The following is a 243,793-nucleotide window of genomic DNA, read 5'->3' on the forward strand; positions in this document are numbered from 1 at the left end:
GAGGCAGAGGCAGGAGGATCTCCTTGACTTTGAGGCTATCTTGCTCTACCCAGAGAAGCTCTGTCTCAACGAACAAACAAACAGAAACAACATCCAAAAACCAAAGACCAAAGATTGGGTTGGAGACATGGCTCATCAGTTAAGAGCACTGGCTACTCATGCACAGGACCTGTTCAATTCCCAGCACCCACTTGGCAAGCTCACAACTGTTTGTAATTCCAGTCCCAGATCCTGTAACTCTAATTCTAGGGAGATCTGACACCCTCTTCTGGTCTCAAAGGGCACTGCACACACATAGTGCACAGACAACAGTCAAGCACTCATACACATAAAAATAAACGCTCACAATTAAAACACACACACAAATAATTACAATGGATAGAAATGGTCTCATTGGCCTCTGCTATTAAACACTGAGACCACTGTATAATCAAAGTATGAGGCCAGCAAGGACTAAAGAGCTGTGAGGCTGGGGAGCCCATAAAGTGTTTGCCTTGCAAGCCTGAGGACCTATGTTTGATGCCCACCCTCCCACCCCACACCAGAACCCACGTAAAATATCCTGCTGTGCATCTGTAGGTCCAGTTCTGGCAAAGACTTGAGAAGTAGATACCTGGGACTTGTTGGCCAGCCAGCCAAGCCAATAAGAGACACTGTCTCAACAACTCCAAGAAGATGCCTTTTGAGACCAACACACACACACACACACACACACACACACACACACACACACACACACCCCCCTCTTCCACATATTCGAATGATTGTAGCATCACCAAAAGCACCCAATTAAGAGTCTTGATATTTGAGTCCCGTCTGTTTTTACTAACTACTTAAATATCATTGGGTAATGCAATTAAACCTGCTTGTTTTCAGTTTTCCCATCCCTAGAACCAGCTGGTCCCACAGTGGCTGACTCTTGCAAGTACCATCACCTCCCGGGGCCGCCAGAAGCCTTTCCTTTAGCTCTGACTCCTGTCTTGGAATCTTTAATCTTTATTAAAAGGTAATATTTGCCAAATCAACTGGGCTTGCGCATTTAGCAAAATGATCTCTTCCATTGCACAATCGCACAGTCAAACTGAGAGAAGACAATTAATCCTGCTGACATATCCCTGTGTCAGACTTGTCTATAAAACATCAGGAACAGGCTTGCTTTTAATTAGGATTGCTAGGTTTCCTCAGATTGTCTGGAGGCGAGGCTTCCAGAACTGTTGCGATTATGTGTGTAGCCTCTCACCCCTTCCTCTCCGCCTTCTCCTCCTCTATGTTGCTTTTGCCCTAACTTTAAGTGGCTGTACTTTCCCAATACTTTACAATGCCCCAACACCTACTTCTTCCTAATACCTTTTTGTCTACCTCCCTGCCCCTGCCGTTAGTCAGTGCCTGATGGGGGCTTGGTGGTGGGTGCCTGTAGTTCCAGCAGGCAGTGGGGACCAGAGAATCAGGAGTCCAAGGCCATCAGCTGGCTAGATATGGAGTTTGAGTCTCAGAACAGAGAGTGTTGTTGACACGAGAAAACCAGCTTTCACCCCAAAGGAAGTAAGAGTTTATTCTGGAGCCAAATATAATTAATCATGCCTGGGAACACAAATTTAGGTCACCTCAAATCCCATCTCCCAAGGCAGCCATAGTTTAATTAAATCTTTATAACAGAACAAAGAAAGTTGTGAATCAAGATGCTTAGAATATATACAGGTTGCGTTTATTTATTATTTATTGATGGGCACATGCCAGGGCACTCCTGTGCAGAAGGTCACATGGAGCTGGTTCTCTTCCCAACATGTGGACTCTAGGAATTGACTGAACTTAGGTCACCAGGCTTGGAGACAAGCACCTTTATCAGCTGAGCCATCTTGCTGGCCCCAAGACACTCAAAAAATAAATACATGGGTGATAAAAGAAAAGAAGAAGACGGGGAAGAAGAGGGTAAGGAAGAGGAGGAGACACTGGTAGAAGCTGCAGGTTGGGTGGGTTACAGCAGAGCTTGGAAACCTTCGCTGTAGGCATCAGATGCTATCTGACGACACTTAGCTTCTGGGTTGGAGGATGACAGGCATCTGTTGCTGCATTCTGAAGGACATGTGCAAAAAATGTACTGAGATGGACTGGGCACGGTGGTGCGCGCCTTTAGTCCCAGCACTTGGGAGGCAGAGGCAGCAGATCTCAGTGAGTTCCAGGCTAACGTGGTCTACAGAGCAAGTCCAGGGCAGGCAAGGCTACACAGAGAAACCCTGTCTCAAAAACAAAACAAAACAAACATACTGATGACATGGCAGACATGGACATACCAGGCTGGGTGTCCTGTAGACCCAGCTAGGCCAGGATCTGAGGTTCCTGCTGAGCATTTCTTGTACCTTGTGTGTACAGGAACTCTCCCGAAACTGCTGGAGGTAGGAGGCTGCAGCTTTCTCTCTTTTCTTTTCTGTTTTTGTTTTGAGACAGAGTGTCCTGTTGTGTGGGCTGTGCTTAAACTCCTGGTAACTGTGAGCAGGCCCTGCACGCTGGGAATTGAACTGTGGTCCACTGGAAGAGCAGCCAGTGTGCTCTGAGGTGACGAGCCTCGGTATTGGTTATTTGAGAGCTATACAGTGTGTTTTTAATCACATTCATCCCCTCTTCCCCTACTCTTCACAAATCCACCCCCACTCCCTCCACACCCAACTTTGTGTCCTCCTCCTTCCCCCATGAAGATCATAATCCCAGCACTCGGGAGGCAGAGGCAGCAGGATCTCTGAGTTTGAGGCTAGCCTTGTCTACAGAGCAAGTTCCAGGACAGCCAGGGCTACACAGAGAAACCCTATCTCAAAAAAACAAACAAACAAAAACCCAGGGGTGGGGGGGACCTAATTTGTGCTGCCCAAATATTTGTAGAGGTATTGTCTTCCGCTGGAGCATGGCCATCTTCTCAGGGGTATACTCTTAGGGAAAAAAACTCTCTCTCCATCTACCAATAACTAACAATTGCCATTACCTCTTTAACTATGGTGGGATTGTGTGCCCAAGACCCCTGTTCATGCTGGGGTTTGGGCAGGCCTCGGTTTGCCCGTATTTTGGGCTTACATGAGCTTTGTGCATGCTGCCAGGACCCCTGGGAGTCCACCTGTGCAGCTGCCCTTCTGTGTCCAGAACATATTTTCTTATAATCATCCATCAACTCTGGCTCTTAATCTCTTTCTGCCTCCTTTTCTGAAATGATCCCTGAGCCTTGGGGGTGGGGCATGTGCAGAATATACGTTCCATTTAGGGCTGAGAGTTCTGCAGTTTCTTCTTGTTTGCACATTGGCCAACTAGTGGCTCTCTGTCTTAATCAACATCTACCATAAATAGAAGCTTGCCAGAGGAGGGTAGAGAGATGCATTCACCTATGGCTACAATACATTGCTAGTGTTAGTGTTAAGGAGTGGGGGACCTGATTGTCTCGTGTTTGTGTTCAAGATAGGCAATCGAATCCAGCTCATTCTACAGGATCCCTTTCAGCTCCCGTCTCCTCGCCTAAACAGAGCTTTCTCTGACTCTTCCTACATACCTCCCTGCCTTTGGTAGTTTACCCATCCTCCTGGTTTGCCCCAGACTATTCCAGACTTATCAGTGATGGTCCCATACCCCCAAATGCCTCCTGCAAACTCCAGACGTTAGGATATAGATATGATGTATCCCAAGAAAGGCTCAGAAGATGGGGACTGATGCTTGAAGTCAGCCACTGGGAGTGCACCTTTGGAAACTGTATTGTCCTGGGATCTTTCCCATCTCTCTACATCCTGCCACCATCAGGAGAGCAGATCTGCTCCACTAGACCCCTGGCTAGGACAGACTGTGCCCCCCGGGGGGACTATGATGCCCCCACAGGCCTAGAAACAATGGCGCCAGCTGTGGACTGGCATCTCTGAAACTCCCAAGTGACAATAGATCCTTCATCTTTTAAGCTGTGTCCTTGGGTACTTTGTCACAGCTACAAAGTGGCCATCAAGCCAGTTAAGTGTAAGTCAAGACTGATGACCACCCGAGCTGCCCTCCAAGCTGGGAGGGCTGCCTTTAATTTTCTTGGCTCTCTGAACTCTCACCGTTGACCTGGTACCTGTCATGTTTTACGTTACATGGCAGCCACTGGCATATAAAAAAATGTTTCAAGATTAGCTTATACACACGGCTTAAGGGCAGAATGGTGTCTTTCATCATAACATTAAACCAGTGTTGGGTGCATAAAAGTCACTCAAGAGGTGGAGTTAAAGAACTCATTTGAAGAGAAAAATAACTCTCACCGGTTGCAGTTTGCCGTCCAAGGAACTAAGGGTGAGATGGCGCACACCTGCCTCCATTTCTCCTCCTGCTCTCAAGGCTGCTCTCATGCCTTCTGTTTACCTTTTAAAACCTCATCTCTCACTCCTCCGTCATGTTTCCTAAACCCCAACTGATGCAAGAATGTCCAGGAGGGAAAGAGAAAGAGTGTAACGCATTTTCCCAGAGATAAGTGCTTACCCAGAGATTACTGTCAGCAGGGGTGAGTGGGATGTGTGATCTTTGGCACAATTAATGTACTTCGTCAGATTTCTTCACTTGAAACAATGTGGCAGACCACCTGAAAGTTCTAGAACATATATGCACATATGTATGTTTATGTGTACATCTATGTATACATATGCCTGTGTGTGAAGCAAGGCTCTCAAAGGATAAACTCTGGCATGCTCAATTTTCTTCTTCTTTCTTTCCTTCCTTTCTCTTTTTCTTTCTTTCTTTGGTTTTTAGAGACAGGATTTCTCTGTGTAACAGCCCTGGATGTTCTAGAACTCACTCTGTAGACCAAGCTAGCCCCAAACTCACAGAGATCCTCCTGCTTCTGGCTCCCTAGTGCTGGGCCTAAAGGCATGTGCCACCACTGCCTGGTGGGCATGCTTAAAATGTAAGAACTATATGAGCTTTAACTGGCTTAGGAATTGGGTACTGCTGAGCAAAATGGTTGAGTGCTCTACAAGGGGGCAAGAGAGGAAAAAGAAACCACTGTTTTTATTTGTTTAGTTAGCAAAAACTTTTAAGGCGCGGAGTGTCCATCTTTAACCCCAGTTCCCAGAATGCAGAGGCAGGCTGTGAGTTCCAGGAAGCCAGAGCTACACAGTGAGACGCTGTCTCAAAAACAAAACAAACAAACAAACAAACAATCAAACAAACAAAAACCTGAATATGAAAATGTACATGCCTCAACTTTATGTTATAGTAAAACTGGTCCTTGGGAAGAGGGCAGATACCTCTGCTGCCCAGCCATTAATGTCCTCTGGGACACTGGGCAGGGGTAGCACATGCTTTTATCCCAGCACTTGGGAGGCAGAGGGAAGTGGATCTCTGAATTTGAGGCTAGCCTGGTCTATAAAGTGAGTCCAGGACAGCCAAGGCTACACAGAGAAACCCTGTCTCAAAAAACAAAAAAAAAAAAAGAAAAAGAAAAAAAAAAAAAAGAAAAACAAACAAAAAATTGAAGTCTCCTGGGGTGCCGCCTGCCATGATAGGGTTCCAGTATTATTATTCTGTGGCCTGCTAGTGGTCATCTCCACATATACATTTTAATCTGAAGGTTCATAAAGGGATCAAATCTCTGAGGTATTCCTTAGATGTGTCTGTCATCTCTTCATTTCAGTGATAACATCCTGTGCACACATTTCTTCAACTAGGGAGGATAGTTTTCAACCCTTAAAGCTAGAAACTGGCAGGCAGCCTGGCTTTTACCTAATAAGGCTTGGTGGCTCCTTTGCATCTCGAGGAGAAACTTATCTTTTTGAGACAGGATTCCTCTGTGTAGCCCTGGCTGTCCTGGACTCACTTTGTAGACCAGGCTGGCCTCAAACTCACAGCCCTCCGCCTGCCTCTGCCTCCTGAGTGCTGGAATTAAAGGTGTGTGCCACCATTCCTGGCTGAGAAAAAAACTTTTAAAGGTGTCTGTCATCAAGAAAAAGAAAGTAGAGCCTGAAGAGATGGCTCAGTGGTTAAGAGCATTTATGTGAATAGGTGTTTGGCCTGCATGTACGCCTATGCACAACTTTCAAGCCTGATGCCCATGGAGGCCAGGAAAGGGTGACTGATCTCCTAGCTAGCACCTGAGTTATAGAAAGTTGTGAGCTGTCATGTTGGTGCTGGGTGTTGGGTCAGTGTTCATTGGAACAGGAACAGCTCTTTTAACCACCAAGTCATCGCACCAGCCCCACACTTGTTGCTCTTTGAGAGGACCTGGGTTAATCAATCCCAATTGCCTAGTAGACGATCTTAGTAAAACAAAAACAAAAATAAAAACAAAAACGGGGGGGGGGGGGGGGGGAGGGGATGGTTTGAAGACAGAGTTTTGCTCTCTATCTCAGGCTTGCTTTGTACTCACTATGTATCTGTGGTGGCCTTGAACTCTGGAAATCCTTTTTCCTCAGCCTCCTAAGTGATGGGATAACAGGTATGGACCACAATGCCAACCAAGCTTTATTCAAATTATTCTTTTTAATTTTTTTTGTGTGTATATGTGTATGAGCGAGTCCAAGTGTGTGTGTCATCCCAAGAGACACATGTCACCATCGCACAAGTCTCATTCTGAGTAGGTGGATCTCTCACCTATATTAGTCCTTCATTGTGCCAAAAAGCACAGTGAGTTTGGTGTTCTAGGTTGGGTAATTGTTCTCTATTGCATATGCCTTGTGTGTCCTGAGGAAAAGAAACTTGAGTTTCAACAGCTACCCCTCTTACCTGCTGTATTTCTGAAACACACCACATCTAGAAAAGTTCACTATTTGTTTTTCTGAGACAGGTCCCAGGTAGGCAGACTGAGTTTGAACTCCTGGTTTTCCTGCCTCTACCTCCCAATCCTGGATTATAGACATGTGTCACTACACCAAGCTTAGAGGACTTTCTGCGGTGTGCTTCCCACTTCTTATATGTGTGATTTAGTGAGATTCAAAACCTATTGATTGAGCACCTACCTACCATTACAGTGACAGATACCATACAGGGAGGACAGTATGGGTGCTAGCATGCATGTTGGAGATACAGGAGAGAGAGAGACAGAGAGACAGAGAGACAGAGAGACACATACAGAGAGAGAGAGACAAACAGAGTTGTGTAGTACAGGTGCATGTGTGCCATAGTGCATAGGTCATAGTACAACTTATCCAGCCTGGTTCTCTTCTTCCACCTTCTGGAGACAGGGCTGGAGACAGGGCTTCCCTTGTTTACGTCATGCTATAGACGCCAGGCTAGCTGGCCCTTGGCCTTCCAGGTGATTCTACTGTCCCCAGCTCCCAGCTTGAGGTACAGATGCATGCTGCCATATTAGGATTTGTTGTTGTTGTTGTTGTTGTTGTTGTTTGTTTGTTTGTTTGTTTGTGACAAGGTCTCACTCTGTAGCTCTGGCTGTCCTGGAATTCACTCTCTACACCAGGCTGGCCCCAAACGCACATCGATCCGCCCACCTGTGCCTCCTGACTGCTGGGATGAAAGCTTTCACACACTGCTTAATTTCATTGCATTTCTCTCCAGCGTGAGCTGTTTCTTGACTTCATCAGTACAGAAATATACAAAGGATTTATCATGATGGTGTGTGTGTGTGTGTGTGTGTGTGTGTGTGTGTGTGTGTGTGTGTATGTGTAATAGGAAGTATGTGTTTCTCCATTCTGGAGACAGGGAAATCCAAAATCAAGGCACTGGCACATTCAGTGTCTGGTGAAGGCTGTACCTACTTAGTGGATGCTGTCCCCCTCACTGTCCTTGGGTAGCACAGGGAGTGAGGGAGCTTCCTGGGTCCCTATGTAAGGCACTGATCCCATTAACCAGAGCTTCTCCAGACCAACCAAACCACTTTCCAAAGGTCTGACCTCCTGATACTATCTCTTCGGAGTTTAACACTTTACTGTTTGAGTTTGAGGACACAAGCGTTTAGTGCATCACCAAGCCAGTAGGGAGTCTAGGTATGCTGGCCCAAACGCCTGTAATCACAGTACTCTGGAGGAGGAAGAAACGTACGGATCAGGATCCTGTTCAAGGTCATACACTTCTTAGCAAGCTCCTGGGCTACGAGATGTCAGATAAGGAAAGCACGGACTGTGGGTTCACTATAGGCAGGCACTGAGATGTATATCAGGTAGGCAATCAGGTCCTTTTTATGTTTTGCTTGCGAGACAGAGTTTCTCAGTGTAATCGAGTCCTGGCTGTCTGGGACTCATTTTGTAGACTAGGCTTGCCTCAAACTCACAGAGATCTGCCGGCCTCTGCCTGGGCTTAGAGGCATGCACCACTGCGCATGGCCCGTAATTAGGTCCTTTGATAATATACTACTTAGAGCTAGAGGGATGGCTCAGTGGCGGCTTTTCTATAGGACCAGTTCACAACAAACTGTAACTTTAGTTTCAGTGGCCCCAATGGCCTCTGCAAGTACCAGCCATTCATGTGGTGCGCAGACAAGGGCAGGTGAGCACCTACAGGTTTTTCTCTCATGGTTAAAAGCAATTCGGGAGGCAAGTCGAGCGGATTTCTATGAGTTCTAGGAGTAGGAATTTGGGCCTCTTCTCTCTTAGAAAGAGGCCCAGCTCCCAAATAGCCCACATCCCTTCCCCCTGTGTTTGTCTGGTGTTTACTTTTGAGACAGGGCCTGGATATATGTAGCCTGGGCTAGTCTGGAAGTCACAAAAGTCCTCAGTGCTGAGATTACAGGTATGGAACATCATACTAAGTCCATGTGTATGGGTGTGTGTGTGTGTGTAACAGAGTCCTGGCTGTCCTGGAACTCTCTTTGTAGCCTAGGCTGGCCTTCAACTCAGAGATCCCCCGGCCTCTCTCTCCTGAGTGCTGGGATTAAAGATGTGTACCACCATGCCTGGCTTCAAACGCTAATGCTTTTGCCTTTGTTACGTTTTTCTTATTTCCTTGTTTTCTTTTTCATTTCTCTTCTTCTGGAACATATGTATATTTGGGCAGCTTAGTGGAAGGGGCTTGCTTCCTTCTTTTAGCCCAAAGGGGATTTTTCAATTCCATGAAGAAAAGAGACTCTATTATTAGATAAGTAACAGAAGCTTGTTGGAAAAAACAAAACCCCAAACACTGTATTAAATTATAAGAGCAGAAAAAAATTTGTCAGAAACAATACCAACTTTTTTTTTTTTTTTTAGTTTTTTTGAGACAGGGTTTCTCTGTACAACAGTCTTGGGTATCCTGGACTCACTTTTGTAGACCAGGCTGGCCTCAAACTCACAGTGATCCGCCCACCACCACACCCAGCAACAATACCACCTTTAACACTATAATCTTCATCTTTGTTTACAATACTTTATGCATCTTAGATATGTACAAATGTGTTGAATTTTGTTCATTGATTTTTTTTCCATTTTCCTCTATGTGTGTGTGTGTGTGTGTGTGTGTGTGTGTGTGTGAGATACTGTGGGTGCAGTGCACATGTGTGGTTGTGATTAATATAGTATGTATGCATGTGAGTGTGTGCATGTGAGGTCAGAGGTAAATGTCAGGAACCATTCTCCAAACCTTGCTCAGTAAGGCAGGGTCTCTCAATCAAACCCAGAGTTTCTGAACGCGGCTAGTCTGGCTTCCTCTGGGGACCCCTTATCTTCATCTTCTGAGGGTAGATTTATAGGGGAACTGGTGTTAGGTTCAAGCAGCTTTATGTGGTACTGAGACTCTGGCCCTCATACGTACCTGGTAAGTGCTCAGTCAGCGACATTTCCTCGGTCCCAAGAACGTTTCTTGTCTTTGTTTGTTGAACAGAGTTTCTCTATGAATCCCTGGCTGCCCTGGAACTGTCTCTGAAGGCCAGGCTGACCTCCAGCTCAGAGGCCCACCTGCCTCTGCCTCCTGAGTTCTGGGATTAAAGGCATGGGCCACTATGCTTGGCTTTCTTGACTATTTTTGAAAGATTTCATTTTAATTTTTATGTTTGTTTGTTTGGGTTGTTTGTTTGAAACAGGGCTTCTCTGTGGAGCTCTGGCTGTCCTGTAACTCACTCTTTAGATCAGGCTGCCTCTGCCTCCCTAGTGCTGGGATTAAAGGTCCGCTCCACCAATGCTCTGTTTATTTTAACTTTTAGTTGTGTGAATGCAGGAATTCCGAGAGGCTGCTGGTGAAGCTCCATGGCTTTCACACCCTTGGCCTGCGGGTGCCACTATTTCACATAGTGAGGTCCCCCCAGTATTCAAATTGGGTTTGGGCCAATTTGGTAGTTAAGGTAGTTCTTTAAGATAAACCCAAAATATGTGTATAAGTTGGGGCTCAACATACAAATTTGTTATTTAGGAGAAAGTTTATGTTAGTAATAAGCGAAATAATAATTTAATGATTTACCTTTTATTTTTATTTATTTGCTTTTTGTTGATAGGTTCTCTATGCACCCCAGGCTAAATTGAAATGACCTCTGTTGTCTGCTCAGCCTCCAGAGTATTGGTACTGCAGGTGTGAACCACCACCTCCCAGCTCATTACACTGCAGGTGTGAACCACCACCTCCCAGCTCATTACTTCATTCAGTATTTAGCATGTGACACATAGATATTGTGTTAGGTGCTTCCAAAAAATATAAAGAAGACTGAAGTGCCACCCTCCAGGGCTTTTCAGGGTCACTTGAGTATATGCCCTCATACCTGGCCCTTGCCTCTTTTTTTCTGTATGCTTAAGTACCAGCGCTTGGGATGGCATAACAGTGTACTTTCCACTCGGCGTCATTAAGGCAGATGTGTTCCCCTTAATGCATGAAGACGGTCAGGGTCTTTTGTTGCTTCGTTTTTTCTTTCTTTTCCTCCATTTCCTGAAATTCACTATGCAGACTAGGGCAGTCTTGCGCCACCTGCCTCTGCCTCCTGAGCACCAGGATTGGAGGCATCCATCAACGGGCCCTGCTCATGGTCACATATTTTTAAAGTCCCACTTCTGTTTTTGGCTTCTTTGTATAAAACCTAGGACATTCCGGTGAAGGCGCTCAGAGCCTAAGCTCAAGCTGTTGCTCTCTTCCTTCACACCAAGATTTATTTGTATGTCTAATTAAAATGCTAACTGAAATTAAAATGTTTGTACTTTCCTTTTTTCTTTCTTTCTTTTTTTTTCTTTTTTCTTTTTTTTTTTTCTGGTGCTGGGGACTGAACATAGGGCCTTGAGTTTACTGGGCAAGCCCTCTCTTGAGTCAAATCCCCAACCCCTGTGCTTTTTTGTATTTGATTTTGCTGCATGAAGGCTAGTTTGACTGCCTCTAGTGCAGTTCCTTCAGGTCTCAGGAGGAGTGGAGTAACGTGGTTTAAACATTAAGCTGGGTAAAGCTTTTTCTCGCTCTGTTTCCAGGATGTCTTACCTCTGCCCCCATTAATTCCTGCTGCCCTATTTTCTAAGTCAAATTCTGGATACATCATTAGCTCCCACAACCCAAAATACTATTTCTTTCTGTCCTTTAACCATCTTTCAAATATCAGCTTCCCTTTTCTTAGAGGCCAGACAAGTCTCAGCGTCTCTGTGCGGCCAGGCTAAGTAGTTTCTGGTCCTGCCTCCATCTCAATGCTGGGCTGATGCACTAGCACCATCATGACTAGGTGGGGTGGGGCTGGGGATCGAACCCTGAGCTTTCAGTATGCTGGGCGATCATGCTACCAACTGAGCTACATCCCCAGTCCTCTCCCCTTTCATCTCTCTCCTCATTCTTTCTATCCCACTCGGCTATTGCCTAAGCTGGCTCCTCCTCATCTCACCCATATTGCACATCACCCTTCTAATTAATCTACCCACCTCCAGCTGCAGCTCTGTCCAGTCAGGTCTTCTAAATCCGGAGTCCCTCCTTAGCATCCATCGCCAGCTCCCCACTGTCTGTGAGAGTCTGAATCAGACATGCTGGCTTACAAATTCAGTTTTATCCCTTGTTGTGTCTTAGGGAGTACCCTATATAGTTAAGGAGACTCAGCTACCTCTGTGTTTCGTGGTTCTGGCTCCGTGTGTGTGTGTGTGTGTGTGTGTGTGTGTGTGTGTGTGTGTGTGTGTGTGTCTTATAGTATGGACCCTTTATTTTGAAAACTCCTCCTTCCTTTCCCTGACAAGTGTCTGATAAGCTTGGGATGCCTCCTCTTCATTCTCTCTCCCCTCTCTGCAAGTTTATCTGATCTTACTATATCCAGAAGAACAAGGACAGACAGACAGACAGACAGACAGACAGACAGACAGACAGACAGACACACAGTGGTTGCCAAGGTTTGCGTGGAAAGCTTTGAAAACAGGGACTTATCAAATACAATGACCCTTTTAGGTAGGCATTGCCTTAACTTCCTTTTTCTTGTAACATTTGTAACAAAAGGCCCAGTTAGCTCTCTTCCCAATGGACAGTCTCATTGTACTTCATGTCCCTAGAAACTGGCTACAAGTACTGTAAGTGTTATTTTTTTTCCCTCCCTCTTTTTGAATATGATGAAATTAGTGGCATTTAACTAAGTCTTGATCTCAGGATTAGGTGATGTGAGATTTTTACAGGCTGGTGTAGAAGACACTTGGGTTCCAGCCAGAGGCTTTGTAGTTTCTCTGTCACCTCTGCACTAGATGATATTGCCACCCTCCTCATTGCTCAAAGAAATGACCTGTGGTTACCTTGTGTCTACCTTTCTTCACATCTGACCTCAGGGAAGTACCCTGAACTCTTTCATCCTCTATTTCCACAGCAACTATCCTGATCCAGGTAACTGCTACTATCTACCTCATATCCTTACCCAATAACACCTTTGTTACCTTGCTTCTCTTTGTTCCATTTCTCTTCTTCTCCAAAGATAGGTCTATACAACAGGTAAAAAAGTAAACATCTGAAAGGAAAACAAACAAACAAAGCCACAACAAACCCCCGTTGGGTGTGATGGCACAGGCCTTCAATACCAGCTGAGGCAAGTGGATCTCTGAGTTAGAGGGCATCCAGGGCTACATAGTGAGGCCAAGTTTTAACTCCCACCCCCATCCCCACCCCCACAGAAGAAGTCTTTATTTTCTTTCCTTTGCACTTATGAATATGAATCCAAACAACAGCATTGGGCTCCTGTTCAAGGCTCCAACCTTAGGGTGCTCCTCCTCTGCAAGTGTGCTCCAGCCTCCTGCTCCTCAAACCAGCTAAAGTTGTTCAATATCAGTCCCTTCCCACTCATTGTCCCCAGTCTAGAATGTTCTTCCTGCCTGTGGCTGGCATGACTAAATCTTTATTTAAGTCTTAGTTCAGATCACCTCAGAAAAGTCAACCTTGCCTTTGTCTTTACAAAATTTAAGTGGCTAATTGTCGTATGTAATTTATGTCCTCAAATTCACTGTATTATTTTATGAAAACCTGGGAAATCTTTAAAATTAATTATGGCATTATTTCAAAATTTCCATGACCACTCTATATTTTCTCACAATCATCACTACCTGTAATTGTCTTATTTTTCTTCCCCATTAGAAACATACCCATGCCATTGAGGGGCTGCTTCTATTTTGATTCACAGTTGTGCTTTGAAGTAACGGAACATTCAAGTAATTTAAAAAGTAGCCTTGAGAATAGTCCAAAACCAGTTCAGATAGATTTAGGACATAGATAAAGCCATCTAGGCCTTGGACTTCTCACAAAGATAGATGTGGGTGAATTTAGGGTAAAGGTGGGTGAAAGAGCTAAAAACAAGAGTCCCAACTCCCTGTCGGCCTGCAAAACTTGAACTTTGGATCCTAAATCTATCCGTATCTCTCTCTCTCTCTCTCTCTCTCTCTCTCTCTCTCTCTCTCTCTCTCTCTTTGGTTGCAAGGATGCTTTGTTGTTGCTGTTGTTGTTTTGTTTTCTTGAGACAGGGTTTCTCAGTGTAGCAGCCTCGGCTGTCCTGGACTCGCTTTGTAGACCAGGCTGGCCTCGAACACACAGAGATCCGTCTGCCTCTGCCTCCCAAGTGCTGGGATTAAAGGCGTGCATGCGCCACCACCGCGCAGCTCCGAGGATGCCCCATTATGTCAACTGACTCATTTCGGTCTTATCTAGTTTGTGTGTTGTTGAAGGACAGACTAAGTTAATTTAGACCACAGAGCTATTTATGACAGGTTTTCGGCCATCGCTTCTGTCTTGTTCCTCTACGGGTCAGTGTCAGCATTAGCGCCAGACACATCTCGTCCTAAGCTACTGCACGGGCTGCATTTTCGGACGCTCAGGAAGTTGACTCCATCCGCTCGAGGCTACACCGGAGTAGGCTTAGGGTGGAGCCAGAAAGCCAGGTATCTGGAGACGCCCCGCGGGTACCCAGCGCTGGGGAGGGGGCGTGGCAGTGGGCGTTGCCAGGCGCCGCAGGACCACCAATGGCATCCCGGAGCTCGGGGCGATGCGCGTGACGCAGCCGCGGGCTGGAAGGTTGGGGCGGAGAACCGGGGTAGGGACCGGCGCTTTATCTTCCTCCGCAGCCGGGCTGGCGGCGTTGCGGGCTTCTTAGAGACATCCGAACGCAGCGACCCTCCCGCCTAGACCACCGCAGCTGCCCTCTGGCCGCAGGTAATCCCAAGCTTCCGCTCCCTTCCTCCTTTCCTGTCCAGATCTACCAAGCGGACTGCGGTGGCGGCGCCGCTCCGGCTCTGCGGGCCTGGCCTGGGCCGGACTGTCCCGCCGAGACGCTGCTTGCTGCCGGCAGCCAGGGGAGGATCCTGCGGAGTTTGGAGGGGAGAGCGGGAAAGTTACCTGCAGCCATTTGGAATACTGGCGGCCTTTTCAGTATCAGAGATGGTTTGATGTCCCCTTGAATCATGTGGCGTCTCTCAAGCCAGTCGGTAAAGAAAGTTGAGAGTTAGAAGTCATCGCATTCTTTGGAAAGCGACCTCAAAAAAAAAAAAAAAGCGCTCAGGAAGTCAGTCCCCCCTCCCCCGCCCCCGATGTGAGCGGGAGAGAGATATGTAAGGGAAGAGATGGCACTACCAGACACCAGACTCTATAGGGGCAGGAGCACCAAAACCTTTAGTCAAGCTCATGTTGTTTTTAAGTAGCAGTGGGGAATTAAGTTTCTGCCTTTGATCTTAAGTGTTAATAGGCATGTAACGTTTTAAAAAAGGCATGTAACTTAAGATGTGTGTGTGTGTGTGTGTGTGTGTAGCGGTTATTTGTGAGAAACTACTGTAAGCTCCATTCTCTGCATTTTATATAAAACTAGTTGTAATACTTTTAGGTAGTTGACTCCCCCCCCCCCCCAAACTACTTGCCTTCTTCGTTAATGCAGACTCCCAACTTGAATGTATTTTTTTTTCATTGTTTGCTTTCAACTGGGAAATATAAAGGACTTGTTTAAAAAGCCAGCGCAGGCAGCATGGGAGTGGGGCTTGCAAAGAGCTCTGAAGCAGCGCGGAGTAAGCGGAGTAAAAAACGTGGAGAAGCACACGGTGTAGCGTGTCACGTGCTTAGAACTGGTCGGGGTGGGGGGTCACTCTCTCTTATAACTCACATCAACCTCCTGAGTGCCTACTGTCTTCAGGCCTGGGCCGGTTCTCCAGATTCCTCCCTTGTCCCTGGAAGGCTTCCTTGTATCTTCTGGAGGCTTCCCCAGGCCTTACGTTCTTTGCCCCTTTCTCCTCACATTCCTCAAACCAAAGGTCACTTCCCTGTGGGAGCCACTCATCAGTATCAGCCTTTACCAACAGTTAATCTTCTGTTCCAAGTGACACTGTCCTTGTTTTCTAGTGGACTTTGCAAGGCTAGTCTTATCTGTTTTCTGCCTTCTCAGGGTCTGGCTCAGAACCTGTCATGAACGGAACTAAAGAGTTGGGAGGGCCAAAGAAGGAGCTTTGAGAAAAGACTAGCTAGGGAGTGCCTGTTTCCTCTGGAAGTTCCGTTTGTCAGACAGGACTCTCAGGATTTTTTCTTTTCTTTCTTTTTTTCTTTCTTTTCTTTTCTTTTTTTTCTTTTTTTTTGCCAAGTTGGATAACTTAGTTATATTTAATCATTTGTAAGTAAAATAAACTCAGATGTAAATAAAATTCTCATGTTCTTCATTCTTGTCAACTGACCCAGTCCTGTTAGCTACATGAAGAGGTTGTAGGGTAGGACAAACCATTTTTGGAGGGAAGAAAATGAAGACTTTGTACATTGGATTATTAATTTCTTCTCTTCCTTCCCTTCCTCCCATCTTTTTTGTTTGTTTTTTGAGATAGGGTTTCTCTGTGTAACATCCCTGAATGTCCTGGATTCTCTTTGTAGACCAGGCTGGCCTCAAACTCAGAGATCTACCTGTCTTTGCCTCCTGAGCGCTTGGATTAAAGGCGTGTACCACCATGTCCAGCCCTAACCTTTCTTTTGGCAGGATCTCATGTAGCCCAGACTGCCCTGACAAACTGTGTAGCTAAGAGTGATCTTGAGCTCCTGGTTCTCCTGCCTCAGCCTCCCAAGTGCTAGGATTACAGGTGTGTACTTGGATCTGGGTTGGATTGTAAATTCTATCCACAGTGGATTCTCTTTCACTGAGCCGCAGGGAGTTGTTCGCCTGCAGTAGGTTCCCAGTATTTATTTGTCTATAGATTTATAGGTTCTTTTGAAATCTTTGCTGATGAAAACACTGTGGGCAGGCTAAACTTGACATTTCTTTGGGACATGATTCACTTGTTTCTCTAATTCCTTTTATTTGCTTTCTGGAGACAAGTTAGGAGCTTACCACAGAATATTACGTAACTTCCCTGTAAGATTGGTTTCTTACATCCTTGTCTAATCAGTATGTTACATTTTAATACTGCGAGTGTGTGTGTGTGTGTGTGTGTGTGTGTGTGTGTGTGTGTCTGTCTGTCTGTCTGTCTGTCTGCCTGTCTGTGTCTGCGTGTGTGTGTGTGTGTCTGTCTGTCTGTGTGTGTCTGTCCGTGTGTGTGTGTGTGTGTGTGTGTGTGTGTGTGTGTGTGTTTAGCTTGCAGGGTGAAGGTGCCACACATGCCACTATTGTGAATATGGAGGTCAGAGGACAACTTGATGCAGTCGGTTTTCTCCCTGACCTTTACGTGGCTTTCAGGGATTACACTTGGGTTGTCAGGCTTGTGTGGCAAGCATTTTTACGCACTCAGCCAGCTGACCAGCCTCACTGGTCCACTTTGTCACCTAAAAGGAGGATGGTTCCACCACGCAAATCTACCTCTTTGCAAAGGAAGTGGAAATGTGTGTGATGGCTCAGGCTTCTAATCCCAGTACTTGGAGGCAGAAGTGTGCAGATCTGAGTTCCAGGGCAGCCAGGGCTACATAGTGAGACCTTGTCTCAAAAACCAAACAATAAACAAAGCCCCAAAAGAAACAGGCCAAAAAAAAAAACCCCAAAAAACAACCCACCAATAAATAAAAAGTACGAATGTTAAGTGAGCTAGTGGCGCACCGCCCTTGGCGCTGAGCAATACGGATGGCCCTTACTTTCCCTCCCTGCTGGGCCTCTTATGAGAATAGTCCTATGATCTGCTTTCAGTTCCTCAACACATTTTGCAATCTACTCCAACATTTGCCCTTCCTGAAAGCAACTGTACACGTAGTTAATAAAAAGCCCACTTTAGCGGTCTCCACATTGTTAAACAGCTGTCCCAAGTTCTACCTTCTTGTTCTTTGTTTTCGTTTTTTCGCTTTTTCCAGACGGAGTTTTTCTGTGTAACAGCCCTGGCTGTCTTGGACTCAGCTTTGTAGACCTGGCTGGCCTCGAACTCAGAGATCAGCCTGCCTCTGCCTCCCAAGTGCTGGGATTAAAGGTGGGCACCAAGGGGTGTGATGGTGCGCGTCTTTAATCCCAGCAGTGGGAGGTAGAGGCAGGCTGATCTCTGTGAATTTGAGGCCAGCTAGGTCTACAAAGCGGAGGCCAGGACAGCCAGGACTATAAGAGAAACCCTGTCTCTAAAACCAAAACAGAAAAAAAAGGCATGCAGCATCCTGCCTGGCTCTCACCCTTTTTTTTTTTTTAAAGTAACTCTTATTATTAAAAAAAAAAAACCCACTGGGCATAGTGGTGCATGCTTTTAATCCCAGCACTTAGGAGGCAGAGACAGGTGGATCGCTGTGAGTTGCATAGTTAGTCCAGGACAGACAAGGCTACACATAGAAAAACCCTGTCTCAAAAGCCAAAAAAAAAAAAAAAACTTCCAAAAGCCTTGCAAATAACATCACACACCTTCTTTGTGTGTGTGTGTGTGTGTGTGTGTGTGTGTGTGTGTGTGTGTGTTCTCTTGAATTCTCCCTGGTGCTGACCCCAGAGAATCCCTCTGCACCCTCTCACTCCCCCCCTCCCCCCCAGCAATTTTTTGCTCCTTTTTCTTCTTTAATCTCTTTGCTTTTTGCTTTTTAACTTTTTAAATGCCCCATAATACTGGGGAAATTACTTAACCAGCTAGAAGCTGATGCTACTATCTCCTGCTTACCATGTAAAATAAGGGCTCTGTAAATAGTAGCCTGGTTATTTCCTGGGTAACTGTACCTGGGAAACTTCCTAAACTTGTGCCTTAGACTTAGCTGTCAGTGCACTGATGCAGCCCAGATCCCTGGCTTCAGCCCAGACTTGTGTGTTCAGGGGGGCTTTTATACCTTGGGTGGCCTACGGGCACACAATTCTTTCTTCTCCCTTTAGTTAGCTCTATGGTATTCCTAGCCTTTGTGAATTAGCATACTCACTTGGGATCTGGGAACAACTGCCTCCTGTGTAGCCAGCTACAACACCGCAAAGACTTCTTGGAATTAATCATTTGTGTAAAATTATCTCCTGATCTCCCTCTTATCTCTTCTCTCTTCATTTCTTTTTCCAGTAAACACATGTCATGGGAGTCTTCAGGCTTTATTGCTTTGTGAGCTCATTGCTGGCACTGCCAACCTTGTTTTTTTTTTTTTTTTCCTTTCCTTTTTGTTTTCCCTAGACAGGGTTTCTCTATGTAAACTTGGCTGTCCTGGACTCCTTGTAGACCAGGCTGGCCTCGAACTCACAGTGGTATGTCTGCCTCTGCCTTCTCAGTGCTGGGATTAAAGGCGTGCGCCACCACACCTGGCAACCTTGCTTCTCTTTGACACAGCCTTCCTTTTGGTTGTGAGTTAATCTTCCTCAAGATAAATATTACATCCTTCGGGGACTGAACTGAGGTCCTCCCATGTGCTAGACAGATGAAACCCCTACCTTTCCTTTAAACAAGTGTAATTCTAATGTTGTGTTAGAGAGGGAGAAGAAAAGGAAAAACAAAAACGGTAGTAGGGGGTGGGGGAATAGGGTTAGAAGAGTACCACAGGGGTTAGTGGAGGCTTATTTATTAAGTGTGTGCATGAAAATGTTTGTGCATGCATGTGCATGTGTGTGACAAGAGTCTCCTTATGTAGTCCAAAGTGTCCTCACACTGATGCCAGCTTCTCTGCCCCAGACTCCCCGGTGCTGGGGATGCAGGCATGAGCCCCTCCGTGCCCAGCCTTCAGTAGTGCTTTTGACTGAAGCAGCAGATGTGTTAAGGGATTAGAATTAGGTATGTCACGATCCGAGAGGCAGCTGGATTCACCTTGCATTATATCAGGAAGAACAAACAAGCGTGTGCAAAGAGTGGCTGCTAGTCCTGTCAGCTGCAGTGGAGATGACAAAAGTGGGATTGGATAGAACGTCAGTACTTCACGCTGGGCATGATGGTGCACACCTATAATCCTAGCACTTGGGAGGTTGAGGCAAGAGGATCGCCTCACACTCAAGGCTAGCCTGGGCTATAGAGCAAGACCCGTCCCCTGAAAACAAAAGGCTGTACACGGCTGGGTTTGCGTTGTGTTGAAGCCAATGAAGATCAGCTCTATGGAGCCAGGATACGGAAAGGATCTCTGAGTAGATGACGTGCTCAGGGACAGGAGAGATGGAGAGGAGAGAGAGAGAGAGAGAGAGAGAGAGAGAGAGAGAGAGAGAGAGAGAGAGAGAGAGAGCGCCAAAATGTCTGGAGTATACAGTGAAGAGCCTTTGGGGGAGGGGTAAGGACTGAGGGCCGCTGAGAGAACCTGCAGGCCAGGTCTGCTTGGGTGTGTGAAATAGGCACGGCAGCCACTTGTCCCAGGTCTGTATCCCAGCACTGCCTTTTAAATTTTAAGAGAGAGGGGGAGGGGGAAGGGAGGGGAGAGGGCGAGCAGCGGCGGTGGGGGTGGGGGGGGCACTTGCTTGTTTCTGCATACATACACTCACCTTAGGTTTAAATATTTTTTTTATATGTGCACATTCGTGCGTGCGTGCGTGTGTGTGTGTGTGTGTGTGTGTGTGTGCATGCGTGCGCGCGCGCTCCTTTGGAGGTCAGAAGAGAGTGTTACATGAGGCTGTGAGCTGCCCACCCATTATGGGTACTGGAGACTAAATCTGAGTCCTCTGCAAAAAGCAACAAGTGCTCTTTGTTTGTTTGTTTGTTTTTTGTTTTTCCAGACAGGATTTCTCTTGTAGTCCTGGCTGCCCTGCACTCGCTTTGTAGACCAGGCTGGCCTTGAACTCACAGAGATTCATCTGCCTCTGCCCCCTGAGTGTTGGGATTAAAGGCGTGCTGCACTACTCTGCCCTGCGTGCATATTTTAAAGCCCACGGTCTCCCTTGTAGACCTCTCTTTTGCTATGCCAGTGCTGTTTTTATTTCTGACTTCTACTTCTGTCCTTGTTAGGGTTTTGTTGCTGTGAAGAGACACCATGGCCATGACAGCTCTTATAAAGGACAGCATTTCACTGGGGCTGGCTTACACTTAGGAGGTTTAGTCCATTATCGTCATGGTGGGAAGCATGGCGGCATCCAGGCAGACATGATGCTGGAGAAGGAGCCGAGAGTTCTACATCTTGATCGCAGGTAGCAGAAGGAGACTGTGTGCCACACTGGCATAGCTTGAGCATAGGAGACCTCAGAGCCCGCCCCCATAGTGACACACTTCCTCTAACAAGGCCACACCTTCTAATAGCGCCACTTTGGAGGCCATGCCTTTTCAAACCACCATAGCTTCCTTCGAAGGAATCATGAACGGTCACTCCTACTTACCACTGCTCTGATTATTTTGGTCAGATAATTAGATGCTCTGGCTTCTTCTCAGACTGCTACATAGATGACGTTCAAATCTCTTATCAGTAGTCCAGACCAAACATACGTTTATGTGAGTGTTATGCCTGTAAGCATGTGTGTGCATCACATGAATGCTTCCTGCCCTTGGGGTCAGAAGAGGGCATTGGATCCCCTGGAACCGCCCTTAGGGATGATGTAGGACGCTTTGTAGGTGCTGGGATTGAACCCATGGCCTCTGTGAGAACAGCCCATCTCTTAACCTTTGAGCCATCTCTGCAGCCCCCGTATCCGGCTTCTGACATGAGTGCCGTGGATTGAACTCACGTTTTTGGACTTGCACAGGAAGCACTCTACCCACAGACTCCCAACCCCCAGGTTTAGGTCTTTGCTATATTTTGGGTTAAGTTTTGCCTAGCATGTGAGATAAGGGCCTGCCCGTCTTAGCCTGTAGACCAGACTGGCCTCGAACTCATAGAGATCCACCTGCCTCTGCTTCCCTGAGTGCTGGGATTACAGAAGTGCACCACCAGGCCTGCCTGCTTTGTTGGATATCTAAAGGCCACAAGAAAGTTGCTTTTCTTTTTATTCTATCACTGAAAAGTGTCAGTGGGTTTCACTTCATCCTCTCAGTCATCACTGAGAAAAGGAATGCGTATGACTTTGTTGCCACAGACGCAAGTGCCTGTGACTCTGACTCAGCCTGGCTTCACAGCGCTTAGTTCAGTTACCAGAGAAAACACAAGCAATCTGGCGAACAGGACTCTGCTGTCATCCAGTGTCAGTAGAGGAGGGCTTGTGCTTTTTGTTTCTTTTATTGTGCGTGTGAATATATGCTATGTGTGTGTGGGGGTGCTGGCATAGGGTGTCTGGTCCCCTGAAGCTGTAGTTTCAGGCCATTGTGAGCTACCTGGGGGGGACTCTGGGAAACAACACTTGTCATCTGAAAGAGCAACAACCTCTGAGCCCAGAGAATTCTTGTTTTTAGCCCTTTCTCACACATGGCGTATTCAAGGCTCAATCAACGAATACTTTTTCTCTTGAAACCATCACCTTGATTCCTGACCTAGCCTCTCTTTGAGCGCTAAGCGTTTGCACTTATTACCACTGCCTTGGTAATCATACCCCAGCTTGTGGTTTCATGTGTGACTCTATCTAAGAGACGTAAAATTAACATCTGCCTCCAAACTGGAATAGTGCCAGCGGCCCAAGGAAGGCCTCCCTCAAGTTCATCTAGACGGTCCAAAGGACGAGGAAAGACAGACGGATAACCTGCACCTCACCCGGCCCCTCCCTTTCCCCCCCCCTTGTCCCCCCCTCCCCCACCCCCCTTCTGACCCAGTGACTGTTGTAAAGTCTGTAACAGTTGATGGGAACCTGGCTTGGGAGCAGTGCCCAGGGTTAGGGCAGTAGAGGTTCGTGCAGGTTCATAGTGCAGACCTCAGGTAGTCGCCATGTACGGCGGGCACTATGGGTGACTGCAGACTCAGCCCCTGTAAAGCGGAAGACAAGTGTCCTGGGGGGAAGTTGCTTGTGTGCGAGCTTCATCATTGCCGTTCCCAGGCTCTGCTGTCTTGGAAGATACTTCATCCCAGGGCAGGATGGCTTGTTTTACCACAGTCCAGCGTGCAGAACAGCTGAATGGTGGCTGTGGAAGATGGAGGTCCTCTGGCTAGGACTCTGATCACACATCTTTGTCACCTTCTGCTCTTTTTCTTTTGTTTCATGTTTTTAAAAAATATTTATTTATTATTATGCATACAGTGCTGAAGAGGGCATCAGATCACATTATAGATGGTTGTGAACCACCATGTGGTTGCTGGGAATTGGACTCATGACCTCTGGAAGAGCAATCAGTGCTCTTAACTGCTGAGCCATCTCTCCAGCCTCTGTTTTATGTTTTTGTGTTGTTGTTGTTGTTGTTGTTGTTGTTTTGAAGCAGGATCTCTCTTTGTGGCTATCCTGGAACTCAAGATAGACCAGGCTGGCCTCAAATTCACAAGGACTCCCCCCACCCCCCCACCCCACCCCCGCTGGGATAAAGAGCATATGCCAGCATGCCCAGCTCCTCTGCTTTTCTTAAGTTTTCATATGTTCTGTGCTAAACTGTTCTTTGAGAATGAGGGCTATATCTAAAAGAAAGAAAAAGGGGGGAAAAAGCCCTTGAAACTAGCCAATTATTTGATAGGGGTTAATTTCTTCAAATTTGTTGCAATATCTTAACTCAAAAAGTCTTAAACACCGTAGTGATGTGAGACCCAACTAGCCAGATACTTACTTAGTTCAGAACTTTTAATTTTTAAATTAAATTGATCTTTTTGATACTATGTTCAAATCCAGGGCATCAGCCATGCATACTAGGCAAGTGCTGTGCTTCTGAGCTTCATTCCCCACCCTCTTCAAATTTTAATGGACACATAAATATTATGCACACTTAAGACGCGCTGTGATGCTTGCCTGTGCACTGATCAGCCAAGACAAATGGCTCTTTCATGTTGGGACTCTCCAGCATCTTTATTCCTGTTCCTCTTTCCTAGTAGGCAGCGCAATGGTGGGAGCAGAGAAGATGTTACTAAGAAACCGGCAGGCAAAACTTGGTGAAAGTTTTGAGCAAGATGAAGCCCAGAGAAATGCCTCCGACGCACAGAGAAATGGTAAGGGTTATGTTTCCGAGGTAAATTAATGAGCTAGAAAGGAAGTTCACTGTTCTAAGGGCAGGGCTTGTAGTTGTTTATTACAAATTCATATTGGTGAATGAGTTCATATAAGTTAATTTAGTGATGGGCCGGGGACATGGTTCAGTGGTTAGGAGCATTTGTTCTTGGTAAGGACCCAAGTTTGAATCCCAGCACCCATATGATGCTTAACTGTCTGTTAACTCCAGTTCCAGGGAATCTGCCGCCCTCATCTGGCCTCTGAGAGCACTGCATGCACATGGCACACAGGCATACATGCAGACAAAACTTCTGTACACGTAAAAGTAAACAAATTCACTCAATCAGCCTAGTCTACCAGTAATAATTGAAATGTCCTGGTGGATCCTTGGTTACAGAAGTGATCAATGGGTGTGTGTTTGCATTTATGGAGCTTCAAGTTCCATCAGTGGCAGAGCCCTCAAAATCATGCTGAGGTGGGGGGTGTAATTCACCGATGGCCTGGCTTTGTTCCCCAGCATAGCCAAACCAACCAGCCATACATACAAACAACAACAACAACAAAAACCCCATAATTGAATTACTATAAATAAGTATACTCTAATAAAGTTACTAATCTTATAATAGATATAATGAGCTAAGTTGAGTAGGGAGCAGGGTGTGGACTGATGCAGTCTTAGGAGCAAGGGAGAAACTGGGGCATCTGTTATTTGCTTCGTGCGTTAAGAGTATGCTATAGCTCTTGCTGAGGCTGAGGACAGCAGGCTTGGCGCTCCAACCCCCGTGATGCCGTCTACTGCATCAGGAGACTTATCTTCTGCAATGACGTTTGTATAGTTTTGCTTTCAGCGGGGGTGTGGGGGGTGGAAACTCAAGACCTGTTTGGTTAACAAATAGGGAAGGACTTTTAGAGGCAGGTTGCCTTTGGCATCCTCACACTTCCTGTCATGAAGAGGCTCTGTTTGACTATGCCTACTTAAAGCAGCAGCAGCCAGGGTGCAGCAGGGCTGTGAGTGAGGCTGTCTGTCGAAAGTTGGCATAAAGAGGCTTATCGACAGACTCCTAACTCTGTGGGACATGCTGCGAGGGGTGGGTCGGGCTCTAACGTGATATAAAGTGACATTTATGCAAAGTCGGATGAGCCAGCATCGGAAAGAAGCATTTCCTTCCCTCCATTATTCACAGGCCTTGGTGATAGTCTGGGTTGTCTCCTTTGCCTAGATTTCCACGAATTAGTTTTTCTTTTCTTTTCTTTTCTTTCTTTCTTTCTTTCTTTCTTTCTTTCTTTCTTTCTTTGTTTTTCTAAGGTTGGTACATCTTAGAGACTGGAGACGTATTACTGAAATCTGCTGTCACACACTGTTGTTCTCTTTATATTTTACCTTTTAAAAAGCTGTTTTGTTTTGTTAGGAGGATTGTTCTGTGTAGCCTTGCTTCAGTCTCCCAAGTGTGGGGCTCAGAGGCCTTCGGCACCACGCCCAGTTTTCGTGCAGGGCTTCCTGCTTGCTAGGCAAACATTCTGTTGAGTGAGATCTCCAGCCGTGGGTTGTAATCATTCTCGGTTTTAGTGCAGCTGTTAAAAATGTAATGTTGTTTAGCTTAAATTCAGAAGTGTGCCGCCCTCCTTGTCTCAATACAGGTAATGCTGATTGGAAAATAAAGTCGGCACTTACTGTATTTTAAACCACTTTAGTGCTTGTGGAATCGGATGAGTGACATGTGACCTTTGCGTGGCAAGGGCTTGAAGGCCTTTCAGTGTGGCTGAGCAAGCAGGCCAGCCTTGGAGCTTGTTGCATCACCTCACATGTGTTGAATAAAAAATTTCATTTTAATAGGGTTCTTGGTGGTTCATATACAGGTTAAAATTTGAGAAACAGCTTTTATTTGTTTAGTTGCCTGTCTCCCCCCCCCTTCCCCCCCCCCAGGGTCTCATGTAGCCCAGGCTGGGCTGGAACTTGTTATGTAGTTGAAGTTGGCCTTCATCCTCCTGCCTCTCCCTCCCTGATTCTGGGACTGTGGGTGTGCGCCACCATGTCCAGCCTGAGGCACAGCTTTTAGTGTGTAGAAATTATCCAGTACAGCAGCGTGAGATCAGAGTCAGAGTCTCCTGGCGAGGCCCCGGGGGTGAGGTGTGCAAGACCCTGCTGGTGGTGCTCGTTGCTCTCTGTGCCCTGATGCCACCGCTGTGAAGAGCCTTGACACTCAGCTTCCTTATGCTTCAAAGGCCTTCAAGCCCTTGCCACTCAAAGGTCACATGTCACACACCTTTAATCCCAGCACTCAGAGGCAGAAGCAGGGAGGTCTCTGTGAATCCAAAGTGAGCTCAGATCTCAAAAAAGCGAAAATGGTGGTAATTTTTGGGGCGGGGTGGGGGGGTGGGGAGGTGTGTGGCGGCTGTAGAGATGGCTTAGTGCTGAAGAATGCTCACCATTCTTCTACCCCCTTCCCCCTCCCCCACTCGCCACTCTTGCACGGAGTTCAGTTGCCAGCACCTAGGTGATGGCTTGTAACCATCCCAACTCCGGTTCTAGAGCATCTGACTCCTCTGACTTCCTCAGCCACCAAACAGAGAGACACATGTAGGCCAAGCATTCATACATATAAGATAAATAAATCTTAAAACAAACAAACAAACAAACACAAAAAAACTTGTGTGTGTTTGAGGCAGAAACAGAAAGGCCTGCCAGGGTTACACAGTGAGACTAGGTCTCAAGAACAAACGTCCAAAGCAGAGACCACTGCGCAGAGGCTGGCTGTACATGCCTAAGTGCTGCGCAGAGGCCGGCGGTACATGCCCAGTGTGGCGTGGACTCCCGAGCGTCTTACCCTGATGCGTGATCTCAGTGGCTGACAACCTTCCAAGAGGCTCTCAGGCATGAGATCATGGCATTTCCATAGGTGCCTTGGGTCTGATTACAGTCTGATAGGTAAAACCAGGGGTCATAAAGGTTTTTACTGTGAATAAATTTCACATAAATTTTTAGATTGCAAGAACACTGTAATTTACGTCAAGGAAAGGAGCTTATGTTCTTAGGCATGATCCAGAGCTATCTAGACAGCCTTTCTTGTTTTTTGTTGGTTTGTTTTTTTGTTTTTTGTTTTTGTTTTGTTTTGTTTTGTTTTTTTGAGACAGCGTTTCTCTGTGTAGCCTTGGCTATCCTGGACTTGCTTTATAGACCAGGCTGGCCTCGTACTCACAGAGGTCCACCTGCCTCTGCCTGCCGAGTGCTGGGATTACAGGAGTGGGCCACCACACCCAGTTTATTTGAACATTCTTATTGGAGATGTCTTTTCAAGAGCTACATTCTTTATCAGCAGCCTTTACTGACCATTTTAATTTTGTTGGGAGCATTTCTTTAAGATGTATTTTTAGTTATTTGTTTTTGTGTATAGGGCTATGTGCACATGTGAGTGCAATTGCCAATGGAGACGGAGGCAGGAGAATCAAAGAGTTCTAGGCTAGTTTTACCCACATAGCAAGTTTAATAAGGCTAGCTTCTGATAGCTAAGACCTTGTCAACAAAACAAAACAAAACAAAACAAAAAGACAACCCCTTACTCTCTGAAAATTTCTAAGCTTAGCTGTTCCGTGGATGCAGACATGGGTTTCTTTTAGTCATTTTTATTTTATGTGTGTAGGTGTGTTGCCTGTTTGTGTGTGTGTTAGGGTGCCACAACCCCTGGAATAGAGTTACAGACAGTTGTGAACTCTATGTGGCTCCTGGGAATTGAACCTCTGGAAGAACGGCCAGTGCTCTAGACCCCTGAGCCATCTCTTCAGTCCCCGCCCGCCCCCCCCCTCCCCCCCCCCCCCCCCCCCCCGCAGATAGCTTTCAAATGACTTATTTTTATCTCTTCATGGTGAGCATGGTAAAGCTAGGATGAAAGTAGTCTAAAGAAAATGGTCAGTGAGGTGTTTATGTATTTGAGTATTTTGCCTACAAATGTATGTGTGTACCGCATGTGCTTCCGGTACCCATAGAGGTCAGAAGAGGGCGTTGGATCTATAGATGGTTATGAGTCACCTAGCATGTAGATGTTAGAAATGGAACCTGGATCCTTCTCTCAAGCAGTAATTAGAATGTTCAAATCAATCTGACATTTAGTAAGCCACAAAAACTTGCTGGTTAATGTCTATGAATTAGCTAACTCTGTACTTAATGCAAGCAGACAAATATGCTTTAATTTTGTTGTTGTTTTGAGACAGGGTTTCTCTGTATAGCCTTGGTTGTCCTGGACTCAATCTCTAAACCAGACTGGCCTTGAGCCTGTAAAATGACTTGTCACATGTAGCACTCTGTGGTCACCAGGAGGAGCACACTTGCTCTGAGCTTAAGTTTCTGTGTGTTCTATTGCTGGCTGACTGGGACCTCAGAAGGCTCAGTTATTCACTGGCCATGTGACAGTGAGCAAGATGTCCATTTCTTTGAATCAGCTTATTTCTTTTGAAAATAAAAATGGTACAAGCTCCTGCTTTTCTCACGGGGTTTTAAAGCTTAAATTACTGATGTATGATACATTCTTTACAGTTATCAGTGGAGTGGAGTAATTGGTTGTGTATGAAGCAGATCTTGACAGTGTTTGCAGTGATTAGATCAGGGTAATTGGCTTATCTGTCGCCTCATGGTTCTGCCTTGCATATCTTCCAAGTTCCAAGGTAAAGACTTAGCAGTCCAGAGGCCACAGTGGCGCCACAGGCAGGGAGGGGTAGTGAGAAAGTAAAGGCAAACCATCTTTGCTAGGCTCGGGCGTGCTATATAAAGAGGAAAAATGTCCACAATGCTTGGGTCACAAGGGTTAAATGGATCGTTGGAAAGAGCTGCTGCTTATTTCTAAAGTATTGCATCTCAAAGTCAGGATTTTATTTTTGTAATATGCTAGTATGTCCAAACCAAATATACTGTCTTATGACTTCCATTTTAATTTTTTAAAATTTAAATTTAAGTTTACACGCGAAGAAATGGGCTTCATTTGCCTTTTGTTGTATGTTTCCTAATTATTGATTGTGTGTGTATTTGATGTACATGTGTGAGTGTGTGGCACCTGTGCCAGGGCATGTGTGGAAGTCAGAGGGCAGCTTTGGGAGTTGGGGCTCTCCTTTTACTCCGGGTTCCAAGTACTAAATACAGGTGGTTGAGCTATCTCACAGCAGTTGTTGCTTTGAGACAGCATCTTACTCTGTAGCCCAGGTTAGCCTTGAACTCGAGATGACCTTCCCTTCATGCTCTCCACCCCCACCCATCACAGTGCTGTGGTGTGGCTTCAGAAGACAACTTCTGGGAGTTGGTGCTCTTTCTCCTCCTGCCGTGGGAAATCAAAGTCAGGGCGGCAGCCCTAGCTGCAAGCACCCTCCCCAGCTGAGTCATTGCTGCCCACAGCTCAGTTTTTGTTTTGTTTTGTTTTTTGTTTTTTTGCTTTGTCTTTATTTTTCAAGACAGGGTTTCTCTATGTAGCCTTGGCTGGCTGGCCTGGACTTGTAGCCCAGGCTGGCCTCGAACTCACAGAGATCTGCCTGCTTCTGCCTCCTGAGTTCTGGGATTAAAGGTGTGCAGCACCATGCTCGGCCTGCTCAGTTGATTGTTTTGTGTGTGTGTGTGGTTTTTTGTTTTTTGTTTTGTTTTGTTTTTGGTTCTGTTCTGTTCTGTTCTTTTTGAGACAGTGTCTCTCTGTGTAGCCCTGGAACTCACTCTGTATGTAGACCAGGCTAGCCTTGAACTCAGAGATTTGCCTATCTCTGCCTCTTGACTTCTGGGATTAAAGGGGTACACTGCCTCTGAGACCTCCCAGCTCAGTTTTAACAATAGATTTCCTCTTAAGATGGCATCTGCCCCAGCTCTCTGAGCTTGGTGTTGTTCTTGTCAGCTGCCACCTGTCCTGCAGAGAAGTCACTTTCTAAGCCAGACCAGACAGTTTGAGGCTGGTGAAAGCTGGCCCTGCCTGTGGGGAGGCTGCTGATTTCTTCTCACGAGGCTTCCTGGTTTACCTTCTGTGAGGTAGGTGCAACGAACCAGGAACCACACATCCTGTCACTCTGCGTTTGCCAGCTGACTACCATGCCTGAAGGATTTCTGAAACGCTTCCTTTCTCAAATAGAGCCTTTTTTTTTTTTAAGCTGGAGTTACAGACAGTTGTGAGCTGCCATGCAGGTGCTGGGAATTGAACCCAGGTCCTCTGGAAGAACAGCCAGTGTTCTTAACCTCCGAGCCATCTCTCCAGCCTTGAGTCTTTTTTCTTATATGGACACTTTCATACATAGAGGCAGATTCCATGGGCCAACTTACTTAGAAGTCTTATTTTGTAACTTTAAAAAAGCTTATTAAAGCCGAGTGTGGTAGTGCACACCCTTAATCTCAGCAACACTTGGGAGTCAGAGGCAGGCGAATCTTGCAGGTGAGTTCCAGGTCAGCCTGGTCTACAAAGTAAGTCCAGGACAGCCAGGGCTACGCAGAGGAACCCTGTCTCAAAAAAAACACAAACAAACAAACAAACAAACAAACAAAAAAGCCATATTAAATAGAGTGTTGTTGTTACCATCTGTAATCCTAGAATTTGTGAGCTATAGGCAAGCAGATCAAGAGTTCAAGGCCAGACTGGGCTATGTTAGATATTGTTTGAAGACAAAACAAAGCTTTACTTAGCTGGGCACTATGACGTGTTGGTAATCCAGACTGAGGCAGGAGGAATACTGTGAGTTTGAGGCCAACCTGGGCTATATAGTTAGTGAGTACCACCTTGGAAAACACTGATTTACTATGCAACTGATAACCTAGGAGATAAGTATATAATATCTGCCTTTTGGCAAAAAACATATTAAATACAATATTGTAAAGTAATGTGAGCTTGACATTTGACCCAGTTAAAGTCCCAGGACTCTTAACAAGTATTCATGCTATTTTCTTTTTTTCTGGAAAAATCATTTTGGCATAGGCTTACCATCAATTTTCTTGTCATTTGAGACTATGTATACATGTGTATATATATGCATAACATATACATATAATAAAATGTGCAAAGTATATATACATAATATATATTTTTATATAATTTATTTTCCTTTATTTGCATTGCTAGGGGTCTAACTCAGCCTTAGCTCAAGCATTCTACCACTGAACTATACTCCCAGCTCCTTAGCTCAGATATTGACTGTCACCGTTTCTTGCACGGACGGACACACACACACACACACACACACACACACACACACACACACCCCTACACACACCTGTGTTCCCATAGGCCTTCTGAGAATTATAATCTTCTGTCTGTGTACCTGTCCTCAGAGTCCAAAGGCAGAGTTTTGTGTATACAAAGTGGGTTTGGAACTGAATAAACAGATGTCACCTATGTAACAGTGTGGTTGTCATCTGAGCGCTGACATAGTAATAGAAGTCCAGGATTGTTATAGGGAATAGGGCTGGTGAAAACCAGCAAAGAAAGAAAGCCTGTAAATTATTTCTCTTTCTCTGTCTGTCTGTCTTCTTCTTCTTCTCCCCCCCACCCCCCCCACCCCCCCAGTCTACAACTTTCAGTAATCTGCTCTTTCCTTCTAGCACGTGGATCCTGGGATTGGACTTTGGTCCTCCGGCTTGCTGGCAGGCAGGCATCTTTACCTGCTGAGGTGTCTTATTGACCAAAAGAATTTTCACTAGATAGGTGCCTCAACCAACTGAGCACAGCCTAGGAATACTCTTCAGATGTGTCTGTTAAAGTCGTGGGTTTGTCAGTATTAGCTAACTTTGTCCTAATCATCTTCTCTTTTCTTCCTCTCTTCTTCCTTGTCTTCTTCCTCTTCCTTTTTCTTTTTCTGAGACAGTCTCTCTGAATTCATGACTGCCCTGGTGCTCACACATTTAATCCCAGCACTCAGGAGGCAAAGGCAGGCAGGCCGAGTTTGAGATCAGCTTGGTCCACATAGCATATTCCAGGCCAGTCAGGGATACACAGTGAGACCCTGCTTAAATAAATAGATTATTTATATGGCAATGCTAATGTCTTTAGTTTTTCTAACCCGAGTCCTTCCACTTTGCCCCTGGTCTGTAAGCAGGAGGAGTTTCTCCATTGTTCTTAGAACTCTTATTTGTTAGAACTGTTGGAGGCCTTGGCTCCTTCTGGGACCTTCCCGGAGGAACTGTACTTATCTGTCGACAGTCTGGGAACACAGCTTGAGTTTCCTTTTAAACAAACACACTCTGAGGTTTTTGAGATAGCAAAAGTTAGGGTTGCAAAATCCACTGAAGTGTTGCAAGATTTGGAAGGGAGGGGGGACAGGGACAGGGACTGTCCCATCTTGCAGGAGAGACAGGCACATTTCCTTTCGGTTCCCTTCTGTTTCTGTCCAGGACACCGAGGACACGGCCATATAGATCCTTAGCTGTAAGGAGATATTCTGTTAGTTAGACTTCCTGTTCTGAAGTGCAAACAGGCTCTAGGATTCTGCAGTCTATAAGGAACCCTGTGCTTTGGGTCCTGTTCCATGAGAGGACTACATGCTGTGTGGTAGCCGGTGTGCAAAAACTCTAGCATTGGCCAAGGGTTCTGCAGTCTATAAAGAACCCTGTGCTTTGGGTCCTGTTCCATGAGAGGACCGCATGCTTGTGGCAGCCGGTGTGCAAAAGCTCTAGCATTGGCCAGCATGCGGGTGCTTGTCACAAGCTCCCTAAGGTTCTAGCTCCATTTCCCTTTCGCTCTGTGCATTTGGACCGGCTTTGCAATTAATTGTGTATTAATGTGTGTGTATGTGTGCACGTGTGAGTGCAGGTGCCCTGGGGGGCTAGGAGAGGTGTTGCACGCCCTGGAAAAAGGGGCAGGAGGTTGTGTGCAGCCTGACTGGAGTGCTGGGAACAGCCTCGGGTCCTTGGCAAGAGCAGCAGGCACTCTTAACCACAGAGCCTTGAACCCTCCAGCCCCAGCAACGAACCGTAAAAGAAAGAAAGGAGTTTTCAATCTTAATGTCTTATTCAGTTTCCCCATAGTCTCAAGTGAAGATCGGTTCTGGGGCCCGCTCTCTCACATTGCCAGCAGCGGGCCCATCACTGTATGTGTAATCTCCCTGGATTGCTCCTGCTTCTTTTTGAAGGACCCTGCTGTGTTTTGCATCATGATGCATGCGTTCATCTTCATATTGGCTTGCTTTCGACTTAATGTTTTTACCGCTGCTTGGTATTCAACTTATAAAGCTCGGTTTTAAACACTCAGTTATTTTTTATCTTCCTTAGGTCACATCACCATGAAACAGCTGATAGCCAAGAAGAGGCTTTTGGCAGCAGAGGCAGAGGTACGTGTTTTTTTCTCCCCAAGAAGCAGGAACACGGACGGGGCTTTAAGTAAAGAGACATTTTAAATAGTCTTCATTTATTTAGCTAGGCTTTATTTTATTTTTTTAAAAAATAGGTTTTCATGTAGCCCGGTACTGACCTGATCCTCACATCTGCTCTTTATCTTATTACTGTTATTGTGTGTATGTGTTGGCCACACACCTGGAGGTCAGACAGCAACCTGACAGGTCAGTTGTTTCTTTTCTGATGTGGGTCCCTGAGATTGAACTCAGGTTGCCAGGCTTGGTCGCAGGCACCTTTACCAGCTGAGCCAGCTCTCTGGCCTCGCCCCATTTGTGTCTTTAATTTTTTTTTGAGACTCCCTGTCTAATCCAGGCTGGCTTGGAACTGTAGCACCTCCTGCCTCCATCTCTCCAGTGCTGGCATTAATAGTGCCCGCTGCCTCATCCTACTTGGTAAAGAAGTATTTGCCTTTCTTGTAAGTTGACATCATGCTATGAACGGGAAAGATAAGATCTGTCACCCTGTCATCCGTCCATCTGCGTCATCATCTAGCTTTTTACAAGCAAATCCGTGAGCAGCTGGTGTGTGTGTGTGTGTGTGTGTGTGTGTGTGTGTGTGTGTGTGTGTGTGTGTGTGAAAGCGCGCGCTTTGTGAAAATACCTGCCTTGCTTCTTGCTCTATCTGCTTCCTTTAACTGTTCTGAGTCTAGAATCTAGTTACCTGTCAGGGAAACAGAAATGATTTTAAATACTAGTGTGGAGCCATTTTAAATGGGGACACGCTGTCCCCATGAACCATATAGGCTCAGCAGTGCCTTTAAGTTTTTAAAAAAGATATGATTGTAATTTGACCATGGTAAACTTTTCCCTTTTCCAGTGAGATCAGTGTCAAAGCTCACTGAGAAAGTTGAAGATCACTCGGTGTCTAGTGACCTGTTCTAGTTTCCCAGTTACCTTTCAAGGCCATAGAATGATATTTCCCTCCCTTTTCATTTGTTTGAAACACAGCCCTCTTGAGCCTTGGATGATGCTATCACTGGAAATATTAGCACAAGAGCCTATTTGCTTAACGTTAATAGGTTATTTTACACACGTCCCTCTCCTAGCCAGTGGTTCTCAGCCTTCCTAACGCGACCCTTCCGCACAGTCCCTCACGTTGTGGGGACCCCAACCATAACGTTTTTTATTTGCTGCTTCATAACTGCAATTTTGCCAGTGTTACGAATTGTAACATAAATATCTGACGTGTGAGTACTGGGCAACTCCTGTTTTCCCTCAGTATTTACAAAAGTATGATAAAAGATTTCTGTAAGCGGAGGAAAAGCTGAAGTGGAAGGAACTTTTTATACAGATTTATAAATCCACTGGGGAAAGAATGAGGAAAGGGAAGTAGAAGTGAGGAGAGAGGCGGGTGGCAGGAAGGGCACAGAGTTGGGGAAAGTTACACAGATCCAAGTTAACTTTTTGGTCTTGGTTTTGTTATTTTGGGACAAGCTCTTGCTATGTATGTAGCCCAGGCTGGCCTTGAACTCAAAACAATCCCCCTGCCTCAGCCTCAGAGTGCTGAAATTACTAGTCTGAACTACCATGCCCATTCAAAACTTGTAATCCCAGCACTCACTAGGCCCAAGCATTTCAAGTTCAAGGTTAGCCTGGGCTACATAGTAAAACCTTGTCTTTAATAATACTAAACACACTAATAAAACATTTGCAAGGTAAAGATGAATAGGCTGTTTAAGTGGAAAGTTAAAGTGGATACGTATGTTTTGGCCTAGTGTGGGCTGATTAAAATGAGAATATTGCAGACTAAATTGGGTGATTTTTGACATAAGGGCTCCATCTCAGGCGGGCCTTAAGTTCTGTAGCCGAGGATGACTTTATGGATGCTGAAATGTCAGGCTGACAAAATCCTGTGTGGTTTGTGCTGTGCCGAGAGCAGACCCTAGGCCTCCTGAATGTTAGGCGAGCATTCCACCAGCAGGTCTGAGTCCACAGATGCTCTCTGCCCGCTCTTTTTGAAACAGAAGCTCAAACTGTTAGCCTAGGCAGGTCTCAAACAGGAAGCAGTGTCCTGTACCACTGTGCCAGCTCGCAGCACCCTGTTTGCTTTCAGACAAAATGCTTGTGTTTGACTTAACCTGAACAAGGCCTTCCTTCTTATTAGATTACCTGTCATGTTCAGGCTACATGTGTACATTGACTTTTTAATTTTTTTTAGATAGAGTCTTTCGGTGTAGCTCTGGTTCTGGAACTTTCTTTGTAAACCAGGCTAGTCTCAGATTCATAGAGATCCACCTACTTACTACGCCTGCCTCCCATACACATTGATATTTCGTTGTTTTTCTCCCAGAAATCCCATTTGGTACTGATCATGTATCTAGAAAATATTTCAGATGTTTGGTGGAGGGCGATATAGTGTAATGAAGTCTGAGGTTGTATGACCCAGGTTTTCCCAAGTCTACAGCTGACAAGTTTTGGGATTTTGCACACACCACTTCTTTTTGTTTGTTTGTTTTGTTTTTTCGAGACAGGGTTTCTCTGTGTAGCCTTGGCTGTCAGGAGCTGTCCGCCCAGAGCTCCCCCTCCCTGTCCACCCAGAGCTCCCCCTCCCTGTCCACCCAGAGCCCCGCCCGCCCTGCTCCTTGTGCTGTTCCTTTTGCCTGGAAGGGTCGGGGTTTCTGTTCAGAGCCACTGAGAGGGTGAAGGGCTGTCTGCGCTGAGCCAGGCACTGAGTCAGGAGCTGAACAATCCGCAGACTATTAGCGGCCTTGTGGAGTCAGCATAAACTTTCTTAAAGCCATCTTTGAAGACATTGTGATTAAAGCCTGTGGATTTTTGAGGTGCTAAAACGCTGGGCTCTGATTGGCTTGCTCTGTGCTAATTCTCTTGGCCTACTTGAAAGTTTCCCAGCATTTGAAAGAGTTATTTTACTCATCCACAACTCTGCTCTTGTCTCATTTCCATACTCAGTCCATTGTAGCTTCTTTCTGGAGTTGCTGCTCTCTGAGTTGTGGATCTGAGCCAGTTTGTAAGTCTGTGCCTAAGACGTTGGTCCATCCTGCTAAGACGTCAGCACATCCTGCTCATCCCTGAGCTTTTACCGTGTAGGTTCCTAACCACAGACCTTAGTTGTTCCCCCTTGGTGGACTCTTTCCGGTGATCTGAGTCAGCTGCTTGTTTAAAATAGACGGTTCACTTGAGCTTCAGAATACAGTACATTTGTTTGCTGGGCTTCTGTTTGTTTGCTGTTTATCTAAACACCTTCCTTCTCTAGTCAGCTTCTTTCTTCTCCTTCCCCATCAGTCCATCCCTCTGGGTCCCTTGGCTGAGTGAAATTAACAGAGTAGATGCAAGTTTGAGAGACTGTCACTGTCAGTGGTGAAGCCCCCTCCAACGCCCTGTCACTTGAGGTCACTTCACTCAGGCGTTACCCGGATTTACTGTGCTCACATTTTGAATTCTAAATAAGCAGTTTTGTGTGCTTGGAGGACTTGGAAGGTAGAAGGCCCCTCTGGTAGCTGTGTTTTTTCTCTTCCCTCTCACACAGGGAGTGACAGTGTAAGTAGTTGCTCGTGGTCTCTCCGTGAGGATTTTTGAAAGACACTATGGTCTCCACAAAGGCAGTTTTCCTGAGTTCCATTGGCAGCAGCTTCTGTTGTCTTTAATTCTTCAGAGAAAGAAAGACATCAAGACACAAACATTAGGCTCTAATTATAAAACTGTGTGTAAGCTACATTTAAGTGATTGCCTTGGATTCCTGAGGTACCCACTTCCAAATTTGAGCTCGGGGAGATTAAAAGGGAGTTAATCCTTGTTGGAGTGCTTTGTGCGCCTTTTGGGGTGTCAGGGAAAACTGGAAGCCTTCTGTGTTAAGCTGGCTGTCACCATTACTGCCTGTAAGTTCCTGTCTCATAGTGTCCCTGTTGTCCTGTTACTCAGGGTTGTCCTTTCTGTGCCACACTGTGTTTTTCCTCATTGTCGGACGAATACAGAAGTTCCAAATCTGTCGGCAGGTAGTGGATTGTGTATGTGTGTATGGTGTGTGTGTGTGTGTGTGTGTGTGTGTGTGTGTTATGAATGTGCAATGTGTATGTGCAACACTCGTATGCCACAGTGCACATCTGGAGGTCAGAGGAGTCCGTGTTCTCTCTCTCTCCCCAGGGTTCAGGGGAGTGAGACTTGGGTTGTCCAGGCTTGCAGTGGGAGCTCTTTCACTTGCTGAGCCCTCTTGGTGACTGCCTACCCCACCCTCTAACTTAAGAAGGCAATTATCGTGAAGACCTGGCATTGTCAGTTTTTACTGACATTTACATAGCACGCTTTACCAAGCCCCCATGCTTTTATTGCCTTGACTTGATACTGGGGTGTGTTACGCTGGTGCCAGAGCGTGAGGAGTGCTGGCAAAGAGCGGTGCCTGGAAACCTTTAGCAGGTCTCAAGAGCTCAGCCCCACCCCCGCCCGGCCAGACAGGGTGTCTCTGTGTAGCCTTGGCTGTCCTGGACCCACTCTGTAGACCAAGCTGGCCTCCAACTCACAGCGACCCTGCTGCCTCAGCTTCTCTTTTAGTGCTGGGTAGGTAAATAAATGATCAACGCTCCAAGTACAGGGAGTGCTGAGGCCTTACATGGCTTGTCCCCTTCTCCTGTTTCTGACTGCAGCTCTTACCACTTTCCTGTTTCAACACTGAAGAACTCCATCCCTGTTATTTGTAGACTTACCAAGGCCATCGTCATGCTGTAAATTCCACAAGGACAGCGTCCTGGGCTTGTGCGTTATTTATTGCCTCTAGTACCTCAGAATTTGTCCTAGCCCTGGGCGGGATCGAAGCATTCTGCCGCCCCTTCTAGGTCAGTATTCTTCCACAAGTCAAAGCATTTTACTCTTTTGAAACATTTTCTTTTAAGGCCTTGTGTGGGTGGTGCTGACTTTAATCCCGCGCCTGGGAGGCAGAGGCAGGTCTTATATTCCCAGTTGTATCATCTGTGAGAATATGTTAACATATTGTCACTGCCCTTCATGTAATTACATGAATAGGAAAATTTTTAGGCTTTATATTTTATTTTATTTACTTATTTCCATTTATTATTATTATTATTTTTTTCTCTAGACAGGGTCTCACTAGAATAGCTTAAGTTATTTTAGAGCTCATGTCTAGCTCAGGTTGGTCTCAACTCATAGCATATTATAACCTGAAAAGTACATATATTAATAACATATAAATACATTAAAAGGCTAGAAGTTTTTGTCTTAAAATGTTAAGAACAGCTGGGGGCCCAAAACAATAACAAATTATATATACTTTTTTTCTTTTTTTAAATATATTCTATTAATTTATTCTTAGTACATCTCAGTGGTTATCCCATCCCTTGTATCTTCCCATTCCTCCCTCCCTCCCATTTTCCCCTTACTTCCCTCCCCTGTGACTGTGACCGAGGGGACCTCCTTCCCTTGTATATGCTATCTAGGGTATCAAGTCTCTTCTTGTTTGTTTGTTGTTGTTCTTGGGTTTTTTGTTGTTGTTGTTTTTGAGACAGAGAATCCTCTTGCTTTTGTTTCCTAAGAGTGGGATTACAGTATACACCACTTCACATGGTTCTACATATCTATTCATGTTTTATGATTAGCCAAATACAGTTCCGGAGGTAAGAATCAATATATATGAACATAGATATAATACAGAATGATGTGCTTTAAAATGTAAATCGTGGGGGCTGGAAAGGTGGCTCAGTGGTTAAGAGCACTTGCTGGCTCTTGCAGAGGCCCACGGTTTGGTTCCCAGCCACCCACATGGTAGTTCACAAAGCTTAGTTCCAGGAGATCTGATGCCCTCTTTTGACCTCCTCAGAGACTAGGCATGTGCATAGTGTACGTATATACATGCATTCAAAACACAAAATAAGTTGACTCTTTTAAAAAAGCTGTTCAGAATATACATAGTGGGAACTTGAGAGCAATGGGATATCTTTAGGGGAAAAAAACTCATGGTAATTAATATAATATAGATATAATGCATTGATATTTATTTTCTAAATAAAAGTATTACAAGAATTGTCTCATTTGTGTCTGCTGTGTGTGTGTGTGTGTGTGTGTGTGTGTCCTCACACTTGCTCTGCCTGCTTCCACCTCTCATTTAGACCCTCAGGTACCTTTGATTTTAGTGTCCTTTGTTAACTTACTGGGTGGTTTCCTTTGGGATCCTTTTAGGGGACTTAGAAAGGGCATATTGTGAGGCATGGTGCTGTGTGACTCATCCCAGCACTTTGGACGTGGAGGCTGGAAGACCAAGGTCAGCTTTTTGTGTACATAGCAACTTTGAGGCCAGCCAGGCTACATGAGATCCTGTCTGGGGGGTGGGCGGGGGGCAGAAAAAGAGGGCCTACACTTCTAATGGGGTATACATTCTTGTTGTGTTTTCATTGCCATGTCTGAAACTGCGAGTCACCTATAGAGACTATTTCTTCTGCTTTTACTCTATGAGCTCCCTTGTTTGGTGTGGCTCTCTATTGAACCAGCTCTGCTTAAGGAGCCCTTTTAGAGAAACATTAATGCCCCACAAGCATGTGCTGACATTTTCCTTTGTTTGTTTTAAAACTTCAGGAACTGAAGCCGCTGTTTCTGAAGGAGGTTGGCTATCACTTTGATGACTTTTGTGACGAATCTCATTGAGAAGTCTGCGTCCTGGACAATGGTGGCTGTGCACTCACAACCTTCTCCATTATTGAAGAGATGAAAAAGAACCACCGAGCCAAGTGAGTATGTGACCTCTATACACACATGCGTGTGCCGCCCTCCCCAAAATAAGTAATTAAATAAAATGGTAGAAAGTAAACAAAACATCAGGGCAGTGTGCAGGACAGGTCAGTAGCAGTATACAGTGTGGTGGGTGTATACAGTAGTATACAGTACTGTGCCTCGCCACGGGGCCTCCCGGGATGGGTGGGGCTGGAAGTGGAAGGTCTGCTCTTTCAGTTAAACGTCTGACATAGCTCCTACCTAAATAAGTATTCCCGCCCCCACCTCAGATCACTGTCAGGAGTGGTGAGACAGCATGCATGGTGAGATGCAGAGTGGCCCGTGAAGGTTAGCTAACCAGTACAGTTAATGGGAAGCGATGCACCGTCTTGCTCACAGGATAAGCTCCTCATCATGCTTGTCCTACTTAGGTTTGGTTGTATTCTTTTCTTTTTCCAGAGATCTGAGAGCACCTCCAGAGCAAGGGAAGATTTTTATTGCAAGGCGATCTCTCTTAGAGTGAGTGATAAAGTGCTTTTGTTAATTATCAAATTGATGGATGAAAAAAAAAAAGCTGTCCTGATTTATAGACTCTCTGCCCTGTCTATGTCTGCCTATCATCTGTCTGTCTGTCTCTGTCTGTCTGTCTGTCTGTCTGTCTATCTATCATCTGTCCCAAGTCCATAGAAATCATGAACTTTGGTGATGTTTTTGCCTTCCTTCTGGCCTGTGTTCTGGTTCTTGTCTGGCTTCTCTAGGAAAGGAAGACATAAAACGCCTATCTGTCCTCTGAAAACTTCTTTGACGCTGTGCTACAGAGAATTTGTTATCCAGAGGGTTAGAGCAGAAGCAGTGGGAGGGGGTTTCGGAATTGCTGCTGTCTTAATGTGCATGTCTTTCCCACCTCATTTTCTTTCTTTCTTTCTTTGTTTTAAGATTTTATTCATTTATATGAGTATTCTATCTGCATGTACACCTGCACACCAGAGGAGGGCCTTAGAGGGTATAGGTGGTTGTGAGCCACCATGTGGTTGCTGGGAATTGAACTCAGGACTCTGGAAGAGCAGACAGTGCTCTTAACCACTAAGCCATCTCTCCAGCCCAGATTAAGCATCTTGTAAACTGCTTTAACAAGTGTATTTGCTGTGTGATACTTAAAATTACACATAGATTATTAATTTATGATTTTCTTCACATGTATTTCCAGTGAGCTGTTTGAAGTGGACCACATCAGAACAATCTATCACATGTTCATCGCGCTCCTCATCCTCTTTATTCTCAGCACACTCGTGGTGGATTACATTGATGAAGGAAGGTAAGACCAAGCGGCCTGGAGGCTGATGTGAAAACTGACCTTTTTTTTTTTTTTAAAGATTTATTTATTTATTTTATGTATATGACAGCTCTACTTGTATGTACCCCTCCATGCCAGAAGAGAGCATCAGATCACAATTACAGACGGTTGTGGAGCCCAATATGGTTGCTGGGAATTGAACTCAGGACCTTTGGAAGAGCAGACAGTGCTCTTAATCTCTGAGCCATCTCTCCAGCCCAAACTGACTGTTCTTATTTGCTGGGAAAAAAACCAAAACAAAACAAGGCAGTTGACTTGATGATGCCTTTTTTTCTCTCCTAAAAGTAAACAAGTTTCTTTACTCCTCATTATGACTGTCATTATTCAGTTCTTTTTTAGAAAGTAGTCCAGCTAGGTTCCGACTCACTGTCGCTGAGGATGATCTTGAACTCCCGATTTTCCCTCCTCCCTCTCCCTACTGCTGGGCTGACGGGTCTGCCACCACCTCCGCAGTCAGAACTGAAGCGCGCTATCACTGAGCTATACCCACTCTTAGAGCGCTCTCTGTACTGTACAGGGTTATGCGCGGCCATTTTTGTGCAAGGTGGATAACAGTCCCTGAGCTCACTTTCCCCATAGGGCACTTGCCCCCCCACTCCCTCCTCTTAGTTCCCTTTGCTCCCCCAGTTGCCTCCACTTTCATGTCATACACGACCCTGTATGTCTATAAAAGTCCAGGGACCCACAAATTGATAGAAAACACTGAGGCTGGCTTAATTCCCTTAATAAGATTATTTCCAGTGGTACCCGTTTTCCTGTAAGTGATACAACTTCATTCTTTAGTCTGAAAAAGTTCCATTGTGTAGATAAACTACGTTTTTCTTATGTGTCCTCCATCGATGGGCATTTAGGTTGGCTCAATCATCTAGCTGTTGTGAACAGTGCTATAAGAAACACATGTGGGGGCTGGAGAGATGGCTCAGCAGTTAAGAGCACTGACTGCTCTTCCAGAGGTCCTGAGTTCAATTCCCAGCTACCACATGGTGGCTGACAACCATCTATAATGTGATCATCAGATTCCTTCCTCTGGCCTACAGATGTACATGTATATATAATAATAAATGAATCTTAAAAAAAAAAAAGAAACACGTGTGACATTTGATGTGTTAATGTTGTAGTATTTTGAAAAGCTCTGCTGCGTGTGTGTGTGTGTGTGTGTGTGTATGAGAGAGAGAGAGAGAGAGAGAGAGAGAGAGAGAGAGAGAGAGAGAGAGAATATTTTGAGTTCTTTAAATTCACTGCGTCTCAAAGGTTCACTTCTTTTCTTTTACAGGCTGGTGCTTGAGTTCAATCTCCTGGCCTATGCCTTTGGCAAACTTCCTACTGTTATTTGGACATGGTGGGCCATGTTCCTGTCCACGCTTTCGATCCCTTATTTCCTGTTCCAACGCTGGGCCCACGGCTACAGCAAGAGTTCTCATCCGCTCATCTATTCCTTTATCCACGGGTTTTTCTTCTTAGTCTTTCAGCTTGGAATTCTAGGTTTTATGCCGACATATGTTGTCTTAGCCTATACGCTGCCCCCGGCCTCCAGGTTCATCGTTATACTTGAGCAGGTAAGGACTTCCGTGAGCGTCATGTTATGGGAGTGATGCTCTGCCTAGGTACGAAGAGTAGTAATGACCTAACAGTGATGCTGTCACTAACTGATGCTAGTGCTGGGACCGTGTGCATAGGTAGCTCGGTAGCACACCTGTATCAACTTTAAGTCCCAATTTTCCTGCCACCTGCTCCCAAATCCTGGGCTTGCAGGCGTGCGGCACCATGCCTAGCTTTAGATCTGAAGTGTTTAACGAGGTAATGTTTAAAAAAAACATTCATTTCTATTTCATTTATCTGGATCTGAAATAAGTCATATTGAACTTTTTATTTGTTTTGTTTGTTTGTTTGTTTGTGAGACCGGGTCTCTCTACATGTCCTGGAACTCTTCTCTGTAGACCAGAACTCACAGAGATTCACCTGTCTCTGTTGGGATTAAAGGCATGCACCACCATGCCTATATTGACCTATTTTGAAATACTTTTTTTGTAAAAGCCATTTAGACTATATGTTTGTAGTTGAAAAACTCCACTTTTGAAGTGCTGAACTCACCAGTGGTCACCTAACTACTCTTGTTAAAATAAGAGGTAAGTTTTAAGTTGTTTACGCTCCACTGGGAGTTTTCTGGCTTGTTTTAACTAATGGAAAGGACCACTGGAGACTTGGTGTGAACACTTCCTTTGAGGTTCTGGAGTTGTGTGAGGCAGGAGCTATACCACTGGGCTGCTGCATTCAGCTCTTAACACCCCCCACAGCATTTCTCTGTGTAGCCTTGGCTGTCCTAGACCAGGCTGGCCTCAAACTCACAGAGATCATCCTGCCTCTGCCTCCCAAGTACTGGAATTAAAGTCTGTGCCACCACTCCCAGGCCCCTTGGACAAATTTTTAATGACTCATTTTTGTTTTTTTATAAACCTGTAATACTTCTCTTAGGTGCAAAATAATTGGAGTGGTTTGATGTCCTTGTTTGGAAGCTTCCCCACTGCCCCTTTTAAGGCTAACTTGAGTTGGTATATTGCAAATTTAAGCTCTTTTGTGTGATCACTAGTCAGTGCAGATCTGAAGTTACTTATAGGAGACAGAGCAGAGATAGGATGTTCACTTCCCCTCTCTTTTGGCAGATTCGTATGATAATGAAGGCTCACTCGTTTGCCAGAGAGAATGTGCCACGAGTGCTCAATGCAGCCAAGGAGAAGTCAAGTATGTATCTCTGTCGCAGGAAAGACTGTTGATGGGCTGTCCATCCTTTGGCGTCCTAGGGTGACACTGCATTCTGTAGAGAGTACAGTTCGCTCTGAGTGCCTGGGATGCATATTGATTTGGAGGACTCATTATTTCCCGACTACTCTGTTTTGTCCTTTTATCTGCGATGCAGCGAATTTATCTTTAGACTCAGCTTAGCATTCGTGGAATGTTAATAGCCTCACGCTACCTGTGTCTGCTTACTCTGCAAATCCTTGCTTCCTGCTCTAGAATTTCTATCGTAGTCACAGTAATGGCTTAGAGAGATTGACAGTCCTGGGTTTGCATGCATAACAAATCATTTTAGTAGACCAGAAAGAAAAACAGGAGCCAAGAGGTCATGTTCTTCTGGGTTCTTCTCTTTCTGTCTGCCTTCCTTCCTCCCTCCCTCTTTCCCTCCCTCCCTCCCTTTTCCTTCCTTCCTTCCTTCCTTCCTTCCTTCCTTCCTTCTTTCCTTCCTCTCTTTCTTTCTGGTTTGTGTGTTTTTATTTTTTGAGACAGGGTTTCTGTATATAGCCATGAGTGTCCTGGAACTCATTCTGTAGATCAGGCTGGCCTCAAACTCACAGAGATCCTGCCGCCTCCTCCTCCTCCTCCTCCTCCTCCTCCTCCTCCTGAGTACTCTGTCCCCCCCCCCCCCCCCCCGAGTGCTGGGATCAAAGGCCTGCACCACCACCCCAAACCCTATTCTTGTTGCCTGTGTTGGCTCTTCCAGTTTGCTGGGAGAAGTCAGAGATCTTGTAATCTAGTAGTTTTCCTTTTTTAGGCACAGTTCCAGTACCCACAGTCAACCAGTACCTGTACTTCCTGTTTGCCCCTACGCTTATTTACCGTGACAGCTATCCAAGGTAACCTTGAAGTGGGGAGGAAATGTCCCAGTGAGGGGACCGCTTTGGAGGAGGGCAATCCATACAGGGCTGTAGAGAAAACTGAATGCCTTAAGTGGTCATTCTCGTAGGCCAGTTCTACTGAATAAGTCTTGATAGGATTATATAATTTTGTTATGGTTTTGATGTTAAAATTGGGGGGGGGGGAGGGGGTTGGAGATGAAATTCGAGGCTTCCAGGCACGCAAAGCACACACTGTCCTGTTACGCTGTTCCTCAAGCCCGTAAACGATATTCTGTGTAGAAAAACATTGTTAGATAATTTACATTGTAGATAAGAGGATAAAACCGAAGCAGTTCATTGCTTATTTTAGAAAACCTTTCTTCTCTCTCTTTTTAGGACTCCTGTTGTACGATGGGGTTATGTTGCTATGCAGTTTTTACAGGTAACTTATAAAAAGTGCCTAACATGTTATTGATTGGTAAATATATATTTTTTTTATTGTACAAATGGGCTTCTTGCTGGGCGATGATGATGCACGCTATTAATCCCAGCACTCAGAAGGCAGAAGCAGGCAGACCTATTAGTTTTAGGCCATCCTGGTCTACAGAGTGAGTTCCAGGACAATCAGAGCTACCCAGAGAAACCCTGTCTCAACAATAACAGCAAAACCCAAACCAAACCAAACCAACAAACAAACAAAAAAATGAAATGGGCTTCTTTTTTTTTCTTTTAATATATAATTTATTTTATTTTATGTTCATTGCATGTGTGTCTGTGTGAGGGTGTCAGAGCCCCAGAACTGGAGTTACAGACAGTTGTGAGGTGGCGTGTAGGAACCTGGGTCCTCTGGAGGAGCAGCCAGTGCTCTCTTCAGCCCTAAAAATCTTTTTGATACAGGGTTTCTCTATTAGGTAGCCCTGGGTATCCTGGACTCACTCTGTGGGCCAAGCTGGCCTCAAATTCACAGAGATCCGCCTGCCTCTGCCTTTTAGGTGCTTGATTAAAGCTGTGTACCATGATGTCTGGTGTTCTTTCTCTCTCCCTCCCCCCCATCCCCTCTCTCTCTCAGTGTTGGTTGAGTCAGGGTGGTGGCATATGCCTTTGATCTTAACACTTGGGAGGCAGAGGCAGGAGAATCTCTGAGTTCTAGTGTCAACTAGGACTGTATAGTGAGGCCTTGTCTCTTAAAAAAAAAAAAAAAGGTTGGTAATGTGTGTCAACAAGCAATCCAAAAGCTTCCTGTAAAGCTACCCTGATGCAGGAGATGGTATGTGCCTTGCCAGCATCAAAGGTCATTTTTTTTCCATTAAAGGAGAGTATTTAAATTAAAGTAAGTCTCTTTTGTTATTTCAGTAAGAGCCTAGATAGATTTCCTTTGCCTTTTCTGCATGCTTTGAACCCCCCATTTCTTCCTCACTCATTTTGAGAATCACGAATCCCCCAAGTTCCCATCTTAAATTTTGTTTAAGTCAAGCCCTCGGTCGTGGAATGGGCTCTCTTGCTCTAGGCTTCATAACCTTGTTCTTAACAGTTGTCTAAAAATGCTATTTGGGCCAGGTGTGCTGGCATGCATCTATAAACCCAGTACTCAGGGTGCTGAGGCAGGAGGATTATTGAATTTGAAGCCAGCCTGCGCTACAGCAAGATAGGGTCTTCAGTCAATGATTAGGAAAAACCAGGGTAGAAATGAAGCTGGAATAATCTCTCTGAAGGAGTGTGGCCATCTTACATACCGGGGCTAAATGAAATATGTGTTGTAAACATTAGCCGAATATATTTTGTTTTGTTTTGCGGGAGAAATGCCCTCCCTCTCTCTCTCTCTCTTCGCCAAGATCTCGTGTTTTTCTTTGCTGTGCTCAGGTTTTCGGTTGCCTGTTTTATGTCTATTACATCTTTGAGAGGCTCTGCGGCCCGCTGTTCCGGAACATCAAACAGGAGCCCTTCAGCGCCCGAGTCTTGGTCCTGTGTGTATTTAACTCCATCTTGCCAGGTAACCCGGGTGCTCACTAACGTGCCCATCCACATACAGCCGGGAAGGACGCAGGGAGCTGCCGTCTGTAGGAACCGCCGGCTCCCTGTGAACTTAGCTGTATGTGTGCCCGTCTACCACCCCTCCATCTGCTCCTGGACGGAAATGGTCTGGTTTCCCTTGTCGCTTAAGTTTGCTTCCTCCACCAGTGGGCAGCCCACATTTCTGTGTGTCTTCCCTTTCCTATTCAGGGCTCTGTAGTCTCTCAGTCTCACCAGGCCGTCAAACACCCATTGCTCAGCTATTACTAACCCCCTGGTGATAAGCCCTGTAGAAGGTTTAGCCATTTCCAGAATGACCTGTAGGAGACGCAGCATGCTCCAGCCACATTTTGAAGTCTCAGTTTGCCGCTATTTCTTATCTTTCTGTGTTTCACCACACCTGGTCTCAATGTGCTTTTTTTTATGGTAACACACAAGTTCCTACTGTGTGACCATGATGAGGGCTCAGGTGTGAATGATGCAAGCACGGTGTTTGTGCACTTCGGGAAGCGCACACTTTAGAGCTTCCTTAGCCTTCTTGTCTCTACTTACTAAATTTTAGTAATGGCACTGTCCCCCGTCTGTTCCTATTACAGGAATAGCTCCCCCTGGGGAGCAACTCTGTCACAAACTCCTTGAGAATATGAGGATCATATTTTAAGATTTTAAATTTATTTTTATATTATGCGTATAGTGTTTGCCTGAGTGTATGTGTTTGCAGTGGCCTCCGAGGCCAGAAGAGGGTGTCCCATCTCCTGGGACTGGAGTCACAGACAGTTGTGAGCTATCATGTGGGATCTGGGACTCGAACCTTGGACCTCCAGAAGAGCAGTCCATGCTCTTTAACTACTGAACCATCTTTCTTGCCCCAAGGATTGTATTTTAAAGCCGCTTTCAGTTTATCCTGTACTGTCCAGCAAATACTTTATGAATCCTTTTTTAACAAGTGAATAAAATAAGTGGGCATGCAAAGGGTATTTTACAATATAGTGTAATAAGAACAGTATAATGTGATATGAGTACACTAGCTTTGTGGGCTTTGTTTCCCATGTTAGAGTTGACATCTAACATTGGGCATTGAAAACTATACTCAGCTGGGTGAAGTGACGCAGGCCTTTAATCCCAGCACATAGGAAGGCAGAGGTAGGAGGATCTCTGTGAGTTCAAGGCCAGTCTGGTCTACAAAGTGAATCCAGGACAGCCAAGGCTGCATAGAGAAACTCTGTCTCGAAAAACAAAACAAAACAAAACGAACAAACAAACAAAAAACAAAACAAAAAAGAGCCCAACTATTTTGTTTTGCTTTGTTTTTCTGTTTGTCTCCCCAGTGCTGGGATCAAAGGTGTACACTACCATGCCTGGCCAATCAAGACATTTTTTTTTTTAAAGATCTATTTATTATGTATACAGTATTCTGCCTGCATGTACACCTGCATGCCAGAAGTGGGCACCAGAGCACATTATAGATGTTTGTGAGGCACCATGTGGTTGTTGGAAATTGAACTCTGAACCTCTGGAAGAGCAGTCTGTGCTCTTAACCTCTGAGGCCATCTCTCTAGCCCTCAACTAAAAAATTTAATTAAAAAATATTCCCTGGAGAAAAGTGGTGGGAAGGTTTTCAGACAGAAGGATGCATAGAAAGGCCTGTGGTATCTTAGCATCCCATCGTAGATGGTGGTTATTACACCCAAGGGAGAGTTAAAAGGACTTGGGCACCAAAGTTCAGCTGTATGTCCAAGCATCTCTTTAAACCAAGCTGGAGTCATCCACTTTCTGTTAAAATTACATAGAAATAATTTGTAAAGATTAATATATTTGTGTATTTATTATTTATTTATTATGTATACAGTGTTCTGCCTATATGTAATGCCTGCATGCTAGAGGAGGGTACCAAATCTCATTATAGATGGTTGGGAGACACTTTGTGGTTGCTGGGAATTGAATTCAGGACCTTTGGAAAAGCAGCCAGTGCTCTTAACCTCGGAACCATCTCTCCAGCACCCCCCCTTTTTTTTTTTAAGTTAAAAAGAAATAATTATGCTGGGCGTGGTGGCTCACTCCTTTAATCCTAGCACTTGGGAGACAGAGGCAGGTGGATCTTTGTGAGTGTGAGGCCAACCTGGTCTGTGAAAAAAGTTCCAGGACATCCAGTGCTACAGAGAGAAAAACCCTGTCTCAAAAAAACAAGTGCAAAAGAAAGAAGGAAGGAAAGCAAAGAAAAGAAAAGAAAAGAACTGCCTAGCTTTCCGAAGCATGCCGCATGAGAATGGGTGAGCTGGAGTGCCCGGACGCCTCATGGCCACATCCCAGCTAAACACACACTCAAGTGCTCACAATGGCCGGCTGTGTGCGCTGCGCGGAGAGGCCCTCAGACTGTCGCTCTTGTTTTCAGGTGTGCTGATGCTGTTCCTTACATTTTTTGCCTTTTTGCACTGCTGGCTCAATGGCTTTGCTGAGATGATGCGCTTCGGTGACAGGATGTTTTACAAGGTATTGTATCCTCGCTCTCGTCTTTCCACATCCTGTTTTCTTTCTAATTGTATGTTTCTCTGTGTAGTTGTGACTGCCCTGGAAGACTATATAGACCGGGCTGGCCTCACAGAGATCCACCTGCCTCTGCCTCCTGAGTGCTGGGATTAAGGGCCCGTGCCACCACGCTTGGCATGTCTAATAAATTTTTTTAAATTACTGGGTGGAGAAATTGGGGCATACGTATACCACAGAGTTCATGTGTGTTCAAGAGATGGAATTCAGGGTGTTAGCCCTTTGGCCTGCTGAGCCATCCTGCCTGCCCTCAAATTTCATTTTATTTCCATATTGTTCAGTATCAAGTTTTGTTGACTAGTATTGCCCTCTTTTTGACACAAGTCCTGTGAGATAATTTTTTTTCTTCCAGTCTTAACAATGTTAAATCTGAAACTCGGATACATGTGTAGTTGACATAACACTCACACCTGCTCCCCTTAGATAGCAGACGGGAGGCTGAGGCGGGGTGATTACCGGGAATTCCAGGCCAGCCTGAGCTACAGTAGAGTAAAACTTGTCTAGGGCTGTCAGTGCTGGCGCACTCAGGAGGCAGAGGCAGGCAGATTGCTGTGAGTTCAAGGCCAGCCTGGCCTACAAAGCAAGTCCAGAACAGCCAGGGCTCTATTACACATAAAAACCCTACAAAGAGCGTATAGTTTTCTGTTGGTGACTGTGGTGGGGAAGTGTTTGTCAGAGGGCACTGTGCCAGCGCCAGCACCAGCGTGTCAGATTGACTGTTGGGTTTTATTAAGTGGCCTCCTCAGGTCAGTCCGCTTCAGACTGTCGAACAGTTCACAGGGGAAATGATTTCCTTCGCTTCCGAGGGTGTTGTTTCTGCTTCCAGCGGTATTCTTAGACGTCTGAACGTGGCCATGTCAAGGGCTGTAGTTCTGACTTCTAGTCTACCATTCTTTTCTCAAAGACAGGAAATGTGGACGGCAAACTTTAGATGTCTGATTCTGTTAGTCTTACCTTCAGATTGGGAGCAAGAAATACAAACAGGACGTTGGGAGCACCATCTCGCCCCCTTAGTGTTGCTGTGGTGCTCTCCTCTCGGTCAGTCGGTTTTCATGTGTGCTACATTCTCATGTTTACCGACTGCTGTTGTGGCACACGCTAGATTTAAATTGTAGGTGTTTTCTGTATCTTGCATCTTAGCATGTTTGATAGTGAGACAAAAGGCACGCTGAGACTTAGCCTGTGTAGAGCGCCTCCATCCGTGAGCATTGAAGACTGATTGCCCAGTGCCGTTTCAGATTCTTAGCATTTGTGTGTGGACTAACAGTTTTATCATAACGTACTCCAGCCTTTATGTCAGGCATGTGTGCACTTTGGAAGTGGCCAGGGGGTTTGTTGTGTGTGTGTGTGTGTGTGTGTGTGTGTGTGTGTGATATTTCATACTTTTTCTTTTTTCCTCAGGACTGGTGGAACTCTACGTCATACTCCAACTACTACAGGACCTGGAACGTGGTGGTCCATGACTGGCTCTACTACTACGCTTACAAGGACCTCCTCTGGGTAAACAGCAAGACCTAGTTGATGCTATGTAAGAAAGGAGGATGCTGAGGGACCTAAGAGATGGCTCAGTGGTTAAGAGTGCATGCTGTTCTCCCAGGAAACCTGGCTTCTCGGTTCGGTTCTCAGACCCCACATTAGGCAGCTTACAGCCACATCTAACTACCATTCAGGGGGATCTGATTCTGGCCCCTGCACGTACCTGTATGCATGTGGTACATGAGTATACACGTAAAACCACAAGAAGTGAACCTTTACAAGAAAAGTCCAGCACAGTGACACATACTTCCCAGTACTCGAGAGGCATAGGCAGGTGGATCTCTGAGTTCAAGGCCAAGCTGGTCTACATCATAAGTTCCAGGGCAGCCAGAGCTACAGAGTAAGAACCTGTCTCAAAACAAACAAACAAACAAACAAACAAACAAAAAAAGCCAGCCAAACAGACATGGAAGGGGTCTGTGAGAGCCAGTGCTACACAAGCTGGGAAAGGTTGTTTAATAGTCAGTGAAGACGGGGTTATAGTTTCTTGTCCATTTCCCTAGATGTTTACATGTAGGCACCTATATGCTGTGAATGGTGGTAGCTGTGAAAACCGTGAACAGTAGCATGCCTTCTTTGGACTTCACTACCTGGCTACAAAATTACAGTTCTACAGGTGTAGGAGCTGAAGTGACCTACCTTCCGAGGACCTTTGGGAATCTCGTTGCCCACAATTGATCTCCCTTTACCCCTAACCTCCACACACTCCGTCCTTCACCGCCCCCCACTATCTCCCTCTCACTCCCTTTCCCCTCCTCCCTTTGCCGTCCTCCCTTTGTAGACCGGGCAGGCGTGAAATTTCCAGAGATTCCTTCCTCTGCCTACCACACCCACTTTCCTTTGGATTTGTCTCTTTGTTAAGAGTAGATTTGGATTGACGTCTCTCTCCATTCAGAGACAGGTTTATGAGAGCCATGCTCTGGAGCATAACTAAGTATTGTCTGTACTTCCGGCTAACGGTGGTGTCTCTGAAAGCAATTTTCATTGTTAAGCAGGAGGGTCATCCACCTCGGTGACTGACCGCTTCCTAAGGAAAATGGCAGGCGGTGACTCACAGTGAAGTCCCAGGTCCGCCTCAAGCAAATCTCTGGTTTTAAAATCATAGTTTTGGAAAGGGTGCCGGCCCTGGGTTCTGACGATTGAGATTTGAGCCTGGTGTGGTTCCGTTAGCACTTGGAAGGTGGAGGCAAAAAGATCCAGAGTTCAAGACTATTCTGCGGGACATGAAGCCTGGCTAAATAACGTTTCTGGAACTTCTCAAAATGGCGCCCCAACTTGGAAACCAAGCGCTGGGCACATGGTTTAGGCAGGACACTTCCTATCCAAACAGCATTGGGACGCTCTTGTAATTTTTTCTAATGGATTTGGATTAACCTAAGGGGAGTAGGTTGATCTAAGGTTCGGAAAGGCGGATAGAACTAAGCAGGGGCCGTTAGCGCATGACGACCCTGTCTCATGTTGGTGTTCCTACTTCCTGGCGTTTTAAAGCTACTAACTCTTTGATATTTTCTTTTTCTTTGTGCCTTAGTTTTTCTCCAAGAGGTTCAAAACTGCTGCCATGCTGGGTGTCTTCGCCCTGTCCGCTGTTGTGCATGAGTATGCTCTCGCCGTCTGCTTGAGCTATTTCTACCCGGTGCTCTTTGTCCTCTTCATGTTCTTTGGAAGTGAGTGACGCGGCCTGTCGTGGGTCCTGGCTCGTACTCCAGAGGCGAAAGCGGGACAGGGAGGGAGACTGCGAAGTCACTGCAGCAGCGCTGGGTGGCAATGCCAGTTCAGGGCAGTTTGCTTAGCAGCCGATCAGAACGTTGACTTTGAATGATCGTGTGCAGTCGTGTCCACAGGTGTTTTACACACTGGAGGGAGATGGGGGGCCTCTTGGGGACCAATGAGAAACACTGTCACTGTACAGCTCCTGAAAAAAACAGGCCCATGCTCGAGTGTGTGGAGAGGAGCCCATAAGAATAACTCCGTGAAATATGTTTTCCCACTGTTGGCATCCTCCTAAGTAGGGACTGCTAAGTGTCAGTAGTTCAGTGTCATTCACGTGTAGGGTAAGTAAGCAGGATAAAGGATGTGGCGGAGTGGCCGGTGCTCACTGCTGGGACTCAGCCCCTGCCTGGATTTGGGCCCTCATTCCCCCGCCATAACTGCACTCTTGTTCTCTTTCTAACGTCAGTGGCTTTTAACTTCATTGTCAACGACAGTCGGAAGAGGCCAATCTGGAACATTATGATGTGGGTTTCTCTCTTCCTGGGCCACGGAGTCATTCTGTGCTTTTATTCTCAAGAATGGTATGCCCGTCAGCACTGTCCTCTGAAGAACGTGAGTCGCCAGCCCGGCTAGGGTGCCTGTCACCCCTGGTGTGAGGGGGTGGGTGGCCTTACGGAGGGTGGTGCAGTAGTGGAGAGCAAAGGAAAACAGTGTCGGGCAGCCCTAAGCCTGGGATTGCGTCTTACTTTATTTTGCTACTCTTTTCTTTTTTTTTTTTCCCTTGTGGTTATGCTCAAGTTTGTTTGTTCTATCTCTCCTGTTTTGGAACTTGCAAAATCCTTCATCTTAAAATGGCTCATGAACTTTAACCTTAGCTAGAGTCATGTGCCTACTCCTTATCCTAGTCCCGCGCAATTTAAATTCTAGACTAAAACTTTAAATAAGCTGTCACAATGCTAAGAGACACAACACCTATTGACCATTTGATCCATCCATGGTCCATGGAACTGATTGCAGTTTACTGAACTTCAGAAACTATTGCAAAGCTTCGCAGTTGAATTCATTGGTGCTATTGGTAAAAAACATCTCAACATCTTTTGAATCAGGGAGTTTCTTAAGCCTTAAAGGCCAGTGAAATGCTGGGAGTTAGCTTAGAATACAGTATAAGGGCTGGAGAGATGGTTGAGCCGATTAAAAGCACTGGCTGGTCTTTCAGAGGACCCGAGTTCAAGTCCCAGTAGCTCCATGGCAGCTCACAACTGTCTGTAACTATAGCCACAGGGGAGCCAATACCCTCACACAGATATTCATACAGGCAAAACACTGATGCACCTAAAAATAAAATAAATAAATTATATATTTATCAGGCATGATGGCGCAGGCCTTTAATCCCAGCACATAGAGGCAGAGGAAGGTGGGTCTCTATGAGTTCAAGGCCAGCCTTGTCTACAGAATTGAGTCCAGGACAGCCAAGGCTACACAGAGAAACTCTGGGGAGAGAGAGAGAGAGAGAGAGAGAGAGAGAGAGAGAGAGAGAGAGAGAGAGAGAGAGAGAGAAGAGAACAGTATATAATGTTCTGCCCATAGCTAATCCACACCTACTGTTGACATAACTAAACGGTTCTTCTCTTTTTCCGCCATCGTAGCCTACATTTCTGGATTACGTCCGGCCACGTTCCTGGACTTGTCGGTACGTGTTCTAGAATCCCTGGCTCTGCCTCCGTCCTTGCCACTGAAGATTGGACATTCTTCCTGACTCCGAGCCAGCTGTCATCAACAGATGCTGAATGTATCTCTGCCACGTCGTTGACTGCTCTGGCCTTTCCAGATGGCTCACCTGAAGCTGGGCTGTGGGAAGTTCACTTAGTGCTTTTCTTGTTTTGTTTCCTTTTGGGGAGAAAGAAGACCAGTAGCTGAGCTAATGGCAGATTTTTGTGGGGTAATCTCAGCTCAAGCCTTAGTAGCTTTATCTGTTTATTTCCTTGATTATATCCAACCAGAGACTAAATATATCTTGGCCATGAATTAACCAAAACACTTAGGAAGAAGTTATTTCTGTGCCTCTCTCTGGCTTAGAAGTTTTTCATGCACACTATTAGGAAGTCTGCTAGTTAACTGTGCAATTAGGGAGAAATAAATTCTGATATTTCTGGTAGAAAGAGAAAAAAATATCTGTTTTCCAAAGATAATCTTGTTATGCATTCTGCTCACATCTTTTGTTGCTGTTCTGGTTTGCTCTGCCTCATGCCTGGGAATAGAACCCAGGGCCTTGCTCAGTGGCAGCGCACGGAACTGCACCCAGTGCCTAAGTTGTATATTCATGAAAGGTCTGATCTATTCTTTTTTTTTTTCCCCATTTTCTGTATAAGTTGTGATTTTTTTTTTTTGAAACAATTAGAATTCTTTTACCTTGAACTCAATCCTAGTATAAAATCAAGGGTCAGAAGTAGAAGGGGAAAAATATATTTCCTTTTGAAACTTCAATAGTCATTTTTAAACAGATTCACTGAGCTGTTCATGTATCTTAACTGTTCTATCACAGAAGTCCTGTGAAAGATTTTAGTACTGTTGGTTTGGTTTCGGTTTATAAAAGGCAGGATCTCGCTATGTAGCCCAGGCTGGTCTTGAACTTGTTATGTAGCCTGGCTGGCCTTGAACCCATGACCTCTTGCCCCTGCCTCCCAAGTGCTAGGATCACAGATGACATCACCAAGATTTTTGTTTTAAAAACTTCTTTGAGGTTAACTAGCGTACCTTCTTTGGTACAGTTGCTTCAGTGTTTAACAAGCAGTGACTTTCCCCGTGAATTCATACTGGAAGTATTAATCTCACTACTAATAATACTGAAATGGCTACTAAGGGTCCAGAAGCTGGCTTCTGGAGCATCTGCTCAGTCATTATTATACTTTAGCAGTATATTTTTAGATGAAATAAATTACTGTGTGATCATTTTTAAGGACATGTACTCGTTATGTGACATTTCCAAGTTCTGAGGTGCCCATTCCTCACCTGGTGTGGCGGGAGGACCCGCTGTGCTTGTGTGCCTAGGTAAGACTGTGTGAGGCTGGTGCATTGGAAGAGTAGCCCAGACCATGTAGCTAAACCTCCTGCCCCAAGAAATGAGCCTTACAAGTTGCTTGCACACCTACTGTTCTACAGCACAGCCATTTGAGAGACGTTTCGGTATCCCGGCAGCTGTCCGTACAGTTTCGGGAAGTCTTTTCAGAGTGATTTTAGACATCTTGTTGAGTCTCACAGGAAGATACATAGAGCCCGTTACAACCACTCTTCATTCGGCCATCCCGTCTCCAGCTTCAGCCCCTGCCTCACTCACCACATCTCTAGATGAGCTGGGTCTGTCTGAACATCAGCTCCACCGTGGCAGACACAGTGTTTGTTTGTTTGTCTCTGTCCCCAAACAATAGTACTCTGTATTGTCACAGAACCATAAACCCTCAACAAGCCTGCTGCAAACAGAGCCTGCTAAGTCCTGTCATGCGACTTAAAGATTTAAATGAGCCAGTCACTTGTATGTGTGATGGCATTTTAAATATAAGGAGGGGACAAATTGGCTTGGGACTTGGTCATAAGCCAGTCTTCTACAGCAAGGGGATGGGACTTCAGGGTGACCCTCTCTGAGACGTCATATGTGTGCATTTTCAGGAAAGGGCGTTACTCCATAGCAGTTCTCAAGTTTGCATTTGGTGGACAGATTGAAGCTGCTCTCCCTCCTCTCCCACTCTTTTTCAGACAAGGTCTTTCTCTGCAGCCCAGGCTTGCGTGGGCCTAACATCCTCCTGCCTCAGCTTCCTCAGGTGCCAGAGTTTACAAGCATGTGCTGCCGCACCCGACAAGGCCTTTCTCTGGGGATTTGTTTTCTCCCAAGATTTTAGGTGATGATAATGTGTGGAGGACTACAAACTACTTAATCCTCAGAGCATCTTAGGAGAACTTCAAAAATCCAGAACCCTTAAAGAGGTGGCCACTTCAGTTAAAGAAGGACTGGCTTGGTTGGCAACCATGACCATGTTGGAAAAAGGAGCCTTTTTTCAAACTACCCTCTGAACTCTTTAAAAAGAAAATAAAACCAAAACCTCTTGCTCCAAGTAGTCCGTTTATTGTTCCCTGTTGTGCCATGGGTAAAAGTTGTTTTCTGTCGTGAAACTTCTTATCATTTACCAAGTAAGGGATTTATACTTTCCATAAGAAGTACTAATGACAATAACTGATTTTAAGTGACCATACAAGAAAACCACTTTATGTACAGTATTTCATTTGCATTTATATGTCTGTGTTGGTCATTTATTAACTCAGTACTGGATGTTTTTATTCTCAGTCTCAGAGGGAGAGGGTCAAGTTTAGTTTTTTTGGTAGTGGACTAATGTACTAAAATTGTCTGGATAATAGGGTTTCTCTACATAGCCCTTTCTTGTCCTGGAACTCACGTAGACCATGCTGGCCTTGAACTTAGAGATCTTCCTCCCCAGTACTGGGATTAAGTTGTACACCACCATGCATGGCTGGAGCTGCTTTTGTCAGTAATTACAGCATTTGACAGTGAGGAAAATGCACGCCTGTTTCTGCTTTATCTAAGGTAAAAGTTAGTAATGTTGGCAAGTTAAGAGAGTACAATGTAGAAATAATTTATATTTGTAAACAGATTATTATAGAACTAATTCCTTTATGATATGTAACTTGTTTTGAAACTTGAAAATTATTCTTACCCAAAAATTGAACATTAAAGATTTTTCTAGACAAGTCATATTATGTTTGAAAATTACTCATTTGGTCTATAGAACCTAAAAAGATGGAATTTAGTCTGGTGGTGGTGGTGGCGGCAGCGGCGGTGGTGGCAGCGGCGACGATTGCGGCTGTGCATGCCTTTAATCCCAGCACTCAGGGAGCGAAGGCAAGTGGATCTCTTTGAGTTCGAGACCAGCCAAGGCTACACAAAGAGCCCCTGTCTTGGTGGGGTGGGGGAGGAGATGGAATTTCTTAGTTGGCAAGAGAGCTCATTACAAAAAAGGATCTGTTTTGCACAGGTATAAGAAACTTTGAGGGAAGTCCAGTTCCATGTTCGTGGGAGGGGGATGGAGCTGCAGTGGTGGTTCTCAGCCTGTGGGGCTCCAGGCTCGGGCCGAATGACCCTCTCACGGGGGCCGTGGAAAACACGAATCATAACAGTAGCAAAATTACAGTTATGAAATAGTAACACGAATAATTTTATGGTTGAGGGTCACCACAACATGAGGAACTGTATTTAAGGGTCGAAGCACGAGGAAGGCTTCGAACCAACTGTCTTAATTAATGGCATCATTTAAAATAAATGAATTGTGGGTAGTCATCCTTGAAGGGCCTCCCTGTTGTTTTTAATTACCAGTAAGGCCTAATAATTGTTTATTATCAGGCCTTTAATTATTATTACTTCAGTATGCCCAGCTAGCAACCAATCAAGACTCAGACACTTGTTATATTTTAAAATAGCCTTAGTTAACCTGGGGCAGGATATCAATCCCCTAAACTACCTTCCAGTCCCAGGCCATCTGCTTCTAATGTCTATTAAGCCACCTCCCATCCATAATCCCAAGTACTTGCTAATGTTCTTCATCTGGGCCGAATCCCCATCCATGCTGGTCACTTGCTTCTCTTCCATCTAACCCATGGCAGCCTTCCTCTCTTCCCTTCACCTCGGGTCTCTCTCCTCTCCGGACCCTTTTCTTCTTCCCAGGATTCCTCTCTTTCTAAGCTCCAGAACCATAGCCACACCTCTATTGCCTTTTGCCCTGCGCAGGTGGGATGGCTTTTTATTAATTAGCATCAAAATACTTCAGACCAACCTCCAACAATTCCCCTTTTCTGTCTAAATAAAAAGGCCATTTGTTTTATATACAGTAAGTACAATTATGAAAAATTATGAAAACCAATAGGTAAGACTTACATACATAATGTCTAATTAAAAGATATTTGACAACTTTGAAGAAAATATTATCTATATAAGTCTAAAGTTTTGAACTAAAATAATATCTATCAAAGCTCAAATCTATCAACCTAAAAGTATTTATCTAGACCTAAAAGTATCTTTGTAACTCCTAAACAACTAAGCTTAATTTTAAATTGAACTATCTGGTCTTCATCCCCATCAGAGACTTGAGAAGGAATAAATTTAACTACCTAAGTAAACAGGAAGTGCAGGTTGGCAGTTTCCAAAATGAAAAAAAAATGACAGAGACAGTTTACTGCCTGACAGGTCACCCAAAACTCTCTGTAACATTGGAGCATCATCTTCGGCCTTCTGGCCCAGTTTACCTGACAGACATTTTTGTGAAGCAGGAACCATTGAGGATTTGCTTACCCTGTCTTGGCAGAGTCAGACCATAGACTATGTTTACATCTAAGCTTGCTCATTTTAGGCAGAATTTTGTCTGTGGGAGAAACAAGGACATTTGCCCAGTTGCTGTTTTGCCACACTCGAAGCCATCTCCACCAGGAGATTCTTCAATGCTCAACATCTTTGTGGAGGCTGGGTGCTGCCAGGAGTTAACCTGTCTTATTGTCAAAGAACCCTTAAGTTAATAAAAACATTGGTAAATGCCATATTCTGTAGGTCTCTGAGGTTTCTATCTGTAGAATCATATCTGCTAAACCTAGCATGTATATTTCTATATTTGACATGACCATGATCAACAACTGACTTGTATTACCTAATTATCCTAAACAGCCTACAATAACACTATCCGAGTATTGGAAGTTGTATATGTGCAATACCTCAGAGTAGAATTATATTGTGTGAAGAATATTAAATTTGAATTCTATTTTAATGTATAAAAATTAGACTTATTTTGTATCAATATACGAAATTCTATATCAATGAATTAAAATTAACTTGGTAACAAGGCCTTAAGTTGAGGGGTAGATTCAATAATCTGCATTTTGTCCTATCATCCCTACATATCTCTCTACTCCCCTTTCTTTCTTTCTTTACAACCCCTATCTCCATACCTTTTAGTGACAATATATATCTGTAGCCCAAGAAAGCAACCAAAAACCTACCCGACCCCCCTTAAGGGAAATGGGGTGTCTTTCTCTTAAAGTTTCTTCAGGCTGATCTGGGGTGGAGAATACTTATTCAGGGACCCAAATAAAACTGAGGGGAAAAAAATGGTTAAACAAGCTAGGAATAGTATTTGTGGTTCAGTCTCTAAATGTTGAGAAGTTTCAGGCTTAATATAAGTCCTGTGTGGGACAGTTTGAAATGCTGGACCAATTGGCATCAGGAGCCCTCTTTGAAGCTGTCGTTTGCTGATGAGGAACAGCAACCAAAGCACTTGGAGCTGGAACATGAAGGATGCAGGATGTTAGTGTCTCAGCATGCTGGAGGAATGAATCCTGTCAGGTCTGTTCCAGCGTCACTGTCCAGTTCTTTTAATCCTGAAAACATAATTTCTCACAAGCATTATACAGTTTTGAAACTATACATGTATGAGGTGTGCTTGTTCTGCAGTTTGAATTCATGTAAACTTACTTAACTTGGCAGTCTCTCTTTTATCCAGATCTATTTTATTTTGACCTCTTTCAAAGATGAAATATAACATCACCATTAGCAATGAACATAAAATTATCATCATATTGAAATCAAAACAAGATTGTATAGTTCTAAATGTCCTTCTCTAGGCTCTATGGTGCCCGATGTATTCCTGTTTTTGAGACAAGCTGGTTGCCCTGAGCAAAAGAAAAAGGAATTAAGCTTTAAATAAACTTTATATAAACTCTTATTTTAGGGTTTCTGTATATCGTAGGTATCTTGTACCTGGCGTTTCACATTTGTTGTGGGTGTTTTTTCACATCCCTTCTCGACGGGAGGCGTGCAGCTTGCATGTCTGTCTCCCCTTTTAACCTTGGTCCTCACTTTGACCAACAAAATATATTTCTTATACAGTAGGTGTCTTGTACCTGGCTTTTTACCTTTGTTGCGGGTGCTTCTGTCTCTTCCCTTCTCTATGAGGGAGCCATGCAGCTTCCTGTCTGTCTTCCCATGCAACCTTGGTCTTTACTTTGAACAACAAAATACATTTCTTAGGCCAATTTACCCTTTGGCACCGTATCTCCCATGGACGTTCCACTTTTAAGGAGAATGCTGGCCTTTTTTAGAGGAGCTACATCACTTTTCTTTACATAAGCCTCAGATTGATGTGTATCCATCCTTTAGTGCACATATAATTCATTGTTAAGAAAAAGAAACTTACATAGTAAATTTAAGGAAAAAATTTCAGTTTAAATCCTAGGCTGTCTCTTACCAGCAGGGGGTCACACCCTGTGGAGACCAGGTTGGTTCAGTAACTCAAGAGTTCCTCCTGGCTTTGTCTTTATTGTGTTGGGATTAAGGGCTGGTGCCACCAAGGTCCTGTTCAACTATTTTATCTCGATTCAGTCAAAATCATTAGAAATCTCAAGGAAAAATCATGCAAGGAAACAAGAAAAGTCTAAGCCTTGGGCCAGTTGTGCCAACTTAGGCTTCAGTGAAATCTTGTCCACCATCCCTTGGAATTTAGTTATGGATATCTCCCACTCATGAGTTCTTTCTCACCTTTCCTTAATAAAGGTACATTTACTCTGCTCAGAAAGGGCTGGAAGAGAGAGAAATGGTTTGGGGTTTGGCAATGTGCTTGCCTACCACACACAAACTCTTGGTAGGCTCGTCCTAGATGCAGCTGTGCCTGGACCCCCAAACTGAACAGGGGTGATACACACCTGTAATCCCAGCTCTAGAGGCAGGGGGAGGAGGATCAGAAGTTCTAGGTTGTGGTGTGATGCCTCACATCTTTAATCCCAGCACTCACAAGGCAGAGGCAGGCTGATCTCTGTGAGTTTGAGACCAGCCTGGTCTACCAAAGAGAGTTCCAGGACAGCTAGGGCTACACAAAGAAACCCTGCCTCCGGGGGAGGGGGGGGAGAAAAAAAAGTTCTAGGTTATTCCTGGCTACACAACCAGTTGAAGTTGGAAATCAGCCTGGGGTACAAGTGACCTGTCTCTCAAGCCGTATCTCATAAAAAGAGACACAGAGTATCTACGCAGGGTTGCTCCTCTTAGTAGGTACAGTGATATGCCCCACCCCATCCCACACCCGGTGCCGCCAATACCCGGATTGAGAACCAGGAGGGAGGTGACTATTCCACAGCATGAGCGGTGGTAGGGACTTAGATCATAGCGACCTGGGGGGCAGAGCTGCCTGCGTTACATGGCCAGCTTTCCTCATCTGTAAGATGGGGATGCTAATTACCTCATAGGACTGTTGCAGAGCACCAGCCCTGGCAGAAAACAGCTTTATTGCATCCTTGTCCTCCCTACAGCCAAACCTAAGTCTGACCTGTTACCTCTTAAAAATTGCAAGGTCCCAAGAAGCACTTGCTGTACTTTTATAAAAAGCACCCCAGGGACTGTTGGGTTGGCCTGCTCCAAGATGCAGCTCCCCTGTCTTGCCTCCTGAGAGAAACGGGCAGGAGCAACCATACCTCATCATCTAAAACGAGATGGTCTTCGCATTCACTCGGGTTTTGTTCTCCCAAACCCCCTTCAGGTTCACCAGCTTTACCATTAGAGGAGGTGACAAGCTTCTGGAGAGCATCACTGCTGCTGTTGCCTAGGTATCTGCAGCAAGTGTTTAGAACTGGTGTGCATATTTCATAGGCAAGTCCTAGAATTACAGAGGGGAAGGGACCTGGTAAGAGCCTCTGACAGGGTAAAGGATGCTCACTCAGGAGCCTTCGGGGGCACGGTATGGGGATTGAGCCCTCACCCTTGTGCATGCTGGGCAAGTACTCCACCACTGAGCTAGAGCCCCAGCCTTAAAGGAAACGTCTTAGCAGAAGATAGCTCATTACTTTGATTAATAAAGTGCCTTGCTTGCTAATCTGACGCGGTAATTTCACCTAAGCTTTTCTAACGCTATGCATAATGACCTGCGGCGGCAAAGAAATCTCAGACTCCAGGCATTGGTGGCTGTGACACTGGAGGGACCAGGACAGGGGTTTGATGACTGCAACACACATCAGTGGCACCTGTGGAGGAGTTTGACTTGTTTTTGCCACCAATGCAGCTTCTAGTAGGGAATGCAGCGTTACACCCTTTGTTGGAATAAACCATTACATATAAGCCCAGTTTACAGAGATGATCAACACAGCTGGTTGTTGAACACAGACCGGAGCCGTCTCTGCTCTCGGTTCAATAGGCAGCTGAAGAACAAGCAGAAAGAAGCTGTCGGCTGTCAGTCGGTAGGAAAGTTCTGGAGTCTTAGAGATCCTTAGTGATTTATTTTTTCTTCTGTAAATGCTTTTACATCAATTTAGACTTGAGAAAAAGAATGCACTGTCTTCAGAACTGACTCAAACTGCTTTGTGTTTAAATTGGAAAATGCACATATTCCCCCCTTTTCTCTGTGCTCGGTCTCGTCTTTACGCCACCACGTGCCATTTCTACTTCAACACGCCCCGAAGGTGGGGTGCTTCCCTTCAGGCGAGTAGACGGCGCGCCTGCGGTGTGTGTCTAACTGAAGGGTAGCCGTACTGTTCTTGACTGTTGCTGAAACAGGCAGCCTGCACACCTAGTGGTTAGAGATGCAGTCTGAATAGCCACGTGTCAGGGTGCTGCCTCTTGGGTGTGAAGAGAGCTGAAGGCCTGGCCTAGGCCTGCCATTTAGACTGTGCAGCAGCTGCCTTCAGTCCCAGAAGCAAAAGCTGTCTTTGAAGCACGTGTGTGTGTGTGTGTGTGTGTGTGTGTGTGTGTGTGTGATTAAAGATAGCTTCTGGTTGTCTTACTTGCTTCCCCTGAATTTTGATTACCTCTTCCTGCAGATCTTTAATCATGAACTTGTTTAATATATGTTGCTCACATTCCTCCAAAAACTTCTTAAACTTAGTGTTCATACACAAAATGGCAGAATACTGCATATGTAAAGAATGTGGTAAATAAATATATTTAGAAAAAAACCTTCAGTGTGTGTAGTGTGTACATGTGTGCAGTTGTTTGCACCTGTGGGTGCATGTGGAGGTCGGAGGACATTAGGTGCCTTGCTCTATCACTTTCCGTCTTAGTCCCTTGAGCCTCCTTAACCTGGCTTCACCCTTTTGACTAGAAGGCTGGTCAGCAAAGCACGTGTGTCCACCCACACCCAGGGGTTTTTGTCTTGTTTGGTTTTGTTGTTGAGACAGTCCTATACTGAAGCCTTGGCTGGTCTGGAGCTCCCTACGTACACCAGGCTGGCCTAGAGATTTGCCGGTCTCTGCCTCCCCGGTGCTGAGATTAAAGGTGTCCGCTAACATCCATGGGTGCTGGAGCTGGGTTGCACAGGGGGTACTTGTACTCAGTGAGCCATTCTCTCAGTCCCTAATCCAGTGTCTTTTTTTTTTTTTAATTCAGTGTCTTGATCAGCTAACAGCATGGGTATAAAAAAAAGTCCAAACTGTAGTCTCCTCCCCCCCAGTCCAAAAAAAAAAAAAAAGGAAAAACCCATTACCTACCTAGACACCTCCTTGATGGGCTGTCCCCTCCATACTCATAGCTGTTGTCTAGAACAACATTGTGCTGGACTGAGCTCCCAAGTCAAGTCTGTTGTAACCTGTACCCTCACCGGCTCTTCCTCCCTGTTAAACTTTGTTTTCTGGAAGTAATTAGAGCCTTCCATCACTTCCGCACCACCACAGCCTCCTTAGTTACATGTTTCGGCAAAGCATTGGCCTCTGTATTCAGCATCACAGGGCAAGAGCTGCTGCCTCAGAATTTTCTACCTCTGCACGAGCCCAGCATTTGAAGACTTGAGGAAAATCGCCACTGTAAAAGTCACCGCAGCTCCCACAACAGCTGCCAGGTGCTGCCTCCTCCACTGTCCCCGTGGTACAGCGGCCACACACACATAGCTGCTGCCCTGCTTCCCATAACCCTGTCCAGCCATGTCCACAGAGTCCTCCAGAATAGCCAAGGCCACGCCTTCCACAACCACTAGCACTAGCAAGTCCATGATAGCCATCTCTATTGCCACCACCACAGCTGCCGCCACAGCCAGAATTGTCATCACTGTCACACTACCTCAGTGAAACCACCATAGGTTCCATAGCACTTGGTCCTCTGGCTAGAGGAGGCACTGGCCATCCCTTGCTTTGACAGAGCTGTCTGCATGTCACAGTCATTCAGAGTCTGTCTCTGAATGACAGTCTTAACCAGGGCACAGTGCTCATCAGAGGTTATGAAAGCAAAGCCCCTCTTCACACTGTGCTGGCCAATCACGGTGCCAATCGCTCTGCAGTCATGCTGTGTGAATAGGAAGAAGCTGTGCTCTTTGGAGCCCTCAGTGCCACCCACAAAAATCTTTTATTTCAGTTACGAATGCACCTGGTCTTTGAAATTTTTCTCTGGACAGTTTTATTTGGTTTCACAACTCTTCCTGTGTGGCCTTGCATTCATGGGTGCATCAACTTTCTCAAGGCGCTGGAGCAGTTGGTGTAGAACCCCGTGCTCCCCACCCCCCACTCCGTGCTCCTCCCCAGTGAGTGACCGCTCCCTGCTTTGCAGAGTGGCTCCCCATCAGTCTTTTGAAAGCTCAGCTCGTCTGTGAAGAGCTTCCACAGCTGTTGCACTCTTTGCTTAAACTTTGCTGTTCACAGTTCCTTTTCTCTGAAGATATATCTATCTATAGCTATATCTATCTATAGAAATGTAAATTTTTAAGACAGTCTCTTTGTGTGGCTGGAAACGCAGAAAGATCCACCTCTACCTCTACCTCTGCCTCCTGAGAGCTGGGACTTAAGTGTGCTACCACTGGGTGTGGTGGCACACACCTTTAATCCCAGCACTCGGGAGACAGAAGCAGGTGGATTGCTGTGAGTTCGAGGACAGCCTGGTCTACAAAGTGAGTCCAGGACAACTAAGGCTGCACAGAGAAACCCTATCTTGAAAAACTAAAACTAAAAAAAAAAAAAAAAAAAAAAAAAAAAAAAAAAAAAAAAAGTGTGCTACCATGCTTAACACAGGTCTCTTGACTGAATGTTTAATTCTGTAGGATGTATCTTGAAAGGTTTTTTGTTTTGTTTTGTTTTAGAGTTGATTGATAACATCAATGCTGAGAGCATAGCTTTGCACAAATATGCTGATCTAGTTAAAATTCAAGTTTTTTGTTTTTTGTTTTTTAAAGATCTCACGGGGTAGTGGTGGCACAAGCCTTTAATCCCAGCACTTGGGAGGCAGAGGCAGGCAGATCGCTGTGAGTTCGAGGCCAGCCTGGTCTACAAAGCCAGTCCAGGATAGTCAAGGCTACACAGGGAAGCCCTGTCTTGAAAAACAAACAAACAAACAAATAATAAAATAAAATAAAAAACAAAACAAGATCTCTTATAGTCCAAGCTGGTCTAGAATTCAATATGTAGCAGTACGTACAATCAACGTTTCTGGGCTGGAGAGGTGTTTCAGCACTTAAGAGGGCTGACTGCTCATGCAGTGAGAGGACCTGAGTTTGGTTCCCAGAGTTCGTGTCAGGTGGTTCACGACCACCTGTAACTCCAGCTCCAGAGGATCTGACTTCCTCTTCTTTTCTGGGGGGACTTTCCTGCACACCCCCCCCAACCTAAAAGAAATAAATCTATAAAAGTGAACAGCCATGCCAACCTTGAGTATGGCATCCCATAAGAGCTTTCTCTTGTTACATTTACTAACTGTTATATCAACTTCAGAAGTCAGATGCACCATCTTGGTTAATTTGAGCCAAAAGAACCCTAAACCTCCATAAATTATTTTTCTCATTATTCCTGCATGACAATAAATAGCTATTTGGTTCAATAAATCGGCACGCCTAACTTTTGAAGAGACTTCTCCCATCCCATGCCTTGCACTGGAGATACAGGTGGGACTAATTAGGTCATAGAGGGTAGGCAGAGAGTTACTTTGTGCCTGTTGTTTCCATAGGCGCTTCAATGGGAAGTGTTGTATTGTCAACTACTGACCACAACGTGTCCCTACAGTCGGTAGGTTCTTTGGAGAGAAAGTGTCGTTAGTACACTTGAGCTGCTACTGTATAATACAAGATGAAAAGACGTTTACGTCACAGCAGTGGCGCCTGGGAAGAGCCAAGTGCTGGCAGGTCCAGTTTGGTGGCTCATAGTAATAACCATAGCACCTGAGAGGGCTACAGAAATTCTTCTCAAGCCCCACCTGGCCTCCACCTTCCCAAAAGCGAACGGCCACAGTAGAGAGTAAGCTAAAGAATCAATGCCACCGCAAATGCAAATCGGGGGCCGTTTATTTACTAGTAACTTGTAACATAATCCCTCCATTAGCTTAGGTAAGAGAGTCCTACTCAGTTATTTGTCTTCTCCTTCAGCTACTGGTGGTATATAAAGCTGCCCGAAACTAAGATGAACAGCACTTATGAACATGAAATAATTACCGAATGCATTAAAAACTTGCACAACAGAATTGGAGTGTGTGTTCCTTAGCTTACTCCTCCTCCCCTCTTTTTGAGACTAGGTTCTGGGTAAGTTTCCCCGCTGACTCAGAACTCACAGTACACTATGCTAACTTTGAACAGAGTAGAAAACGGAAACGACTCACACCTGCGTCACCTTCTCGTGAGGGCGGGGCAGGGGCGGGACCGTGTGTGTGTGGGGTCTCTAAAGGAGCGTGGTCTGCGCTTGCGCAATCCGCAGCCGGAAGCGCGACTACAAGGGGCTGTCCCATTCCAAGACAACAACCCGACTAAGTATTTGTCTTCCTTATTGCTACTACCCATGACAAAAACCACACGGGAACATCTAGAGAGTGTAAAGACTGCTTTTCTTCTTTTTCTTCTTCTTCTTTTTTTTTTGACGGCGCCGCCGGAGGCAGCTCGGACCACAGGTTGCTAGGACACGGGGTCCTGCGTTGTTATGACGACGCAGGGCGTTCTAGGAAAGGGCCGCTGATCGACTCCTGGCGGGAAACACAATTTGTGGGTACAGCTGCGGGTGTCCGTGTCTGCAGGTTTTTACTGAAAGGACCTGGGGGGGGGGGGCTCTCCTCACTCGAGCCTGTGGAGCTGGACCTTTCTGACCTTCCCGCGGTCTGTAGGGCGGTGGAGCCTGATTCTCCCCGGCTGGGCTCTGACTCTGAGCCACCCATACAACCTCTCTGTCTTGTCAGGTTATCCTAGAGAACACTGAGGGCTCCCCAAAGAAAGAAACCATGCTAGATGAATTCTGAATTCTAATCTGAACAAAAACACTCAAATGGTCTCCTCGTCCATTTGCTTTGTTTTGCTTACAGAATTACAGAGCCGCTTGAAAGGTCCCAACAACGATTTTGATTTGTTTCTGAATTAATTTTCTGCAGGAGTATTTCTGAGAGTGCTAGCAGGCACTGTTTATTATGTCTCTACACAAAGTGTCGAGCACTTCGCTGAACTCCCCATCAGCACCCGAGGTCAAACAGTCAAAACTGAATGTTGTCAAGGAGGAGGCAAAAGGTAAACTTTAAAGATGCCCTGGACAGAACCTTCATGGCCACTGACAGAATTCACAACTCATTCTCCTCTTCTTCTCTGGCCAGCTTGGACAGTCACCAAATCAGAATCCTATTTCCTCTTTGTTTAAATAGTGACAGCTGAATGAAACCATATCGCTTTGGCTTCTTGCTCTCTGACTTTAAGGTAGCTTTTAGAATGAAGTAGTGTAGCTATGATACACAGCCTAGTACACTACGCCTATTTGTAGAAGATTCAAGAATTTTTCTGAGACTCCTCAAGATTTCCATCCTTTGGGTTGGGGCTTCGTGGCGCATGCCTTTAAAGGCAATCTCTGTGAATGTTGAGGCCAACCTGGTCTACACAGCGAGCTACAGAACAGTCAGAGCTACATAGTGAGACTCTGTTTCAAGGAAAAAAACCCAAAACAATTTATGATAAATGGAGACCTGTGCTAGACTAAGAATCAAGTACAGTCACCGTTTTATTCTTACTCGTTAGATGTACACTTTCTCCAGCCTTACTGCCACTAAAGAGATTTTTGATTGGTTATATTTTGCTACATTTCCACCAAACCTTTTATTATTTAGAGGTACAGATGATTCGACTCAGGGACTTACACATTCTAAGCAAATGCTCTACCCTGACTAACTACATAGTCGCTTTTTATGTTGAAACAGGGCAGTCCCACGGAACTGTCCAGGCTGGCTGTACACTCACTCTGTGGCTCTTGCCATGTTCTCATACCCTCCTCTCTCCCCTCTTCCACCCTTCTGTGGGCAGGATGCTGTGCTGTGTGTGTTTTGTTTTGTTTTTAAAGATTTATTTATTATGTATGCAGTGTTCTGTCTTCATGTACACCTCCCGCCAGAAGAGGGCACCAGATCTCATTATAGGTGGTTGTGAGCCACCATGTGGTTGCTGGGAATTGAACTCAGGACCTCTGGAAGAGCAAATAGTGCTCTTAACCTTTGAGCCATCTCTCCAGCCCCGCTGTGCTGTGTTTTAAGTAGTATTTGTTGCTGGGCTTGTCCACGAGAAGCGCCCTTCCTGTTACAAACACACCAGATTGATGAGGCAGTGTGGGAAACTTTTAAGTCCCCAGGACACTCCACTAAGAGCTTTTCTTTCCTCTTACTTTTTTAGGGCTTCCTGAGCTGCGGGAGAAGAAACCCATGGTGGACCATCTCAGACCCCTTCCTGCTGCCTTTAAGAATGAATTCATTCCCGAGGAAGTGCTCCTGTCTCTGAACTCTGCAGCCAACGCTGGCCCCTGTCCTGAAAACTTACTGCCTACTAAGAAACTTAAAGCTCCAAAGGTTCGTATACATATACTTAGCACTGATAATTCCAGAATTTCAGAGGCTGAATCAAAAGCACTGCTACGAGTTTCAGGCCAGACTGGGCTACACTACGAGAGAACCTGTCTCAAAAAACAGATCAAAAACTCCTCATGTCTTTTTCGCAAATGTTTCCATTGCTTGAGTATTTCCATTAACATATTTATTTACCAGGTATATTATTGAGTCTCTCTTAATAGTCTATTTGCATTTATGTTTTTGAATAAGCCTTCTGTTAAAGCATCCAAATGCCCTTGATTTAAATAGTCACGTCAGTAACATTTTCTTTGGCTAGAGCGCCCTCTGCTGGACATTTATGGGTTTTGCTTTGTTTTCCATTAGGGTGCCCTTCCGCGGCTTGCAGACCATGTCTGGCACCACCCTGTCCGAAGGCATAAATTCAAATACCTGATTGATCATCCTGTCTCCCTAACAGGAGCTGGAAGGTAAAGAAGGAACAGAGTGGGAAGCATAAAGATAGAATGATTTTCTCATTTTGTGTGATGGTCTCGGGAGAGGGCAGAAGGGCAATCCTATAGCATTACGGATTGTGGGACTTGCAGTATCACTGATGAGTAATAATTCTGAAAGCATATATGTATGGTTATTAGTAGCAGCTACGAATGCTGGCTGGACATACTTTTGGCTGTTGAATATTTAAAGATTTATTTACTTGCTTGTGTGTGTGTGTGTGATCCTGTGCATGTGACATGTCATGTGTGTCAGATCAGAGGACAACTTGGATGATTCAGCTTTCCCCTTCACCATGTGGGTTCTGCAGACAGAGCTCAGGCTGTCAGGCTTGGTGCCCAAGAGCTGTGATCCACTGACTTCTCCCGCGCCTGGTTTGTTGATTTTTTTGTTTTTCTGTTTTGTTTTTGTTTGTCTGTTTTGGTTTTTTTGTGCATGCACTTGAATACTTCTTCCTGCCTTTTCCTATTTGCTTGTTTGTTTCACTGTATTAAAAGGGACAAGATCCAACAGACATAAGTACAGCTTGCATCTATAGGTGTCCCTTTTTTTTTTTAATATCTTACAGGAAACATGATGTGGAAAACGTTGATGAGTAGGTTAATTTCTCAGGTCTTTTCAAAGGGAACCCTTGACCTTTCATACTGTTTCAGATTAAATCATCAAACACTATTTATTATTTTGTATCATTCACAAAAATACCCTGTCAAATTGTGTTCCACGGAGATTGCAGTACTTTCCACTCATCAAAATCTCCCCACATGCTTGGCTTGCACGCCGTGTTCCTCTGGAAGTTGCCACACTTAAGTAGGCTATTTAATCTTACTGAAGAGACTTTTCTCATCTGTGAAAAGGGACAAGTAGAGTGGCTCAGTTTTACGTGCGTGCAGGGATACTGGAAAGCAGAGAGGAGAGGGTGGAGGCCGGAGCATGTCCAAGCACATCACGCTATTTAAGTGTAGAGTATTATTGCTCAGCTGTGCTGCAGCATTTAAAGGAGCGGCAGAAATGTGGCTGGGGGCTTTTCATGTCCTAAAGATTCTGTATTTTATGCCTTCAGCTCACAGTTTATGATCATTAGTGTAGTAATTAGCAGTTGTGAGCTGTTTGGAGTACATTGAAAAGTTACCTAGTTATATCTGAGTGTGGCAGTAAACTGACACTAAAGGTTTTAGTGTTAAGTGATTTTTAAAAATTTTATCTTATTAATTTATTCTTGTTACATCTCAATGGTTATCCCATCCCTTGTATCCTCCCATTCCTCCCTCCCTCCCATTTTCCCCTTACTCCCCTCCCCTATGACTGACTGAGGGGGACTTCCTCCCCCTTTATATGCTCATAGGGTATCAAGTCTCTTCTTGGATATTAAGTGATTTCTGAGTGGAAGCTCTTAAAATGTGGACATCAAGTAGCAGCAACCCCCAATCCTAGTAGTAACCCTGGGACTTGTGAATATGGATCTCAGCATACGCCCTGTCCCCAATCCTCACTATAACCCCAGGACCTGTGAGTGCAGATCTCAGCCTTTGCAGCTGCTCTTCTGGGGTTAAAGACAGAGAAATTATGGCTTTTGTTAGTGAGCTCAGCAAAAGTACCAGACTCCGAAAATAGAAAAGGAAGGTGATTCAGAGGGTCGGGAGATGAGACCAAACAAGGATGGCAGCAGGGACGAGCACAAGTCAAGGAAGTTAACTGGAAGCTGGGCCTTCCGGGGACAGCTAGGCCTTCCGGGGACAGCTAGGCCTTCCGGGGACAGCTAGGCCTTCCGGGGACAGCTAGGCCTTCCGGGGACAGCTAGGCCTTCCGGGGACAGCTAGGCCCTCCGGGGACAGCTAGGCCTTCCGGGGACAGCTAGGCCTTCCGGGGACAGCTAGGCCTTCCGGGGACAGCTCAGCTGACATCCACCAAAGAAGCAGTCCCAGTCCCAAGGTCTCCAGGAACGAAGTCTGACGACAGCGGGATAAGGACTGTCTTTCACAGCACTCTTGTTGTGGAAAAACACTGTGATTAAAGCAACGTAGGAAGGAAAGCATTCAGTTCATCTTACAACTCTCAGGTCACACGCCATCACTGAGGGACGACAGGGCAGGAACCTGGAGGCCGGAGCTGAAGTACAAGCCGTGGATCCCCGGATGAACTGTGATTACTGCCTTGCTCCCTATGATCGTTCAGTTTGCTTTCTTTTTCTTTCTTTCTTTTTTTCTTTTTCTTTTTCTTGTTTTTTGGTTTTTCGAGACAGGGTTTCTCTGTGTAACAGCTCTGGCTGTCCTGGACTCACTTTGTAGACCAGGCTGGCCCCGAACTCACGGAGAACCACCTGCCTCTTCCTCCCAAGTGCTGGGATTTTAAAGGTGTGAGCCACCACCGCCCGGCCTCAGTTTGCTTTCTTATACACTCCAGGACCACCTGCTCAGGGGTGGCACTGCCCACTTAACCATTACCCGAGAAAATGCCCTACAGGCAAGCTGATGGAGGCATCTTCCAACTGAGGCTTTTCTCCCCAGCTAACTCTAGCTTGCGTCAAGTTAACAAAACAAAAGAGAACAGAAAACCAGCGCACAGGCGCAGCCATGCGTCTTCCAGGCGTCCACACTACATCTCCACTAACAACTTGATTTTGCACATTGGACCCTCACACATGGAAAATGACATACTCAACTGGTAGGGACAAACAGTATATTTAGAGCACAGCAATAAAATACAAATGAGAAAGCATTTACCCTCTAAGAATCTTTATTTGTTGGCTCTGTCAGTGTTTAATGCAAAAAATAAGTCTCGGGATTTTAAGCAGAAAATCATTGAATGCAGAAAATTGACTGCTACCAAAATTGTTGAGGCTCAGCAGGTAAAAGCACTTGCTTTGCAAGCCTGGTAACCTGAACCTGTTCCCATGCATCAGGAAAGAGAACTGACACCCCAAGATTGTTCTCCAACTGCCGGATGAGTGCTATAGTAAATATCTGTGTCTACATTTACACCCCCCCCAACACACACCAATAATGAAGTAATATATTTTGAGATATGGCCTTACTGTATAGCCCTGGCTAACCTGGAACTTACTATGTAACCAGGATAGCCTTGAACTCACAGAGATTTTTATCTGCTTCTGCCCCCCAAGTGCTGAGATTAAGGTGTCCATACCACACCAAGGGAAGAATGTAGTAGATGTAAAATTGTGCATAATTGTATATTTCTATAAAAAGGGAGGGAGGATATAAAACCTGGTGCTTATCTGAGTGTAGTGCCTGCAGCTCCTCACATGGGTGTGATGTTCACATGGGCAGCGTCACAGACTTCCTGTGAGCGCGGGAAAACCTATCCTTTTTTATTAAATTAAGTTTCAATATGACATTCTCTTTTCTTTTTTCCTCTTCTTCTTGTGTGTGTGTGTGTGTGTGTGTGTGTGTGTGTGTGTGTGTGTGTGTGTGAGAGAGAGAGAGAGAGAGAGAGAGAGAGAGAGAGAGAGAGAGAGAGTGAGTGAGAGTGTTTCACTCTGTAACGTTGGCTGGCCTAGAACTATGTAGTCAAACAAAGCCATCTGTCTGTGGCTCTTGGGTGTTGAGACTAAAGTCTCATTAGGATGTTTTCATACACATGTGTCATCAGGCTTTATTCTGATTAGTCCCCCTTCTGCAGTGCCCTCCCCCGTGCTCTGGGTGTTTTTGTCCGATAACATTTTTTAAAATGTGTGTGGTAACGCTTACTATTTTTTTGTTATGACCTCTGCATATGACATATTTTAATACAAATGACCCAGGTCACTACTGTGACTTCATTTACTTACATTTTTTTATCACTACACTTATTTATTGCATGTGTGTGCTCATACCATAGTGTGCATATGGGGAACAGAGAGCAACTTGTTGTCAGTTGTCTCCTTGCACTGTGAATTCTGGTGACCAGACTCAGTTTATTCAGTAGTTGCTTTTATCACTGAGGATCTTGCCTGCCCTAGATGACATTATATATGTTGTTCCTTATAGTTCATTAGCATTGTGTTGTGTGTTGGTATGTGTGTGTATGTGTGTGTGTGTGTGTGTGTGTGTGTGTGTGTGTGTGTGTCACAGCTTGCTTGTGGTGGTTAGAGGAAAATTTTGTTGGGTGGATTCTCCTCTTGTACCTTTATTTGGGTCCCACCTGTCATGTCTTCAGCCTTATATGGCAAGTGTCTTTACCCACAGAACTGCCTTGCAGGCCCCTAGAATCTTTTTGGAGAGACCCAGCATTGGAGTAAGGCAATTATTCAAAGGAAAATGAGAGGACTAGCACTTTGATGAAAAAGGAATGGACACCTGGCCAGCAAAATCAACCAGTGTCCTCTGTAGCAGCAGCAACATGGAGGAGAGGATGGATAGGAGCACAAAGCAGGCCAGAGTCGGCTTTAAAGCTGGATGGAGGGATGCATGTTGTTTTATTTTATTTATTTATTTTCGAGACAGGGGCTCTCTGTGTTAGCCCTGGCTGTCCTGGACTCGCTATGTAGACCAGGTTGGCCTTGAACTCACAATGATCCACCTGCCTCTGCCGCCCGAGTGCTGGGATTAAAGGCGTGCGCCACCCTCCCCACCCCTGCCCCGGGCGCATGTTGTTTTAATTGAAAATCACTGATCATTCTATTTTACTAATAAAGACTTAGGAGCCAGATGCTGGGGTGAAAAACCTGCTAGCTCAGAGAGACAGAGAAAGCACTCAGCTGACCTTCCTACTCAGCTCACATCCCAATGGAGAAGGCCCAAAAAGCTCACTAGCTCAGCTGACAGCCCAGGAGGAAAAGGTCAAAAACTCCAAGGCCAAAGGCTTGCTAGCTCAAAGCCCAAGAAGCCAAAGGCCAAGGAGCTGAGGAGCTCAAGAGCTAGAGAGCAAAGCTAAAATCCCAAGCTAAAGAGCTAACGTGCCAAAGACCCCGTCTATTTCTACATGCTGTCTTAAATACCCCTCAACTCAAAGTCCCTCCTACTCCTTAATCCCTGTCAGCTGGTTTCTTGATCCATCTCTTGACCTGGGATTAACTGTATTAAATCCTGTGTACTGAGAGCTCTTGGATTAAAGGCGTGTTTAAAGCTGACTGAACCACACCTTAATCACCTATTTACAATAATCAGAAAGTTCTTGGATTAAAGGTGTGTTCCGGCCCAACCACAAGGAACAGGGATTTACAGTTCATTCTCAGGGATCACTGGCAGATTTTTACAATTCAGAATCTCAGGGATCACAATGGGATCAAAGATAGGTTTTCACAGTTCACAATCTCATGGATCACATTGAGATCAAATATTACACATTAAATACATGATGCCTTAGGAGGATAAGTCTGACAGAAGTATATAAGACATACATACCCTAGACATGTTGGCCGTAGCTTGGGTATCCAGGGCAAAGGACGGGAAGGGGTTGAGTATTGATGCTGAGATTTTGGTGACAGCCTTAGGGAGCAGAGGAGGGTGAAACAGTCTACAGATTTGATGGCTTTGACAATGAAGAAAGTGTAGACCATGGTTCTCAACCTTCCAAATGTGGGAGCCCTTTAATTCAGTTCCTCGTGTTGTAGTGCCTCCAACCATATAATTGTTTTATTGCTACTTCACAGATGTGATTTGCTACTGTTGTGAATCATGATATGAATATCTGCTATGCAAGGATGTCCGATATGCTGTAGAGACCAAATCACTGCCATTTTGTGTTCAAGGCCTGAGAACCACACACACGCCCCCATAACCTGGAGTTCCTCATGAGTTTCAAACATACAGCTAGCAACTGTTCCTAGGAGCTTGCATTTGAGGCCAACCAATCAGAGCCACAGGTCACGGCAACCAGGACATACAAAAAATTCCCTCTTGTGATCTGGCCATGGTCCCCTTGCTTAGCCCTGGTCCCCCAGCCAATCAGCCTAAAGGACTGTATCTCTCCAACCTATCATGTAACAGCGAGGCTTGGAAAACCCCAGCCCCTATGGGTTTTTTTCCCTTTAAAAACCCTGCTCCCCTAGTACTAGGGGCCGACATCCTCCCTCCTCATGAAGGGGCTGAACGTCCAGGCTCTGAGCTTGAAATAAACAAGACCCTGTGTGATTTGTATCTGGCTGATTCCTGGTGGTCTTTGGCAGTCTCATGACTTAGGCATTACAATGCATCACCTGTAACAGCACCATTTGACCCCCCCCAAAGGGGTCACAACGCAAAAGTTGAGAACTACTGGCATAGAGGAATGTGCAGGACACAACTTCTAGAGGACACAGAAAGTCCCAAGGAGCGGCCTCTGGGGTTGACAGGAGAACCAGGACTGTTGCAAACACGGGGAATCCAGGAGGTTGGGTTCAGACAGGAGTGGTCCAGGTGGGAAAGTATTCTAGATTGCAGTGTCAGAAGGGAGGTGCCGTCTCTTCTGCAAGGTACTATCAGGAAGTTTAACAGAAAGACAAAGATGATAGACAGAAGCCAGCTAGCTGCCTCATGATGACACAACAGCAATGCATGGTCACCGAGAGATTTTTAGAAGGGACAGACTTGTTACGAATGTTCTGGTAAGTGTTTGTCAGCTCAGCACAAACTAGAACTACCTGGGAGGAGTGGCCTGTGGGGCATTTCCTTGATTAGCAATCTTCTCACTAGAAGCAGCACCCTCCCTGGGCAGGTGTTCTAGGTCGTATAGGAAGGCAGGTTGAGCAATCCATGGAGAGCAAGCCAGTAAGCGCAGTTCCTCTCTAGGCTGTGCCTCAGCTTTCCCTGATGGCCGCCTGGGACCTGAAAGCCAAATAAGCCTTTTCCTTTCCCAGGTTGGTTTTGGTCAGTATTTTATCTATTTTATCACAGTGGCAAAAAGCAAACCGGGAGAGGGAGTGTCTTAGAGGGCAGTGGACGTTTTCTACAGAAGTTTCCAACGGAATGAGATTCTGGGGCTGTGGATCAAGACAAGCTTCAGCAACCCACAAGCGGCTGGAAAACTGGGGAAAAGAGGTTCATTGGAGGTTGAAGGGGAGGAAAGAGTCGGTGACCTGATTGGGAAGGCTGTGGCAGTCAGGAGGGAGAAGTGGGCAGATTCCTGTCTGGTGCCCCAGTCTTGTACGAGCTGGGAAGTGCTGGGCCAGGTGTCGGAAGGTTTACCTTGCAAACTCGGAGGGGCCTCCACTCAATAAGCCGGTGCTGGATGCTAAATCCAAGGTCACCAACCAGGAGAGTGACCACAGACTCCAAAAGCCGTGGACCCTGCCAGAGTGAGCCTCAGCCAGTTCTTCTGTGCCCACCCTTCTGCCTGCCTTGCTTGCTTCCTCCCCCTGCCCCGTGATTTAAGCTTCTCCACCCAGAGAGTTCAGATCCAATACTGTTGTACCTTGATTAGGCAACTTTTGTTGGAAGCTTATGCATTTTCTGTGAGTTCTGTCAGCTGTGGTCCCTTAAGTGTCCTTATATGGCAGTGGTGCTAAAAGTGACATGCTGAAACTGAAGAAGAGCCAGTCCATTGGAATGAGAAGGCTACAGTCTCAGAGTCTCTCCAGACAGTGCAGGGGCATTGTTGCTGTAATCAAAGATTATTCGGTTGGTAAATTGCTATCGTCATTCTAAAATAATGGACTCACCTTCTGGCCCAGAGCTGTGTGAAAATCAAAAAACATTTATTCAATGAAAATCACACTTCCTTTTTCCCATGTTTTTAAGAAAAAGATCAGATAAGCAGGAGGAAAAAAAAAAAAAAAAAAAAGAGGTAACCAGAGCAGTTTTGCTGACTAAAAGTCACCATTTTACCAACTAGTAGGAAGTGTGTGACTGTATTCACTCTTAGAAAATTTGACTTCTAAAACATGTTTTTCTTATTTTTTAAGGGATATTTCTTTTCTGTATGATGTTAAATATGTAAGAGGAGAGGCCAGGGAGAAGAGACTCTGCCCGCCAGGTGCAAGCAAGTCCTCTCAGCCACAGGGTAGTGCCATGGTGCCTCATAATGTAAGTGCGGAGGGTCCCTCTCACTCTTGGCTTTTTAGAGTATTCCCCTAAGCTGACAGTCTGCATCAGACCACAGCAGCCTGCAGTGCTCCACAGCCCACGTGCATCCTGGTTAATTCTTTACAGAAGCAATTACTGGGAAAATAGAAGGCTCTTCTAAGCCATGAGTACGTGCTCACTGATCTTAAAAGCAACAGTTAACTGGTTGGGAAATGGCTGGAGATTTCAAGACAGCCTAACTGACTGCCCTGTGCTTAGAGGTAATCATTCTTAAGCAGGTATATGATGGAAAAGAGCAAGTCAGGCAGAAGAGATGCCAAATGTACAGTTTGAAGAGAAAGAGAGCACCAGGAAACTTAATGATATTGCCAAGGCTTGTGCTGAGGGCCTGACTCACACTGAGTAAGGGGAGGGGAGGGATGAGCCCAGCCCCTGGGAGTTCAAGGCTAGCCTAATTTACATAGCAAGTTCCAGCATATTTGGGGCTACATAGAGAGACCCAATCTCAAAAAAAAAGAAAGAAAGAAAGAAAGAAAGAAAGAAAAGAGGACGAGGAGAAAGAAAGGAGGGGAAGGGAAAAGGAGAATGAGAGGAGGAAAAGCCATCAGCCATCATTTGTAGCTCTGAACTTTCCCTGGGAAGGGAAAACCTAGTCTTTCTGATTTGGTACCTTTATTTTTCAGAGTCCATTTTTAAAAAGTTCTTTTATTATAATTTATTCACATTACATCCTGATTGTTATCCCCTCGTTCTTATCTTCCTGTTCCCTTCCTCCCTCCCTTTTCCACCCTAGTCCCCTCCCCTAGATCTCTGACAGGGGTGGGGGTGGGGTGGGGTGGGGTCTCTCTTTCCCCACCGTCTGATCACGGTTTATCAAGTCTCATGAGGGTAGCCTGCATCTCCTTTCTCTGTGTGGCCACAAGGCTGCCCTGTCATGGGGCACTGATCAAATAGCAGGCACCAGAGCTTCTCCTCCCCCTCCCCCCACCCCCCACCCCAGCTCTCCACACACATGGAGCATGAGCTGTCCATCAGCTCCATCTGAACAGAGGGGCTAGGTACTCTGCATGCATTGTCCTTGTTTGGTGCATCAGTTTGTGCAGGCCTCCCTGGGTCTAGATGCATTGGCCTTGGTGGTTTCCCTTTGGGGCTCCTGACTGTTTTGGGTCCTTCCACCCCTACCCCCCAACTCTTCCATACAACTCTCAGCTCTCTGCCCAGAGTCTGGCAGTCCCAAGCCCCCACTGGGTGGAGTTTCTATGTTGGGCTAATATCCACTTATAAGTAGTACGTACCATGCCTGTCTTTCTGGGTCTGGGTTACCTCACTCAGGATGATCTTTTAGTTCCATCCATTTGCCTGCAAATTTCAACATTTCCTTGTTTTTGATAGCTGAATAGTATTCCATTGTGTAAATGTACCACAGTTTCTTCATCCATTCTTTGCTTGAGGGACATCGAGGTTGTTTCCAGGTTCTGGCTATATAAAGTTGCTGTGAACATGGTTAAGCAACTGTCCTTGTTGTCTGGTGGGGAATCTTTCAGGTAGATGTACAGGAGTGGTACAGCTGGGTCCTGAGGTGGCACTATTCCCAATTTTCTGAGAAAGCGCCAGATTGATTTCCAAAGTGGTTGTACAAGTTTGCACTCCTACCAGCAATGGAGGAGTGCTCCTCTTTCTCCACCTCCTCGCCCCAGTGATGTACCTCCTTCAGTAAAAGCCACACCTCACCTCCTTTTCTTCTTTCTTTCGGGTTTTCAAGACAGGGTTTCTTTGTGTAGCACTGGCTGTTCCAGAACTTGCTGTGAAGACTAGTCTGGCCTTGAATGCGTAGAGATCCTCCTGCCTCTGCTTCCTGAGTGCTGGGATTAAAGGCATTTACCACCACCGCCACCCAGTTTATATTGCAGCTCCTAACAGTAGCAACATTACATTTGTAAAGTAGCAGCAGAGTAATTTTATGGCTGGGTGGGGGTGGGGGGTGGGGGGGTGGGGTGGGGGGAACAAAGCATGAGGAACTGCATTAAAGGGTCATAGCATTAGGAAGGTTGAGAACCATTGATCTAGATTTTGGTATTTTTGAAGGATCTTAAAATTAGTCCTTAAATACCAGGAAATGCTTATTATACCAGGAGAAAATCTGTCCTCACATTCATGCTTATTTTTCCAATGTATGTCCAACTTAAAACAGTTTTTGGCCTATGCTATGACCCACATTACTAATATTATTATTTATCTTATAAAAATCTCTCAATTTAAAATGAGGCATGGTAGTGCACACCTTCAATTCCAGCACTTGGGAGGCAGAGGCAGGCAGATCTCTGAAATTGAGGCCAGCCTGGTCTACAGAGTGAGCTTCAGGACAGCCAGGTCTACACAGCACAGAAAAACCCTGACTCAAAAACAACAACAAAAAAACAAGTCTCTTAATTTAGAGTTGGGCATGGTGGTGCACACCTGCGACCCCAGCGGTTCTGGGAAGCAGAGGCGGGAGTCCCAGCCAGGCAGGGTTACTGTAGTGAGTGAGAGCCTGTCTCAAGAAGGCAGCCAACAGATCCTCAGTCACCAGTGCTGCTCCAGTGTCTCAGCTAAGTAATGGCAGCCTGTCGGGATAGGGACAGAAATGTGTGTCACTCAAGGTGTTTTCTCACGTGCTAATATGTTCATCCTTTTCTTTATAAGCAGAAGACATTAGCAGACACGTTGGTTCCTGAAGAATTTCATATTGTGTCGAATACAGGCGTTGTAGGCTTGGAGTATTATGACGAGTGAGTACTGTGGTGTTCTGTTGAATATCTGACCAGCGCTGGCCTCTCCTCTTCATACTTAGCAGATGCTGAGAAGAGCACACCCGTTCTTCTAGGGAATGTTTGGGCGAGCTGCCCTAGTACCATCAGGAAAGATTAAGACAGAAGCAAAGGCAAGGTCACTTAAGGAGATGGGCCTAAAGGTTCCCGCTCTCTCCCTCCTTCCTCCCTTCCTCTCTCCCTCCCTCTCTTCCTTTCTTGTATTCTGATTTTCTTCCTTTCTTTTTCTCTCGTCTTCTTTCTCCTTCTCCTGTTTGTTTTTAGAGCAGAGTGAAGCAAGAAAGAATTCCTGATAGTTGACTCTAAGGGAGGAATACAAGAATTTTGGGTTTTCATGATTAAATAGTTCTGTAACTTTTCCCTTCACCTAAATTTTAATATTTTAAAAAGTGGAACTTTAGGAGAGAAGACGCAACACTTAGGACCACTGGCTGCTCTTGACGAAAACCCAGATTTGAGTCTCAGCATCACAATTTACAGCTTCCTACAACTCCAGTTCTAGGGGATTTGGTGCCCTCTTCTGGCCTCTGACATCATCTGCAGGCTCGTGGTACACATACATACACTCAGCCATACTCACATACCCATGAAAAATAAATCTTTAAAGCAATGGACCTTCGAGTTGTGTGTGGTGGTACATCCCTGTCATCCCAACACAGGGAAGCTGAGGCAGAAGGATTGTGAAGTCAAAGTTGTTTTTCTTTTTCTTTTTGGTACTGGGGCTTGAACTTAGGACTTTGTACATGCCAGCAACAGCTCTACCATTGAGCCACATTCTAAGCCCACCCTGCCATCTTTGAAAATGCCAAAAAGAACTGTTGTTGTTGTTGTTAATTACACCTATTTATTTGTGTGTGCTGTGGGGGGATTACACATTAGAGAACAGCTTTTAGGAGTCACATCTCCCTCCACCATGTGCCTTCCAGGCATCAAACTCAGGTGGTTGGACTTGGTGGTGAGTACCTTTATGTGTTGAGCATCTTATTTTTTTGGGGGTGGGGTAGGGTTTCTCTGTGTAGCCTTGACTGTCCTGTACTTGCTTTGTAGACCAGGCTGGCTTCGAACTCACAGAGCTGCTTGCCTCTGCCTCTGCCTCTGCCTCTGCCTCTGCCTCTGCTGGGATTACAGGCACCACTGTGCCTGGTTCTGTTGAGCATCTTAAAAGTCTTAAAAAAAAAGTCTTATGTAATTCAGATAGGTCTTGAAAGGAGATGAGCTTAAACCAGTCCTCCTGCCTCTACCACCCATGTGTTGGGATTGCAGGCCAGTGTCTTTGTTTGTTTGTTTGTTTGTTTGATTTAATGAATCAAGGAGAATTTTGTATTTTGATATATCAAAAAATGGAATTAAATATCTTTTACCAAAATTGTTTCACATATGATCACTGTCATATATTTCTGTGTTGACCTTTAAGGATGATGTTGTATACACATAAAGGACCTTTAAAAAACTGTGTGTGGGGTAGGGGGGCTGAAGAGATGGCTCAGAGGTTAGGAGCACTCTCTGCTCTTGCAGAGGTCCTGAGTTCAATTCCCAGCAACCACATGGTGGCTCACAACCACCTATACTGGAATCTGATGCCCCCTCCTGCCCTGCAGGCATACATGCAGATAGAGCATTCATATATATAAAATAAAAATAAGTAAATCTTAAAAAAAAAAATCGTGCCCAAGATTCTGAATCCTATGAGGCCTTAGCTTGTCATGTTGTGATTGCTCCCATCTCTGCTCCTCGAATGAGTCCCCAGCAATTTCTCTAGAGAACATGTGCTTCTTAGTGGAGGATGGCTCTCAGGAATGAACAGGTCAGGCGGTACCCGCCCTCCTTTCCTCGTCCGCTCTCTCTGCCCAGGGCCTAGGTTCCTACCACTGTCCTACACTCTTCTTAACATTTCCCTTCTCTGTGTGTTGCAGCAAATACACCACTCTCCTCACAGACAGTGAGAACAGGCTGCTGCTCTTCCCATCCATGTAAGTACAGGTGATTTTCTAAAGTGTTTCTGAGAAAGAATAAACTACATACACATATGTTCCTTTTCTTGGTGTTTTGTTACCCAAAACTGTTCTAGTCATAGCAGAGACCCAGGAAGGTAACAGTTGCCTGTAAGACCATCATTTAATTAGCTGTGTTCCTGTGGCCAATTGCATAGTCAGACAGCATACATAGCATGGTACTAAAACTATAGTGTGCTTTTATGTTCTGTACATCAAGAGTTAGACTCTCTCTGCATTGCTGTCTTTCTTTCTTTCTTTTTTGTTGTTGTTTTTTTCTTTTTTTCAAGACAGGCTTTTTCTGTGTAGCCTTGGCTGTCCTGGACTCACTTTGTAAGACCAGGCTGGGCTCGAACTTACAGAGATCTGCCTGCCTCAGCCTCCCGAGTGCTGGGATTAAAGGCGTGCACCACCACTGCCAAGCTCTTTTGTCTTTTCTTTTTTCTTTTTTTTTTTTTTTTGAATTTTCGAGACAGGGTTTCTCTGTGTAGCCTTGGTTATCCTGGACTCACTCTGTAGACCAGGCTGGCCTTGAACTCACAGCAATCCGCCTGCCTCTGCCTCCCGAGTGCTGGGACTTTTGTCTTTTCTTAACCTTGGAATAACTCAGTGTTAAAGCTTGGTATTTATGGTTCCCTCCTTTCCCCTTTGTTCGTGCCATCCCATATGTGCTGAGAGAGCATCTTTAGGGCTTATTAATAATAACAATAAAAGATAATAACTACTATTATTATTATTGATTTTTGAGAAAAAGTTTCTCTGTAGTCCTGGCTATCCTAAAACTCCCTCTGTAGACTAGGCTAGCCTTAAACTTAGAGATCCACCTGCCTCTGTCTTCTGAGAAAAATTTTTTTCTTTTATGAAAAAAAATTACACTATTTTAATTTTCATTGTTTTAAACTATGTTACTGGTATACCACTAAATAAATATATCTGGGCCTAACCCTTTAAATAGTCCTTAGTATTCCATAGTCTGTATATTTCCTGAAACACTTTATATTTTTATTTTCATCTGAAGATGACCTGATGAGATGTCATTTTCCTAAGTCTGTCCCTTTGATCTTTAGGAAACCTAATAAAAGAGTAGAAGTGATCCAGCTGGGTGAGGTGATGGAAACTATGCTGGAGAGGGCTGGAGTGGAAAATGAGGAGTACGTAGGACCAACCAAGGTAACTGCTAGCCAGAGCAACCTGTGGGTAACAGAGTGTTCTTGGAAGGCAGAGTGCTTGCCTAGAAATCCAACTCTGCTATTTATTAATGGGTAGCATGGGTAAAATCTCATGTATTTGTTCCTCAATTTCCTATTCTATTGGTTAGAAGTAATAATAGTACCAGTCACATCTGGTAGTGATCAGATGGGGGTAATTTGCACATCTTCCAATATCTATCCTTGTACTGGTACATTTAAAATTGTCTTTACTGGATGTTTTGTTTTGGAATAGGATCTGTGTAACCCAGGCTTGCCTTGAACTCACTATATATCAGGAGGTGGCTTTGAAATTTTGTAGATGTTCTTGACCTTCTGACCCTCCTGTCTCCATCTTTCATCTTCCAAGGGTTCCAAATAGACCCCAACACTTATGTGGTGTTTGGGATTGAACCCTAGGGCTGATAAGCACTTTACCAACTGACTCATGTCCCTAACCGTTCTCTTGGTTATAGCTGGTCATGATGGCATAGGTCTATAGTCTTCTTAGCACTGGAAGGTTGAGGTGGAAGAGTTTCAAGTCCCAATCTAGCCTGAGCTATATAGCAAGTACTTATTTGAAAACAAACAAAAAGAAAAGGCTGGCAAGATAGCTCAGTGGGTAAAGGCCCTTGTCTCCAGATCTGATGACCATGCATCTGATCAATATGTGATGGATAAGATAGGATTACCTCATATTCAAATTTTATAATTCCCCAGTTGTCCCTCTAATGGGTTTTATAAGCTATCTCCACTCAGTCCAGGATCCCAGGGTGCTTTTAGTTGTCATTGCTTTGAATAGCTTCAGCCGCAAACAGATCACCAGCATTTCTTTGCTTTTCCTGCCCTCAATACCCTGTCATCCATAGGCTATTTTGCTTATAGAATCTGCCTCAGTTTGTTTCTGTGATATAGGCTCATGATCAGAATCAGGATTCGTTCTGGTAGGTACAGTACAGAAGTGGCATTGATATTTTCAGTGCATCACATAAAAGCATCCAAAAATTAGCTAGATTTTATTTCTGGATATGTAAATATGTGAATGAAATCACAATAAGTCAACAAGGTTCTACTAAACAATGCTCACTGTCAGTGTACTTATTCTTAAAGAGATTCAGCTGGTCCCCAGTGATAAGCGCTGCTTGTCTGGCTTGCCTCTGCAGATGCACCAACTGTTGCATGTGCTGAAGCAGGAACAGACCATTTACAACACAGTATTTCATGAGCTGATTCGACAGGTCAGTGTGGATTGTGCAGACAGAGGAGAGCTACTGTCAAAAATCAGGTTAGAACTGCTAATGGAATGCTCCAGGTTCCCCACTTCAAAAATTGTAATTGTAATTATTAGAACATATTAGTTACTCAAGTTAATAGGATTCACTGGACTACTGCCATACATACATTTTTAAAAATGTGTTTGAGTTACGTGTGTATCTACTTGAGAAAGCTACAAAAATATCTCTATGGTATTAATTTGTATTTAGTTTTAATTTCTGTAGTAAAATCTTCATCTTGGTTTAAGCTCTTGGTAAAAGTCCGAGCCTTTGTTTTCTCTTCTGAGTGAAGGTTTCCATGTTCCTATCCACTCATAAAGCAGTGCCTACTCGGTGCCCAGTATTGAGAGGTTTGATAGGCGTGTGGAAGATCTAACTGAACAACTGTTGACCATTGAGCCAGCTCTCCGATGTTTGACAATTATTGGAACAGAACCTAATGTAGCTCAGGTTGGCTTCATACTTGTTATATAGCCAAGGCTGGCCCGGAACTCCTGGAACAAGAGGTATGCACCACCATGAATGGCTGTGGTGAGATTTAAACGAGAATACAGAGCTGGTGAATGAATAAAGGCCCTGCAGGTAAAGTGCTTGCCATGCATGCCTGATGACGTGAAATCCACAATGAAGGAGAGAACCAACTCCAGAAGTTTGCCCTCTGACCTCCACATGTGCCATGTCACCTACACACCTGTGAGTACATGCAGCCCTATCTCAGAACAATAATGACTATATTAAACTTAAAAATAGAAACAGAAATAAGTGCTCAACATATGTAGTTATTAATGGTGAAGATGATAAATGCTATTGTTACTATAATAATCTTTCTTATGATTTTGGTTTTATCCAGAGAGTTGAAAGACTACACTGGCCAAAAAGTCTATCTGTATTTCACTTTCTATGGAACCAGGGGGAGTAGTAAGAGCTTTCTGAACATCTCTTTCTTTTTTAAATACAGGATCTCACTATGTAGACCTGGCTGGCCTTGAACGTGTTGTTAAATATCTGTTATATCATCATCATTATCATCATCATCATCATCATCATCATAATCATCATCTTCTTGAGTCAGGTTCTCACTATGTAGAGCAGGCTATTATTTTTTTTAAATATATTTTTACTGATTTATTCATATTACATCTCAATAGTTATCCCATCCCTTGTATCCTCCCATTCCTCCCTCCCTCCCATTTTCCCCCTACTTCCCTCCCCTATGACTGTGTCTGAGAGGGACCTCCTCCCCCTGTATATGCTCATAGGGTATCAAGTCTCTTCTTGGTAGCCTGCTATCCTTCCTCTGAGTGCCACCAGGCCTCCCCATCCAGGGGACGTGGTAAAATATGGGGCACCAGAGTTCATGAGAAAGTCAGACCCCACTCTCCACTCAACTGTGGAGAATGTCCTGTCCATTGGCTAGATCTGGGTAGGGGTTTGAAGTTTACTGTACATATTGTCCTTGGCTGGTGCCATAGTTTGAGCAGAAGCCCTAGGCCCAGATCCGCCCATCATAATGTTCTTCTTGTAAGTTTCTAGGACCCTCTGGGTCCTTCTATTTCCCCATTCTCCCATGCTTCTCTTACCTAGAGTCCCAACAGGATGTCCTCCCCTCTGTCCCACTTTCCTGATAAGTGAAGACTTTCATGGGACATGCCCCTTTGGCTAGTGTCCAGATATAAGTGAATATATACCATTTGACTCTTTCTGCTTCTGGGTTAAATCACTCATTATGATCATTTTTGTTCAATCCATTTGTCCACAAGTTTCAGGAATTCCTTGTTTTTCATAGCTGAGTAGTATTCCATAGTGTAAATGTACCACAGTTTCTTTATCCATTCTTCTACTGAAGGACACTTAGGCTGTTTCCAAGTTCTGGCTATTATGAATACGGCTGCTATGAACATGGTTGAGCAAATCTTCTTGTTGTATGCTGGAGCATCTTCTGGGTGTATTCCAAGGAGTGGAATAGCTGGGTCTTGAGGAAGCCCTATTCCCAATTTTCTGATATAGCGCCAGATAGATTTCCAAAGTGGCTGTACTAGTTTGCATTCCCACCAGCAATGAAGGAGTGTTCCTCTCTCCCCACATCCTCGCCAGCCTGTGGTATCACTTGAATTTTTGATCTTTGCCATTCTGATAGGTATAAGATGGAATCTCCGAGTTGTTTTGATTTGCGTTTCCCTGATGACTAAGGAGGTTGAGCATTTCTTTAAGTGTTTCTCAGCCCTTAGATATTCCTCTGTTGAGAATCCTCTGTTTAGTTCTGAGTCCCATTTCTCAATTGGGTTATTTAATTTGATGGTGTTTAATTTCTTGAGTTTTTTTATATATTTTGGATATTAGATCTTTGTCAGATGTGGGGTTGGTGAAGATCTTTTCCTGGTCTCTAGGCTATTGTTTCATTCTGTTGACAGTGTCTCCTGCCTTACGGAAGCTTCTCAGCCTCATGAGATCCCATTTATTAATTGTTGACTTTAAGGCCTGGGCTGTTGGTGGTCTGTTCAGGAAATTGTCTCCTGTGCCAATGTGTTCCAAGGTCCTCCCCACTTTTTCTTCTAACTGACTTAGTGTCTCTGATTTTATGTTGAAGTCTTTGATCCACTTGGATTTGAGTTTTGTGCATGGTGACAAATATGGGTCCAATTGCATTTTTCTACACGTAGACATCCAGTTAGACCAGCACCATTTGTTGAAGATGCTATCTTTTTTCCATTGAATAGATTTGGCTTCTTTGTCAAAAATCAAGTGACCATATGTGTGTGGATTCATATCTGGGTCTTCGATTTGATTCCATTGATCAACCAGCCTATTGCTGTGCCAGTACCATGCTGTTTTAATTACTGTGAGCAGGCTATTCTTGAACTCACAAAGATCTACCTTCTGGTACATAGGAGAGACTGGGATTAAAGGCATACACCATCGTACCCAGCCTATCAGTTTCTTTTTAAAAATATTTTTATTGTATACGAGTGTGTCGCGTATGTATGAAGGCACAAGGAAGTCAGAGGTCAGAGGACAACTTTGCAGTCAAGTGTCTTCTTTAGCTGAACATGAGTCACTGGGTTTGTGTGGCAAGTGCCCTCATTTGCTGAGCCACATCTGCAGTCCAACACGCTTCCCTCTAGTGTGAGTTGTTATTCTGAATTTCCTCCTCCCGCTTCTGTCTGGTCTGAGAAAATAGAGCCAAAGCCATTAGAGACTGGTTGGGGAGAGGAGCACATAGAATACCATGAGGAGTGCCAAACTGGAATAACACAGGACAACAGCCTACAAGGTCTTTTTATATTTAGTCGGCTTGAGGAAAGTGTCATCTATGAATTCAACTATATAAAGGTCTCTATTCAAGGCACCCTTGCTATTAATATATACATATATGAATGACATTGTTCCTCTCTCAAAAGAGTTTATAATTTAGAAGAACTAAAACATGTCCGTGTTTGGGTTTTTTTTATTGTTGTTTGTTTGTTTGTTTTGTCTCAGACATTGCTTATATTGCTAACAGCCATGTCATATCTCTGTTTCTAACTCTCAAGCTTCGGGAGAGGAGCCTGGGTTCCTGCATGCCTGTTGGCTATTTCTTTTCCTAGCATTACTTTCTTGCTTGCATGCTTGCCATGTGTCTTTTCTCTCTCCTTCCATTTGTTTCTCCTGCAGACAGAAATATACACAAATGCTTGACCAAATCGCCCGGCAGATGATTGAGTTTTACAAAGATTTGGTGACTCAGAGGATGATGGACCAGCGCATCCTAGAAGAACTGTATAACTTCAAGAATGTGATTGAGGAATTGACCAGGTGAAAGCTTTGAAAGCCAGAGCCTGTCTTTTCCTTAGTGAATGATGACCGTGAAGAGGCTGGTTAAAGGGGAAGGCACTTTGCTTTCAGTGCCCAGCAAGAAAACCAGGAGACCGGGCTGCAGTTGGTAGAGAAGCAGAGGATGGGTTACTCATTTTAACTGAAAGCCAAAATTCTGTCTACGTTTGATAGAGAAGAACCTGTTCCACATTACAGACACTTGTCTCTATGTCCAGAGCACTTCCATGATTGTAGATGCTAAAGTTCAAATTCCAAAGAAAATAAATACAGGGCCCAGGGGTCCCGCTCAAATTAAGGCACCAGTCAAGGACAATACAGGCGGTAAACTTTAACCCCCTACCGAGATCTAACCAATGGGCAGAACATTCTCCACAGTTGAGTGGAGAGTGGGATATGACTTTCACATGTACTCTGGTGCCTCATATTTGACTATGTCCCCTGGAGGGGGAGACCTGGTAGCACTCAGAGGAAGGACAGCAGGTTACCAAGAAGAGACTTGATACCCTATGAGCGTATACAGGGGGAGGTAATCCCCCTCAGGAACAGTCATAGGGGAGGGGAATAAGGGGAAAATGGGAGGGAGGGAAGAATGGGAGGATACAAGGGATGGGATAACCATTGAGATGTAACAAGAATAAATTAATTAAAAAATGCTAAAAAAAAAAAAGAAAATAAATACAATAGAGCAATCATGGTTAGTGGGCTGTTATGGTTAGTGTTGTGTTCTAGAAGATGCCACATCATTCTGCCTCTTCCTGTCAGCCCAAGTACATTGTCAAACCTGAAAAGATTCTGTCCATCCTGTGCACTGGGGGTTTTGGTTTGGTTTATGAGGTAGAAAAGGAAGGGGGGAAGACACACAGTAATTGAGATTATGTGTAAATCTGATTTGTAGGGGAGAAACTTTTTGGAAGTTTCTAACTGTGAGTTTGAAATTTCTTTGCTCTTCGCCCCCACCCCTCAAGGGAACTTTGTCTGGTTCGGGCTCATGACAAGAAATTAACATCAGAAGCAGAGAAAGCTCAGAAGGACCTGGCAGAAGCTCTTCTGGAAGCAGAAAAGAATGCCAAGTGAGTTGATCACGTTTATATTGCTTGATAATGGAAAGAAGAGACAATCAGTTCGCTTTCCCAGGCCTCGGTTGTCCTGTATGTAAAATCCAGGTGGCATTAAGGTTAAAAGGGACCTTCAGAGCGGGGCGGTGGTGCATGCCTTTACTCCCAGCACTCAGGAGGCAGAGGCAGGTGGATCTCTGTAAGTTTGAGGCCAGTCTGGTCTACAAGGCGAGTCCAGGACAAAGGGAGTTCCAGAACAGTCAAGGCTACACAGAGAAATTCTGTCTTGAAAAACTTAAAAAAAAAAAAAGGCCCTTCAGGTGTCATCTCTGGGTCAGAGTCCGTTAATGAAGCCATATGGAGACACACCACTTTTATGTCCTGCCCCTGACCTGCCACTCTAATGGCACATGTCACAAAGGCAGACCCTTATAGAATTAATGTGGCAGCGCAAAGAAATGAAAGTACTTCTTGTATTCCAAGAGACTGGAGCTTTTGCTGGGTCACAAGCCAGTGCTAGTAACATAGCCTGAGGCCTCTCAAGGCTGATATCCTGCTGTGTATCAGCCTGAGGGTTCAACCTGCCTTAAGAGAACACGTAACAACGAGCCTCACTTGCCTTGGATTTCCCAGGTAGTAAACTCTTACAACTTAAGCTAATGCACAACTGTGATCTTACTTTCTGTGCTCTTCGATGCCCTGATCCAGAACAGTGCATGTGTGTCATGACATCGTTTGCTGGAAACAGCAAGTCCAGAGATTGAAAGCAGTCTTCTAAAATGAATATCCATTGTGGACATTGGTTGGTAAACAATGATGTTTGTAGTCTGGCTCACTTGGCGTTCGTTGGAGCCGGCGACTTCATTCATTGTAGACCTTTAAGTGTGCCCAGACTTTAATTCTCATAGCAAAGTTAACATCAATGAGGAGAGTGTTATTTGTTACTGTTTGAGTTCATGTCCTGTTGCTGTGAAGAGGCACCATGACCACAGCAGCTCTTATCCAGGGGCTGGCTTACAGGTCAGAGACTTAGTCCATTATCATCATGGCGGGAAGCATGGCGGAGTGCAGGGGAAGGAGCTGAGAGGCCAATAGGCAGCAGGAAGAGAGAGAGACTGGGCCTGGCTTGAGCATCTGAAGCCCCAGAGCCCACCCTCAGTGACACACTTCCTCCCACAGTGCCACTCCCTGCTGACCAAACATTCAAATCTATATGAGTCTCCGGGGGCCATCAAACCACCACAGTCACTTTGTAACTTTCTCTTTCTTTTTCTTTTTTCTTTTTTTAGACAGGGTTTGTCTGTGTAGCCCTGGCTGTCCTGGACTCATTTTGTAGACTAGGTTGGCCTCGAACTCACAGAGATCTACCTGCCTCTGTCTCCTGAGTGCTGGGATTACAGACATAGGCCATCATGCCTGGCTCACTTTATAACTTTTATGTTTATCATTTTTATCACATTTACGTGTGTGTGTGTGTGTGTGTGTGTGTGTGTGTGTGTGACACATACGTGAAGGTGAGAGGACAGTTTAGAGGGTTAGGAGTATTGAGATTAGATGCATGTGACAGCACCAGACTCTGTAATGTTGTTCCTGGAAATGTGAACATCAGGCTTGCAAGGCTGCTCTTACTCATCCAGCCATCTTTTGGAGCTTATTCTGAATTTTTTGTTGGCTACAGTGGTCTTTAGAAGGTTACACTGGCCTTATTATTTTTATCATGAGTATCATAATATTTGTAAATATAAACTTTTAAAACTTCACTCTAAAAAGTGTTACCAATATATTCAGCAAGTATGCCATCGTTACCTTATGAAGGAACAAGTTGCTTATTCTCATAACAAAAATATATTTAAAGTATCTAAATAGTTCCAAGACAGTCAGAGCTGTTACACAGAGAAACCCTATCTCGAAAACCAAAAACAACAACAACAACAAAACAAATCAAACTAACCAACCAACCAAACAAACAAAAAACATAAAACAAAATAAAGTATCTAAATAGATATTTCCTAATTTTTCTCAGGATAGTGGAAGACTACCACGACCTGTACACATTACAGAGAGGGAGGATGGAGAGCGATATTAAGCTGCTAATGACAGAGAGAGACATTTGGAGCTCGGCCACATATGAACTGGCCCTAAAGGTTTGTTCCTCTCGCTTTCTACTCAGATCCTATATCGACTAAAGTTTCATTTGACATTTTTTGTTGGTTTTTTTCAAGACAGGTTTCCTCTATATTACAGCCCTGGCTGTCCTGGAACTCAATCTGTAGACCAAGCTGGCTTCAAATTCATAGAGATCTGCCTGCCTCTGTCTCCCAAATGCTGGGATTACAGACATGCGCCATCACCACTCAACCTGTTTGATAATTTTTAATAAAACACACAAAAGGTACAAGAAAAAAGAAAGTGTATATTTATTTATTGATGAATATCATAGGCTTTGTGGGCACAGAAAGATGGAAAATCTCTTTCCTATGCTGGGTAACTATCTAGTGTGAAATTCAGGGCTGTTTTCCTCTTTAACCAGAGCCTGGTAGCTATGCCTCTAAATTCTTTTCTCTCTTCTGGTTTGGGCATATATTAAAACCTATAGCTTTATTTTATTTTATTTTTGGGTTTTCTTTTTCTTTTCTTTTCTTTTTTTGTTTTTGTTTTGTTTTTGTTTTTTTGTTTTTTCAAGACAGGGTTTCTCTGTGTAGCCTTGGCTGCCCTGGACTCCCTTTTGTAGACCAGGCTGTCCTCAAACTCATAGAGATCCGCCTGCCTCTGCCTCCTGAGTGCTGTGATTAAAGACTGCCCAGCTTGGTTTTTCTTTTTCTGAAAAATATTTTATTTACTTTTAATTTATGTGCATTGGTGTGAGGCTGTCAGATCTTAGAGTTAAAGACAGTTGTGAGCTGCCATGTGGGTGCTGGGAATTGAACCCGGGTCCTTTGGAAGAACAGGCAGTGCTCTTAGCCACTGAGCCATCGCTTCAGCCCCTTGTTTTTGGTTTTTCAAGACAAGGTTTCTCTGTGTAGCCCTGGCTGTCCTAGAACTCGCTCTGTAGACCAGGCTGGCCTCTAACTCACAGTGATCCACTTGCCTCTGCCTCCTGAGTGCTGGGATTAAAGACATGTGCCTCCAGGCCTGGCATTCAACCAATTTTTTGAAAGCATCGATGCACTAAAATAATAAAATGCTTGCAAAACATGTTCAAGAATATGCTAAGATTATGAATCAAGTTGTGAGGTTTTATCCCAGCGGTTCAACATACACAAATCAATAAATATATACAACATATAAACAGACAAAAATCACAGAGGTATCTCAACAGACACAGAAAAGGCATTAGAAAGAGTTCAACATCTCTTCTTGATAAAAAGTCCTCTGGCTGGGAGGTAGTGGTGCACACCTTTAATCCCAGCACTGAGGAAGCAGAGGCAGGGGGACCTCTGAGTTTGAGGCCACCCTGTTTACAGAGCAAGTTTCAGGACAACACAGAGCTAAACACACACACACACACACACACACACACACACACACACACACACACACACACACACAAACACCCCCCAAACAACAAAACAGAAACAAAATCCCATAACAAAGTCCTCAAGAGACAAGGAATAAAAGGAAAATATCTCAATACAATAATGACTATCTAAACTTTAAGTGGGGAAAAACTGAGATGGTTTCCTTTAAAATCAGAAAAGAGGGTCTGAGAGAATGGCTCAGTCAGCATAGTGCACAAGGATGAGTTCAGTTCCCAGCACCCATGTTAAAAATCCAGGTGTGGTCACATGTCTTTAAGCCCAGCACAGGCTGGGGGCTGAGCCAGCCAGTGACGGTCAGTCCAGAGAGAGACCTGTGTCAGAAGATGAGGTGGAGGGGCAGGAGAGATGGCGAAGTGGAGAAGAGCGCTTGGCATGGAAGCCTCATGATCTGAGTTCAGTTGGCAGAGGAGAACAAACTCAAGTCATTCCCTGCCCTGCACACGTGCACCCCACTGAGCACCCCACCATCTTACACACACACTAATTATAACATAAATGCAAATGTTATGGAACGGTAAGCTGGAGGGCGACGGAGGGCAACGGAGGAAGACATCCCAGGGCAGCCTATTTTCAAGCAATGGGTTTTAAGAAGGCACCCAGCCCCTGTTTCCTACGTCACAGAGCGACAGAATGGGGTTCCTGTCCTCTGCGGACGTGTCTGCCAGAGGAATCACCAACTCACCCAAACTTGCAGCTGTTTGTGAGCTTTGTGAGCACTATAGGCATGTCCTGTGTGGGGCTGCTGCTGTTCCCCAGCCAGCCGGCCTTACCTTTTGGGTGAGTCTTCTGTTTGGGTAGGGCTGCAGTGGGAACTCTGTTCAGCTTGGCTTCTTTTTCTTTTTTCCTTTTCTTCAGTGTGTGTATAAGTGTGTGTGTGTGTGTGTGTGTGTGTGTGTGTGTGTGTAAGAGAGAGAGAGAGAGAGAGCGCTTGAGTGGAGGTCAGAGGACAGTTTGATCCTTGCCTCTCCCCCTACCCTCATCTCTCTCTCCCCACTGTAAACACAAGGCTACCAGGCCTGCGAGCTGCCAGAGTCTTTCCTGCATTCACCGTCTTGTAGGACGCTGTGGGTAAAGAAGTACACTGCTACCCTGGCTTTACCTGGTTTCTGGGTTTTTGAAGCCAGGTCCTCACATTTTATCTACTGGGCCATCTCTCTAGCCCCAGCTTGGGGGCTTTCCCATGTATTGTCTTTCTTCTTCTTAACAGTTTTCAGGTAACCTGTCATTATCTTTGTGACATTCTGAAACTTGCCCTCTGTTTGGATTAGTCTGTATTTTCTTTATTTGGATGGCAGTTTATGATTTTCCATCTTACCCAGAAGCCTTGAAGTGTAATTCAAGTACAACTTGAATTTTGCTTCCAGTTCAATAGTTTATACAGTTTGTGATTCAAGTTAATTATTTAAGAAATTTGGATTGAATTAATGACAATAAAAACCAATATGTAAAAACATTATAATAAATAATAGTGTTTAAAACTTTTAGGTTCCTGATTATAGTACTCTTTTTTTAAAATAGGTAATTGAAAGAAATAGAGTCATACTGGCTAAAAAACTCTACCTCAGTGAAAAAGGCTGGAATAAATATGCTAAGCATTTCATTATTATGCTGTCAACTAAGGTAACTCCTACTTTACCTAAGTCATGGATAAAATGCTAAATCTATAGATTCTTAAGTACAGTTCTATATTTAATGCTTTATTGTGTGCAGAATGAAAAATATAAGAGAAGGAATAAAGGCTTTTAGTTACATTGTCTTCCATTGTAACCAAAGCAGCACATCTAGTAATACTGCAGAGTTCCAGAGAGTTAGTCACTTATTAGGGCTTAAGCTAAAATACAAGTAAGAGGTGGTGGTTGAGCGTGTGAGGGTCATGCTTGTAACCTCAGAACTCAGGAGGGTAAAGCAGGAGGGTCACAAGTTTGAGGCTAGCCTGGGCTACAGAGAAAGAGAGGAGGAAGAAGAGGAAGAGGAAGAGATGGAGGAAAAAGGACATATTAGTGATACATTCATAAACAATTTTATGAGAAAATTTATTGATTTATTGAACTCTGGCACTTAGTGCATTTTCACCAAGTCAAATCATTTCCAGAGTCATTAAAGTCCCTCCCTTTTGAGCACAGCAAATGTAGATTTGTTTATTTGTTTGCTTGGTTTTTCGAGACAGGGTTTCTCTGTGTAATAGCCCTGGCTGTCCAGGACTCACTCTGTAGACCAGGCTGGCCTCAAACTCACAGAGATCCACTGCCTCTGCCTCCGAGGTGTTGGGATTAAAGGCCTGTGCCACCATGCGTGGCCAAATGTAGATTTACTAAGGAAAAGTGAGAAAGAACTCAGGAGCAGAGAGGGCTTGGAGGGAGGAAAACCTTCCAGTCATTTGACCTTTTTTTATATTTATTTTTAAATTTATGTGCATATTTGTGTGCCTGTGTGAATCTATGTGTACCATGTGTGTGCAAGTGCCCTCAGGCCAGGGAAGGGCATCAGATCCTCTGGAGCTGGAGTTACAGGCAGTTATGAGTCACCAGATAAGGAAGGGTGCTGGGAACAGAACTCCAGATTGACCCTCTGCAAGATTAGAAACTGTTCTTCACCACTCAGTCATTTCTCCAGTGTCATTTAAGTGTTAAGATGACCCTGAGGTACATATTAGGGTCTTTATTTTATGGATAATAAAGATGAACTTTAGGTTAAATGGCACTGTCTAGAATTTACATTTGGGTCTGCTTGGCTTTCCAGTTCCTGTCCTTGAACTGGTTCATATTGCAAAGGAAAAATTCTTGTCCTTAATAACACATACCACAGAAAACCCATTACTGTACTGTCAGTGGTGGGATTTTGGAAGTAAAATACCTTTTCAGCTCCTTGACCCACTTCCTATAAATTCTTCTAGTAATTCAGTATTAACAAAGGCCTGGTACATGTCAACCGATGTTTATTATATGGATAAATGAATACCTTGACTCTGCATTTCAGGACACTGGAGACCTTGGAACGCTGCAGAAATTGACAGAAAAGTGGAAAACGTTGATGAACAGATTAAAGGAGGATGTGGAGCGTACAGAGGAGTCTACAAAGGACAGATCCCAGACCATGAAGGATGGCATTCTCAAATGGCAGCTGTTCTTCAGGGCTAACGTGTGAGTCTGCGAGAACCTTGCTTTTCTGATTTTCCTTCCAGTATGTCTGGTAACTCAGCCAACACCATCATTAATTACTCTAACGCTGAGTTTGGGGTACACAAGAACATCTATTATTGGCCCAGAGTGATGTTCTTCATAAGGACCTTAGACACAGGTGCTTCCCAGTGCTGGACACCTATGTAGTCTTCCTGACAGCCCTGCCACACTGCTGCTGCCTCATTCAGCTCCAACTCTTTGACTTTCCCTTCCTTCCTTCCCCACCTCTCCTTTCTTTTCTTTTCTTTTTGAGACAGGATTTATTTGTGTAGCCCTGGCTGTCCTGGAACTTACTTTATAGTCTAGGCTCAAATTCAGAGATCCGTCTGCTTCTGCTTCCTGAGTACTGGGATTAAAGGCATGTGCTACTGCCATCACTCCATTTGTCCCCCCCCCCGTGTCTCTCTCTGTCTCTGTCTCTCTGTCTCTGTGATGTGCATGTATGTTTGTGCCTAAAGAGGTCAGAAGAGGGCATTGGATCCCCTAGAGATGGAGTTGTAGGCTGTTGTGATTTGCTTCACTTGGGTCCTGGGAACTTCGGTCATCTGGAAGATCATCAAGTGTATATGGTCTCTGTGTGCGTGTGTGTGTGTGTGTACACAGGCCTGCAGAACTCAGAAGACAACATCCCTGTCTTTCTGCCTCATTTGAGATAGGATTTGCCATGTAAGCTCAAGAGCTTCTAGATAACCTGTCGCCATGCTGGCATTACAGACAGCGTTTGCTAATGCTTCCAGCTTTTCTGTGGGTCCTGACGACCCATTGGTCACCAAGCTCGTGTGTCAAGCACTTTCCCCCATGGAGTATTTCCTAGCCTAGAGTCGTCTGAAAGGGGAAGGAGCTAGCCATAAAGTGGCTCAGATGAGGCTGCGTGACTGAGTCATATGTGCACAGCGAAGGCTAGTGGGAACCTGTATTTTGGATGCATTTGGAGTAGGTGACCTCAGTTCCTGTTACACATGTGACTCAACAGGTGCCTGTTGTCCTGGCGCTCACGTTCTAGACAGAAAACAGAGGAGAAAGCTGATAGTCAACCTTGGTGTGACTGCGTATGGGTCACTCTGGACACCCCTGGAGCATCTGGGAGCGGGTTTCTAGAGAGGCTCACCTGAGGACAGAAGACTCATGTGCCCATAAGTGCACTGTCATAGAGACACATTTTAAGCACCATTTCTATTTTAAATTTGATATAGTAGTTCCAGTTTTTCAAAACCTTAGAAGACTTCCCAGTTACTAGAGGTGAAAATTCTGAAAGCCAGAGTTGGAACCTCCCTGAGCGGCTTCGCGCAGCCCTCTTAGCCGTGAGGAAGCGCAGGCGCCTCCCCCTTGTTCTTCGGGAACTTTTGAAGAGAACTTTCTCAGGCTAGCTATGATAGCTGTCACCTGTAAGGCCTGCTGAGGTAGAGGTGAAAGAATAAGAGTTCAAGGCCAGCCTGGGCTACTTAGTGATACCTTATTTTTATAAGCATTCTTTACGCAGTCACTGGCAAGACTCTGTTGCTAAGCATGCCTGCTTTTCTGAGTTCTAATTTTAAAACTGTAACTTGGACTCTCCCTCAATTCTGTCTCTTTTGTCATTAGTAGACAAAAGCTTAAGCATGCTTTTCCTACACTGGACTTTGTTACTGTCATTTTTTGTTTGTTTGTTTGTTTCCGAGACAGGGTTTCTCTGTGTAGCCTTGGCTGTCCTGGACTCACTTTGTAGCCCAGTCTGGCCTCGAACTCACAGTGATCTCCTGCCTCAGCCTCTTGAGTGCTAGGATTACAGGCGTGCACCACCATGTTCAACTTGTCATGTCCAGCTTGTTACTGTTTTTTCTGAAGACACCGTCTTCTCCTCCCCCATTCCAGTGCTGCTCCACGGTCTCCACACCCAGCTCCTAAAATCTTTTCCTCTCATCTCTGCCTTCTTTTTGTCATCAGCTTTTGGGGTTTTCAGCTTGCTTACTCAGTTGTTTTTCTTCCACACTGTAATAAAATTATCTTCAAGCTTCAAAAAAAATATTATTTTGTTGTTTAAAAAACAAACAAACAAAACAAATAGCCAGGCAGTGGTGACACACATCTTTAACTCCAGAGTTTGGAAGGAGGGGCAAGTGGATCTCTGAGATGGAGGCCAGCCTGGACTACAGAGCAAGTTCCAGGGCAGCCAGATTTACACAGAGGAACACTGTCTTGGAAAACAAAGCAAGCAAGCAAACAAAAACTCCCCAAATTAAGAAAATAATAAATAAAAATATAAAAGAATAAAAACAAAACAACTTTCTCCTTGTGAATGTCAAAGAGACAAAAGGGAAGTTTCCATAAGAAGTTGAGACTCCTGTCCCTACTGTTGTCATAGCTTTCCATTAGACTTCCTGTCCATTCATATATTGTTGGCAGTGGTATGTTATTTAGCAGAAATTGTGAAATAAAAAAAATATTCTTTCTAAGTTAATTAACTCAGTAAATTATTATAGTAGCAGTTTTCTTTAACCAGCTAGTTCCCCAATGACTGATACAGAGAGACTATGATTTATTATTAAGCTGTAGGCACTATGATGGGCAGATTCTGAGCTATTTTAATCCTAGTTCCTTTTAAAATCCACATAAAGTCAACGACTTGCCAATCTGATGACTCCTGGGGCGGCTTCTGCTCCATAGTCTGTTCACCATTTTGCCTCATGGTGACTCCTGTCTTCCCAGCCTCTCCTCCTATTACATCTTCTCCTGCTCCTCCAGCTTTTCCTTCCCCAAGCCTGGGCACCTAAAGCTCCACTTCCCTCGCAGCTACCCAGTCATAGGCTTCAGCATCTTTATTTAGCCAATCAGGGGTAACTGGGAAACATTCCTTATCATCACATGGTTACAGGAAATAGCCCAACATTCATAACAAAGCCATGGCAGGGCAGTAACCAGATCTGAAGGCACTGAAACCAGCATTTGAAAACACAGTTGTAGTCGGGCATGGCACATGCCTTTATTCCCAGCACTCAGGAGGCAGAGGCAGAGGCAGAGGCAGGCAGATCTCAGTGAGTTCGAGGCCAGCCTGGTCTACAAAGAGAGTTCCAGGACAGCCAGGCCTACACAGAGAAACCCTGTCTTGAAAAAACAAAAACAAAAACCAAACCAAACCAAACCAAACCAAAACAACAACAACAAAAAACACAGTTGGATCTTCTTCCAACAATAGTTTCTGCTTCACAAATATGTCTGTCAGATGTACTTGGTCAAAAGGCTGATGATGATGCTCCAACAATGGACTGTCTCCATTATTTTTTATTTTTGGAAGCTACTAGCTTGCACTTCCTGTTTACTTAGGTAGTTACTTTTATTTCTTCTTAAGTCTCTGATGGAATTTAAGACCAGATAGTTATAAACTTAGTTGCTTAGGAGTTAAGATGTTTTAAGGTCTAGAGAGATGTTTTTAAGTTGATAGGTACAAAATAAGACAGAGAATAACTTAGGTACAAAACTTTAGACCCACCAAGATAAGATGGTATTTTCTTCAAGGTTGCCAAATACCTTTAGACTAGACATGAGTATAAGCCTTAAACCTATTGGTTTTGATAACTTATTTCATAATTATTCTTACTGTACAGTTTTTTTAAAGCCTTTTTAATTAGACAAAAAGGGGGTTTGTAACAGCGTGGTCTGGTGCCTTGTATTTGATTGTTATTATTTTGCTCCCTAGGTCAGCTTGCTGCCTTTGACTAGCAGACACTCATGTACCCTATAATGACATTTGTAACCTTGCCTAAGAAGTTAATTCCTGATCTGCTGAATAAAAGGCCTCCACCTGGGCAGGACAGAAGTGAGGGGTGGAGCTAAGCTTTGAGGACTCTGTGGGGACAGAAGGATCACAGGGGAGAAAGATGGGTACAGGAGAATCACTATTGTAAAGAGCCACGTGGTCAGGAGGAGGAACTCTGGAGTTCCACATGGGAAGCAGCAGCCCAGATGAACAGCATAAACAAGGATTCTGGGATTGTGGATGGGAAGTAGCCCAGATAGAAATGATTATAGCAGATGGCATGGGGTGGGGCCAGGGAGATAGTGGGAGGTAGTTTAGGGAGTTAATATCTGCCCAGGCCTAGGAAAATAAGGCTTATTCTAAAATATAACAGGTGTCTGTGTCTTTAGTGATTATGATACCAGGTTAGAAAATATGCCATAATTATTAAGGCTATTTAATGATAATATTTATTAATAATACATATTGACTGAAACAAGAAATTCTTATGAACACCCCAGGCTTGAGTTCTCAAAACGAGAGCTCACTCTTTAAAGAGATACTCTGAAGGTGGTAAGCCCTGTAACTTGGTTAGTTAGAATTGGAATTTGTTATTTCTAATTGTGAATTTTAAGAGGAATGCTCATGAGGAGAGAGGCTGGGCCTGGAGACTGTACTGAAAGATAGCAGAGGTAAAAGGTGATGCTGTTGTTCATGTGCGGACTTGAGATTTTCTTTGTGCATCCCTTGTTCTGAGACCTTTATTGCTCTTTTTCCTCTTCCAGTGGAAAGGAGATCGTAATCCCTAATAAGGGAAACCCGTTCACTGCAGCCCTTATAGACTTCAAGGAGTACCAAAAGGTAAGGCTTTCTCGACATAGTCTGCTAATCCAATGGCTGGTGGCCAGTGTGCTGGCTCTCACCCACATCTGAGCCACAGTTCTTCCTTTCAAATGCTGTATTAGGGGCTGCAGAGATGGCTCAGCAGTTAAGAACACTGACTGCTCTTCCAGATGACCCGGGTTCAATTCCCAGCACCCACAGGGCAGCTCACAACTGTCTGTAATTCCAAGATCTGACACCTTCACAAAGACATACAAGCAGGCAAAATATCAATGCATATAAATTATAAAATGGTATATCAAGGTTTGTGAGTGGCAGAAAGTGAAAAAATAGCATCACTACTGGAGCCTTTAAAATATGTCTAAGTATTTTTCAGTTCTGCTTCAGATTTGTGGGTTAAATGAAGGTAGGCTATGTGATGAGAGTGGCTCTGATTCTTGGTCGAATTTCCATTATAAGTATTGTTTCTGCTCCCCTGTATGTAGCTTTTGTATAAAGAACAAGTTGGGAAAATATACGTAACATAAAACTTACCATTTTAACCATTTAAGTGTATAGTGTAATGGCATGGAGTACATTCATACTGCTACAAGGTCACCTTTCAAACTGAAATGCTACTCATTGAACAGTAACTCCCAGTGTTTGCTTGTTCTCAGCCCCAGCAAGCATTTTTGTATTCATGGTGAATTTGATTCTAGGGTTTGGTCATCTAGGAATGGCTTACTTCCCTCAGCATATTGCCTTCAAGGTTCATTCATGTTTCAGGATTTACTCTCTTTTTAAGGCCAAGCTGTATTTTATTGTGTATGTAATATACATACATACATACACACACACAAATATATATATATATATATATATATATATATATATATATATATATATAATCTTTTCCATACATTATTAGGATGTCTTTTGAAAGCTTCAATCTTTGAAAATAAATTTGATTAATTAAGTCACTATTATGAGGGCCAGGGATATGTTATAATACCACTAAGTATAACACATGCAAGGCTCTAGTTCAAGCCTCATCCATACCATACACACACACACACACACACACACACACACAATTATGTTATAGTAGTGGAACATAGGAAAATGTATAATGGCATTCAATTAATTTAAGAAGAAATATAAAATTCATGACCTAATGAAATCTCATACAGAGCTCAAGAAGTGATTTTTCGTGTGTATATGCTTTTGAGACTAGGTCTGGAGTGGTCCATTTCTGATCTGAAATTTACGATGTAGCCAAGAACACACTAGAGTTCCTCCCAACCTCTTGCCTCCCAGTCCTGGGCCACGGGTGCACACCACCGCGCATGCCCACTTCCTCTTCTCTTGGAACGACTTGTAACAATTGCAGGACTGAGGAACTTGACTTTTCTAAAGACAGTATATTTGAGTGATTTCTTTTATTGTGGTAGTTTTGACATGTATAGATAAAATTGAAAAGTGCTTTATTAGAAATTATAATAATAGGCCAGGAGGTGGTGGTACACTTGGGAGGCAGAGGCAGGTGGATTGCTATGAGTTCAAGGCCAGCTTGGTTTACAAAACAAGTCCAGGATAGTCAAGGCTACACAGAGAAACCCTCTCTCAAACAAACAAACAAACAAACAAACAAACAAACAAAAAGAAATAATAATTCTTATTTAGTTTATTAAATACTTTGTGATGCTGAAAATGCAATTCACCCACTATCTTCTTTCGACAGCTCATGATGGAGGTTTTATGATTGCATCTCATACATTCCAAAATGGAAGCCTAGGAAGGTACTTAAGAGTTAGCTGTCGATGGCAAATGGCAGAATGAGACTTTTAGCCTGAGTGTGTCTATCCCCAAAGTCTTATAAGAAGAGTACAAACACTAACAATAACCCGTGAACCTCCAGGATGACTGAGGACCGCGAGGGATGGAGGTGGGCGGGTGGTGATTAATAACGCCCTGTTCCTCTCTACCTTACTTTCTAGTTGCTGAATGAGGAGAAAGAAAAGTTTACAGGGGATTTTCTGTTGTCCAAATATGATTCTCTCAAGATTATTAAACACACACAGGAAAACTGGACAGACATTGGGTTTGGGATATTTGGTCGCCATAAGACTATGGATGGGGAGTTGCCGCCCGAGCACCAGTACATGGAAGAAATTACAAAAACCATAGGCAGTCTCTACAAAGAGTATGAAATAAGAATGAACGGTGACAACGGTGAGCAAAACAAGGAAAATGGGATTGCCTGGAAGTGTAAAGAATTCTAGCTGTAATTACAATTAGAGTTAGAAGAGTTAAAATCTAATATAGAAACCAGGTGTGGTGATATATGCCTGTAATCCCAGCACTTGGGGAGTCAGAGGTGGGAGGGTCTCTGTGAGTTCACGACTGCCAGGGATACACAGAGAAGCCCTGTCTCAAAAAATAAAAATAAAACAAGACAAAAATCTAAGATATAAGCACACACTATTACAGTTTTTAAAAATCAAGTAAAATAAAGCACTGAATATCATTTTGCTGAGATATAGTTTAATATATAATATGAGCCACATGTTGAAAGTATAAATGCAACATACATAGGCGTCTGCATGCACCCCACAGTCAAAGCCTCAGTATTTATTACACGTCACCATGACTCCTGATCAGTATTTATTACACGCCACCATGACTCCTGATCAGTATTTATTACACGCCACCATGACTCCTGATCAGTATTTATTACACGCCACCATGACTCCTGATCAGTATTTATTACACGCCACCATGACTCCTGAGTCCTGTGTCTTTCAGTTCTTACCCCTTTGTCCCTTCACCCATACCCTAGTCCGAACTCCACTTTCTATCCCATACGGTTCCACTTGACTTTTCATACACAAAAGAAATGTGCCTTGTGCCCTTCCATGTTTCTTTACGTAGCATCATGATATATTTAAGGGTCATTTATATTTACAGCATGTATCAATCTTTTATCCTCTGTCTCCCCTTATTTTGAGTCAGGGTCTCTCTAGGTAGTTCTGTCTGTCTTATGATCTCTATATAGACCAGATTGACCTTGAACACTGTTGTCGTCTTCTTCTTCTTCTTCTTCTTCTTCTTCTTCTTCTTCTTCTTCTTCTTCTTCTTCTTCTTCTTTTTCTTCTTCTTCTTCTTCTTTTCTTCTTTCTTTCTTAAAAACATGGCTTAGCCTCAAACTTGACATCTTCATGCCTTAGCCTCCCAAGTGCTGGGCACAGTTATTTGCCACCAAGGCTGCCCTTCCATCATTTTTGTGACCAGATAAACTATCAGATAAATTGTATGTATACACCTGATTTTGTATATAGTTTCAACTGTTGATAGGCAATTGAGTTTGCCTCTCTTTTCTGTTTCTGTTTCTCTTGGACGGAGCTCCACGGCAGCTCTATGTTTAGCTTTCTGAAGACAGGGGGACACAGTTTTATATCCTCAGAAGCAGTTAAGAGGTTCTGATGTTTCTGCTTCCTCAGTACTACTGTGGCCATCTCACCATCACAGTGGATGTGAAATACTGTTTCATCGTGATCTTGATTTGTAATAAAGGATACCAAATGTTCTTGTGAGACTTCTTTAGCCATTTGTCTATCTTCTTTGGGAAAGTACCTGGTGTGTGTATGTGTGTGTGTGTGTGTGTGTTCATTTTATTATTACGTTGTAAGAGTTCTTTTATTCTAGGTACAAATCACTTTTTAGGCATGTGAACTGCAAACATTTTCTTCCATTCTATTGTTTGCCTTTTCAAGTTCCCATTGGTTTTGCTTGAATGTATGGCTGTGCATCACATGTATGCAGGGCCTGCAGAGGCAGAAGAGGGCCTCTAATCCTCTGGAGCAGGCAGGTGTTACAGATGATTGTCAGTCACCATTGGGAATTGAACTTGGGTCCTCTCTCACCAACCCAAAGTTGAGACATTTTGTAAAACAGAAAATTGGAGTCATCAGTTATTGCTTTGGAACGGTCTTCTAGCTTGGCTTTGTATGTTAGGGTGCCCTGTTTGAGGGCCAATGTGTTTATCATGGCTATAGCTTTTCCATGAGTTGGTCTTTTTAATAGAATAAGATCTCTGTGTCCCACTTTTTAAGAGACATCTCTAATTTTGTCACATGAAGTATACATACATGCATGTGCACAATGTGGGGAAAAATTGATTAGCTGCCCATCATTACGCCAAGAAACCCAGGGTGAGGGAAATGATCGCTAAAGCCATCTGTGGATTTGTAGTTAGATTCCTTCAGTCCACGCTATTCCCACTCGCTGTTATGTGTCATAGATCTGTCTCTCTCAGGCTTTTCAGGGAGATTTGACTACTTGCTAACCATAGTAAAAAAAAAAAAAAACAACAGTAATTACTTTAAAATTGTGATTTCATAGCCAGTTTATTGAATATGTTATATAAGTTATCTTTCACACTCTGGCCTAGACACTGTCTCCCAAACTCATGCAATAATCTCATACAGGGAATAGCTAAGACAGCTCTCTGAAAACTACTTTACTAATAGAACCAAGAGCCCTTCTAAAACTGTTCTGAGCAGGAGCCAGTGTTATCATCACTAAGTGCAGCAGTAATATTATTATTAGGGGTCTATTCCTCTCTGTGAGATACCTACATGATTATTACTCATCTTTTAAAATGTTTGCAGCCACTATTTACCTCTGTAGAGCTTTTCTGATATCTCTCTGACAGCTGTTCCTTCTGTTTACTTTATAACTATTGGTATACTTTTGTTTTTGTTTTTCAAGACACGGCTCTGGGATTAAAGGGGCACCCACCATGCCCAGCTGCTGTTGGCATACTTTAGTTATTATTCACATTATTCCTTGGTATCTATACATACATTATGCTTCCTGTAACTAGTGCTTGTTAGATGACATGCTCACAAGAAATATCTTTAACTTTTAGCCCTTAAGTATAGGGTTAATAGTAGGAGATGAAAGGGACCAAAAAGTAGGGTATGTCCACATTCATCAGATTAGTTATTTTATGGAAGGTGGTGATGAATCTTTTTCCAGAAAGGAAGCATAGAGGCCGACTCAGTGCTTGTTGTATTGCATGAATGTCTGAGCCCACACCCGCAGCTACAATGTTAGTAAGGTAGGTGTGGTGAGGTGTGCTTTCAGTCCCAGTATTGGAAGGTGGAGGCCGAAGGATCCCTGGGGCTTGCTGGCCAGTCTGTCTAGCCAACTGGTGAGCTCCAGACTCAGTAAAAGGCCCCATCTAAAATACATAAGTGGAGAACAATTGAGCAAGGTGCCCAATGTCACCCTCTGGCTTTCATGTACACAAACAAACACAGCCGACAGCACACCACACACACACAGATATTCATATCTGCAGATGGAGACTGGATACATCCTAGAGCCAGATGGCTTGCTGCAGATGCCTACCAAATATTTACTATTATTTTTCTATGAAGTTATTTCAGAATGTTAAAGAGGATATAATTCTTTCAAAATCATTCTGTGAGGCCATCTTTATCCTGATATACAAAGCAGGAAGCAAATGATTAAAAAAGAAAGCTATACCCTTGGTGAACATAGATATAAAAATCCTCAAATGAATGCTGTCAATACAAACAACAGCACATTAAAATATTTTTGTTTGTTTGTTTATTTATTTAACATCTAGCCTGAAGTTTTCCCTCCTCCTCTCCCCTTGGTCCCTTCCCTTCTCCCATCTATTCCTCCTCCAGAGAAGAGCAGGCCTTCCATGAATATCCATCTGCTAGAGCATATCAAGTAGCAGAAAGACTAGGCACTTCCTTTCCTATGAAGGCTGGACAGGACACCGCCATTCCTTCTATGGTGTGGTAGTTTTGGGGTTCAGTGGAAGTCTAGTATGCTTACAGATCTGCTTCTTAGTAGATTCTGTATGTAGACCAGGCTGGCCCTGAACTCACAGAGATCCACCTGCCTCTGCCTCCTGAGTGTTGTGCTTTCAGGCATGCGCCACTACACCACCACACCTAGCCCTCAGTAGATTCTGAAGTCTAATTTATTCTCACTCCTTAGAAGATGGACATGGGAGATAATGAAAATCCATTCTCCCAAACCCATGGAGATGCTAAAAGTGCATCAATGTATTTTCACTACATCGTATATTCTTTGGGAATCCTTTTCAGTAAAAGATTGTGGTTACCCTAGTCCACTGATGGCGTTGGTCAATGTAAAGCTACAGGAAGAGACATGGCCCTAATTTTCTATAGTAGCAATAGTACAATTTTAAATAAAATGAAAAAAAAAAGAGGTAGTAGGTTTAAAACAAAGAAATCAAAATGATGGGACAGTTCTCAAGGTAGTTTGTACATTCCTGATTACTTATTGATTCACTGGTGAGTGCAGTGGGACCGTTTTCCTCAAGCATGAGACAAACAGCTGGCTTATGGTCATTTCTCTGTGTACCTATAAGAAGGCAGTATTTTCACTTCATCTTTCAAAAACGAGATGAGACACAGAGAAGCTATTTTCTTCTGTGACATCACAATGAAGTAGTCCACTGGGTTAACAGTAGGATCCAGGCTCTGTTCTTCAGGGGCCTTTGGGTGTAGAGGTTGCCATGAAGACCCAGTCAGTGACCCAGGAAGTGGCTTCAGAGCCATGTCTCCTCTCTCCTGCCATTTACTATCCCGGGGAGAAGCTGCTCATCATCACTGCTCCTTCAGACAGAAAACTGTAGTTAGTGATTTCTGAGCTTAATGCATTTGATTCTTCATGGGGAAAAAAAGAAAACTAGAATACAAGCTCATCAAAGAAGCATCCCATGGTCACACAAGCACTTGCTGCAGAGTTTTTTCTTGTTTTTTATTTACTAATTGAAGGCTCTTGTAGACCTAAGCATGGCCAACATGGCTCTGGCAGGCCTTGCCCTTCTCCCATTTCTCTGCCTTGCTAAACTATTAGATTACATTCCTAAAGCTAGCCCTGAGTTCTATTCCCTTATTTGTCCAGTTCCTCCTCCTGAGCCTGACTAACAAGGCCCAGTTATCAAACTATTGAAGTCTAGCAATCAAAAGCCCCCTTTGGATCACCTAATTAGCATGCCCAGTTAAAATTAAATACCTCACCTAACATGAGGTTTCCCTTTGTAAACTGACATTTGCGTATCTCATGGTCACATCTGTCTCTTCTCTATTCAGAGGCAGTGCTTCGTCACGTGTGCAAATATCCCTACCCCTTCTCCCCGTTCCTTTTCTCTTCTCCCTCACTTTCTTTCTTTCTTATTTTTTAAAAGATTTGTTTATTTATTATTATGTATACAGTGCTCTGGCTGCATATACACCTGTAGGCTGGAAGAGGGCATCAGATCATATTACAGATGGTAGTGAACCACCATGTGGTTTCTGGGAATTGAACTCAGGACCTTTGGAAGAGCAGGCTGTGCTCTTAACCACTTAGCCATCTCTCCAGCCCTCTCCCTCACTTTCTATCTCTTGTCTTTGTCTCTTATTCCCTGCCCTTTGTCCCTCTGGGAAAAATAAATCATCTTTACACTGAGAACTTGGTTTGGGGGTATTTTATGTCAATTCTGTCCTTTCAGAAATGAGTCAAGGTTCTCTGGCACAAGATAGACAAAAAGAGGTCTGTCTTTGCCTAGATTTTATAATCTAGTATTAAAACAGTGGTGTCACAAGTAGTTTGCTAATGTTCCCTCCTCCCCCCACCCCATTTTTGTAGGTATCTCTAAAATTCTTCCAAACTTGATTATTTCTCTGGACATATGTACTTTGAAGTTAGAGAACCTCGTAGAACATTCTAGTATGCCCCCTGAAGAGTGGCTTGAAATTGATGAAAAAATTAATGACATGAAGTTTCAGTTGGACATGTTGTTGAACATTATTGGCACTGTTCCACAGTACATGGACATGGACACGGGCACGTAAGTCCCTGGCTCTTCCCCTGGGGTGGATGCTTCTGAGGCCCACTGTAACAACCTAGTTGTTCCACCCCACTCCCAGGTGTGGGCGGCTGTAGTCAGTGGCAAAGCACCTTGTCATTCTCCTCAAAACGAAGCTTTGTACATTATAGTGAAGCAAGCTTTCTGTTACTGTCACAAAACACCAGCAGCTGGACTCTATTCAGAAAAGAGGCTTGGTTTTGTTCACAGTTTTGGAAGCTGAAAGTCTGAACCGCGTGGTACCAATTCTGTTGAGGGATATAACTAAGAGCATCATGGTGGGAATGCATACAGGAGGGAGGGAGTCACATGGCAAGCCAGAGGTATCCAGCTCATTCTTTTCCAGCAACAACTCTTTGTAGGAACTACCCAGAATCCCCTGAGAGCACGCCCGTGACCTAATTACCTCCTAGTAAGCCCTACCCCTAAAGGTTTCATGACCATGCAAAAAGCTAAGATCCCAAAACATGAACCCTGGCGTGGAGAGATGGCTCAGTGGTTACAAGCACCGCCTGCTCTTCCCGGGGTCCTGAGTTCAATTCTCAGCAACCATTTGGTGGTTCACAACCATCTATGATGTGATCTGATGCCCTCTTCTACAGATAAAACACTCACATACAATAAATAAATTAATTAAAAAAAAACCCCACAAACCCTTGGGAGAAAAAAAAAAAAGCATAGCCTAGCCCACGCATCCAATCTAGCTTATATCCCTTCCCCCAGCTGTAGGCTTAGTCAATACTAATATGCTTCATCTCTCTGCATTTCTCCATTATAAACAGTTCATACGAAAGAAATATTGCTGCAGAAGTAATCACTATCAAATATAGGCCCACTATCCAAAATACAGTAGTATTAAAAAAGTCACCTTGTAAGTGCCTCACTTTGGGGGAGGGTACTGATAGTATTATACTCACTGATTAATATCAGTTACTGTATTTGGGAGTGGGAAGAAAAAAGTAAAGAAAAAACCCCTCAGGGTAAAACTAGTAGTTAGTATTGGAGAGACAGAGAAAAGATAGAGGAGGAGGAGGTGGAGGAGGAGGAAGAGGAGGAGGAGGAGGAGGAGGAGGAGGAGGAGGAAGAAGAGGAGGAGGAGGAGGAGGAGGAGGAGGAGGAGGCGGCGGCGGCGGCCACTGTGGCTGAGGGGTGGGTGGCAGGAGAGCCAGCAGGACATAATCAGGTAAGGCTATTCCCAGCCCTCAGAAGGCCGAGGCACAGAGATGCCACGGACTGCGCAGCTGTGTTCCTCGGGGGAGGGAAATGAAAACAAGTGCCAAGAGCGTCACACACGGTTCTACTGCTGTGAGGAGACGCCGTGATCAAGGCAGCTCTTATAAAAGGAGGCATTTAATTGAGGGTGGCTTCCAGTTTCAGAGGCTTGGTCCATTATCATGGTGGGAAGTGCGGCAGCTGGAATAGGTGGAAGCTACATCCTGATCTGCAGGCAGAGAGGGAGCCCCGGAGCCCTCAGTGAGGAGCTGCCGCCAATAAGGCCACACCTGCATGCAGAGAGGGAGACATGGCCCCGGAGCCCTCAGTGAGGAGCTGCCGCCAATAAGGCCACACCTCCTAACCCTTTCACTGCCTAGTGTGAAGCATTCAAATAAATGAGCCTACAGGGGCCATTCTTTTTGTTGTTTTGTTTCGCTTTGTAGATCAGGCTGGCCTTGAACTCACAGAGATCCCCCTGCCTCTGCCTCCCAGAGTGCTGGGACTACAGGTGTGTGCCACCTTGTCTGGTTTATGGGGGACATTTTTATTCAAACCACAATAGGGGGATACGGACCAAGAACAGAGGAGGGCAGAATTGGCTTCCTTAAAGTGACAGTGAGTATTAATTAAAGAAGGAGAACTGGGCTGGGTGAAAGTACACTGTGTGAAATAGCCCCGCCTGCTGGAGCGCTGCTGGGTTCAGTTTCCTGTGTGAGCCTTGGTCGGCCTTCCCAGGTCCTGAGAAGCCTGGTGTGCCTCTGAATGGCCTTCTTACCTGGGTGCTTTCCTTTGGGAGATAAGATTATAGATGTAGACAGGCGGTGGTGGCACACGCCTTTAATCCCAGCACTCTGGAGACAGAGGCAGGTGGATTGCTGTGAGTTCGAGCCAGCCTGATCTACAAAGCGAGTCCAGGATAGTCAAGGCTACACAGAGAGACCTTGTCTTGAAAAACCAAAACAACAACAACAACAACAACAACAAAACAAAACCACACACACACACACACACACACACACACACACACACACACACAAAACCAAGCCAAACCAAACCAAACCAAAACCCAAAAGTCCTGTTGCAGGTGCCCTGCCTTGTGCCCTTCTGTCCTGGGCATCCGGATTCTAACCTGTGTTTAAGCTCCCCTGCAGGCTCTGGCTCTGCTAGAGTTTCCACCTTGTCAATTTCCATTCCAAAGAAAGACCTTTCTCCACCTAGCGGTGTCTTGGTGTCTTGGTGGCCTGGATCCGTCGTGTAGTCCCAGGTGGCAGGACACCAGCCCAGCATTCCATAGCTATACCAGCCCTACACAATCCTTCAGTAGGTGCCCCTTACACATTCGCTGACGGGCTTCTCTCTTCTGTTCTCACAAACGTCCATTGCGAGAAGCACTGTCCAGATTTTCTGGCTTTATATTGAGCAATGTTCACATGTGGGTTAGCCCCCCACTGATAGCCAGGCCCTTCAGGTCAGATTCTGTTCGTGTTTTGCAAAGTTCTAAATTTTACTTTGCTATCAAATCAAGAAACGCCAGGTACCAGCCACCTCTTCTAATAGCTATTGTTTTTCTTCTCCAGTATATTATTCCCGGAGGGGTCTGGCGGACCCTAACTGCATATCTGAATCTCAAAGGTTATATTACTTCTTTTAAAAAAAGAGTTTTTTAAGGGAGTCTGGAGAGATGGCTCAGAGGCTGCTCTTCCAAATGTTCTGAGTTCAATTCCCAGCAACCGGCTCATAACTATCGATAATGTGATCTGCTGCGCTCTTCTGGTGTTAGGCATACATTGCAAGCAGAATACTGTATACATAGTAAACAAACAAATCATTATAAAACATATTTTTAAAATTGTATTTTATTTTACTTTTTTTTTTTCAGACAGGATTACTCTGTGTAGCCTTGGCTGTTCTGGACTCACTTTGTAAACCAGGCTGGCCTCAAACTCACAGAGATCCTCCTTCCTCTGCCTCCCCGAGTGCTGGGATTACAGGTTAAAAATTTTTTTTAAAAAATTTAATTTTATGTGTATGGGTCTTTTGCCCAAATGTATGTCCGTGGACCTGGTGCCTATGGAGGTCAGAAGAGGGCATCAGGTCCCTTAGAACTGTAGTTACAGACGATTGTAAGCCCTCATGTGGGCACTGGGAACTGAGCCTGGGTCCTCTGGGAGAGCAACAAACAACAGCAGAGCCATTTCTACAGCCTCAGTGTCTGCTACCTTTTAATGTTACTGCGTGGAGAACAAGCTTCTAACACAGTAACCATGGAGGGACACACTCAAGCCACATCTGAGCTTCAGTTGCATCCTCATCCTTGTTTCCAAAAGTCAGCACCTCTGCCCCTTCTTTCATTTCTGAATGGAGTCACTGGACCTTGCCCCTGCTTTTTCTTGGCACATTGAGCTAAGTGTTTATTAATTGTGTTGGCTACTTTTGCATAAAAAGGTGGTTCTTTGAAAAAAGGATGTGTTAGTTAGGGGTCCTCCTGCTGTAATAAAACATCATGACTACAGTCAACTTGATGAGAGTTTACTTCAGCTTACAGTTGCAGTTCAACTCCACACAAACTCTAGTCATTTGGGAAGAGCAAGTCACAACTGAGAAAAGGACCCCATAAGACTGGCCTATAGCAAATTTCTTAATTAATGATTTATGAGAGTGACCCAGGGAGTAAGCAAGTGGTCAGTTTGCTTTCACGGCTTCTGCTTCAGGTCCTGCCTCGAGAGGTCTGCCTTAAATTCCTGTCTGACTCCCCTGGGTGATGGACTACAGCCCTGTGTTTGGAGACTGCCTAACCTGTATTGTTTTTTTCCATAAAATTGGGTGATTTTGAGCCATTGTTTCTTCCCCTTTCTCATCATTTCTGAAAGCTTGCTTTCTTTTTCTTTTTTTTCAGTGCTCTTTAATTTATTATAGTTTACTTATATCACATTCCAATTGTTGTCCCCTCCCTTGTACCTTCCTGTTCCCACCCTCCCTCCCTCTTATAGCCTAGTCCCCTCCCCTAGACCTCTGACAGAAGGGGACCTCCTCCCCCACCTTATGACCTCAGCCTATCAGGGCTCATTCCGATAGCCTGCCTTCCCTTCCTCTGTGTGTTGCCAGGTCTTCCCACCAAGGAGGAAGTGATCAAATCGGGGGCACCAGAGTTCATATCGGAGGCAGTCCCCGCTCTCCCCACAACCTTGGAGAATGAGGTGTCCATTGGCTAGATCTGAACAGGGGGTCTAGGTTTACGGCATGCATTGTCCTTGGTTGGTGCAACCGTTTATGCAGGCCCCCCTTGGTCCAGATCCTCCAGTGTTGGTGGTCTCCTTGTAGGGTTCCTGAATGCTCTGTGTGCTTCCATTCCCCATTCTTCCACACCCCTCTCACCCGGAGTCCCAGCATTTGTCCCAATCCCCTGCTGGATGGAGTCTCTCAGAGGACATCTATGCTGGACTAATATCCACTTATAAGTGAGTGTATACCATGTGTGTTACCTCACTCTGGATGATGATCTCTAGTCCATCCATTTGCCTGAAAATTTCAAGACTTCTTTGTTTTTAGTAGCTGAATATTCCATTGTGTAAATGTACCACAATCTTTATGCATTCTTTGGTTGAGGGACATCTAGGTTGTTTCCAAATTCTGGCTATTATGAATAAGGCTGCTATGAACATAATTGAGCACATGTCCATGTTGTATGGTGGAGCATCTTTCAGGTAGATGCCCAGTAGTGGTACAGTTGGGTCTTGAGATAGCACTATTCCCAATTTCCTGAGAAAATACCAGATTGATTTCCAAAGTGGTTGTCCAAGTTTGTACTCCCACCAGAAGTGGAGGAATGTTTCCCTTTCTCCACATCCTTGCCAGTATGTGCTGCCACTTGAGTTTTTTATCTTAGCCATTCTAATGGGTGTAAGATGCAATCTCAGAGTTGCTTTGATTTGCATTTCCTTATGACTAAGGACATTGAGCATTTCTTGCTTTCTTTCTTTCTTTCTTTCTTTCTTTCTTTCTTTCTTTCTTTCTTTCTTTTTCTGAGACAGGGTTTCTCTGTGTAGTCTTGGCTGTCCTGGACTCACTTTTTAGACCAGGCTTGCCTCACCTGCCTCTGCCTCCCAAGTGCTAGGATTAAAGGCGTGCATCACCATGGCCCGACAAGCACAAGCATTTCTTTAAGTGTTTCTTATCCATTCAATATTCCTTTATTGAGAAATCTATGTTTATCTCTGTACCCCATTTTTAATTGGTTTATTTGGTTTGATGGTGTTTAATTTCTTGAGTTCTTAATATATTTTGGATATTAGCCCTTTGTCTAATGTAGGGTTGGTGAAGATCTTTTCCCAGTCTGTAGGCTGTCGCTTTGTTCTTTTGATAGTGTCTCCTGCCTTACAGAAGCTTTTCAGTTTCATGAGGTCCCGTTTATTAGTTGTTGATCTCAGGATCTGAGCTATTGGTGTTCTCACCAGGAAGTTGTCCCTGTGCCAATGAGTTCAAAGCTCTTCCCACTTTTTCTTCTAAAAGATTTAGTGTGTCTGGCTTTATGTTGAGGTCTTTAATTCACTTGGACTTTAGTTTTGTGCAGGGTGATAAATAAGGGTCTGTTTGCATTTTTCTATATGTAGACATCCAGTTAGACCAGCACCATTTGTTGAAGATGCTATCTCTTTTCCATTGTGTGCTTTTGTCAAAAATCAAGTGTCAAAAAAAAAAATCAAGTGTCCATAAGTGTGTGGGTTTATTTCTGGGTCATTAATTCAATTCCATTGATCAACCAGCCTATTTCTATGCCAATATCATGCCATTTTTTATTACTGTGGCTTTATAGTACAGCTTCAGATCTGGGATGGAGATTCCTCTGGAAGATCTTTTATTGTACAGGATTGTTTTAGCTATTCTAGGTTTTTTGTTTTTCCGTATGAAGTTGAGAATTGATCTTTCAAGGTCTGTAAAGAATTGTGTAGGTATTTTGATAGGGATTGCATTTTGAATCTGTAGATTGCTTTTGGTAAAATGGTCATTTTTACTATGTTGATTCTCCCAATCCACGAACATGGGAGATCTTTCCATCTTCTGATATCTTCTTCAATTTCTTTCTACAGAGACTTCAAGTTTTTTTCATGTAAGTCTTTCACTTGCTTGGTTAGAGTTACACCAAGATACTTTATATTATTTGTGGCTATTGTGAAGGATGTGGTTTTCCTAATTTCTTTCTCAGCCCATTTGTTATTTATATACAGAAGCACTACTGATTTTTTAAAAAAAAAATTAATCTTGTATCCAGCCACTTTGCTGGAGGTGTTATCAGCTATAGGAATTTTCTGGTGGAATTTTGGGGGCCTAAGGCCAGGCCCACCCATGCTCCACGCAGTGTGGACCCCTCTCAGTCAGGACACTCCAGTTCCGGTGCTCTGTTAGCTCCCAGCCCAGTCCATCAGCTCAGTCGCAGACACTGTGCATGGCACAATAGGAGCCACCATCTTGGATTGCCCCGGAAGCTTTCAGTAGTTTAGTTTTTAAAAATTAACTCTCATCGTTTTCAGTGGGGAGTGGACCATACTGATTCTGCACATTGTCACGAAGCCAGCCAATCACTGAGATGATTTTAAAATTAGTTAGCATTATACAAGAAGGTCCTCCTAGCCTAGGAGGGAACATCCAGGTGCACGAATGTTCACGGTCAAGAGAGAACATTGCAGGTACACTGTCCCAAGTGCATCATGCCAGTTGACATCTGTCTAGGAGTTAGGAAGACTGTTCCAACCTAACCAACATATCTAGCAGTTCAAGGCTTTGAATCACGTTTGCCTAAATTCTCAAAAACTTCTCAACCCTGCCCCCCCCCTTTCCTGCTAAATCAATCCCCTTTCCCCTCACAGATGGTGACTTGTATACCCTAGTCAAGTTTCTTACATTTAATTTGCCTGCTTTGTTCCTGCAGGTCACTCCAAGGACATATATTTGACATGATTCAACAATTGCTTTTGAAGATAGGCAATGAAATCAGCAATGGTAACATTGAACTTCTTCGTCACGTATGTATTTGTATGGATTTTGCAGGATCCAATTTTGCTTTGGTTGGGGATTTTCTTCAAGGAAAAACAAGGCCCAATTGAAGTAGGCAGTGGGAAGAGCAAAATGGAAGCTTATATAGTAATTATTCAAATGATTTTCAATGGAAAAATAAAGTTTAGCAGAGTGGGTATCACGTGACGGACTCGAGCTCTGTCTGACGACATGGGGAAGACATTCTAGCACTGTTAGGACCTCAAGGCATTGCTCCAGCAAGCCTTTCCACAAATGCTCGCTTTACACCATCGAGACCCACAGAGTCATATATTTGTTCTCTTTTATAGAATTCATTCTTTGCCACAGGATCATTTGAGAACATCCTTATATACTTCCTTATTAACACTGGGTATTTTAGTGTAGTTAGTCCATGTAAGCAATGTCAGACACTGGAAATGCCCCCTGGTGACTACAAGCATGGGTGTTTGAAAGTGGAAGAGTGTGTCTTTTTCTCCAACAACCAGGCATTTCACTTTCTAATCCATTTTCAACCACCAGTTTTTTGCCGTTTTTTCTTTGGCTTTGTTCTGTTTTCTCTGTGCTATTTGCCTGTCTGAAGCATTAGTCTGTAGCATTTTATTTATTTATTTTTTGCCCATGCATGTAGTGTGTTTGCCTGTGTGCATGTGTGTTTGCAAGTATATGTATGAGCATGTTTGTGGAGGCCACAGGTTGGTGTTGTCTTCTTTACTTTCTCTTTATTTGTTGAGGAGGGTTCTCTCACAGCATCAGGAACTCATGGATTCAGTCACCAACTCAGCTAGTCTAGCTAGCCAGCTTGCTCTGGGGTCCCATTTCTACCTTCTGAGCACTGGGGAACAGCAGGCCACCATGCCTACCCAGTTTTTACCTGGATTTTGAACTCTGGCCTTCAAGCTTATATAACAAGTGCTTTATTCTGTAATTCTCTTAGCAAAAATGATTTGAGGAAGAAGTTATTTCTAACTTGCATATCAGAATTGTGAATACACTTTCTGTTATAAAATATATACAAAAGTCAAAAGACTTAAAATAGTTTAAAACAATTTTGAAATGGTTCAAAACACTGATATGATCAAACAGTCCCACCAGTGCTGCTTCTTAACTGTTTCTACCTGCAGGCTGGGGTCCTGGTTAAAGCCTCTTGTAGGTCTCCTCAAAGCTCAGCTTACTTTGATGTTTTTTGCTGAAACTATAGCTCAGAAAGAGACTCAGATCCGAAGTGAAGCTCATCGCTAGGCGCATCTGTTACATGACGGCACTCATTTTTGAGCCTGTGAATTGTGCAATGGATTCTTTTTAACTGACTAGTAAAATTTTCCGCTGGCCACGACATCCATTGGTTGTTCTTGCAAACAGTAGCTAGAGTAGTATTTCCGTATTTTAAGATAGTTTCTCAGTTCATTTTGTAACAGATTTGAAATTTACTTTCAGGCTTTTATGTAAAGAGGTAATTCAGTGGGGTATGGTGGTGTGTACCTATAGTCCCAGCAGTTAGGAAGCTCAGGCAGGAAGATGGTCCTCATCAGTTTGCATCCAATCTGTGCTACATAGTATGATCTGGGAAAGCCTGGGCTACAAAGAAGACCTTGTCTCAAACACACGCATGCACGCACACACAAGTGTGTAAGTAAGTAAACAAACAAACAAACAAAGCTAGTCTGCTGGTCTGTGATCAGTTTTCAGCAGCCAGTTCACACCAAGATGGAGCTACAAACAGCAGTGGATTTACAAAATGTCCTCTCCTTAGTACATTTCATTTACTAATTCTCTCTCACTGTCTTCTCTCTCTCTCTCTCTCTCTCTCTCTCTCTCTCTCTCTCTCTGTCTCTCTCTGTCTCTCTCTGTCTCTCTGTCTCTGTCTCTCTCTCTCTCTGTCTCTCTCTCTCTCTCTCTCTCTCTGTCTTTTTCTGTCTCTCTCTGTCTCTCTGTCTCTGTCTCTCTCTCTGTCTGTCTGTCTCTCTCTCTCTCGTGAGCAAGCATGTGTGAGGTTTGTGCCCAGGTATGTGGGTGCTGGAAGAGGCCAGAAGCATCAGATCTCCTCAACTGGAGTTGTAAGAGTTTGTCAGCCACCTGAATTTGGGTCCTCTGCAACTGCGACATGTACTTTTAACTTTTGAGCCAGCTCCTCCGCTTCCTTTAGTTTTTACCTGATTGAAAGGATTCACTAACAGGATGCATGTGCTTGCTGAGCATTGTACTTCATTGACTTGACCCAGAGGGGGCATCACTGCTGGAGCCTCTGTGACCACCATGGCCAATAGAATAATGACCTATGGAAGGCAAGAAGGCAGTTGGGTTCAACACGATGCTGGTTCAAACTTCAAAAGTCTGACACCGCGTGGCTTATTTTAGGCATATGTAAACGCAGCACAACTGGGTGAAAACTTTTCTGGTGATAATTAACTCAATCCTGTGTGCACAGCAAAGTGGACATAAAACTCTTTAAGGAACAAAGTAAGCTAAATAAAAGTCAGATGTGACTACATAACCATCGTTTGTAACACACATGTGATGCCTTCTGCAGGATAGACTCTGTAGAGTAACTGAGAGAAACAAGCTTATGATGCAATGAGGATCCAGTGTGGCCTCTGGTCACACAGATAGCACAGAGGTCACCAGGCTAGAACTCATGTCTGCCTTCTGGGTGGATAGCAGGCCTTGCATTCCTCCCCTAAAAGGAACAACCCTGTATGCTAACATTCCAGGTTCCCCTCGTGCTTATTTATGTGTGAGCCCGAGGACCTCCGCGCCTCCTACCCATCACTCCCTTGTTTGTATTTGATGTTGACTTTCTACACAACTACCAACCAACAAACTTTGAAAAGATACTATATTATCAAAAGTGATATGATGAAGAAGCTGTGGGCTGTCAGCTTCAGACTGCTTATAACATACATCTCAACGAGTTACTCGTAGAGCAAGAATGCCTTGGGGCACAATTTGGCAACTTGAACCTTAGTGACTTAACACTCTTGGTCAAGATGAAGAAGTAAAAACTAGTTTAACACATAATAGTGAGAAAAGAAAAAAAAATAGGATTACAGTAGCTAAGTAAGTATATGATTTCTTTAAGAATTGTGGGTTGTGGAAAGTTGGACATGAGTATGATCATTCCTATTTTTGTTTTATTTTTATGTGTATGTAAGTGGTGTGTGTGTGTGTGTTTCATGTGTGTATGTGTAGGTGCATGTGAGTGTATGTGTGAAGGCCTGAGACTGATGCCAAATAGCTTCTTCAGTGCCTCATCTACTCTAGTCATTGAGGCAAGATCCCTCCACCAAACTCAGAGCTGACCTATATAACTAGTCTTGCTAGCCAACTTGCTTTGGGGATCCCTGTCTCTGCTTCCCAGAACTGAAATTATAGGGATACAGGCATGCCCACCCAGCATTTAGTTGAAGTCTCTTGCTTACAAGTGCTGCAAAGGGCAAATCATCTTCCCCAGCCTCCTTCCTGTTTTTATTATTTAAACATAATATAGCCTTTGTTTTTTTAAAATGGTTGTTTGAATTGCAATCATTTCAACAGGTGGATGAACTGCACATAGCTATGGTTCAGTGGATGGTAAACTTTCTGACTATAATGCTTCCTGACTTTACTGACCACGACACTCTCCCAAAGCTGGATGACGATGAACTAGAGACCACTGAGGAACACGATGTAGGCGTTGCAGAATTAGAGTTAAATGGGATTTTACTGGCTAAGCGGTTGGCACAGTTCTCCAGCTACTTGTACAGGTGACGCCTTCTGGTTCCTGCACTGCTGTCCATTTGAAGGCTAATGCATGTGAGGTAGAACAGATATCAAAATAACAGCATTAGGGATTGCTTTAAGACCTTGAGAGAAATATTAGCTCGAGGCGGGAGGGTCATGAGTTCAAGGCCAGGGTGGCTATGTAACAAAATCCTGTCTTGGAAGAAGAAAGACATGGTGGAACACGCCTTTAATCCCAGCACTCAGGAGGCAGAGGCAGGTGGATTGCTGTGAGTTCGAGGCCTACAGAGTTAGTCTAGGGCAGCCAAGGCTAAACAGAGGGGAAAAAAAAGAGAAGAAGAAAAAGAAGAAAGCAAACCTAGTTCAGGTTTTTCAACTTGCTTCAACCCTGTGCCCAGTGGCAATATAGGATCCTTTTGGAAACAGTATTGGCAGAAGGAAGATAGAAAATGTGCTATGTAGGCCTGAGTGTTAGTTTTTAACAAAAGGACTGGCTTACTTGTATAAATAAGATATATCTTGTGCTTTTATATGTGCTGGGAAACACTTAAATGCTTGTAGTCCTGGGGCTTAGATGATGACTCAGTGGGTAAAATGCTTATCATGCAAGCGTGAGTGCCTGGCTTTTGTGCCCAGCACCCATAGAAAAGACAAACATTATGTTTGCTCCCCATGCGCAGGGTTGGGAGAGCCAGAGATAGGCAGATCCTGGAGCTTGCTAGCCAGTCAGTCTAGCCAAACAGTATGTGCCATGTTCAGAAAGAGGCTCTGTCTCCAAAAGTAAAGTAGGGCACAATAGTGGAAGATACCTGACACAAGCCATGAGCCCCTGGCTTACACCCCTCCCCCAGAGAGAGAGAGAGAGAGAGAGAGAGAGAGAGAGAGAGAGAGAGAGAGCGCGCGCAAAATAAAATAAGATGCTTCTAATTCCATGAAAATTTGAATTTATACCTTTCATCTATTTCACTAAGTACTAACCATCATCTTTTATAAAACGGAAACAACAAAAACAAAAAAGCAAAAACCTGAGCTGGGTATGGTGGCTCACACCTTTAATCTCAGTACTCAGAAGGCAGATTTAGACAGCTCTCTGGTCCAATAGTGAGTTCTAGGACAGCTAAAGCTACATGGAGAGATCTTGTCTCAGAAAACTGAATACCAATCCAACAAACCAACAACAACAAAAACTCCAAAATGTGTTTATGGCGGCACATGCCTCTAGTCCCTGCATTTAGGAGATGGCCACAGGAGGACCAGGCAATAGGGCCAGCCTTGGCTACATAGTAAGTCTGAAATCTGTTTGGGCTACATGAAGTACTGTTTCAAAAAGAAAAACAATCTAAAAAGTTAGAAGAATTGTGAAGGTAGAAGATTCACGAAGATTCACGCCAAGTAAAGATGAGGGCTGAAAACTGTAACCTGTGGACTAAGTTGAGAGTTGCTTGTGGTTACATTTAGTTTTGGAAGTAGCTCATAAAACCAAGCTGAGTTTGCCTTTATTTCAACTCAAGTTTACAAATGTTCAGAGAAAGGAATGTGGCAGGAAGGCCACCAGGGCGAGATACTTAGAACAACAAATTATTGTCCTGGTAAAGCAGTACTGTGATTATTATGGTAAATAAGTGTGTCTAATGGTGATTGGATTTTAAGCACTTACAGGATCAGTTATGAGTAGATTATGCTAGGAATATTAGTCAGGTTGAAATACCTGAGATAATTAATTTATAAAGATAAAAGTTTTGTTTTTAGCTTATAGTTTGAAATGTTCTAGCCCATGACTTCTTGGCCCCAGTGCTTTGGGCCTGAGTCCTGGTGGCACAGACTTTGGGAGTCTGTGAGAGAACAACGTCCTCATTTCATAGCAAGGAAGCAAAAGGAGAAAAGAATGGAATAAAACAGGCCCCTCCATTGGCACCTTCCAGAGTCCTAATGGCCTCTGGTAGGCTCTTCTCCTGCCGCGTTCACTAGCTCCCAATAGTGCCATCTTGAGAGGAGAGGACCACCTGTGTAGCATGTGACCCTTGGGGGCGACACTCATCCAAATCCTAGCACTGAGGGTATGTGGACTCACTGTGGCTTCCTGTTTCTCTCCAGTTCCTGCATAAGCATGGTGAGAGCGATGGTTCTGATCAGAGCTGCTCACCTGAAGAAGAACCCTGCTAAGGACCTCCAGGAGCTGGAGAAGATGAGGGTAAGAATTGTTTGTCTTAGTTTTGCTTTGTTTTGTTTTTAGCAGATTTTTTTTCAAGCCTAATTAACTCAAAACAACTGTGCATACTTGAATTACATAATTTCACAATTCTATAATATTCATATGGCCATTAAAACATTCATTATAATAGAAGTGGTGGCTGGGCATGGTGGCACACACTTTTAATCCCAGCACTCAGGAAGCAGAGGCAGGGGATCACTGTGAGTTCGAGGCCAGCTTGGTCTACAAAGTGAGCCCAGGAACAGTCAGGACTACACAGAGAAACCCTGTCTTGAAAAACAAAACAAAACAAAACAAAACAAAACAAAACAAAACAAAAAAACAAAACAAAACCAAAAAAAATAATAGAAGTGGTGAATATATCCAATGCTCTGAAAGTTTATAACCCTTGACAGTCTCTCCTCTCAGACTTGTTTTATCCCCAGGGAATATTTGATCCATTTTCTGATACAAAAACCTATCTTCAATTTTTTTGAACTTATAAAAATGGAACTTTATAAAATATACAGAGATATTTTGGGTTAGGAAGATTTATTATCAGGTTAAGAGTATTTATATATCTCTGTATCTATGTTTACATACATGTGGGTGTCATCTAAGGTCAGAAGGTGTCAGATCCCCTGTATCTGGAGTTACAGACAGCTGTGAGCTGCATGTCATGCATATAGGGAACGGAGCTCAGGGCCTTTACAAGAACAGCAAATTCCCTTAGCCAGTGAGCCTGTGCCCCAGCCCCTTAGCCAGTGAGCCTGTGTCCCAGCCCCTTAGCCAGTGAGCCTGTGTCCCAGCCCCTTAGCCAGTGAGCCTGTGCCCCAGCCCCTTAGCCAGTGAGCCAGTGCCCCAGCCCCTTAGCCAGTGAGCCTGTGCCCCAGCCCCTTAGCCAGTGAGCCTGTGCCCCAGCAACTTAGCCAGTGAGCCTGTGCCCCAGCCCCTTAGCCAGTGAGCCTGTGCCCCAGCCCCTTAGCCAGTGAGCCTGTGTCCCAGCCCCTTAGCCAGTGAGCCTGTGTCCCAGCCCCTTAGCCAGTGAGCCTGTGCCCCAGCGCCTTAGCCAGTGAGCCTGTGCCCCAGCCCCTTAGCCAGTGAGCCAGTGCCCCAGCGCCTTAGCCAGTGAGCCTGTGCCCCAGCCCCTTAGCCAGTGAGCCTGTGTCTCAGCCCCTTAGCCAGTGAGCCTGTGCCCCAGCCCCTTAGCCAGTGAGCCTGTGTCCCAGCCCCTTAGCCAGTGAGCCTGTGCCCCAGCAACTTAGCCAGTGAGCCTGTGTCCCAGCCCCTTAGCCAGTGAGCCTGTGCCCCAGCAACTTAGCCAGTGAGCCTGTGCCCCCGCCACTTAGCCAGTGAGCCTGTGCCCCAGCCCCTTAGCCAGTGAGCCTGTGCCCCAGCAACTTAGCCAGTGAGCCTGTGCCCCAGCCCCTTAGCCAGTGAGCCTGTGCCCCAGCCCCTTAGCCAGTGAGTCAGTGCCCCAGCAACTTAGCCAGTGAGCCTGTGCCCCAGCCCCTTAGCCAGTGAGCCTGTGTCCCAGCCCCTTAGCCAGTGAGCCTGTGCCCCAGCAACTTAGCCAGTGAGCCTGTGCCCCAGCCCCTTAGCCAGTGAGCCTGTGCCCCAGCCCCTTAGCCAGTGAGCCTGTGCCCCAGCAACTTAGCCAGTGAGCCTGTGCCCCAGCCCCTTAGCCAGTGAGCCTGTGCCCCTGCCCCTTAGCCAGTGAGTCAGTGCCCCAGCAACTTAGCCAGTGAGCCTGTGCCCCAGCCCCTTAGCCAGTGAGCCTGTGTCCCAGCCCCTTAGCCAGTGAGCCTGTGCCCCAGCAACTTAGCCAGTGAGCCTGTGCCCCAGCCCCTTAGCCAGTGAGCCTGTGCCCCAGCAACTTAGCCAGTGAGCCTGTGCCCCAGCAACTTAGCCAGTGAGCCTGTGCCCCAGCCCCTTAGCCAGTGAGCCTGTGTCCCAGCCCCTTAGCCAGTGAGCCTGTGCCCCAGCAACTTAGCCAGTGAGCCTGTGCCCCAGCCCCTTAGCCAGTGAGCCTGTGCCCCAGCAACTTAGCCAGTGAGCCTGTGCCCCAGCCCCTTAGCCAGTGAGCCTGTGCCCCAGCAACTTAGCCAGTGAGCCTGTGCCCCAGCAACTTAGCCAGTGAGCCTGTGCCCCAGCCCCTTAGCCAGTGAGCCTGTGCCCCAGCCCCTTAGCCAGTGAGCCTGTGCCCCAGCAACTTAGCCAGTGAGCCTGTGCCCCAGCCCCTTAGCCAGTGAACCTGTGCCCCAGCCCCTTAGCCAGTGAGCCTCTGCCCCAGCCCCTTAGCCAGTGAGCCTGTGCCCCAGCCCCTTAGCCAGTGAGCCTGTGCCCCAGCCCCTTAGCCAGTGAACCTGTGCCCCAGCCCCTTAGCCAGTGAGCCTGTGCCCCAGCAACTTAGCCAGTGAGCCTGTGTCCCAGCCCCTTAGCCAGTGAGCCTGTGCCCCAGCCCCTTAGCCAGTGAGCCTGTGCCCCAGCAACTTAGCCAGTGAGCCTGTGCCCCAGCCCCTTAGCCAGTGAACCTGTGCCCCAGCCCCTTAGCCAGTGAGCCTGTGCCCCAGCCCCTTAGCCAGTGAGCCTGTGCCCCAGCCCCTTAGCCAGTGAGCCTGTGCCCCAGCAACTTAGCCAGTGAGCCTGTGCCCCAGCCCCTTAGCCAGTGAGCCTGTGCCCCAGCAACTTAGCCAGTGAGCCTGTGCCCCAGCCCCTTAGCCAGTGAGCCTGTGCCCCAGCCCCTTAGCCAGTGAGCCTGTGCCCCAGCAACTTAGCCAGTGAGCCTGTGCCCCAGCCCCTTAGCCAGTGAACCTGTGCCCCAGCCCCTTAGCCAGTGAGCCTGTGCCCCAGCCCCTTAGCCAGTGAGCCTGTGCCCCAGCCCCTTAGCCAGTGAGCCTGTGCCCCAGCCCCTTAGCCAGTGAGCCTGTGCCCCAGCCCCTTAGCCAGTGAACCTGTGCCCCAGCCCCTTAGCCAGTGAGCCTGTGCCCCAGCAACTTAGCCAGTGAACCTGTGCCCCAGCCCCTTAGCCAGTGAGCCTGTGCCCCAGCCCCTTAGCCAGTGAGCCTGTGCCCCAGCCCCTTAGCCAGTGAGCCTGTGTCCCAGCCCCTTAGCCAGTGAGCCTGTGTCCCAGCCCCTTAGCCAGTGAGCCTGTGCCCCAGCGCCTTAGCCAGTGAGCCTGTGCCCCAGCCCCTTAGCCAGTGAACCTGTGCCCCAGCCCCTTAGCCAGTGAACCTGTGCCCCAGCAACTTAGCCAGTGAGCCTGTACCCCAGCCCCTTAGCCAGTGAGCCTGTGCCCCAGCCCCTTAGCCAGTGAACCTGTGCCCCAGCCCCTTAGCCAGTGAGCCTGTGCCCCAGCAACTTAGCCAGTGAGCCTGTGTCCCAGCCCCTTAGCCAGTTAGCCTGTGCCCCAGCCCCTTAGCCAGTGAGCCTGTGCCCCAGCAACTTAGCCAGTGAACCTGTGCCCCAGCCCCTTAGCCAGTGAGCCTGTGCCCCAGCAACTTAGCCAGTGAGCCTGTGCCCCAGCCCCTTAGCTAGTGAGCCTGTGCCCCAGCCCCTTAGCCAGTGAGCCTGTGTCTCAGCCCCTTAGCCAGTGAGCCTGTGTCCCAGCCCCTTAGCCAGTGAGCCTGTGTCCCAGCAACTTAGCCAGTGAGCCTGTGTCCCAGCCCCTTAGCCAGTGAGCCTGTGTCCCAGCCCCTTAGCCAGTGAGCCTGTGCCCCAGCAACTTAGCCAGTGAGCCTGTGCCCCAGCCCCTTAGCCAGTGAGCCTGTGCCCCAGCCCCTTAGCCAGTGAGCCTGTGCCCCAGCCCCTTAGCCAGTGAGCCTGTGCCCCAGCCCCTTAGCCAGTGAGCCTGTGCCCCAGCCCCTGGCCTAACTTTTTTGACTAAGTAGTCACTCTGAGACTCAAATTGTTAATTTTATCAAAAGCTCGTGCTTTTTAGTGAAGAGTAGGTATCTTGCTCATTTGTCATCAGTGGAATTTGAAAGGAGGAAGTAGTTTTGGCTCATGGTTTCAGTCTGGGCTCAGCGGGCTCCTTTGCTTTGGATCTGCACTGCGGTCAGGCATCATGGCAGAGGGGATATATAATGGGATAGAAATGCTCACCTCATGGCAACTGGGCAGCAGAAAGAGACAGACAAGAAGGGGCTAAGGACAGGACTTGCTCTTCAAGACAGAACCCCTATGAATCCAACCAAGTCCTACCCTCTATTAGCATATTCCTCACAACCTTTTCAATGGATTAACCCATCCATGAAGTTGGTAACCCTCATGATCTACCTCTCAATAGCTGTAGACCAAACAGCCAACTCAGGAGCCATCCAAGGGAACACTTCCTAAAAGCAACAAAAGTATTTTACTGTATGGACACACAAACGCACACACACACACACACACACACACACACACACGCACAATCTTCATTATTTTTATCACAAGTTTTGTAACCTAGTGGTAGAGGTCCTTAACATTTGTCTTTTTAAGGATGTACCAGGTCTTTTGTTTTTCTATGTGAGCTTTAGCTTATTGATCTCTTCAGAAGGTCTGATGAGTGTTTCATTCGAATTACATTTTAACTATTGATCAGTGGGTGGAGAATTGCCCCCGCCACAACCATCTTGTGTCTTTGGATCTGTTAATACAGTATATATCTTCATTCAAGTTTTATTTCATTGAAATTTTGTGATTTTCAGCATATAGTTCTTTTTCATCAAATTTATCCTTATTTTATTTTGGTGTTACTATAAGTATCCAGTATTTAATGCTGAGAATCAAATGAATACTTTATTGGTACTGATATATAGATATAGATATAGATATAGATATAGATATAGATATAGATATAATGTTTAGCAAAGAGTTTAGTATAGAACTAAAAACCATAAATAGGGTTTGCTATTTCTATTTGTTGTGTGACAGACTTTTCCTGAGGAGACACAATACAAACATGCCTATTTACTCCAGAAAGGGAGCCCACAACAGACCAAAGTAATAATTATACCAAAGTCCAGTTTAGTGTATTAGTGAGTTTTATTGGGGTTAATTGTAGGACTATGAATGAGCGGTTACTGACAGGAACAGAAATCACTCTAAGATGGCTACATCACCAAAGCCCACTCCAGCATGTGAGACAGCTCACAAAAGCTGGAAACCTAGGGCACACTGCACAGCCTGCAGGCAGGTCAACAGGTTGGAGAGTCCTTTCCAACTGGTGGCTCAGTTGGTCTGAGCCTTTTTCAGGCAGCTCAATTGATCTCTGCTGCTGGGCTTGTCTGAATGTAACTCTGGGCAGGAAGGGAAGGAGTCTAGTGAATCTGGTCAGTTTCAGGGACTTCCTAAAGGTGTTCTGAGTTGTTTATTTCCTGTGTTAAGGAGCTTCCCTGCGGCAGAATGAGAAGTTTCAATCTTAGAAAGAAAAAAAAACCTCTTACACAACACTACTGTTATTAGCAAACAGTCATGTTGACATGGTCAGTTACAAAATTTACTGGGACAGATCATTTAATTGTTAGTAAACCCATGAATCCTTCTGTATCTGGCTTTATGGTACATCACCACACTTTATCCTATTACAACCCAAATCATAAACCCTGCTGAGAGATAATGTGATTTAGGCCCACATTTGTAGTAAGGTACTTCTGTGCAAGCCTTTGACCTAGCTGGACAGAAGGAGTCGCAGTTAGAGGAACTGTGCTTAGCAGGCCAGTGGAAGTCAGTGAGTGAGTTGGTATAGTTTGCTCTTTTCCCTGAGTAGTAATTACGCTGTGTCTCTTCCCAGAGAGAATGTTATGACTGGATCAGCACATGTTCGTACCTCCTTTCTGATATCAAAGGCAGGAAAATACTGTTACTGACATACGAGGAAGCAGAGCAACTCCTTGGAGAAGAGGTATTTACCACACATGGTATCATTTGCTTTGTAAGGTCGTTAGTAAGGTCATATGGTCATATTCGGGTTCTACCTGCATCTCAAGGTACGTAAGTTGCAGCATCTTTTGAAGTTGCTGTTCTGCATCCTCACCATAGACGCTGCGAGAAGAGAATGTGTTTCTGATGCAGAACGTCAGCAGCTCCTCTTCCTCCCAAGAAAGAGATTCTTCCACACGGACAGTTTTAAAATACTTTAGCATTCTTTGTGTGTGTGGGGGGGCATATGTGTCTGTGCCTGTGGAGGCTGGAGTTACATACAGGCATGTACTGCCTGATAGGGATGCTGGGAACTGAACCTGGCTTCTCTGCAAGAGCAGCAAGCCCTCTTAGCTGTTGAACCATCTTTCCAGCCCATGCAACAGGTGACGTGCACCAGGTGATCTTGAATCTACCTTTTCTTCCTCTCTTTTTTCTTTCTCCTCTCCTCCCCTCTCCTCCCCCTTCTCCTCTTCTTTTCCCTCCCTCCCTCTCCCTCCTTCCCTCCCTCCATTATGAAACAGAGTCACACTTTGTATCTCCGGTTGGCCTTGAACTCACAGAGATCCCTTTGTCTCTGTCTCCTGAATGCTGGGATTAAAGGCATGAGCCACCATTTCCAGCTTGAATCTTAAGGAAAATGGCTTTCAGATAAGTTCTCAAGGAACTTCCTCAGACCCATCTGCTTCGGTATACACCCTTCCTCCAAGTGCTCACCAGGGTTTCGTCCTCTTTTCATCATTTAATCTGTGGAATATTTTTTTCTTGTGTATCTCTGATATCTTCCCAGTGGTTCCATCTAGCCTATCTGGAAATATATAACTTTACAAACATGGTAATTTCTCCCATTCTAAAAAATATGTTAATTTCTTTTTGCCTCATTTCTCTCTCTTCTTCCATCATAATCACTTTTTTAAATGGTGCTGATCTTACCTGGGTCCTAATGAATGCTGAACAAGCTCTGAGTCATAGCCCCTGGCCCACTGGGTCCTGTTAAAATTCTAAAGCTACTGTGAGTCATGAGAAACTGTGTTGCCTGCTCTAGAATGTTCAGTGTCCTATTTAACCTGGCTCCTCTTTAGCACTTGGCTCTGTTAACTGCTGATTCCTTTGGCAAACTCTCCTTACAGGATAAAATCCCCTGGATTGTATCCTCTTTGTGCCTACTTATCCTTGTTTTAGTCATCCACAGCTGTCTGTGTATGACATGTTGAGACTCTGTCATTACCCTTTCTACATGTCTACATAGTCTTGCATTCGTTGTTTCTTGTGTGTTGACATGGGGTCTCTTGTAGCCCAGATTGGCTTGAACTGTTTGGGATAGGTTGCTTTTGGCCTTTTGTTTTGGTTTTTGGTTTTTCGAGACAGGGTTTCTCTGTGTAGCCCTGGCTGTCCTGGACTCGCTTTGTAGACCAGGCTGGCCTTGAACTTACAGAGATCCATCTGCCTCTGCCTCCCAAGTGCTGGGATTGCAGGAGTGAGCCATCATACCTGGCTCATCCTGTGGTTCTGCCTGCCACCTACTTACCGATGATCCTAGACCAGTGCACACTGATTGTTCAATAAGTCACATAGTTCTTCAGTCTCTGGTAAATTCTGAAGATGTTTCTGTTGCTATGACAGCTATACCCCACAAATATGATCTGATGGCATGCCCCCTGGGTCTGAGAGGAAGATGTTTCTATATAAATATTCATAGGACTTTAAACATCACCTTTAAAGAAGTTATGCATCGTTAACAAAACTTTTTCTATGTTGACCAGATCTTAGTCAGAATTATTTCTCAGTTAGCTACTGAAAGATCTTATTGACACCATAACTCTTAAACTACAGTATAACTCTAGAAACCTGGTTAAGTAGCACAGTTATGACTGTGGTTACAAACTGAATCTAGGGCAAACAAGCACACAGAAACAGCTGGCTTTGGTGGCAAACATCTGTAATCCTTGGGAGGAAAAGGGAGGATGATTAGGAGTTCAAAGTCATCTTTGGTTACACAGCGAGTTCTAGGCCACCCTGTACTACAAAAGGCCTTCCTGTACCACAAAATGCCTTATACAAAATAAACAATAAACATAAAGGTTTTTAAGTTTGCATAATCATAGAGACATGAGTGCAGATGGGACCTTAGAGGTGATTTAACAGCCTTGCATGTATCTGACTCACAGAACCTTAAGGGAATATCCAGACTTGATCATGTGCCCAGGTTTGAATATCTTATGCCAGAGATGCTTTCAGAAAGATCTAGATATTTAATGGTGTGCTCTTGATAAGAAGTTGAGCACTGAACATTAGTTTTTCTACTAAGATAAGTGCACTGTGTCTCCTTGTATCTTTTCCTACCAACTGCTGATGATTCCTTTTGCTTTAATCCCCCTAATTCAATGCTTGAGTTAATATCTTTGACATACTATCCCAGTACTTGGCCATATTCAATCAAAGTCTATTTCTGGATTTCCTATTATTTTTCTTTGACCTATTATTCGTGAATCATTACCACAGTATTCTATTTTCTTTTGAAGATTTATCTCTATTTCTAAAATTATGCACACGTGTAAGTGCAGTGCCTGTGGAGTCCAGAAGAGGGTGCTGCATGCCCCGGAGCTGGAGTCACAGGCAGTTGCAAGCTGCCCAGCAGGGTGCTGCAACCTGACCCTGGGTTCTCTGATGATGGTTGCCATGATGGTTGCTCTTGAGCCTCACACTGCAATGGTTTATTGCTGATATCTTAGCACCCAAAAGAACTAGCCTTCCTCATGGATTTTTAAATTTTTTCAACATTTCTTGGCTTTTCTCATTTATTCTTTATGTAACTTTATAATCTAGCTCTAGAAAAAAATGATTTCTTAAAAACTAGGATAATTGCAGGGGGAGGGGGCTGGAGAGATGGCTCAGTGGTTAAGAGTGCCACCCGCTCTTCCAAAGATCCTGAGTTCAATTTCCAGCAACCACATGGTGGATAATAACCATCTGTAATGTGATATGATTCCCTCTTCTGGCCTGCAGGTGTGCCTGCAGCCAGAACATTGTATACATAATAATAAATTTAAAAAAAATTTTTAAAAAAAGGCTAGGATAATGTTAAATTTATATATTAGCTCAGAATAGGCAGCTTTCTAATGCTAAACTGTCCTGATCAAGAACATGGAGTATAACGTGTACTTTTAAATTTATAAATGTTGCTAAATAATTTGATCACCTTTGTTAAGTTTGTGTCTAAATATTTTATTTGATATTTCATACCTTTCGCATTTTAGTTTTACATGCTGTGTGAATTTGCTCTATTATTTAAATTTTTTCAATTGGTTTTCTTTTGAGTTGTCTAGATTTTTAATAATGTCATCTACAAAAAATAGATTTATGTTTTTCTATCAATTTTGATAACCTCTTTTTTTCCTTTGTTTTCTTGAGACAGGGTTTCTCTGTGTAGGTAGTTCTGGCGGTCCTGGAACTGTTTCTGTAGACCAGGTTGGTCTTGAACTCAGAGATCTGCCTGCCTCTGCCTCCTGAATGCTAGGATTAAAGGCATGTGTCGCTACTATCCAGCTCAATTTTGATAATTTCTAATGGCTTTTTAATTGTTAAATTATCTTGACTTCTTCATATTCAAGTTAAATAACAAAGATAGAAAACAGACTTTTTCCTTTTTTAAAAAAAGATTTATTTATTTATTTATTTATTATGTATACAGTGCTTTGTCTGCATGTGCACCTGCAGGCCAGAAGGGGGCATCAGATATCATTATAGATGGTTGTGAGCCACCATGTGGTTGCTGGGAATTGAACTCAGGACCTCTGGAAGAGCAGTCCATGCTCTTAACCTCTGAGCCATCTCTCTAGCCCGACTTTTTGCTTTTTAAAAGATGTGGTGTACACGTGTGTATGTGTGGGTATGCATGAGGCGGGTGAGGGGGTGCACACATGTGTACGTGTGGGTATGCGTGAGGTGGGGGGTGAGGGGTGCACATGTATATACATGTGAGTATGTGTGAGGCAGGGCGTGAGGCGGTGTACACATGTGTATGTGTGGGTATGCGTGACGAGGGTAAGGGAGGTGCACACGTGTATACATGTGGGTATTTGTGAGGAGGGAGGGGTGGGGGTGCATTCATGCAGGTAGCTTCTGAAGGCCGGAAAAGGGCACTGGAATCTGGAGCTGGGGTACAGGCAGTTGTGAGCTGCCTGAACTGGCTGCTGAGACCAGAATGACAAGTGTTGCCAGGTGGTGGCGCACGCCTCTAATCCCAGCACTTGGGCGGCAGAGGCAGGTAGATCCGCTGTGAGTTCTGTGAGTTCGAGGCCAGCCTGGTCTACAAAGCAAGTCTAGGACAGCCAGGGCTACACAGAGAAACCCTGTCTCGAAAAACCTTTTAAGATCTCCTTTCTGTCTTTGGCATTTCTGCGCCCTCTGATATGTAGGGACTTTTTTTTTGGTTGGTATTTAAATAGGCCCCTTTCAGGCATTGGACACTGTTAACCCCTTTTCTCTCTGTGCTCTCAGTGGCTCTCAGACTTCTGGGGCTACTTTTGGGATCCTTTTTCTTCTCTACAGCTTTATCTAACTAGTTTCTGCCTTAAGTTCTTGTGCCACTCCACACGTTTATGTGGAAATGGGATTTATTTTCTTAGCTTTAACTAACTGCATATACCTGTTAAATATTTAGCCCTGATGGACTCTAGACTCCGGCTGCATATGTTTACGCTTAGCCATCCCCATGGAGCCTAGAACACACACAGCCCAACAAACACTCCTGTCACTCCCAAACCTGCTTCCTCTGTCCTGTCCATTCTCTCTGAGTAGCATCACCTTCCACTAGCAGCATAAACCATCAGCTATGTGCCACCCAAGATGTACCTGTTCCCTAACCATTTTGTTTCCATCTATAGGTCAGTAAGGATCCCTTCTTCAGTATCTCCGGGTCACCTTTCTCTTTACTACTGCAGACACTGTATTCACTCTCTCCTTGGACTCCTTCCTGCCTTCCTTTTTTTTTTTTTTTCTTTTTCTGACTTTTCCTATTGTGAAAACAATTGCTTTAGAATTTATATCAGATCAACAAAAACCAAAATCTTTTGCTGCCTTTTGGATGTTTTTGTCACCTTTTAGACACAGTCTGGTCCCTTAACGTGACGGCCGAATCCTGTGTTAAGGTTGTGTCTCTTGGGTCCATTTGCCTCAAAGGTTCTGTCTTAAGGAGCCACTTTCTTCTCAGAACCCCTCTGTACCCTCTTTCCTCTTTTCATACTACAAGAAAAAGGACTCCACAGTTAGTGCCTCCTTGACCAGCCTTCTGCCACCCCTGTCTACTACATACTGTAGGTTGGATGTTTCCAACTCATGCTACATCCTAAGACTGTGCTGTCTGCAAAATGGTGAGCTTTATAAGGACAGGAACCACTCTTACCATTATTCGCATTCTTTTTTTGATTGTGAGACTAGCCTTTTTTTTAAATAGCTGAGTCATCTTTCCAGCCCTGTGTTCTTTTTTTAAACAGCCCATTGTTATTTTAATTATTCATATGTGTATAGGTTTGTGCACATGAGTGCAGGTATCTGAAGAGGCTGTCAGATCTCACTAGAGCTGTTGTTCTAGGTGATTCTGAGCTGCCTGATATAGGTGTTGGGAGAAGTATGTGCTGTTAACCACTGAGCCATCTCCTTACCCCTCCACCCCCGTTCGTGTTCTTATTGATAGCAAAATACTTGGTTGTAGGATTAGTGCTTGTTTACTATGAAATTGTTAATATATATATAATATGTATTATATATATTACATTTATAATGCTGTTACATTGCACAGGAAGCTACAAAAATTTATTTTGACTCAGAAAAACCTTTTATTGGTGATGATGATGATGATGAAATTGTGGTTAAGAAATCTGAGAGTCAAGAAGAGGAGAATGAGGCAGCAGCAGAAGCAGCAGAAGACGTAGTAACCGAGCAGGTAAGATTATATGCTGGGCATGGTGACAAGCGCCTATAATCTCAGCTATCTGGGAGGCTGACACAGGGCTCATTTGAGCCTAGGAGCTTAAGACTGGGCAATACAGTAAGAATAAAACAAACAACAACAAACCAAGAAGACAAATAAAAATGATGTGTAATTATTTAGGAGTAGTTTCCCTCTTTTCAAAGATTAAAGTGATAACACACAGAAGGGGGAAGTTGGTCTCTTGGAGTGAACGCTTCAGCCTCCCGCCTTCCCCATCCAGATGCAGCCGCACTGCAGGTATTAATTACAGTCACCCAAGTGTGTCCCGTTCGCTTCATTCTTTCCCCTCTCACTACTGGCAGCACAGCCCACCCGCACCCCGCTGCTGTTTCTTTTTACCTTCATTGCTAGGGTTTCCAAAAGGAAGTTTAACTTCCCTGTGCCTCTGCTTCAGCTCCCTGCTGTGCTGCCCTCTCCTTCTCCCAACCTCTAGCTTTTCTCATCTTACTCCAAGTCTCTCTATTCCTGCTGAGGAATTTGTAGCAGTGAAAACTCACCCTGGACATGAGAGTAGTGATAACAATACAATAACAGCTACCAGTGACTGAGTTAGATTATGAGTTTTGTGCCGTGTGTGCTGCCTAGTATAACAATTTAGGGCACATATCACCTCATTTATAGATAGGAGGTTTAAGCTCCTAAAGGTTGACAGACCTACCTAAAGCCATATGGTTTCAAGTGGCAGAATCAGCACTCAAAGCCAGACAGTTATGGCAGAAGAGCCCTCCTAGACTGGCTGCCACGGTCCCTGGCTTAGAGCCCATGCTTGCCCAGTGCTCTCCATCTTTCTTGATTTATGTCCCTGCACACGGAGTAAGTGTTTCCGTAGGAGCTGGCATGATGGCTGTCAACCTGAGTTCTATCCCCAGAATGTAAAGATGGAAGGAAAGAATTGACTCCACAAAAAAAAAAGTTGTCTTCATTCGCTTGTGAATGCACATCCTCCACACTAATAATATTAAAAGTAAAAAAAAAATATTTCTTTGACCTCAGACTCTATTATTCTAGGTCTTATATTCAAAATAAAGGCAGGAGGACAGAACAGAATTAGGCACAACACCCAGACCTCTGTTTTCAAGCATTTTCTGTTTTATTTTTAGCAAAGTTTTTGTGTATGGAAGATCAAATACTTTCCCATTTGTTTACAGAGTACATTAAAGCCATCACCATCTTTGAGCTTACCCAAGGCCATTCCTTTCTATTTCACAAGTACCTATTCAATCTTCAATTTTTTTTCCTGTGAGCAGGACCCCCATGTGTGTGTGCACACAGCCCTTAGAGCACACCTTTATGCTAACAGCCATTGCATGACACGATTTTCATCTTATCTGCTTTTCCTGCTGTTTTGAGTTCCTGTATTAGTCAGGGTTCTCTAGAGGAACAAAATTTATAGGATGAACATATATTCATTTGACTGTATATTTATAAATACATGTTCATAACCATATATATTCTCTCTATATATATGTATACATATATGTATATATATACATATATACAAAATATTAGGGAGTCATAGATATGGCTCTTATTTTTCCATCTTGACTTTATTTAAAAACTCATTCTCTTTCTTCCCTGTGTCTCTGTGGAAAGCTCATTTTATGGCCATGGTAGACATAAGCAGCTCTTGACTGGCTTCTAGCCCTCTGCAGAACACCATTACTTTAGGTGTCTATGGATAGGCTACCTTCTACCAATCTCCTGAAATGTGGTGCTACATTTTATGTGTATGTTCGTGTGTGTGTGTGTGTGTGTGTGTGTGTGTGTGTGTGTGTGTGTCCAGTAGTTGTTCAGTCATGTTTCAGCTGATCTTCAGTATATGCTGGACTCCTAAGAGTGGACTTGCCAGCAAGAGTGGCTGCCAGCAAGCAAAGAGAGAAGCTTCCTTCTTCTATGGCTGGCTGCCTATATAAAGGGCATGCCAGTCTATATAAAGGGCCTATTTAGGTGTGACCCAGATTACAGGTGGATCTTTCCACCTCAACAGATATGGATTAAAACTGGGTCTTCCCAGTTCAAATGATTTAATTAAGAAATATCCATCACAGGTGTATCCAGCTGTTTCAGTATTAGTCAATTCCAGATACAGTCAAGTTGACAGCCAAGAATAGCCATCACACTTTTAGGGTCTGGAATGAACCTCTTTGTTTTACTCATAATTGTCTCCTCTTGTGCCCGCTCCTCCATCCCCATCCTTGTCAGTGTTTGGAGCAAACACTGTCTGCTGGGTGGAGACAAATGGGAGGCTGGAGTTTCGGCCAGGGCTCTGGCGACTTGCTGTGCTGTATGTCACACGCTGGCTGGCTCACGGGTCCTTGGTTTTTCTGTGCTCTAGAAACCTTCGACATCTACAGACAATGAAAAAACCGTTAGATACATTTGGAAAGATGAAAATATTCATTGCAAACCTCTGTTTGAAGAAGAGATATTTTCATCCTGGGTATGTAACTAAAACCCAACTAGGAAATTTAAAACTACTTAGCATTCTTTGAAAAACAATATGGGTCTAATGTAGCTTTCAGTTTCTTTCAGCGGACTCCTGGTTAATGTATTTTGCAGATTTTTTTTCTCTTTCAGAACTGTCTTTAAAAGACTTATTTTTCCATTTTGACTTTACAAAACAAAACGTTCTCATTCTCTCTCTTCTCTGTGTCTCCATAGAAGGTTCATTTTAGGACCATGGTAGACATAAGCAGTTCTTGATTAGCTTTAAAATATTATTTATTTTTATCTCATGTACATTGGTGTTTTGCTTGCATGTATGTCTGTGTAAGGAAATGAGATACAGTTTTGAGTTGCCATGTGAGCGCTGGGAATTGAACCCAGGTCCTCATGTGTCATTCTGTGCCTGCTTCCCTCCTAATAGCCAGGCTTGTTGCACACAGAGCTGGATCAGAGGAGTGAAACTTAGCTGGGGGGCGGGGATGGGTGCGATGCAGAACCTGGGCCAACAGTGAGTGCACAACAAACAGCCTACTCAGGAGACAGTGTCAGTGAGACAGCTCATTTAATTGGGGGGGGGGACAAAGACTATTTAAACCTTTGGGGAGTGGGTAGAGGCTTTTGGGGTGAGTGTACATCATTGGCCAGCCCCCAAGGTGCTGGAAATGCCTTGTTTGCATGAAGAGGAATTCCAGGTGCTTGCTGGCTATAATCTTAAGAGAGGACGTTTAACCTGTAACCTGGTCACCAGGCTATGTGACCACCTCAATGGTGGCAGAGGTGGAGGCCATAAGGCTACATGTGCTGAGACCTGCAAGCCTAGGACAGGGATGGAGCAGTCCTACTCTTGCCTGTATAAAGATGAGGTTCTCAGGGTTTGGACATGCCTTGACCTCGCTCTTGCTCCCCAGCCCCACGCTCTTCCCTGGCCTCTGGCTCTCTGCAGAACACCACCACTTTAGGAGTCTATGGTGGACTACATTCCATCAATGTTGTGAAATTTGGTGCTACACTCTATCTGTATGTTTCATAATGTGTAATTTTCTGGGTTAAGGAAAGGAATCAATTTATACCACCAAACTGCCCAATCAAAACATTGGGAGACTTTCAATTGTTAGGCAGTGTGATTCTTTAGACTGGGTGGTTGCCTGTGGCAGCGAGGTGCTATGTCAGCATAGTGGTGGATGGCAGCTCGAGCACTTAGGTAGAGGTCAGCCCGGAGTAGAGGTGTTTGCAGTGAGTTTATCTCAGGACATTATAGACAATAAAACTCATCAGCGGTAGAAAGAACACATAAGTCATGTCGGGCCAGTTGGGGTGAAGAGAGTACATGGGGGATCATAAGCACATGTTCTCAAAGTGGAGCCCTGTGAGAAGTTTAAATTAATGCGCTGTCTCATTCATTACAACTCTGAGGCAAGGGCAGGGCGTGGTGGCGCATGCCTTTAGTCCCAGCACTCAGGAGGCAGAGGCAGGTGAATCGCTCTGAGTTTGAGGCCAGCCTGGTCTACAAAGCGAGTCTAGGACAGCCAAGGCTACACAGAGAAACCCTGTCTCAAAAAACAAAAACAAAAACAAAACAAAACAAACAAACAAACCTCCCCTCCCTCAAAAAAAGATCTGTCTGCCAGTCCCGGGCAAAGCTGTTTTCTTCATTGAACTTGTTTTCCTCAAGTAAAAACCCTGCTGTTTTGTCCAGAGGAGACACTGGGATCGGGCTGTGGAGACAGGCAGGAAGCAGAGGGAGCTAGAAGCCTGTAGCCTGGGGGGTGGGAGGCAAAACTGAAGAGCATTGGTATGGGGCCCACTGCTCTGGGTGCCAGCTGTGTTAGTGCGCTTTCTATGCCATGGAATGGTGTCTGAGAAGGCCAGCCAAGAGGAAGAAGGATTTAGTTTGCTCCTGGTTTCAGCCCACCATCCCCTGGCTCCAATGTGTCAGTGTTGTAGTGAGCAAAACAGTTTGGCAAGAGCATGCAGTAGGGCAGGGCTGCCCTCTTCAGTGGCAGGAGATGGGAGAGGGGGAGGGGAGGACAGGGAGAGGGAGAGAAGGAAGAGAGGAGAAGTGGGAGAGAAAGAAAAGGAGGGAAGAAGGGAGGGAAGGGGAGGGGAGGAAAAAAGGCCCAAAAATACCTTTCAAGGACATCACAAGTAACCCAGCTCCTAAAATCTCCACAAAGTCCCATACTGCTACCAGCTGAGAACCAGGCCTTTAGCATATGGCCTTCGGGACATTTCTGAGCCACTAAGCTGTACTGACTTGCCTCTCCTCTGTGAGGAAGGTTACTCTTGCCTCCAGGAATGGCTTGGTTTTATTACCTCTGAAAGCTTTCAGCATAGCAGCATGTTGGGTCCCTCTCTGGATCATAACAATTCCAACATCTCATTAGAGAGCTAACTGCCCAACTCTGAGATTTCAGACCAACTGGTGAAGCTACGGACTGTTTAAGTTCAGCAGTCACCACGAGAGAGCTGCTGTGTCTTAATGTGAGTGCTCTGATGTATGACAGGGTTGCCTGGCGCTCAGCTCCCCTAGCCAGCAAGCAACACACTAGAAACAGGCGACATAAGGGTCATCTTAAGTTCTTGGGTCCTGACTGTCCATAAAGAATCCTAGGCACGAGGGCTGAAGAGATGGCTCAGAGGTTAAGAGCACTGCTCTTCTAGAGGTCCTGAGTTCAGTTTCCAGCAGTCATATGGTGGCTCACAACCATCTATAATGTGATCTGATGCCCTCTTCTGGCCTGCAGGTGTACATGCAGACAGCACTGTATACATAATAATAACTAAATCTTAAAAAGAAAAAAAAAAAAGAATCCTAGGCATAGCACAGGTTTTCTGGATCATTTGGGAATACCCTTGAGAAGGCAACCAGGAGACAGATTTGGGCTCTGCGGTATTTTTCAACTCAAGATAGGCATTCTGTACTTGCTAGTCATTTGTCTGCTTTTTTATACCATAATACTATATACTCCAGGTATAGAGATTAAAAGCAATGATTAATTTATCCATCTTATAACAACAATAGGAAAGGGCCCTTAAAATATAAAAGTGTGTCCAAAGCAGATAGGGCACAAAATCTGGCAGTTTGGTGCTAAGAACTGTGTCTATAGGCACAGGGCCTGGATCCAAACCTTTTCAGGGCACTTCCAGGCTAGAGACGTTAGTCCAGGCTAATGTCCCTAGGAAATCTGGGAAGATTGAGCCCCACATGCCGAAGGTAGACGGTCTCAGGAAGAGACTGGCTTTAAGCTACAGTGTGTGAGCCTAGGCCAAGAGACTCCAAATACATGTCTACGAGCTGTGCCACCATGTTTGTCTCTGCCACACCCTCAGGGGAAAGAGTGAATGCCAGAAGGAGGTCCTGAGTACAAATGGCATTCCAGGCAGTAGCTGTGACTGCTTTGTGGCACCTAAACCAGTGCACAGACCCTACCCAACATTTTCTCTGCCTGGCAAGAATTACACTTTTAAGCAATTATGACATTCCCTAAAGAATGTAAAAATCTTACTGGATTTTGCAATGCTGTGTAGGAAGTGAAATTATTAGCAGTGGGTTATTAGGAATTAACTGTGAATGGTTTCCTTTCTTTAACCTAATTCATCAGAGAAACATGTTTACCCTTCTTACTTTTACAGTGTTTAAGCTTTCCCTTTGTTACTGTTTCTCCTGCCCTCCCCTACACCACTGTCTCTCATGTCTTCCTGTAGTATCTACTTGGAATCTGCTGTGCTATTTGACCTCAGGCAGTGTCTGTGGACTTTTTGGTATCAGGGTTGTGAGTAATCATCTACTGGATAAATATGGGCACTAGAAAAGAATATTCTAGACAGTTGCTGAAGATGTAGACTATTATCTGTTGGGACTCTCAGCTCAGTCACCTCATGTTTTCTTTGTCAGAGAGAACTAGCTATAAAAGGTGAATTGGACCCAAAGTATGTGGAAGCAATGACTGTGATCGGACGCATGCAGGAGAAGCTGGTGTAAGTACAGGAACAGCGATGGTAAGAGGATAAAGACCGCTGGCCTCGAGCTGGCCTGCGCAACCCACGCTTCTTAGCTGGCCTCGAGCTGGCCTGCGCAATCCATGCTTCTTAGCTGACCCGGTCCTGCTTGTTTTGATGTCACTAGTGGGATAAATACCCGAAAGTCTTTGGCTAGAGGCAGTGAACTGCACTGTTGTGTGTGGTAAGGATACCTTCCTTAGCCCACAGTGGAGATGGCCGCTGGTGTGGAGAGTTGCAGTGTGTACACATGTCAGGATGGGTATGAGGAACCATCCAAGGCAGTGTATGTGGGAGACGACTTGAGGAAAAGAATGCAACTGGAGAAAGCATTGTACTTCAGAAAGAATGTTATATCACCCAGAGTTGCGAGGACAAGACAGTCAAGATGGCTGACAAATCTGAGACGAATCTGCCATACAGATATGACATATACCCTACATTTAATGTTTTATGTGCATGTATGTGTGTATCTGTGTGTATGCCTGTGTGTATTTGTGTCTATGTATGTGTGTGTATGTTTATGTCTGTGTATGTGTGTCTATGTAGTGTGTATGTGTCTATGCATGTGTGTCTGTGTGTCAATGTATGTGTGTATGTGCTTACATGTGTATGTGTGTATGCATGTTTGTGTGTGCATGTGTATATGTCTGTGTATGTTTGTGTGTTGCATGTGGAGGTGAAGGGACAGCTTCCCGAAGTCAGTTCTCTTTTTCTGCTAAGTGGGTCCAGGAGATGGACTCAGGTCGTCAGGCATGGCAGCCAGTGCTTTTACTTACAGAGCCCTGTCACCAGCGCCAAGTGAGCTCTCGTAAGTACAAAGCGTGTCTCAAACTGGTTTTCTTGATTGTAAATTCTGGCTTAGAGGTGTTAGAGAAGAAATGATGTTACAGGGGTTAGTTGCTGCGTTCTACCAGTTTTGTGACGCTACCATGAGCTACTGGTGGGCATTCTCTGCCTGCTGATGGGGAATTTCAAATACACCAAAGTCTGACCTCACTAAGAAATGAGAACTAAGTTGTTCTCTAAGTGACAGTGTCACTGAGCTGTCACCTGGAGCAGCCCCTGGGCCTCCCATTATCCATCACTGCTGAGCCCCCTGCTTCCCACGCTGGCGCCCTTCAGATAGGTTCGTCTTCTCTCCTGGCAGTTTTCACGTGAGTTGCTGTATGAAGGAAGTGTACATTTCACCCCTGTCTGTTCTGTTCCCCTGGGCTTTGTCAACACCAGAGAGATTGACAACAGAGCCAGAAAGGCAGAGGAGAAGTTTGATGAGGCAAACGAGAAGCTGCATTACACCCTCATAAGAAACAGGGACCTGGAGAAGGAACTAGAAGAAATGGCCAAGAAAGTCAAAGGCGACTCACGGGTAAGGGTACGAAGTGCCAAGGAGGACGAGGATGAGGACGAGGATGAGGAAGACTATGAAAAAGACGGGGGCCAAGACAGGGAAGGAAGTAGACATGAGAAAAAGTCCTCGAAACATGCAAAGAAAGGTGAGATTTGCTTTTCCTTTTATGAAGAAAACTTGGCTGCACTAGAGATATTTTAAAAGAGCATGAGTATTTTGCATTCATTCCTTTATTGTGGGGAAGCTCCAATTGTACATAATACATGTGTGTTCATTCCATGTGTGCATGTATGCATGCGCATGTGCACACACACACTAATAAAGTTTTAAAAGATAAAAGGAGATTGATAGAGGACCACACCTGTATCAGGCTCTGGCCTTCACACATGCACACGTGACTGCACCACACACACACATGCATACACTACTCACACATGCATGTATCACACAATACACATACTGCACATATGTGTGTATCCTGCCCACAGACACACACATATAGAAGTAGCAATAGAGTTATATAAATATACTTGTGGGAAAAACATATTTAAATTTGCTAGTACATATAGCCATTCCTTTGAAGCTTGCATTACTTTTATCTAGTGATTTCATTCTGAAGAAACTATGTAGCATTGTGGAGTATACTTATAGTCCTAGATTCTCAGGAGGCAGAGGCTGGAGCATTGCTTTGATCTCATAAATTTGATACCAGTCTGGGCAAAAACAAGACACCATATTAAAACAAAAACAAACAAAAACACTATGGCTGGCAAGATGGCTTAGTGTCTAAAAACATGTAGGCACAGGACTGATGACCTAACTTCAACCCCTAGATCCCTTGCTAAGGGAGAGGGAGAGAGAGAGAGAGAGAGAGAGAGAGAGAGAGAGAGAGAGAGAGAGAGAGAGAGATACCTACAATGCTGCCTTCTCAGTTCCACATATACGCCATAGCACATATACTCCCATGTATGTGCATGCACGCACACGCACACATACAAGCAATACAGCATGCAAACCAAGGTGATTACCTGTGAGGTGGAGATGACACACACCCTTCCCCTGCTGAATCCTTCAGACAGCCTCTGTCACCTTCCCCTCCCACATAGTCACCTTTTAATGTCTGTGCTAGGAGAGCAGGCTTGATGACCAGAGGCGGCCTGGCCCCACCTCAGGGCTGCATCTCATATAGTGTGTGTGTGTCCGGGAGGCTAGAGGGAGGGGCAGGAGACAGCAGAAGACTGCGGGAATAGACACACACCAATGCTCCAGACGAACTCCGCTCGAATGGCACTTTCTTTCTTCCTTGATGCATAATCCTTTTATGCCAGGACCTAGAATCAAGTAATTAACTGGCCACACATAAATGTTAGGAAACCTGACCTCAATAACCAGTTTGGAGTCATTAGTTGGATTAGAATTATTCAGGCCAAATGTAATTTAAAAACTGTTTCGTGTGTTGTTGTTGTTTACTTAAAATCGTTTAATGCATATAGAACATCAGTCACTAACAATACTGTAATTGTTTTTTATCTTTTTAGATGGAACCCGGACTAAAACTAAGAGCAAGCCCAAACAGACTCCCTAGGGAATGGAGTTCATGGCGGCCATGCCCCAGAACATGCACACGTGCGTGGACTCCCTTAGCAACAGTCATTAGCAAAGCGATGCCATCCAAACCAAGAATGTCCTCTTCAGAAGCATGGTGGCGGCCATAGGGAGTCAGTGCGTGAGTTCATTTGCCAGATTAAAATCAGCTTATGAGAAAGTATGCTGGCTCTTCAGTTGATTTCCGAGAGCGCTGTCAAAAGTGGTCATTTCTATGAAGAAAATGCTGCTGTAGACTCAGGAAGGAGGAAGAAGCAGCTTTGTGCTTTGACTCAGCAGAGGAGATCCTGCTCCTTTGCCAGATTTCAGCCACAGATCTGAGTTTCCGATTTCAGGCAGTCTTATGATTGCTCTGATCTCCATTATAACCCTTTAACTAGGTGGGGGAGATGCTGTTGATTCCATTTCTCAGAAAGTGAGACTGAGGCCCAGAACAGCTCTCAGTCTTCCTGAGTCAGCAGCCCCAGCTGCCTGGATTTGTCCAGACTGCCCAGCTGTGGATCCCATGGCTTCCTTAGCACAGCGCTGTCTTGCTGGAGACTCACCAGAATCTGTTGTTTTCTTTCTTTGAGGACCTCAGCCATCTGCTCTTTGCATGTCCCTGACCCTACAGGCATGGAAGATAGTTTGTCCTGTACAAGTGAGCTGTGAATGACAAATGGATGTTGTGTCTGTCGCTTTGTAGGGCTCCTTCCTACGCCTGTGTCTGGCCCACTTGGTTTTGTGTGTCTCTAGCTCCAGCTGTCACTGGAAAATTGCTGCATTTGTCTTAGTTCCACATAGCTGCTGTTCCTTTGGCCTTTTCACCTAGAATTTTAGACCTTTGCCTGATCTTTCCTCCTCAGAAATCCACTGACTCCAGAGTCCCTACCCTTATTTACACTGAACCCCAGGTAGGATTGAGGGATGGGTTCAACAGTGCTTGTGAGTTACCTATGTCTACTGGGCAGAGTCAATTGCACTCTGTGCTTATCAGACAGTTGGGTGTGCTCATGGCCCAACTGACAGCCACAGCGAAGGCTCTTGCTTACAGCTTCCGCCTGCTAGGTCATAGCCCTGCTTTCCTGTTTCCAAAAGACATCCCTCAATAACACTGGAAAATCTAGGGGCTTTTTATTTTTTGATAATTATAGAATATTTTTTATTAATTTTCTACTGCACAGGAATGAATGGACATCCCCGTACAAATTCATAGGTTCCATCTGTGAACACAAGAGCATTGTTCCTGAGAGTGTATCAAATCCTGTCAACTCCATCAGGGAGAAGGCACAATCTCTAAGTGATATGTCTACTGCTACCCCGATTACAATGGCATGTTTGGTATCCAGGACTTTATTAGTTGGTTGCAGACCACAGAAACCCACTTTTGCAGAATAATTTTTTGGGAGGTTCTGGGGAAGCTCATGGAATTGAAATGTTTAAAAGCTAGGCTGGGAATAAGCTGAACAAGCACCTTTGGGAGAACTGTGCTGTAATGATTGCTTTACCATCTCACCCCAGTTTTACTACGAACACAATTCTCTGTTCCCTTCACCTTTGCCTTATTCTGCCAAAGTCCCAGGTTCCCAAGAGATAGAAAGTCTGTGTCATGCTCAAATGCCACACTATGAATATACCAAGGATTCTGTTCTAGTTTCCTTTCTGTGTGATAAAACACCGACCAAAGGCAACCTGGGTAGGGATGGTGGAGAAGGGGCTAATTCCAGCTTACAGTCCCATTTCAGAGTTCATCATTCAGACAAATTAGGGCAGGAAGCCAAGCAAGCACTTGAGGCAGAAACCATGGAGGAATGCTGCGTGCTGGCTCACTCATTGGCTTATACTTAGCTAGCTGTCTTATATAGTGAAGGACCACCTGCCCAGGGAATAGTGCTGCCCACAATAGACTGGGAGGTTAAGTCACCACCACCCCCAGACAGATACACAAAGGCCAACCCTCAGTTCAGTTCGGACGCCCTTCTTGGCTAACTCCAGGATGTAAAGTTGACAGCTAAAGTTAACAAGGCATGTTTGTGGGAAGTTTTACAGCCTTTTAGACCTCCTGTACTTTCTTGGGTCTCTCAAACAATGCTGATAGAGGAACTCTTTGTCCATCCCTGGCATTGGGCTGTTGAGGCCCGTTGTGTAAAGGCAGACAGTCAGATGGGCAGACACAGCTGTGTGACCTCATCGCCAGTAGAGAAGAAACTTATTGGCTGTCTTGTGGATTTGACAAATAATTGAGAAAACCAACTTAACAGGGAGGTAGATTTTCTAGCTCAGGGCTGGCTGGTCTGTTTGGGCTTGAGGTGATGCAGACCATCATGGTGCTGGGAGGGTGTGGTGGAGCAGCTGGAAGGCACCAGGGACAAAATATGCCCTTCAAAGGCACGGCCTCGTCTACCCACTTCCCCCAGCTAGGCTTACCCTTCCATAAGTCACCACTTCCCAGTGGACATGGACGTTGCTTCATGTTGCCCGTCACAGCAGTCAGTGCAGAAAAGAGAGCTGAATCATAAAACTGTACTTTATTCAGACACCAAGTAATCAGAGATGACAGCAGAGTAATATCTCAGGCCCATCTTCAATCTGATCTCCAACGGATTAACAAGGGAGAAGTGGAGATGGTCGGGGACAAGGGCAGTCGGCCCATCATGCTAGACTCAGTCTAGCCTCTCTGGTCAGGAGGTCAGCCACATTTTTGAGACCTGTGATGGACATTTGTGCTTCTCTTGCTATTATCCCTTGTATTTCCCTCTCATTCTGTAGATGTCTGGGCCTATACACTCCTTGAAAGTCAAGTTAGTTTCTGATGGTATCAAGTGTTCTCCTCCAGGAGCACCTAGGCTGTGGAGGGTGGTTAATGCAGAACAAACCATAAGCAATGTACTTAGCTAAGACATCAGTTCTCTGCGTGCGAGGATTGCTTTCTACCATATTGGGTGCAAGTGTGTCTTTACAATACCAGGTATGAAAGTGCCCTCACTTTCTTTTCTGTGCCCTGCCATCCCCTATGTCACTAGTAACTCTTATACCCATACGATCTATATCACATGAAGGACAGCATCCTGGCACACGCTCCTGATTGGTTATCAGCACAACTTCTATTTTTGTTTTCTTAAGAGAGAGTTTCTCTGTGTAGCCCTGGCTGTCCTGGAACTCTCTCTGTAGACCAGGCTGTCTTTGAACTCATAGAGATCCACCTACCTCTGTCTCCCAAGTGCTTGGATTAAAGACCTGCACCGCCATCACCTGGCTTCAGCATAACGTTACCAGGAAGAACATTCTCCAGCACCTAGGTGTTTGCACTGATGTATACTGTACATGACAGCAAGCAGTTAGGACCCGATATGAAAATCTCTGAGGTATGCCTGTGCTGAAACAAATGCCACGAGTAGGAGCCAAAGTTAGAAAGCATTAGGTTAGGTAATCATATCTAAGAACCGTTAGGCCAAGCAGTTGTCAACCCCTTTCACAGGGGTCACCCAAGATCATCAGAAACCACAGCTTTTTATGTTGTGGTTCATAAGAATAGCACAATTACAGTTATGAAGTAGCAATAAAATACTTGTATGGTTGGGGGTCATCACAATATGAGGAACTGTATTAAAGGGCTGCAACATTAGGAAGGTTGAGAACCACTGGTTTAGGCTTTAGTTACTTTTTGAAATGCTGGCACAGGTGACTCTATTTTCACTGTTGGTTTTGAGACAGGGTATTGCTATGTAGATGTGATAGTTTTGTTTGCCAACTCGATGTAACCTAGAATAACCCCAGAAGAGGATGATGAGGGATTATCTACATTAGATTGTCCTGTGGGCGAGTCTGTAAGGGGCTGTTTAAGTTAATCAATGTGGCAAAATCCAGCCCTCGGTGGGTAGCACCATACCCTAGGCAGGGAGCCCTGAACTGAAAGGCTGGATAAACTGAGCTGAACTCAAGCTTTCACTAAGCATCTTGTATTTGTTTCTTCCTGCACTGTGGCGTGACCAGTTGCTCAGGTTCTTTCCTGCATTTCCACATATAATGTGACTAAGAACTACTTCAAGTTCCTGCCCTAACTCCCTACAGTCACAGACTGTAACCTGGGAATGTGCACTAAATATACACTTTCTAAGTTTCTTGTTGCTGGAATCTTTCTTTCTTTCTTTCTTTTTCAGAGACAGGGTTTCTCTGTGTAGCCTTGGCTACCCTGGACTCACTTTGTAGACCAGGCTGGCCTCGAACTCACAGAGATCCACCTGCCTCTGCCTCCCCAGTGCTAGGATTAAAGGTGTGTGCCACCACTCCTGGCCCTTGCTGGAATATTTTATCATAGAATAGAAATGAAACTAGAACAGAGTAAGAAGTGGGGTTGTTGCCTGACTATGAGGCTTTGACTTTGGACTATTTTGTGAGAGAACTTGGAGGTTTAGGCTGGGGAAGTTGTTAAAAAGCAGCCATAGAGTTCAGTGGGCTCTTTCGGTGGGAGACTGGAAAAATGCTGTCTCTTAAGCATAGGCCTACCACTCGGTGTGATAAACACATCGACAGGTGCTCACAGCAGCACTGGCGGGTCTGCAAAGACCATGCTGAAGGAGCCGGGAAACACGCACTTATGAATCAAGACTAAATCTCCTGCCTGTAATTACTATGATGAGATAATCCACCTGTGTTTAGACTCCTTCTCTGCCACTGTCATTTCCACTGTGTTCATGCATGTGGCCTTCTTGTGACATCACAAATTCAAAAGGCATCCTATTTGGCAGCCAAACAAGGGCAGGGAGGACTGGATGCCTCACTCAGGGATATGGCTTTATATGGCAAATAACCATTGCTTTCCAGCCCCTACAACATAGGAGAGTCCTTCTTTTTGGGATTTAGTGGTTCGACGGGTTGGGAAGAATTTGGGTAGCTGATGCTTCCTTGTGCTCTGCTGCTGGGAGGAGACAGAAGGTTTAGCATGTCAAACGGTAAAGGCAGAACCACAGTGGATGGCTTCTCTGTGGACAGCGACTGCAGAGTGTGCAGGTATCGAAGCTGAACAGCGGCCGGAGTGCCTGACAGGATCTCCGCTGCCATGCGCAGGGACTCAGAGGCAGCCTTCTCCCCTTCTGCAGCGATCATCTACGGAACACAGGCAAAGAGGCCAGCCTGGTCACAAAGTGAGTCCAGGACAGCCAAGGCTACACAGAGAAACCTTGTCTCAAAAAAAACCAAGAAACTTGTTATAGGTCATAACAAGTATAGATGGAGTTTAGGGGGTACTGTTAATGTATGGCGGGCTTAAAACTTAGGAGGATTTTGCTTGTCAAATGGAGGACAGGCTGGTCAGAGTTCCAGGGACAGACATGGAATTTTAACTTGGTCAAAAAAATGGGTAAGCATTGCAGAAGAGAAGGCTCTTGGTCCCCCTCTCACAGATGCCACCCAATGCTGGGCACAGATAACTGCCCAGATGCAACTGTGCCTCAATGGCCACTTCCCTCCCTCCCTCCCTCCCTCCCTCCCTCCCTCCCTCTCTCCCTCCCTCCTTCTCTTGGGGTTTTTTGTTATTGATCATTCTGTGTAATTAAGAGTCTTTTTCTTCATCCATGCAGTTATTTGAGAGGAATCTGCCTCTTCATTCCCTCATTATTCTAGGGATGCTGGGACCTCCGTTATCCAGGGAAAATGTAGCACAGGACAGGAGGGATGGCTCGGGAAGGTTACAAGGAGAGAAGGTAAAAGCAGAAGAGCAGGTAGCCTGTCAACAGAACTTTGGGGAGAGGCTGAGGCGCCACACAGTCAGTCCTGTGAACACACTGTCACCAGTGCTGAGGGCACAGCAGCATTCCGCTCAGTTCCTGCACCAATGTGGACCACTCAGATGTGTGCGTGGGAGGACGGGGTGTTCAGGAGTAGCTCACCCGCACTTTGGCCTGTCTTTGTGCCTCAGCTTCCACAGCCAGAGAGTGCTGAAGCCCAGCTGGCAGCCTCACATCCTTACTGAAAAAGAGGACAGTTATATAGGTGCATGCCCTGACTTTAGCAGCCAGGTCACTCCCACAGACCTGTCCCTGTCTACTGTTGTTTCACAAATGAATTCTTTTTTTAATTTAAAGATTTATATTCTATGCGAATAGGTATTTTGCTTACATGTCTGTCTGTGTGTGGATATTTTGTGTACATGTCTGCCTGTGCACCACATAATGCCTATTAGCCATGGCGGTCAGAAGAGGGCAAGTGGAGGTATAGATGGTTGTGAGCTGACTGGTGGGTGCCGAGAATTGAACCCAGGCCCTCTGCAAGAGCAGACAATTCTCTAAACCACCACGTCGTCTCTCTAGCCCTGAATAGCAAATTCTAAGTGAACAGATAGTGCTGTTCCTAGAGTTGATGTGTAAGATAAAGAGTGAAGAACACATCTGGGTTCATACTCTAAGTGTAGGTGTGGCCATATGGAAACCCCATGGGGCTATGGTATTCTAATTACATGGGCCATATTTCATGTTCACAATTTGTGGTCATTTTTCTCACTTAAGATTTCATGTAAATCCAAGCTATTAAATTTGAATAATAAAAACTACTCTGAAGAGCCATACAACTAAAAACAAAGACCAGAAGAATTCATTTAAGTTTAAAAAAGAAAATTGACTTTGAGGAGAAGAAATGAACAAATAAGAACAATTCTAGTATTCTGCATAAAAACCACAGAAGGTGTCATTATGGTACCTTCCATAACAGCCCCAAAGTTGTTTTTACATTGAGCAGTGTAAAGACAAAATTTTGGATTGTCATACAATGAGATATTATTTGAATGGAGTGAAATACAATGCATGCCCCACCATGGGTAAAAACTTGAAAAAAAAATGCTAAGTGAAAGAAAGCCAGACACAAACGCCTTCTGCTGTGTGACATGCCCAGATAACAGGCACACCCACTGAGAAAGAACTCAGGGCTGAGGTCAAGGGGTTGGAGAGGTCTTGCTTGTGGGTTTTGGAGGGATGGAACATGAAGTTAGACACCCAGAACTAAAAGCACTAAGCTAATAACAAATTTTGATGAAAATGCTGTTTTATGTAAAAGGTCCTCTTGATGTATTACAGTTGGAAACTGGGAGGACAGTTGCTTAGATGCTGTAGCAGTTGCAGCTTGGCTCTGAGACGTTAGGTCATTTTCCTCTACTATCAGGGTGGCTGCAATATTTGAAATAAGTTTTCAAGTATTGTTTCTTTTGTTTGTTTTTCGAGACAGGGCCTCTCTGTGTTAGCCTTGGTTATCCTGGACTCGCTTTGTAGACCAGCCTGGCCTCGAACTCACAGTGATCCGCCTGCCCCTATCTCCCGAGTGCTGGGATTAAAGGCGTGCGATACCACCCCCGGCTCATGTATTGTTCTTGCTGGTTACTTTCCTACTTACATTTCAGTTCTCTCCACTTTGATGCCCCAGATACAGGTCACTGAATCCAAGGCAACCTGTGGAGGAAAGAGTTGAGATGCCTGTGAGACCTGGCTTCTCTTGGTGGGAGACCCTCCTGTGCACCAAGGTCCATGGTTCTGTCCTCAGAACTTGTCCTTTCATAGGGCACCGCTTTTCAATGTCACAACAGTGTCTGGGACAGAGATAGTCAGTTTGCACAGTGCTGTTAAATAGTCACTGTGGATCTAAAGATGATGTAGGGACCTGAATAATGGCTCCCAAAGGTGTTCGCGCCCCTAGGAATTTTTAGGATGTGGTTAAATCACAGGTTCTTGAAGGACATAATCACAAGTGTGTTCATCTGAGAGAAGGTTTGACTCCAGAAGAGACGATGTGATGACAGGAACGGGGACCGGGCTGGCGCACTGTGCAGGTCAGGGCTGGCAGGCAGAGGGAGGATGCAGGTGGCTCTGGATGCTGAGAAAGACCAGGTCATGGGTTCCATCTCAACCTCCACAAGGACTCTGCCATGCTGGATTCGAGCCCAGTGAGGCTGAGCTGTACTCTGGCCTTCGGGGCTACGGGAGTCCAGCAAGCTCGTGCTGTTTCGAGCCACCAGATTTGGGGAAATTTGTTACATGAGCAACAGGGAATTAGTCCAGATTTGTTTGTTTTCAAATGCACCCCCTTAAATAACCAGCGCCTCTGGGCTCAGACCTGCCGATGGCTACCGGTTTTTGTTTGTAGGGTTGCTTTCACTTCCTCAGTGCTGTGGTGCCGGGTTCCCTGAGCTTCTTAGCCCTCTAGGCCTTCTGTGATTGACGTTGGAGGGAACCAGAGAAAACATGAACGGGAACTCATAGTCTGGGAAGAGAGATGTATAACGCCTAAATCATAACTCACTGCAGCAAACCTGAGCTTGGGCATCATGGCCTGGCCCTTATCGTCAGAAGGGAGAGGCGGAGGGAACAGCGGGGACCATGCCGAGTGGTTCAGATGTCAGTGTAGGAGCGAGCGCCCGCAGGCCACCCATCATCTCCTTCCAGTGTCGCTGTGTTTCCCAGTCATGCACCTGTCCTCAGGCTATGAATACTAGTTATTCCTTACACTCCCGACAAATCACACGCATTTGCACACTGCATTTTGTTTTCTCACGTTAGTGACTGCCCAGATTCTCTAAAGCAGCTGTGGTCAGTGCGTTTGGTTCTTGTGGTCCCTCCATTTTACACGCTTCTTCCTAACCACCTCCTAAGCCAAGTTTGGCGTCCCCATGACTTTGGTCCTGGGCTGGGTTCCTAGGGGTAACTGCCACCTGACTGGTGAGCTGCCCGCAGCCCTGCTTTGCTCTGCCTTAATATCTCTTGCCACTGTCTTAGTAATCGAGGCATCTACCCAGGCTGTAGACAAGACGGCAAAGCTGACTGCCTGAGGACTCATAGGACTGCTGAGAAGAGATTTTTCCCCCTTTTCAGTGTGTGTGTGTGTGTGTGTGTGTGTGTGGGTGTGCGTGTGCGTGCATGTGCCCATGTTTGTGAATACGAAAGCCCAAGGTCGACACTGAATATCTTTCTCTATTGTGCTCTACCTTATTTCCTGAGATAGGTCTCCCACTGAACTGGAAACTCATCAATTAGCTGGACTAGTTGGCCAGAGAGCCCCAGCTCCTGCTCTGCCTTCCCAAGTTGGGTCGTGTTGCCACACCCAGCTTTTTACACAGCCCTGGGGATCCAGACTCAGAACCTCATGCTTGCACAGCAAGCACGTTACCCACTCAGCTATTTCTCCAGTGGCAGCTTTTACTTTTAGTCCCTCCTCTAATTCCAAATCAGTTAAGTATGAACAATTGGGCAGTTAATCATAAAAGGGTGTGTGGTATCTGGTCTCTGTAAGCCTTGAGTTTACCATAATTTACCTTTGGGCACACTGTGCTGTCTTCCCAGTGAGATTCAGCATCTGGGAACCATGTCTCCTCACATTACTACATGGCCACCAACCATCCTACTCACCCCCACCAGTCCTACCCTTCCCACCTATGGCTGCTTCCAACACTATGTTGATACTTCAGTGTGCTGAAGGTCACTGGGGGAGTGACCTTAGGCAAGAGAGGGAAGCAAATCTGTACCCCAAGCCAATGATGTCATTGACAGTCTGCTCCCCAAGGGATAGCGTCTTTAACAAATGACCAAGTCACCATTAAACTCTTCTTGGTACCTTTACATCTTGGGCAATGGTCTTCCTTTCCAGGAGAATTTCAGTAAGGGATCGATGTGCCAAGAGGCGCTTCATGGTGTTTTGCACCAGGAACTGGATGGCTTTAGACACATGAGCAAGACTGCTCAGAAGAAGAGAGGCATTTTCCATGCGGTAGTAGCAGACAGCATCTATCTCCATTATAAACATATCTTTGGTTACCACCTAAGTGGAAGAAAAGGGTTTTTTTTTGTTTATTTGTTTGTTTGTTTGGTTTCCTTGTTTGTTTTGTTTTAAAGATTTATTTATACAGTATTTTGCCTGCATGTGAGCCAGCAGGCCAGAAGAAGGCACCAGATTTCACTATAGATGGTTGTGAGCCACCACGTGGTTGCTGGGAATTGAACTCAGGATCTCTGGAAGAGCAGCCAGTGCTCTTAACCTCTGAGCTTTCTCTCCAGCCCTGAAAGAAAAGTTTGAATGCAAGCTGTATCTCTGGACTCCTTCCTGTGTGGGAGAAGGGAACTAAATGCATTTGAAGTTCTTTTTTAAAAAAATATTTTCTTTATGTATTGAATGCTCTACCTGTATGTACACTTGCATGCCAGGAGAGGACAGTAGGGGGTATAGATGGTTGTGAGCCACCATGTGCTTGCCGGGAATTGAACTCAGGACCTCTGGTAGAACAGACAGTGTTCTTAACCACTGTGCCATCTCTCCAGCCCCCTAAAGTTCATTTTTCTACTACTGAAGTTACAGTGGAGAAAAACAAGAGAGTAATGGGAGATTGATTATTCAAAATAAACATATATTTAATGCATGAAGGTTTTATCAAGCATACTAAAGAGTCAGGCATAGCAATGCTTGTCTCTTGGAGGAAGAGAAAGAAGGAAGAAAAGTAAGCATCTTTGAAGAGAAACCATTTATTTTTACCAAAAGAAAGAATGGGAAAGAATTTTGTACAAGGTGGGAGACAATTTGGTAAAGGCTTATATCTCTGATGGGGAAATATGGACGTTGCTTTTGCTTTGCATTTTTAAATTGTGGTAAAAACATATGACATAAAATATCCAGTCTACAATTTAGTTACACTAAGTACCACCCTGAGTATAGTTTGTGGTTCAACCAGCCTCTGGGATGCCTTTCATCTTACAAAACCGAAATCAAATCACTATTGCCCAGCCAGTTCTCCAGAGCCCCAGCATCCAGCATCCTTCCTGTCTGGGTGAATGGGCTACTCCAGGTACCTACTGGACGTAGATCATATACTACTTGGATTCTGTGGTTGGCATTCTCACTTAGCACAATGTCCTCAAGGTTCATCCTCGTTATAAATAGAACATGCCAGAGTTTATTTCCTTTTAAAGGATGAGTAGCGTCTAATTGTAGGATGCACACTGTGTTTTGCTTATCTACTCAGCCATCAGTGGACATCTGGGCTGGCTGCTTCTAGCTAATTTTTTTTGAGATTTCTTTTAATCTTTAAAAATTACTATTGGATATGTATGCCCACGCATATCCTGCATGTATGCATGCATATCTCTTGTGTGCAGTGCCTTTGAAGGTCAGAGGTGATGTTAGATCTCCTAGAACTAGAGTCACAGAGCCACCATGCAGGTGCTGGGAATTGAACCTGGGTTCCCTGGAAGAGCAGTCATTGCTCTTAACTGTGCTCCCTCCCTCCCCCCCCCAACTCCTGCTTTTACTTTGAAAAGATCTATTTTTATTTTTATGTGTGTGTGTCTGTCTGTATGATTGTGTGTGTGAGTGTGTGTATCTGTGTGTGTGTATCTATGTTTATGTGTGTATCTGTGTGAGGGGATGTCATGTATGTGGGTGTCCACAGAAGCCAGAAAAGTGCACTGGATCACTGGGACCTGGAGTTATGGGCAGCTCAGGTGCTAGGAACTGAACTCTCGTCCTCTGTAAGAGTGCAGGTGTTCTAAACTATTAACCCATCTCTTCTGTCTCTGTTCCTACTTTTTCTTACTATGAACATTGAGGAAAAATATTTCTCCAAGATCCTCCTTTAACTCTTAGAAACTTCTAGCCTATAGAAATCCTATTTTTGCCGGGCAGTGGTGGTGCATGTCTTTAATCCCAGCACTTGGGAGGCAGAGGCAGGCGAATTGCTCTGTGAGTTCAAAGCTAGGGTGGTCTACAAAGCAAGTCCAGGACAGTCAAGGCTACACAGAGAGACCTGTCTCGAAACTCCCCTTCCCACAAAAAAGAAAAGAAATAAAAGAAAAAGAAAAAAAAAGAAAAAGAAAAAAAGAAGTCCTATTTTTAAGTTTTGGAGAAGCCACCCTGTTGAGTAGCTGCATCCTACAGTACTGCACCTGCATCCTACATCCCACCAGCAATGGTTACACCTGCATCTTACATCCCGCCAGCAGCGGTTGCACCATCTTACATCCCACCAGCAGTGGTTACACCTGCATCTTACATCCCACCAGCAGTGGTTACACCTGCATCTTACATCCCATCAGCAATGGTTACACCTGCATCTTACATCCCGCCAGCAGTGATTACACCTGCATCTTACATCCCACCAGCAGCGGTTGCACCATCTTACATCCCACCAGCAGTGGTTACACCTGCATCTTATATCTCACCAGCAGTGGTTACACCTGCATCTTACATCCCACCAGCAGTGGTTACACCTGCATCTTATATCTCACCAGCAGTGGTTACACCTGCATCTTATATCCCTGCCAGCAGTGGTTACACCTGCATCTTACATCCCTGCCAGCAGTGGTTACACCTGCATCTTACATCCCACCAGCAGTGGTTACACATGCATCTTACATCCCACCAGCAGTGGTTACACCTGCATCTTACATCCCACCAGCAGTGGTTACACCTACATCTTACATCCCACCAGCAGTGGTTACACCTGCATCTTATATCCCCACCAGCAGTGGTTACACCTGCATCTTACATCCCACCAGCAGTGGTTACACCTGCATCTTATATCCCCACCAGCAGTGGTTACACCTGCATCTTACATCCCACCAGCAGTGGTTACACCTGCATCTTACATCCCACCAGCAGTGGTTACACCTGCATCTTACATCCCACCAGCAGTGGTTACACCTGCATCTTACATCCCACCAGCAGTGGTTACACCTGCATCTTACATCCCACCAGCAGTGGTTACACCTGCATCTTACATCCCACCAGCAGTGGTTACACCTGCATCTTACATCCCACCAGCAGTGGTTACACCTGCATCTTACATCCCACCAGCAGCGGTTGCACCATCTTACATCCCACCAGCAGTGGTTACACCTGCATCTTACATTCTACCAGCAGTGATGAATTTCAGTTTCTCCACATTCTCTTCAGACTTGTCACTTTCTTTTCCCCTACTGTCATATTTTTCTGCACTTTGGTTGTGAGCCTAGCCATCTCTCTAGCCTTTGTTATATCTTCTTAATGGCAGCCTCCCTAATAGGTGTAAAATGATTTGCATATCCTTAACGATTAGTGATGTTGAGCATATTTTCATGTTTGCTGGCAATGTGCATATCACGTTCTTCATATACAGTCTTCAGAGAGATGTCTCATCTAGGCTGTGTTAGTCTGTGTTCTCCAGAACAATAGACCCGACGGGGGGGGGGGGGAATGGGGGTGAGGGAGAAGAGAGGGAGAAGAGTTAGATTATTTTTAAAGGATCAGCTCATGTGATTATGGGTGCTTGTAAGGCCAAAATCATGAGTCTGGAGACCCAGAAAAGCATTATTACCTCTGGGAGAAAACGTCCTCCTTTTCAAGCCAAAGTCAGTTCTTTAAAACCTTAAACTTACTGAATGAAGCTCACCCATATTACCAAAGGTAAACTACTTTATTAAAAGTTTGCTGACTTAAATATTAATCTAATCCCCCAAATACCTGCACAATAGCGTTCAGATTTGTTTAACTGAAGCCTAGCCTAGCCTAGTTGATATACAAGATTAACTATTATAAATTCCTTTGCCCATTTTAAAAGTTAGGTTGTGGCTCTTGTTGTTTTTGTTGACCTAAATGAACTTTTTAAATATCCTTATAAATATAAATGATTTGAAAATGTTTTTCCATTACACAAGCTACCTTTCACTCTGTTGACTGTCTACCTTGATTATTATTATGAATTTAATTCTGATACAGTTCAACTCTCTACTTTTATTTCCTACTTTTGAGCATAGTCACTTTGATTTGGGATGGAGTTGGATGGTAGCCCATGGAAATGTCAAGAGAAAGCAAATGTTCTGTTTAGCTTACCTCATGGAAAGGTATCTCTAAGGTCTGGAGACGGAGGTCAACCTTGTGGTAGGTGTCCAGGCAGGGCAAAAAAAAGAACAGGCCTATACAAGGGTGTGAAGAAAAAACAGGTGAGCAGCAAGTGTGAAGGCCGCTAGAGATGTTTTAGATGTAGGCTGCATTGCTCTTCCTAGCCTTCATTACCCAGAAACCATTGGGTAGCTTTACTGTAACTGCAGTATGTCATTTAAGTCATGTAATTCATTATTCAAATGGAGACACTTTTGAAGGCAAAGGGGGATTACATTATTAAAAATAAACTCAGCATATCAGTTATAAACAGAGATTATTCTAGAAAACTAGACCACTTGGTCACTTTAGGCCTCATAATGGTCATTCCTGATCTCTTACAGATTGGTCTCTCCACTGGACTCAAGCTCTGTAAGTTGGTGTGCATGAATGTTAACCTTAATGTGTCTTAGGGCCTTTTAGGTATTGTGTAAAATTATAAAATATGTGAATGACTGGTACATCAATTTAGAGCTGACAACCTCTAAGTGTTATTTCTGAAACAGTGACTAACAGTATCGTGACAGCAGCTTTGTGTCGGCCAGTTAGTCCTCACTTACCCCAAGTGGTATACATACTCAACATGCAGTATCTGTAGATTGGCCAGTTGAAACTTTCCTAAAACCCCTTAAATGATTTAAACTGTGGTGGTTTGTATAAGAATAGCCCCCATAGGCTTATATATTTGAATCTTAGACATTGATCGTGGTGCTATTTGAAAGGATTAGAAGGATTAAGAGGTGTGGCCTTGTTGGGGGAAATGTGTCACTATGGGTAGGCTTTGAGGTTTCAAAAGTCCATGCCAGGCCCAGGCCCAGGCCTAGTCTGTGTCTGTCTGTCTGTCTGTTTGTCTGTCTATCTGTCTCTGTCTGTCTCCCTCTACTTCAGGATGTAGCTCTTAGCTATTGCTCCGATGTCTGTCTGCATGCTGCCATGCTTCCCACCATAATGACAATGGACTAAGCCTCTAAAATTGTAATCAAGCCCCCAACTAAATGCTTTCTTTTACTAGAGTTGCCTTGGTAATAGTGTCTCTTCACAGCAATAGAACAGTGACTAAGACAGAGACCCTTCAGGAGCCACAACTTTGTGAAAACTAGTACCAGCCCCCAGTGACAAGGATGTACGGGGCAGGGGCAGCCAGTTAGAACCTTTTCTCAGCCCCCAGTAGAGAAGGTTTCTGAAAACCAGGTCGTAGCAAGATGCAACGCATCATGGAACTCTATGGAGTCTGGTTCTATTTTGTGTGGACCTGTATATTGGGTTCTGAATCTTTTTTTTTAAAAGATTTATTTATTTATTATTTATACAATGTTCTGCCTTCACATACACCTGTATGTGCCAGAAAGGACACTAGCTCTCATTACAGATGGCTGTGAGCCACTACATGGTTGCTGGGAATTGAACTCAGGACCTTTGGAAGAGCAGTCAGTGCTCCTAACCTCTGAGCCATCTCTCCAGCCCTGGGTTCTGAATCTTGAATCTCTGATATGTGGATCTCCTAGATTGCTTTCCATTTTTAACTTGTTCTTGCATGCATGGCTGAGAACTGAGACCCTCTCAGTATATGCACAGTGGGATTTCACTTTCTTATGCCTTCTTGGCTGTCTAGTATCTCCAAATCTAAACTATTAGCCTTCTTGGACTAACCATCCTTCTACCTGTATGCCCTGAAGTCAGGTTGGACCTCCTCTGCATCTTCAGGTCCTATCGATCAGAGAACATGCCTTATTCCTCTAGTCCCTGGGAGGCAGCACACTGTCTGAAACGCTAGACAGATTCAGCCTCTTCTACCAACTTAAAACATATTTGTTGCTAGACGCTGAATTTTGCGTGACCTCCATGATTTAATCTGACCAACTAGCTCAGATTTTCTCTGAGAAGTCACAGGCTTCGGACTATACACACACCAATACTCAGACCAATCCTGAGCTATAGGTCTGCAGATGACTTGCTACTCCAATTAGAGTAGCCCTGGTTTGGGTGGGGCTCGCTCCACTTGTCCTTTCTCTTGGCCACCTGTGTGACCTGTCAGTAATGCTTTCTGAGGAACTCATGACACCCTGCCCTAAACTAACAGAGTGAAATACAAGTATGTTGAATCAAATAATTTCATATAATCTATCATAAAGATTATCACTATATATGGATTAAAGAAAACAGCAACTCATGAGATGGGATACGATTTTAAAAGCATGGAGGATAATTCTTACCGGGACCTTTGGCTCTTCCGGGAAGCAGATGTCCCAGTCGGAATATGATTACTCTTTCATACTCTTGTATGACCTAAAGGGAAAGCAATACTTTCCAGTGATTTCAAAGGAAAACATGGCTTCAAAAGACCTTTGCACAAGAGTGATTCTAGGCTACAGGAATCTTTTGTCAGCCAGCCAGGGTGGTGCATGCCTTCAATCCCAGCACTTGGGGGGCAGAGGCAGAGGAAGATGGATCAGTGAGTTGGAGGCCAGCCTGGTCTACATAATAAGTTCCAGGATAGCCAGTGCTATACAGCAGGCCCCTGTCACAAAACAAAACAAAACAAAACAAAACAAAACAAAACAAAAATCTTCTCAGTCCTAAGAACAAGCCCAGGCATGGCAGTTCATACCTAGTGTCGCAGCACTTGGGGGAAGCAGAGGCAGGAGGATCACCTGTGTGGTCTACATAGCAAGTTCCAGGACAGCCAGTGTTCTAAAGACCTTATCTCAAAAAGGGAGTAGGAGCTAGAGGGACTGCCCAATGGGTAAAGCACTTTCTGCACAGTGTAGTCAGGACCTGAGCTTGAATCTGCAGAACCCATGTGAAGCTGGACATGGTAATGCCTGTCTACAAGTCAAGTGCTCCTACAACGGGACTGGAGGCAGGGACATATGAATCCCAAGAAGCCTGTGGGCCAGCTAGCCTGATGTGCGCAGCCAAGCAACAAGAGAGCAGCCTCAGGTGGAAGGTGAGGGCGCCTGAGGTTGGCCTCTGACCTCCACCTGTACATTGAGGCAAGTGGTCCTCCATCTCACTCCTCACACACACAGAGAACAGATTTCTATTAACATTTAATGTTCTAAAATCTATACACAGTAAGTGTAGACACCAGGGGAACAAGACATTAGCTGTGTTAAGGAAGCTATGATAGGGGACAACTTATGCCAACAAATTAGCTTAGAGAGACATAAAACTACCTACACTGAATCAAGAAGATGAACAACTGAAGATATTCAAATGCCAAGTTATTTTAAACTTCCTACAATGTAGGAATTCTTTTATACTGCTGCCAGGGTTGTAAATTGGTCTCCTCATTATGGAAAACAGTATGAGTATTCCTCAAAAATAAAAATTAAAAAAATGCCTGTCACTAGCAGTTCTACGTCAGAAAATACAAAGTAAATTAAATCAGTTTCTGTTTTTGTTTTTGTTTTAGAAAGACAGGGTCTCACTATGTAGTCCTGGCTGGTCTGTAACTTGCTATTTAAGACAAGAGTGGGGCACACGCTGGAGATGCTATTTAGCCTTACAGAGAAAGGAGAGACTATTTTGTTAAGTGAAATGAGCCAGATAGAGAAAGACCACTATTGCACGTTTTTACTTTATGTGGAATCTGAAAAGGTTGAGTTCACAGAACACAAGAGCATAATGTTGGTTATCAGAAGCCAGGAATGAGGGAGCACGGGAGACACGGAATCCTCAAAGGGGAACAGTTCCTCTGTGCAGATGCACGCATCCTGGGATCTCGTTCCGATATGGCGACTGGATTGTATTTGTACACTATAATACTATACTTGAGGTTTACTAAGAGAATCAACTGGTCTCAAGTTTTTGTTTGTTTGTTTGTTTTCAAGACAAGGGTTCTCTATGTTATCTTGGCCATCCTGGACTTGGCTTTGTAGACCAGGCTGGCCTCAAACTCACAGTGATCCACCTGCCTCTGCCTCACGAGTGCTGGGATGAAAGACATGCACCACCCCTACCCGGCTGGTCTCAAGTTTTTTTGCCACACAAAAAAATCCTAAACAAAACCAGTAGCCTAAATCCAGTAGCATATAAAAAGACTTTACATTTACTTTATGACCAAGTGGTGTGTGTGTGTGTGTGTGTGTGTGTGTGTGTGTGTGTGTGTGTAAGGACTGGATTTAGGCTACCGGTTTGTGTGTAAGGACACACACACACACACACACACACACACACACACACACACACGATTTGCTAACATATTGTCCTAGCCATGACAGAAGACCTATACCAACAATTTGCATATAAGAGGTGTAAAAGTAAAAGAGTACCCTAGGGGCACAGGGCAGGAGATGGCAGGTTAGGAGAATGAAGGAAACTTCGTGATTATACTGAGCCAGGTCTTGAAGGAAGCAGAGCTTTCCTGGAAGGGTAAGTAGGTATCAATCACAGACTGAGAGTGGCCTGGTTTGGTCTGTGAGCAACAAGAGAAAATCACTTCTTGGGTTTATGTGGGAACTCACCTTTATGCAGAACCAGATGGACAAAGGGAAAGTTATGATGACAAAGAGCAGGGAGGCAAGGACGAGAAGCCACTCACAGGCCCCCAACCCAGAGGACTTGATACCTAGGGAAACAGTCATGTTGAAGCATCACTGCAAGTCTCGGGTATTGTCTGTGTGAAGGGTTGTGTGGGCCAACAGGAGGTGGAATAAACTGGGGAGGCAAGGAGAATTGGGGGACAGGGAGGCCAGGGGGACCAGTTGATTCTAGTTCTGGCCCCATCATTTCATGTCCACAGATGACTTTTAAGCAGGGTACAACCTCTTTAAACCCAGTTTCCTCACCTATATAACCAGATGTTGACTGATTGCTATCTCATAATTGCTAGCCCATAAGCTATAGTACCAGGGTGAAATGGCATACGCATATGAAGATGCCAACTCGTGCTTGACAAGGGTTCTACTGTGTCAAGTGTCCACAAGCTCCTGGTACTCCAGTCTGACTTTCTTCCACTGGGAGAACTAAGGTGTTCTGCAGTCTTTGGAAATCACCTATTTGGCACAGTATTAGGTTGTCTCTGTTAAAGGGTGCTATGGAGCAGGGTGTGTGTGGAGGGGCGTGCTCCTCAGCCATGCTGCTTCAGTGCCAGACTCTTCAGAGAACATCTAGGCTTTCAGGGTTGGGTTGGGACAGTTAAGGTGTCCCACTGTTTGGACTGGGAACCTGTTTTTCTGTCTTTCTAGAATCACCCAGACCATTGTGTAACCCAACCCCTGCTCCAAAGGCCCTATTAATTCTGTTCCTCTAGAAACTTCTACCCAGTGCAAGCAAGCTATTTAATTTCTCAAAGCAGTTTCTCTCATCTGTGAGATGTAACTAAACAACTCAAAAACAAAACACGCAGTGTGTGCCTGCCATGTAGAAGGGGGTGCTCCACAAACGGGGATCCCTCCCTTGCCTACTTCCCTGCCGTGATCTGGACAAGTTAATGTGTGTCTCTGTAGCATTGAACCCAACAACCTCTCCTAAGGACCAGGGTTATCAGTTAGGTGAACTGTCAGAGCAGCGTAGTCTGTTTACACTATAGCCAACTGCAGGAGGCTTCCACAAAGAGCTGTTTATGACTGAGCAGATACTGCGTAGCTGATAACTAGGAAATGCTAACTCTCCATGTAGCCAGCAGACAACAACTTAATGTGCTGTTCCCTACTTTCCTCAAACATCTGCTAGCCTCTAATTTGGACATAGTTTTTTTCCCCCTTGCATTTGTTATGAAAGGACTGGAAGTAAATACACTTCTCCCTAAGAGCTGTGATACCCGCAGAGGTACCAGGGCTACCTTTGCATCCTCTCCTGTGATATGGTGTTTTCCTTCAGCTTGCAAGGATTTAGCTGAGATTGTGCAAAGTGCCTTAGGAGGCTTATTTTATTCTCACATCTACCCTGTGAAGTATAATTTGTAGTCAATGGTCGATAGTAAAGACACTTTCTGTGGTCAAACTGCTGGCAAGTGTTTGAGGCTGAAATTTAAACTCTGGCTCTTTGACTCTGCCTTTGCGTGTTAGGAGGTGGGTCGGAGGAGACCATTCCGAAGAACGGTTAAAATAATCTTAGACTTAAGACTGGTGGGCAAGGATGAGGGAAGGGGTGGCGCACAGCTGTTGCTCAGAGCCACCATATTAAGTGTCCACAGGTCCACGACCACCAAAGCCAACACTGTGGGTTCCTTTGCACTTTGACTGGACCCAGCCCTCTCCCAATTCGATTGGCAGCTAGGACAAACTATTTAGCTGATGTTCCTATTTGTATTTCATTTGATGTACTTTGGTCTCTACCACTCCCAGAAACTGGGATCTCTGATGCAGTCTGTCTGGCGTTGTCACCGTGGGGCAACTTACTGCGCTTGTTGCCCTCCATACCTTCCTCAGGTCGCTCGCTCTCCAGCAGCGCCACCACTTCTGTGCCTTCCTCAGCAGAGCCCCGAACCTCATCCACGTCCACAACTGTGGCAGTGGCAGCGGGAGCTCGGGGCTCTGCTCGGGTCCCTGTCCGCCCGGTGCTCCGCCGCTCTGACCCAGCGTCCGGGCGCGCACGGTCTCTGCTGCCCCTTCCAGCCTTCGCCTTCTTGTCCTCCCTAGAAGAGGACCGGCCACCTCGCCCGTGGGCCTCTCTGGAAGAGCTCCGAGCCCTGGTGTCCATTTTCAACGCAGCGGGTGCAGCTGCTGGCAGGGCTGCCGCTCCAGTTTTCTGAGCGGTTGAGACACTAGGACCCTAAGGGCCTGGAAGGAGGTGCGAAGGGCGGGGACTGAGGTGGCCAAACCCACCCATAACCCAATTGTTATTCCGGAGTCTGAAGAGATCTCGCCCTTGGACCTCACAAGACAGGATGCTAGGCTCTCAGAGGACCTGTGTGGGAGAGTCCCGGTGCCAGTGTACCCGGTGGCTTCGAAAAAGACTACACCAGATCCGCGAACTAGGGAAGGTAGCTCTGCTTCCGTGGTTAGCAGAGGATCTGCTTTAATTTCCGTGTTTGGAAAGGCTCGCTTCTCTCTCCCAGGTCCTGTTCCCATGCTTTCTTGAAGGCTGGCGTCCAGCGTTTTCCAGGTTCACCTGCCAAGCTGCTTCCAGTTGCAAAGCAGGCGCTGCCTCGCCCTTTTGGGAAGGAACTTGACACTATAGATTCCTCTTGTATTCCATTGTTTCTGTCTGAAACAGAAGTGTGTCTAGGGAACTTTTAAAGCACAGATCAGTTTTACTCCAATAGAGCACATGCTTAAAGAAATGTTAATTTATTCTTTATTTTCAATATTGATTTCACACTTTTCTTTCAAAAACTTTAGTGATGAGAACCTGAAATAAATTGATCTAGAAAACTATTGTTTTCTCTTATGTGTTCCAGGTAGCCACAGCAATACAATATTTAGTAACCATATAACTTGAAATTAAGTACAATTCTAACCCTGAACTTTAAATTTTTACAAATTTCACCTGTTTTGCCTTCGTGTGTGTGTGTGTATGTGTGTGTGTGTGTGTGTATGTGTGTACCTTGCATATGACTGGTGCCTGTAGAGGCCAGAAAAGGGCATTAGATCCCCCTGGAACAGAAGTTATTGCTCTAAGTTGCCGTGTGGATGCTGGGAATCCAACCTAGGTCCTCTGAACAGCAGCCATGCTTCTCACTGCTGAGGCACATGCTGCACTTGACACTGACTCCTACATAATGAGAGGGCAAGTATTTCAAAAGCTTGGCTCAGTGAGCACTTCCCATCTAGAACAGCTGCCTTTGGGCCACAGGAGAGAAGGACTACAATTTTCGTCTCTGTATCTAAAGTGACATAAACACCTGCTTACAAGTTGGTTGGGGTTATAAGTGATGAAAGAGTCTGAAAAAAAAATGCATGAAGGTCCATGAAAAAACAGCCGATTCAGCGTTCCGGGAGGTGGGGGAGTTGGGGAAGGCACTGCAGAGTCAGCAGTGAGTCCTGCCGGTCAGCTACGGTTATGATGCTGATGTTTTCCTTCAGATTCCTTTTTAATTGAAAATGTTAGTCACACCTTTGCTGAAACTATTCTATATACTCATAAGCGTTTAATACTTTACTCCTTGTTTGGATTTGTTGAGACTGACGTCTGTAAGAATAGGACAACTAGGAGGAGGAGGAGAAACTCCTTGTTGCCTTGTGTACAAGGTGAGAGAGCCTGATTGTACAATGTTATGCTTATTCCCAGTTAGTGCCTTCAAATTTGATATCCATATAAACGAAGGGGTGGACATATAGCTATACAGATTATTTCATGGAATGTAAACAATGTATTGGCACTAGACAAAACTTCAAACGTTACCATTTGGGACCTGGCACCTACAAAGATGTGCTAAATTTGATTTAGCAGGGTCCGGGGAAGTGAGGCTAGTGAAGCAGATGCAAGGCTTTGGGGTGGGGATGGTGTGACTCTAGAAAATATGTCAAAGAAGATGAGGTTTTCTGAATCTATTCGTAAGCACCTGCTTATGACTTGCTTCCATTGTGAATGGCAATGGCGGTACCCGGCCGTCTCTTGATATGAGGGGACTTGTAAAAGGTCTTGAGAGACTTAGGAAGCTGCACAGTTGGTCTCAACTGCAGCTTCTCTGGCAGATCTACCTTCTAGAAGAGGGTTTGTTAAATCACTACTGGAGCAGACTCTTCTTGATTCAGTGCATCTGGGTAGACCTGAGACTCTGCATTTTTTTCAAGGCAGGGTTTCTCTGTGTAGCCCTAGCTGTCCTGGAACTCGCTCTATAGACTAGGCTGGCTTTGAGCTCAGAGATCTCCTTGCCTTTGCCTCCTGAGTGCTGGGGTTGAAGGCATGCACCACCACTGCCTGGCTGAGACATTGCATTTTTAACTTGTTCCTGGATAAGCAAAAGGCAGACATAGGTCAAGGGAAGCCCCTCCCCCTCCTGGCTTTCTCTCCCTTTCTGTGCAAGATATAAAGAACCAGAGAATAATTTTATATCATAAGAGTCTATAAAGACATGGAAACAGAGAATTGTATGATCAAAGAGAAACATCATGGTCCTACAGGTGCTATGGGACTGTGAGGAATGGGAAAAAGAGCCCCCCACTCCAACACGCATATACACAGAGAGCTGAAGGAAAGACACAGAAGGCTAATGCAGAGGCCTGGGCTGGAGCTGAGGTTTATATATATAATTTACATTTTTAATGGGGGCTAGAGCAAAGTTGTCTTCCAGTGAGGGTAATACTTGGTTAAGATGCCTAAGATCGATGTCAAAGTCCTGGAGTAACTGTCAACAGACGTGAATCTCAGTATCAAAGTGGGCATTAATGTTCAAAAGCTTGGGAGACAGGAATAACGTGTCTATCATGGGCTTTTAAGTAGCCATTCCTTTACTATGCTCTTCAAAATGTTCTTTAAAGCTGAGACCGTAGCTTAGAGTATCATGCCTGCCCAGCATGCACAAAGGCCATGGGTTCAGTTCCCCAACACTGTCAAAAAGCTCCAGAAATGCTTACTGACGTTCCTAAGACAAGAATGCTTGTAGGAGCAGCTGCAGTTGAAATTCACTCCCAGACTGCACGAAGTGCTGGGGAGGAGACCAGCTGGAGGCAGTTAATTTCCAGACAACAAATAGGCTACTGGTCATCATAACAGTGAGGGAGGAAATCCAGTAGTGGCCTGACCCACAGAGTTCTCTGGTCAAATGTAGGACTCAAGGAATGAACTCCAGAGTCCACTAAGACTGTGTGTGTGTGTGTGTGTGTGTGTGTGTGTGTGTGTGTGTGTGTGTATAGCAATAAAACTAACTAGCAGAACACAGGCTTTAATTTTTTAGAATAGAGACTTGTCATGTCTTATAAAGACAAGACTTTTTGCCCTCTTCTAAGCACTAACTCCAGATTCCAGATCCTCAGCCTTTAAGTGAATTTCTCCAAGACTGAAACATTCTGTCCTACAGGGAAGCTTCCCATCTGCCCGAGGAAGCAGTAAAGGCTGAGAGGCCCTTTTAGACCTCACTAAACCAAGCTACAAAGATGACTCTGGGACCAGACCAGCTGCCTGCAAGAGTGACTGACTGAGTGACTGGGAAAGTGCACTCTAACCCACTGAGCTGTCTGCAGGGTGTGCCCTATGCTCCAAGTTCCCAGCTTTTCTGAGCTGTCACCCATCTTGGGATGGGCTTTGGTGATGGAGCTGTCTTTGAGTGATTTCTGTTTCTGTAACGCCTCACCCATATTTCTGTAAGTAACCACCCCAAAAAACTCATTGGTTTATGAATTTGGGCTTTGGTGGTATCTGTCTGCGGTCTGTGGTGGGCTCCCTATCGGGTGAGTAGATGTGGGTTGCATCTCCTCAGGAAAACTTTTATCACACAATGGCAAACATTCACCAAAGACCTTGATAGCTCCTACAGATAGCTCTTCTAGAGAAAAGAAAACACTCAAACTTTGCAGTGGCCACCGTTTGCCAATTCCAAAATTAATAATTGCATCGCCTGCATGCCATCACTATTTTAAGCTTATACAGCTTAGGAGATACATGACACTTTGCCCAGGTTCACCTCTGCATAGGGATGGTGAATTGTTGGAATAGGTAATTTTAGCAGTGGGTGGGCTTCCTACGTCGGCATATTCAACCACGGGTAAGATATTCTTGTGATAGGAGACACTGAGTGGTGTGAAACACGTACATTGAGAGCGGTACCCCTGGACATCTGCAGGGGTCACAAAGACACCAATGTTCCCATGTTCTTCCCAAACAGAGGATGCATCTCCTGAACTCAGCAACTCCATACTGTGCATGCTCTCCTCTCTCTGGTAACCTTTTAAAGATTCAACTTTTGTTTTTACTACCTGTTACGGTCAGTGCATCAATTCCGAGCAACCTACAATCACATAGGAAGAGAATCTCAGTGAAAGATTGTCTAGGTCAAGTTAGCCTGTGGGATATTTTCTTAATCTGGTTACTTCCTCTGGGATGACCCATCCTGAACATGGATGCCACCATCCCCTGGGTTTGAGCCCTGGACCATGTAGCTGGTGACTAAACATGTGTGCGTTTATTCTCTGCTCTTCACTCCAGATGTTACATGTTGCATTAAGGTTCCTTTCTTGACTTCCCCAGTGACGGATTATAACTTGGAACTGTAAGCTAAAATAAAGCCCTTTCACCCTGGCTGCCTTTTTGACAGGGCATTTCATCACCACCACAGAAATGATCTAGAATATTATCCACCATTCTGTTACACCCTGCATCAAAGTCAGACATGGTGGTCCACGCCTGTAATCTCAATCCTGGGTGGAGGCAGGAAATTCTAAGTTTGAGGCCAGCTTGAGTTACACAATAAGACCCTTTCTCATTAGTAGGAATAACATTAATCTCTATGGAATACCTGGTTCTCAATATGTTACCGTTTGTTACCTTGAATTATTATAGGATATGAGAATCTGGGATGATAACATTTTTTTTTGTGGGAGTCATTCAGTGAGCTATCTTCTGAATCTTTTATGAAAACATTTTAACTTCATTCTCTTAATTTTGGCTTGCCAAGGTACAAGGATACCAGATTCAGCTGGGTGATTTTGCTTGGATGGTAGTCTAATTTCCACTGTTTTACAGATAGCTGTGTATACCTAACCTTGGCTGTCCTGGACTCACTCTGTAGACCAGGCTGGCCTCGAACTCCCAGCGATCTGCCTGACTCTGCCTCCCGAGTGCTGGGATTAAAGGCATGCATCACCACACCTGGCTATACCTAACATATTGATTCCGTTTCTCCCAGGCTTTTTCTAAGAAGGGATTTTTGTTTTATTCTGAGGACTCACTGGGCCCTTAAAATATGAAGATGTGTTCTTCCTAAAACTTGTTGAAATCTGCAATATTTGGGCTCATGTTTCATTTTAGGGTTTTCCTTCATGTTAATTTACTTATCAGCCACTCCCGAACTACTATCAACCAAATATATCAATCTTTTCTAGTCCTGTTTGTAAGAGATTCCTTAATATTCCTCGTTCATTGATATGACAGTTTGTTCTCTTGGAATTTTCATTTATGGATTTCAGGCTGAAGAATGGTATTAAGTGTGCATAGGGATTCAACCCCCTTTATGCAACCCAGTGGTCTCCAACTGGAGCTTTTCCTCTCTCTACTTCCCAAGCGACAGGTTCAACAGGTGTGATTGCCTCACCCAGCCTCACGTCTCTTAATGTGAATTCTTTGACTATCTTTTAGTCTGTCCATTTACAACTGCATATTGTTAAGGGGAAAGTTTTCATACTCTGCATTTCTATTTGCTAGTTTTTGAGGACTCTTGACAAATCCAACAAATACATCCAAACAAAATTATCCTCAAGTCTTCACTCATCCCAAAAGCCCACCTATCTCTCCCTCCCTCCCTTCTAGAAGTCTCTTCTAGCTCAGCAGTAATTCTCAAGCCAGAACCAGACTTGCTCTTAATTCTGCCCTCTCCCCCTCCCCCCCGCCCAAGAATCGCAGACCCACGGACCCAACACGTCTTCGGGTCCGAAGAGGCGGGGTGGAGAGGGCGGGTGCCTCCGCCAAGCGGATGAGGTTTCCCACAGGTGCCTGGGGGCGCAGGTGTGGGGAGGTCCCGCGGCCGCACTCGCGTCTTCCCAACGCTTCAGGAGAAGGTAGGCTCGGCAGCGCGCTACGCCGCCGCCCCGGAAGGGAGACCAGCCTCGTCCGCACCCGCAGGACGGGTCTCGGCTAACCGTCACATCGGCCGCGCCCCCTCGCCGCGTGGAACATAGTGCGCGGGACTCGACGGCCCGCGGTGCGCAGGCGCGCGACAGCCTTGCGGGCTCGGCTTCCCGGCGGCCTTCCTAGTGCGCCCGGGACTTGGGCAGCGCGCAACGGCAGCGCAGGTGCGGGGGAGCGAGGCGGGCGAGCCGCAGCCAGGTTAGCGGCGGGAGGCAGAGGGATTCGCTACCGCCGCCGTCGGCGTGCCTTCCCGTCTCAGGTCACGGGAAGAGCACGGGGCTGACGGGAGGACCAGCGGGCTTGGTGAAGGCAGCTCGCCCGAGGGAGGGGAACAGCCCTCACTCCCCCCTCCCCCCCCCAGGCCGCCGGAGCGGGGCGAGGAGATGGAAGGCCTGCGGTCGGTTCGCGCTTCTCGCGGTCGCTCCTGCACCGCGGCCTAATAACCTTGGTTCCCAAATAGTGGCTGAGAGAGTCCGGCTGAAACTGAGCTGCAGTGGGGAATGACACCCCCTAAGGAGCTTGAGAGCGTTCTCCCGCCCGCACACCAATGGGCCCGGCCCGCCTGGGACTTAATAGCAGCCCGAGGCAAAGATTGGGTAGTGCTCATCCCTGCAAGCTGAGTTTTGGGGTTTGTGGTGAGTTGTGGCAAGGAGGGCTTGTGATGCAGGAGCCTTGACCGCTCTTCATGGTATTGCTTCAGCCTTATCGCCTATAAGACTTACATCTGAGTTTTTTATATTCCATGGCTGGTCGTCGTTAAAGGGTTTGTTTTCGTTGGTTTTGTTTTTATAGCGCAATGTCTGAACAAGAGCGTATACAGGACTGCCTGAGGAAAGAGATAAGGTCACTTCTTATTTCCACTAAAGATGGTTTGACCCCGCAGCAGTTGGAAAAGGAGTACCTTTTGATGGTTGGCAACCACCTACCTCTCCGAATCCTTGGCTATCGGTCCACTATGGAGCTGGTGTTGGATATGCCTGATGTGGTTAGTGTCTGTCCCTGTGGGGATGGCACCGTAATACTGAAAGGTAGGCCTAAGATTTTGGAAGGTCTAATACTCTTTATAATTAATACCACTCAGTACAGAACTGTTCTAGCTCTACCATTATCCTGTGTCCCAGGGCAGTGGATCTTAACTGGGGGGGGGGGGGGGAGGGGAGTTGAGGGTGGTCATAGGCGCCTTTGAGGTTGTGGGCAAAAGTGAGAGCAAAGGAAAAACAAAACGACCCCTAAACCCCCTAAATCTCTAGACGAATGGATATTCACAAAGCTACATTTGCGTAATTTTAGATTACTGATTTTTTTTTTAATTCCTAAAACTCATTTTGCATTTCATGAAGCACAAAAATGTGATTGAAGGCAAATTTGTTCGTCTCGAGAGTCTTGCGACACCATTAGCGCTAGCTTTCGTCTGGTGGAGGAGTTAGGAAGCTATTGGTCAGAATGTAAGAAACCGCGGAACCCGGAGCTCCGCGTTACACTATCCACGCAACAGCTCCTTGGGACGTTAAAAGTTGCCCGTGTAGTTACAGATACGGATGGTAAATGGAGTATGTTTTTCACCTGAAAGTGATCCCCCTGCCCCCATGTCTCTTTAGCCATTCCAGATGAATCCACCAAAGGAATAGCAAGTTTAGTTGCAAAGCAGAGGAGGAACCATAAGGTCCGGAACTCCATCCAAAAGGGAAGACCCAGTGTTTGCTCTGGCCGGGTGCCTTACCGGGGAAGGGTGCCCCCTATACTTCCGGCGGTTGTGAAGAGTGAGTTGAAAGACCTTTTGGCATTGTCTCCTGTTCTCCTTTCTGACTTTGAAAAGGCGTTTGCCAAGCGCTTTGGACGATCATTTCAGTATGTGCAGTATGGGTTCCTCTCTATGTTTGAAGTGCTTAATGCGGCGTCAGATGTCATTTCTGTAGAGCAGACCAGAGCAGGCTCTCTGTTGACACTGAAGAAGAGTGTGTCAGAGGAGAAGCAGAGAGGATGGCCAGCAGGTAAGCCTGTCTGCGTGTACGGCTGCATCATGCCCACAAACTCAAAAATGTCATCACCTAAACAAGACCTGCACCAAGACTACAGCAGTTGATAGCTCAGCATTCTGGGGGACTGCTCAGAAGGCTCCATTCACCCCAAGGTGAAGAGCTTCAGGCCACTGATGGCTGCTGAGAAAGAATCAGTCTTCTCTGGGTACGAGCCCTATGACGGGTTTTATAATCCCAAGCAGTCAGCCCTAAATATATCTACATGTGAGCAACACTAAATGAACACAGCAGGCTGTATTTGTGTGTGTGTGTGTGTGTGTGTGTGTGTGTGTGTGTGTGTGTGTGTAACAATAATGTAAAGGTCACAAATTTGAGAGGAAGGCGTGGGAGACATGGAAAGAGTTGAGGGGAGAGAAAGAAGTGGAAATGATATACATACAGCACTCATGTATGAAATTCTCAAACTTAAATCAGAAAAGATAACTGTGGGGCTGGAGGGATGGCTCAGCAGGTTAAGATGGCTGCTCTCCCAGAGAACCAGCACTCGGGTCCCATCACTCACAGAGCAGCCTGCAGCTGTCTGTGACTCCAGTTCCAGAGGATAGTATCCCCTCTTCTGGCCTATGTGGGCACCAGGCATGCATGCGTCACACAGACACACGCGTGACATAACACGATACACATCAAAGAAAACATGAAAAAGAAATGATTGTGCTGTGGATGAACAAATGTTAGAGCAATCTTGGGAAGGAGGATTGAAGGATTAAACCCCATGAATTTGATAAAGCTAAAACCTGGCCACCAGTGCAAGTTGAATAATCTTAGGCAAATTAGTTCATCTGAATAAGCCTCGGCCTCCAGATCTCTGCAGACATAATAGCTGTGTTTGGAGTTGTACAGAAGACCTTCCATGAGGCAAGTTCTGTAGAGAACCTGGCATTTTGTAAGTTCACGCTGTGTGGCAAATGAGGTGCCATAGTAACGTAATCGTCACCCTAGACTCTAGACAGACTGTGTGTACTGATCAGGGAAGGGGCGCCCATTTCAGAGAATTTTGTGCCTGTTTTACTGACCTTTTTCTCCAAAGTCTGCATTTAGATTAAAGTAAATGAGCCAAGAGAATGTGCCATGAATTTGCAAAGCAGTGTTTAAACCGGTGGATGGTATAGGTCTATAAAGCCATGAGGATTTGAGTCAGAGAGGTCTCTGGATGCCAGTGAGTTTTGGGGGATACCCCTTCAACTTTATCAGCATTCTTTGGGCTCAGGCTTAGGAAGACCCATGTGCTTTTGAGCTTACAAAAGGGCTGGGTGTGCAACTCAGTGGTAGAGCACTTGCCTAGCATGTGCAAGGCCCTGGGTTTGCTTTTTGCCACTGGAAGAAAAAGACAACTCTTATTATGTAAAGCAGTTTGCCAACTTCGACTGAATAGTGGGAGTGCACATTCTCTCCCAGTGGCTCACGTTTCCCACCCATGGCTCATTCCCCATAGCTCCAGAGAGCTCAGAAGTAATTGATATATTTGGTAGACTTGATCTTGGGGGTAAAGCAAGCACTAACTGTGATGGTTTTCAGGGATATGTATTGTACTACAGAATACAGGCCCCAGTAGAGAACTTATATTTTAGGATCCTCTGCTTTGTAGCATTTCCTCTTTGCTTTTCCTTACAGCCACCATGAAAAGCATAGCTTTACACAAACTTCTTAGTTGGGCACTCTTTGATCTTTGAAGTGAAATGCAGTTCTTAAGATTTTTTTGCCTATAAAGTGCTACTTCCCAGTTATATTCAGGTGGCCTTATATGGCATTTCAGAAAGCTGTAATATTTTTGGTAACATGGTTTCTTAACATTTTAAAAATAAACGACTAATCACTTACATTGTATGTAAGTTTTGTTGAATATATACTTTTTTTTTCTTAACTTTTCTTCTAAGTTGAGGGCTGTTAGATCACAGAAGTCTTTTTCTACAAAATCCTTGGGAAATTGCTAGTCACTGTTTCTTCTTTCTTCCAAAAGGTAAAATTTTTACTCAGCCTTTTAGAATGAAACAACAGGGGTCGTATTCCACAAGATTCCCAGGAATAAAGACGCGCTTTTCACAACCCACCTCAAATATGGAGCCACCAAAGCAAGTGCTGACCATGGAGAAGATGCCCACGGCTAATGCAGTGCAGACCTCAAGGCTGAGCCACAGTGAAAAATTAAACCAGGTGCGTACAGTGCCTGAGCTCAGGGTAGAAATGGGCTGAAAACAGACTTGAGTTCAGTGGTGTTACCGCTTAGACCTGACGGGAAAGCATATTCTCCCCAGTGCAACACATTTCCTGTCCTCCGTTCTGGAATTAGGACATTTATATGCTGATATAATTCATCAGTCCTTTTTAAAATCCAGTATATCCTAGCATGTATGCTACTTGTCTCATTTAAAAATTTTAAAATCAATAAATCATTATTTAATCTGTTTTGGGGAGATATTAAGTCCCCTTCTGTTTTATGAATACCTTTTAAAAATTATTGTTAGATATTTTCCTTTTTTGTTTGTTTGTTTGGTTTTTGGTTTTTTTTGAGACAGTTTCTCTGTGTAGCCTTGGCTGTCCTGGACTTGCTTTGTAGACCAGGCTGGCCTCGAACTCATATCAATCTGCCTGTCTCTGCCTCCTGAGTGCTGAGATTAAAGGCATGTGCCACCACGCCTGACTTGTTAGATATTTTCATAATTGTTTGACCTATAGGATTATAAATTATATCGGTAACAAGTTTCACATTATAATGTCTAAGAAATTGTTGTATTTCAATGGATATATGTGCTGAAGCACCATCAGCCCCAATCTGCAAAGGCATCTCCAAGAGAGTCACCATCGCTAACAAATGTGTAACCTTAGAATTGTGCTCTTCAGAACTGAAGGCAAACACCTATTGGGATTCTGAATATGAACCTATAGCATGGTACAAATATTTCAGTTCTCCAAACTGCAAAATGGAGCACAGAAGCCGTTGTGTGACCTTGTTCCAAGGCATCACCAAACAGGATCTGCATTTATATTTTAGCATATAGGACCTTGACACAATACATACAGAATATCCAGTCTGACCATGCTGACCTATAGCTAAAGCTTTCCTATCCAGCATCTCAATAAGCTGCCATTCTGAAATTCCCTCAAGCCTTCGTGGACTTTCCTCACCTGGAACTGCCTCTTTGGGTGTTGTTCTAAGTTCCAGATTTGATTTCTCTGAAGGTTTCCTGTTTTGATTCAAAGATTCCTCTAACCTCTGTTATATAGCCTTTAATTTAGCATCTAATTTCTCAGTCTTCTTATTCTGATCTCCCCAAAGAGGATATACAAACTGCACTTGTCATTGAAAAAAAGTATTTGTATGCTAAGAGAGACAAACTCAAACAGAATCTGTTAGCACAGTGTCGTTGTGTCTTCCTCCACTTTAAACACAGACAATGGTCTGCTTTAATCTCAAAACCTTTTCCTAAGGGCTTTACTTCCTTAGACCCAGCTTCCCTTCTAGACCTTACCGGTTTGGATGCTTGAGCCTTCTCACTGTCTCAGGCTCCTGTTTCCAGGAAGAGGTGTTTTCTGTATCCCTCAAGGGATCCTGACCCCTCTTTCCAGGAAGTTATTGGGTTCTAAGTGTTTGTTCCTTTGGCCTGTGTGAGTTGAGCCAGGAAGTGCACCTCCTCAAAGGGAATTAGTTTCCTGTGGTGGCTAGGAAAGTCTAGATTTGAGAATCTCCTTAGCCAGGGCTTCCTAAAGAACTGCCTTGCTGGGGGTTTTGTGTATCAGTTTTTGTTTCTCTGAAGCTGCCTGGAGGCCTTGCTGCTCTGTGGGGGTCTAATCAGAAGCTGTGAGCTCTTGCCTTAGAAACTGGTTGCTCTCTTAATGAACAGAACTAAAACTTCTCTGTAGTTTTATTTTCTGTCAGTCTGGGCCCACTTGGTATGCCAAAATGTTAAGACTATTTGTATATAACTGTGTGTTTCTCAGTTTCTTTCTTAACCTGGGTATCACACAAATAATGAGACTCTTTTACAGTTGCTTAGTAATAAGCTTCACAGCACAATAACTGAGCAGTTTTACTCTATTCCAAATCCTCTAAGCTTATTTGGCTTCCTCCCAGAGTACATCCCAGAGCTGCTTTCCCTGTTACAGCTCTCCTGGCCCTCTCCTAGGAGGGCCTCCCCTACTTCCTCCTCTAACTCCTCCCCTGGCTGGCAGGACGTCCAGCCCTATTCACTCCCCTGCTCAGTGACTGGCTGTAAGCTGATTTATTGGCATATCAGGGGACAGTTGGGGAGCAATGTTTATACAACATTGAGACAGGAGATCCTTAATTCATCTGGGCCACCTGCTGTTGTCTCCGCAGAAGCTGCGGGTTGAGCATTCTTCAGGCTCAGCTCTTAGTTCTGCACTGTGACTAAACATCACTACATTTCTCTTTCATGTACCCCCAAGTTTCTAATTGCTTAGGGCAGAAGGGTATGAGCCATATAGAAATTTTTTAAAAGATTTATTTATTATGTATACAGTGCACATCAGATCACATTATAGATGGTTGTCAGCCACCATGTGGTAGCTGGGAATTGAACTCAGGACCTCTGGAAGAGCAGTCAGTGCTCTTAGCTGCTGAGCCATCTCTCCAGCCCCATATAGAAATTTTAACTGAAGGTAATTATTTATCTATATGTGGTGGTTTGAATGAAAATGGTCCCCATAGGCTCACAGGGAGTGACACTATTAGAAGGAGTGTGTCACTGTGGTAGGCTTTGAGGTTTCAGAAGCTCAAGCTGGGTCTGGTGACTCACTCCCTCTTCCTGTCTGCTGATCCAGATGTAGAACTCTGGGCCACCTCTCCAGCACCATGTCTGCCTGGGTGCTGTGATGCTACCTATCCCCACCGTGATGATATTGGACTAAACCTCTGACCCGCAAGACAGCTCCAGTTAAATGCTTTCGTTGACAAGAGCTCCCATGGTCATGGTGTCTCTCCACAGCAATAGAAACCCTGAGATCCCTATAGAAACCCAAACTCATAGCAAAGTGTTAGCCTCTCTTCCTTTCATAATGATTTCCTTAGTTTTAGATTTTTCCTGTGTAGATTTTTTCACAGCAATTTAGGGTTTTTTTTCTATTTAGTTTTTTTTTGTGGAAATTTCCTCATTTTTAGATTTAAAATTTATTAAATTTGTGTGTATATGCATATATCCACATGGAGGTCAGAGGGCAGCTTGAGGGAGTCAGTTCTTCCTTGCTTATATTACATACAGGAGCATTCCCCTACTGCTCTTTAAGAAGGCCACGCCTTCCACTGTGCCCTGACTCACACTCCCCTCCCTTCAGGAACCTTCCAACAGCCTGTGACTCAGGCATTAGGGAGTCACTAAGTATTTAATAAGTACTTAGTAGCTTTAGAAGTGAATGGCAGGCATCCCTTCTGGACAAATCCCTTCTGATTAGCTGAAGGCTGGAGAGCCTGTTACAGATAATGTTGTTTATCGTCAAATGTCCCTCAGTGTCTAGTTGCATACACATTTTATTTACATGTTTACTGTAGTATAAAATATCTAATGGTACTTAATGCTTTTCTGTTACTTAGCTAGGCGTATGCACATATGACTGTGTGAGTTATATTCATGTGAACGCAGATGCCCACAGAGGTGAAAGGCTGGGAACTGAGCTTGGGTCCTCTGCACGAGCAGTAAGCGCTCTTAGCTGCCGAGCCACCGCTTCAGCCTTCACTGCCACACGTTACGAGCAGGGTTTGGCCTGCTTGATTGAACTACGTTTCCTTTTGTAGACTGTTCACATTTATCTATGGCTTTTTATTGATTTGACTTTTTCTTTTATCCACAGTTGGAAAATACATTCAAGTCAGTCATTGCACAAATTGGACCTGGTGGCACTATTGATCCAGACCTAAAACACAAGATAAAATTTGTAAGTGCTTTCCATTTCTTGAAAACAAAAATAATTGGTACTCATGTGTGGTTTAATTTAACTGCCTGCAGTGATGATTAGTTTGTATTAATATATCATTGTTTCTAAAATTTTAATATGACATACTAATTATTAATATAAAATCAATCAGTAAATGTTCACTGAAATTTTAAACATGAAATTGTTTAGAAAATGGCTCTTCCATAAATGATCCCTTCCCTTCTTTTCCTCCCTTGCCCAACAGATCATTGCTGACAAGTAGTTCAAATCTTTCCAGTTCAATTTTCTGCCCTGCACATGTAATGTTGTTACAAATAGTTTGTATTGCCCAGTGTGGTTTTGTTCCATGTTTTCACTTAAGAGGGTCTGTGAGGGATTAAAGTTTGAGTTCTCTGGACCTTGGCTATTTTAAAAAATCCTGCAGTCAGAGTTCCTTGACCGTTTATGTAGCATAGCTTGCTAGCAAAGGCACTGAACGGTAGATTTATTGAAGATAAAAATTATTCCATTATCCTCTGAAGGAATTGTTCTGAACAAATGGCCCTCTGCAGACAGCTGCACTTCCGGTCATATTTTAAATGACAACAATCTTACTTCAGCTGCTCTTTGATCTCCTTAGTGCTGATTTACACTTTGCTGTGATTGGCTGCTTCACTGTTTTGCATTACTGTGTGTGGAAACCTTTTGGTTGTAGTGTATTGGCCACTGTAGTCTGCCCTGAAGATTTTTGGTCCTGGTGTGAGTATGAAAGTGCGTTACGACACCTACTGCCCTAGGGCGTGCCACTTCAGTTCCTGCGACTTTGATGGGAGAGAGATAGGCAAAGCTGATACGGTCAGGCAGCCTTCTCTTTTTGTTTTAGAAACTTGAACAAGTGTGTAACAATTGTTTGTTCAAGGCTGTTGACAATTAACACAGCACCAAAAAATAGAGGGAAAGTATTCATTGATAAAAGATTCATTAAACTAAGATTATCATGTGGCTCTTAAGAAAGTTCAGGCATGTCTTTATTGTTTTCCAAGACAGTGTACTCTTCACAGGTTGCTGTGCTTTAGATAAGAGTTTAAAGACAGCTATTGTTGGCATTGTCCATTCATGTAAAAGGATAAGTAATGGAATCTGTATGTGCATCCTTCTGAAAGGATGGTTTCTGAAGTGCAACAGCCATTACCTCCTGGTCACAAGATTTTAGAGGAATATTTATATTTTCCTCTGATGCATGAATTAGAATTTTATATAAATGTATCTAGAAGATTTAGGAAAACACAGGAAAATTTTATACTGTATTGCAATTAAAACAACCCTGCTTTTAGGGACGTGTTGCAAAAATTATGCAAATGTGTAAATGAAATCTTTATGGTGATAATGATTTTAAAAATAACCAATCTTAATATTCTCATTTTACCTGTGTTTAATTTTCTGTTGATTAGGTTGTATCTAAGTTCCCACAAGGTTTGTTTATTTCTAAACTGCTTGGAGAATTTGAGGTAAGACACCAGCCTACTCTTTGCATTGCTTAGTTTTCCTATGATAGTCAGGTTTGCCATTACGACTGGATCCTCTAATTCTGCTTTTAACATTTAAACCACCTTGTGCATTTTAGTGGCTTTTTCTTTCTTGTGATAGTTAAAGATATGGCTAGGAACAAATAGTTCACTATGGAGAGGAAGAATATATTTACTACTTATTTTTAGAACATCATTGAAATAATGACTAACATTTTTATAAGTATGCCAGTACCAAGAAGAGATGTGGAAAAATAGAACCCTCATGTACATTCTTGATTTCATATCCAGTAATGATATCAGGAATGAAGATGCTATAGAGACATTTCAGATAATCCAAAGATAGAGAAGTGTAAATAGGCCTGAATTTTTTCATATAGGAGCATAGTTTATTATAAAATACTGTAGATAAAATTTAGACAGTAGGCTATTTAACAGTTAAGAAAGCATTCTGCTTCAAAGAGAAAAAAACATAATATAGCTATCTGATCACTAGTGACATAATATTTAAAAAATAACAAAGGTAAAATATATATGGAATAGTTATTGATTTGGTAGAAATATAATCCTTAATTTTTAGGAATAATTTGCACTGCTCTCTGTGCTGCCACAAATCTGTAATTATCAATATATATAAACCCACACTTGTGTGCTTTACTTTAATATCCTAAGCAGTACACTTATATACCAGAGAAATGTCCGTCAAACCTTCCCTTAAATCAAGGAGACACACAAAGTGCATGTGTTGCATTTCAGCTACAGTACAGACCTGCTTATTACCCATTTACAGATTAAAACATGGCCTACTTTCTTTCCCAATTATTGTAAATTTTTGTGTTGCTAACACCATGTGATGGATTAATATGCCTGTTCACAAATTAACTGCGTCCGTGCTTACACATGTAAAAGATTTTCCTTTCACTGGAGCAGTGTAAATTCAGTTTCATTAAAGCCAAAGGACTAGTGTGGCACTCCCTCATAATTTTACCCATGGAGTATCATGTGCTTACTTTGATCCACTCTTTTGCTCCAAAAATCTGCAAAATTTTGTCACATTGGTGTTTGGACATATTAGGATAAAACTGAAAAACATTTTCAAGCTAAGGCATTGAGAAGCTAGAACCATAATTTTTCAATAAACCCTTTGTTTTGAGAGGGAGATTGTATGTGCCTGCTTATGTGTGAGCACATGTTTAAAGCAAATCAGTGAAGGAGAAGAAAAAATATTTTGGTTCAATTATGCATTTATGAATGGAAAAATTATAATGTAAATTTCACTCATTAAAAACTTAGATAAAAATGACAACATTACAGATAATTTTTCATTTCACATGGAGAACTTAGAGACTCAAATATGAGTACTCCAGATAAGTTTTATACAAATTGGAGGCATCTTGAATTGTTAAGTATATTTATATACATAAAAGCTTATGCATGCTTTAAACACAGTATTTTTAAAAAATGAGAATTGAAACCAAAAGTATGACCAGCACTGGCATTGAAATGTTCTGGTTTTTCTATGAGTCTGACGTAGTGTTAGTGACTGTGCTGCACTGAAACATGTAATGGTGCGTTCTGAACCATGATTTGTTAAACATAATAACCCACATCCCAGAGTGTTTAGGCTGGTCATAAACCTACCAAGGTGCGAGTCATGTGCATAATCAATTACAGGCAGTCTCTGGTATAAATGCTGTTCAGCAATACTTGAACTGCCTCCAAAATTTTTGCTTACAGGTAGACATCCAAATAAACCAGTGAAACATGTCCTGAAAATATGGGCACATTTTAAACATTAAGACAATTTTTTTAACCATAGAGTCTCATAGTATGATGGAGTAATAACCTACATGGGAAGAAAACAAAAAAGAAAAAACTAATCAGTATAGTGCATGATTGATTCAATATAGTTCCAGGGAAGAGTCCAGTCATGATTGCAAACTCCTTCAGACCAGCCATCGGCATTGTTGCGCGCACCCTGTTTTAAGGACAGCAACAGCTTTTTCAATATAGTTCTTGGGAGCCCAAGCAGGATCCTATACTGCGTCACTGCAGCTTCCTCATCTTCATAGTCCACCAGAGGAGGTGGCGGAGGAAATGGACAGTCATCCGCACATGGAAATGTCATCCGATGGAGGAGGTGGTGATGGAGTTGGGCTATCAGCAACTGGGCCTGCAGTGGGAGGTGAAGGTGTAGGCACAGCCGTGGAAATGCCAGTCCTACTGTTGCCACTGTGTTCTCGACTTCCACTTCCTCCGCTACTTCTATCCTTGGTCTGTTGCCTGGACGGTGCTGGCTTCGAAGCCACGCAGGACTAGTCGTGTGGTCATTAGGAACTGTTGGAGGCTTAAGCAGCTCTAGGGTTTTGTAAGGGGTATTCTGTCCCAAAGTTCCCTGGCCTAACAAGGGAGGAGGGAGGAGGCTTGGTGGGTTTCTGCATGGGCGGATTTGTTCTCAACAGTGCACCAGTTTTTGTGGGCTGGTTATTTCCATGCTTAACTCCACGTCCCACATCATCCAGAACTGTGTAGTTGATAGGCTTCCGAATATACCTGACAGGCTGCTCTATATTTATAGGTGCTATTATTTTGTGAGTTCTTGATGTATTGTTATTTGTTGTCAAAGTACCAATCTCTTTAAGCCACTTTTTCTTTATGAAATGATTGATGGAAGACTCCATCCTCTGAAGCTGAAATGCTTAGATATCCATCAACTGGAGAAGCAGCACTTGCTAGAGATTGAGTTGTATGTGGTTTGGTCTCTTCTAGAGCTTTTCCCTTGTCTGTCACCTGGATGCAGTAGTTGACACACTAGTCCGTCACCGGGTTAGGTCTGGTAGCTCTCTTGCCAGACAGGATCTCCTCCTCTGGTAACAGCTGCAGCTCTGCCATTTTCCACCCCTCTGCATTGCTTCCTCTTGAGTTAAAGAGACAGAGGCAGCTGGGTCTGCCAGGAGCAGAGGCTAACCACCCACCTGCCCTCTACTGTGGAGCTGTAGACCTGTATTGTAAGAAAAAAATAAATAATATACTATAGGCTAAGTGAAATGATTCCAGATTAGAATTGGAGTCCTCAAGGAGAGATGAAGAACAAAGGATAAAGGAGACATGTAGCTATCTAAAATTCAGACTGCTCTCTTTAACCAATTAAAGCATATTACCATTTAAAGCAAAATGATGGCCTCTAGCTGGATTTATAACATGAAGATGATGTACTACGTATGAAAACTATAGCATAACAGATTGTGCAGATTGCAATTTCTTATGCTTTCTCTTACATGGAGAGTAAGACTAAGAAGTTAAGGGTATATATTATAATTCCCAGAACAACCGTTAAAGATTAAGGGATAGCCACAAAGTTACCAGATAAAACCAATTGTATAAATACATGCAGGAAGGTGGGCAAAGAGAACAGAGGAACAAGATGTGGATGGGGCCACTGGAACTCGAAGGTGGTGGGAGAGGAAGACAGAGGAACAGGATACACATGGGATCAGCATATGGAGCAGGAAGCTCTAAACCTAGATACACTGCTGAGTTCATAAATGTAAGTGGACTAACTGCTGTCTTAATGCACCCTGTGAGCCGGGCAGTGGTGGCACACCCTGTAACCCCAGCACTTGGGAGGCAGGGACCGGCAGATCTTTGTGAGTTTGAGGCCAGCTTGCTCCACAGAGTTAATTCCAGGACAGCTGGACTACACAGAGAAACACTGCTTATGTAAATACAGTGCTCATGTGTGAAACTCTCTCTCTCAAAAAAAAAAAAAAAAAGACTTTTAAATTTGACAAAGGAAAAAGAATTGTAGAGGGTGAGGGAAGGAAGGAATAAGGCAGATTGTTTTTTCCCCAAATTACTTTATGTGATTAAAGTTAATATAATAAAAACCCAAAATAAATCAGAAAGCAGAGGGGTTCACTGAAAAAGGTGGAGAAGGTGCACCATGCAAGCACTGAGCATAGGAGAACTGCAGTGACCTCAGGAGAAAGGATCTCATCTAGGATAGGAGACATCCCATAATGGTTTAGGGTCAGTTCTTTAGGGAGACAGCCATAAGCGTGTATTCACCAAGCTGAGCATGGTGGCACATGCCTTTAATCCCAGTACTCAGAAGGTAGAGGCAGACTGATCTCTCTGAGTTTGAGGCCAACATGGCCTACATAGTAGGTTCAAAGACAGCCAGGACTACACAAACACCAAAAAAAAAAAAATGTATTTACCTAAGAATATTTTACATAAACTAAAATTTGACAGAACATTAAGAATTCTATAAGTATAGTCAGAAACTTCAATATTAAATAAATCATAGAATACTCTTTTAAAACTAGGTTATCTTATAGCAGTGTGGTACACGAAAAAAATATATGTATACACTTTATAACCAAGCAAAGAAAGAAAGAGTGGAAGATTTTATTGGAAATTAACTTGCAACCTTAGGGATTACCAGGCAGGAATTCAGTGACCCGTAAGTCTTCCCCAGGAAATCTTCTAGGAGTAAATTTCAGGTAATTACCAGAGAAGCATTAGCACTGCAGAAGGAAGTACAAAGTGAAACCAAGTGACAGTGTGAAGGGCGAGGAGCAGGTCCACCCTGAAGTACAGTTACACAGGGTGTACACCCACAGGGTTTGTTTTTATTATGTGGGTGGTGATGCTGCTGTTACTTGGAAACTCTTGTTCTGTATTGCTCTGTAATGTGCCATGGCACACAGGAATAACTGCATGATAATTATAATGCATACAAGAATATTGTAATTGCGTAGGTTGAACCTGGAACATGGCAGCAGATCAGTAAGGGAGGCTGAAGGCTAGGTTCACATCAAAAGGACTTACACACCCGACTGGTTTCAGGCTGGAAGCCTGTCAGATACATTTAATTCTGTCAGTGCATACAGTTACACAAGTTACCTAGACAACCTGGAAGATGACAGAGAACGATTCATCTTGCAGCATGGCAAGAAAAGGTTCATATTAGGGCAGGGATGAGCTGAGTGGCAGAACACTTACATAGCACGTGCCAGGCCCCTTCCAGTCCCAGCCCAGACTCCTGTTCGGTGATTTGCCTTGATGCTCCATAGTGAACTGCATAGCTGGGTACCCACCAGTGAGGAAGGAGAGGCAAATGCCTGCACAAGTGTCCCTGCTCAGTAAGGAACCGCATGGCAGAATAACACTTAGCACTTTGAAAAGAACCTGCTACGGTGTGCCCCTTTTTAGAACACACAGAGTCGTTAGAGCCTTGCCAGAGGGATCAAGCCCAGCTTGATTCACTTGCCAATTTGCAGGAAGTAGTGTTTGTACTACAAGTTTGCCATATGGAAAACGCAGGAGGCTGGCAAAAGTAGAAATGATGTAAAAGTGTATGTGCATATATTTGAAAGCATATGTCTAACTCTGACTAAAATCAGTAGAAAAATCAGTGGACTTGGCAGGAATTAAGGGGAATGGCATAGAACTGTACCAACTTCCTCACTGCTCATGGCTGAGAGCCAGCAGAGCAGGAAGCACACCCGAAGAATTAGGACAAAATAATCTGACTTACCAATGCATTGGCTCAGTTAACCACCTAAGCTGTGTTCATATAATAATAATTGGAATTACTTTTATTGTAGCTGAAAAAGCAGGATGTATAGCTTATGTAATCCTGTTGGTGACAAAGCACACTTAAGTTTGGACAATTTATGCAAAGTTACACAAAATTGGTAATAGTGACTTCTAGGGAGGTGATTGCTAGGTGACTGATGCTAGGTGATATTTAGGGTGACAGACACTTGATTTTTTTAATGAGTGAAACTTTTATTTATAAGATTTTTCACCATTAATTTTTTTGTAAAGTTGTTTTTCTCTCACAATTTTCATATGTATATGTGTGTTTATATGTGCATATATACATATATACATATTTATATATAACTTTGAGCACCCTGTCATTCTTTTTATCCTCTTCACCCTCCTGAGGCCTGTTTTTGCTGAATACTAACTTGGACCGCTTGAATATACTATTAGCAATTACTAATTTGAGGTGGAGAGATGTCTCAGAGACCTGGGTTTCCAGCCCCCATGTCAGATGGCTCACAACTCCCTATAACTCCAGCTCCAGAGGATCCAACGCCCAGCTTCTCAGGGCACTGGCAGTTGTGCACATACCCACATGCAGACACAATTAAAAACAAAATCTAAAAAAGCAAAGCAATTATTTATATTTTAATCCTCCCCACCCTAGTTTTATATTCAGCTAAGTTATGTTTTCATAGTTAATACAAGTATTTGAGAGACTGATAAATATAAAAGGAAAATCAATTTTAATATGTAACATGTGAAGAAGTAGAGAATCTAATTCTAATTTGCTACCACCCCTGCCCTGTCCTCTACTGGTGTGCTGCTGGGTGGCGGGAGATGTGGCCTTCGAATGATGTGACTGAGATCCTGGCCCCAAGTCATAAAGGCTTGAGTGCAGTATCAGAGCATCACGTGACAAGGTCTCTGCCACAGCTGTACTACCCCATGAAGGGCCAGTCATTTATAGTGTTGTCATCTGAAGGGCTTTAGTTCAGAAGCCAGTCTTCACTTCCTTAAAGCCTAGGCAGGAGAGAGCAACCATTGGTGTTAAGAACAGCACAGATGTGCGTTTGTGTGTAATGTTTGTGTATGTGTGTACACTTGCATGTGTGTGTGTGGCACCTAGAGGTCTGCCTGGAGTGTCCTTCCTCAGGAGCTGGCCACCTTGTGTCTGGAGACAGTGTCTCTCTCTGGGGCTGCCAGTTAGGCTAGATTGGCTGCCAGTGAACCAGGCTTTTACACTTGAGCTCCTTAAGTATTTAAGTTGACAAAGTTGCAATTAAAGCCTTGCCTAACATATATCCAGAGTTTTCATGCTTTTCTATTTTTTTTTTATGACAGTTAATTTTTAAAGAGCAACTTTCACCAAAACAATTAGGGTTCTTAAATGTGACAGAGCTTGTTGGTGCTCTTAGTGACATTCTCCGAGTTGAGTTCAGTGAAGAAAAGCAAGACTTGCTAGTGTTTGATGCTGACCTGAAGCCTGCACCACCTGGTGAGTTAAACTGCTACAGCACAACCTCATTTTCATTGTCCTTTTTCAGGATAGGGAAGAAGAAAGCATTAAGAGTCATCATTAGACTCACATGACCCAAACACCTCACATATCAGCTGTGAAGTGTTTGAATAATGACCTCCTTTTTAGTGATAAATTTAGTAATGTTAACCTGTATTATTAGTTTAAATTTTTAACTTTTTACAACTTAACTTATATTTATTTGTTTGGGTTTTGGTTGTTGTTGTTTTGAGACAGATTTTTATTATGTAGCCCAGGCTGGCGTGGAACTCACTGTGTAATCCAACTGGTCTTAGCCTTATGAAAACCCTCTTGCCTGAGCTTCCTGAGTGCAGAGCTTCTAGGCATGAGCCACCATTTTAGCTATTTCTTGTCATTCTTTAAAATTATTTTATGTGCACAGGTGTTTTCTCTGTGTGCACCATGTATGTGCAGTGCCTACAGAGGCCCAGAGAGGGTCAGGACCCAGGGATGGAGTTACAGACAGTTAAGAGCTGCCACGTCAGCGATGGGAGTCAAACCCAGGTCCTCTGGAAGAGTTGCCAGTGCTCTAACTATGGAGCTTCTTCAGCCTATTATTTTCTTTATTGTCCAGTTATTAGTAATTCTGAAGGGATAATTCTGAGTTGGTTATTTGATAAGTGATGCTTATCAGGCTATGCAGCAAAAGCTTCTTACAAACTCACAGAGCCAGACTGTATCAAATATGTGTGAGGAACTTCCATGTATATATTTACAATAAATAAACCCCAAACCAGTGTCCTCTTTTTAAAAATATTTATTTATACATTTTTGGTTTTCGAGACAGGGTTTCTCTTGTAACCTTGGCTGTCCTGGAACTCACGCTGTAGAGCAGGCTGGCATTTCCTCTGCTCCCCAAGTGCTGGCATTAAAGGCGTGAGCCACCCTGGCCTGGTTGCTCTTTTTCTATTTCTGTATTTATTTTAGGAAACCACATTGCATTAACATCATTATATTTTTGTTTTTAGCTCAGTTTGGTTTTGTTTTAGAATTTTTAAAAAATATTTTATTTAATTTTAATTTATATGCATTGGTATAGGGGTGTCAGATCTTGGAGTTACAGACAGTTGTGAGCTGCCATGTGGGTGCTGGGAATTGAACCCAGGTCCTTTGGAAGAACAGGCAGTGCTCTTAACCACTGAGCCATCTCTCCAGCCCCTGTTTTAGAATTTTTATTGAGATAACTTTATATTACCATGTAGATAGCTTCCCATGTATTCTTTACTCAGTTCCCTCAGTGGTAACACTGTGCAAAGGTGTGAACAATACGGTACATTAATTTTAAAGATATGTGTGTGTGTTGTGCACGTGTGTATATGTCCACCTATGGGGAAGCCAGAGTATAACCTCAGATGGTGGCCCTCAGGTGCCATCTTTTTATTTACTTGTTTATTTTGAAATAGGGTTACTAGTTGGCAGGGAAGCCCCAGGGATCCTCCTGGGTAGCTCTTGAGGTCCGGGAATCCAAGCGTGCGCACCTCATGCTGAGGTCCTTTGCTCACCTGCTGAGCTCATGGACGCCACAGCTGGACTGGAGTGTTGTTTCGCTCCTTGGCAGCTTACACCCCAGTCCCAGGCACAGGAATCCTCTTGGAGTTGGTGGTCAGGGTTAGCCACAGAGATGACCCAGAGCAGTACAGGATGCTGCCTTCAGGTGCCTCACAGAGCTTGAAGACAAGTCCCTGTTGCTGAAGACACCACATACTGTGAATGTAGGACTTGGAAGATTTGAGCTAGATACGATCTGAATTTGTAGAATTTTTTAACCACTAAAGCTCTTTAAACCATTCAAACAACACAGTGATAGTTAATGCTTATAGCTTTAGTGATTATATTTTTTGACCTCTTATAAATTATATACTTAATTATAACATAATTTTCTTTTTCTTTTTCTTTTTTTAAGATTTATTTATTTCTTATGTATACAGTGCTCTGCCTGCATGTACACCTGCAGGTCAGAAGAAGGCATCAGATCTCATTATAGATGGTTGTGAGCCACCATGTGGTTGCTGGGAACTGAACTTAGGACCTCTGGAAGAGCAGTCAGTGCTTTTAACCTCTGAGCCGTCTCTCCAGCCTAACATGATTTTCTTATGCAGAGCATTATTATATAAATATTGTATCTTTGGTTTTTATGCTTAATATATTGTTTTCCATATTAGTATGCTTTTCATTTTTACCTTTATACAGTTCTTACATACTTACTTTATTTAACCAGTGACCTGTTGGTGGACATTTAGACTGTTTGCATTCTTACTGTTACCAAAGCATGATGACTAGTATTTTTAACTTTTTATTATCTATTTTTGCTGTTCAGGGGATGAAACTCAGGCCCTTATTCATCCTAGGCAAATATGATTAATATTTTTGTGCCTACATTTCAATGTGCTTGTGAGTTTGTTTCTTCAGCAGCTATTTTAGTTGTAGATCTGAGGAGTCCTGTAATGTGCCATCCCCGGGTACTCATCATGTATGCATAAATTTCAGTAAGATACGTGGTTGATCTGGGCATGGTAGTCCATGCCTTTAATGCCAGCACTCGGGAGGCAGAGGCAGGCCGATCGCTGTGAGTTTGAGGCCAGCCTGGTCTACAAAGAAAAGAAAAAAAAAAAAAAGATGTGGTTGATTGTGGAACTCTCTGAGTTAAGGCATAGATTACAGAATATTAAAAAGTTTGCACAGTGTACATTAAACAACTGTTCATTGCTTAGTTAGAAGGAGAAATTGGAAATGAGGATGTTGAAAGTCTCCCTCTGGATTTGAAGTTATCCCACTCCTGTTTCCCAGTGTGAGAACGTCTCCGTGTGTCTCTGAATCTGAAAGTCTGCAAGGACAAATGCACATTGCTCAGTGTCTCCCTGGCGCCTGGCACACGGGGCTGCTAGGGGCAGTGGTTCCAGTGGTGTAATGGATACGTGGGCACTCTCTGGCTGTTTCAGGCAGAACACTTTCATCAGTCAGAAATTCGTGTTTAGTTCAACCAGACAAGAAAACAGAAGCCAACGCTTGGGCCTCCAGTCCCTCTAGAAGTTCACTGTCTACTGTAGTGTTTAAGAAGTCCGTGTGGGACTGCCCTTTGAAGAGCCACAAGGAGCCGGAGCAGAGGGTTTATAAGAAGCCTAATGTGGTGGTGAAACCCCTACAGCTGGTAAGTGAGCAGTCGCCCTCGGCTAACGGGCGCAGGGACTGGATGAACACTTCTTTAACCAAAATGCTCCGTTAGAAAAAATATAAAAATATTTTTTGGAACATATATTTCTTGGCAGAGAGCATATTCTTTGGCCCAGCAGCCCTGTATGTGGCATTTCCTCTCGTTTTTCAGTTTTCCACTTCCCAGAGCCTGATTTTAAAGCTTTTCAGATGGTTAAAAATCGGAGACTTCTTATGGCACCATGGATTTCTCTGTTGCTCAGCCTGGGGGCGTGCAGGAGTCCCAGTTCTGGTCCTGCCTCTAGGAGGCTGTGTGTGTTTGCTTCTCCTGTTTCTGGCTGTACTGTTACTAGGGAATTGGTTTTTTTTTGTTGTTGTTTTTTGTTTTTTTTATTCCTCATTGTGGCTGGCTGTTCAGTGGGGTGAGCAGTTTGAGATCCTGCTGTGGGAGGACAGCCTACCTTACCCCTGCCTGAATGTTTTGAAAGTCATGTTGCCCATTTTGTTAAAGACATTTGCTTAACACTCTCAGCATTTTCTTTTCTTTCTTCTTTTTTAAAAAGAGATTACACATAGGAAGCCTATACAGCCATGTGGAAAAGAGATTCATACAGATAAATACAAAAAACTTAAAATTGTGTGTAAACTAAGATTACATCAAACAAAAACAGTGACTGCTAGGAAATGAATCATACTTCTAACATGATAGTTTAAAGTCTGGTATAAAATCGGGTAGCTAAGAACTTTGGATATTTAATCTGGCATAATCCTCAAGCAAGCTTATTAAATAAATAGTATTATGTAGGTAAGGAAACTGCAGTGAAGCAGTTTATCAAGATCACCCAGCTTCAGAAAAACAGAGAAATCAAAGTCAGGTAACCAGCCTCATTGTGTGGTAAAACCACAGGTTCTTCATCCTTTGTAGGATGCCTTTTTTCCTTTTTATTATAATATATATATATATAATTACACATAGATTCAATATTTTCATAATGTAGTACTTGAAGAATTTTTTAAGTGGTGGCTGTAAATGGTAGATCCTTTGTGAAGCATTCTGAATTATAATTTTGGCTTGAGCCCAAAATCTGGGTTTTTGTAATTTCCCAGATGATCCTGATAATAAAGATGACTCCTGAAATAAAATTTGGGAGATAGAGTCATAGGATTTGACATGTCTCTTAAAAGCTTTATATGATTTCTTTCTCTTCCTGCCTTCCCTTGTAGCAAGTAGAAATGAACAAATCCCAGCTCAGCTCGTCAGGGGCAAACCATGATATCCCACCAGACGCTGTGCGTGCGAAGAAGTTGTGCCGACTCCCCCCGCTAGACAGCAGCACGCTCGTGGGGGTCTTTGTTGAGTACATCATCTCTCCCAGTCAGTTCTACATCCGCATCTACAGCAGGGACTCGTCAGAGTTGCTTGAGGACATGATGATAGAGATGCGGTAGGTGCTCCCGCTCTCGCTGTGGTCCCGTTTGTCCCTACTCAGAATCCTCACACACTTTGGTCCCAGGACTCAAAGTAACGAAAAGCTTTTGCTTACCAGTGGTGTCATATAGAAACTTAAACTTCAAATTTTAAATATCTGTTTTTAAAAATCCACATGATGGCATGATAATTAACATTTTATGAACAGTAACTAAAATTTTCTAATCCAAACATGGGCAATAGCTCTTCCTATCCATATACAGAGTATACTCCAAATTCCTCTGTGGATGCTAAAACTATGGATTGTACCAAGCGCTATACATCTGTATGTGTATGGTGTATTTTTCATATATATACTTTGCTAAAATTAATTTATAAATTAGATAAAGTAAGAGAGTCACAGAAGAAACTGTAAGATAGAACAATTGTGCCCATGTGCTGTGGTAGCAGTTGGACTGACATGGTAGTACTCCACGCAGCTTGAAGGCCCCCAGCAGTGGTTGAGACCTGGGCTGCAGAGGGTAAGGCGGTTAAGAACTCACCATTGCTACTCAGTGTGCTATGCAGTTTTGAATTTATCAATTACTCCTTGAACTTTCCATTTAAAGTTGATCTTAGATAACTGAAACCATGGCAAGTGAACAAATGAGCAATGGAGGAACTTGAAGTCCTCTGCCTCATAAACACAAAAAGGCTATGGGAAAATTATTTTTTGATAATGTCAAAAATTGACAAATACGTTATAAAATTAGATGCAGGTTAGAATTTGATTTTTTTATATGCTCATATTTTAAAATTGGTTGGTCTACAACAGCTGTTGGAAAAGAACCCGGACAAATTATATAATTGCAGGCCCCAGTACCAACTAAAACACAGGGTCCTCTGTTTAGAAATCATTAAGAATTTCAAGATAAGTAACTGCAGAGCAGTTAAGCAAGCATGAGGGAACTATGAACATGAAAACAGTCCTGAGTGAGTTGTACCTGTGTATAATTCTAAATGTCATGGTTTGGTTGCTTGTGGAGTGCTGCCTTAACTGAACTGTGCAGCTCATCCAGATGTGTTTCATTCTAGAATATTGAAAAGGAAAAAAAAAAACCACACTTAATAAACAGTATTAAACTGAGGTCTACCTGTCAGTAAGGGATTTGTGGGTGTTGAATGAACTTATTCTCCGTGAAACGACTGTGTTTATTATTACTGCTGATGCGATCAGAACAACATTAACTTTCAGAGTTTGTTAGTTTTGATGTTGAATGCCACGACTTTAAAAGTCTATAAAGTCTTGCTTGAAGGCATGAATTTTATCATTGACAATATGTAGTCTTAGTGAAGTTTTGTGAAGATATGTTTCAAATGCTCAGCTCTGAACTGTATTATTAGTGTTATGGGCCTGGGGTCATGCAGAGATTCACCAGTCTGATCATGCATACATTTTAGCAAAGAAGGGGCTTTGTTCAGATACTAGTTCTGGATACTTATCACGCCTGGGCTATGCCAGAGAGCGCTCTCAAGAGGCATCTCTGGAGTACATTAGTCAGAGATTAGAAAGGTAAAACTCACAGGGCTCCATACTCCTGCCTTCATGCAACCAAGGACGAGATCATACTCTGATGGACACATTCAGCCGAGGTGCAGTCATACACACACCCTTCCTGGGTGCACTCGGCCAAATGAGCTTCTTTACAGGAGTGAAAACACTGGATTGTTGTCTTTCAAGAGCAAGATCAGGCAATTACAAGAACAGCCCCAGGATTCCAGGAAGTCACCTGTCCTTGGTCAAGTAGAGCTTACAGGCTAGAGGCATTTTTATTTTAAATTTTAAAACATAATCTTCACCATCACATTAGTCAGTATTTAAAAGAAAATGGTGTTACATTAAAAATCAACTAGTTGCTGGGTGGTGGTAGGTGCACACCTTTAATCCTAGCACTGAAGTAGAGGCAGGTGGACCTCTGTGAGTTAGAGGGCCAGCCTGGTCTACAAATTGGTTCCAAGACAGCCAAGGCTACACACAGAGAAACCCTATCTCAAAAAAACAAAACAAAACAAAATCCAAAAAGCAAAAGCAACTAGTTATTTTTTGTTTTTAATTTTACTTTTTTGTTGTTATTAGTTTAGTTTTGTTTTTTTGAGACAGGCTCCCTCAAGCTCACAGAAGTCCTTCCTCTACCTCCCGAGTGCTGGGATTTGAGGCGTGTGCTACCATGTTTGGCTTGGTTGTTGTTTATGTGTCGGTGTGGGAGTGTGTGCATGTGAGCACAGGTGCCTATGGAAGATATCAGATACTATGGAGCTGTAGGTCCGGCTGGTTGTGAGCTGCCTGATGTGGATGCAGAGAACAGAACTTGCGTCCTCTGCTAGAGCAGTAGATGCTCTTAACTGCTGAGCAATCATTCCAATGCCTACAGCTGAAAATTGGGTCCCCACCAAAGGCTAGTTTAGGTCATAGTTCAGGTACAAAGGGCTTCTCCTTGAGATATTTGGGGAATACTGTGTATGTACTTCAATTTCTTTGTCATAGATAATTTAATTGCACTGCCATATCAAGGATTTTATTTTTTCTCCTTTCTTTATTTTATTTCATTTTATTTTTATTTTTTGAGACAGGGTTTCTCTGTGTAGCCCTGGCTATCTTGGAACTCTCTCTGTAGACCAGACTGGCCTCAAACTAAGAGATCCGCCTGCCTCTGCCTCTGCTTCCTAAGTGCTGGGACTAAAGGTGTGCATCTCCACGCCTGGCTTGGGCATCAGGGACATTCTTAAGTGAAACTGGTTGGCCTCGTCTGTTTGTTTGTTGGCTTTTGTTGTTGTTGTTTTGTTCTCTTTAACTGAAATGTGACAGTGGCAGGTGACAATAGTTTTGACACTGCCTTGATTCAGCTAAGGCACATGGTATTTACCTATTGTTACCTTTACAGCACCAGTGCATATGTCAAAGGGCAAGGTCTTAGTTATAGTATGAAAATAGCCGAATTATATGGAAGAATACCAGGGCCCCGAGGGCTTAAGGACTGTTATTTGATTTTTGTCTACTGAAAAATTCTGTCCTTTGTTAATAAATACTAAGAATATCTGATTATATTTTGTCATATTAATAATTTTTTATATTTATAAGAGCATTGCATATTTTTCTTATTTTATCATATTGTATATTTTTATACAAAACCTCAAGTTACCTGACATAATGCAAGTCAAGTAATAATCCCTTAGAAAGAAATACTATCATGGCTCAAATGATGGCTTAGTAAAGTGCTTGCTTTGTGAACACAAAGACCTTAGTTCTATCTGTAAATGCCAGGCAGTCCTAGCATTGGGGGAGCAGAGACAGGAGGCTTCCTGGGGTGGGGCCCACTGTCCAGCTAGTCTAGCATAATTGCTGAGCCCTTGGCCAGTCAGAGACTTTGTCTCAAAGGAGGTGGGCAACATTCTTGACTGATAGGTGAGGTTGTCATCCCTGGCCTCCATGTGCGTTTATGCATGTGCATGTAGCAGGCGCACATGCACCCACACCCACATACACATACACACTCACATGTGCATGCATGCATATACACATTAGAAAAATCATCACATATTCTACTATGTCTGTGCGACTTAGTACATATTTTAAAGTATTATTATCATCTCTGAGATCTGGGCATTATTCAACTCTTTTGGTCTAATCTTATCTCCAAATTGAGACAATCTAGTGCCTACTGCAGAACTGTGGCAAGTAAAGCATTTAGAATCTAGTTCAGTGTTGGCTGCTCTTTGTGTATGTATGTGTATCATGTGTGTAAGTACACACATGTGTGCATATGCAGACCAGAGGACAGCCTTGTGTGCCATTTCTTAGGTGCTGTCCATGAATGCATATGAAATTAGAAGCTGTAAGATGAGTTCTTTGGGACAGGCTCTCACGAGACTGCAGTTCGTTAGTTAGGCTGGGCCAGCGAGCCCCACAGACTCCCAGGTCTCCATGTTTTTCAACAAAAGCACTTGTTGCTGTACCCAGCATTGGTGTTTTAATGTGGGTTCTGGTGATCAAACTCAGGCCTTCATGCTATACAAGCAAGCATCACCATCCAACCATCTCCCCAGCCTGGGTGCTGCTGTCACACTGTAGCTGCTCTGTGTCTGGTTGTTGAGGCCCTAGTACTACAAGGATGCATGTGTAAGACATGCTCTTTGCCTGCGTGAGCACACTAAAGCTGGGAAGATAGCCAGGGGGATAAGTGGGATAGAGTGGGACGCGGTGGTTCTGTCTGCGAAGGCTTTATAGCTGGTATTTGAACAAGGCCTCCTAAGCAGGGCTTTGCTAGTTGATGTGAGAGTATGTATATTCTGGCACTAAGGTCAGCATTAATGAAGGATTGAATGATGATATTTGGGAGCAGATAAGAAAGTAGAGTTAGCACTGGTGATGTTGGGAGGACCTGACCTGATATGGAATTGGGAGATGTAAGAGCCGAGTTGTTAGCACCACGGGAAAGCATTCTTTCAGACAGAAATCACTGAGATCTTTTTTTCTTAAAGGTTAGGGGAGGACCTTCTTAGAATTTGGATATGAAATGTCCCGAGAGGCTCATGTGTTAAAGGCTTGGTCCTTAGTGCACTGTTGGGTGTTTACCCAAGTGACTGGGTCATGGGGGCTCTGACTTGATGAGTGGACCAATTCATTGATGGCTCCATAATTTAGAGACATTATTGGGAAGTGGCTTGAAATAGGAGGTGACACTTAGCTAGAGGAAGTAGGTCACTGGGGAAGTGTCCTTAGAGGATGCAGCTTGTTCCTGTGCCCTCTCTCTCTGTTCTTTCCACCTGGCTGCCATGAGATAATAAAGGCTGTGGCTCACCTCCTGCTTCTGCTCACGTTCTGCTTCACCACAGTGAACACGTCGCTGAGCTGAGGTCCCTGAAACTGCCCCTGGTTGTTTCTTTCTGTGTGTTTAGACAACAGATTTAGAGGGCTAACTCCATTCATAGTAAAGCAAGGGGTGAAGAAAAGGTCAATAAAATGGGCAAGTCTTTAAAAGGGAGGGAGAGAGAGCAGAAAGGAACAAACTGGGGAGAAATTAGGAAAGTAAAACTGTCAGTTGATAAGAAAGGGAGTAAAAAGTTTTGGGGAGAGAATATGAAATATTTCACCATGAAGACTGTTGGCTTAGAGATTGAATAGGTATGAGAAACTAGGCATTTCTACTCACTGCATCTAAGGTGAGCATCAGATAGTTGGCAGTAAAGACTTGGCAGTCGTAGGATTTTGGGTAGCCAAAGGTTTGTCTCTTCCTGCAAACGTGGATGTTCCGTGGTGTTAAAAACATTGATGTTCTCTTCCACTGTTCTGGATAATGCGTTGCCCACTTAGGATGTAGCCAGCCATCGTCTACTAGGTCCCTTGGTAGCTGATGGGAAGGAGAAAACAAAGGTAGAGGGTGTGGGCCACATCATTGCTTTGAAAGACACAACTTGAAGTTTGCACATTTCACCTTTAAAAAAATTGTGATAAAGTATACAGTAATTTCAACGTTGTGTGATTTTTCTTAAATCCTGATAGCTAGAACTTTTTATTCAAAGAGCCACACCTAGATCCTGGGAAGTCTATATGGGTAGTTAAAATATGGGTTCCTTATTGCTAGGGGATAAGGGGGAAGAGAATGGGTAAGGAGAGAGGACCTATAGCATGGCTTCCAGACAGTTGAAAACACAAGCTTTGATGTTGAGGATGCAAGGGTCTTGCAAGGAGAGTCCATCACTCACAGTGAAATGAGATGTGCAACTGGGTGAGATGTTACACAGGAGGGATGGCAGTGTTTGAGAGCTGCTGAAGCCACCGTTCTCAAACCGTCTGCATGGTTAACTAAGATTTTGCTATTCTCTCTATCCTCAGCAAGGAAACTGAAACACAGAAAAGCACAGCTGCCAATCTTTTAAACAAGGGAGTCAGGATTTGAACCTCGGTTTCTGCTTGAAACACTCCAAAGAACCCAGATTTTAAGGCAACGTGGAGCCTATTTAAAGCATATTAATAAGGAAGGAATAGGAGAGAGTTGTGTAGATGGAGTAGCCAAGGGCATGAAAGGAGATAGGCTGAAGAGAGAGACTCTTAAACTTGGGGTTAGCAAGCCATTGGGGCTTTTTTTTTTTTAAAGGAATGTTTTTTTAACTGAAATAGAATTGCACCACTTTCCCTCCTCCCTTTCCTCCTTCCAGCTCCTCCCTGATACCCCACCCATCCATCCACATCACCCCCCTTTCAAGTTGATGGCCTTTTTTTCTTTGATTATTATTGCTACCGGCATATATATATGTGCATCACAAATACATGTAAACACAGATTGGATGTGTGTCTGTTGTTTCAGGGCTGACCACGCTGCATTGGATAACTGATGCCGGGGCTCATTCCTGCAAGGGGCCAGCTCCCCTTCCCTTGTTGTTACTGGTTGGCTGTAGTTCTTTGTTTAGGGGTGAGACCCCAGGAAAATTTCCCCCTTTCCACATTAGTACGTCCCTTGATACTGCCGTTGTTCTGGTCTTGTTTGTGTGGCCATTTCTAGGTAAGACTGTTTCACAGTAGATTTCCTGGTGTTCTGGCTCTTAGAGTCTTTCTCTCCCCTCCTCTGAGGTCTTCCATGAGCCACAGATGCAGCAGAGCATCCTTTTAGGAAGTTCCATGGAGTGAAGTTGGGTCCTAGTCTATTCAGAGAATGTAATATATACAATGTCTTGTTAGGTGGCAAGACAAGTATGTAAGTGTTGTCCTTGGAAGGAGTTCATTGATGAAAAGAAAGGATTTGGATGAAGAAATTGACATTAGGGCTGGAGAGATGGCTCAGCGGTTAAGAGCACTGGTTGTTCTTCCAGAGGCCCTGAGTTCCAATTCCCAGCAACCACATGGTGCCTCATGACCATCTGTGATATGATCTGATGCTCTCTTCTGTCACGAAGATGACCATGCAGTTAGAGCACTCATATACATAAAAATAAATAAATAAATTTAAGAAAGAAAGAAATTGACATTAATAGGCATTAACAAATCAGAGAAAATTAGTTATTTTCTTTACTTTTTACTAAGACGTTCTTGTTCTTGATACATCAGTAAAAATGACATTATTTTTGTCTTACTCTTTGGATTTTTCTGTATTATGAAATTCTACAGGCGCTGTTACTCTAACCAGCTGGTTTCTGATCGGTACATCATGCCGGAATATTTTATTCAACCAGGACATCTTTGTTGTGTAAGGATTTCTGAGGACAAGTGGTGGTACCGGGTTATTATCCATCGGATCCTTGGGGAAAAGGAGGTTGAAGTATTCTACCCAGACTTTGGAAACATAGGAACGGTCCAGAAGTCCTCGCTGAGGTTCCTCAAGTGAGTTCAATTTAGCAAAATTGCTGGAGCAATGAAATTCTGAATCATGGAACTTGGGGCCTGGGACCCTTTGTCTCTTGCCATGTTCCATGCAGTCTTCTTTACATCCCTTATCATAGGGCATATTTGGCAAGGGATCATTTAATATGTTTTTAAAAGCTTTATTTTTATTAATTGTGTGTGTGTGTGTGCATGTGTGATCAGGTGCTGATAGAGGCCAAAGCTACAGGATTCCCTGGTAGGTAGACGCTATGTAGTTGTGAGCTGTCTAACGTGCGAGCTGGGAACTGAACTCTGTCCTCTGCAGAAGCAGCGTGCTGTTAGTTACTGAGCCATCTCTCCAGCCCCTCATCACACTGATGGATGGACGATAGCCGCTTTTGTCTTCTTTCTCTTGATTATTAATTTGAATGGACTGTGAGAATAAATTTTCATCTTTTCTTAAGAAAATGACTCAGGGTCCTGCTAAGAGGAGTACTTAAGCAGCAGGGCATTGAACAGCTTCTATTGGTGCTTTTATGAACACGGTCCTCTTCAGAAACTTCTTACGTTTTGTAATTTGTTTCTTAAATTACTTTCAAAGTACAAAGTATTAATTTAAAGTGTCAGAATTTAATTGAAATGTTCTGAATAACAAAACAAGAAATGGATCAGAGACTCAAGAAAAGCCGTGTCCATACGTGATTAAATAGTCATATATTTGGCTTTCTGCAGATGCTGCTACACAAAGCTTCCAGCTCAGGCTATACCTTGCTCTTTGGCATGGGTGAGGCCAGCAGAGGTATGTTTGCTTGTTTCTCTCTCATTAGTGAGCAAGATTTAGGTCCTTATTTTGTGCCAGTTCTCAGGACACAAAAATAACATGTGAAATGATTATATGTTGTATGAGAGATAGACATGTGGGCAACATCTACGTCATGTCATGTAGTATTTGCTGTCACCTACTACAGTGTATGAGAGCAGCAAAAGAAAGTGAGCTTTTTTGTTTGTTTTTGTTTTTTGAGTAGCATTGGCTGTTCTGGACTCGCTTTGTAGATCAGGCTGGCCTCGAACTCAACAATGATCCGCCTGCCACTGCCTCCCCGAGTCCTGGGATCACAGGCGTGCACCACCGGGCACATTGAGATATTTTAAGTAGATCTTGTTGGCACAGAATATAGGATAAGCTGGAGTGAATAATCTACAAAGCAGTAGCAGTCGTTTATTATTAAATACTGTGCATAATTGTACTTGGTGTACTTTCCAGTGACTGGCAGCACAAGTTGATACCACTACCACCACAATGTGAGTAATGTGTTGGGCCATGGTGTCATTCAGTGTTGCTAAGCAGCAGGAATGTTCAGGGTCCGTTATAATCTTACAGAGCACTGTAGTGCTACTGTCTCAAATAGAGCTGTGCTGTTGACTGCTGGGAGTAGCTACATATAGTAATTGTTGGGTTGTCTATTTTCTTTGATAGGTCTACATACTTGTTTTTGTAGCAGTGTTATGGCTATGTTACTACACTCTGTGATCTGGCTGAAATCTGGTATGGTGACCCTTTCAGCATTACTCTCTTTGCTCAGGTTTCTTGGGCTAACAGGCCATGTGTGCTTCCTTCTGTATGAATTTTAGGATTTTTTTTCTGTTTCTGTGAAGAATATTATGGGGTACTTATTGGGATTGAATTGAATCTGTACATTGCTTTTGGCAGCATGGCCATATTCACAATATTAATTCTACCCTAGTAATATGAAGATCTCTCCATATTCTAGTGACTTCCTCAGTTTCTTTCTGCAGAGGTTTAAACATTTTCACATTCTTGGTTCCGTTTTTTCCTACATATTTTACTTTTTGATGCTACCCTGAGTGGAAGTGGTTCCATGAGCTTTCTTAGCACGTCTGTTGTTATTATTTTGTCAAATGGCTACTGGATTTTGTAAGTTGATATTGTATTATTCCACTTTGTTAATGGTGATCAATTCTAGCCATTTTCTAGTGGAATTTTATTATCTTTTGTATGTATAGTCATTTAATTTTTAAATTTGACTTATTGGACTATTTGTGTCCTTTAATCTTCCCTTGTTTTATTTCTCTAAGTAGGGACATTGACACTGTTGAGAAGGAGTGCAGATGGTAGGCAGCCCTGTCTTGTTACTGATGCTAATGGTATTCCCTCCAGTGTTTCTCCACTTAGGATGATGTTGGCTGTAGATGGCTTTATCCTGCAGGTGAAGGGGTAGCTCAGCATAAATATAATGAATGCTATAAATAAGCTTAAAGACAAAATCATGTGATTATCTCAGTAGACACAGACAAGGCCTTTGACAAAATCCAGTGTTGTGGGCCCTTGTCTATAGGCAGAGAAGATGCTTCCTCCTGGTAAGCTACAGACATAAGTGAGCAGAACCCCCTGCTGGTAACAGCCCACCAGACCTAAATGTGTTAACCCACACAAAAGCTGTCAAAATGAAGAAAAACATATCAAAGGTACCCTGGAGACAAGCCTGGGAAAGTGTCCTGGGAGTGTCTCCTGCTATTCAAGTAAGCTTAGTTAAAAAACCCAGAGGCTGGAAGGTTGAGCAGTGCAACCCTCACCCCTTCCCCACAGCCTTCTGCCCTTGCCCTTTTCTAAGCTTAGTGAATTAAAATCGAGTTGTTTGATTCTTTTGTCTTTATTTTTAATAAAGTGTAGTCTGGCCTTTTATAAGCCAGAGGCCCCCTTTCCCTTCTGGAAGGGATGCAGATTTCTCTTGTCCCGACCCAGCTACCCTGCGCTCCCTCCCTTCCCAGAAGGCCTTCTTCTTGACCGTTTCTCAGGACGGAGCCTTCTTCAGCTAGCCTCCACAAGGCTGAAGAAAAAACTCTGGGGCTAGATTATCAGCCCAGCCTCCCGGAGAAATGAACGCACACAACATGGCCCCATGAGAAAAGCCCTGGAGTAGGAGCAGAGGGGCTGTCTCAACATTACAGTAAAGACTACATGACAAACCCTCCGATGTCTCTACAGCATGGGTACCTTCGTCGTGGTGGAACTGAACACCGTGGAAGTAAATGAGAGTTGAAGTTGCCTTCTTTTTCTTGTCTGGTTAGTTAGTAGTCACATGTTGGCACATGGTAGCGTGCTTCTTGGCCTTGTGTATTATGGGATAGTTTAGCTTCTTGTGCTGGATGGGTCTTAGAAGAAAAATGATGCATATGTGATAAAAATGACTCATCTAAAGGATGTTATTAAAAGAAATTCAAAGTGGAACTAAGAATGTAAATAAGAATTTAAAGTTAACTTTCTAACGTACTATACGTTAATTAAAACGAATTTTTAAAGCATAATTGTAAGGAGTGCTTCCTCTTGGACTTCACCTTTCTGATTGGCAGATCTGCCTTAGTGGTCTGTTACCATTGGTCATGTTAGTATTTCATAGATGCTCTGATTTGTAGCCTTTCCTTTTTAATTTTATGCCTATGTATGTTTTGCCTTAATGTATGGATATGTAATAAATATGTGCAGTTCACACTGAGGCCAGAAGAGGGTATTAGAGCCCCCAGAACTGAAGTTACTGTTGATTTTTATTTTATTTATTTATTTTTTAACTTAAAAAATTTTTAATTAATATTTTATTATTCATATTACATCTCAATTGTTAGCCCATCCCTTGTATCTTCCCATTCCTCCCTCCCTCCCACTTCTCCCCTACTCCCTTCCCCTATGTCTGTGACTGAGGGGGACCTCCTCCCTCTGTATATGCTCATAGGGTATCGAGTCTCTTCTTGGTGACCTGTTATCCTTCCTCTGAGTGCCACCAGGCCTCCCCATCCAGGGGACGTGGTCAAAAATGGGGCACCAGAGTTTGTATGAAAGTCAGACCTCACTCTCCACTCAACTGTGAAGAATGTCCTATCCATCGGCTAGGTCTGGGTAGGGGTTTGAAGTTTACTGCCTATATTTTCCTTGGCTGGTGCCATAGTTTGAGCAGGACCCCAGGACCCAGATCTGCCCGTCCTAATGTTCTTCTTGTAGGTTTCCAGGACCCTCTGGATCCTTCTATTTCCCCATTCTCCCATGCTTCTCTTACCTAAAGTCCCAATAGGATGTCCTTCCCTCTGACCCACTTTTCTGGTAAGTAAAGTCTTTCGTGGGACATGCCCCTTGGGCTAGTGTCTCAATATAAGTGAGTATATACCATTTGTCTCTTTTTGCTTCTGGGTGAACTCACTCATTATGATAATTTCTAGTTCAATCCATTTGTCCACAAATTTCGGGAATTTCTTGTTTTTAATAGTGGAATAGTATTTCATAGTGCAAATGTACCACGGTTTCTTTATCCATTCTTCTACTGAGGGACACTTAGGCTGTTTCCATGTTCTGGCTATTATGAATAAGGCAGCTATGAACATGGTTGAGCATATGTCCCTTTTGTGTTGTAGAGCATTTTCTGGGTATATTCCAAGGAGTGGAATAGCTGCGTCTTGAGGAAGCCCTGTTCCCATTTTTCTGAGAAAGCACCAGATAGATTTCCAAAGTGGTTGTACTAGTTTGCACTCCATACCCAATCTCAAGCTGTACTATAGAGCAACAGTAATTAAAACAGCATGGTACTGGCATAGCAATAGGCTGGTGGATCAATGGAATCGAATTGAAGACCCAGAGATGAATCCACACACATTTGGTCACTTGATCTTTGACAAAGAAGCCAAATCTATTCAATGGAAAAACGATAGCATCTTCAACAAATGGTGCTGGTCTAACTGGATGTCTACATGTAGAAAAATGCAATTAGACCCTTATTTGTCACCATGCACAAAACTCAAATCCAAGTGGATTAAAGACCTCAACATAAAACCAGAGACATTAAATCGGTTAGAGGAAAAAGTAGGGAAGAGCGTGGAACACATTGGCATAGGAGACAACTTCCTGAATAGAACACCAACAGCCCAGGCCTTAAGGTCAACAATTAATAAATGGGACCTCATGAGGCTGAGAAGCTTCTGTAAGACAGGAGACACTGTCAACAGAACAAAGCGACAGCCTACAGACTGGGAAAAGATCTTCACCAACCCTTCATCTGACAAAGGTCTAATATCCAAAATATATAAAGAACTCAATTAAGCACCACCAAACCAAATAACCCAGTTGAGAAATGGGGCTCAGAACTACACAGAAAATTCTCAACAAAGGAATATCAAATGGCTGAGAAACACTTAAATGCTCAGCCTCGTTAGTCATCAGAGAAATGCAAATCAAAACGACACTGAGATTCCATCTTACACCCATCAAAATGGCTAAGATCAAAAACTCAAGTAGCACCACATGCTGGCGAGGATGTGGAGAGAGAGAAACACTCCTTCATTGCTGGTGGGAATGCAAACTAGTTACTGTTGATTTTAACCTCCTTGTGCGTGCTGGGAAATGAATCAATTCTAGATTTATATCTTAGCATGGATGTCTTGTGCTATTATGTTTTGATAATAGTTATGAGCTATGCGAAAATTACTGGGTAGAAAACTAATATGCACTGAGATAAACTGTTAGAACTTTTTAAGACAAAGCCAGAAATCAGTTCATCTTTTTCCTCATTGAGCTAGCTTAGGTTACCTCATAGTTCATGACTTAGGGGTTCACTTATGTGTGTACCCGTCTATGTGTGTATGTGTATCCTGGCAAAATATTGAGCACTAATGTGTTTATTGTGTTAAGTAAAATATATACTAACTCTTACATCTGATAATTATTATATTCTTGAAATAAAATTAAATAATAAAGAAGTAAATAAAAATGAGCATTGTTAGGATGGGACCCCAATTATTCTGTGCTTTCAGCTCTTACCTACCTGATCCTGCTCCGTTTACTTGTTACAGCACTCACATCATTCACATGCTCTCTCCCTCTCTCTCTCCCTCCCTCTCTCTCCTTCCCTCCCTCTCCCTCCCTCCCTCTCCCTCCCTCCCTCTCCCTCCCTCCCTCTTCCCATGCTCTCCCTCCTTCTCTTTCCTTTTGCTGTATGTGTGAGCCCATTACAAGGAGGAGGAGGTCTACTAGCCAGGAAATATCTTACTAGGATATGAAACATTTCAGACCTTGAGTTTAGAATTTTAAGACTGTAGATTCATGAAAAACTAATGTTTATGTTTAAGCTGTGCAATTTCTGGCATTTTATTAGATCTGTCCAAGTTGATTAACATGTACATATTGAAGTATTAAATTTGAAAACTACTAAAATACAGTATACATTTATCTTAAATTATCTTTTTAAAAATATTTATTTATTTTTTATTTATACAGTATAACGGTTGCATGTGTGCCTGCATGCCAGAAGAGGGCATCAGATCTCATTATAGATGGCTGTGAGCCACCATGTGGTTGCTGGGAGTTGAACTCAGGACCTTTGGAAGAGCAGTCAATGCTCTTAACCTCTGAGCCATCTCTCCAGCACATGATCCTCTTATGTAATGATATATAGCATAAATAATGTGCTACTTCCCCATTGTAGTATTTGTAAATCTTCTATTTTTAACAGTCCCTCATATATCAAGCTTTTGTTAGCAATTTTTATAAATATAGTTATTTTACAGTGTCTAACATTCAATAATATTTTTGTCAAATACTTTACATATTTATATAAATTGCCTTACATAATACTTTAAAAATAGGAAACCTGAAAATTTCAAGTAATTTAATGTGTGTAACATGATAAATCATATGTGTTGTTCCAACACAGTCTCTTACACAAAAGTATATTTTGTGCTATGTAGTATAATGAAAATTAACACAATGACAAATGAGGACATTGAAAGGCTACCTAGTCCCTCTCTGAATATGATCTAATATATAATAAGCAGTTACAATAACCAGTTTTCTTGAAGGGATGAAAGAAAATGAAATACTGAATTTTGAAGATATTTATTTTGTTTTGTAAAAAATTGGTTACAAAAATTATAACAGTGGGGCTGGGTGTGGTGGCATCTGCCTTTAATCCCATAACTTGGGAGCAGAGGCAGGCAGATCTCTATGAATTCCAGGCCAGCCTGGTCTACAAAGCAAGTTCAGGACAGCCAAGGCTACAGAGAAACCCTGTCTCAAAATAACAACAAACAAACAGCGTGTGTGTGTGTGTGTGTGTGTGTGTGTGTGTGTGTGTGTGTGTGTAATTATATATTTCTCAAGTCATAATCTACTCCCACTCTTTGCCTGAGCTCTTCTACTTGAGCTGCATTATTTAAGATTTTGTCTGGTGACGGTCATGTAGTGGCAGATTTAGTAATGTTTATCAGAACCCAACGTTATTTTGTACCACTTTTTGTACATGCATAAGAGGTTGAATGCAGGGCCTCGTGCTTGCTAAGTACAGGCTGTCCCGCTGGGTGACAGTCCCCCCCCACCTGCTCTCCTCACTGTGGTTGCGGGCTCTGGGTTGGCTCAGTCTCCCTACATTGTTACATTATCACTAGCTTCTGGTCTCCTTCCTTTTGGAGAAGTCACTTGTCAGTCTGGTGGCTTTTCCTTTAAAAGTCCTTGGCCATGGCTTTGCCCTCTTTGTTTTTAGCAGTTTTAAAGATTTTCCATTTGTCCCTTACATTCAGTTTCAGTATATGTTTATGTATAATGTGATGCTTACTTGTGAATGTGAATTTATTATTTAACCTACTTTGTTCATTGGACATTTAAATATCTATGGGTTATTAGTTTTGATTAAACCTTGTGAATTTGAAGTTGTTATTCTTTGATTGTTGCCTATGCCCCATAATCATATTTTATTCTCTCTGTTTCTATCTGTCTTTTTCTGGAACAAAAATTAAAAGTTTTAAAGGTAAGTTCTTCCAAATCTTTTAACTGTCTTCTGTATTTTTATGTCCACGTCATTACAAAGTAGGCAATTCTTGTTTTAAATTATCTTCCACTGTGCTAGTTTACTTTTTAATCCTATTTAATCAGCTAATGAGTGCTATGAAGGTTTTAGTTTTTGTTAATTGTGTTTTTACTTTCTGAAATTTAGTTCAGTTGTATCAGGTTTGTTTTTTAAAATCTGTGTGTTGGGGCCCGGAGAGATGGCTCAGAGGTTAAGAGCACTGACTGCTCTTCCAGAGGTCCTGAGTTCAATTCCCAGCAACCACATGGTGGCTCACAACTATCTATTACGTGATCTGATGCCGTCCTCTGGTATATACATGTAATAAATGAATAAATCTGTAAAAAAAAAAAGCTGTGTGTGTGTGTGTGTGTGTGTGTGTGTGTGTGTGTGTGTGTGTGTGTGTAGCAGTGGTGAGAGTAAGACATCTCTCCAGCCACCTTGTGAGATCCATGGCCTGAGCTGGGGTGGCAGGCAGATGCACAGTGCCTCTACCCACTGAGACATCTCACTGGCTGACCTGTACTCATTTATATAGACTGCTGACCTCAACAAGAGTTTCAAACTAAGTTGGTAGTTTGTTGTTAATACTGCCTTAAGCATAAAGTTAGTTTTATAATTGATTTAGTAATAAAAAATGTTTCAAGGTTTTAGGGGTTTCTTCAATGTTGTTTCTATGTGTTGTCGTAGATGGTTCATGATTTCTTCAGGTATTATTTTAGATAACATTTTTACATTTTCATTGTGTGTGTGTTTGTGTACATGCGTGCGTACATACATGGACGTCAGAGGATAACTTGTGAGATTTGGGCCTTTCCTTCCATCATTTAGTCTTGGGGATCTAACTCTGACTTGTCAGGCTTGAGGGCAGGTGTTTTGACCTGTGGAGTGGCCTCCGATGTCCTCGCCTGTCTGTGTATGTTTTCCTTTATGCTGCTGTTGTCTTGGTAATTTGTGTGTCAGAAAGGTTGCATGATGCCTGTCTCCAGAGAGGTTTTATATTTGCTTCGGCCAAGTGTCTCAAACTCCTGCTACTCTGCAGTGTGTGATGTAAGTTAAAACTTGAAGTTCGGTGCACAGCTCTGGTGGTGTGAAAATGGAGCTACAGCTCCATTTGCAGTGTGGTGTGTTTGCCTCCCTTTTGCCTGGAGTATGTCTCACAGATGTTAACGTAGACCCCCGACCGCTGTGGACCCCGGCTCTGATAACTGTCCCCTTTGGCCATCAAAACTGAAGTTCAGATTTGCCCGAATCAACAGGTATTCTGAAGGCAGAAGATCTCACTCTCCCGTCCATTTTTGGCTTGACAATTTCTTATTAGCTTATAAGTCTTTGGTCTTTTTTTTTAATAGTAAATTTTGCATTAAATATTTAAAATAATATTTTACCTTGAATTTAATTTTTTGCCTCTAAGGTTAGTCTTTAACTGACTTTTTTGTTGTTTGTTTGATTGTTTGTTTTTTAAATAAGCCTTAGCTGTCCTGGAATTCACTCTGTAGACTAGGCTGACCTCAAACTCAGAGATACATTTGCCTCTGCCTCCCAAGTGCTGGGATTAAAGGCGTGTGCCACCTGCATGGCTTTAATTGACTTTTTTTTTCTTTTTAATGAGAGTTGCTCAGTTGATAGTTATTTACATTTTTCTAAATCTTTTTATTATTTTTCTTTTTAAATTATTATATATTATAAATTATTATATAGTATGTGCTTATTTCCCTCACCATTTTACCTTCCATATCTCTGTTACCCCTTTTATTCTTATGCCCACTGGATTCAACTCCTTAGAATATTTGTTTATGTGAGATTGTTCTAATTCATCTAATATGATGATTTGCGTCATCAGAAGTTGGGTCATGCAGAATTATCATTTTTACGTTATAAGGAATCTCCACACTGGTTCCCATGGTAAATGGGCTAATGTACACCCTGGCAGCAGTTCTTTGTCCTTTGCCTTCTCCAGCACCTGCTGTGTTTTTTCTGGTGATAATTGTGTTGACTGATGTGTGGTGGATTCTCCATGTAGTTTTGATTTGCATTTCTTTGATGAATGGTCTTTTTATTTATTATAAATAAATAATATACTATTTATGAAAATGAGAGTTTTTCATTAGATAGATTTTTACAGTCATGTTTATCTAACCATATTTTATGTGTTAGTCTAGATTTTTAGGATTTTGGTTTTTTTCACATAAAACTCTAGTTTATAACAATTCATTTTTTTATATGATTACTACAACTCATGCTTAAAATCTTATCCCATAAGTATATCTGTGTTGTATTTAGGAACAATGGACATCCAGAGCTATTTTGCACTTCCAGAAGCTATGTGGTTTGAAGCCGTTAGTGGGGGTGGTGGATGAGTATATGGACGGAATCCTTAATATTTTTCTTTGTGACACATCCTCAAATGAAGATGTCTATTTCCATCATGTCTTGAGGACAGAAGGCCATGCTATTGTATGCCGAGAAAATGCCCCATCCAAGGTAGAATGCATATTTTGTTCAACATATTTTGTTTAAATGTCGCACTTCAGCGTATAAAACAATCTCGTATGAGCAGTTACTGATTTTCTCTTCAATCTTAGAGATGTCTGTTAGGTTTCTGGCTTCTTAATGCAGAGCACCCTCTTCATTTTCAGGTGACTGTTGAAGCCAGGCCATTACCATCACCACCACCACCTCCACCACCACCACCATCTCCACCTCCACCACCACCTCCACCACCACCACCACCACCACCACCAAACAACTCCACATTTTGCTAATTGTTCTTTAATCCTTTGGTGGAAACTTCTGTTTAAAACAAATGATTTAATTGCTCTAACCCTGAGGTATTTAGTTATCTAATATTTTCCTAGTAAAGAACAATATTCTCTTATTTTGAAATTAGTGATAGTACATCTACATTTCTCATCCTGATGCTATTTTATTTTTGTAACTAAAGAAGTATCAACATGGGAATTTTCACCTTAACAATGTTAGAGAATATGTTTAAGTTTTGCAAGTGCCAGCTTGTTCATCTTTTCTGGCTTATTATATAATGAAATGCTTCATCCTAGGGCTTCAGAGACCTAAATCCGTTAGCGCTCTACACTAACCCCAGCGGAGTGCCGGGTGATACAGTTCTGCCTGAGCTGGCGCACCCTTCTTATCAGCAGTGTTTTAATGAAGGCAGGGAGCAACAGCACCAATCCAAGGTGAGTGCACTGCACAGCCAAGGAAAAATCTCATTAATTATAGTTCTGTCCTCACTTTGTAGATTAGTGAAGGCTTCTGGACAGAAAATCTGGGAATCCTGCACAGGGATAGTAACAGTGACCTTGTCTCTCTTTGCCAGTGTTGTCCTTTGCGTTGGTTCTGTTTGTTCCTCAACAGTTCCTCTTATGCGCCAAATGTCCTGCCTCCTTTGTGTGGCTGTGCTTCCCCTACACTGATGATGCCAATGCTATTCTTTTAAAACTACCTTAGTGCATTTATTCATTGTGTGAATGTGTATAGGCGCATGCATGCTGCAGTGCACATCTGGAGGTCAGAAGAAAACTGCGGGTGTTGGTTTTCTCTTTCAGCCATGTGGGTCCCAGGGCTGAAGCGTGGGCTGCCGGGCTTGATGACAAGTGCGTGTACACAGTGAGCATCTCGCAGCCCGGGCCCGTCTCATTTCTCTTATACTACTCAGTTGTTGTTTGATTTTGTTGTTGTTGTTGTTTTAGTGTCCATATTTCATACTCTATAATAAACAGCCAGCTCCCTCACCATGGTGATGACAGTATTATAATATTTTTCCATTGACATGTATTACTCCAGCCCAAATAAGAGTAGAAACAGTCATTGATCTAGTGATGTACCACAGGCGCTGCTCTAAGTATTCCCATAGTAATTTAGTCTCCCGAGCAGCCTTACTGACATGGAGGGAAAGTGAAGCCCGCACCAGGAACATAATGCCTCTTGAACGCAGTAGCAGGGACATTGCTCCTCTGAGTCTGACATCCCAGGACAATAGATATGGGGCCAAGACTATTTGATGTTTTAAATTCAAGGGTAAAAGTGTTTTGATTACTGACAGAAGGTCTTTTATTTTCTTTGCATGAAGTGAAATATAAAAATATCCTTTTGTTTAATAGACACATCTATGTATTTTGGACATGGTAAAGCCATTTTGTAAGTATTTATTGACTATTAAAAAGATTCAAAGGCAAGGCCATATTATTAACTACTATTATTTTAACTTGTCATGAAAAATATGTAAGAAGTGGGTGTGTTAGCTGAGTGGTGACAACATACACCACACTGCCAACACTTAGGAACCTGAAACAAGAAGATTACAAGCTTGAGACCTGCCTAGGCTACGTAACAAGACTTTGTCTTAAGCAAACATAAAAATACAAATGGCTCCTGCTGCATTTCAAAGGCAAAAAAATTTTAGCTTTCCAGTTACTGTTAAGATTAGCTTGGAGCTGGAGACATGGCTCAGTGGTTAGCACCTTGCTGCTCTTGCAGAGTACCCACCCCGGTTTGGTTCCCAGCCACCCACACAGTGGCTCAGAGCTGCCCGTAACTTTGGTTCTAAGGGATCTACTTCCCTCTTAAGACGCCTTGGGCTAAAGGCACACAGTGTGATACACACACAGCCAACGCATTCATACACATAAAATAAAACTCAGTTTTTTTAACGATACATTTACTTACATATGAATGTTTTGCCTACATGTAAGTAATACACCACAGTGCATGCATGCCCACGAAGGTCAGAGAGGGCATTGGATCCCCTGAAACTGGAGGTGTGGATGGTTGTGAGCCACCGTGTGGATGTTGGGAACCAAACTTGAGTCCTCTGCAAGAGCAGCAAGTGCCCTTAACCACTGGTCCATCTCTCCAACCCCCTAAAATTGTTTTTAATTAATTTGGTTTGTTTGGCCCATAACAGGCCTGAATCTCTCCTAATCATTCTTACTGCATTGGAATAATTGTATTTCATCATTCTTAAATAGTGGTGAATTCATTGTTTAACCTTTTTAGATTATCTTATTATCTGTTAGTATATTCAGATAACCTCAGTTTGGTTCTAGAAATGAAGTACCATCTTTCGTGCAAAAGGGAAAAACTGTAAACTCTCCTGGTTTAGTCTGTGCTTTGGCACAGCAAAGCTTCCGTGTGCTACCCACACGCACACCCGCTGTGTTGGGCATTCCCGCCGTTGTTAGGTGTCATTCTGAGCAGCGCCCATCATCTTCCCTGCACCCTCTCAGGTGTCCTCCTGCCTGGAGTATGCACGCTGCGTGTCCATGACGCTGTGCTGGGAAGACTGCACTGCGATTACCCGATTGTGTTTTCCCCAAGTTTCAGTCCTTTAGATCTGAAACCTTTGGGTTCTTTGTAGCTGCAGGCTGTCTTGTAGGCTATTGAGACCATGTGCTCGACAATTCCTGTTTCCAGCTGAACAGAATGGGTAAAATTAAAAAAAAATAAAGGAACACTTATGTGCATGTATGAACTATGGTGTAAAATTTTCACCAAAACTTATAGGAATGTGGGTTTGGAAACAGCATTAATATAGAATATGATTTCTCTTTTATATCCACTAGCAAGATACTCATGATGAAAAGCCTGTAAGTCACCTTATGTCTGTGTCTGAGGAATTATTAAAGGATTCTAAATTCAGTTCACTGACAACACAAAAGAGCTGTGAAGAAGATCCACAGTGGTCCATCCTGCAGCCCAAGGGTCTGAAGGAAGAAAAGGAGGTAAGAGGTGGTTTTGAAATTGAGTTAATTAGTCTGTCTTAAGCCCCACTGCTTTCATCTGCGAGGACCATTCTGACACTGACTTACAAATGATCTCCTTGACAGTCACCAAGACTGTAGCTGTGGAACAGTGCCCATCGCAGGAAAGAAAAGCACTGGTGGGGCGAGATGCATGGGTTAATATCCCAAGATGGAGTCAAGCATGGCAGTGTCAGAAGTCTTGAGAAGCAGTATTAGGAAAACTTACCAGGAAATACATATACATTTTTGGGAGGATATATTTTTATTTTAACTAAGTGTTTATATGCACATAACCTGGAGTCCCTCATGACACCTGCATTTTCTGTTTTCTTTTTCTTTTTTCTTTCTTATTTATTTATTTATTTATTTATTTATTTATTTGGTTTTTTTGAGACAGGGTTTCTCTGTGTAGCCTTGGCTGTCCTGGACTAATTTTGTAGACCAAGCTGGCCTCAAACTCACAGAGATCCACCTGCCTCTGCCTCCCAAGGGCTGGTATTAAAGGCGTGCGCCGCCGCCGTGCCTGGCTTGCATTTTCTGTGTTCTAAAACAACAATTTCATCTAATTTAGCTGTTTTGAAATTTATCTCTAATTATTTCACTAAATAGTATATTTATTATTTCCTGGTTTTTCAGTTTTAATGTCTTTGGATTTCTTGGCATGAAAGAAAAGTTTTATCCCTTCACCACACATAACTTAACCTTCCTTGGTCTTGGTACAGTATATCAAATTTCCTCTAGCCCACTCAGTATTTATGAGTGTAAATGCTAGGTTCTGCAGAGCCAAATGGTATGCGAGGATGCTTTTCATGTATACTTTTGAATACTCATTTTTGTTTATTCTTTAAATTTTTTATGGCATATGTTTTTTTTTATTATATTCTTTCTCCTCCCCTGAGAGCACTTGCTGTTCCTGCAGAGGACCCAGACCCTCTCCTCCTCCCTACCTAGGCAACTTCATGCTCTTTTTCTCTCCTAAAAGAAAATAGAGTTCTAATTGTGATGGCCAACTATTCCTGAGCATGGGCCTGCCCTGGAATGTGGTTTCATTTCATTGAAGGAAATGGATTTTCCCTCTCCTCAGCTATGGTTGAGAGTAGCTTCTGGGGTAGAGGGAGGAATTTGTGCCCACTTTCCCTCCTTAGCATGGGCTAAGAGTTTTATCTGGCCTCATGCATGCTGCCATGTATTTTATGTTGACATTTCTTTCTTTTTAAATTAGCTACAGCAACATGGACTTTATTTTGGTGTACTTTTCTGTCAGTTTTAATACCTGTACAGCTGTATGTGTTCAACACAACAGTGTGGTGCAGAATAGCTCCAACACCTGAAATGAGCCTGCTTCCTGTGTCAGTCAGTTTCTCCCACTACTGACCCGCAGCAACTGTCACTGCTCCAGTGATCTGTAGGTCTGGACCTTTTCAGTATCCCACTGTCTTGGTTACCTTGCTTAGGTTTGTAGAGCCTCTTTAAAGCAAGTAGTGCGGGGCTGGAGAGACAGCGCAGCAGTAAGAGCACTTGCTGCTCTTGCAAAGGACCCAGGTTCAGTGTCCAGCAGCCACACGGCAGCTTACAGCATTCTGTAACTGGTTCCAGGGGACATGACACTCTCCCTGGCCTTCACAGGCACACATGTGGTGCACATGTATGCGTGTAGGTACTTGCACATACAAATTAAGAGAGAACGAGAGAGTGTGAGTGCTCACATTGTATCATTTTAATTATTAATTTTTTTAAACTTTAGAATCAATGTATCTCTGTCTTGATTTTGTCTGTTGTCATTCTGTGTTAAAATTTATCTTGTGATTATTTCGCTTTCTTTCCATTTAGTCTTAGTGTTCTTTTATTTTAATTGTTGAGATGGAGGTTTAGATTGTTGATTTGAGACCTTTTTCCTAAGATTAACATCTCTGCTATATGTCTGTGTACAGTTTAGTCACGCTGCACAAATTTGAATTTTTATTATTATTTTCAGTTAGTATTTTTAAAATTTCTTTTGAAATATCATACTTGACCCCATGGGGTTATTTAGAATTGTTTAACTTACAAATTTGATTTTCCTGTCTTTTTGTTACTTCTGTGTAATGTGTCATGATATAGGAGCATGCTTTGTAAGCTTCAGGACTTTACATTTGCTCAGGTTTGTTTTGTCAACACAGGATGTAGTTTTTGGTTATAATGCCTTTGAAAAGAATGTGTATTCCATCTGGGGTAGGAAGTTCAGTTGGACCCAGTTGGAGCAGAGTCAGTCAGCTCCTGCCTGTCACGGCAGCGTGGGAAGAACATGGAGGTCTCCAACTCCAGTCTTGGATTTTATCTCTTTTCCTTTTTTCTGATATATTTTGAGCCTCTGTCTGTTCAGGTGTTGTCATTGAGGGTTGTACTTTCTTGGTGAACTGACCCTTATCCTTAGGACATGTCTTTCTTTGTTTAGGGTTACTGTTTGCCAAGGAAGCCTGCTTGTCTAATGCCAGGAAAGTCATTCTTGTGTGTGTATATGAGCAAAGAATGTATTTTCCCTTCTAGTAATTTAAAGTTTCCTGAGGCCATATATTATTTACTCAATTTTAAAAGTTTAATCTGATGACCTTTAGATTGTTTATACTCAATGTGATTACCGTATTTTGGTTTTAGATTTGGTATTATATTTTTATTAGTGTCACTTAGATTTATGAAAATTTATGCTTCAATTTTAGCTGTTTGTATAATTTTTAAGTGTTTTGTTTAGACTTTGGATTTTTACACTGGATTCATACAGCAGTTTACCCCTGAATTGCATGTAGATAATATTTAGTATGTAGCTATCTTATCACCAAATAAGAGTCTTTCATACGAGTCTTAAGTATCAAATATATATACTGAACATTTACAATGTTATATTTATTTCCTTTTTCACTTTCAAACACATTATAAAATATTCAAGAGTAAATAGCACAGTATATTTACCCATTTCATTATTGGTTTGTTTGGTGGTTTGTATGCCCTCGAAAATTCAAGTTCCCTTCTAGTTCGTTTCCTTTCTTTCCAAAGAACACCCTTTAGCAGTTCTTTTAACAGAAGACTGCTGATAATTAACATTTCTTTTCTGAGAATTTTCTTCATTGCAAGGAATATCACAGGCATGAAAGATGTATTCCCCAGACACCGAACCCTCTGGCACAGATTCCTTTCTTTCATAACTTTAACGTTTTCATTCCACTTGGTTTCAGTCCTGGTAGTTTCTGATGCAAAATTTATTGCCATTAAATAGTTTTTCTGTGGGCAATATGTCATAGTCATCTGGCTGTAGCCACTGGTTTCTTAGTCCTCAGCAGGCTGACTGTAGTCTTTCCAGGCATAGGTTCCTGTCCTCAGCAGGCTGGCTGTAGTCTGCCAGGCATAGGTTCCTGGTCTCAGCAGGCTGGCTATAGTCTGTCCAGGCATAGGTTCCTGTCCTCAGCAGGCTGGCTGTAGTCTGTCCAGGCATAGGTTCCTGTCCTCAGCAGGCTGGCTGTAGGCTGTCTAGACATAGGTTCCTGTCCTCAGCAGGCTGGCTATAGTCTGCCCAGGCATAGGTTCCTGTCCTCAGCAGGCTGGCTGTAGTGTGTCTAGACATAGGTTCCTGTCCTCAGCAGGCTAGCTGTAGTCTGTCCAGGCATAGGTTCCTGTCCTCAGCAGGCTGGCTGTAGTCTGTCCAGGCATAGGTTCCTGTCCTCAGCAGGCTGGCTGTAGTCTGTCCAGGTGTAGGTTCCTGTCCTGAGCAGGATGGCTGTAGTCAGTCCAGGCATAGGTTTCTGTCCTCAGCAGGCTGACTGTAGTCTGTCCAGGCATTGGTTCCTGTCCTCAGCAGGCTGGCTGTAGTCTGTCCAGGCATAGGTTCCTGTCCTAAGCAGGCTGGCTGTAGTCTGTCAAGGCATAGGTTCCTGTCCTCAGCAGGCTGGCTGTAGGCTGTCCAGGTGTAGGTTCCTGTCCTCAGCAGGCTGGCTGTAGTCTGTCCAGGCATAGGTTCCTGTCCTCAGCAGGCTGGCTGTAGTCTGTCCATGCATAGGTTCCTGTCCTCAGCAGGCTGGCTGTAGTCTGTGCAGGCATAGGTTCCTGTCCTCAGCAGGCTGGCTATAGTTTGTCCAGGTGTAGGTTCCTGTCCTCAGCAGGCTGGCTGTAGTCTGTCCAGGTGTAGGTTTCTGTCCTCAGCAGGCTGACTGTAGTCTGTCCAGGCATTGGTTCCTGTCCTCAGCAGGCTGGCTGTAGTCTGTCCAGGCATAGGTTCCTGTCCTAAGCAGGCTGGCTGTAGTCTGTCTAGACATAGGTTCCTGTCCTCAGCAGGCTGGCTGTAGTCTGTCCAGGTGTAGGTTCCTGTCCTCAGCAGGCTGGCTGTAGTCTGTCCAGGTGTAGGTTCCTGTCCTCAGCAGGCTGGCTGTAGTCTGTCAAGGTGTAGGTTCCTGTCCTCAGCAGGCTGGCTGTAGTCTGTCCAGGCATAGGTTCCTGTCCTCAGCAGGCTGGCTGTAGTCTGTCCAGGCATAGGTTCGTCTCCTCAGCAGACAGACTGTAGTCTGTCCAGGCATATTTTCCTGTCCTGAGCAGGCTGGCTGTAGTCTGTCCAGGCATAGTTTCCTGTCCTGAGCAAGCTGACTGTAGTCTGTCCAGGCATAGGTTCCTGTCCTCAGCAGGCTGACTGTCGTCTGTCCAGGCATTGGTTCCTGTCCTCAGCAGGCTGACTGTAGTCAGTCCAGGCATAGGTTCCTCTCCTCAGCAGGCTGGCTGTAGTCTGTCCAGGTGTAGGTTCCTGTCCTCAGCAGGCTGGCTGTAGTCTGTCCAGGCTTAGGTTCCTGTCCTCAGCTGGCTCGCTGTAGTCTGCCCACGTGAAGGTCCTGTCCTCAGCAGGCTGACTGTAGTCTGTCCAAGCATAGGTTCCTGTCCTCAGCAGGCTGGCTGTAGTCTGTCCAGGCATAGGTTCCTGTCCTCAGCAGGCTGGGTGTAGTCTGTCCAGGTGTAGGTTCCTGTCCTCAGCAGGCTGGGTGTAGTCTGTCCAGGTGTAGGTTCCTGTCCTCAGCAGGCTGACTGTGGTCTGTCCATGCATAGGTTCCTGTCCTCAGCAGGCTGACTGTAGTCTGTCCAGGTGTAGGTTCCCTCAGGTTCAGGCTGCTTCCAGATTACTCATCTTTTACATTTACCTTTCTCTGCAGTTTAGTAATTTGTAGACATAGTTTCTTGTCTGTTTGGAACCAGGAGCCTCATTTAATCCAGGTGAGTAGTCCACCACAGGCTTCAGCTTTGACTTTCGGGTTAATTTCCTACATTGTACTTTCTCTTAATCTTGACTATGCAAATGTTAAATTTTTGGAATTGTTTTACAGATACCTGAACTATTTTATCTTTTTGGGTTCTTTTCTCCAAAGTCTTTTCTATGGTATTCAGACTTGATAATGTCTATGGGTCTGTCCTCAAGTTCGTTTTCTGTTGGAAGAACCTGGGTAGCTCTTCATGGATAAAAATAGAGACACCATGACCTTTTAATATTTCAAAGCATATGCTTTAGCTGGGCATACTTTCACGTAGCTCATTTAAGCTAACCCAACCACCTAGTTCCATTCAGCCACATGGCTAGCTATACCTTCCAGCCTTGTAGTCAAGTCCGTCTCCTCTCCTGTCATTTGGTGAAAAGCTTTCCTCTTTCTTCTTTCCAGAGTCCTTTCTTCCTACCAGGAAGTCCTGCCTTCCACTTCCTGCCCAGCTATAGGCTGTCAGCAATTTTTATTATCCAATCAGAGATAATTTCAGAGGCAACATTTACACGATGTCATTTTGGATGCATGAGACTTTACTTGTAGGACAATAAGGACCTTGGAGGGCAAGCCATTAACATTTGAATACATAATTGCTCCAGACTAACCCTAACAACCTACTCTTTCCTACTACGTAAGCAGATGGTCAGTGATTTCAATAAACAGCATAAAAACTGGTTTGGTTCTGAGCCATTCCTGAGGTCCCCATGTGGAGATGCAGGCTCAGCTGGTGCTGCTGTGAGAAGAGGGAAGCTTGAGGAGACAGACCAACTGGAGGAAGTCCAGTGTCTGTGTTGGGGGTGTGGTTGAAGAGTAACCTGGGACATTGAGCCCTAGCCCCTTACCCATCACTCCCTTGCCTCTCCAGGCCAATACAAGGCGAGAGGCTGTAGTGGTTTGAATAGGAGTGGCCCCCATAGGCTCATAGATTTGACTGCTTGGTTACCACTATTTGAAAGGATTAGGAGTTGTGGCCCATTCCAAGCCCAGAGGAGTCTTTCTCTTCCTGCTGCCTGCATATCTGAATGGCGAACTCTTGTTATTTCTCCATCACCATGTCTACCTGCTCTTTGCCATGAGAATAATAAACTAATCCCCTGAAACTATAAGCAGGCCCTAATTAAATGTTTTTCCTTTCAAAGGGTTTCCAAGAAGATGATGTGTAGTTTCTTTTAAAACTCAATTACAGTCAGTCCCCACTCTCCACACATCTGTGGAGACTGTCCTGTCCATTGGTTAGATCTGGGTAGGGGTTCGAAGTTTACTGCACGTATTGTCCTTGGTTGGTGCCATAGTTTGAGCAGAACACCTGGGCCCAGATCCGCCCATCATAATGATCTTCTTGTAGGTTTCTAGGACCCTCTGGATCCTTCTTTTTGCCCGTTCTCCCATACTTTGCTCACCTAGAGTCCCAGTAGGGTGTCCTCACCTCTATCCCACTTTCCTGGTAAATGAAGACTTTCATGGGACATGCCCCTTGGGCTAGTGTCCAGTTACAAGTGAGTATATATCATTTGAGTCTTTCTGGGTTAACTCACTCGTGATCATTTCTAGTTCAATCCATTTGTCCACAAATTTTGGGAATTCCTTGTTTTTCATAGCTGAGTAGTATTCCATAGTGTAAATATACCACAGTTTCTTTATCCATTCTTCTACTGAGGGACACTTAGGCTGTTCCATGTTCTGGCTATTAGGAATAAGGCAGCTATAAACATGGTTGAGCATATGTCCTGGTGTGCTGGAGCATCTTCTGGGTATATTCCAAGGAGTGGAATAGCTGGGTTGTAAGGAAGCCCTATTGCCAGTGTTCTGAGATAGGGCCAGATAGATTTCCAAATGGGGAGGCCCAGTGGCATTCAGAGGAAGGATAGCAGGCTACCAAGAAGAGACTTGATATTTTATGATCATATGCAGTCACAGTCATAGGGGAGGGGAGTAGGGTGAAAGCAGGAGGGAGGGAGGAATGGGAGGATACAAGGGATGGGACAGCAATTGAGATGTAATATGAATGAAGTAATAAAAAAATGAAAAAATCCTCAGTTATGTTATGTAAATAGGTTTTTGTTTCAATCCCAAGTGTGGCACATGGGACTGCCTTAGTTTGTCCACAGCTGGTAATTGCCTCTTGTGGCTTGAAGGAAAGGGGTGTGGTCTTTGCCAGCTGGAGTTAGTGGAATTCTGTGGACTCTGGGAAAGTATAAATACCAGAGCCCAGAAAAAGGAAGGAGGAAGAAGGCTGCAATTCATCCTATTGCGTTTGCTGGACTGCTAGATATTTTGATGCTGAGATTGGTATTTACCCAAAGAACCCAATGACCCTAACTAGCCCAGACTAAATCTAAAGAAGTCTATGTCCCCTTTCTTCCTACCTAGAGGTAGAGGCTTAAGGAAGCCTCAAATAAAAGAGAATTTAAAAGATACTGCCTACAATGATGTCTCGTCACAACAGTAGAATGCTGAGACAGCAATAGTTTATCACAAAGAGTCATCAATTCAGGGCCAAGGACCTGTGGCGACAGGTCCTAAGGCCTAAGGGAGAACCAAATGCTATTTATTTTGTGTTAAATGGACATAGTATTAAACAATTCCTAATGACTTACAGTTTTTCTCTGCCACACCCTTCTCCCATGATGTCTCTGCCTCACCATAGGCTTCAAAGTCATGGAACCATTGCCCCTTTAAGTTGTTTTGCCTCTGGTATTTTTTCAAAGGTACGAAAATAATACAGAAAACTGATGCCAGCTATAATGTTTTTGTTTTTGTTTTTTTTTTTGAGAATATGGATAGTTTTTATTCCCTAGTAGTAGGAAAAGGAACATACTTGGTTTATATCACCAAACTATAATTTCAGTGAAAATGTCATAGTTTTTATGTTGAGCAAGAAATTATCTTATAGTACAAACAAACACTCAAAACAAACTAGAAAACAAAATGTCACAAATGGAAACATAATAGATGATGCATTCTGCAGGCTTCACTCGTGAGGTGACAGAGGGAAATAAGCACCATTAATTAACAACTTGTGAACTTCTGTTCTGTCTGTTCTCTGTTCTGTCAGGGCTCAAATCTCCGCATGTGTCCTAGATGCTTCCCAAGGGAAACAGGACTGCATCTGGCATCGAGTATGGCAAGAGAGAAAAACACTGGCTAACTAGTCAAACAATACCTTATTGACAGTTTTTGTACTTTCAAAAGGAGTATAACTTTTGAATCTCAACAGATCAGAGGAAGTGATAAGTAAAAATAGGCATTGAATTTCTCATGCCACCTCCTGTTTTAGCAGGCATCCATCCTGTTCTCTCTCTTTTTTTTTCCTTCTTTTTTTAAATTAATTTATTCTTGTTACATCTCAATGGTTATCCCATCCCTTGTATCCTCCCATTCTTCCCTCCCTCCCATTTTCCCCTTATTCCCCTCCCCTATGACTGTTCCTGAGGGGGATTACCTCCCCCTGTATATGCTCATAGGGTATCAAGTCTCTTCTTGCCAGCTATAATGTTGTTGCTGTGATTCCATGAAAATGTGGTTTGGAAGTCTTTGGAATCACTGCCTTGTAGGAGGAATTTGGAGGAGACTAGAGAAAGACTAGACCACCGTAAGCCAAGCTTAATATTATATAAGCCAAGTTTAGTTATGAAGAAGCTTAGAGGATCAGAGTGCTGGTGAATTCACACAGTAACGGTTGTGCTTATTAGGTGTGACAGCTATCCTGGGTTGTCAACTTGACTGCATCTGGGATGAGCTAAAACAGGGTACACCTGTGCAGCATATTGTCTTAATTATTTGAAGTGAGAAAACCCAGTTCTTATCAGATGTCTGTGGGAAGACACACCTTTCATCCAGACCTTGCCAGGTGGGAAGACTGACCTCTAGCTGGGCCACACCGTCTGCTGGTGGGCTGTATGAGAGACACGGAGGAGGGAGCTTCTGTCTCTCTTTCTGCTGGCTGTCTTGCTGGCAAGTCTGTTCCTTCGCTGGCATTAGAGCTGGCTTCTTCAGGGTTCTGGAGCATACTGAAGAGCAGCTGGGACATCCAGCCTCAGGGCCTGAACAACTCCTGGATTCCTGGGCCTTCCACTCCTAGTCAGCCGTCATTGTGCTCTGTGGACCACAGCCTGTAAGCTGCTCTAATAAATCCCTCTCTATTTATAGAGGGAGTCACTTTCTTAAGTTCTGCCGCTAGAGACTCTTAATACATTAGGTTTTACACAGAAGTGGGAACTCAGCTGGGAGCTTGGATAGAGGTCATTGTGCACTGGTTCGTGTTCTGGGATTATGTGTATCTCAAGGTGATGGATTAGTTTATATGGGGAAGGAAATTCAAGGCAGCATAGAAGTCAAGCTTTGGCATAGTTATCACTGGTTGCTTTTAGCTAGATTTTTTAATAGTGTGAATTGGGTACAAAAGGCATAACAAAAAATTACAAAAAACTTGGAGTAGACCAGAGAACAATCTATCTCCTTCATCCCCTCTCAAATAACTAAGTTTAGTAAAGACCTTAGTGACATTAAAAAGTAGTTCAGAGAGAGCAAGCAGAGGAGAGGCACTGGCCATGCTCATCACTTTAAAGAGAAAAACACTTGTCACATGTGCTTCTGTTACCCGGGAGCTACTCCCAGGCACCTGAAATGTGGGTCAATGTGCTGCCTCTGATGCACTGACTACCAGGAGGCTTACACTGTACCCCCAACAGCTCTGTGGCTTCTGAGAAGAAAGACATCTCACCCACTCTCCAGCTGGGGTGTCTGGTTGCCAAGATAAAAAAATCTAGAGCCTCAGCTAATAAATAATATAAAAATGAACCCAAATATGAAGAAATTTCAGGTGAACATGACCGTGGATGTGGACACAGTCAACATCCAGCTCCTCATCTATCCTGAGGAGTTCTTACTGTGGGTCTGATAAGCAAGGTAAACAGGAATGTGCTGAGTGCCGTGTCTCCCTGGTGCCGTTGCTCAGAGCTAGTCATGGGAAGCAGCAAAGAATGGGATTTCCAAAGCGTCCTCTAGTCAACAGGAGCCCACTGTGCTGTTGAAAGAACATGACTTTGGGTTTGAGAAATTTTGAGGTCTATGCCACCAGCTCCCCTTGAACCCTCAGGTACACAGAGTATAGATTTTCTTTGACCTAGTATTGAAAAACATCATCTTTGGGGGTATTGGTGATGGCTCTACTATCTTTACGTTCTTTAAACTTCTGACAAAGAGCTATTTTGTTCATTTTTTGCTCCAGCACACTAGCCTCAGGGTGATGGAGCCCTGGACATCTAGCTCTTGCTGGGGTGAGTCAGGCATTTATAGGTGTCCAGTTAGACTGAGACAAGGAAATAACCCCTGAAGCACAAAACCTTAAAGGGAAATAGCTATGTGATCATAACCATGGCTAAGAATTTTTGTGCTTGGTACACATATGGCACAAAGGCATTGCAGAAATACATGGAGGGTATCGTGAATACTGATCAGAGAAATTGCCTTTTTTTTTTTTTTCATTTTTTCAAGACAGGTTCTTTCTGTGTTAGCCTTGGCTGTCCTGGACTTACTTTGTAGACCAGGCTGGCCTTGAACTCACAGCAGTCCACCTGCCTCTGCCTCCCGAGTACAGAAATTACATTTTAAACATAAAGTATCATTGTTTACATTTCTGTTCTCATTCATATATTGTGAGCTTTCAGGTGAACCAGTGTTCCCCCTTTTATTTGCTATGACAATAATTTTTGTGGAATAAGTAGGTAAAAAATTAGGTATTATAAAAGAGTAGTTTGGAGTGGAGGGATAGCTCAGTGGGTAAGAGCACTGGTTGCTTTTGCAGAGGACCTGAGTTTGGTTCCTAGCACCCACATAGTAACTCACCAGTTTGTGTCTGTTGCCCTCTTCTGGCCCTGGATACCAGATATGCATGTAGTACATAACATTGCATGTGGTACATAACATGCATACATGCAGGCAAAACACTGATATGCATAAGCTTTTGAAGTAGTTAAGTACTTTGAATCAGGACAATAGATGCTTTGAGGGCATTAGAAAGACTTAACTTTGGAGAAAAAAAAAGCAAAATAAAACCTTGAGTTGTGGGGTTTCTTATTGTTCAGCCACCTGGGTATTCAGTGGCCCTGGCTGCGGCTCCACTGATGACAAAACTTGACACTAGAGTCTAGCATCACCCCTGGCGCTGCCTTTTCAGGCATACAGAATGTAAGAGTTACAGGGTCACAGAGGCTTTCGCTGGTCTCAAAGGAGAGCAGGCAGGTGGCAGAGTCCCTGTGAGAAGCTCTTAAAGGTGCAGGGTGTTAGCCTGAGTGAGGCCAAAGTCGTAGTGGAAACCCAGGAAGTTAGAGATGGCAGGAACATGGGGTATCTGCAGAGGAAAGCTATAGGCACCATAGGCTGCAGCTAGACAGGGAGTGGGTCGTCAGAGCCCTTTGCCACCCCCTGCGCCCTGTGTACAGAAATTACTGTTTGCCCTGCTGGGTTTTGCTGGTTTTGGTCCAGCCTTTTTATGATATTCTCCTGTTCCTCAGTTGGAATAGAGGCTTTACCTCTGTGCTATCATAAAGTTCATTATTTTTTGTTTGGTTTTTGCTTTTGAGACAGGATCTGACTAAATGCCTCTGGCTGGCCTGGAACTCAGAGAGATCTGCCCTCCTCTGGCTCCCAGGGTCCACCGCTAAGATTTTTCTTAGGTTTTTTGAGGAGACTTTTGGCTTGTAGTTTTGAGCAACACGAGAACCATTAAGGCTTTGGGACTCCTGAAGGCAGGCTAGGGGTGGTTTTCCACGACATAGACATGAGACTTAAGAGATGTGGGTGTAAAATGTCCCTCAAAGGCCAAAGGTTTGTTTGTGCTAAAGGTTTGTTTGCTCGAGTGTCGTATTGTTGTAATGTAGTAGAAATCTCAGGATACAGGCTTCTTGCTTTCCCTGCCTCTTTTCTTCGACCATGCGTGAAGAGTCTACTCTGTTACATGCTCTCACTGCCCTGATAACCTGTCCTGTCTCCACAGGTCCATTGACGGTGCACTGAGACTCTGAAGCCAGAAGTCAAAATAAACTTCTCTTCCCTTTGAAATGTTTCTTTTAGAAATTGAGTGGTGGGAAACTGACTAATGCAAAAATCAAAAGACAAAAACATTTCATTTCTCCTTTTTTATTCCACGTTGTTTTACTTCCAAAAATACCTCCAGAAGATGCTCTGGTCTCCAGTAGATGGAAGAAAGTAGTTGCCTGCGCCCCTGGAGTACGCTAGGGTACTGGAGATGCTATTGCTCCTTACACTGACTTTCATTCCCCTTTACTGTCTGACCTCGGAGAACTTTGTTTTTGATGTTTTACTTGTTACTTTAAAAGCTCCTGAACTTTTATGTTACACACACACATACACACACACATCACATGTATGTATGTATGTATGTATGTATGTATCTGGTTGCTTCCCAGTTTTTCCCACTGTACACTCAGAAGTCTGTGATAAGTTATGACATCTGCTTTCCTACACCCAGAAGGTGGCATCTTCTCCTCTCCTAACCTCTTTATCATGTACATATCTCAAATGTCTTTATTCCTGTAGCATTTCAGAGTTGGGAAAATGCCCCGGCCCACCGGGGTTCGACTAATGCTCGGGAGGAGAGCATCTGTATGGAGACAGAACACTAGACACAAAGAAGGGGGCAAGTCTGCATTCTGATCAAACCCCGTTTATTGAGAATTTTTACAGAGTTTATATAGGCACAGAGGCATGGGTATTTGCGTAAGCAAGGGTTGCTATGGATACCTAACTCTGGGATGCTCCAGCAGGTAGGTATCTACCTTTACAGCTGCTAATTGCAGGAGACAAATTCCAGGAAAGTCATGAAGGATCTGGTTAGTCAGGAAAAAGCGCCCGGAACTGCTGCTCGCAGGCAGCTGGCCCTTAATCTGATCTTATCAGTAGTCCCACCGGAAAAAGAGTAGCTCGGGGGTCTGGAATGACCAGCCCCCACAATAGACCACAACAGGTGTCTAACTGCTGACCTACGACAAGTTCAGCTGGTTTCTGGTGAATGGCAGACTTCTGGAGAAATAGGAACCTAGGTTCTGACAAGAAAGCTGAACATTGGCCATGTAGCCTGTCCTCAACAGGAAAATAGTAATAAATTGTGTACTAAACTTGTGTCTTGTCTTGGGGTTAGGAAAAAAATAATGCATTTCAATTTTAAAATGTGTTTATGTTGGGTAATAAAAATTAAAAGTACTTCTTTGTCTTATGATATATTCCAGGATGAGATCCCTTCAGGAATGCCGTGCCTGGAGTCAGTGGCCATAGGCGGTGATGTTTGGGATGAGAACTGGCTGCCTCTGCAGGCTAAAGTGGGGAAGGGAGGGGGTCCTGCCTCCCGTCTGCTTACCTCAAGCCTTGTTGGGAAGAAACAGTATCAGACACATGGAGAAATGACACAAAAGGTTAGATTCTTGATATAACAAACAGCAAATCATAAAAATGGAAATCTAGTAGACTAGGCTTCTAGAAAGTTGTACATACTGGAATTCAAAGGAATTTGTCAGGCTATAGTTCAAAAGAATACATGATTTTTAAAAAAGTAGGTAAATACAAAATCTAGCTAGGAGAGTGGTATAAATACCACAGTGCTGTATTTATTGACAGAAAACCAGCCCATCTTTCTGTTGGTTAAAACTCCTTGCTTCCTTGCCACCAGCTTATCTTGCTTTGAGATCTTGTGTCACTGTGTCTTGATTTACTGTTCCACTCTTTTCTTTATAGGACTGGTGTTTTTCTGCATCTAAAGATATATGGGATGATTCATGGCAGACCTTAGGCCTTACAAATGACATGAAAGGAGGAAGTCAAACACCAGAAGGGCCCATTGCTCAAGGAAAAAATGCTGGCATTACCGGAATTGGCAAGGTAAAAATCTAATTAGCATTATTATAATGAAGTGGATGATTAATTTTCATTCTCAGAAATTGTGCCTCATGTATGCCCTTCTGCGTCATCTGATGGAGACAGCCACCACAGACACACCGTAGGCCCATCCAACCCAAGCAGCTCTCTCTCCAGTTAAGGCTGTCGTCGTCTTAGAAGATTCTAGGCTGTGCCAATTGACAGAGCTGACTAGGACAGCTTAGCTCACACTTGTCTTCCTTCTTATTCCTCTTTGGCTTTTACTCCTTAAGGCCTTTGATGTAAATTGAAAGCCTGGTGAGTTTCTTTTCCCTTGGCGAGCCTCGGACTCAATCCTCTGCCAGCTGCAGTTCTCTGCGGGGTTTCATAGACTCTCTCTGTGACTTTGCAATAGGACGGGGCAGAAAACTAGAGAGAGCTGTGAGCTGGATGTTGGGCTGTTCTAGTCACTGTCCCTGAGTGTGACTGTCAAGGCCTCGGTGTATTGTCAGACTCAGATCTGACCTCTGATTAGCCTGTAAGACTGCAGCTTCTGTTTGGACCTCAGCCCCAGGCCTGAATAGATGCTTTAGTTTAAATGCTGAGGTGACTACGGGACCTGCTTTGTTTTCTGAAAATGCACCTGACTGCCTGTTCCCCAGGACTTTCCAATATTGTAAAATCTAATTTGTCCAATATTTACAATGCAGTGAAGTTGAGGGGCACTGTGACTAGAATTGGAAGCTTTACTAACATTTTTATAGCTTATATCTTCACATCAAAGAATCGAGATTTGTTCAACCAGCTATATCTGATTCTCCTGGGGCTTTTAGTAACCATACTTTGTTTTATATTTAATAATTAAAGCAATGATAGGCACCAATGTTATGTTTAAAAAATAACACAGTAAGGTCTAAGGTGATAAAACATAAGAAGGTTCCAGGCAGCAGATATTATGTTATACGGAGTTTATTAAATGAGCATGGGGGAGAAGGAAAAGAGGGGAGCGTTCCTCAGAGGGGGGGGGACAGTGTAGAGAGAGGGGTAGAGGGTGTGAGCCACGTGGAGGTTTGTCCTTTTATATGGCCCTGGGCAGGGCCACACCCCTCCCGTGGTAGGTAGGCAGTGACATCACAGGTAGGCAGACTGAAGCAGAATACTAACACTCTGGGCCTTTTCAATTAATGACAGTTAATTTCCCCAGGGCTTGTCTGTAAGGAGTTGTGAACTTCATGGTTATAAGGAGCCCCATCTCTGGAGTCAAATAGCTGAGCTTAGCTTTTGGGATTTATTGTCTCTATGATCTCTTTACCAGCAGGATAAAAGATAACATTGTTAACAGTGAGTAAGCACTTACTGTTTTGGATTCAAGAATCCATAATGCCAGCTCAAACACCAGCCCCAGATTGATGGATGTTTATTTGAAACACTGAACAAAAACTGACTGGTCAGGGACATAATCTGGGCTCAAGAGCCAGATTATGACACCAATCTGTTTTTTTTTTTTTTTTTTTTTTTTGGTTTTTGGTTTTTTGAAACCCTACACAGGGTCTCTCTGTGTTAGCCTTGGCTGTCCTGGACTCGATTTGTAGACCAGGCTGGCCTCGAACTCACAGCAGTCCACCTGCCTCTGCCTCCCAAGTGCTGGGATTAAAGGCATGCGCCACCACCACCTGGCTAAGGCAGGCTTTTTATAAGAAAAACTGTAACCAGGTGGGAAGCAAGGAGAAGGGCAGCATTATATCATTTTGACCAGTTAAACACAAGAAGAATAGATTTTGTTTGGAGCACAATGTATCCAGGTGGCCAGACAAAGCATTTTAAGCTGACTGGGTGGGATTTAGGGTAGGGGAGCTCTTGGGACCTTTCCAGCTCTCTGGGAGTAAGGAGCGTAGCAGGATGTTGGGGCCTTAGCTCTAATAGAGCATCATTTATCTTTAACCCAAGCAGAACATGCATTTATCATCTGTTGTTTTACTGTAAGCATCAAACATTGAATCTTCCTGGTTTCAGGCACATAGGGCCTGAGAGCTTGAACTTAATTTCACCTTGTAATCCAAATGGCTCCTGGTATGCTAAGAGTGTTAGCTGGGGTTAACAGAGGAGCCACAGTTACACTAGGAACTAAAGGAGGCCTCAGTGGAGGGGCTGTGGAGTTTAAGCAGGTTACAACACATACTAGCTACTGCCGCTGTTGTAAGCACTTCATGTACGTCCCTGCCAATTCATTTGACCTTTTTTGTTTGTTTTCGAGACAGGGTTTTCCTATGTAGCCTTGACTGTCCTGGACTTTGTAGACCAGGCTAGCCTCAAATTCACAGAGATCCACCTGCCTCTGCCTCCCTGAGTGCTGGGATTAAAGGCATGCACCACCATGCCTGGCTTTTGGTTAATCTTTTTTTAAAAGAAGTACTGTTATCACCATTTTAAATGAGGAGGTATAGACATAGATTACATTGCCAAAGGTTATCCTAAGTATTTGTGTTAGTCGCTGTTTTGATGCTGTGATGAGACACTATGACCAAGACAGTTCTACAGTTGCAGAGGGTTAGTGCACACAGGCGCCACACAGGCAGCCGTGGTAGGGAGAAGTCGCAGATTAGCCTGATTTGGAGGCAGAGAAAGACGAGCCTCTTCTAACAAGGCCGCACCTTCTAATTCTTCCCCAACGGCTCCTCAGCTGGAGAGCAAGCAAGCAAATCTATGACCCTCTGAGGCCTTCCACTTCCAGCCCCCAAGGTAGTGAGGTTATTCCATAAGGCTGTGTTTGGCATATGGTGAGCACACATTAGTTCATAAAAGTAGAGATAATGGTAGTAGCAGTAGCAATAAATAAATGCACAGGCTGGGGACCATGTATACTGGGGGAAAGTCTTAATTTTAAATTTGTTTTTAAAGGACTGACAATTTGAAGATAGGCCTGAATACTGAAGAGAGGCGTCTCTGAAGTGTTTCTGAAGTAGGGCCTCAGTAGGATTCTGTAAAGTCAGACCTGTAATTTAGACGTCCTATTGAGGTCACTTACAAAACTCCAAAGAAAGTCATGACTAATGTCTTACATTGGAGGGTAGACACTAAGAATAACTATCAGGGGCTGGAGAGATGGCTCAGCAGTTAAGAGCACTGACTGCTCTTCCGGAGGACCTGGGTTCATATCCCAGCACCCACATGGCAGCTCACAACTGTCTATAACTCCAAGATCTGACACTCTCACACAGACATACATTTAGGCAAAACACCAGTACCTATTTTAAAAAAATAAATATCAGCCCACTCTTGTGGACAAGGTGGATGAGAGAAAAATTAGATGCAGAAATTTGCCTCCTGGATCAACATCAACTTAAGGGCTGTCTGCAGCCAGAGGAACAGCACTCTGGGAATTGCATGTGGTGTTTTTCTCTCGAGCAGAAGGAACAATGCTCTGTTGTTGGGAATTGCATATGGGTGTTTTTTCCCCCTTGAAGTATCATGTCTTCGGGGTGTGGTCTCTGGCATGGCAGCATTCAGATGTTGGAAACTAGTATGATGTAATTGACCTAACTACATCCTAATTGGGGACATTACTCTCTCAGATTGCATGTACGTGCAATGTGACCAACTTTTTATTAATCTTACCGCTCTAGTAGAGCCTTCCAGAGGTCTTATACTTGTGTCTACTGAAAGAAAAATTTCCCTACTAGGAGGAGGAACCACAGCATGTATGAAGTTGACCCCAGGTTTTAGAACACAGTAAGCTTAGGGTAGAGTCAAAAGCCTGTTGTTTTCTCCTCTAAAACTGTCAGTGTAAGGTCGTCCAGGGCTCCAGTGTCCTGTCCCGCCTGTGCCGGCCAGGAACCCTGCCTCCTATTCTAGGATGTATGCATGGCAAATTCTGGCAAGGCTCAAACTGTTGACAAGAAAGCATGCAGGAAAGGGGCTCACCTTCTTTTCCTCTGCTGAGTGCTAATTTAGTGCTTGATTTCTTACCTGGCTTCAGCTACATTTGATGTTTTGACCTCTTGTTCCTTTTTGAATCACCATCTTTCTTGGGAATTTGTGATATTATTCTTTTTCCCCCTGATATCTAGCATAATTTCTCAGCTGTCTGTCTGAGGGGTTCTGCGTTATCCTTTTACTCTGTGCCAAGGTTTTCATTTGTCTTAGGCAGATAATCTAACGAATATGTAATAGTTCTATGTCTCACATTTTGAGAAACTGCCAGACTGTTTTCCATAGTGGCTGCATCTTCTTCCATTTCTACCAGCAACTTGTGTGCTTCAGTTTGTCCACATTCAGGGTAACCACGTTGGTGTTATTAACATCACAGAAGATAAAGATCCTGACCTGTCGTATGCTGTGTGCACTTCAACACTGGGTACACGGCAGAAGGAGGGTGTGACTCTGCTGTGTGATAGCACTCACACCATATTTGTTCTTAAGAATAAAGATTTCTTAAGATGAGTTTTGAAATCTCATTAAAATACAGACAAGCTTGCCTTCTCCAGAGTTTTACTTTTTAATTGTGATTGAATAAGTAAGCACAAAGGGTTTAATTCCTGTGCTGGCAGTCGCCTTTCATGCCTTCGCTCGGTTTCTCCTGTTCTGCAGCAACCGGACTTACAGTATCCTTTGGATTCGTCCACACTGCCCAAACTGGAAGAGTTCTACATCTCTCTCATCAAGTCACAGCAGTCAGTAGAAGGGGGCCTGTCTGACCCGGCCAGCATTCAGACTCAACCTCAGCACAGCCGAGTGTCTTCAACAGCGCCAGGTTCAACTCCTGCAGTGGTTGACTCTCCAGAAAACCACTCTGGCTCTGGTAGGTTTGTGTGTCGTTGTGCATGCTCAGTCAACAAGCAGGACCTTTGCCATTTGGCTGAACCTGTCATCTCTTTGAAAGATGGCTAGTGCTGTCATTCGCTCCACGTTTTCATCTCAGCTTTGAGCTTGGGTCTCCTTACCTTTGCCACTTTCTTGCTTGCAGCTTTGGCAGGGTCTTTACATTTATATAAAGTTTCAAGTACATGGTTCCTTGAGTTTTGGCAAATGTATTCAGTCATGATATTTCCATCATCCTGAAGTTTCCTTTTGCGCCTTTGCAGTCCTTTACATCAGCTTGTCACTGTGCCTTTTCTAGAATTATATAGCATGTAGTTTTCATACCTGGCTTCTTTCCTTTTTCATCATTTTGCAGTGTTTTTTTCAGTTGGCTATTTATTTAGATGTGATTTTTAGGGCATATGTTCACTATATGCATAGCTTTTTAAACTGTCAAAATGTGTTCCAAAGTGGATGTATTATTCACGCGCCATAAACAAGGTATGGAATTTGTGAGTACCCCACATCCGGGCCCCCAGATGTTATATTAAGTGTTTGGTTTTTTTAACTTTGGCTATCTAGTGGCACATGAAAGGCTATGATAACTATCATTTGGATCTTTTGTTTCCCATATTAGCCATCTTTTCTGTGCCTATTTGTCACTATACCCTCTTTAAATTGTTACACAAGTAAAATCCTATAATAGTACGTTTTCATCCCAGCGTAGTATATGCTATATGCCCATAAACCATTCTTATTTTTCTTTTATAGTCAGTTTTTAAAGAAATTTAAAAATAAGAAAGCCTTTTATTTGTATTTGCTTACATATTTATTGTTTCCAGTGCCCTTTATTTCAAAGTTTAAATGAGGGCTCCCAGACTAGAGAATAGGGCTAGAGAGGGGTTGGGCGGTAGTTTGTACAGCATTCACTAGGCCCTTGAGTTTAGTCCCTGGCATCCCCCAAATACATGTATTTCATTTTTTTGAGCATATGACCTATGCAAGACCTGTACAAAAACAGTTGTGAACAAAGGTTAAATGAAACTGTGAAGCACAGAGCTGAAAGCATTTAAATACTGAAGTTAGTTTCCTTTCGGTCGCACACGCACTAGGCCTCTGGATGCCCTGACTCACTGATGGCTCTTCACTCGGCCTCGCCCTCTGTGGGTAGCATCTGCCCTGTGTCCCAGTGTGACTTTGATCTCGGGTGATCTGTTCTTTATCTCCACATTTCTGTTTGTAGTCTTTGTTTTTCAGTTGTTTCCCATCATGATTACATTTTTCTTTCTTCTTAACTATCTAGAGTCCCAGCACCCACTTGGATGTATTTTCTCTTGAGATTCTTTCTGAAACTTACCATCTGTGTGCTCTCTTGGTATGTTTGTTATTTTCTCCTGATTCTAAGTCAGACTCTACATCCTTGGATCCCGGACATTGAACTGTATGTTGCCTGGATTCCTTCCTTCTGTCTTTCTTAGGCATGGGAGGTGGTAATTGCACTTCTCAACATTGGCTTCACACACCTCTAGATTGTTCCCTCAGGAGCCACTGCCCTTCAGCACAGTTGCCAGCAGATTCCTGCTCTGTGCTGCGGCTGTCTGTTTAGCCACATGCCCCTCCTTTCATGTATTTGTGTCTTTTTCTCTCTAGTGGGCATGGCTTACAATTTTATGGTCAAAGTATTACTTTTTAGAACACACTGTCAAATCTTCTGTGGCAAAACTTATCACATGAACCAGAAATAACATATCATGTGTGTTGTGCTTAGCATACAAAGATAAAAGGGATTGTATGATTAGAGGGAAAAAAGTTATTGAAATTGATGTTTTGAAGATAGCAGTGCTCCTCTATCAAGCGTGTGCAGTGGTCAGACTGTTGGAAGCAGACCAGCTACACTGCTGAGCAGAGTCACATTCACCTGAATTTTGTAAAGCAGGATTCGTTGGTTCGTTTTTTTTTTAAGACAGAGTCAGCCTTGCTCTATGGCCCATACTGGACTGAACCATGCTATATAGTTGAGACTTGTCTGGAAATTACTAACCTCATTACTCTCCTAAGTGCTGAGATTACAGGTGTGTGCCTAGGATGCTCCATGAAAGCAAGGCTTTGTGGAAGAAATCCAAGTTAGTCACTCTGCCCCAGAACATGGCTGTGCTTCCCTTAAAACAAGATGCTACCTTGCGTAGCACTGGCCTAGGAATCAGCTTCTTAAATCTGTGAGTGTGTAAAAATGTATGGTAGTAAAAGGCTTTAAACACACAACCGACAAAACGCAACTCAAACCTTTTTAAGATTTATTTATGTACTTCATGTATATGGGTGTTTTGTCTGCACACCAGAAGAGGGCATTAATCCCATGGGATGAGCTGCCCTGAGGGTGCTAGTAATTTAACTCAGGACCCCTGGACGAGCAGCCACAGTGCTCTTAACCACTGAGCCATTTCTCCAGCCCCTCAATTCAAACTGTTAATGAGTGCAGGGTGCTTGTGGTACACGAGCACACGCTGCCTCACAGTGCTTTGCTTCAGCCTTTGTCCTGTACACTTAAGACAAGCATCTTGCGCTGTGCATGCCAACACACCGTGCGACAAGTGCTTTCTAGAACACCCTGGCTCAGCCTTGAGATGAGGGTGTTAGGAATTTCAGTGTTTTATTGTGCAAAGTTTTCTGCTCTTATAGAAACATAATGGTTTACCAAAAAGGTAGTGGCTAGGAGCAGGATGTAGCTCAATTAGTAGAATCCTCACCTAGTGTGCACAAAACCCTGGCTTCAACCTCAAGTACTTCTTTTTTTTAATATTTTTTCTTTTTTTACATATACATTTGTATTATTACACATATATACAATAAACTATATACAGCAAGAAGAACCATGAAACAATCAGGAATTACATAAATATTACATTCATAGTGTTTTGGCTATTTTTATTTAGCAAACGTGGAGAAAACATATTTCCTATCTTGAAGAGTCTAAAATTCTGAATGTAAATCAATATCTATCATATTTTGTCATTATCAACTTAAAACATCTATCTAGACCTAAAAAATCTTAATCCCTAAGCAGTTAAGCTTAATTATAAAACTAATCTGATTTTCAATCCCATCAGAGACTTGAGAAGGAATAAAAATTAATTACCTGAGTAAACAGGAAGTGCAGGTTAGCAGCTTCCAAAGTGAAAAAATTAACAGAGACAGTTTGCTGCCTGAACAGTCACCCAAAACTCTGTAACATTGGAGCATTGTCTTCAGCCTTCTGTCCCAGGATATCTGACTGACATATTTGTGAAGCAGGAACTAACTTCAGCACGTGGAGATGGGGCAGGAGGATCAAGGGTTCTACAGAGTGAGTTCCAGGGGGTGGAGCGTACCATGCGATAACCCTGTATTCAAACAAACAGAAAACAATACAGCATAATGGTTTAATAGTTCAATTATAGAAAACAAAGACTTTACTTACTATTTGTCAATTGTCCTTCCTTAACATCTAAGAGGATTGCAATGCCTTCAAATGTTTGAATTATTGTGAGTTTCATTTTTTTTAATTGAATGAATTTTGCCTTTAGGATTAGGGTAGAATTTCCAACAACTTTTGAAATGGTTCTAAAACATTGATGTCATTTTGTAATACATTTTGGCAAAAGTGTTCTCAGCATTGGTAATAAAATTAAAATACTGATAACTGAAAAACATTGAATATGTCTGTCTTCATAGTATCAGATACTTAGCCAAGATTCAATCCTTTGTGTAAAAAATAATGGCATCCCTCATACTAGTATGCGAATTTGATTGTCTTTAATAATTGTAAAATTACATGTGTGCCAAAGATGTTTTAAGAATAAATGTATGATTTATCAGTAAACATTTGGTTTATATACCTATTTTATATACTAGGCTCCTATAAAACTTTCTCAGGCAAAAAAGGGGTCTCCAGGGGGAGGAATTAGCACTGGTCTAACACACCCATTTCAGACTGTCTCCTCTCGCATCCTTGGTCACTAGAAACTCTGGAGAGTGAGAGCTGCAGCATCTCATCCTGTTGACGCGGTTATCTTTGCATACATAAGTCAGCACAGAAGGTGCTTGATAGCAGGCAGGCTTTTACAGCGTTGTCCTGACTGCATTGGCGTGGAGTTAGACCACTTGGCTATAAAGGGTGCCTATAGAGCCTCATTTGCTCTGAGCTTATGCGCTCTTCACTGAGATTTGAACTTCATCCAGTTTATCTTCTGACACTCCTAAACTATCTTCCTTTCCTGACTCAGGTGTTTCCCCCTCTCTTGGTCCTCAGCCTGACAGTATTTATTTTATGCCAATCAGGATTCAGATTCATTTCTTCCCTATCCCTGGTTGTTTTCTGAGTAGAGCCCTCTGACTGGTGATTGTCCTGAGTCAAAAAAAAAAAAAAAAAAAAAAAAAAAGGCTGTAGCACATGTTGGTAAAGAACTAGCCTGGGAGAACAGGCTTGAAAAGACTCTTTTGTTTTTTCTCTTTTGTAGTGGAAAGCGCTCCAGGGAGCCTAAAGAATGAAGATTCTAGTAGGCATGCTGCCTCGGTGCTCAAGGACAAGCGCCAAGGAGCCCTAGACCAGCTTTCTTTCATGTTGTCCCCCCAGCAGCAGGTGACCCAGAAGCTCTACATTCCTCGAAGCACAGCCACGGCTGTCTTGGGAGCTGCTGCGCGGCTAGCCACCTCCAGGAGCCTCCTGCACTGGTACCCCAGTGTGAGAGGATGGAAGCTTGAGGGACAGAAGGCAGAGAAAAATGAAGTGAAGTAGCTTTGGGTAGTGATAGGTGGGTCTTTCTCTATGACCATATGCTAGCTTTGTTTTGCTAACCACTTTGATGTGTGAGTATTGATATTTTGTGTTCATTTTTATTTTGGTTCATGATTTTGCTTCATTTTGAATAATTTGGTTCACCTTTGTTTTAATGAAGTAGTTTAAAGGTATTTGTGTATATGTTTCTGTAAGTTTCTCTTGTACATATGACTGATAAATGAAAGTTGAAAAACCAATGTTTTGTGATCGATATTTAGCAAGACAAAAAGATGTTCACATCCCTGTCACACAATGGCCTCTCCAGGCCTCTAGGTGGGGATTCGCCTGCTGCAGGACTGGCTGCAGCGTCTGACTCAGCTGCCAGATCCGGCCAGGTTCCTCTGCTTGCCAGCCCCTCTGTGAAGTACGGTTGCATACACTTTCCATTGTGTTTAAACCCAGGACATCCCTAGGGCCTTCTCATTTCACAGGTTCTAACTTGATGGAACAAAGGAAGAACCTTGGCTGAGGAAATGTGGCGCCTGGGAAGACTGGGTTTTCTGGAGCCATAGAGCTTAAGTGATGCCTATGTCCTGTAGCTTCCAGCTCAGTGCCTTTCCAGAGCAAAAACTTGCAGGTCCCTTTTATGTGCTTTAAATTATTTGTGCCAGAAGACACAGTTACACTTCCAGTAGATGAGTCCAAAAGAGTGATTTTGACGGCCAAAGAAAACTTTTGAAATTGATAGGCAGTGGGAGGCAGCTCACAAAGACGTTACGCGTAGATAGCCTACGACGAGCCAGTTGCACAGCCATCGTATCTGAAAAGGGGTCATAAGAAATGGGAAACTGGGCTGGAGAGATGATTCAGAGGTTAAGAGTATTGGCCGCTCTTCCAAAGGACCTCAGTTCAATTCCCAGCAACCACATGGTGGCTCACAGCCATCTATAATGGGATTTGGTGCCCCCTTCTGGCAAGAAAGTATACATGCAGGCAAAACCTTGTTAATATAATGAATAAATAAATCTTAAAAAGAAAAAAAAAAAAAAGAAAAGAAAGAAATGGGAAACTAACAGCCCCCCCCCAGAGAATTCTTTCTAGAACTGTCTCTTAACTTTTGTGTTTTCTAACATTTTATCTCTTTTTAGACTTAAGCTCCAATATAGAGCCATGAGTGGCATTGACGATATTATTCATAATTAGGTATCAACCCCAATGCACTGAAAATAATTCATTTCCTACATCTTCCTTGGATCCTGACAACTTTTATGTATCAGTCGAATGCATAACAGTGTCAATAAGTCTGTCCAGTACTTTGACTCAGCATCGTTCCTAACAGGTGTCATTTGTCGCAGTGACTCACCAATCGGCTGACAAGGTTCTCATGCTGTTGGCTTACCTGAAGTTCTTCAAGCACTGGCTGCTGTTTTAACCATGTACACAGAAAACACGAAGTGTTCAGTTAAGGAGCTCTGTGATATTTAGTAACAGAAGTAGCGTGTCCCCTTTTCCATGTGAAACTGAATTCTTGGTCTTACATCCTATTTGCCTTGGATCCTTTCCCAGTCTAGTGTGGTGGTGCCTGCCTATAATCCCAGTCCTTAGGAGGCCAAAGCAGGACACTCACTGAGAGTTCAAAACCAGCCTGGGCTACATAGTGAGCTCAAGGCAAGCCTAGACTACATAGTGAGACCTTGTCTTCCGACAACAACAAAATCTATTGGATATCATCTTGCTTTCTGTTAAAATAAATGGATAAAAGTAAAACTGATTGCTTCTTAATTATCTCTGTTTTCTTGGTTACATAATAGACAGTGGGATCAAAGAAGAAGGATTAGCTTAATCTTTGGAGCATGTAATAGCATTTTCTTTAAATATTTACGGGGTTCAGGCTTGCTTTGTCAAAAATGTCTAGATGCTTATGTTTTTGTGTTGAGGGATGAACTATTGACTTGAATGTGTGACCCAGATACTTAGTGGAGTAAAATAAAGAGTTTATATAGTTAGAAAGTAGATTGGCCTTGTTGGCTAAACTGCTCGTCCTCGTTTTTGGCAAGACCTTTGCAAGCCTTTGTTGTATTATCATCTTATTCCATGAACCTGGAAATTCGCTTGCTGTTGGGACACTTAAGCTCCTGGCAGCTAGCTGCTCTTCAAAGACTAGACTTTTATTTATGGCACTGTGTCAAGCCCCTGTGAAGCAGCAGCCAGCCTTAAGATTCCCCTTCGATGCCATCCCACAAGCCAGCAAGCTAATCTGTGAGTTGCCGCTCAGTATTCTTCCTTTGCTCCACACTCAGGTCCTGCAGTGCAGCTCTGCCTAGAATAGATTGTTTCCAGGTGGTTTGCAAATTCTAAAACTTTTCCTTCATCTGTCATCCTAGTGAGCCATAAGTAGGAGCCAAAAACTGGATTCTACTCATTTCTTGCTATAACAAATTACTCCATAACAAGGTCTTTTTTTTTTCTTCCTACAGTGTGGTCTCTGATGGAAGCTCTCGTATGATGCTGTGTGTATGAAATCAGTCGACTAAGCTTGTGTATGCCATTTCAGACACTAACAGGCAAAGAGTAGCCAGTGGAGTATTAACTGCTCCCTAGGATACCTTCTTCCCCGTGCCTGCCTGACAGATACAAATGGGCCAGAGTCGGAAGTAGAAAACTGGGCACAGGGTGTAGCTGAGTGTGGAACACTTGCCTGGTGTGGCAGGGCCCTGTTCCCTGTCCCAGGCACTGCAGATGAGTACAGAGATCCGTGGTGGTGTTGTTACAGAGTAGGAAGGTTGAGGGTGTGGCATCCTCTTCCAGGCCACTGTGGTCCAAGGATAGGCTGAACTGGGAGGCCTGTGCCCAGCTGCAAAAGCCAAACCAAAAAAACAAAACAAAACAAAAAACAAAAAAAACCAACACTGTTTTCAAACAAAGAAAAACAAAACCTCAAACAGACATGCTGGAAATAGGGTGCAAGTTTTACCGATAAGGCTAGATCAAGCAATCAAAGACAAGATTGAAATACTACATTCAGATAGCAGTAAAGGGGGAAAAAGCATAATCAAAGATTTGAAAAACTCTATGAAATGACAGCTGATGAAAGGACAAACAGAATGTGGCATATGTCCTGACTGGATCATATGGGTGGCATGTTGGAGTGTGTTTGAGAGCTAAGAGCATTTTATATTGCATATTTTAGACAATGGGGTATCTGTTTCTGAACTGTACTTTGCAGAAACCTTTTCAGCAGCAACTGATGTGGGTCTTCCTTCCAAGTACTTGAGGCTCAGAAGTGTCTCCAGCAAACCTGCTCATCACTAGCTGTTACTGTTACTTAGAACTGGACACTGGTCACCTCTCTGGTGCTTGAGAGGTGAGCTGATGCAGCTTCCTGACCATTTAGTAACTTCCCCCCTCTTCAGACTGGGCTTGTGTCCTGCTGTGGGGGGTGGTTCTAGCCCCTCCTCTTTGGGGTTCTGCACTCACTCTGCTACTCTTTCCTTATCACTAATAAGGCTCTAGATTCTAGGCAACCTTGTTGCCAGCACTGGGTCAGAGGCTTTCAGTGTCCCTGTGAGGCTTGGATCCAAGTCCACCACCCTGACTTGCCTATTGCTTAGGATGCTAGGTTCTCCTCAATAGCTACATGAGGCACACAGACACAGCTGTTTGCACTCCATCTCACCTCAGGGTAGCAGATCAACAGAATCACACCTACTCCTATGACATTCTGGGGGATCTTGTACTTCTATTCCAAAGTGGCGAGGCCCCTCTCCAGTTCATCTGTTAATACATCCAGACTCAGATGAATAACATACTCTTGATACACAGAGACTAGCCCCTGGCTCAAGGTCACCACTGACTACCTTACATGGGATGAAGCCCTCAAAGAAAATAATTACAATAGCTATCAACCAAGCTTCTGAGATCCAGCAAAGCTATCTTTTAAAATTGACAGAATGGGGCTGGAAATATGGATCAGTGTTTAAATGCGCTTTCTGCTCTTGCCCCAAGTGGAAGCACCCAACTGCCTATAAATCCAGTTCCAGGGATCGAGGACTCTAACTGCCCCCCCAAGCATCCTGAGCAAAAGTGTTGCTTGTATACAAACACACAAGTCTTTTTAAGAGATACAAGCATCCTGAGCAAAAGTGTTGCCTGTATACAAACACATAAGTCTTTTTAAAAGATAGACATTTTTAATGTGTGTTTCTGTACATGGGTATGAGCATATGAGTTAAGATCTCCAAGGAGGCAGATCTCCTGGATCTGGAGTTGTAGGTAGTTGTGGGTCACCCGATGTAGATACTAAAGGATGAGCTTGGGTCCTCTGGAAGGGCTGTATGAGCTTGTGACCACTGAGACATTTCTTCAGACAATAAATACATATTTTTTTTAATTGATAGAGAAATAAGTACACTTCCAACCAAGGGAAAATGGAGGCAGCTCATGACCACATCTGTGCTGCAGAAGATGCTTAAAGGGATACTGTACACAGAAGAATGACAAGCACAGCGAAGAACAGTGTTCATGAGGGGACCAGGTGAACAAAGGAAAGTTGGGAAGCAGTCCATCATGCCCAATGCAGTAAAGCAGAAAACCCTCAATACTAATGGGGGAGAAAGAAAAGAGCAGACAATAATCCAACAAAAAATAACAAACATCCCAATAATAACCTTAAATGTAAATGAACTCAACTTACCAATAAAAATAAGATGACTAGAGCTGGCTTTATTACAAAACAATATTCAGTTGCCTTTGTTGCAAGAAACACACTTCCCTGGCAAGGACACTCACAGTCTAAGAATGTGCTAGGAAGCAACCTATCAAACACCTATCAAACAAGTGGAAGGTCAAAACAAGCTGGCTTAGCTACTCTGAAGCCTGATAGGACAAAATCAGAAAATATAAAAAGAGCCACTATATGTTAATAAAGGTAATGATTCATCAAAAATCATCAATCCAGGCGAAGAAACTGGCAATAGGCCATAGGGACTAGGGGAGAACCTAATGCTATTTTCTGTTCAATGGACAATGTTAAAACAATTCCTGATGACTGAGAGCCATACCCACAGAACAATGCCTCTCTCAGCAGAGAACCTTCTTGCAGCAGATAGCTGTTAAAACAGAGACCTTCAACTAGTCAACGTGCAGAGTAAGACTACAGAGTGCTAGCCCTAAATTGGACGCACGTATCACACCCCTCCTATAAAGCTCAGGGATCTTCCAGAAATAGGAGACGGAGATAGTCTAAGAGCCAGAGATGAATGAGAACTTCAAGGAAACAGCACTTTCCCAGTACAGCAGAGGAGTTGCACTTATGAACCCACAGCAGTGACAACAAACACAAGACTTGCACAAGTTCAAGCCAGACAAGAGTCCTGGCAGAGCCACTAGGGTCAGGGAGGGGACAGTGGGCATGAAATCCCATCAGTAGTTTAAGAGCTTTGGGCAGTTAATAGCTGCTGGGATGCTGGTTGGTTAACTACTCTCTAAGGCAGTTCCTGCTCCCCAAGAGCAGCTGAGTAACACAAGCTATATTCAGTGGGAGATGGAATTGGAGGGTAGGGAAGTGAGATCGATATGGGAGGAGATTAAGGGAGGGAGGATGTGATAGTTTTGGCAGTCAACTTGACTACATCCGGACTTAACTGAAACCCCAAGCAGCTGAGCACACCTGTGAGGGTTTTTGTTTTTGTTTTCTCTCGACTGGATTGTTTTGAGGTGGGAAGGCCCATCCTAACTCTGGGCCACACCTTCCTGTGGCAGCCAAAATAAAGGACATGGAAGAAAGAAGCTGTCACTGGCAGGCACACAGGACCTGCTGCTGAGGCACTCCTTCACCGGCATTAGCGCCTACTTCTTTGGGATTCCATGTGCACTGAAGACCAGCTGAGACACCCAGCCTCCTGCACTGAACAGTTTCTGGATTCCTGGACTCTCGGGAGACAGCCATAGTTGGACTCGTTGAAGGCCACAGCTATCAATTCTTGAAGCGAACACGGGGCTGCTGTCATAGTGGCTGCAGTTGGCTTTCCCTCTGAACCTAAGTCCAAATGATGGCAATCCACCAGGAGGACTTACATAAAATAAACAAAAACAGTGGCTGAAGTGGGAAAAAAATTGCAAGCTGGAAGACATACTTTCCAAGAGAAAGTCAACACACAGCAAAGGTACATAAATTATGAAACAGCGTTTCACTGTGATACTCCTACAAACTGACAGCTCCTCAGAGCCAGAAAACCAAGATGATGAAATCATGGAAATACTAGAAAAAGACTCCAGAGTCCTACTTTTTAGAAGGATCGGTGACCAAATAAAAATGTTATATAAGCAAGGAAATTAATTCAAGACCCGGACAAGGAAGTTACTAAATAAACTTAAGATATATATATAACAGGACCCAGACCCTACCACAACTGCCTCCAATATGCAAGTACCATTCCGGCTATAAAACAGAGTACATACACAGCACGACATGCCCAAGCTAAAAACAAAAGCCTAATTCATCAAAATCCATACTCTGGGTTGTCTCTAAATGTACTAACCTTGCTTTCTAGCTTCTGTGGTTCCACTTCTAGCTAACTGTTTTTGTTAACCAAAGTATGTCAGCCTGGAACATGGTTTTTGTGCTTGAAAGTTCACCCTGAGTAAGGCTAGGAACTACACTGGATCCCAAACACTCAGTGTTGTCTCCTGCTGCCTAATAGAAACTTTCTGTTGGCTTAAAGCCGTGCCCGAGAGGTCGTCTGTGGCAAATCCCCTACAACAAGGACCTGGACAAGAAAGTTACCAAAGCAAATTAAATAACAAGTTAGAGAAAAAAAATTGAAACATGGAAGAAAAAAATCCATGCAAGAAAACTGAAAAAAAAATCAGGAAATCTGGAAATAAAAGAAATAAAAGCCACACCAAAAAGCAAAAACAGCAGAGAAGACTAAGCAAAATACTAGGTTTCAAGGATGAAGAACGAAGTCACAGCAACAATACATATATGGATGTCCATAAAAAAGAACATCAATGAGCAAATCTGCCAAGAAGTCTGAAATTCATTCAGGAGAGCAACCTTAAAAATCTACAGGGTAAGAGAATCAAGTAGAAATGAGAGCAGAAACCCTGAGACACTGCCAAGACCACCAGAAGAGAAATGATTACAGCTGTAAGTACACACATTAAAAACAAACAAAACACCTCAAATAAATAACCTAATGGTGCACCCAAGTCTCTATAAAAACAAGAAGTCCCCAAAACCAAATGTAACAGATGACAGGAAATAATAACGATCAAAGCAGAAATTAAAGTTTAAAGGAACAATATACAGAACCAAAGAGTTGCTTCTATGAAAAGATTAGCAATCTAATTTCTAGCCCCTAGCTAAACCAACCATAATTTTTTTAAATTGATAAAACTGAAGGTGAAAAGAGAGTTGTTGTAGTGGAATCTACTATAACACACTCCAGTGATACCAGCTATGTGGAAAAGCAGGCAGAAAGACTGTAAGAGTGAGAGGGGAGGAATGAAACCAAGGAAACAGTCTTCTAGACATGACGTGACTGACGCACTCTTGAACTCGCGGAGACTGTGGCAGTGTGCACGGACCTGCACAGGTTGAAGTCAGATGGCGCCTCAGTGGAGCCCCCATCTCTCTAAATAACAGCCACTTGGAAAGGAAAGATAAGATTGTTTAAGGTTGGTTTACTGCTGGTCTAATTGCTTAAGGATGATTTACTGCCAGTCTGGAAATCTCTTGTTTTATGATTAACTCATGACCCTGACTAAGTTTGCCCACACTTTTTCAGTTTGAATGCTCCAATCATGTTAAAGATTGCCTAACCCCCTTGGGATTCCCTGAAATGTCTTCAAAAGAGCCTGTGAGCTCACCTCAGGGTGGCTATTCTGTCTAAGTGGTGACTCCAGCATGCTGGATTTCTGCAGAATAAATGTTTTTTGTTGCTTGCATACTGTTTGAGTCTGGGGTCTTTTCTTCAGCACACTCAGGACCCTAACAAGAACAAAGATAATAAATGGAATTAAGGGAGTGGAGACCTCTGGACAAGGACCCACTCAGCTAGGCTTCCATTTTGTGAAAAGTACTTAAAGTTTAGGTCCAGGTGTGGTGGTAATACCTTTAATTCCAGCACTCAGGAGACAGAGGCAGGCAGATCTCTGAGTTCA

General features: G+C 43.9%; 4 protein-coding genes, 1 long non-coding RNA gene and 1 pseudogene across 19 annotated transcripts; 4 read left to right on the forward strand and 2 right to left on the reverse strand.

The window, feature by feature from the left end:
• Positions 1-14,332: 14,332 nt before the first annotated feature.
• SOAT1 (sterol O-acyltransferase 1) lies at positions 14,333-57,149 on the forward strand. Its single transcript, XM_084797068.1, is given in 18 exon segments — positions 14,333-14,481; positions 23,500-23,613; positions 32,829-32,887; positions 39,488-39,535; positions 39,537-39,564; positions 39,567-39,639; positions 40,082-40,141; positions 40,830-40,937; positions 42,250-42,532; positions 43,637-43,715; positions 44,524-44,605; positions 44,984-45,029; positions 46,448-46,577; positions 48,990-49,087; positions 50,543-50,641; positions 52,206-52,341; positions 52,854-52,999; positions 54,034-57,149. Coding segments are annotated over 17 exon segments (1,638 nt in total). The 5' UTR covers positions 14,333-14,481; positions 23,500-23,507; the 3' UTR covers positions 54,091-57,149.
• A 9,928-nt stretch (positions 57,150-67,077) lies between these two features.
• AXDND1 (axonemal dynein light chain domain containing 1) lies at positions 67,078-147,116 on the forward strand. Of its 6 annotated transcripts, none has more exons than XM_084772431.1 (26): positions 67,078-67,189; positions 67,737-67,869; positions 69,013-69,185; positions 69,549-69,652; positions 77,494-77,614; positions 80,300-80,382; positions 82,335-82,391; positions 83,480-83,582; positions 84,763-84,884; positions 88,525-88,665; positions 89,652-89,756; positions 91,765-91,885; positions 94,799-94,900; positions 96,257-96,420; positions 100,957-101,032; positions 102,991-103,225; positions 108,695-108,896; positions 116,056-116,149; positions 119,694-119,902; positions 121,974-122,070; positions 127,847-127,957; positions 133,775-133,918; positions 136,302-136,406; positions 140,307-140,389; positions 141,641-141,906; positions 143,300-147,116. In XM_084772431.1, the coding sequence occupies exons 2-26, from the start codon at positions 67,773-67,775 to the stop codon at positions 143,344-143,346; spliced, it is 3,162 nt and encodes a 1,053-aa protein (XP_084628557.1). In that variant the 5' UTR covers positions 67,078-67,189; positions 67,737-67,772; the 3' UTR covers positions 143,347-147,116. The 6 variants fall into 6 exon arrangements, with proteins under 6 accessions (XP_084628557.1, XP_084628554.1, XP_084628558.1 ...); XM_084772428.1 differs by lacking the exon at positions 67,078-67,189 and adding an exon at positions 67,302-67,360; XM_084772432.1 differs by lacking the exon at positions 67,078-67,189 and adding an exon at positions 67,302-67,360 and having other exon boundaries at positions 84,763-84,837; positions 88,529-88,665.
• On the forward strand, positions 69,697-72,380 carry LOC311592450. Its single transcript, XR_014777414.1, has 3 exons — positions 69,697-70,051; positions 71,020-71,380; positions 71,552-72,380. It is a non-coding gene; the product is annotated as an uncharacterized lncRNA (long non-coding RNA).
• On the reverse strand, positions 145,855-163,946 carry NPHS2 (NPHS2 stomatin family member, podocin). Its single transcript, XM_084772685.1, has 8 exons — positions 163,592-163,946; positions 161,693-161,796; positions 159,440-159,512; positions 157,179-157,261; positions 152,937-153,140; positions 150,726-150,781; positions 149,234-149,312; positions 145,855-148,451 (listed from the first exon to the last, which is right to left on the reverse strand). The coding sequence occupies exons 1-8, from the start codon at positions 163,869-163,871 to the stop codon at positions 148,173-148,175; spliced, it is 1,158 nt and encodes a 385-aa protein (XP_084628811.1). The 5' UTR covers positions 163,872-163,946; the 3' UTR covers positions 145,855-148,172.
• A 3,234-nt stretch (positions 163,947-167,180) lies between these two features.
• TDRD5 (tudor domain containing 5) lies at positions 167,181-237,625 on the forward strand. Of its 9 annotated transcripts, XM_084772341.1 has the most exons (19): positions 167,181-167,416; positions 170,688-170,923; positions 171,494-171,886; positions 173,892-174,085; positions 177,737-177,820; positions 179,251-179,307; positions 186,226-186,379; positions 189,361-189,569; positions 190,796-191,016; positions 198,142-198,354; positions 199,069-199,135; positions 208,461-208,661; positions 209,237-209,374; positions 211,760-211,918; positions 225,453-225,635; positions 225,955-226,098; positions 230,662-230,872; positions 235,368-235,661; positions 236,967-237,625. In XM_084772341.1, exons 1-18 carry the CDS (start codon positions 167,307-167,309, stop codon positions 235,643-235,645), a joined length of 3,252 nt encoding a protein of 1,083 aa, XP_084628467.1. In that variant the 5' UTR covers positions 167,181-167,306; the 3' UTR covers positions 235,646-235,661; positions 236,967-237,625. The 9 variants fall into 9 exon arrangements, with proteins under 9 accessions (XP_084628467.1, XP_084628466.1, XP_084628474.1 ...); XM_084772340.1 differs by having other exon boundaries at positions 167,182-167,416; positions 235,368-237,625; XM_084772348.1 differs by having other exon boundaries at positions 167,184-167,416; positions 171,494-171,655; positions 235,368-237,625.
• On the reverse strand, positions 180,649-183,648 carry LOC311592375 (abl interactor 1-like; annotated as a pseudogene). Its single transcript has one exon. The product of its transcript is annotated as an abl interactor 1-like (transcript).
• Positions 237,626-243,793: the final 6,168 nt, after the last annotated feature.

Source organism: Acomys minous, assembly GCF_964271855.1.
Source record: "Acomys minous genome assembly, chromosome: 1".
NCBI classification, from domain to species: Eukaryota; Metazoa; Chordata; class Mammalia; order Rodentia; family Muridae; genus Acomys; species Acomys minous.

Bases quoted from the DNA above. Each gene is read 5' to 3' on its own strand.
- AXDND1 (XM_084772431.1), top strand. From the start codon at position 67,773: ATGTCTCTACACAAAGTGTCGAGCACTTCGCTGAACTCCCCATCAGCA. The intron at 94,901-96,256 runs GTAACTCCTACT...TCTGCATTTCAG, and splicing joins TTATTATGCTGTCAACTAAG to GACACTGGAGACCTTGGAAC. The intron at 119,903-121,973 runs GTGACGCCTTCT...GTTTCTCTCCAG, and splicing joins TTCTCCAGCTACTTGTACAG to TTCCTGCATAAGCATGGTGA.
- NPHS2 (XM_084772685.1), bottom strand. From the start codon at position 163,871: ATGGACACCAGGGCTCGGAGCTCTTCCAGAGAGGCCCACGGGCGAGGT. The intron at 161,797-163,591 runs GTATGGAGGGCA...CTGTTTCCCTAG, and splicing joins GAGCGAGCGACCTGAGGAAG to GTATCAAGTCCTCTGGGTTG. The intron at 159,513-161,692 runs GTGAGTTCCCAC...CTTTCCCTTTAG, and splicing joins CCATCTGGTTCTGCATAAAG to GTCATACAAGAGTATGAAAG.
- TDRD5 (XM_084772341.1), top strand. From the start codon at position 167,307: ATGCTCCAAGTTCCCAGCTTTTCTGAGCTGTCACCCATCTTGGGATGG. The intron at 177,821-179,250 runs GTAAGTGCTTTC...TCTGTTGATTAG, and splicing joins TAAAACACAAGATAAAATTT to GTTGTATCTAAGTTCCCACA. The intron at 208,662-209,236 runs GTAGAATGCATA...GCTTCATCCTAG, and splicing joins GAGAAAATGCCCCATCCAAG to GGCTTCAGAGACCTAAATCC.